This window comes from Agelaius phoeniceus, chromosome 2, assembly GCF_051311805.1.
Source record: "Agelaius phoeniceus isolate bAgePho1 chromosome 2, bAgePho1.hap1, whole genome shotgun sequence".
Taxonomy (NCBI): Eukaryota; Metazoa; Chordata; class Aves; order Passeriformes; family Icteridae; genus Agelaius; species Agelaius phoeniceus.
Window position 1 is genome coordinate 41,925,353 of NC_135266.1, and position 288,358 is coordinate 42,213,710.

At 39.9% G+C, this 288,358-nt stretch overlaps 1 protein-coding gene across 3 annotated transcripts; it reads left to right on the plus strand.

The window, feature by feature from the left end:
* Positions 1-19,423: 19,423 nt before the first annotated feature.
* ABCC4 (ATP binding cassette subfamily C member 4 (PEL blood group)) lies at positions 19,424-162,263 on the plus strand. 3 transcript variants are annotated; one of them, XM_054653071.2, is made up of 31 exons: positions 19,424-19,619; positions 32,668-32,778; positions 34,959-35,079; positions 35,728-35,952; positions 40,538-40,627; positions 40,963-41,126; positions 45,174-45,299; positions 48,077-48,326; positions 50,492-50,596; positions 54,784-54,873; positions 55,225-55,416; positions 56,923-57,017; positions 57,124-57,210; positions 63,413-63,509; positions 64,651-64,869; positions 66,809-66,949; positions 68,312-68,349; positions 68,660-68,757; positions 71,757-71,903; positions 96,883-96,962; positions 114,815-114,965; positions 115,613-115,732; positions 118,757-118,867; positions 120,340-120,440; positions 122,588-122,779; positions 126,899-127,054; positions 130,971-131,060; positions 131,538-131,710; positions 137,959-138,064; positions 152,939-153,073; positions 157,866-162,263. In XM_054653071.2, the coding sequence occupies exons 1-31, from the start codon at positions 19,534-19,536 to the stop codon at positions 157,971-157,973; spliced, it is 4,005 nt and encodes a 1,334-aa protein (XP_054509046.1). In that variant the 5' UTR covers positions 19,424-19,533; the 3' UTR covers positions 157,974-162,263. The 3 variants fall into 3 exon arrangements, with proteins under 3 accessions (XP_054509046.1, XP_077029672.1, XP_054509061.1); XM_077173557.1 differs by lacking the exon at positions 157,866-162,263 and adding an exon at positions 146,816-146,930 and having other exon boundaries at positions 152,939-153,032; XM_054653086.2 differs by lacking the exons at positions 137,959-138,064; positions 157,866-162,263 and having other exon boundaries at positions 152,939-153,069.
* The last annotated feature ends 126,095 nt before the right edge of the window (positions 162,264-288,358 follow it).

Below are 288,358 nucleotides of genomic sequence, written 5' to 3' on the forward strand. Positions count from 1 at the left end.
TGATATACTGGTAGTTATAGAGGCTGAATTTTGGCAGGAATGAACATTGTACTCCCATGTGAAGCTGGCTTCTCAAGCAGAGTGCAAGTGAGGAGGTTGTGCTTTCTCCCATTTGTCCTTGGCCATGAGCTGAAGGAATTGTCCTTTTCCTCTCCCTCTCCCCAGGTCTTTCCTGCTGAAACACAAGCTGATGGCAGGACAAGAAAGGGAAGGGAGGGAAGGAGAGGGGAAGATAGGGGAAAGGATTACTGCAATCAGTCATGGTTACTGGATAGCATCGATCCATTTCTCAATATGGATGTGCTCAGTGGGACAAAGTTTAGGGCTGAAACCCATGCTAAACACATAGTAGGAATAACAGCTTCTCATGTTCCTAAAGCATATTACCTGCATTTGCTGTTCCTGGACATCCTGAAAGAAACCTTGATCCTCACCCTGGGTGACTGAGCTGACCAGTGCTACAGTTGTGAGTGTGATGGAGCAGCATCATGGGGAAGAGTTTTGTAAGCATTCATATTGTCTGAGTCAATATCACCTCCTTGTCTGAACCATCTTTGATTCATCCTGCATGCATAAATCGTCTTTTGTCTCTGTTTAATACTGAGTTCCTTATTCACAGCCAAGTGGTAATTCAATCTAGAAGCTTTTTCATTTTTCAGGAAGTACTATTAAACAGTGTCTAAAAGCAATTATATACAGATGTAAGGCAAAATAAGACTGTTGACATGACTTCAGTGAGCACAGAAAAAAAAATACGTTTTTCATTTGGGCTGCCAACTACAATCTTTCTGAAAGCTCTGTATCTCTTCAGCCCTGCCAAACTTGCTGGCTATCACTTACTTTTTGGAATTTGGAAGGGACTGAGGGGCCCTCTGCACCAGGTATTTTACAGCTTTCTGAATGATGTTGTATCAAAGCCTCTACCATGTTACACATATATTGCAGATGTTCCAGTGTTTAACCCTGTGGTTTTCAACAGATTTGCACTGGGCTCAGAAAGTAGGGGAATTTGTTTAGGCAACCAGGTATTAGTAAAATCTCTTGTTTCCTATAAGTAGCATGTACAGTTAAGTAGTGGTGAATAACATAACCTTTGAAAAAAAAAATTTGAATTACCATTCTGGTATTCTTTCTTGTTCCAGTCTGAAAGAATCCATCAAGCTGATTCTTACAAGAAAATACATTTCTTGACAGGTATATACCCAGTGTCTGACTCCTGGCTGATGATTTATAATCTCCTTAAATCAGTGGTTTATTTGGGATTTGACGGAAGCAAGGGTGTTATGTTTACTGAGAAGGGAAATCACGAGAGGAGAATAACTACTGAAATTCCACCTCCTCACTTGTGGAAACTTACAGAATCTCATTCAGAGAAGAGAGAAAAAAACCACATCTTGAAGTGCCAAATTCTTTGTCTACCCACCACTCACAGCTGCACATACTTCACAAATCTCCACCCCAAAGCTCAGCTCCAAGAGCAAAGCCTCATTTGGCCAGAGCTGCACTGAGGTATGTGGAACTGCCCCTGGTGTTAACACGTTACACAAAGCTGATGTTACTCACCTGCTTTATTTCCCTTTCATATTTTCTACCCACTTCAGGTGATTGAATACTATCACTGCTTCCCAAACACAGGAAAACTGAAAGTCATGCTTAAAAATATATATCTTTTATCTCTTTTAGATGAAAGCATGGAATTTGCATCTTTGCCATTGAGTAGTTCTCTGTGATGAAATTAAGGTAAGGATGTGACTAGACATACAAGCAATGAAACAGGAAGTAAGGGGAAATATTTATTTAAGGGGATATATACTGCTCTAGAAAAAGAAAATATGAAAGTAGTTCCTATCACTAATATGATAACCATATCATTACTGTGATTCATGTACCATTAATGTGATTATCATATCACTAATATGATAAGATTGTAAGAAATGAGGAAGGAAAACGTGCCTAGACAAGAAATCATCTAGGTCTAAGTGCCTCAAAAGATGACCTGCTTGGGTAACATGGGTAAAGACCGCCTAACTTGATTTTGCAGAGGAACAGAAATTGGCAATTGTATTTAAAAGAGAAATAGTTCTGGTAATTTGGAATCACTGCGATGGAATCCAAAAAGGACATGATTATTTGGCAACAAATTCCTTTGTGGTTCCTGACTGGTGTTGAAGAGCCTCCTTTCTTCCCTGTCTCTCTTCTTTGTTGATCATGTTGTGCCAGCTTTTCCTGTTTCTTGATCACTCCTTTACTACATGTCCATTCTGTAATATAAAACCTTGGCAGACATACATGGCTGTAATTGCAAAATGTTAGCTACCTGAGCTGCTTTACTTCTCCTTTTGCTTGTAAACTTTCCAGATATATATTGAAAACTTCTTCTGTTTCCTTAGTTGCAATAGAGCATATAATTGCTGACTGTGAGAGATGACAGGTTCTTCTCCAAACAGTAATTTAAGCATCAGGAACTAATGTAATTTTAAACTTGGTTTTGAAATGTGTGCTTTGTGGTATTCTTGTTCTGGAGTAAAACTTCAAAATAAGTGGTCACATGATTATTCAATTTAATAGAGAGGGACAAATTCAGGTAGTTTTGAAACTAAGCTCCCTGATTTTGAAAGAAGTGGTTATAAATTCATAGCACTTATCCATAACTGCATAAAATTCAAGAACTTGAATGCAGAAGAAGTCTGTAACCTGCAGATATACAACATGGAAGAAACAGCTGCAAACCTACCACATGAATAGGAAAAGGTAAGTGACACAGACTATTTTAGCCTGCTAAACTACTTCTCTGTAGTTCAGAACACAGTGGGACAACATTAGGAATGCCTGAATTCAAAATTACTCAAAGGTCACTTCAAAGTAAATGACAAAAGGCATTGAGATGTACAAAGAGAGGACAGAGAAAGAAAGTGTGGATCAACTTGTATGGAAAGAAGGAGGTACATGCAAAATGCTAGGCTGGTATGAACCTACAATGAAGGGTTGGATGCAATAAAGGACATGGGTTGTGCAAGAGCCAGCACCCAGTCAGGAATGCCCCTGCAGTTGTTTGTTATGCATTGACTGAGGAGATACAGGCACTCCAACTGGGATTTGTAAGCACTGGAAGAGTTAAGGCATCTCTGAGACTTGAAAGAGAGTACCAAAAGGTGGTCTCAAATGCTGTTTTTTTCCTGGGTTTAAGCACTCTGTTAAGGGCTAGAGGAAGTGCCCCAGTGAGACTTGGGTCCGTTCTGTGCTTTGTACATACATCACATATTGGGATGCAGATGACAGACTTGTGACTTACTTAGTAAAGATGTGGAGGAGGAATACATGGAAAAAGGCAACAATCAGTTCAAAAAAATTATATGTTAACTAAAACAGTTGACAAAGAAGAAGAAGACACATTCCTCAATTTATGTAAATCCAAACCTCCAGCTGCTAGGCAAATCCTGCAGACTATGTGATCAGTGGATTTTGGAGCAAGTGGAATGATGAAACAACTCAGCCTCTGCCTTAGACAGCCACAGAGCTGCTAATGCAGAATTCATGATTTCCAGAAAGACATCAGACCTGACCCCAGGGCCCAGTAAGTAAAGGACACAGATGGACTTAACATCATTTCATCTTTCAGTTCTTGTGTATTTTATGCTATCTACTGTAACAGGATAAAAAAGCTGAAATCATTTTGGTGTCAGGAAACATATAAATACAGGCTAATAGAGAGATTCTGTCCTTGTATTTTCTTTATCCCTCAAAATCAGTAAAGCAGATAAGCTTCCATCTGGTTTCTTTTCCCCTCATTATTGATATCAGCACTTGCTAGGACACTCCTTCTGCAGTTTGCAAAGTCTTTTGATATTAAAGCAAAGATGACACAACATCTTTATAATTTCCACATGAGTGAGGAAATTAATAGCTCCTGCTATACACTTCAGAAGCAATCTGTGCAGGGTACATTTTCTGGATGCAGATTTGGGCTCTTTCTCTTCTGGCAATGCTTCAGTTCCTCTGTAACCTTCAGCTTCCAAAAGGTGCCTGCAGTGTGACCACGACGCTTGAACTACTTCTTTCTACCAAGGTCTTGAGGGACTCATTGTCACTGGGCCAGTTTTACAAATTAAAAATTCCTGCATTTCTAATGACTGGTTCATCTGCAAAATCTTTTAATCTAATTTACAAATGTTCAAAGTAACAGAAGTCCCATTCTTTGAGGCAAAAATAGGAACAGCAGGTCTACCAGCCATCTGTTTCCTGAATAGTTTGAATGGGAGCAGAGCATTTACCTTCCTGAGTCTTAAATCTTTTCACTACCAGGATTCAGATGGAGAAAACCCAACACCTTTTCTAACACATCTGACTTGTCATGTATTTATAAATTCAGGCTTGGGGTTCAAGAACAGGACATCTACTTAAAAATCTGTATCTCCTGCTTTCCATGCAGCTTCAAATCGATGGACTACTTTAAACTGATGGGCAGTAGTGCCACTTCCTATTGAAAATACAAACAAAATGTCTTTAAAAAGCCCAATTCTTCTTTAAAACTCTGTAATGATGATTTTGTTGAAAAATCTCTAATGGACTCAATTCAGATATGCCACAGATTGAGCCCATGGAGGATAACATAATAGTTCTTAAGATGTTTGTTGCATCTCACAAAATGTCTTGCTGTCACTCATGAGGATACACACTAAGATGCTAATCCTAAAATCCAAACTGATTTTTTTGGCAATTGTTTTTGCTGTGATATCAAGTGGTTTGGCTTAATGTGCAAGTATCATCACTCATCAGTCATTGTTCATGTTTGCAAAGCCCACAGACTTAGTCATGCAGACATTTATATTATGTCACCTAAATTAATGTAGGGCCTAAGCACCTACATATCCCTGCCAGTCTCAAATGCATTTTGTGCTATTATAGCACTTCTGGCAATGCCTTTAAGCCCAAGGTTCCATAGAAACAAATACAACAGGACGAATTAACCTTATTATAAACATATTAACGTCACAAGCGTTAATAGACAAAATAAAACACAAAATTACAGAGCTCACGAAGCAGAGCTGAGCAATGACCTCATGCTGCTCACCAGCCTGTTGATATGTGTTAGCTGCTGCTGCTAGGCTGATGTCACTTCTAATACAACAACTAAAACCACATTCCTGGGTATGTGTTTGCTTAGACATTGTCCCTCTTCCCCTGTTTCTTATACAGCAGCAGGAGGCTCAGCATAGGCAGCACAGTAAGCATCAGAACTGTCTAAGGTTGTTACACAGGAACACATGAGAGAGAAAAGCCAAAATTACCCATCTTTCATGGGTCTTTCTTCCCACCCACCCCATCACCCAGCCTGCAGCTCAGAGGTCTCAAAGCTTGGCTCTGCACTCATCTGCTCCAAAAACTGCAGTGATAACAGGCTTCAGAGGGACAAGATGGCATAAGATGACACATTTACTAGCTATCTGAAACTCCTATGTAGTTTCTGGCTGGACTGGATACATGAGAAGGAAACACCATTCAGTGTATTCTCTCTCACCAAGTGTAGGGGAATAGAATATAGGTAAATAAAGGTAGTATATCCCCTAAAGAGTTGCAGCTGAGCCAATTATTAAAGATTAGGAGCAGGCCTGATGTTAACAGCCTGCAGCTATAGCCAATCAGAAGAATGTTATAAAAGAGTGGGTTGGCTGGTTGAGGGGGTCTGGAGTCAGTTGGCTGCTGTAAGGACAAGGAAGAGTTGGTGCCTATGAGAAACACCAAGGAGGTATGAAACTCTAGCAGTATAGAACCTTTGCAATGTACTGATTATAGAACTTCTGCACTATAATGACAACAACTAAGAGAGCCTCAAATTGTGTCCCTGTCATTGCTTAGTTTGCTAGTACAGAAGTGGTGTTGTCCAATTACAGACATCCCCAGGAGAACAGCATTAGCAAACAAAGCTTTCTGTGTTGGCTGGATATCCTGCTTCTCCTCTGCAGAGATGCAGCCACCTCCACAGTCCTGCCTGCTTGCTCTGGAGGAGGGAAAAATACTTTCCAGGACACTTAGAAATGCATGCAGCTCGCCAGAGCTGGCGATGTGGAATGGACCAAAAACAAACTTTGCTCTCCCATGTCTGAGGAAAAAAAAAGTCTTCATGGGTTTCCCCTGGAAGAATACCAGAGGATGGTTTTGGCAGGGGGCTATGCCTGCAAACAGATTGTGAGCTCCTTCTGCAATGAGGGTGAAAAACAGAAACAGGTCTTGAGGTGCTACAGGGAGCCTAGAGAGCTTGTTCTGTCCTTAGGGCTTTCTTATCAGATAGTTGTGTATTCTTCTAACCACATTAACTGGCTGAGCTGCTTGGACTGAATGGCTAAAAGGCAAAATACACATTTATTTTGGGAGTTTTCTGAGAAAGGTATGCCCAGGAAAGTTTCATCTGATGTTGTGAGGCTTTTCAGACCCGTGGCAGTCAAGGCCAACCATCCTATCCCAAATTTGAGTTTTCCATGGTGGTCTGAGAGCAGCAGTCCCCATGTTAAGCTACTTAGGGAAGACTACAGGGAGCACAGGACTGACATTCTTTGGTTGCTGGTTGCAAGGGTCTGAATTTGCCTAAGGTCTTTGTGAGAAAAATGAATATTATTTGTCCTGGGGTATGAGAAATGGTAATTGGTTTTTGTTGGATAGCAAACATTTTGTTTCAGATTGGTTGTACTGCCCAAAGAATTCCCTTCTCCTGACTTCACTCTGTCAGCCAAAGAGATGCGCCCTATATTGTCCTACAGCTTTTCTGAATCTGGAGCAACCAAAAAGAGGAGGGCATCCAGGCATTCTGACAAAAGCCAGAGACTGAGGGAAGCACATGGCTTGCTGTGAGATAAGGTGGGGTGGAAGAAAGGTCCTATCCCATGGCATGTTTGCATGGATGTGGTGGTACCCATTAAAATTGGGCAGTTGGTAATAAAGTTCTGCATAAAAAGAGGTAATCAAAAGGGCAGGAATAAGTTGTTTCTTATTTCTTTGAAATTTTCAAAAAAATACATTCACATTGAAATATTTTAGGGCTTTTGTGGCATTTTTTTTTTTTGTTTCTTCCTGTGATATTTCATATGTCAGATCTATTTCTGGGCAGGAGAAGAGACCAACTGCATGGAACAGTTCTGTGTGTCTGTTTAAGAAAGTGTCTGTGTAAGAATATGACCAGTGCATGCTTTTGATTGCATTCTCTGGCTAACATAGAAATGCATCTGTGTAATCAGAAAAATCTGCTTATAATAAAAATGAAAAGGTTAATTATTCTAGTGCCTGTGCAGATGTTATTGATAATGCCTTTTATGTGAAAGAACATGAACAAAGCAGACCTCTGACCTTCAAAGAGACAAAAGAAAGGAAAAAGCCTAATGCTGTGCCAAATTTTAAAAAGAGAAGTGCTTCAGGGAAAGAAAAATAAGTTTGAGAGTCCAGAGTAAAAAAAGCAAATATTAAAAACTATGAAAGCAGTCTTGTCATTACCATATTCATTAGAAGAAAAATCTATTCTGAGTATCCTTTGCAAAATATCAAATCTTCAAACCCCAGCAAAAAACAGGGCACATAAATTACATCAGGAGGGTTGGCTTACATTATACATTGCTTCAGTTAAGCCCTCAGATACTTGCATCCTCAGCCTATAGACACAAGGACTCTAGAAGATAATGCTCTTTATAGGATCAGATGAGTGAAAACATTTAAACCAGGTTGTGGCAAAACCCAGTAATAAATACCCTAGGTTTGAAAAGTCATTATCCTGTTTGCCATTTTACCTTCTGATTCCTCCATGGTTGTTCTGGTGCTGCTTGGGCAGCAACTTGCAGAAGGTTTTGTGTGAGGTGTGAAGAAGGAAGGAAAGAAGGAAAAGAGAAAGAAAAATTCCTCAGATTGTAGTTTTCTTGACATATGAGGCAAAATGGTCAGTAGTTTTTTATTAAAAAAGGAGTTCTGGCAAGAGAATTCATTCTAGTTCACAGAATTCTGTAAAAATAAAAAAGTCCAAATTGAGAATAACAGCAAAAGACAGGAAAAATTATTAAATTTTTCTGTAAAAAAGTTTTGATTCTTCAATTTGAAATCACTTGTTCAGTCTAGAATTTCTTTTAGGATTAAAAATGTAAATTGTTCAGATTTACAGGATTAATAAAAAGTTTTCTTCAACCTGAAATTACCTTTTCTATGAAATTACCACCAAAGAATAATAAAAAAGTATCATTCACATAGCTTCATCCATCCATCCAACTGCCAAAAGAGCATCCTTTTTTCCGCTTCTCTTACTGCTTTGACTCTCTATCATCTGATATTTATTATTATTTAATTGTGCTGCCATTCATCCAAGCCAGGGCTGGACTGTGCTAGTTGCTGCATGATTAGGTAGCAAAACGTTTAAATTAAGAGTTTCACTAAAGAAAGCTTTTTAGATTAGAAACATAAATAAAAAGGTTTTAATCGAATACTTATCCAGTGCAGTCAACCAGAAATAAATGGTTGCCATGGCAGCCAGAATTTCCCTGTGTAAATGTTAGGAGCTGTGATAATTCACTGGTCAAACAACAAAGTTAGGAACCCCTGCTTTTTCCTTGGCTGTATAAATGTATCATTGGCCAGCCTCTCTCTCTGACTTCTTTATTTGATCAGCTGCCAGCAAATTTAGGGGTGAGTTTTTTATGTTGCTAAAGTCTGCTATGGAATATAAACTTTTTGTCCCTCTGTATCGATCCCTTGTTGTCATTAATACAAATTATATCCACCCAAAATGTATTTTTCAAATTATGCTTTTAGCATCATGTCCCATTAGGGAACTAAGGATGTGCTTAGCCTAAACATTTTGCTTTCTGGCTGTCATTAGGTCTCAGCTAGAAGCAAAACTTTAAGCTTCTCTACTGGTTACTATAAGGAAACAGAGACCAAAATGCAGATTTGTCTCACCTTGGCATTTGTGGCATTAGACTGTTTTATATCACCACTGCATTACTGTGTGATTTTTTTTTTCCCTTGTGGCAAAGACAATGAGAATTACAGTTCCATGTTTCTTTTGTAAGGTTGCCACACCTTTAGAGAGAAGTATGTTTATCTCAAGTGGTGCCTAATTCACATAGAATGTCACCTATTTCACACAGAAGGGACAATATCACTTTATATCTCTGGACTCCCAGCAGCTTATATATTTCTGAATAATTGAGGGTTGCGGGGATGTATCTCATATCTGGACTTACCTGAGGGGTTGTACAATGAATGGGAACAGACTTTGGAGCCCACTTGGGGCTCAGTAGGATGCTAGATGCATTTTGATTTCCAAAAGTCCTATTTACTTGTTTGGATGCTGTCAATCTAATTTATGTGCAGATATGTCCAAGGAAATAGCCAGGTTTACTGAGTCACTCCTGCTGAACAGAAACTCTGCAGGAGGAAGTGCAGAGCACTTACCCAGTTCACCTACAAATGTTCCAAAGCAGAATCTGCTAATGCTATGGTTGTCTTACACTGGGTGGGCCTTCTTCCTTCAAATAATGACCTTCCTATAAGGAAATATAATTCTTACAAAATTACTTAAGGAAAATATTTTTAAAATTTGGCAGGCTAAATGACTCATTCAAAAGGGTCATTATTTAAAGCACAGAACAAAAGCTGGCAAAACTACTCTTATTGTTTTTCTGTGATAATGTAACTCCTGGGTATCCAGGTCCTGAAGCAGAAGCTCTACACCAGTGCTGGACAATTAAAGAATGAAAGTAATTGTCAATCCCCAAAGAAAAGCAGTGGTTTATCCAATCCTCTTGAAACTCTGTATCATAAAGATTACCAGGGAGGAAAATGAGGAAAATTACAGAGTTCACTGAGGTTTTTTTTACTCTCCATTTTCCTCTGTTGAGAAATGCAGGCAGGAAAAGCCATAGCACAGGTGACATTGTTAGCAACATGGCAGGATTGTGGAAAACTGATTCTTGTTGGTGAAAGGATAATCATGGTGCTGCCTGCACTTAGGAAGTGAAAAGCTTTTGAACATCCAGAGAGAGAGGGATGATACTTTTGTGCAACCCTTGGGTGGCTGGTCATCTCCTTTGAAGATGATCTGGAGAAGAAAGGATCACACACAGTGGCACCAACTTTCTCTGGCAGGAGGGATGATGGTGTAATTTTGGTGCTGTGAAGTGTATTTTAAAGGGTAAGAAATGCATTTATTTACAGAAACAGAATTACAGCTATGATTTCTGATACACCCTAAAGCCATTCTGTGCATAGAGATATCACTTCATATACACACAATTATTCCACCTATTCCTGCCTGCCCCTGGTCACAACTGAGGAGATTTGTAAAGAAGTTTTCTCTCACTTTGTTCTGTTGTCAGGTGTGATGAATACATTTGACTTGTTGGACAAAGCAGCCATTCCACATTTAACCATCTGCTGGTCATCTTAGTACCTGGCACAATCATCCTCCCTTCCTGTCCCCCTTTCATGGTTAACCTCACCTCTCTCTTTTACTGTTATGCTCAGTTTTCCATCCTTCTACTTCATTTTCCTTCCTTCTTGCTTTGGCCCCATTTTGGATACACCTTCTCCCCAAGCCTTGGATAATACCTCCCTCCATTCTTCTTAATCTCTGTGGTTCATGAAGCAGCCCTTACTGCCACAGTACTTGTTCTTACATTGACTTTTCTAACTTCATGGCTGTTTCTCCTCCTTGTGCTATTGTTTGGAACCACCCTCTTCTGAAAACATCTGCAGCCTTTTTATGACTCTCTGACATAAAGTTTGAAAGGCCATCAGAGTGAATTTGCAGGCCAGAGATTTGATCAGGAAGCAGGTAAATGCTAACAAAGAAAAATATTAAAATGTAACAAATGCAAATATGGCCACAGGATTTCCAGGAATGCTTTGCAGTTTCAAAGCAAGAGGAAGAAGTGGGTATGTATGGGTTTACATCTGTCCAGTTCAAGTCATGGCATGGAAGTGCTCCTGAATTTTTCACCAATGCTCAAAGTCTTTTGTATTTTGTGCAAATATAAGTAGCCCTTTCTCTTATCTCCCACAGAACAGGCCACTGTGTCTTAGTTTGGTGGTATGTATCTGAAGCCATGATATTCTTCTTTCCTTTTTACACTTACACAGTGTAAAAAGCTTTAGGTTCAAAAAACAGCTGATCATCAGCATGTAATGTCAGCAGTCTTCTTTGAATACCTTTCCTGTTTCTTCTTGTTACCCCACTAGCCATTTCTATTTTCCCTATATCTTCTTCTACATCCCCATACCAATCTTCTACATGCCATAGTTTCTTATTTGTGCTAATTGTGCTATTTAATTCTCCTTAAATTATGGTGCAAATCAGGTCCCTACACATAAGTGCCCACTTACATTTTAGACATGGTAGCCACATGCAGCCACAAGTTACCACTCCAGAAGATTTCAGCCTTCCTTTAATGGTCCTTACCTGCCAATCCCATGGTGATGTCTCTGATGCCTTATAGATGACTGTAGTCGCAGATATATTTATCTTACACAAAACTAAGTTAATATCATTTCTCTATAGCAAATAGTTTCTATTGATTATCTGCTAAGATAAGATTCAAACCAGTTACTTTCTATTAAATTGAACATTTGATGCAGTAGAAAAAGTATCAGAACAGGTTGTACTAAAGTTAGACTTGACTCGTGTACCAGCTGTTCAGTTGGCCCTAACAATTTCATCTCTTGCACTTCATGCACTTAGAGACCGATATTTTTGTAGGATGATTTGGATGAGGTTGCTGCAGGCCTTCAGCAGCATCTCCCTGTGCTATTAGTGAAAACACTGACTTAGGTATTTACAATATTGCTGTCCTGAGCTACATAGCCCTCTCTTCTCCATTAGCAGCTAAGAGCTCATTTCACTGTTCTACTCTCACCAGGTAACAGACATTAATCTTCCTGCTTCTATTCATTACACTTTCAAGACTTGTTTTTGAACCACATTTATAATATTGATAATACAGTTTCTGAAAACCAAAGTCTTTATTTACATTCTCTATGACATTATATGTTACAGCAAATCTTGCCCTTTATTTGCCTCCTTCCTATCCTGATCTCTCGGTTTTCTAGCTTAATACTAAAGTACACAGCCAGGGATAATCCCCAAGCAACCGTGAATTACAGTAACAAAAAAATTAAATTCAAGTAGTTCCAGGGCAAAGGTGAGCCAGCAAACAAAAACCAACCTACTGCAATTATTGTGCAGACTGTGACTGGGGAAATGAAGACTTCCATCCCTGACTTTTAAAAATGAGATTGCTTCTGCAAGCAGCACGGAGTTGGACTCAGTTATCTTGTGGGTTCCTTCCAACTTGAGATAATCTATGATTCTATGATTTTGTAATCTCTGTCATGATGTTTGCTCAGCATAGGCACCCTGGTGTGAGACTAGGGAGTGGACTGGCTGACCTTATGACTTCTGCACTTTCTGTGAATGCCAGTGTCTGTGGACTCACTTGACTGGGCAAGATCACCAGGGTGTTACATGACGTCCAGAAAATGGAGGGAAAAACTCCTTTTTAAAACCTCATCTCAACCTGGAGGTGAATGGTTCATTTCAGTTCATGTAGGTCTGATTCCAGCAATACTATGCTCTTGCTATATGGATGAGGATCTTATGCCTAAGAGTTTTGTCTTGAATTATTATGGCAAAATTTGGGACACAGAACACTTGTAAAACATAGAATTCAAATGGCTTTGATAAGAAAGCTCTATTTTCAAAAGTAACTATGAAGACATGTAACAAACTACCAGGAAATAACATTCATGGACTTGAGTGAGTAATATCTGTGCTTTTTTCAATGCTTTTCTTGATTACAGCATCCTTTTGCATTTTCCACATTTACTTATATAAATGCATTTTCCATTACATGTTCTTTTTCATTTGTTGTTAACCTGAATGGGCAAGAGAGAGAGGAGAGATGTCAGAAGTGGAAGCATGGGTGTTCTCCTTTATCTTAAGAAGGAAAAGGCAAATGGTGAGCACTCACAAATTTATAAGCCACAGAGCAAATCAGTCAGCAGCTCCACCATTACAGCCCGGATATTTCTGTTTTTTCTTGAAGCAACTCTACTTACATGCTAAAATCAGAAAAAAGACATTGTACAGATGGTCAAACAAAACAAAAGTGTCTTTACAGAAGAATTCTTTTCCCTCCTAGCAATGGCATGAGTAAGCAACAAGCTCCAGAGACATGTAGGTCACTTTTCAGAATGAAAAATCACTGTCAAGATCATCTGGTTCCTGATTATATTTCACTTGTCACTGCCAGACTGAAGTTTAATGAAATTATTTTTGGCGATAGCAAGGGGACAGAAAACACAGAAAAACATCATAAATTACAAAATAGATATTTTTTCTTTCTGTAACACAGAGTCACAGAAAACCTTACTTAAACTGAGTGGCAATTTTCCCTATTGGGGGTTTCCAACTATGATGGGATTTTGGACATGATTAAAGTAACTTCTCTTGTTATAAGGCAAGACTTCTGACCTCACAATAGAAACTGCAGTATGTTGTCAGTAGAGATCCTCAGTCTGTACACTTTCTTCAAATACAAATGAATCTAAAAGATATGATAACTGCTTTTTCACCTTTTCTGAGATGCCTTGGGAGTATTTGCTGCCACCAATGGACTAAGCGAAAGCCTGATGTCATCCAGTGTCCTGGATGAAGATGGAAAAAAGCTAGAATACTGCTAAGTGAATAATATTTAGAGATCATAAAATCATGTAAGTTTCAATAGGAAATGGAACACACTGCACACTTGATTTCTAACTTTAATAGGAACCTCACAAGACAAAGTGAAATGCAAGTCTGTATGTGTGTACACCATTAGTTTTGGAAAGAGAAAGCATAGAAAGTGACTGGACATTCTAACAAGATCCTAAGGACAGGAAAGTTTAAAAAAATTTTAAAAGGAAAACAACTCTAATTATAATTCCAAAAATTTGCAGCTTTTTCCTTATTTTTCTGCTGAGAAAGGAGAGGATAGTTTACTTGATTTTCAATACTTTCCTGGAAAGCTAGTGACACATGGAAAGAGAAAAAGGCAATTTTGTTCTAAAAGAAAAAATCTAAGGCCAGCAGAGACATCTTCAATGTATGTCAGGTCACATCTGACCTGATGTGTGATGTGACACACATCAGGGTGTGATGAGAGTAACATCCCACCCTGATGCCCTGGTGTGTGAGGTGCTTACCAGCAAATATAGACTATCAAATCAGAACACAAATTGTGTAAAATGACTGCAAATATAGTTATACTCAGCTCTGACCAATACAGTCTGTCAACACTGTTATCACTTCCTTAGCTCTTGGCTGTTTCACCAGGGTCTAGCACATGTAGGTCCAAGGCCTGACTTTTTGGCTGAGTCACTCAGAGTTCCACTTTTCCTGGGGCACCCACAGTTTGAGAAGTAACAAAAGTTGCTCTGATGCTTCTGGGCACAGTTGTCAGCAGAACACCAATTACCTGCCAATGCAGAACTCCCAAAAGGCAACTTTTTTGTCCACATATCCTTGGCCTCCTCAATCCTATCCACACACCACTGGGCGTGGCCCTTATTCCTTAATTATTTCTTGGCAGCCTGACACTTCTCTGGGGTATTTCAAGCACAGGTGGGCTACATACCAGAAATGCATTTTGTGAGTCAGAGTTTTACAAGATTTCTAATATAATAATTGGTGCTAAAATCTTCCTTTATCTGGTAAGTTTAAGCTGAAACACTATGAAGTGTTTTCTCTGAAGAAAAAGCTTAGGGGAGACCTTATAGCTCTCTATAACTAGCTGACAGTGAGGTGGTGGTTAGTCTCTCCTCCCAAGTGATAGGACAAGAGGAAATGACCCCATGTTGCGCCAGGAGAGGTTTATTTTGGATATTAAGAAAAATTTCTTTACTGAAAGAGCTGTCAAACGCTGGAACGGGCTGCCCAGGGGAGTGGTTGAGCCATCATGCCTGGAGGTATTTAAAAGACACGTAGACGTGGCACTTGGGGACATGGTTTGGTGATGGCCTTGGCAGCCTTAGGTAATAGCTGGATTCAGTGATCTTAATTGTCTTTGCCAACCTAAATGATTCAATGCTTCTGTGACTCAAATGCTTGTAAATACTGACTCACAGGCACCAAGTCTATGTTTTCCTGCGTGCAGAGTCTTACAACACCTTAATCACTGTTGCATCTAGGTATCTTCTAGCAACAGGTTAAATGTCATGTTTATTCTTGCTCTTGATCTGTTTCGGTTTGTGCGGCTTCAAGCTAATATGCTCACAGCTGTGTTTATGTTAGAGAAAAAAGGTTGGTGAAATGTATATTGCTGTTAGGGGTGAAGGCAGTGAAGTCTTCCTTAGTGCTCCCATTCCATGACTATTTGTTTCTCAGCCTCAGACAAACCAAGGTTGAAAATTGTCTCCCACAGAGGGAAAGTTACTCTTACAGAGGGACATTCTACTTCCTCTGTTGTGGGAAGATGTTTACCTTGGTTGCTGTGGCATTTATTTAGATCTCTGAGAAGAAGCAACAGTGCACTTGGAGGCAAGAACTGAGATCTTGCATTCAACAACAGTTTATGGAAGACATAGAAGAGAATAAAAACCAGATGTGTTTACAGTATTCCATGTTACCTCAGGGATGTGCATTCTGTATACTGCACTTCATTGTATTTCCTATGGGCTGAAGGCTTCACATCCAAGTGCAAAGAGTGTCTATAGTCCTGAGGGAACAGGCAGGTCATCAGCATGTAATGTCAGCAGTCAGCTTTAGGTTCCTTTTCCATAACAGGCATCAGTGCCTACATTTCACCTCAAGATCCATGTTTTATTTGCCATCTGGATATCAGTGGAAACTGCCCAGTAATCTTCTAAGGGTTTTGAGAGAAGTGGATGTCTATGAACTCCCTAATGACAAGTGCCCTAAAAATGTAGATGGAGATTCTTACTAGTCTGACTGTATTCAAAGTGAAAAGACAGTAAAGAAGGCATAAGGCCAAATGCTTACTTGGTGACTACTGCCTTTCTTGTGCACTGAATAAATAGTGAATCTCATCTGTTTGCACATTTGTGACATCCCCTGTGACCTGAATTTATTTCCCCAGAACAATGTATATGCATAACAAGTTTAACTAAGTTGTCACTGCCTTAATTTGGCTATTTCCCTATTTGAATAGTTGGCTTTGCTGGATCATTATCCATATGACTATGATAATTTAAATTTACTAAGTCACACATTGATTAGTTTGTTACATATCTTGTTCTCTCCAGGTGAAAATAGTGTTGCCATAGCAAAATGTTCAATGCATAAATTGGTAGTTGCTTTTTCTGACTCCTAAAATAGAAAGAGGATCATTAAATTCATTACTGTGCTCTTTTCCCTTCCCTTTCCTCTCCATAGGCAGTCTCAGGTTTTTGTGAGCACTTCTTTGCCCAATTGTTTCACACTTTTTTATTACTGCATTAGCTTCTAATTGCACACTCAGCAGATAGAATAACAGGTTAATCTGGCTTTCAGGATTTATTTTCTTAAATGTTATTTTCCCTTTCCATTTTAGTTTTTTCTTCTCCAAAACTCTTTTGAAAGTGTTTTATTTTGGATTTAGGAGCAAACACTAATATATATTTCAAAATTAAATGGTGTCAGCATTCATCAGTTATAAAGATGGCAACTGAAAAATTTATTTCTTGAGTATTGCTTTTTGTCCTTTTCCCATCATCACAGTAATACTAAAAAAGTTATTTTAATATTTTGCTTTAATACTTTTACCTGCATTCTGAAAATTAATTACTTGTTCATGAATAATCTACTACTTCTTTCCCCAAACTAAGAAACATTTGGGTAATCTTTCATTGCACAACTAGTTCACAAAGCTGAAGTCAGCCTTTAGATTTCTATTTTCCTTTCTCCCTCTCCCTGACCCAATCTTTATTGACATTTTGGGGCTTGCACTATGCTTTCATACCTTTTAATTCACTCATGAGTATCTAGTTAGACAAATTTGTCTCACAGAAATCTAAACCTGTCAAATTTTGCTGATGGGCAGAGCTTTTCTTCACAAATTTTGGGAGGTTCTTCAAATTTATTATCCAGATTCTGGAATATATAGGGACTATTTTGTTAAAGTTTGCCCTTTCAAACCACTGCATCATTTCCACAAGTTTTTTCCCTTTGTTTTTATTTGGGAGGATTTAGAGAAAGCTGTTGACAGGTTTACTACTTACTGTTCATGAAATTCTGTGGCACACCATCTATGCATGAGCAGCACAGGCTGTTTCCAGCCCCATCAGTGCCCATTGACAGCAAGCTCAAGCTGGATTTGTCTGACATATGGTTATGACATTCCTTCAAGCATGGACTGATGCTATTTATTCAATAATGTAGTGTAGCCCCAACCCTCTTTTATCTCAACAACATGTCAACTCTGATGTGTATAAATGAAGCCAGATGCCATCCCTGTCAATAGTTTCACTGTCCATACGTTTAAGCAGGAAGAGATAGGGTTGGTTGCTCCTGTGGACATGAAAGGAATACACAGAACATAAGAATGGTGTTTGTTTTGTGGCTGGCTCAGAGTGGGAAAGAGTCTAGGAGATCGGGGTTGTGATTAGTTGCTCAAAATCGAGTTGGAAGTCAGTAACTAGTGGTGTACATCAGGTGTTAACATTAGGTCCAAAACTATCTGACACCTTCATAAATGATCTGTAGGAAACAGAGGACTGCCTCAGCAAGTTTACTGATGATCACACAATCACAGATCCATTAAGCTGGAAAAGACCTCCGAGATAATTGAGTCCAACCTATGGCCTAACACTACTTTGTCAACTAGGAGTGGCATCAAGTGCCACATCCAGTCTTTCCTTAAAGACCACCAGGGATGGTGACACATAACTGGGAGGTGTGGCTGATCAGTGACTGATAACACTCCACAGACTTGTGCTGCCATCCAGAGGGACCTCAACAGGCTGGAGGAATGGGCTGACAGGAACCTTGTGAAGTTTGAAAAACGGAAGAGCAAAGTCCTGCACCCAGGGAGAAACAATCCCAGGCATCAGTACGGGCTGGGGGCCACCCCAGCATGGGGTCCTGGCGGACACCAAGTTGAACATAAGCCAGCAATGTGTCCTTGTGGCAAAGAAGACTAATGATATGCTAGGATGCATTAGAATGAGTATTTACCAGGAGGTCGAGGGAGGTGATCTTTCCTCTCAACTCAGAAGTGAGGCCACCCCTGGAGTCCTGCATTCAGTTCTGGGCTCCCCAGTCCAAGAAGGATATGGACATACTGGAGAGACTGCAGTGAAAGGTCACAAGGGTGATGAAAGGACTCTAGTTACCATTCCTGTGAGGAAAGGGTGAGAGAGCTGTTCAGGCTGAGAGGGACTGCTCAGCCTGAAGAAGACTAGGCTCAGAGGGCTCTCATTAGTGTGATGAAAAGAGGACAGAGCCAGGTTCTGCTCTGTAGTGCCCTGTGACAGGACCAGAAGCAATGGGCACAAGCTGAAACACAGCAAGCTCCACAGGAACACCAGGAAACACTTCTTCATTGTGGGGGTGACTGAGCACTAGCATAGGTTGCCCAGAGAGGCTGTGGAGTCTCCATCCTTGGAGATACTCAGAAGCTGCCTGGCACGGCACTTAAGCAGCAGGGGTTGGACCAGCTGACCTCCAAACATCTCTTGCAACCTCAGCCATCCTGGATTTTAGAGACTGCAGAGAAATAACAGCATGGCAGGGAATCATTCTGCCATAGAGATTAACAGTTCTTTGGTTACTTCAGGTACATGTCCTGTATTTTCTGCTTTCCTTGCAGTTTTTGCTACTCCTTTTCATCAGGGTCCCTTTGGCAGACCACGGGTGACATGACTGGAGGGGAATTTGGTGATCACTTGCTGAACCTTTGAGAACTGCCAATTTCAGTGTTGCACCACGTCCTGAAGTTAATTAGCTCTTTATTATGTATCGCCAGCCTCTCCTAAACATTGTTCTTTTGGTTTGGTTTCTGATTTCTAATAGAAGAATATGCAACATCTGGGAAGAAGCGCTGACAGCATTTCTGACGGCGTTTGGTCCCGCTAAGCCTGACTTGGCCCTCACTCGTTCCTAACTCGCGGCGGATTTTTCTGTCCAAAAAAGCCGGGTGGGCACCTCGCTTGGCGCTGCGTGCACCGAGGAGATGCTTTCCATCAGCATGGGGCACACACAGGCGCGAAACCGGGCCGAGCGGAGCAGAGCCCCCCGGCGGAGGCTCGGTCCGCATTGAGCCAGCCCCAGCGGAGCGGCTCCCGGCGCTGCCCGGCACCTCTCGGGCTCCGCGGGGAAGCCGGGCCGGCAGGAGGCGTCTTGCGGCGGCCGGCAGAAGGAGGAGGAGGAGGAGGAGGAGGAGGAGGAAGAGGAGGAGGAGGAGGGCCGAGGCGGGGGTGCCGGCTCTCCCGGAAACAGCGCCGGCCGGCGGCGGAGCGGCGGTGCCTGCCAGCCGCGGGAGTCGCTCGTGGTCCTGCGCCCTCGCCGCACGCCGGGCGGGTCGGGGCGGCATGGCGGGCGGCATGGAGCCGGTGCCCCGCGAGGAGAAGCCTAACCCGCTGCAGGATGCCAACCTCTGCTCCCGGCTCTTTTTCTGGTGAGCTCCCGGGCGGGGACAGGGGGAAGGGCAGCGCCGGAGGCGCGGCGCCGGGCTGCCCGCCGGCGAGGAAGGCGCCGGACATAGCGCCGCTGGCTTCACCTCGCCCGGCCGCTCAGCAGTGCCGAGCCCCGGCTAAAGGTGCCCGGCTCGCACTCGAGCGCGGCTCCCGGAGCGTCCGGGCGCGCCGGCGGCGGGCGGGAGGCAGCGAGCGGCGAAGGGAAGCGGCGGCCGGCGCTGCCCCGCTGCGCCGTCGGCTGCCGGCAGTGACTGTGCAGGCGCGACCTGCCGCCCGCCCCCGCGGGCCCGGCTGTCAGCGCCGCCGGCCGGGGCAGCCCCGGCTCGCAGGTGGGCTGAGGTCTCCCGAGGTGAACCCGGCGGCCGCGATAATCTCCGGCTGCGGTCTGGGCACGGCGCAGCCGGGGGCCTGCCCGTCTCGGGCGCGGCAGCGCTGAGCCGGGCGGGCGGCGCCGAGCGCGGCCCCGTCGCCCCCCCGAGCACGTGTTGGGTTCCCTCGGTAGCTGCGGGGAGGACGGGAGCGTGTTCTGCTTCCTGGCCGGGTAGCCCTGCTGGCGGTGCAGGGCTGCTCCCAGGCTTTGTTGTGCTTCCCCGTTTGAATAACGGGTCGCGGGCAGGGATTGCTCATCCCGGCGAGGCGTGCTGGGCTCGGGCGTGAGGCTGTGCCCTGCAGCAGTGAGGTGCTTTCTGACCCGCGTGGCTGCCTAAGGGATGGCTGGGCAGCATCCTGGCTGCTCTCACCGCACATCTCCTGCCGCCGCTCCGCAGGGGCTTGGGGGCTCACGGAGCGAAGGCTGCCCGTGCTGCCACAAACTTTACGGCTACCAGTCCAGAGTAGAGCTTGGTCTCTTACTGGTGAGGATCTCGGCTTGGGTATATAGCTGTACTCAAAGAGGTGAGGAATTGCAGCTCAACATTTTAGTTGCTTTGAACTGTAGTAGGAAAACACGTGCAAAGTAAAACGAGAGAGCACCACGCTTGTTCGTCCTAGCAGATCCCATTTGGAAGAGCACTTCCAGAGAAAGCTCTTATCCTGCTTCACCTGCTGCAGCCTGAACCAGGGTGCACATGTTGTGTGGTGGAGGAGGAGGAAGGAAGGGAGGGCATGGCAGGTGAAGCTCTTATTTTGGAAGCCTCTGAAAGACAAATTAAAAAAACTCTTTGATTCTATAAGCAGCTCTGAGCAGGTGCAGAAGTCCCCTTTGGAAGGTAGGGGGATTTTAAAAACCCTGACAAATTTTAACGAAACACGTTTTTCAGTCAAGGATATGTCCTCAGAGGAACTATGTGCAAAAAGAAAGAAAATAAATAAGTAATATTACAAAGGCAGCTTGTATGCTTGTGCAGAACTCCCTGTGTTCAGCATTTTGACTTTTACTTTAATGCCAGGGATGACTATGTTGGAAACAGTTTTTTTGTGAAATCAGGCAGAATGGGATGAACCTAAGTTGGCCATGTAGCATTCCAGGACTGCTTTTGGTCTGTTCCCTTTCGCTTGCTGGAATCTTGTGGTGTTACTGGTAGTTCTGCCAAAACCAACCCAGCTAGATGTGAAAAAGAAGCATGCAGTGCTCATAGCCAGCTTTCTGACTGCTTGTACCATTCTTTTTTTAGGCCTTCCATATCACTCTGTGCATATTGTAGAGAAGTGTTCAACAGCAACAGTGAAGTACCTTAAATTTCCCTAGTTTTAGGCAAGCACTTGAAAGACTCCTTTTACCCCAGAGGTGTTTTTAGGTTCTTACTTTGCAAAGGGAAAAATAGGTGGAAGGCTGTGCTTGGGGGATGACAGGTCTGCTCAGAGTCCAGAGATTGACTGGGACTTGAGACTTGCATAGTCAGATGCTGGTATACAGGCATAGGGCTTCTGCCTTGGAAAAGGGTTTAGTGGAGCATGTAAAGGTTTAGAATTTGCCCAATGTGCTGTTTCTCAGGCTTTTACAGCAGTGTAATTCACAGCAGTGAAAATAGCCTTCTAAAGTCTCTTCTCTGACCTGTGGTGCATGTGATCACAACTAACATCGGTATATTAGTCAACAAGCATTAGTGTTTTCTAGGTGTAAATTTCAGCTGAAATGATACCTTCACTGTTCTCCACTCTTCAGCCTGCAGAAGACAAGTGAGTAAAATTGAATAAGCAGGGGCTGTCAGTTTTCTGCAAGTTAATAGAGTTTTGCATAAAATCCAGGAACTGTTAAAACACCCTCTCATTTAGCTATAGAACTAACTTTAAGGGCACCTATAAGAATTCCTCTCCCTTTCTATGAGTGTAGCATCTTCCAGCTGTGTGAGTACTGCTTCATTTTAGCTGATGTCTCACACAGGACATAGTGAGATGTTTTCATCTGGAGAATTTGCCTGAGGAGGGCCATCCTGTGAGTAGTAGCTGCAACCACCCTGTGGTTGTGTGCCTGCTCTGCTCTCCACATTCCAGGTATTGGCTGCTTTTTGTCAATGAGGGTAAAAATACAGCATTGCAAGGAGCTGGGCAAAGGTCCTTCTTATTTTTTTTTTTGTTTGTATTTTTCTCCAAAAGTGCAGTTTTGCTATTGTGAGGAACCACCCTCCCATTTGTTGCCAGTGGTACAAAATAAAAGCTTACATTATTGCCTGGTGCAAACAGGATCAAACTCATGGGAGAAAAAAAGGCATGTTTTCATTGAGTTATAAATCTCAGGTAATGAGTGTGTAGGCTGCAGAGACATTCTTCTTCCATTGTTTGAAGCTTGTCTTCTTGATTTTGGGTTGTGACTTAAGCAAGTATGAGCTTGATGAACATTAAACACTCCAGCAGTACATTCATGGGAAAGAGGAGCATCTGGAGTCTGTGCTAATATTGTTACTTTTCTAATGCGTCCCTTGTGTAATGTTACAAGAATGAGAACTATTCATGACAGAAGTGTGAAGATCAGGGCAGTTGCAAAATATTCTTGTTTTCTGTGTCTTTCACTGAATTAGCTATATTAACAGAGGTTTATCAAAGCCCACATTGGCCTTCTGGATGTCTCAGGTATTATTGTAACTTCTGACTTTCAAGAGTCAGAATTTCCATGCCTACCAAACTTTTTAAAGCCCTGAATGGTATTTAATTTATAGTTTGGAGTGCTTGTATTTCTGATTTACTTCATCCATGTTGTTAGGTTGTTGGTTTTTTTATTGCTGGCTCAGTTTGCTGGTGAGAATGAGGACTCTGAAGGATGGATAGGAGGGTTTGCTTTCTTTTTAAGGTTTGCCCAAGGAAGAGAGAATTCAGCCATGGTTCTCATGTTTAAACAACTATTCTGTTGTAGAAAGCTTATGAATTAAAAAAGCCTTATAGGCCCCCATGCAGCTGAGAATAGCACTTTTTGAATCTTTTTTCCTGATGTGGGTGGTGGGGATTATTAAATTAAAAACTTAAGAGAGTAAGAATATTTCTCCTTTCTGGCTATTAACCCATCTTTGATCTTGCATGTTCATGAAGTAGGAAGTATATCTTTATTTGCTCAGAGCACTTGTTCCCTTGAGTTACTAAATATGTTTTTTCTGTATAGCAGAATTTTTATGCATTGTGCTGTTTGGACATCAAATCCACTGTAGTGGGAAGTTGCCAAACATAGGGTATGATTAAATTTTTGAAGGACTCGATAACTTTTATGCTGTCAACAAGATGAGAAGGAGGGCAAGCTGGAACACCCTGGAAAGAGTATCCAGCCTTTTTTGTGCAGAGAAGTAAAAGAGGTTACAGTTCTTCTAGATTTCATACAAGTATTTAACTTCATTTTAATAATAACAGTAATTACTTATCTGTCACAGACTCACCATGACTGTGAGAAGTCTTTGGGTGTTTCGGAGCAGTGAGCACTGTCATTATCCTCAGGCTAGATGCCTTTTCACATCATGACTTGACATGTGGCAATTGCCATTACAATAACAGCATTAAAATGTAATCTAAAAACTTACAGCAAGGCATCTACAGAGTTGTTACTCCAAGGAATAAGTCAGTGATTGGTTTATCATTACCTGTTAGTGTCTGGCAGCACTGTTTTTACTTACTACATGTGTACTTCGGGGAGAATGACAAAACCACTAAGTCTTCTTCATGGATCTGATGTGAAGTGCAGTGGGAGAGAAGAGTAAAAAACAATCTTAATTTTTGGGTTTAAGTGTGAATTGAATGGGGTAAGACATGCAAGTCCCAGGATTTTGAGTGAGGACTGTGCAGTATGTAGTTGCTTGCCTGACCAAATGTACTCATGTCAGAGATTTCTCTTGTAGAAGTGTAAATAGCTACACACCTTATTTAACTTCCTCCTCCTCTCTCACCCTGTGGTTTAGAATTGAAAAAGCCACTGACTGATTTCACTAGATTTCTCAGGCAGTCTAAGTATTGCCTGCTTATCTGTCTTGAAGTGTTTCTTGCCTTGCATTGAAAGAAGTTATGGAAAGAATTCATCATTGTTCTTGGATATTTCAGCTGGACTCCAGCAGTGGCACCAATAAAATTGGTTTGTGTTCTTTACTGTGTCAGTGAACAGATTTGACTGTGAGGATTTTACATTTACTTAACATGAAAATGTCAGGCTTTGTGACATGCCTGGGATTGCCTGATATTTAGTGAATTCCCATGGTCAGTGCCTGAAATTGTGTGGTAATGGCACTTTATAAAGACCTCTGAGGTAGCTAGGTTCATTTATTCACATGCTGGTGCAGGACAATTGTGGTACTGTAAGAAACTCTGAAGAAATATGTAAGCATTTTCAGTATAGATAAACAGAAAACACATTTTCTGTACCCTGATGGAAATCACACTTGCTTCTCTTTTTCTCCTGGATGAAGAAAGACTGAGGATCATACATACAATTTTTTGAAAGATAATGTCATTTGTTCGTTTATCAGTTATTTAATGTCCTGCTGTCAAATTTGAATCATTTGTTCTCCTGAACTACTGCATTAATTTTTAAGTTTTGTGTGTTTATTTGGGAGATGTCTGTATTATGCAAAAGAAAATACTTGAAAATTATTGTTTATGAGCTAGTAAAGTTAAAATATGTGGATAAAGAGTGCTAAATAGATTATATGGATTACAACAAGTGTGCATAAACTGTTGAAGTGTTAGCATTTGCTATCTACTGTAAATATCTGTGCTTAGATAAGCAATTAGATGAACTGTTAAGAGTGTAATGAAACATGGACTATTTGCCTTTGGAATGCTTATGCTGTATCATTTATGAGAGAAAATGTCTTCTAATTCCTGCAAAACTTCAAAATTAAGATTATGTCAGGGTGCTGTTTTTGTCTTCTTTTGCAAAAATAATTTCCCTATCCTGCTTCTAGAAAACTAGGCCATATATAGAGTGGAGGAGGGAGATAACCCAATTAGATTTTGGGAGTGGAAGGTTTTCCACTCCCCAAAAAAAGACCAGTCATCTGTTTTATGTTGTTTTGTATCCCTGGCACTGTACCACTTGTAATAACAGTGGGAACTCACAGGGCATTTTAATTCTCCCTATTTCCATTGCTTGTCAGAAAGGATGTTAATACAGAAATTCTCACCATTAGGTCCTTCTTTAATGAGTAACTACTGAAGTTTATTTTTATAAGTCACAATCTTCAGACCTTTACATCAGTTTTTTGGTACTTTGGTATTTTTCTCGGCCTGTGGTTGCTGGGTTTGGAATTGATATTTTAATGATAGTCTTTGAAATGCCCCAGCTACAGGTGATGCCACTCCTCTCTTCCCTGCTTCTAGGCCTGCAGAAAATGTTAGTTTGCAGTTTTGCTCCCCCCTTCTTCTTGCCATGTCTGTGCTTCTTCTTGCTGTCTGAAACACTGGGAAGTGTGCTAGATTAATAAGGTAATTCCATACCTGGCTGATAACCAGTATGAAAACAGCCTGCAATAAATGTAGTCAAATACCAGTTGTGTTACTGTCAGCATCAGAAAGTGGGTGTTCAGCAGCTTAGCTGCTCACACTGTGCTGTGGAGAAAGCAGCAGCTTGGAAGATGAGATGGAGCTGGGTATCAAAGGTTAATACAGTTGGTATTGAAACTGGAAGCCTGAAGGGCGTTTTTGCGTTAATATGGCTTTGAAGTAATTTCATTGTATTCCTATTTTTTCCTTCTGTAAGCAATGAGAAAAGCTGCTCTTTAATCCACATTAAGCTGGGGAGGGAAGTTGCAAGCAAAACACAGTTGAAAAGCATCTGAAGAAATACCAGACTTACTCTGTTTACTTTATTACTTGTGGACGACTGCCTTCGTAAGGGGAGGTGGGAGAAGGCAGCTTACTAATGAGAATGGATGAACATGTGAAATGGGGAGGTTAAAAAAAAATAAAAATCACATGGTGACTACAAACTGTTGCTAGGGTACCTATGAATTCTTTCAGAATAACTCTGGAGACTCTCAGTGTGTGTGTGTCCTTTCTGTACATCCCGAAAGCCAGCAGAGATCCTCTGGACTGAGAGCAAGCACATAGCAGTGCTGAATTGCACTGCTGGTGTCAGATCACAAAGGTGGGTAATGAACAGTACCATGAGGCAGGGAGACTCCTGGGCTGAGCCAGGGACAATAAGCAATGTGCATTATTATCCAAATGGCCTGTGAGGAAACCCCATTTGTTTTATCAGAAAAGCCATCTCCCAAGTAGGTGATTAAAGAGAAAAAAATGTGTTACTTTGCAGCTTAGTGTTGAAGTAGTGCTTCCAAGCTGCTCAAGGGAGACAAAATCCCAGTGTTATGGAAGAATTTGAGTAAACAAAGACTCTCCTGTGCAACTGTTGAAAAATAACTGGACATTGAGTGTAAACAGGTGATGCTTATAATGCAATGCACAAATAAGCTTAAGAGGAATGGGGAAAATGCAGTTTGTAAACCACCTCTTTAAGGAATTAGTTGATGAGAGCATACCAGATGTGGATTTGATGGGGTGCTGTAAAATTATCCAGAAATTAAACTTCTGCTTATTATTACAAATAAAGAAAGTATTTTCCTAATCAGGCAAGCAGTATGTGTAGTCTGATTTTTCTGACTTGTCCTGTGATAAAGCAGGAGCTCTTATGAAACTGGTGAGAAAGAAATTTTGCACTTGTGCAGAGGAAGGTACTGTAATATGCAAGTGACTGACTGTGGGGTGATTGTTGTGGGGCTGGTCAAGGCAATAGAGACTTGTGGGTGCACCCAGGACCCTTACAGACACATCTTAGGACATTTTTTATTTGTCTCAGCTTTGTAATGTAATTGCAAATACTTCTTAGCTGATGTTTTTTCACAGACTGTATCAGTTAATTAAGAACTTGCAATGTGTGTTTGGGTTTCTAGAAAGCTCTGCAAGCCTACTCTGCAGTGTGAGAATGGTACTTTTTTGAGTATTTGCAATCAAAAAACATGATACAAACCCAGAGGTACAGTGGGTCCCATCCCTGTGTTAATGAACCATTTGAGCTAGACACTGCTATTAGTTTCATATACCTATCTGTAATGTATTTCTTCCTTGGCTGATAGGAAATGTTTTTGGGATGACAGGAAATCCAATGTACAAGCTGTCTTGTTTAGAAAATTTTATTTCATGTATGAAGGAGAATAGCATGACTAGCCTTAATAATGCTGCCTTTTGGATAGCAGGGCCTGTTTCTCTTTCATGCTGTCTTTGAAGAAGGGGATGATTTCTCTTAGGAGGGTAAGCAAACACTGTCTTAGCTTTTTCTGCAGTCTTAGAGACTTTCCAATATCTTGGTGGAGTTGCTCTCATAACAATTGGTAAAAACTGGACTTTACCCGAGCAACCAAGTAAATTGTGGCTGGTTGACTGTGTTGTAATCTTAAAGGGTGTGTAATGTCAGGGCCCAGGAGTAGGGAAAATGCAGGAAGTGAATGTTTATATTGTGGTCTTTGTGTATCTGCTGGTTCAGAAATGAATCACTTTCTTTTTTTATCAGTGCCCAAGATACTGCTGCAGAGGTGAAAAGCCTTTTGGGGTCAGAACAGTGATTTACTGTTTCGCAGCTGGCTGTCTCCGGGTTTGCACCAGGTTATAGAGTGATTTTTTAATTTATTTTTCTAATCTTTATTCCAAGTGACATCAGTATTCTGGCAATACCAGGGACTCATTCTGGGCATGTTTCCAGACTGATGTCTTTGATCAGCTAATCGTTTTGATAGAACAGAGGCATTCCCAGCAGAACACAAGGTACTCAGGATTCTTACAGATTCTCACATTTTTATGCATAGGTCATGCTAGGAAGAATTTGGGCTAAGCTCTTTGAAAAGCATCATGTGAACCCTGTGTTCTGAAAGAGTGACTAAAATGAAGCAATGTGTAGGAAAAAAAATTTTCAAAATTCCTAGCAAACAGGAAGGTACCTGGGAAAAGTAAAGACAGTTACTAAGGAGTCCTGTTTTTATTTAAGTTGAACAGCTTCTTCAGAAAGAAATACAGAAAGGCAGTGTGAGTCTTACCTCCCCAGCATGTTGTTCCTCTTCTTCTTCCAATAAAATAGATTGGTATTGAGCCCATCATTGGGCTGGGGGGCGGGGGTTGCATGACTGTCTATATATTTACTCAATTTCTTTAATTTAGGTTATATTTTAGCTTTTTTATTAAAGAATAATGTAATTTGCACTGGTTCTGTTTTCATAACAAATGCTGATTTTTTTTTTTTTGTAAGCTGGTTTTAATGCTCTTTGAAGAGATCTGTGTTAGCTGATCTCTGTTCTGACAAAAGACATACCAGTCTAATGAGTAGTCTTCCTTTATGGCTACGTTGGGGTTTCAGGGACGTTCTTTATGTAGGCCTTTGCTTTATTTGTCAGCCTCTTCTAGCAGCCCTCTGACAGCACTCTAATTTAACTGAGCCTTCAGGAAAGAGAAGGGCTTGGTTGGTTTTTGTGGGTTATGAATGTGTGACTTGAGTAACAGAGGGCTGTGTGAAACAGGTTGGTCTCAGTTCTGCTGTGAGTGCAGAGAATTCCACAGGGCATAATCTGCATGTGGCATTCAGGTGGAAACTTTTACTCTAATGACTAAATAGGAGCATGTGCTAAGCCTTTTGTCTGGAAGTAAACCTTCCAGCATGAAGTTCAGCATGCATCAGTGAAATGGTGATGCTCAAACTTGTTTGCTGTACTTAGAGTTTGCAGAAGACCTCATTCTTGGGATAAAAGCCCTTCAAGGACTAACCATCATTTGAAAAGAAAAATGTTAAACCTTCTTCTAAAGGTCTTTAACTATATTCTGTTAATATAGCATACTGTTGAAAGCTTTTTTACTCCTGAGATCTTCATAACAGTAGCTCTTGAAGATGGATGTTTTGGGGGACACTAGTCAGAAAGGTCAACAATGGGTGGTTTTAAATTTTGTTTTAGTTTTTTGTACAATTTTTTTCTCAAACCTTACAGAAATGTGGGCTTGTGCTGAGTCTTTGCCATGTGTCCATTATAATAAATGAGTCACAAAATTGATTACTGCAGTTTTCTGTTTACTCTGGATTGGTTTTCCTTGCATTCTTTCATGTTAACATATGTTGCAGTGCAATATATTACTCTTTTCAGTGTTATGGTTTTAACTGATGGAAAAAAAGGAGAAGCCCTGAAGTTAGTTGCACTAGGTCTCACTGGAGCTAATAGCCTTGAGACTTCTGGCAGTTTTTACCTTGCACTGTCATCTCTCTGCTCCTTAAATCTTTTTCAAATTCACTCACACTGTAGGTACAGTGTGGAGATGGGGGGGACAAGGGATTTACTGCAAGCTGTAAGAACTCCTCAGTGGAGATGGGCATATCATCAGTAAGTTGTTTTGGGTGTTTAAGGACGAAGGATAAACTGGATGGCTCTTACAGTCCTGTACACTTGACAGTGTTGTCTTTCAGTGGGTTACTTTGCAGTGGACTGCACATCTGTGGTCAGCACATGCTGCTCTTGGCTGTAGTGTGGAATCAAATGCTATCAGGATTGAGCAATTGCCCTCAGCAGAAGGCATTATTCTTCCTGTTGCCTGCCTGTGGTTTTTTGAACAGCGTAAGTAGAGGATTGGTGTTCTACTGAGTAAAATTAAATCATTGGTTTTATTTTCTAACACTGTATTTTAAGTCTGTTTCTAAAGTGTCTTTTGGTTTCCTCTGAGTACCCTGCTGCATGCAGAATGTACTATATTCAGCACTGTTGAGGCCACAGCTGGGGCCCTGAATCCAGTTCTGGGGTCCTCAGTACAAGAGAGACATGGACACACTGGAAAGAGCACAGCAAAGGGTCACAGCAATGATTAAGGGTTTGGAACATCTGTTCTGGGAGGAGAGGCTGAGGGAGCTGGAACTGTTCATCCTGGAGGGGAGAAGATCAGGGGGGTATCATCAGTGTAGATAAATACTTGAGGGGAGGGTAGAAGGTGGGCAGAGCCAGGCTCTTCTCAGTGGTGTCCAGGAGTGGGATCAGAGACAGTGAGGCCACAAACTGAGTAACAGAGGTTCCCTCTGAACATCAGGAAACACTTCTTTGCTGTGAGGGTGATTGAACACTGTCATAGGCTGCCTGGAGAGGTTATGAAGTCTTCCTGGAGATCTTCAAAAGCTGTCGGGACGTTGTCCTGGACAACCAGCTCTAGGTGGCCCTGCTTGAGCAGAAGGGTTTGGACCAGCTGACCTCCAGATGTCCCTTCTGACACAACCCCAGCCTTTCTGTGATTCTGTAATAAATATCCTATTTATGTTCTGTGTTAAATGTCAGAACCAGTTTTCTTTTCACCACCTTGGCAGCAGTAGCCAGTGAAATCTCACAACCATTTCCGTAGGTGGGAGAGGGATTTAGCCTTTGTATTTTCCTGAAGGCCTGCCTCATCCTGATTCTCATGCTAGGAGGAAGATAACTTTAGCCTCTGTCTGAAAGGAGACCTGAGACTTGTTTATGGATGCATCTTAGGCTAATACTGATGTTTCAAGAGAAGGAACACTGGGTATTGACCTCAGGAGTCAGCTGAAGTCTGGAGATCTTTCCCTGCTTGTCCTGAAGCAAACAGAGGCTACCTCATCCAGCAGGCAGAAATTATTTGAATGGCTTTGAGGTTGTTTGCCTCATACCTGCTTTTCACCTGCGGTCTGCAAGAACTGAGGCCAAAGAAGACATGTTTCAATGGAGCAGATTCCTTGTGTCAAACCAGGCAGAAGTTCTGCCCCTGGTTGGAGCAGTTGGTATTTGAGACCTTTTGTCAGGACCTTTTGTGGGGAAGTTGTGGTAGTGATTTGGTCCCTGATGCTATTTAACCATAAGGTCCCAGCAACAGACTTGTCTGACAAGTCCTTTCTCTTTCTAATTGTACCTGTAACATACATTTAGGAGTTAACAGCTCACATAAACAAATCTTCAGTACTCGCTCCAAGAGTTTAAAAAGGGCTGTTAGGCATCAAAGGTGCTACTCTAAGGATAGAGACTTAATTTTTAGATTGAGTCACGAAAACACTGTGCTAACTTGCTAAGTAGTGAAGGAACAGCACTATATAATCCCATTTGTTACTTGCAGTTGTGCCATGGAGCCTGGGAAAAAGGTTTTTACAACAGTGCTATCTTTGAAGAAACTCTCTGAGCCTCCTGTCTAGGGTTCTGCCTGCTATCCACCCTCTCTAAAACTAGCCAACAACCTTCTTGTAAGCCAGTGTATACAAAGTTTAATTAGAACATGCCTGAGCAAGAAATGTAGAGCAAGTTGATGAGTATTCATAACCACTGTTGTGGTTGTGAATAAATAAATACCCTCACTGTAAACCACCCCAGTTTTGAAATCTCACTTGTAGGTCTTCCAGAAAATAACACGCTTCACCTAGCACACCACACGTTCTTTTAAGAACACTGTTGGTGAAGTTGGGGAGTAAATAAGTATCAGAAACTAAGCAGACATTAAGAACTTTCACAGGCAGTTGAGATCAGACAGCTTGCCTTGAGTGCAAGAGTATTTTTTCCAAAACAGATCCCTGACTTCTTGATTTTGATGGTGTTAACCAGTTGAAAAAGTACTTGTAGGAAAGGCCTTAGAGCCAAAATCCATGTCTCCTGGAAACAAAATATCGCCAATTCAGCAGAGACAAACTAAATGGAAAACTGCAAGTTCCCTAACTCCATTGTTCCTGCTAAGCCATGCCTGTTTTGCACGTGTCACTCCCTTTTTCTCCATCTCATGGACAACTTGGTCACTTTTGTGCTTTATGCCACAGAACCCTCACTCTGTGGGGCACAACTGAAACTGTTTGTAGTTCCCTGATGTGTTTCAGGCTGAAGGATCCATAAAAAGGTGCATAAAAATCTACTCTTGCTGTTCCCTGACAGTTGACCTATTTGATCTAACAAAATACAGTGTTTTTCAACAAGTCTACAGTACTGCTATTATAATTTATCTTCAAAGTGTTCTCGTAAAATACTGAGCTTTTAAGAATCTTTCCACTAAGGAAAATGAGCTGTTAGGCATTATTTTCCTGTTTTGAACCTACACACTGTGTCAATGTGCTTCTGTTTATATTTCCAAACATGAGTAAGGTACAGTAATAATCCATTGTTTTCCCATTTTTAGGTTTCAGTGATTGTCTTTAAATTACTGACCTTTAATACTTGTCAAGCTGTCATTTGAACAGAAGCTACTTTTCTCGTCAAGTAAATGTTAGAAAAAATGTTTTTTAGTGTGCACGACAATTTTATTTACAGTTTTTAATATTTTAATAGTTGGGTTAAGTTCTGTTTTTTCCCTTCATATTTAAAGGAATGCTGTTTTTCCTCGAGTGTAAGGAAACACTGTGAGAAAACAAGTCCCTTAGAGCCAAGAAGGGTTGTTATGCTGGTTGTCTGGATGCCTGGGAGTAAGGTGTTATGGGCATAAAGAGATTTAGGAAGTGGGAAGTGCTTTCCCATTTGCAAGATAGGGCTTGACTTAATTCTTAGATAAAAGTGCAGTCACATGTGTGGCTGTTGAATGATTCAGGAGGGGAAAAGAAGGGGATAAAAGAATTATTATGCAAAGAAATTACTCTTTTTGGTCTGCTGGTCAGTTTACTAATAACTTGTATTTAACTAGGTGGTTGAATCCCTTATTTATTATCGGCCATAAACGGAGGCTTGAAGAAGATGACATGTATAAAGTGATGCCAGAAGATTCCTCAGAGAAGCTTGGAGAGGAGTTGCAGTGGTAAGGAGAAAAATTGTAGAATACTTTGGGTTGGAAGGCACAATTGTTCTCTTTTATTATATTAATGCTGGAGGAGGTAAAAATTTTATTTCTATTCTAAAATTAAAAGGTGTTATTGTAAAGTTTAACAAGGTTAAAAATGCTGACAAATTTAGAGCAACAAGAACTAAGAAAACTTGTTTATCATAGAGGCTTTTTAGGTTTTTTCAAGTTATACATAATGGAACTGCATTAGAATAATTCCATTATGTCATTTATAGTTAATTTGACACTTTGCAGAATGCTTGCAAAAGACAACTTTTCATCAACTGTAATTGTAGTAATCCTTAATAAATGTGTGAGTCTTCTGGCCTGTGGTAAAACAGCTGTGGAAACTTCAAATTGCTCTGTATAAAAGTGGAGAAAAAAGTTGTCTATTTTATTTCTTCTTGTTTCTTTGTTTGTTTGTTTAGAGTGCACACTGAATTAAGTGACCCTTTAAATATCTGTGTATATATAAATATATGTATGTTGAAAATCTGCCACTCACTGGTAGAGTGGGCAAGATGCCTTGGACAGCTAAACATGTATCTAGGAAGTGGTTTTTTTTTTGCCTTTAAATACTTTTTCATGGGCTTTGTACTGGTGTGTAGTGCTACGGACTCAGGGGATCTATATTTTAGTAGAAAAATATCTTCAGATAATTACTATTTATATAAATTGTCATGAACCTTCCAACAGAGAGGATTTTTGTCTTGAAATAATCTTCTGCTAAATATAGTTAGAGGAGAAGATGCCTCCTAGTGAAAGGTGGCTTCTGTATTAAGAAAGTGTGGCCTTGCTGTTTCTTGCTGTTACACTGAAGGCAGAGCAGATGGACTTTCCTGATAATTTGGTTGGGATGAGAGACTCCTCAGGAAGCAAAAAGAATCTAGAAACTAAAGGTTATGACCAGGTCTGACATCATCCTGCTCTGGATAAGTTAACTGAGGAAAGAGGGTTGGTGATAAGCTCATAGGAGTTGCTGCTTTTAATGTCTTTGTAGCTGGAGAGCTTTGTCAAATTCCATGGTTGTGTCTTCAAGCAGTTCAGGGAATTGGCTGTTGGGAGGATGGATTTTTTCCAATGATTTTTTATAGTAAAAGAACGTGCTTGCATGAGTCAGGAAATGGTAGAAGAAAAAAAAAGAGTGGTTTTTAATTCTTCAGTGTACTTGACCAAGAAGTAGGGAATATAATTCATGAATAGCTGCCTACGGAAGTCGTCTTTTCTCTTGAGCCAAGAAACCCCACAGAACCTACATAGTTTCTGTTTTCAAAGCATGTAGACAATAACTCTGTAATTCTTGTAACAAAAAAAGAGGGTAAAAATAAAAAAAAAAAGTGTTCTTATCTGTATGCTTTGAACTTTTGTGCTTTGTTGCAAAATAATTGCCTTTCATGCCTTAGACTCATTTCACCCCTCAAACTATCAAGGTCAGAGGTTTGGCAGAAAACACTTAGCCTTCAGAGGAAAGGGGGAGGTTTCTCTGTGACAGCAGTGTGTTTTAAGAAGTCTGCTTAAGTTGTGATACTTTCTTGTTAAAATCGTGCTTGTAATTGCTGTCTTTGGTTTTTATGTGAACAGATTGTGTCCTGTTTGTGGGCAGACACGTGGTGAAGGAAAGGTCTTTGCCACTCTGCTGATGAATCCTCTCCTTCAGAGAGATGTGTGAAGTGCTGGCTGACAAAATCCTCAGCAAAGCATGTGGTAGAAAAAAGACAGGGCCAGACATGAGAAAGGGTTGGACATCACAACCCCTCTGGGCAAGCACAGGGCATATGGATAGATAAAGACACTGTGCTGCCTCAGTTTAGTCCATGGTCAGGACATCATAGGATAGGAGGCTTTTAATTAAGGTGAGTGGTGACTGTCTGAACTGAGAGAAGAGATACAGGAAGGGTTCCTCATCAGCAAATATGATGATATGGTGATAATAGTCAACAGTGGTGAATTGTTTGTGATTAACCAAGAGCAAATAGGCCTATAATATTAAGTAGCGTTTATGTGACTGAGAAGACATTATTAATTCCTTTTGTTTGATTTGATTTTATTAAGGTGGTCAGGGCTATCTGGCCGTTAGTCTGAAAGTGTTTTATTCTAGGTAATTGCCTTGTGATTTTACTTCTGTCCCCCAACATCTTTTGCACTTTGTTTGTCAGGTACTGGGATAAAGAGGTCCAAAAAGCAAAAAAGAGAGGAAAAACACCACATTTAACAAAAGCCATTATTCTGTGTTACTGGAAATCCTATTTAGTTTTTGGAATTTTCACAATGATTGAGGTAAGTGGTGTAAAATGTCACAGGACCTCCTTCTTGGCTAACAGCAATGTGAAACTTGTCCACTTAGAGTGCATGACATGTACTGGTGATTTCATCCTGGACTGCTCAGAGAACCTGGTAATGTTCTCAGAAAGGTAAAACTGAGCTATAGCCCTGCAGAGACTAAAAAACTGAGTCATGACTGCAGGATTATGGAAGTGGAACAGAGAGCTCATTTCAGTGCATTATTTTTGAGACATTGCAAACCTCTGACTTGCTTTGTAAGGCTTATCTGTGTTTTATGTATCTGAGTGGGGTGCCTAATAGAAAGAGGATTTTTTGCTCTTTGTAAGTGGCTCTAAAGGACATATGGCATTTGAAAAAATGGAAGTGTAATACATACTCATGCAATTTTTATAACATCAAAGCAGGTTTTTTGGTAATTGAGAGAGTTCTCCTTGAAGTTCCTGCTAAATTTTAATGTGGAACATGTTTCTTTTGGATTGTGTGTTGATAAAAATTGGCTTGACATTTTAGAGCACAATAAAGACAAAATAATAAGGGATATAGCTTGCAGCAGTACTTGGCTCTTGTTTGCCTGTGTACAGACTTGGTTAGCACAGGGTGATAAGAAATGACTAATACTTTTCCCCCTTCTTTCTTTTTCAGGAAACCCTCAAAATAATTCAACCAATTTTTTTGGGGAAAATCATTAATTATTTTGAAAACTATGATGCCTCAGATGAGGTAGCTTTGAATTTTGCATATTGCTACGCAGGTGCTCTGTCTGTGTGCACGCTTATTCTGGCTATCATGCACCACTTATACTTCTACCATGTGCAGAGGGCTGGCATGAAGCTGAGGGTGGCCATGTGTCACATGATTTATCGGAAGGTAAGCAAACCTGTTCACAGCTGTATTTTGTATTTGACTGCTGTTCTCTCAGGGGAGTTTAAAAATGCAGTATGGAGGGGCTTGACAGCTGGCCTGCAAGCAAAGCTGAGTTAGTAGAAGAAATAACAATTGATGATTTTTGAGTGTATCCATAGCAAAGAAGAAGACGAGGCCGTCAGCGTTGAAACAGATTAGAAAAGATACATGAAAATTTTTGTAAGCTAGACTATGTGCATAAGTAGATGTGTATATGTACCTTATTAAATTTCTGTAAACTTTTTGCCAGTTATATTAACATTAATTGCTTTGCACCAATGAATATGATAAGTTATTGTGATGTAGTTAATGACTTAAGATCATGCTTTGTTAAGAGTATATAAGCTAGAAAACATGCAAAATAAAAACTTTTTTCTTCTTAGACCCTAATCACATGTGTATGTGTCACGTCCAACCTAACAGTGACAATACAGTTATTTGTTATGCCCATGATTGCAATTCCATTGAAGTTACTCATTAATAGAGACCTAATGCATGTGGAATGTGCCAGGCCTTAGATGTGTGCATGTGGCTTTGCTTTCTCTTTGGTACTGAGGTGTCTGAATGACAGCTTCAGGCCTGCTTAGTGAAGGTGGTGAGTTAAATAGCCCTTAAAGTCTTGGAAGAGCTTCTTTTTTTTGCCTCCTGCTGCTGTTGGAGAGGGACAGAGCTCCCAGGGAATGCTGGCAGCTACTCAGCCTTGCAGCTTTACCCCAGGGGAGGACATGGTGCTTGGATGTCACCATCTGCTGCAGCACTCTCAGTCTCCTGGGAATTGCTTTGCTGTCTAGATTTCCCCCCACCCCTGTTGTAGTTAATGGTGGGATTTATTAATATTTTATCCCATCAGTGATGTAGAACTAGTAGGTTGTCTTCTTTGCAGATCAGAGGCTGATCCCTTCCCTTGGGGCATCCATCAGGTTCCCTTGGGGAGTGGCAGTAGTTCTGTGGAACTGCTCCTTCCCCCTCCAGGCAGGCAGGGATGCTTGGCATCTTCACCTTTATCCCTCCTGTTTAAGGGGGAAGAGAGAGAGGAGCAGGCAGAGAAACACAGTTCAGAATCAAGTGGAATTCTAAAGGCAGGGAGTTAGTTTTTTATTACCATTTACCGGTTTTATTTGGAGTACTGCAGCCCTCCACTGAAACTGGTGAAATGTGAGAAGGGATGTGTGTTCAGGGAGCTGTGGTTTCTTTGCTGTCTCTGTGTCCTGATCAAGAAATAGCTGTCCTGAGCTACAGATGGAGTTGAGGCTGCTCTCAGAAGGAAAGTGGAGCAAGAAAAGTTGAGTTTTACTTACAGGAAGGAGCTGAGCAACATCCAGGACAAGATGCTTTTCCCAGTTGAAAATGTCTGCTTCACTCTTCTGAAGCTGTTGGCAATACCCAAACTGTGAGCCTGTCTGCTTCCAAGCAAGAAATCTCTGCTGAGAATGCTGGAAGGGAAAATGCCCCATCTTTCTATTTTCAGTGCTGCTGGAATAGTGACCTACAATTTCAGACCTCAGCAAAGAAGTTTAATTGAAGAATCAGGATTGCACAGTTGCTTTGGAATGTAAAAAAATCCACATTATTTTAACCATCAAATGTAGGTGCCATCAACTTAACACGAGCATTTATACTACTGGTGTAGGTCATGTGAAGTTTTTGGACAAAGCAGTAAAATGAGGAGAGTAAAAATGTCCCCATTTTAAGTGGTGATTACTTTTCATACACAAATTTGTTCTCTTCCTCTTTTGATACCTTGAAAAGGATCCTCTGGGAATTTGGCTCTAACATGGCACAATACTTTCTTGTACATAAACATCTCTCTAAGGTATTAATTTACCACACTGATTATCGAAACGGAATTAATGGAAAATGGATATAGTGATGGTGTTTGTTGCTGAGTTGATACTGGCTTAGAAGCTTGGAAAAGAACTATTTCTAATATGCACCCTTATTTCTAGAGATGGGATTAAATGGAAAATTAATCAGCCCTCATTTTTACTTCTGAGGATGAGGGTTGAGGTAACAGCAGAACATTGAAAAACCTTTCTAATAATTTGTCTTCATTATGTTCTGCTTATAAATAGTTCATATTTTCTCTTTAACCTCATATAGGCTTTTGAAAGAAACTTGGCTGTTTATTTACCAGCACTTTAGCAGAGTTTGTTAATTGCTGTAGAAAATAAAATCTTTGATTTGTAAGGATAAATAGATTGGATGCAAGAGCATTCTTAATAGAGAACTTCAAATGTTCAAAATTCTTAAGTTTTAGACCCTTTTTCATTTCCTGGAAAGCTCAGATCTAATTTGCAAAATCCCTGTATTCAAACACTTTAGAAGTGTTGTTACCAGTAAGAAGTATTAGTGATGCACATGGAAAACTCCTAACAAAAATGAAAGTGAAATCTGGCACATGATGACTCAGAGTCTTACGTTTTGAAATCAAAGGCTACTTTTGGGAAACTGGTTTTTGTTGGCTTTATTTTTTAAGACTTAGCTTTTAGAAGTTCTTTGAGGTCAATGTACTGACTTTAGCTGGGATGGAATTAGTTTTTCTCAGCTCATATGGGGCTATGTATCAGATGTAGTAAAAAAGAGGAAGAGACTTTTTGGTAAAAAATTGGTTATGGAAGTAAAACTGCTGCTTTGCAGTCAAGACAGATCCATTCAGCCAGGAAAATGCAAGACTTTTTTCACTTTAAAAAAAAAGAAAAAAAATCAAAACCAAGAGAGAATGAAGGAAATGCTAAAACTGCATTGCCACTGATTATGGGAATGGCTGCCTCTTCCCTGAGAAGACAAATCAGTCACAGATGAGCAGCCTCCTTTTGGCTCAGATGCTAGTGTGGTTCCTCCTGAGACTGTCTCGGTCAAAATGAGCTGGACTCACAGAATCATATTAAAATTGGTTTTGCTGCTCGGGTAGGAAGAAGTCAGGAAGGTGCTTGTGTGGGAGGTCCAAGACAGACCCAGGCCATGGGCCACTAGCAGGACCCTAGCGTGGTCTTCTGATGGTTCAGGTGAACATCAAACAGCAAATATGTTGTACAAGAGGTGCTGTGAACACATCCTGATGGGAAACTTCCCCAAACATGCATCATGTGAACTCCTGTTACTATGATCTGTGGATTTCTAACATCTTTTCTCAGAGCTTACCAACATTAATGTGTGGTGTGGAGCAAACATGATAGCAGCGGGCAGCTACCTGGGGGATTTCAGGTGAATGAGAGACAGGTGGCTTAAGACAGGGAATGAAGCAATAATTTTCTCAAATAACTAAATCTGGTCTTTCATATACCCAGTATCCTAGATTTATTTTTTGGAATGTCAGAGGAATTTCACAGTGGAGTTTTAAAGGCTTCTGCCTTTAAGTGTTTCTGCTGGTTTCAATGAAGTTAGGGTTGGGATTTTCTCTGTGATTAACAATGTCTTTCTAACACAAACGTGAGGTGCAATAAATGTAAGGAGCCTTGTTTGAAATTATGCTTTGAATAGTACTTTGATGGCTGATGTTCTTCTACTTGTTTCAAAATACTGGAACAGTATTTTTGAAACAATCAGCGCTTTTCAGGTTTGATTATTGGTCAAAAAGCAACCCTAATAATGTTTGGAGAGGGAGGAGGAGATGTGAGCTGCTTAAAAATGTGAAGTGTTTTTGAGGAGTGAACTATTTCTGTACGGAAAAATATGTAACATGCTTTTTTTTTAACATGTATATTTTTTAACATGTATATACATGTAACATGTATATTTTTTTAAACTTGTGCTGCAAACTTGTGTTTTCTCTTTAGCCAGGTGTAGGAGGAAGCAGGGTATGTTATTGGTATTTTAGAGCAATTTCAGTTTGGACCTTTACAGTAAGGTTCAGACTGCATATTTCCAGATGGGATTTTTTGGAAGGGAGGTGGTATTTTATAAACACATTTTATTTTCTATTGACTAACTTTTTTACTAATGTGTAAAAATGCTTGATATTTACTCTTGTTGTTTTTTCATAGCATGTGCTAAACTTCATTTTACATAATTCAGGAAAGTTATGATTTTTCTATAGTTTGTAAAGGGACACACTGATTTGCAAAGATAGTCTGAAATTCATAACTTGAGGGGTTTTTGCCTTCTGTCTGATAACATGTTCAAAACAGAATTGTTTCAATTGGCCAAACACTGTTCTGACTTTAATCTGGCCTTCAGGTGGAGTTTTCTGTTCCTGTTTTGTACAGACGCTCATAGTGAGGGGGAGAACAATGCACATGGAAAGTTACAGCTCTTTTGCTTAGTGCCTTGCTGTTTTGATATTTTCCTATTTTTAATCCCTTCAGACATGAAGATAGGGCATTTTTATTCTCACAGTCCTTCCATTGACTTTTTTTTTAATATACTTTTTTCTTTGGGACTTTATTTAGGATATTTAGTCTAATTTTCATTTTCTTTAAGGCTCCAATGCTCTCAGGCAAAAGATATGTGCCTTCAGCTTTAACTATGGTACTGTATTCATGTATCTTGTGTGTATAGGTGTACTGTGCTCTACAAGCTGTGATAATTTGAACTGTTCTGACTTTTTTAGGCACTTCGTCTCAGTAATGTAGCTATGGCAAAAACTACCACTGGTCAGATAGTAAACCTGCTGTCAAACGATGTCAACAAATTTGATCAAGTAAGGAGTGTTTTACAGATCTTTCCAAGGGGGCTGAAGAAATTGTGGGGTTGGAGTCCATAAAGTTTTGTTTAAAACTGGTGATTAAATGTTTCTAATGAACATTTCTTCTAGATGTTTCTTAAACATAGAATGTTTTGTATTGGAAGGGACCTTAAAGATTGTCTTGTTCCAGCTCCCTGCCGTGGGTAGAGGCACCTTCCAACAAGCAGGTTGCTCATAGCCCCATCCATCCTGGCCTTTCCACAGGCAGAAGTACTTCCTAAATGTTACTAGGGGTTTAATTTGTTAGCTAAGATCAAAAGTTAATTTTTGATTCTTAACTATTTGTTTAGGTAACAATTTTCTTGCACTTCTTGTGGGCTGGACCACTTCAAGCTATAGCAGTAACAGTACTTCTCTGGATGGAAATAGGCCCATCATGTCTTGCAGGAATGGCAGTTCTGATTATTCTTCTTCCTGTGCAGACCTGCATTGGGAGGCTTTTCTCTTCCCTCAGGTAAGGCTGCATGTTTTTGGTTGTAGCTGTTTTCTGTGCTGGGTTTTAAAATGTGTATATTGGGTGGAGGCAGAGTATCAGCATATGTCTGGTGATATTTTTTGCAGTGTCTCTTATCTTTGCCCATGTTTTTTAGAGCTGCTAATGTGAGATATCTGAATTCCAGATTATGGACTTGAAGTGGTCTGTCATCCAACCATGTTGAAAATATCTGCTATTTATTATCCAGTGCATGAAATGAGTCTGGCTATTTCTGTAGCTACCTCGCTGTAGATCATGGCACAGAATTGTGGAACCTGAGCTTTGCCTTCCTGCAGGAATTCTTGGGGAGTGGTTACTCCACAGGGGATGTAGTCAGCCCTTCTCTGTGTGACTTACTGGGGTGACACAGGTGTTGCAGCAGAAGGCTCTGCAAGTTTCTTGTTCAAAGGTCTTGCTCTCTCTCCTCCATGACTAAGATGCAGAGAGAAAAAACGAGGAAGGAACTGAGAGAGAAGGGAAGAAAAATTTATCATGGTGGTTTTGATGCCAGCTATGAGGTTTCCAGCTGCAAGGTTCTAGGCTGTGGAGATAAGAGTTTGGAGTAATTTTCCACTGTCAGACAAATTTAATTTGTTTTTCTGTAACTTTATCCTAAAAACCCCAGCAAGATTTGCCTCTATTGGGATTGTTGAGGCAAGTTCTTGCATCTAGGTTTTCTGTTTCTTGTGTAATTAGTCACGCTTGACTTACATTATGACTTTATAAAAGGCTTTTACACTTAATTGGAAATATTTTTGTGTTCCTTTACTCTGTATACATATGCTTAGGAGTGCCAGGCATCTTTCTTTGCATCTTTTTGTTGAATAGGTTCCTTTTAGCTCTTTGGGTAAGTAAAATTTCTGTGAGTGAGTTACTGGTTGTTTTTTTTTTCAAGTTGTATTTCAAGACAAATTTTCTAGGTATACTGAGCCTGGCATTGCCATTGCATGGCCAGGTGTGAAGAGAGAGATGAGAATTAAAAATGAAAACAACTTGTAGACCTCTTCATTTGCAACCAGTGTGGTAGTCTTCAGTCATTACATTCATGTGCTGTTTCTCAAATAATGCTCAAGGGCTATTTCTCAAATAATGATCCATTCAGAGTTCTCTGTCAAATTCTAAGAGCTTTTCTTTTTATGATAAAGCCTGGTTGTAGAACACTCACTATATGTTCTTAGGTGTGTATTTTCACTGCATGTGCAATATGCATGCAGAAGTATCAAGCTGCTTCATTGCTGTTTTTCATTAGTTCTAAGTTTTTGAGGTTTGAGTCAATAATTAAAATACCTAGTGCTTTATCTGTGGTGGCAGGCTTTAGTATCCCCGTTTTACAGATGGGAAACTGAGGCATAAAGAGATTAATGGACTTTTCCAGGATCAGACAAGAGGGTGACAAAAATCTCTTTCTTGAAGGTATGTATTTAAAAAAATAATCAGTGGCAATGTAACAGTGTTTGGGTTTTTTTACCCATTCAGTTACAGCCACTTGTTTGGATGCAGTGCAAAGGAAAGAATTTTTTAACCAGAAAAGCTTCTGCTCCTCTCCATGTGCACAGATCTTCCTCTCTGTGAACAGAAATGTGCAATGAACAGAAGGAGTTAATGGTAAAACTGAATAGATTTTAGCTCTGAGTGAGCTGATGAGTGTGTTCACCTGGCATTTGCTGGGAATCTGCATGGATTTAAGGAAGGCAGCCTATGAAGAAGTAATTTAAGGATTAAAGCTTTTGCTAAAATCCAAGCATGCTCGGTGTGGCAGTTAATTTGTGCTATTATTCAGCGTTGTTCTGTGACTCAGTCGTGTCAACACACATGAACACCAGTTCATGGTGCAGCCTCTGGCCTCAGTGCTCTGGGAGTTGGCAGATATGGATTTGGTATCCACTGCACTCTGCAGGATTGCTTTTACTTGCACAAGTACGAGAAGTTGGTGCAAAATACACATGACCCAATATATTATTTGAGAAACAGTTGAGTTATTGGACTGAAGACCATTTTATATGTATTTTATTCACAAGAGCTGGATGCTTTCATTGCTTAGTCATGCAACTGTAGTATTTTTATTTAAAGTCCTTTTTCTTGAAGATAAAAACTGTGTCTAACTGCTGTGTCAGACATAATTAAAACCCACCAAATATGCCTTGTGAAAGCAAAAAGGAATTTTGTAGCTACATTAATTTAGAATGGTTTTTAGTATCATAGAGGGGTCTTTTCAGACAAAAATTTTCAGGTCCTTTCTTACTGCACTTTCTTATTGACATGCTATGTGAGCTGATCTGTTTGTACTCTGAACTTAATATTTTTGAAACCAGGGACATGTCTTTCTCTGCAGTAATTTACCATCAATGCAGTGGTTGTCTGTATATTTGAAGCCATTATACAACATCACTGAGCCTGTGGCTTCTGGTATGTATGTACAAAATATACTTATTGCAAAGTAGGGGAGTGTAACTTGAAAAATTTTTTTAAAGGACCACTCCCCCAGCCTCCTGAGCATTTTAAAGCAATTTGAAACAGGATGGTTACTATGATGACATTTCAGCAGGAAAACTGAAAAAATGGTTTATGAGAACTACAGCCTTTTTTGAGTCTCACCATTATAAAAAAAGAAACCTCTGTTAACTTTATTATTTAATCTATCGTCTTCAACTTTCTATTATGTGGAGACAAAGCCTGGAAGTTAAGTTCATGATTGTAGGTGAGAGTTGTTTGCTGCTGCAGAGCCACGAGCAACAGATGCTTTTCCAGTGGTGGTGGGTGTATGGGGAAGAAATGATGAGCTATTACATGATTGAAGCAATTGTTTTTCTGTTACTGTTTCTTTTTGAAAAAGGGGAAGGATGAAGTAGCAAAGATAATCTCATTCCATGTTGATGTGGTTGGTTTAGTCTAAGTTATTTTCCTCAGTGTTATTAAGAATCCATGATTACACTAGGGCTAAGTTTCTAAATGCCTTTTGTAAGTTCCCTTGTATAAATATTTTTTAATACCCTGCTTCAGCCATCCTAACATTTTTGGAACGCTGGTGCTGAGAAGTTTTTTGAAATGACGAGTAGGTGCTTGAAATTCTTTGAAGTTGCGTTCTTTAATTATGGTGATTTCTTCCAGTGTATCCCAGAGATCTTTCAGGGGACAGGTTAAGCTGAGAAAGCCTGCTAAAAAGGCATACCTTCTAAAAAGATTTGAATTTTTATTAGTGATCTCTGAATCTTAACTTTCATTGTTATATGGAAAAATAAGTAATTTAGCAGGTAAAGGTATGTTTTATCAAAATAAGGTCTACCATAGCTCTCCATGTGCAAAGTGTTTGTCTACATCAATGAATTCAGAATTGTAATGGGATCTATTAGCATGATTTATGCATTTATTATGTGGCTTCTAACTTTCAATGGTTTTTTCCTAATTAAAACTGTGACTTTATTATTTAATTATATATATTTTTCATTTTTTCCATCAGTGCAAACATAGTGTGGAACTAAAATAGATATATTTAAATTAGTGTTAATTACAATTAATGATTAAATAATTTTTTTAAAGAAACCATATCTAGATTATCTAATGAATTATGGCTCATGTGCTAAGTAGTCTCTGCTTCAACTCCAGTTAATCCTAAAAAGTCACAAATGAGGCCAATTTCTTTACCAACATCAGGAGAACTTTATAGCAAGTCTGGTTGTTTTGGTATTTTGAAATCTTTTTAAAGTAATTTTCTGATTTTTGTTTAGTTCTAAATGCAATAAACAACAGATATGTTGTTTAAGGAGTACTGCATGTTTGCACAAACTGACACATAGTCCTGAACATTGAATCAGCTCTCAGTTCCCTGAGAAGCAAGAATACAAACATACCAAGTGTGTCTGCTGTGTGTCAGCTTTAAGATGCTGGTCTTCAGGAAAACCCTTTAATGCAATTACAGTTTTGTGAATCGTCTTTACAAATAAAAGCAAAGACTTCATACATATGTTATGTGTTCATAAATAGTCTTCTTTAGGGAATCTAAGGATTTTTCCTTTGTCCTATTTTCAGAAGCAAGACAGCTGCCTTAACAGATGTCAGGATTAGGACCATGAATGAAGTGATAAGCGGTATGAAGATAATAAAGATGTACGCTTGGGAAAAATCATTTGCGGAACTTGTGAATGGTTTAAGAAGGTAATCCTGGAAAGATACAGCTTGATGTATGATCAGTGTCATTTTCCATTTTTTACATGTGAATAAGTGTTTTATTTTGTGCTTTAAAATGCAGTTTGCATGCAGTTTTTGAGCTTTTTTTTTAATTTTTATATAGCAACAGTGGAGGAATGAAGATACATTTTAAGGGAATAAAAAATTTAAAAATCCTCAAAACTTCAATACTTCAGGCTTTTTTATGCTTCTTTTAACACTCGTGTTAAAAATGAGCAACTAATAAGCTGTAGCAGTTGTAATGCAGTAATTTTACCCTCCTTTTATGCACTTTATTACCACCTGGGAAAGGTAGAAGGGAGAAAGACAGCGGGTCAGAAATTCCGTGGTTACTCAACTAGCAAGGCCAGCTGAGTTTGGTATCCTGAGACAGTTCATTTCAGAGGTTCTTTGACATCAGATTAAAACATACTAATACATTTGATTTTCAGTCAGTATTTGCCCTTTTTCTTGACACTGTAACAGCATTCAGTACTAAAGGTTAACTGTAGGAGTTTGGGTGCATATTTCTGATTTTCATGTCATGTACCCCTCCAGCATATGAGTAGAAGGTTGGTATTCTGCTGCAGATTATCTGACTTTTTTAGTTTTAAATGTTTAATTTTGGAAGTCCTTTTCTTGAAAGGAATTTTTTTGCTTTACATCCATGTGCAGGCTTGCAAACTTGCAAATGTTCCCTGAGATGTTCCTTCCCATGCACATAATTGCTTTCCTCTGTTGGATTATAGGATCCTGTGCTGATTGAATGTTCATGACTGATGGGAAGCTTTAGTGTCTTGCATGGAGCCAGAAAGAATATTTCTTTATTGAAAGCTTCCTCAGTGGGTTATATTCACATCACTAAATTTTAGATTTCCAAATTCAACACCTCATTAGGATTAGAGGCTTCCTTTTTAATGTTGGAAAGAAATGAGATCTTTTAGAACACACCTTGAGCCTTCTTTCCTTTCTTGAGCTGTGTTGTGGAAAACTGTAATTAAAACTCTTAAATTTAGCCAGATGCTTTATTGTCCAGTATTTCCACATTGGCCTTTAACAGTGGCTGAGATGTCATCTGAACTGCTCCATTGCTCTTTTTTCCTTGTGTCTGTCTGTATTAGTTTCCTGTTATGCAAGTTTGTGCTTCAAGACAGTGTAATATATTATATGCAGCCTGCAGCTAGGTTGCAATTTATCTGGTATTTATGGAGAGTAGCACAAAAAACTTGCCGATTATCCACAGATAATGAGAGGATTATTAAGGATTATTAAAGGGTGGGAAAAGAGTTTCATCCAGGGTTGTAGAAGTAATTGAATTAGACCCAATTCAAATAGTTTACATACAAATGTTCCTTCTCTGTACTCTGGAGGAGATTAGAGATGGTGAACCCTTAAGCTGAAAAAAGAAGTCTTTGAAACTCTTTAAAAGTCTGTCAGTTCAGCCAATTTGGCAAATATAGTGGGAAAGTTGCTTAACTAGTTTTCCAGTAGTGCATCCTGCATCTTTTTCTTCTTTAAGTGGTGACTTAATTTACTTCAAATTGTATAATCACAACTTGAGCTTCTAATCTTAATGTATAGTTCCAAGTGGAAGGTGATCAAAATTATTAAGATTTTCCCTAAGAATTGCCAGAATATGTGGAAAGAGAAATTAGGAATTGTTTTGGAATTTTATATTTGATAGTATTAAGTAGACAAAAAGTAGAATATATGGAGAAGGAGTAAGTTGTTTTGGCTGTCTTAATAAAGAAAAATGATTATATTAATAAGGAGGCAAGCCCGATAGCATCCACATTGTAGTAGATGATAGTGCAGTAACATTTTGAGGATTGAACTTGTTGAGTCATTTAGAAGTGGAAACTGCAATTAAATGAAATGGAAATTGAGAACAAATGCATCAGCACCTTTTGAGTTGCTGGAGGGAGACTTTTGTCTCTGTGCAGTACTTCAGTAACTATTTAGCTTGGGCAATGACTGGCAGAACAGTCACTGGCCTCACAGTTCAGTGTTTTCTTAATTTATGAACCAGAATTCCTTGAGCAAAAGAAGCCAGGAGCAGAGTCCAAATTGGGAAGGATTTAGACTGAGATGAAAGGAAATACTCTAAATCCTGTGATACAGCTTGAGGAGCAGCAGCTGAATAATGGCAGATACTTGGGCCATGGGCAAACTCTTGATCTTCTGGAAGTTGCCCTGGTTTTTTCGACTGCAGAGTATGTGTTGGTCTTGTCATGAGTTTTGTGACTGAACTCCAGTGGATTTTGATATTGGAAGGATAAGGAGTTTGTGGGTTCTTGTGGGTGTTTGTGGTTGCTTTATACAGTTTTTTTCTCCTCTTTGCTATTGCATCCAGCCCAAAGATATTTGAAGCAGATTCGAATCTGAATTTAAATACTAGTTTGAATAGAGAAGAAAAAAAATAGTACGTTAGTTTTCTGACTCTGAAAAATAATTTTTTCTATAGCTATTAAGATATTAAATAAAATGAATTTCTCCTTTGAATTTCCAAGCCTCTTAAATTCTGGTTGATTTTTTGTTTGTTTTTTTTTTTTGTGGGTTTTTTAGGTTTGTTTATTTGGTTTTGGTTTTGTTTTGTTATTTACCATATAACATGTTTTCTTCACCGTTTGCATATGAGTTGGGGTGGTGCAAGCGCAGGAGAAAGGATGTGAAAATACAATCCTGTTGGGGGGTTTCCCTCCTGTTGTTGAGAGTAGCAGTAATGGGAGAGATTGATGTGATTTGTTTATGTTCTGCATTTTTAGGAAGGAGATTGCCATGGTTATGAAAAGCTCTTACCTTCGAGGACTGAACTTAGCCTCGTTCTTTGTGGCAAGCAAAATTACAGTGTTCATGACTTTCTTGGCATATGTACTGCTTGGGAATGTCATCTCTGCAAGCAGGGTGTTTGTGGCAGTGTCCCTGTATGGAGCAGTGAGACTCACAGTGACCCTGTTCTTCCCTTCGGCCGTGGAGAGAGTGTCCGAGTCGGTGATCAGCATCCGGCGGATCAAGGTAGCGTTACTGACTGGGAGGGGGTCTGCATTCCTTCTCTTACTCTACCTTTGTTCCTTCTCTTACTCTGCCTTTGTCTCTTACTCTACGTTTGTCACTGACAAATGCAGCCTTATTATGGTTTTGCAGTTTGGGATCTGTAATGAAATAACCTGTTTTGGAAAAGGAATGTGTCTCTGCCTAGGAAGGATGTTGAGATGCTTGAGCGCGTCCAGAGGAGGGCAACTAGGTTGGTGAGGGGTTTGGAGCACAAGTCCTATGAGGAATGGCTGAGGGAGCTGGGTGTGTTTAGCCTGGAGAAAAGGAGACTCAGAGGTGACCTTATCACTCTCTGCAACTTCCTGAAAGGTGGCTGTAGTCAGGTGGGGTTGGTCTCTTTCTCCAGGCAGGAACTGACAGAACCAGAGGACACAGTCTCAAGTTGCATCAAGGGAAATATAGGTTGGATATTAGGAAACAGTTTTTTACAGAACGGGTGAGGAAGTTCTGGAATGGTCTGCCTGGGAAGGTGGTGGAGTCACCATCCCTGGATGTGTTTAAGAAAAGACTGGATGTGGCTCTCAGTGCCATGGTTTAGTTGAGGTGTTAGGGCATGGGTTGGACTCAATGATCTTGAAGGTCTCTTCCAGCCTTGTCATTCTGTGAATTCTGCGAATTTTGTATGCAGGTACAAAAAACATGATACGCACTGTAGAGTCGGCTGAGAGGTAGGAGAAAAGTATTCATGGCAAAGAGGTGTTGTAGACATTTCTGAAGTGAGAGGAACATGTGTACAGGTATGCAGGCATGCTGGGATTGGGGTTTGAAGAACAAAGCAGGCTGGTGGGAGCTATAGGATTCATATTTCACGCTGCAGTACCCTGTGATCTGTGGAGGATAGGTGTGAACCCTAGCTTCTCTCTTGTGGCTGCTTTCAGTGCTGGAGTGAAGACTCAAATGAAGTAAGGATGAGCATTGGTAGTGCTGATGCTGGTCTGACAGAGCCAGCATCATGTTCTGATGCTCTTTGGTGTTAACAGGAGTGTGTTTTACACCTTGGACCACTGTTAAAATGCTTGGCTTCTCACTGCACTCCATAACAATGCCCACCAGCTGGAGTCTGAGCAGTACCTCTGTGCCTGGAAAAGCCTAGCAGTAATCTCCCTGCCCTCCCATGGCTCCTGACATCCTCCTCCTGCTCCCTCTTAGTTACTGCTTTCTGTAAGTCTTCAGCAGCTACCTCACATCTGCAAACTCTTAGCTGAGCACTTGTTAACTAGTCTTGGCTTCTATGATCAAGACATTCCTTCTCTTCCCAAAAGATTGTGTGCTGCTGCCTATTTAAGGTCCTTAGACTCCATGAGTCAAAGGATAAAAGAAATTTTTTTTTAGGTTTTGTCATAAAACTGTGGCAGCTGTTAACCTTAAAAGTTTTCTGTGGAAATAGCCCCTTTCCTTTCTAAATGTGTTTGGGCTATTGAAAATCCAGCATCAGGAAAGGTGTGGCAGAAGTGTGGCTATGGTACAAAGTGTGTGCTTATGCAAATTGAAGGAAGAGTTTGCTGACTGGGATGTAATGTAGAACAGAAGTGCAGTAGGGAAAGTGAAGTGAGCCAGCTTTGCAGATGTAAGCAAGTTTCTCTTTTTGTTCATGTCCTGGACTTTAAAATGAGGAAGTGTTCAGAGAGTGTTCTGTCTTCTATTGGCCACTTGAAGAATGCTTAATAGAGACAATGGACAGCTGCTTACTGCATCCTTGTTATTCTTCAATGAAATAACAGAAGCCTTTGCCAGCAGTGGAATGAGAATGTGTTGCAGGGAGGGTTTGACCTCTTCTGCATGGAAAGAGGGAGGTAAACAATTAAAAAGTTGTTAGTAATTCAGGGAAAAGACAGGACAGGTTCTTTAGATCCATTTCTTTCTGGAATTCTTTATTGAGCAGGTGGTTGTTAGAGTCCTCTCCTATGAAGTCTGCACATCTGGAGGTTTTTAGGGAGGGAGAGCTAGCTAGTTAAACGTACACTGTTGAAGTTGTGCATTGCCTTGGAAATGCAATTCTTTGATCAGTTTGTGGTTGTTTTTTCCAACCCATAAATAATGTTGTGTATGCTGCCTTCAAAAAATGTGTTCCTTTCCCATTCTTAGTCTCACTTTAGGCAATATCCTCTGCTTTTCTTTTATTGCAGAACTTTCTGATGCTTGATGAGGTCTCACACTTCCAGCCACAGCTGCATGGCAGTAATGAAAATATCATTCTTCATGTTCAAGATTTGACTTGCTTTTGGGATAAGGTAAATTTACTTGCATATTCAATATATTGGTGCTGTCAGCATTTGAAGTCCAAAATGCAGTGTGGGTATGTATAGTGTGCTGATAGTTTGTATTCCATTCTTTGTGTTTGAGAATCCTTTCAGTATGTTGAGCTAACTCCGGAATAGTAAGGAAGACTATCAAGTGCATCTTAAAAGCAGCTATTTCTCAATACTATACTAAATAAAAAGCTTTGTGTTTCTCAGGGAAAATATCTCTTTTTTATTAAGGAGCACTGTATTGTGGCTGAGGTACTTAAATTGTAATTAAGGACAGATAGCACAGCAAGGTTGGCCTTATTGTGTGGGGTTTTTTTCTGTAACTGAATGCTTGATCAGTCCATTAGTCTAGAACCAGTACAATATTATACTTGTCACAACAGGTTTGAAAGCTTTAGAGACGAGTCAGCACATATTTATTGCTCTGTAGTTTGAGACTGTTCAACTGCACATTTTTTCTACCTAAAATGCACCAAACTCACCAAAATGGCTAGAAAAAGGGACAATAAACATGTGATAAATTTATTATATTTTTCTTTTATGAAATAAAGGCAAGGGTTGACTGTTTCTGTTTTAAAAGTCTAATTGCTATGGTAAGCAGCAATTTGTGAGGAACTGTTGGTGCTATTGCAGCCTGGCAGTATCCTCACACAGGAGAGACTTCAGTCTCCATTAGAAGTGCTGGAAGCTCTAAAAATTATAAATGGATCAGGATACTGGCATTACTTTTGCATATAAATGTAATACAAATAAGACATTACATATTTCACTTTCTAAGTCCTGTTCCACTACCTGTGCTGTGTCCCAAGGAAAATCAGGTGTGAAAACATATGAGGTGAGGATCTATGTACTTGTAGCTACATAGCTGCAAAAGAAGATTACAGTTTTATTCTGCTTTACTTTCTCAGACTTCTCTGTGGCATCAATATTTCTGAGGCATTGATCAAGCTTTTAAAAATTAATAGATATGAAAGAGTTGATTGTGAATACATTCTAATGCAAAATGCAGTGTATTGCTTAATCTTTGTTTTCTTCTCAAACTGACTTTGGTACCACCATTAAGAATTTACAGGAAATGGTTGCATAAAGTGCCCATAAACCACTGTTTTTTTCTCATTAGTTGTTTATATTGCATAAAGCAGGGTAGCATGACTGGAATTACTGATTTCCTTTCAGTTAAAACCAAAACCCGAACCAAGCCATCCACAAAACTGTTAATGTAACTTCCATTTTGATATTTAATTGCAGCGTGCTTGGGAGAAGAGCATTTCCCTCAGAACTGTTAAGATTTGCTTTGAAAGTTTCTACTATATACTGTTAAAATGATGCAAAATAATTGTATAGACTTGCTCACTGAAAAAAAGTGCTAAGTTCTGATAGAGACAAGTTATGAAAAGAATAATATAAATATGTATCCTTTGTCAAGCAGTAGGTTTAGCTTGCTACCCTTACTAAGTTTCTCAAGACACTTTGGATGTCTGTACAGACACTCTACAGCAGGATAATTTTTTTTTTATTTTTTAGCGATTGTGTGCCAAAAGCGATGCTAAAAACACCAACCAAGAAGCAACCCATGAATCCAAAATCACTTGATGTGAAAAAGGAATTATTAGCTACACTTTTAGGAAAACAGCCTAACATGGTGTATTACAGTTTCTCAAAAGATAAACAAAACAAATTAATTCCTGGTCACACTCTTGTTTTACTTAGGCAAGTATTATCTGAGTACCACAGGCTAGTCTGATACCAGCATGGAACTAGTGATTCTTCAGTACAGCTTTTTACTGATGTTCCTTGAATTTACAGAACAGTGTGTCAGCTCAACTGAGCAACTTCAGATTTAAAACTTCAGCATTTGAGCAGAGGCCACATTTATCCCTTGTAATTTTAGTCCTTACATGAGAAGCCTAAGTAGTATAGTGCTTTCATGCAATATATGATCTCTGTGTCCCTTTGGTGGGCAGAACTATTTCATTTTCTTGTGTGTAGGATGTATAAGGTCTGCCCAAGCTCACCTAAGGAGTTGCTCCTCTGAAGGGATCATTCTTGTGTCCTCTTGTCCTTGCATTCTCTGTCTGTTCCCTCCCTTGTGCTGGTTGTTAATGCTGCTTTGTATGACCTTGTGGTGAAGCAGCTTGCAGGGATAAAGCAATAGAAAATGAATCACTTTTAATGAGATCAGTTTTCTGATAGCTGAGTCCCATAAACAACACATGCAAGGTTAGGCAGAAGGAGGAAAGTTAGAGACACAGCAAGCTGACAGGGCACAGGGGGGAGCTGGGACATTTCTGATAATGAGCTGCCAGGTGTACTTAGCTGCAATATTAGTCTGTGCTCTAATTTAAGTGCCTCAGTTTAGTGCCTAAAAATAGGTGTGGTGAATTCAGGACAAATTGTCTTTAATTATAAGGAATGCTATTTTGGAAAAATACCATGTTTCTTAGTTGTGTGTGGCTGTGCTGTTTGCTTGAATTACTACTTTTGTGTAGGCTGTATGATAAATTCCAACTGCTTTAATGTATAGTACAGCAGTAATAGTTTAAAAACTTTAAAAAAATCTTTCTGTAATGTTTTTTGGCCCTTATGTTATATTTTCTTAAGTTTTTGATGTGGGTGGAAATGTCTTTGCACTTCTGTGAGTACAGAAGAGCAACCTCAAGAGGTCTGAAGTAGGGCCTGTGTATCTGAAAACTTATTTTTTCTATACAGACATTGATTTAGGAAGAGATATATTCTCTTACTACAAACACTGTGTTAAAAAAAGAAAATCTTTGGCAGTCTTAAATTTGTAGGGTTCTCCTGACCTTAGCATTTAGGTGAGCACCTGAGCTGTGTACTCTGAGTAGAGGAATCAACTTCGAGGTCAGGTGCTGCTGGTTGGGCGGGTGGTGGGGTTGTGCAGAGAAAAGGAAAAAAAATCCCGTTGGTGCCACCTTGTGGAAGTACATAATGGCAGCAAAAGTGGTTCAGCAGAGCTGCACAAGGAGCCCCAGTTCAGCCTCTGGCAGGATCTCCTGCAAGCCCTGCCGTGCGTCCCAGAGCTCTGGCAGCGATTTCTCCTGGCACGAGTAAGCACGTGTGTGTTATCCCAGCCATCACAGAGGTGGATGGATGCTGGTTTTCTGTTTCTTCCCAAACAATTGGAAATGAATTGCAGGCTTCCTCCTTTGCAGTCCCTGAATGTTTTTGTCTTGTGTCATCTTTTGTGTGGAGTTCTGGTGGTGGCCTTTTCAGCCTCTTGAACTTCAAAAGGTGGCTGGAGATTTTAAGGTATTCTTAACCTTGCTCTTCTGTTTTTGGAGCTTAAGGCTGAGTTTTTGTTTAGTCCTTTAATCAAAGTACTTTTGGGAGTTTTTTTTTAATGCGTATATTTTACTGTTTGTATTTTAGTGTCAGTCATGCTTAGTGTGGGTAAAGATGCAAGTGCAGGCAGATTGTGTTACAAAGGTGTTTTGCTTTAATGAGAGGGAGCTGCACCAGGTCCTTAGAAATTGCTGTTTAGCATAGCTGTTAAAGACCTGAGCATCCTTTCTTTCCACAAGTAGGCATTTTTGGAACCTTGAAAGGAGAGGTGCAGCATATGTTGGGACATAAGCTCTTCCATAACGTAAAGGATAGGCATACCAAAAAGGAATATTAAACAGACACTCCTAGGGTAGTACAAATGAATATCCAGTATACAAGATGGAGTCATGTAAAATCAAATGGCATTTTTATGGTTTTACTTTGGGTAGAGCCTTGACTAGGTCAAACACAGCCCTGGCTTTCCTGAGGCTCTGAGGGCCTCAGCTCTCCATTTGTCTGTGTGCTCAGAGTGGCTGAGTGTATTGTGCTGGGAATGCTGGTGTGGTGGCCAGCACAGAGCTTGTGTTCCTGAGGCTGCCACCCAGATATGTGGGCTCTGAGGAAGCCCTGCTTCTGCTGCCTTTGGCCTCCTTATTCCTTGAATGCTGTTTTAGCTGTGTTGCATGTTCGTGGTGAAGGATGAGGGTCTTTCAGAGGTGTTTGTGAATTACTGAAGAGCCAAAAATCATATGCCTGGAAATATGGTGGGCGTATGGACTGGTAGTTTATAGTGATGTATGCACATTGTTTTCTGTTTCTAAATACTCATTTTCATGGTTTATATTTCATTGCTGAGAAATCCTGACTTTTTCTCAAATCTCCAGACTTTAGAAACCCCAACACTTCAACAGATTTCGTTTACTGTCAGACGAGGGGAGTTACTGGCTGTGATTGGTCCTGTAGGAGCTGGAAAAGTAAGTCTTAATATTTACATCATTCTATGAGGCTTTTGAGTCTATTAAATGTGAAAACTAGAAGTCTGAAAATATACAGTTCCTTTATGTGTATAATCACACATTCTGCATCAGGGTACTGTCATTCAAGATAGGCCCATGTCCTTTTGGGTGGGGAGCTTAGCAGTATTTTGTGTGTTGCTTCATGACTGCATGAAAAGGGTACTAGTGCTTTTCTACTCTTAGCAGTAGTAGTAGAGAGATAGTAGTACTACTACTATCATGGTAGTAAACACTTCCCAGTCTCTGTGATGTCTTTAGTGCAACCAAACTTTTTAATTTTTACTTTTATTTTTTTAAAATCTTTTCCAGTCTTCTCTCTTAAGTGCCATACTTGGTGAGCTGCCTAAAGACAAGGGTTCGATAAATGTTACTGGAAGAATTGCCTATGTTTCACAGCAGCCTTGGGTGTTTTCTGGTACTGTTAGAAGTAATATACTGTTTGACAAGGAATATGAGAAAGAAAAATACGAAAATGTTTTAAAAGTCTGTGCTCTTAAAAAGGTAAGGCTTTCTCTTGGTGTATTTTCTTTCCATTGTTATTTTTACTTTAGTGTTCTTTCAGAGCTGTGGTACAGGCTGCAATGTGCAATATATAGTATTGTTGTAAGTAGCATGTGAAATAACTCCTGTCGCTCATCAGAAATGTGCAATTATTTTTCTTATCCTTGTGTAAGGCATCCTCTTCTAATTCCCAAAGCTTACACTAGGGGGAAGTATAGCATGTGTGAAGCGCTGACAAACTTGGGAAAAGCTGTTCCCTATTATTTTGTTTCATAATTACATTTTAGCCATTTTTAACATGTGTTATGGTAGGGGTATGTGCAAATGCAGTAAGAGGCAGAAAACAAATGATCAAGCTAGCACTCTTTGTGACTTTGGTTTCATAAATATCCTGTATGCTTTCCTTTGAAATAAATGTTGTGTTTGCTGTATATTATGCATTGCAAACAGCTATCAAAAGAACCTTAGGGCTATGTACTGGAGAACTTGGTGAACCCAAGTAGTTTTAGGAAAAAATATATTTGAAAGGTTTGTGTGCAAAGGAGTTTGTGACATGAGATACAGAAGAGGATTAAGCCAGAGTTGTCAAGAAACAGACATTTTGCTTGGCAGCTAAAAAGGTTTTGTGCAGCATGTTATGATATTTCTGTCAGCAGCGACACAGGTGAAAAGCAGATGGTTACTGTAGTGAATGTTTTTTGCAAGATTTTTACACTTGGCAGATAGAGTTTTAGTGTCTCCTGCTGATAGTCATGCTGTTGTCTAAACTTAAGGCTTTAATGACTTTAAAAGACAGCAAACAGCATTTAAAAAATCCCCACTTCATATTGATGGTAGATTTGCTTCCATAGTTTTCTTGCAAATTTATGTGTCTTATAAAAGCTGTGAATAAGCTTTCAGAATATGTTTTGTAGCTTAATGTAAAACTTCTGTATTTCTTGGATAGGAAATATGATAATATGGAACACTATGTAATTTTGTTGTTTTATCCACAGTCCTCAAGTCCCAAATTAACCAAGTCTGTGTGGTAGTTATTTTTCCTGAATACATTATAGTAAGAATAAAAACAATGTGGTTTTTATGGATATTAGCAAGATAATTTACCGATAATAGCTCGTGCAGTTTTTATTTTTTGTGACAGTACATTTTATTCAAATAAAAACTAATAAATTTACTGTTAGACTTTTTAGTATTTTATTTGATTTTCTGAATCACTAATAAATATTCCTTGCAAGACTAAGGATAGTAGTGCACTTTCCTCTGGCACAGCTGTAGAAAAAATGAACTTTAGGATCTCATCTATTTTTTCTGCTTTCTCAATTACCTTTTGCTGAAAGTACAGAGTCATAAAGCAACTGCAGATATTACATTTAGTATGAAACCTTATATTTTAATGTGTTACATTAATACTTTCCAAATAAGAAATGCTACATTGAAACAGCTTTGTCGGTGTTTGAAGTTAAAATGATTTAAAAAATATTTTTATCTGTTCTTTCACATTTGCAGGACTTGGAATTATTGGCGAATGGTGACCTAACAGTAATAGGAGATCGTGGAGCTACTCTGAGTGGGGGACAGAAGGCCCGTGTAAATCTGGCCAGGCTAGTGGTTTTTGCTGTTTCTAAAGTTTATAAATTGTCAGATTCCAGTGATTAAAGTAAACCAATGTAAGACTTTGTTATACTGACATTTCTTTAAACCTTTCAGAGCCGTGTATCAGGATGCGGACATCTATCTTTTGGATGACCCACTGAGTGCAGTAGATGCTGAAGTTGGAAGACATTTGTTTGAAAAGTAGGTTACTGCTTTATTTTAATATAAAATGCAAATATTTTATTGTAATCCCTTATCAAAAAATTTGGGAAGGTGTTTCTGAGGAGATGGATTTCTTCACAAAACTTTGTACATTCGCTTTCTGATTCGTTTTTCCCCTACTTTATGTAATTGGAAGATAGAGGGTTTTTTTCTTCCCCTCTATGTTTTGTTGACTTTGTTCTTTATTTTTAAAAGCCCTGTAAAAGTCTGTTTTGGAGATATTATAAATAGAAATATTCTTAAGGGAATATCTGCCATTTTCTTAAGGAAAATACTGAGTTTCATACATGAGTATTGGGGTTTATGAATAATCGGGTTTATGAATATTAGTACTGAGTGAAGAATAAAATGGGGTGGGATTTTAAATCTCTTTTTAGTTTGCTACAACTTTACTTGCTAGTAATAAGCACTTAATTCAACTGGCTAAAGGAGAGGACAGAACTGTCTTAAACTGTTGAATAATTTTTAATTTTGATTCTTGAAATTCCTCTTGGGTAGGTGAAACAGGGCATGTGGCCTGCAGAGTAGACAGCAGAGAGCAGAAATAGAGGGAAAGAGAATGTATAAATTTACTATGTGAGAGAGGGATACTGGACCTTTCCCCACTTCCAATGAAACAGGAGAGTGTTCATTAAAAGTCAGGTTTCCTTTTCAGTGAGTTTCTTCTTCTCCATCCTTCTGAAACTGGCTAATCTAAGACACATAGGTGAGTATCAGAATAATTTGGTTAGTCCCAGCCAGTGTTTTGTCCTTACTTCTTCACAGCTTGCAGCTCTCTATGTTAAAAGGCATAATCTAGAGTTTACTAGAAGGAGAAGCTTCTGTTGGTGAAATTCAGTGGTCTTTGGTTCAGGCCTTCAACAAATGTGTTTTGTTTAGCATACTTGCATCCTTTGAATTCCATGCTCCAAATACATGAATTAATTTGGTTTTACTATTGTTCTCTCCTGTCCTCCCCTAGATAATCATAAAAACTTGCAGAAATCTTGCAGAAATGGTCATAGAAATTGCACTGAGTAGCAGTGGCATGAATGTTCCTTTTTTCCCCATACAGGGAAGCTTTTAGTATCTAAATTTGAAAGTTGTACATCCTGTTGATGTTTGCAGTTTCAAATCTGGACCCTCTGAACCCCCTTTAACATGTTGCTTTATTTTACTGATGTTTTCAAAAGGCTATTGTTTGTTTCTGTCTGCTGGTATGGAGTAAGAGTTGTATGATGCATGGGCTTTACGTTCATTTTTCAGCTGCCACGACTGATAGATGGAGTTCATCACCTCTGTAGTTCACGTGCACTATCAAATTCCTGTAATGCCTGTTGAAGCTTTCTAGGCTTCAGCTGCTGCTTTTCTGTTTCTGCAAAAGATCTCTCTGCAACTCCAGCATCTGACTGTATCAGTGCCTGAGTTCTGAAAGTGCACTCACCTAAGCTGTTAACCTGTCTCTCCCTGAAGTCTTAAGGTGTGTTCATGAAGAGGGAGATGAGAAAGTACCCTGGTGCCTTGTGAAGGAGGGCAGGCTGCCTCTTCAGCTTGCTCTACTTTCCATGTGAGCTGTGACACTGGCAGTATCTACATTCTACTGCAAACCTGCAAGTGTGGATTTTTGCATGTGCAAAACCATAAAGGAGATAGAAGCCATTGCACTGTGTTTTGCTGATAAGCGTGTGAAGATGAGGAGGAATAAGGAGGTTATCTCAGAGAATTTGAAACTCAGACAAGTAGCTGGGGTTGTTTCTGTACTTTCATTTTTTCTCCACAACTCCAGATCAGATTGAGCAAAACAGAAAGAAGTAGAATGAAAGCATTTTTTAGAAAATGGACTGGGTGGAGTAGTACTGGGAAGGAAAACCAAGCAATGCCTCCCTACACAAGACTTTAGGGGGGGTTTTTTACAAACAGAAGTTGTCTTCTGAGACCTTCATGGAATCTGTAAAGGTACTGGGGGTAGTGGGGAGAGCATTATGTTCAATAAGTTGCTTTGAGAAACAAGGCAAGGCATGTACTTTAGTGCTTCCTGAATAGTGCTAGAAATGTGGAGAAGACAGAGAGCACTTGGGCAAGAATGATTTCTTAGAACATGGTGCTGAGGAATGTCCAAAACACCACTTCATGCAGGCTGCTCCCCCAGGAGTCCAAACCACGAGGCTTAAAACAATGGATGAGATGGAAGAAACAGAGGATTTTTTAATGAGAATCTGAAGTGGATATTGTTCAGTTCACTCACTCTTTTTTTTTCTTGCAATTTTATGTTAAAAGTTTATTTTTTTTACAAGTGTCTAGTCTATGTGTTTACAAAGATAGGTATGTTCCTAGTAATTCCCCAAAGCTATGGCATGTGGGTGGCTGGTTCATTACATTTGCTGCTTTTCTGTATTCTATTCAGCTACTGCAGTAAGTAGTTTAAAATATATAAATAGTTTTCAAATGAGAAAGAATGCAAGTAGCACAGCTCCTGTGGGAAAAGAGACCATGATATTATTAATAAAGAACTTTGGCTCTTAAGAATTTCTTCGTGATTCAGACAAGTCATTCTGTGGATGATGGAGTAGATAAAGGCAGTTTTTCAATTAATTCCTCTTTCCTGATCAGATTCCTTGGAAGGTATAAACTGAAGATTTCCTATTTTTGTGTTATTTGTTGCCTTTTTTCCTGTGGGTTCTTGATAGTTAATAGTAGGCATGCTTCAGCCTTTTTCCAGTGGGGGGTTGCCAGTATAGTTACATGTTTTTTTACATATTTGTATTTGGATATGAAAAGATGCCTTTGTTTTATATGTATTTAAATAAAAATAGCTTTTAATTCACTTTTAAGAAATCCAATATTTTGAGAAAACTCAAGTTTCAAGGTGAGGGACAGCCATCACAGATCTAGTAGCACATTTCTTTGTATGGTGAAGTTTGGAGCAGATGGGGATTTCTAAGAAAATCATTCAATTGCACTTGGATCTCAAGGAATTCCTACTCTCCCTTTTTATCTATATATTGCTATAGATTATATGATTTCAGATCACTTTTAGATAAAATTGTGTCCCACCTGCAGTATTGACTCAAAAGTCATGTTTTTAAGAGTGAGATTTATATTTTATCAGTCTATTGGGGCATTCCTTTCTCTAGGTGTTGTTACTTCCTGTGTATCTTTTTCAGTGACAGGAGCTGTGTACAAGTCTCAGTTGATTATCAACTTGATTTTTTTCTTTCTTCTCTGTGCTTGTGAGAGTAGACAGAGTTGCAGGACAGTTTAGAAATCTTTTAAAATAAGGCCTAAAAGACCTAAAGTTGTCATGGTTCTTGGGAGTGGTATGCACATCATTCCTAGTATCCGACAGAGTTCACATAGATAAAGTTCTCAAACACCAGGATCTCTGGCTCAGAAAGTTCCTAATATATGGACTCTGGAGTCTGGAAATGGATGCCAGAGGAAGCATCTCCCTATGTACTTTGTCCAGCCATCCAGTGCTACCTGGTGCCTGGAACAGGTCAATAGGTTTTGTGGACCAGTTGTATTTATGTGTGACTGGGACTTGTCATGAGATGGAGATAAATGATTATCAAGGTAGGCATAGAAGCACAAGCAGCAGAGTAGAAAAAGAGACAGCAGAGTAGAATGTGTAGGGTGTGGGGGTTTTTTGTCTCTGGCAAGCATAGTACTTTTTTTTTTTTTTAATTTTGTAAATTTTGAAATGTGCAGAACTAACTGGGGGGTTGTTCTCCCTAAACTGCTTAAATTTAAATGGAAGGGAGAGGAAAACAAATATAGGAAGTAAATTAATGTAACAAAGGGTTTATGCCTGTGAGCACTTATGCATGTGCTTTAATTTCATTTCGGTGGTTACTTTCATTGAAATGAATATAAGTATTAACTAGAGTAAAGTTAAAATTGCATGTAAACTTCCTAAAAGGAGAGGGAGAAAGAATGGTAAGTAAGAAAGTAGAATCATTAAAGAAGAGACATTTTGCAGAGGTGAAAGAAAGCTGGTTCTTGGAGATAAAAACTTAAAAAAGATTGAAGAAAAACTTGTCTCAAAGAAAAGCAGAACTGATAGGGAAGGAAGAACAAATGAGGATTTGTATGCACGAAGTGCAAAGACTCTGCCTGTGCATAGGGGAGCACTGTGTTGTTGTAGGCCCCTTTCTCAGTGTCTCCTGCTTCATGCTCTGCACTATCAAAGCTCAAACTAATTATTTTTTAATTCCATAGCAGTTTGCTGTCAAAGTGCAGTGGGTTTTTCAAATGGATTATAGCATCCTGTTACTGAAGTTTGTTTACTTAAAATACTCTTTGCTTATTTTTGTTCAATCGGAAGGGTGTAGTGTCTAGAGAGGTCTGTCCTGATTCTGGTATTCCTGATGATGTATGAAGGTCATTGATGGTACATTTTTAGGTGATGGAAAACCAGGCAACGCTAAAGGCAGTTCTGGAAACAGATATTTGTGAAGTTTTGGCTGTGGGATGTGAATTAGTAGGTGCATGCAGCAGGGTGAAGTGCCAGGTGTTGAGTCCATGAAGGTACAACGAGCAGGGAGCAGTAGGGTGGAAAGGAGGTGCAGAGTGTTGTAGATGGCAACCCAAACCCAGTATGACTCAGCAATGTCATGCTCTTGTTAAGGAAACGGTGCCTTGGGACTTATGACTAGTACTATATGTGGCATTACAAGTAAAATAATACTCCTGTTATGTTTTGTACATGTAAGGTCTCAGCTGAAATAATGTTTCAATTTTGTGCCCTTCAAAAAATGTATAGACCAGCTTCATACTCCAGTGTAGGTAGCCAGGACCATTCAGGTCCAGAGCAGGGAGGCAAAATAGAAAGCTATCTGTAACTTAAAAGAAAAGTCTATTTGGGAGACTTCTTTATTACTTTTATTTGTTTATTCTTTCATGTCTGGAGGAGAAGGACTTCAAGTATGAAGGGACCTTGTACACTAGAATGAACTGGTCTAGGGGCCCTTGGGGATGTAATGGATTGAAATTGCACCAAAGGACTTGAACTTCAGAGAAAAAATTTTAATGGCAAGGGTAGCTTGTCCCTGGAATACATTTTCAAGGGTGTTGAAATTTCTATTTAGCTTAAACATGGAGAAGAACCCATTTAACTTCTGCCAGGAACATTTTTACGTTTAAATTGATTCATAGTTGGGGAAGAAGATGCAACTTTCACAGTCCCTTCATCTCGCTTTTTCTTGTACTCAAGAGAGGCTGGAGAACCTTTGTGTGTTCTCTGTCTGGATCTGGTGTGTCTGTGTGCACAGGTGTGTGTGTGCTTGTGCATGCAATAAATGTGGCAGTGGTGACTGGAGTTGGTGCAGCAGTTAGTCCTGTTGTCATGCATGAAATGTGCTCACAGTCTATGTGCCTCTGAAGAGTAGTGGACAGTCCCAGGGAAGGTGAACTGTCTGGGTTTTAAAAGACAGGTAAAAAGGTTGTGGCAGTGCTGGGCTGGCTCCAGCAGGTGTCTGAACTCTTGGCCCAGTTATGTCCCCTGCTGAGAAGCTTTCCTTGGGTTCTCTGTATCATCAGTGAGAAAGGGACACACTGTCAGATTGTGATTCACTTAGAATTGGGCTTTTCACCTGGTTGTTGTTCTTCAATTATATAGAGCAGTACTTCTATAAGTAGATGGATGATGAAACTAAACCTTAGTGAACCAGTTGGAAAAATAAACAATTATGGACTATTTTGGAATGTTTGGGGGTTTTTTTCTTAAATCAGTAATACTGTTTAATTCTCCAGAAGTCACTGTGGCTCAAGTGTTACAGCTGGTCTGAAAGCTTCTCTCAAAGAAGTTACTTTTACTGGCTGTATTTCTCCATAATTTTCCACAGTATCTTGCCTTTCTTTCTCTTTCCTTTAGAATAATTTTTAAAAAATACTCTCTTTGCAATTCAGCTTATGAAATGTACATTTGTTGCAAGAATGTTTAAGACAAATTTAATGAAATGTCTTATTGCCTCCGCTTTTTTTGCAGATCAGAAATAATTATATATCTTTTCCCTTCCTTGAAAACTTAAGAAATTAAATAAGGAACATGTTTTGTTAAGGTTTTATATAGTTTTCGTAAATCTAGTAAGCATGATCATCTTCTTATTCTAAAAACTCAGAAATTGAATAGAAGAGGTTTTCCAGAAATAAATAAAGTCTTTTAGGACATTTAATTTTAATTACTCTTTCCATCTCTTTGCAGATGTATTTGTCAGGCCTTGCGTCAGAAGATTTCTGTTTTGGTCACTCACCAGTTGCAATATCTCCGTGCTGCAAATCAGATTCTAATTTTAAAGGATGTAAGTGATTTTAATGTCTATACTTATACTTTTTAACTATCCTTTTTAATCTAAGAAAGGAAAAAAAAAAAGTTAGGTTTTAATTTTTAGTTTGTAAGTATATTTTCTGTCTACTTACAACTACATATGGTTTTCAAGTTTTACAATTATTAATAAGTTGATTTTTCTTGGAATACCTTCCCTGAAAAATCTGTTGCTGAATTTTGTCATGCATGTAAATAATCTTGCATTAGTAATACTTATTTCTTCAAACACTTTGTCTGGTTTTGAAATAAAAGTTTTAGCCTTCCCTTGCTTCAAATTTAATATACTCTGAGACTGTGTTAATGTTTTGCTTTTGTTCTTGTTCCTTACACTTCAGCGTGAATTAAGAACTGTGTTAATTTTGCAACAAATCAATTTTTAAATTAAGGCTGAGAAATAGTCTCAGATGCCTTTGAGAATGAGTATGCCTTCAGTACAGCTGGTTCCTTCCCATCTTCATTGTACCAGATACTGTGGCAGAGGGGCAATGCAAGGACTGCAGCTGGGGCTTTTTTCCCTGTTTTTTTTTAAGGCTGGGTAGTGAAATATTTGAAATTACCTCTGATGCATCACAATGGTGCAAAAAAAGGGCGCTGTCCCTCTTTTTTCTTTCCATTCAGATTGCTTGAAAAATTTCAGTAGCTCTTGAGAAATGAGTTTGTGGTAAGAGCTGAAAGAAATGTGGACATGGTCAGTGTTCCTCCTTGTAAGGTTCTGTGAGGATCAGAAAATGGAGATGGTGTTTACCCCTGGGATGGAACAATATAAAAAGACTGATGGTTGTGTGTGTGTGGTTTAATAGGTTGTCCTGAAGCTGCATGGCTTGGCATGTCCCACAGCTTCTCCAGGGAAGTGATTCTCCCCTGGCTGTAACTGGGGTTGTTCTCATCCTGTTTGTTTGTTGGCCCTGTTAGCTGCTACAAGGTGACTGGTCAGAGCTTAAAGAGCTTGTTTCTGCTTCTCTAAGTGAGGAACTCCTAGAGGCTTCAGCTCAGTTACTGCAGTGGGATGTGTGCCCAGCAACTGCAGAACCCCAGAGGTAGCAAGGACTGGTAAGAAAAATTGTCCTTTATGGAAAGTATATAATGAAGGTACTAAAACTTTGTATTGATTGTAGGGTAAAATGGTGGGGAAAGGTACCTATGCAGAGTTCCTGAAATCTGGCATCGACTTTGCTTCCCTTTTGAAAAAAGATGAGGAGGTGGTAGAACAGCTGTCAGTTCCAGGAACCCCCAACCTGAAGTCTGCCCGGAACCGAACCTTCTCGGAGTCCTCTGTCTTGTCCCAGGATTCATCCGTCCACTCACAGAAAGATGGAGCTGTGGAACAACCACCTGTGAGTGCTCAAAGGAGAGAGGTGTCTTGATTCTTGTCTGGCTGGTTTTTAACTTAAATTTTGATATGGGCTTACCCTGCAGCATTGGGATTTCAGGGATTACTGAATTGCATTACCGGGTGAGAGCTCGCCTCTGGAGAACCTCCCTGGCTGTGTTTGGCTGGCAGCTCACAGCTCAGCGTGATGCTGTTCAAACCCAGCAGAGTCAGCCTGTGCAGTTCAGCATCAGCTCTGCTGAGTGCTGGGAGCATTCCTTGTGTGAATCCAGAGGCACCACACTGTGCTTCTTTCAGCTTGTCCTCTGACAGCAGTGCTTCAAAGGTCCAGTCCCACTGTATTGGGTGTGTTTGTGCAGTGTTGAACTGAAATGAACACTTTCCCTGAATTCCTGAGCTCTGGGAAGTGCAGGTAGAAGCTGTGGCTTTATGCAAAGTCTGTGTTTGCATAGCTGGCATCAACATGCCCATAAACATACCCACATGATCTTGAGCTGGCCCTGCGGGGGTGATCCTGGGACACTGCTGCCTTGCTCTCTCCAGCCCTTTGGGTGGTGAAAACAGAAGGCTTTGTAGGGTGCCAGTGTGACTTCCAGGTGCCTCCTTATCTCTTGGCCTGCCCAATGCAAAAGCAACGCTGACGTTTCTGTACCAGAGGTTGCCTTCTGCTGGTGTGTTTGCATTCCCATCAATCGGTGCAGACTCCCTGTAACCCTGCTAGGCTTGTGCCAGCACTGCATCCATGGAACAAGCATTCCCTGTATGTCCCTGATGATTGTCAGGTCTATATTATCTCTATTTCTTCTCTATGATGAAAGGCAGTGAGATTTAAAAAAAAAAAAAAAAAAAAAAACCAAAACAAAAAAACCAAAACAACTATGGACTTTTTAATGCATTTTGAGGAATGGTTTTATGCTCCAAAGCAATGAACTTACATTAGTAATGCCCCAGTGGCAATTCCAGTCTTAAATTCTCTTAAATTTATGGAGGTGTACCAAACTTCTTAGCAGCATCAATACTGTTGAATGGGGATAGGGAGAAGTGGGAAGGTGTGGTGGCTGGAGAAACAAAAAGCGAAGATAGGCTTCTCACCTTTTATGGATGAGTAGGTTGGATTTCTCTTTTCATGACTGTCAGGTCTCATGATTCCACTCCTCTTGTACAGCCATGTCTTGTGGCAACAAAATCAACTGTTACATGTCCACTGAACTGACACTAGTTTTTATATTGCATATACTGTAAAAATTAAAAAAAAAAATCCTGATTTTATTAATTTGGATAGTTCTTTTACCTTCTTTATGCCTGTATCATTTTTCCTTCTCTGTTTTTTAGTGTCCCCCATCCATTGTTTGCTTACTATGACTTCCCATTTGTCATTTTACTTATTTTCCCTATTAACAGATGCTTTGCTCGTATTTACAAGGAGATGATTAGAATTTTATTGATAAGTTGTAAGTCTTGGGTATAGATTGGTTGATTATGGTACATACTTGTAGAAGAGTATTTAATTTAAATGCTTTTCTGGGAAGTAAAGGTTGCCCACATTTGCATTCTGAAAACAGAATCTTCCCTGAGTAAAGGCCTTAATTTCTGGAGCTGTTATGAGTGAATGTAGTATATGAGAAAAGGAGAACCCAGATAGTGGTCAGAGTAAATATTTCTGGTGCTATATATACATATATATATATATATATATAGTGTTATATTTGGTGAGCCAATGCCAAATAAAATCCTTCAAGTGTTGCTTTGCAGAGTAGATTTTCATTATTGGTGCACTGAGACTAATTTTTTTTGTCATAGCTATGTAGTGCAATATTTAACATTTTTATATGCATAATCACTTTATCTCCTTGTTTAATTGTTTGCTAATTTTGAACCAAGTGGCTTAGTCTGAATCTGTAACTACAAGGTTGATGGGGTTTATTCTGTGGACTTTCTTTCAGGGTGAAAATGCACTGGCTGCAGTGCCAGAGGAGAGTCGACATGAGGGAAAAATAAACTTTAAAGTTTACAGGAAATACTTCTCTGCAGGAGCAAACTACTTTGTGATTTTTATACTCTTATTATTTAATATTTTGGCACAGGTAAGTTGTTGGAAGCCACAAATAGTATTGACTGTAGTTTGTGTTTGTGAGATCTTTTTCCCCTCTATTTTTATTTTTTTTAAATACGCTGTGTACTTGGTGCTGTAATGTTTAGTCTAAAATGTTTGGGTGTTCTTTAATAATTTTGTAGTGTACTCAAGTGTCAGCATGGAATTTTTGGTAGAGCATTGAGAGGTCTTGCAGTGATCCTTATTCCAACAATTTTAATACCTCACTAAGATAATTATTTTGGTGACGACATAGCGTGAAAATTATAAGCCAGTGTACTTTGTTTAGAAAGAGAAGAAAATCATAAGGTGTATAAAAGTGGTGTTAAAAGACAGTCAGAGTGTTTCCAGTTGAGGAGGGTAAAGAGATGTACTGGGTGTGGGAGGACAGAGCCTGACAGAAGTGTTCAAAAAGCAGCTCACCTGTTGGTAAGTGCAGATTATGTGAAAAGTTTAGGTGGAGGGTCACTGTTTAGCAGAATGAGAAAGTAAGGAAGAGCATAGGCAAATATTTTGTGTGATGCAGACTGTAGCAGGTATGTAAATGAGTTTTTAAACAAAGTTATTTACAAACTTAGTGAAAGCAATGGTGAGCTGAGGAAGCTGAGTGAGGATACCTTTCGTGAACCTTTTTTTCTGTTTCTTGCTGAGAAGGCTCAAATTCATTTCATGGAAATGATTTTTCTTGGCTGTTAGAAAATAGTCTGTATATTTTAACATCTTACTTCTTGCTTGTCCTCGAATTGAGTCTGTTGGAAAGATAGCTAAGCAAGATCAGATCTCTGTAGTAGACTGCCCACAACTTCAAATTCACATGAACAGAAGTGTATTTTGAGATAATAACCCTGTTACATGTTTGTGGTCACCTTTTGTCACAGAAGGAAGGTGGCAGAAGGAGTTTTTCCCTCCCTCTCCTCTCTCATCCTCCTTCAACCCTGTTTCTGGTAATTATCTCCTGTAAACACAAATTTCTGGACTGGTAACATCAGAAAGTTTGTTAATCAAAAAGCATTTTGGAATATCTCTTGTAGCAAATTTAGGAACTGAGAAAATGAGTTCTTTAAAGTTCAATTAACATACATTAGGAAGAGCTACTATATTTTGTTTGCTACTAAAGTGTATTGCTTTCCTTTAGCTTGCTAACATGTAAGGTAATTTAAGGTAACTTCTTTCTTTGTAGAGCACCTTCTAATGTGCTTGGCAAATTGCTGCTGGTCTTGAAAGACTGGATGGCATACTTTTCTGAATATGTGATGTTTTCCCAGAGAGCTTGAAAGAATAGCAAGGAAATTTAATTTTCTAATTTTTTTTTAATTTTGTGAGATGATTCTTCTATTTGCTTCTTTTGCTCAAGGTGGCCTATGTGCTCCAGGACTGGTGGCTTTCTTACTGGTAAGTTGGTGATAAAAAGTGGCTGGTTGTTTCTGCCTTTTCAGTCAAGTGCTGTTTGTTTAGTTGAAGATGAATGGAACCTGCTCTAGAATAGTTCAGATCTTCCTCTGACTTCCACTTCTTTTTTGGGGGAAAAAAATTTAAACTTTATGCTAAGTGTAGACTGTAATTGCATCTATTCATGTTGTGATGCATGACAGCATCAATACATGAGAACTTTTGAACTAAAGAATTCAACTAAAGAACTGAATCTAGAAACAGCTAAATGCACTTATTTGATGATGGTTATCTTCTGTGTGCATTTCCACAGGGCAAATCATCAAGAAAAGTTGAATCTCACAACAAATGGAAATAATGGAACAAATGTGCCTGATCTAGACCTTAACTTTTATTTGGGAATTTATGCAGGTAATTGCACATGCATGCATGTGTGTATGTTTGTGTCTAAGAACTATTTATTATCTGATAATAAATTCAGAAATTCATTCAAGAAATGATTCTTGAGAGGTGCAAAGCAATGTGTGGGGAAATGTGATTTCTAGCAGTAACTGAGCAATGTCTTAACAGATTAAAAGCCTGAGTCTTGTTTTCTGATTAAATAGATTGCAATAAATAAAATAAATCTGACAGAAGAAATAGGTTGAATGCAGAGTCTTTAATTGCTTTTGCTGGATTTTGTAAAATAAATCAAGAATTGAGTATCTGAAAAGTCAGTCACATTAAGGTTGGGGTTATTGTCTATATATTAGTAAGTAATTGAGCTAAATCTTCAGTCATTATATGGATGGCAAGAGGGATTAGAAATGGATCTTTGTTCTGTGCTGTTCTAAAACTTGGCATGGCTACATTTCTTCTGAAGTGCCACAGAAAAAGAACAAGCTTTTAAAAGGCATCCTAGATGGGTATGCAAAGCAGGTTGTTAAAAAACATTTCAATATATTTCAATAGGTAGCATTATGCTTCTGAATATTCAGAAAAGGGCGTTGATCCTTGCATTCAGGCATCCAAACATCTTGAAAAACTGCTCTGGGATGTAGTAAAAATTGCCACAGAAGAATCATGTGCATGCTCTCAGATTCTCCTATTTAACACTCTTAGTGATGCACGATTTTGTATGGCATGGTAATTTCTTCATGGAGATGTAAATGGTTGGTGTGAGAAAACAGGTGGAATGCCAGAGGAATATGCATTGAATGTATTCAGAAACATCTCCATGGGTGAGAGAATAGGTGCAGGATTTTTTGTTTAGTTTGTTTTCTGGAATCCACGTGATCTGAGTGGCTGACAGAAAACATTGTGTTTGGCCTGGAATGCAACAATTTAGGAGCCAGATGAACTTGGCTCTTATTTTCTCTGTGTAATGTCTTATTTCCTGAACCGTTCCAGTGGACTGCACAGTGTGATTAAATGTGGCAAATTTCACTTTCTCTAACCAGGTAGCCTAAACCACATTAGTGAGAATTTTATCCTTAAAGGAATATTTTGCTCTAGATAGCAGAACAACAAAAGCTACCTTTATATTGAAACTTTTTGGTGACTTAGTGAGATATTTGCAATTGTTGAACAGACAGCATTGACTTGTCTACACAAAATTGTAAGTGGAATTGACAAAGTTATAAAAAGGTAGTACATTTTACAGGAAATACTTAATAATCCAACTTACCTTTTTCTATAATCTCTTAAACAGTATAAAACAATTTAACGTTTTTATTTCTGATTATCAATGTTTGAAAAAACAAAATTGCCCACTGTAGTAGTTCCTTCTTAGTCCTTGTTGCTTCTGTGAAACAAAGATTTTGAAGAGTAAAATTGCTGCTAATAGGGAACACTGCTGGCCAGAACTGGGGTGCCAATTCCACACCTCTTCTATAAGGCAAACATGCAAAGAGCCCTTGTCTCTCTCATACTGAGGTTCTCAGCTCATGAACAGGGAAAGCAGAGACAGACCAAGTGAAGGACTTGGAAGCATGTTTTGTTTCCCTTCTCCCCAGCCATTAGGTCTGTTCCAGTCTGTTCTGGGAGGGTTGTACCAACAGCTTCCAGCTGCTTCCAGGCCTGAGTAGAGTTGTACAGAAATGTGGGGTTTCCAGGATTGGTCCATCTCCTTGTGTTGCTCCCAGAGACAGCTGTTAGGAATGGGCTGTGCCACAGCCTCCTGCTTCATGCCTCTCCTGCTCCCTTTTTGCATGACCCAGCTTTCCTGTTTGGGTATGTGCAGTTATTCTTGGAAAAATTGTCTTCTCCTGCCTGGCCTGGAATACAGCAGCTGGGACAAGGCAAAAAAAACCTCTCATCCCAGCCACCATCTTTTTTCTTAAAAACAGCACCTTGCAGAATGTGAGCAATAAACTGCAAGAAGACAAATGAAATAGTGATGATACCTTTATTTACTCCCTGGGAGGATACAGAAGGAAGCATATGGGATAGCTTAACCATGTCACATAATTTAAAACCTCCCTCTTTCCCACTGTTACTATAGCTGTTCCTGAATTGTGTATGATTTTAACCTGCCCTGAGAATAGGCAAGGTTTTCTGCTGATACTTGGGGTCTAACTGCAGCATGCCTTCAAGACCTGAGGTGGCTATGCTGTTTTCTGAAGCAGAACACGTGGAGCCTGAAAGCTCTGCTAAATGTAAGGTTTAGACCTTCACTGTTCACTTTTATTGACAGGGAATTTGAGCAGCCACATTGGAGATTATGCACAACAAACAGAGCAACAGCAATCTCGTTATTTATTTCAGTTTTTTGCCCTGTAGCACCCTTGTCTTGTAAGCAGAGATGTGCCCAGAAGAGAAACAAAGAGTCTGCACACCAGTTCCCTAGAAGGACTGTTTCTTCTCATGGCATAAGGAATGCATCTTACATAGTGTGAAAGACACATAATTTATGTGATTTGTGTGTTTTACAAGGGGAAGAATGGCATGAGTGGTTTGGGCTGATTGGGAGTAACTCAAGGTTGTGTCTAAATAGCCATGTATATATTACTTGTTTAATACCTGCTGGCAAGTGTTGAATCTTCACAGTGACCTGTGCAAGCCACAATTATACATGGCACTGCAAAATGAATTTTTTAGTAACGCTGTTATGCAGAAAGTTTCAATATGCATTTATCTCATGGGTTAACAGACATTTCCTACATTTCTATGAAGTACCAGTTCTTTCAAACAGAAGAAGAGAAGTGGATTAAATTGATTCTGTGATAATAACTGAAGCTAGTGACAAATGTATCTGTGTTCTGCACTCAGTCTGAGTCCCCCTAGGCTTAAGTTTGGATTCTTGCTATATTATGCAGCAGTCCAGAGAATTTGGTTTTAGTGCAATTTTATTTTTAACTTTTTTTTTCTTCTGAAAGATTCATATCTTTTTGCCGGCTCTGTTCATGTTTTTTTATTTTTTTTAATTTCAGGTTTAACAGTGGCTACAATACTATTTGGCATAATAAGAAGTCTTCTGGTGTTTCGAGTTCTTGTCAATTCTGGTCAGAATTTGCATAACAAAATGTTTCAATCCATTTTGAAAGCCCCTGTCTTGTTTTTTGACAGAAATCCTATAGGTAAGTTTATTATTAAAAAAAAAAAAAAAACCCTCAATATTTAATGTATCTCCTTGATTGCACAAATTGTACCATTTCTGGACAATTACAATTCGATGGTATTTTTGCACTTCGGTTGTGTTCTTTTGCTTCTTTTACTTAGACTTTCTAAATCTAAATTTTTACTTAGACACTTCAAATTTTACAGTGTAGTCCTTTTAATTTCAAACTCAGACTGCTTATTGTTGATTCATCTTACTGTCTTTAAATGCAGCTTACAGAACAATGAATTAGCTGTAGCTTTGTTGTTGTATGTGGACCTGTATTTGCACTGCTGTTCTGATGCAGTTTCACAAGTCTTCCATATGCTGAATGTGTGTGAATGCATTTTGTAAAACTGTGATCCAGATCCTTATGTTCTTCAAAAGAAAGGAGAGAGAAGTGGAGAAGAGTGAAGAGAGTGGGAAGGTGGGTGGTACTGATTGACCAGCCAAAGGTTTGTCTTTTACATGAGAACCAGAAACCTGATGGTCTTCACTCCCTTGGAAAAAAATTGACTCGTTCTCATAGCACCAGAAGGCATTTAATTGTAAGGATATATAGGGATGGCTTTATTGTTTCAGAGAAAACAATAATATTTTCAGGAAATTGATACTTATGTGGAGAAAAGGTTCATGCCCGTGATGTGATGAATGAAATGTATACAATTTAATCTTAAAGAGCACCCCTGTAACTGCAGAAAGGTAGGGCTGTGTTACATGGCCTGCTTGTACTGTGAGTGTTACATGGCCTGCTTGTACTGTGGAAATGTAAGTTCAAGGCCACTTGAACTTACACTTTCCTTCCATAGAAGGGAAGCTCAGGAAATGGGAGCTAGTGAGAGCACATGCATGAGAAGAAATCCTAGTGCTGATGTGTCAGGTTTTCCTCTTCTCTCTTGTGTATGTGTGCGCAGCAAACGCAGTAACTTCGTTTTTGAGCAAATACAGAGTGATCTTGTAAGAATGCCCATAAATCTGGTTCATAATAACAAACCAAGAACTAGAGAGAAAACATCAGCAACAATGTAGAGTAACACCAGTTTGCTTTGTAACACTGTGAATCTCTAATTAGCAGTGCATTGTAAAACTGACATTCTTTAAATCTGCCTGTCGCTGGTATTCACACACTGTTGTGACTTAGATGTGTGTTTCTGTTAATCAACAGATATTTTATAATAGAGGATTAACTTCAAGATGCATATATTTCTTTCCCTTCATCTTTCTTTTGGCCAGGATGGCATGCAAAAGTACTGCTGTTCTGATCTCTGCATTATTTGAAAAAGGAAAAAAGAGAAGAAAAAAGATGACACATGAAACAATGTTCTCCTTCAGAATTGCAGCATTTAGCAGTTCTGAAATCTGTTTTTAATATCTGTATTTCATTGTCTGATTTACATGGGTTTTTTACTGTTTATTTTCCTTTTAGAACTTCACATGCTATTTCTTGCATTGAGGTGGGATGATTTTTTTCCCTTATCTTTTTTTTAATATGCCTATGAAAGACATACTGAAAGAAATTGAAGTTTTTAAATGTGCTTTTTTCTAGCCTGTGATTGTAATAGCTAAACCAAACTATTAGTTATTATATCCCATATTAGCAAAGCTGATATTGCAATATCAGATCTGTCATTTAAGCATCCTGCATGTTCTCAGTGTTAGTATGAGGTCTCTAAGGCCTCACCAGAAGCTGTTGCTGAACTGAATTTTGCTGTTTTATTTATCAAAAAAGAATCAGTAATTAAAAAATGCCACGGCTAGTATTTTTAACACACGCCGATCTGTGTTCCAGAGTTGAGTAGGTAACTTCAATAAACAGACATCCCAAGCTCTTGGTAGTTCTTACTGGGGAAGCAGAGTAGCGAGGAGCATCAGGGAGCCGACATTAGGAAATGGAAATGCGTGGTGAATCATGACATGTCTGTCAGCTCCCAACAGTGTAGATCCAATCAGTCCTGGTGAATAAATGAGATGACTTATTTCTAAAAAAATTGTGCTTTGTGAATCAGTTTAGGCATAAGCCCAAGATCTCTCTTTACAGAGTGTATTAGGAATATATGGGGAGGGGCAGGTTGTAAAGGGAATAGTAACTAGCATTTTATCCAGATGATAGAAGAATGTCAATGTATTTTTGGAACCTGGATTACATAGCAGAGAGAGAAAAGGAATAAAAGGACCCCTCTCTTGTCTCCCTTCCTAGCCAAAAATGTTTGTATGTACACAGATTTCACCTTTAAATTCAGCATAGGTCTAAAAAGAATTAAATTTTACTGTATATTTTACACTGGAAGAACCTTATTAATAAATGACTGTCTCTCTCTTTCCTTCTTAAGTGTTTAGCCTAACCCTACTGAGCTGATAATCCTAAGTGACCAAAGTACATTGTCTTACCCAGCATGCAGAAAAAATTGCTATTTATTTATGACTGAAATTCTAATTTATCAGCAGGTATCTCTACAGCATCACTTACACAGCTGTTGTGAAAGCTTGATGGGTAGTTGAACCGTTAGTATTTTGGGTTTTATTACACCTGACTTCTCTGCATTTGTTCATAGAAGTTATTTTTTTGTGTGTAGAATTTGGCTCTCTGGAAACTTCCTTTGCTCTTTTACCCATATCCCAGTAAGGGAATGACATGAATGTCAAAGTATCTGTAAAGTAGGAAGATGTGGACATTTTCTATTTCGTAGTGAATGCTTTATATATTGCTCTTCACATGTCAGTTGCAGGAATAAAAAGGGGTTGATTCCTGTGCCTGTCTAGCACAAGAGGGCAGCATGATCTGTTTTATCCCAGTTGAGCATTACAGAGGCTTCTTAGAAGGATAACAGAATTCATCTGTTGTGTTTTTAGAGATGATATTTGAGGAGTAAATTTTCAACCTCTCCGCTGAGCAATAGTACTGTGGTTCCATTCAGTTGTCTTAATTGTCTGCAAGAATAGTATTTTCTCCTGATCTTTTACACAATAAGCTTTTCAGCTTCATGTAGTGCTGAGTTCAGGAACTTTTTTCCTTTTGGAAATAGTGGCCAAAAAGTCAGATAACCCTCTAGAGTCAGAAGACTCCCACCAGCGAGACCTTCTTCAGCCATTATTCCTTTTAATTTCTTTTCCAAGATGTTTGTAACACTTCAAAACAGATTTGTTATAAAGCTATGTGAAAGGGACCTGGACTTCAGCAGCAAAGACTTGATTTGGGACTTGGCTCTTTTGAAATGAATTTCTTATTGAATAGTTCAGATGATCCTACTTTTGGCAAGTTTCAGGATTTCAGGATTTGATTCAAGATTATTTGCTTAGCTTGTAAATGAATTGTTCTTTTCTGGGATTTAGGGACAGAGATTAGAGAAGTGATGCTGATGTGTAACTGCATAATTTTCAGTTATGGTGGTTCTAGTGTAAATTCTGTGTAATTTTGAATTTCATTGAATTTAGGAAGCTGAAACCTGCTTCTGCTTTGCTGATGGGTGCTGTAAGAAGGAATGGATGATATGCATTAATTTGTTCAGATAAAACAAAAATCTCTTCCCCTTCTAGAGAATCTGCCTGAAATTTAAATTGAACCAGAATCACTACATAAGTAATTTTTCTTTTTCTTTCAGCAGCTTTTTCTTTTTTTTCCCCAAATTGTGTCTCCTCAAACTGTTGGTTCTGACAGTTATAGGAGGAAAAGAAATATTTTGGCAGACCTTGCAGCATTTCTGGTCTTCTTAGAAACAGGAAGCACTGAATTGTAATGATGTTTGTCCTTGACCTGTTAAATTAACAGATTTTTTTTTTCCCCCCACAAATGCATTGTGGAAGCATTGAATAAACTTTGATCCCTTTGGCTACTTACTTAGACTTTGAGATTTGACCAGGTTATAGAGAGAAATACTCTTTTTTTGGTTTTGGCAGCCAGAAATGGCACGCTGAACTGATAGCTAATAGCAGCACATGAAAGCAAACTCCAAATATAAAAAGATTAAAATGTGAAAGAAAGCTGTTGTTATAATGAAGTTTGTTTTTCTTTAAGGCATAAGGATTTTAATTATAGTGTTCATAAGTCAGCTGCTGAAATGCTTATAATTTGAAGAGAAAGTTTCTTTATAGGATTAAAAGCATGTTCATCAGTGCACAAACGACTATCTGCATTTTATCTGACAGAAGTGTCAAATGGGCAATGTTGTTACAGTGTTTCAACCATATAATATTTGCAACGAATATGGTATTTCAGCAGTCTGAAAATTACAATGCTGATAATGAGGTTGTTAAATTATACTTTATCAGATGGATAGTGAAACTGCTCTAGTTAGTGTACATTAATGTATGCTTGTTCACACAAGTGATTCTGCTGAACAAGTAGCATGTTTAAACAAGAAATACTGGTCTTAAACTGTGTGATTTACAGTAGGTGGTGTTTTGGCATATCATGCAGTTAACAAGGCAAAGCTTCATGTTAAGATACTTCGTTTGTAGTCTCATTCGTCAGTGATATAAATATTCAGTAGCAATGCCAGGAAATGTATTGTATTCCTATTTGACTCAATGACTCAATTGCTTTCTTTATTTCTTTTTTTTTTGGAAACAAGATCTGTCCTATCTTTCTGATGCAGTTTTCAGATATATCCTTGTGGTCAAGATGAATTCTGCAGGGTTGTGAAAAACTGTACCAGCTCTTTTGACAGCTTTCATGTTCTCTTAAGCTAATACAAAAAATGCATTGTCCTTAAAGCAGCAGAGGCTTTGTTTTTGACTCTCTGTGCCAAGCTCTAAAGGGCATTCACATGTGCACAGGTTTGTTAGTTTATGTTGAAAAAGAAGTCCCTATAGAACGGCCTTTTGTTGTAAAATAAAAACACAGATTCTCTCTTCCGTGTTGGTAATCACTTGCATTTGTTGTTATTAAGATGGCAACACAATGGGTTCCATCAATCATCAAGATCCTTAACAACCACACAACGTTGTAAATATTATGTTTGGGTGTTTGAGTGGAACAGCTCGTCACTGAAGTAGGTGTGGTAATTAAAACCTGTTAGGTTGCTACATGTGTTAAAGAAAAAACCCTTTAATGTTTTTTTCATATAACAATGGCGATATGTACTTTAAATCTTATCAGGGCGTGATTATTACATGATATTTTATGGGAGTTGCTCATTTACTGTTAATATTATCATGGCTTTGTTAAGAGTTTAAATAGTCTTATGCTTCCATGTGTTTTATCACCATTATGATTCTGTCAAGAGCTGTACGAAGGTGATTGCTATAGGAGTAGTCTTTAAAGTCAGTAAATGGCACTCTGGAGTTATGTTTACATTTATTATCTATTAGCGTAACTCGATTCAACTCTATCCTGTTCTTTTCTGCAATAATAATTGAATGAAACTTGGCCATAAAGCGATGAGACAAGCCCATTACATTTTCAGTTCACCGAGTCAGAGCTCACCCCATTTATGCCTACTATGGGAGATAAAACTAAAAGCTTTATGGAAAAGCTGTTTGTAGGAGGGGATGAGCCATTATTTGACAGGGAAATAGCATGAAGCTTGCGCTGACAGCCACTTCCAAGTGCAGCCTCTTGCTTCCCTGGCACAAGATTCCGCGTCCCTTCGTAGGGATTTTCGATCTTCTTCATATTAAGATCGCCTGGTGGGGAAAACAGCCTGCTGTGAAACTCATTTCTGACCATATGCTGACCTGCCCAGATACTGCAAAGTCTAGTGTTTTCATTTACTGAAGCAGCTACAGAGAGAGCTGCTCTCGCCCCACCTCAGCCGAGCAAAAAGGAGGCATGGAATGTCGAGCAAGACAGGGAAGCCTAATTAAAAATACTGGCTTTAGAAGACTGCACAGAAGCTGTTCAGAGACATCCCTTTCCTGCAAGTGTAGCTGGAAAATAAAAATGAAATTTTGTTTTAGTCTTGCATAGCTGGCATGCTGTTTTGGGGAGATTTGTGGCAATGGAAAACTAAACGTTGGTTGGAGACACTTGAAAACAGAGGGAGAGACTGCTGTAATATTGATGGAAAACTGCAAGGGGCTTAAAAAGAGGGCCCAACTGAGGTGATGCAGCTACAAATAAGCTTTTAGAGATAATCCAAAATGGAGAATTTTTTTGTTCTTTTTTGTTTCTTTGTTTGGATAATACTATTTTAAATATGTAACCCTTTTTTGCTATTTTTAATCTGTTTATAAATTGTGGAATGCTGCTAGGACTACTGTGGATAATGGGAACTGGAGGTGCCACATGGATAGAATGTCCTCTCCTGCTGTTCATGGATGCCTATTTTAGATGGGAAATGAACATCTCTGAGAAATGAGGAAAAACTTACCAAAACTCACTTCATTCAACCTTGGAACAAGGCATAAGCATTTCCAAAAATAAATTACTTTGGAGAAGAGCTGGGCAGGGATGATGAATAGCCAGGTAGTGGTCTCACTTCTATAGGGAATATGGGAGAGGCAGTCCAGCTCTTCTCCCCCTCTGGTTCAGTGTGAGCTTTGAACGTGTGGATCCCCGACCCTGGGTGACAGCCGTGCACATCGGGCTCTTGGCTGTGCCATGGCCTTCCACTGCTGTCCCTTATGGACACACAGACACAGTTAGACCACTGTGCTGTTTGCAGAAAAACTAGCTTGCTTTGATGGGGTGTTTTGGGTTTTTTTGCTTAATCCGAGTAGCTGGAAATTAAAATGAAATAAACATTATCACAGTGCAAACTCATTTCATTAGCACTGTTCTGCTTTATGCTGCACAGAATTCTTTCTCCCAGACGGTCCTAGGTAATCTGCACTGCAGCATCTGGGTGAATTAATTAGTTGAGGTTTCTTTCTTTTTTCTTTTCTTTTTTTCAGATTGCCAGCATCTTGCAGATTATGCAACAAGTGAAGATTAGTTTGTGCCTGTGGTGATCTTGTAGAGTGTTTGGAAACAAAAGGCACTTCTCGATCCAAAATTAAAATTTTAGTGTAGAAAAGAATGGCTGTTGTATGTGAATCTGCCTGTTTTGGCAATCCAGACTAAAGCCTGAAGAATAGAAATAACAGCAGAAGCAGAGGTATTGAATCAAACTTGACTTCAGTGTATTGTTTGGTTTAAAAAATACAAACTTAAAGTTATTTACAAATAGTACAATACAGTACAAATAGTACAGTTTACAAATAGTACAATAATTGCTTGACAGGTCTTCCACCCTGTCTTCCCCAGATAATTTTTTTTTCCTTCATCAAAACCATTAGAGACTTTGTCTGGGGCTTTTTGTTATGTATTCAGGTGAACATATATGCAGAACCTCCTTCAGGTTTTGATTTTTGATGTCATTTTATGGAAGATAATGTTACATTTGGAGAGGGCAACATTATTCCAAGCTATATATGTTGATAGCTACCAGCCTTAAGAGAGCTTTTCAAAGTGTTCTAAAATAGCATCAAGCATATGAAGAATGTTTGTTTGTTTTATTAGGTAGTGGACAATAGTCCTGTAATTAGAGTGCTAGTATGTAATGGACATTAATTACTGCTTGTGGCTATACCAACCTTGAGGCAGGTAGCTTGAAACTGGAAACTGCACGTTCATTTTTGTTTGGGGTTTGTTTTAATGTTCATTTAAATTTGAGCTCTTGTTGAACATTTTCCTAGGTGATTGTTATTTGCATGCTTAGTTGCCATAGCTTTTGATTCTGGCTTGAGCAGAATATTTAGTTGTGGTGGTCCCAAAGGGAGGTTGTAGAGGGAAGAGGTTTCTGAAAAGTCTGGATAGGCCGGGGCTGCCTTAGCTATGACTCACCTAATGCTGGGTAGGAAGTTGTATTCACAGAGCCAGCAGGCAAAGCAAGGTGCTGCATGGCAGAAAGGTGGCAGAGTCTTCATTCTCAGCTGTTTGATTCAGAGTAGAGTGCCTTTTGTACTCAGGAGGTGGTTTTGGTCTTACATTTGTCTTTGCGCTGTTGTAAAAGACTTAAAAATGGCTTCTGACCTGTTTGTCTTCTAGTTGTAGGATCCCCTCATCCTTCCTCATTTACCAGTTAAAAAAGAGCATAAAGGTCACTAATATTTCTCAAATTTGAGCTTTTATCTTGTGCTGCTTGTGCAACATTTATGACATTTGAAAATTCAGAGGAAATTTAGAGTTCAGCTTTTCATAAGGTCATGGTTTCTCTGTCCACTGGCATGGTTCTGGTCAGTTTTCATCCACTGTGTACTGAATTCACCCTCTGTTTTGTCCAGGAATGCTACTTTTCCTGCTCTCTTTCAAGCATAAGTCTTCACTAGCTTGATTTAATATTGAGTCAGAGAGTGCAGAATAATCTGAAGGTGTTTGGAAATCTGAGAAGGTGAAGATTTGGAACTTGGACATCCTTACTAGCAATTACAAGGAATAATAGATGGAAGAGAGATGATCTAACTCTTCCTCAGTTCTTTTTATCAGATGTGATGAGATTTCTGTGTGTGTGTGGTAAACCTCTTTTTTCTCAATGAAGTTGCTGTCTGTTTAATATGTAAATGATGCAATGCAGAATATTGCTAATTCGTGTGTAGGCAGGAAAAAACACTCTGCTTTGTGGTAAACTTCCCTTCAGTGGGAATACATGCTTCTTTGTCCCTGTGTGTATTCATTTCTCAGAATAATTTCATGTTCATGAGTTTGAATGTTCACAACCCAAAATAAAGAGTTTAGTTTATATTTTAGGCAAAATTCCTACATCTGTTCTTAAGATATCATAATTAACTTCTCATACAGGAATGCTGTCCCTGCCCCATCCTTTCTAGGACATGCCAGGAGGACAGTAAGTAATTGGATGCCAGGGGCATTTGCTCATTGTGGGGTTTTTCCCCACTCTCTCCTTTTCAATGTGAATATTTAAAGCTGTAAAGTTTACATTATTTTGTTTCTCTCTTCTTCTAGAGCACTTATTTTATTTTTTTTTTTTGGAATCTGTAATGCTTATTATTAGAGAAGAGATGTGTCTGTCTTAACTTAGAGAGTTAAGTCCCTGTGCTTAAGGATGGGTATCTAGGATTTGGAAAGTGCCACTTAGAAATTTACCCTATTTTTAACATTTTTTTAAAAGAGCATATGTTTATGTAAAGGCCCATATGCTTTCCTTGACTTTGGTACAATACTTCTTTCCTTTCTCCCATCATTCCTTAATTCCCAGATCCTAGAAGAACAGTTCACCTCTCTCCTCTCTGAACAACCAGCTAAAAGTAAACAATTACTGTTAGCTTTCCAGAATATTTCTGGTATTCCCTGACTAAAAAATGTTGAAATGGTTTAAGGAAGAGTTGGTAGTTCTTACCTTCAGTCAGCTAATACTCCCTTACCATTGGAGAAAAAAAACCAAGTTTGATGGTCCTTTGAGACAAAAGATACCTGCAGAAACCTCTGCGAATTTAAAGCCTCAGATCTGTGAAATACAGATGGTTTTAGCTTTAGAAGGGTCATCTTTTTTTCTATTAAACTAACAATATAGAGAGAATTTTTTTTCATCAGTATTTTTGACAGAAAACTAGTTATTCTAGACTTATTCTAATATTAAGAAATCTTATCTAAGGAGTGCTTTCAAAATAAAGCCAAATTTGAGAGAAAAAAGTGCCTTGAGGTTTTTATAAAGCTGACAAGTTCTAATATTCCAAATACACAGTGACAATGATCTTCTTTTATAATTAAGCTACAAGTATGATTTAATATTGAATTCAAAGCCATTCACTGAATGCTGCTTATATTTAAACCCCCAAAAATCCCCAAGAGAAAAAATGGAAAAAACAATCCCAATATATTTTTTTTAAATTCAGATAAGAAAAAATAAACTCTGCTGCACCTCAGTTTAATAACCAGTGTTGCTCAGCTACTACCGAAGGCTTAAGGACAGTGTTTAGAAGTGATTGTTCAAAAATAAGTGTTTCTCTAAGATTATGAGGGCTTATACAGATGATTTTGTTCACCTGCTGAGTGTTCAAGAGTGGAAATGTCCAATCTGACGCTTTCCAGAAGTGTTTGTTTGCTTGAAAAAATAGAAACATTCCTGTGGAAAAATAGGATTTAATTAATTTTTGTCCCTTCTTAGCCATGTACTAAAGCGATATTATTATGTACTTTTAATAGAGATACAAATGTTTAGTGAAATGCAAAATCCCAGGTTTCTGAAATGATATGAGGTGGTTTTAGCTTAAAATGTAGTGCTGTGAGCACTGCTTAATTTGTTAATACCTTCCTGCTCTTCCTCTGTTGTTGTTGTGCTTCTTATGAGATGCAGGATGTTAAAATGCTTGTTGAGTACTTGTTAATCATTTTTAGAAGGGCATAGAAGTGTTTTGAATAGAAATTTTACTTATTGTTCAATTAAATGGGCAGAAGGAGAACAAGTTAGTAAAACTGAAAGACAGTATATTTATATTAGATATTATGAAAGAATTCTTTGCTGTGAGAGTAGTGAGGCACTGGCGCAGGTTGTCCATACAAACCTGTCCATGCCTTATCCTTGGAAGTGTTCAAGCCACATTGGATGGGGCTCTGAGCAGCCTGGTCTTGTGGAAGGTGTCACTGCCCACTGAAGGGGGGTTTGAAATAGGTGGTCTTTAACTTCCAACTCAGGCCCCATTCTGTGTTTCTTTGATTTTTATGGGTCTTGGAAAAACAGAAGGTTACATTCATTCTTTGACTCCCTGAGAAGGAGGTGCAAAAATACTCTTCCAGCTAGTGACCTGCAGCACTTTGGGTTGTACCTGAATTACTACAAAGTAAAGGTGATGGATAAAAACTTTCAGCATGGAAGAAGAGGGCTTTAAAGACCTTTCATACCTCTCAGATTTGGTGCAAAGCAGAGATTTATACTTTAACTTTCATCTCATCTTTAAAGGGGCTGTGGTTCTTCGTAGTGGAACTTGAGCAGCAGGATGGATGGAGAATACTGTTGGTGTAAGAGGAAGTGTGACAGGTGTAACATTTGCTCCTTAGACCAGTTTTTCCTCTTGCTGTATGCCTTTCTGCTGTGATACCAAAGCAATTCAGAGAGGAACCAGAGCAACAAAGGCAGTTACTTTAATTAGTGAATTTTATCCTCAAAGGCTTTTCGATCTAATTTGGGCTTCTGATTTTCTGTTGATTCTTCCAAATGCTTCAGACTTAGTCAGACAAAAGCCTTTTTCTTCACAATTGTCAAATTTCATTGAATCTCGACTCTTGGTGATAGAGCTTAATTGTCAGCAAAATAAGTCTTGGTTTCTCTAAATTGTTTGATCCTCAATTGGTTTAGAAGTGACAATATACTTTCATTTACAGGGTTTAGATACTGTTTTCATGTGGCATGTGGAGCAAAGTTGGACCAACGAAAAACATTATTTCAGTTGTTTTCTGTCAGGGAGGCTTAGACAAAGAGCTTAGTCTCAGATCCTTTAAAGTTCAAGCATCTGCCACTAGGGGCAAAAATTATTTTCCTGTAGGCATTCATCTTTTATTGTAGATTTACTGTGCTGCTCCACTTGGTTGATAATCTAATTTAAACCTCAGAGATGATTCATACCTCCTCAAGGGGGATTCACAGCTAGTTTAAATTGTGTGATGTCAAAACTTTTCAGTTCTTCTAGCATCTCTTTTTTCAGCATAATGGTCCTTTGGGTGCTTGAATGCACTGAGGAGTAAAGAATGTAACCCATGCAAATGGTAACACTTGAGAGATACTGTTTCACAACATACCTTGGATTATTTTTCAAATTTATTTGTATTTCTAGTTGAGGTAACTTGTGATGTCTTGACTTAATTTAGGTCCTAATCATGCCAAGTGGTCTATTGTGGACAAACTTCTGAGGGTGTGGGTGTGGTGCCTGTTGAAGAAAGGAACTTTCTGGAAGGTAGAATAGATCATGTGCTGTGCTAAAGACTTTTGTTTCATAAGCCCAGCATTTTAGCATTTTGTATACCTGTGACAGTTTTCCAGAAAAACACCAGATTATAAAAGGTTACAAAACCTTGATGTCAAGAGGCATTTTCAATTTCCATTGTCAGAAAACCAGAAGAAACAAAGAAACAAACCCCCAGTTGTCCAGAAGGTCCTATGAGGTTTTAGATTCATCCAAAGACTTAAACTTGTTCGTGACCCCTTCCTGAGGGCATGACCACTGTATAGTTGACCCTAAAAAGTTCAGGAATTGAATGTTCATATTAGTTTCATATTGTATTCATATGTGAACTGTTATTTGAGGAGTTCTTCTCTAGAGTCAGGCAAGGACAAAACAGACATTCAGAAAATTAAGAGGTGTTGTATATACCGTTCAGCTGTGATGAAAGGTTTATTGAATGCTTTTCATATGCATTCTAAAGTTAAGCTACATTTTGAAAACTATCAGAGCCAACATTAGTTCTCCAAATATTCTAATTAAATAAACTACCATGCTAAGTTGTTACTAATAATACTCTGTAATTTTAATACAGGTGGTTGGTTTATTAACACAATTTGGCTTTTGTGGTTTTTTTGCTTGGAGGTATAGTTTTGTTTCCTATGTTTTAATGATGCATCCACAAATTGATCCCGAATCAAGTTCTGTGCTCATGCTGTTTTGCAAAGAAGGAAACAAAAACACAAGATATTTTTCTGTCATTTGCTTTCATTATTATATGTGTATTTTTCCATTTTATTCATGCCTTATCTGAAATTTGATGTCTTTTTCAATGCAGAATAATGGCAAAGCTGTTGTTTTGAAAGAACCTTTCCCAAACTGTCTGGGGTCAGATTATGATCGGTTATTATTTGCAAAAATTTTAATGCATATTACAAAATAGAACTTGTGCTTCAGGTCCATGAGAGGATTTAATAGTGATTTATGTATTATGTACCTATACTTGAGTGATAGGTATTTTTGTCATAGTCTTTACGTGGCTCCTCTAGTTGTCCTGTTTGTTAAAATCCTGGAACTTGTTTCATCCTAATGTGTCTAATGTATTTTCAGCAGAAAAGCTGCTGGTTTAAAAGAATGACAAAAACCAATCTGTGGTGAAAATGGATGTCAGGAAAACAAAATCAATGTGTAAGTAAGAGAACTGTTAAAATCCAATGACAGACATATTTTGAAGAAAGAAAGAAAACTCTTACTGATAATTCCTTTACCTGAAATCTTAATTGGCCTTGTGAAGTCTTAAGACCCTGTGTGAATGAAATTAAGCAAACTAATCAGAGTATACTCTAAAGACTAATGAGACTCAGCCATCTGTTTCCCCTGCAGTTCTATAGTTAGCAGAGTGAAGTATGCTCCTTTAAGAGCAGTGTAAAGCAAGAACTGAAATCCTCTGAATTGTTTTCTAAAGACATCTCTTTCAATAGATATAAGTCTTCCCTTGTCTGTCAGAGTATAAGCTTGTGAATAGTCTGTGTGTGTGCAGTGCCTATGGTTGTGCAGTATGTCCTGGATGCACTTTGCCATCTCCCTTCAGGTGACACTGGCTTTTTGACTTCCACAGTTCTAGTTTGGGAACTACTTCAGAACCTGAGTTCTCCCTTGCTATATTTCCCCTCTTTTTCAGTGTAAAACACCCTTTCTGTTGGCTTTATGGCTTATGGGTTATTCCTGTATCTGACTGTTTTTGTCACTCTGCATTTCCAAAACATCAGTTCAGGCACTTTTCTGGTTTTAAGTGTTGCAATCACCTTGTGTTCACCTTTTGTTCTCAGTTGCTGTGTCCCCAACTCTTCCACACTTTCTAGCCTGTGTCTTGCTGTGTTGGGCTTTGTGCCTTGGTTGTGTGTGGGGGTGACATTTGTACCTAGAGCTTGTGCCATGCCATGGTGAAGGAGAATGGAAGAACCAATGCTGAAGGAAGAGAGACAGGAGGAAATAGGGAGTGGGTATGCAGTGTATGAAGCTGAGGGTGAAGCAGAGGACACATGCAAACAGGGCAAAAATTCAAGTCAGTGTGTAGACAAAACTCTCTCAATATCCAAACACCCCAGGTTTGGTGAGGTCTGTGACTGGGACTGCCAGCTTATCTCTTGACAATTCTGTCTTGCAGCTGCTCCCCAGGGCCAGATGGAGGGAGATCTTTTCTTAATCTTACAGCCCCAATATACTGTGAAAGAGTCTAACAGGAATTGTTAAGAGGAGTATGACTTGGTTTGCACATTTAGCCTTCCCCCATGCAAGGCTTTTACTATTTCTGCACCTGGTGAATGGAGCTGTTGGCACATTCCAGTGTTTTTAATTCCCTCCCTCATAATTCTGCTTGTTTCTCTTTCATGCTTACATCTTTGTAACTTCCTGCTCACTGTGCACTAAAGTTCATCTACAAGCTGGCACATTTTCATCTTAAAATCATCTCTTAAGATGCACCAGTGGCGTTGTAACCACAGTACACTGACAGCAGTTAAACATATGGGTGGGGAAAACTCATTAATTCCATGACCCCTTTGTGTTCCTGTACTTTAAAACACAATCTTGTCCTGCAACTTTCTGTTCCAGCTTACTGCTGCATCTTCCCCTAGCTCCTTATTCCTTCTGCAGTCAATTTTGCTGGTTTCTCTTAACTGGCACAAAAAACTCTTCAGGGCAGGACACGCTGCTGGCTACGTACTGGTCCAGCCTGCATCCCAGTGAGGCTCTGCCTCCTGCCTCAGGTCCATTAATCCTCTTCTGGCTGTTTCTGACATGCAGACAACAAATGGCAAAGATCTCAGGAGTCCCTTGTTGTGAGCAGCACTCCTCTGTTTTAGCCTGTTTATTTACTTAGGAATTTGTACTGCTGGACAGCTGTAAATCAGAGCTTCACAGTGTCTCTGATCTTAACAAAACCAAAAGGGTTTGTAAATTGTATTCACTTCTGCTTGAATGATGGTTCAGTCAAGTAATTTTTTTCCTCCTCAATGTGTATGAATTTTTTTCTGTGTTCATAGAGCAGTGAAAAAATGTTGCTGTTAACATAGTTATCATTCTGAGTTTCTTAGAGTTAAGAATTTTTAAGTTTCTTATTTAAAAGCCATGAAAAAGAGGAAATTGTAGGATTTTTTCTTTAGGCAACACATATGTAAGGTGTAATAAGTATGTAATATTTAAGGTATATTTATACATAAACATTAAAGGTTCTTTGGTTTTGATATATGCACAACTAATGTTTTAGTGTGGTCAGCAGCTATTTCCCATTTGTAGCTGCTTATTTCTAGTATATTTTTCTTTTTTGTCTCTGAGATGAAGCTTTCTAATAGTTGCCCAGTAGAGGAGTACAGTAGAGTCAAAGGCAGTGCAGTATAGCTTTTCAAAATGCTTATCATTTAACAATATAATTATTAAAATGTCTTTCTTTTAATGTAATGAATAAGATATACTGTAGAGCAGAGGTCATATTTGGTTTTTTTTCTCATTTTTTTCCTCACTCTCATCTGATTTCATTTAGGTTAATTATAGTTTGGTCTGTAAAGAAGTTTACTTTATAGTGATATTTTTTTCCCCAGAAGCCAATGGCCCAAGGAAATGCATTGTCAGACTATATGTATATTCTCTTGGACATCACTTCTGGAATAAACCTCTTGGGTTGTGACTGCCTTCAGTTTTTCTGAGACAAAAGATTTTTGTTTGTTTCTCAGGCAAGATTTACAAGTGGCATTTGGTGCCAGCCACAAAACAGAAGAGTAGGTGAAGTCTCAAATTGAAGCAAAATATTTATTTTCATGGGGCATGAGGGGGTGGGGTGTGTCCTCTTTAACACAGAGCAAATATTACAAGAGAATGCTTTGATTATTTGCACAGCAGACTAAGTGAGCTTTCTGACAGCTATACCAGAATATCTCTTGAGTTCTGTAGTAATGACCTTCCATGTGAGGCAGGAAAAAATCCACTGAAAATTATCTAGTGTCACCCATTGAGCATTCTGGATAGCCAAACCCATGTGTTTTTTTTAATTTTTTTTTTTTTTATTCCCAGTGGCTTTTTTTTTAATAGTAGGAATAGTTATAAAGGAAAATGTGTTTCAGGAATCATTACGTAGGTATATAATGAATGACCTTTAGAGAGAATCCCTCCAAACATTCACATATTCCAGAAGAAGAGAGAAAGAAAAATGAACTGAAGCTAAAAAAAATGAATGATCAAGCTGAAGGAACATGCCAAGCAAAAGAGAACAGTTTACAGTCAGATGGAGATATGAAATGCCTCTGCTGTTTGGCCTCTCCAGAGGCTTTATCCTCAGAATGGGTGGGCTAGGTAGAGGCCAGAAGTCTTGGCTGTCCCAAGACAGCCTCTGCAGAATTCAGTCCCTATAGACTACTAAACAGAAGAAACAGTCCTATGGAATTTCCTTTCGTGGTTCCAGAAAAAGGAAGAAGATGAATGGGGATCTGAATATATAAGATTGGTAAAAAATGGCATATTATTTGTTTTTGGAATGATAACCATATAGCAGTGATAACCATATAGCAGTTTCAACTAAAATTTCAGGAGCCAAATGCTTTATATCTAGTAATGTCTTATTTCTCCATTCTTATTTTAGACTGGATTGATGATTGAGCCCCTCTAGCTTTAACACCAATTAAAAAAAGAGAGGGGGAAGGGAAAAACATTGGAACACTGGAAATTAAGATTCTTATTATGCAAATTATCTTTAGGAGATAAAATGGGAAAAGCAACAAATATGAGCAGATTTGCAAGAGCTGTGTGAGATCCACCTCCATATTTTCTGAAATGCATTATTTAAAGCCTATTCTGAATCATGTCTTAATAGTATAAATAACATAGGAAAACTCCTTTTCATTGTTGGAAAAACCTTATCAGGAAGGTGACATATATTTCCATTTTTATTTTACTTCTTGCATTGATGTATGTATTATATATATAGCTCCAAAATATAAAAATAGCTCTAATAGCCCAAGGTCCTTTGGGTGTTTGAATGTACTGAGGAGGAAAGGAAAGAATGTAACCTCCTCTCATGTAAGTATTCCAGTAACAAAATACTCTTCAGATACTTCAGTCCATCCTGTTTGTAGTATTCTGTTTAAATTTTCTCAGTCCCTTTTCCAGCAAAACAGCACTGGGGACATATTTTCTGGCCAAATTGGATTTGTAGGCAGCACAAGTGCTCTTTTATAAGTGGGTGCATTTGTGCTTAAATATTTTAGCCAAGAATCAAATTCATAATTGTGCCAGTAGAAAGTCATTATAAGACTACATTTTGTAGGTAATGTTTTGTGTTTCTGTTACACAGATTGCTTTGCATCTGTGTAACAGAAACACAAAACATTACCTACAAAAGTGAGAAGTTGAAGTAGGTAACTTAATATATGAAAAAGAAGATGGAGAAAAATCAATGGAGAACTTACTCAGTAGTGTATAACTTGGCATCTTTTTAAAGGCCAATTAATAAGAAGTTGCAAATGGTTACTTTTTTTTGGATTGTTTGTTTGGTTGGTTTTTTTGTGGTTTGTTTTTTTGTTCAGTTGGACTGTGGCCCTTAAAAATGGGACTTAAAAGTCATGGTGCTTATGGTAAAGCATTCAGCAGAAATTAACTTCTGCTGTATTTTGGCAGTTCATTAGATTCGGTGGTGTCATTTTAGGTTGTGAGGTTTTTTGTTTCAGTATGTTTAAATGTAGAAATTTTTTCATTAAACTGAGGATAACTTAAAATAGCTTCAGTGGATGAGTTTAATATGAAACAGAGAGGATATCGAGAGCTTAACTTCTAGAATGGTTAGAACTTTGTTCTGGCAATCTTCATCACAGGATTACATATTAGAAGTTTGGTATTACTCCAGGGACTGGGGGGGTTGCAGGTGTCTGCTTCCATTGTCATTCTAATTATGAAGCAGAGATGTAGTTTTGTACTCAGATTCTAGCATAAGACTTTTATATATTGCCAGAAGTGTGTACTTTTAGATGATTTTGAATCTTCCTTTCACAATCAATTACAGAGTATGATTACAGGGATCAATAATTAGAAAATTGCTGATGAATATATTATCCCAGTTCTAGCACACTTTTTTAAACGGGATCACTTTGTTAGCAAGTATAATACAGCACCAAAGTTAAATTCTCTTTTATAAATGCTGTTACATCTGGAATTGTAACCAACTTAGTTAATGGGTAATGAGATACAATCAGAAAGGCATTTAGGATGCAGAAGGTATTTTGAGATTTGCCAAGAAAGCAATTTCAGAACGCAGGAAAGCTACACTTCCTCCACACAGTCAAGGTTTTTCCTTTGTGTGCTTCTGTTTTTAGTGGAGACTTTAGATGTAATTTCTGCATTGTATCTTATGTGAGGCGGCTTTGGCTGGTGATAACAGATATTAATACACATGCTCTTCTGAGTACACCCAGGAAAAAGGACAAATCAACTGCACCACATAAATTACCAAAGAGAGAAAAAAATTGCATAGAGCCTTGACCTATTTTGGTTTGCCACAGCAGGGTAATTCCAATCAATGGTATGTATGGACTAGGAAGCTCCAGAAACAACTCTACAGTTAGGATCAGTGTATTCATCCTAGGTAATGTAGATGTCTCCATCAGCAGTAAAAATAAAAATTCATTTCCAAAGAAGCCTGTTTTCCATTCTTATCTTTATCATAGTTATTCTTCTTCCTTTAAATCCTACACTTAAAAATAAGATCAAACACAGTGTTTGCGTTTTCTTCTCATTTCCTAACTGTTTTCTTGTTTGACAGCATTTGTGTAAAAAGTCCTTTTCAAGTAGTAAATTAATTTGGATAGAAGGCTTCCCACCTGAATTCATTACATGCTGGCAGTTTAGATAAATGGATATTATGGTCTCAGCATATTTCGGCCCAGCACCACTGTGCCTATTTGCAAATGTCTAAGAAAGTGATAATATTCCTATCAGTTTCAGACTGCTAAAGAAAAAAAAAATGGGGTAGAATTTCTTATTTATATTTATAGGATGCCTGTGGGGAAGACAGCAATGCTGTATATGGCAGTTTGTGTGGACATGTGGTGCTAAACATATATTAAAAAAAGATAACAGACCTTTTGACGTTTCTTTGTAGAAATATGGAAGAAAAGCCAGAGTAGATCAGTAATTGACAGTTATGCAGGAGATGCATTTCCAGATTTCTTTCTGAAGAAATATTTCACAAACTTACAATTCCTTTCAAAGTCGGTAATCCATCTTTAATTATTTTGTTGATTTCATAGTTGTATTTTACAAGGTTGATGTAATGTCTGCTTCCTGCCAACATTTGATACGGACAATCCACTTTGTCATTGCTTTGATGAAACGGCAGGCTGCTTGTAGTTGCAGTACTTTTTTTTTTCAGGGTGTGTGTGTGTTTGTGTGTGTGAACTGAGCATGGGTAAAGGCTTATCAGTTGCTGAATGCCACAGCTTAACAGCAAGATCTGTGGGGAGCTGCCAGTTTGTACCACAGACAGAATGGGAAGCGTGTTCAGTGCAGTTCAGTGGACGGGTGTGCACATGTACCCAGTTCTGTACAGCTGTTTCTTATATTTGTACTTTTTGAGTGTGCCTTTATTGCCACACATACACTTGAGAGCATTATTTTGCTACCAGGTGTCCATTTAAAAGGGCTTTGGTGTTCCAAGCTGTAATTGGGATTGCTGGAGTGCACGATTCCTTTCTTTGGGGTCAGGAAGCCCACACTGTGCCATGGCTGTTGCAGTGGTGGCACCCAGCCACCCTGGTGTCAGGGGTGTGGGGGACACAAGGGGCTTCTGCTCACTCAGCAAAGTCAGTGGCTGCACAGAATATGCGTTGGGATCGTCTGACATGGATCCATCCAAAGGTTATCTCCTTTGCAAGCATCTCCTTGGTGTGACATACCTTCAAGCAAGTGTGCAATCCTAGCTGGGGTTGTTTGGGTTTAGTTACACATAAATGAACTAAGTAGCTTCTTGAATCTATTCTTAGCACTACAGGTTGGCTTTAGACAGGTTCCTGTGAGTTTACAGCAAGGAGAGGAAGAGAGTATAACTTCTTCTCCATGGAAGCTGGGTAGTGAGGGTGTTCTGGCTTCAGAGTAGCTTAAGAGATTTTGAATATTTTTTCCCCCCTGGTGAATGGATAGGGATATTTAGGCCAATTGCAATGGAGGAGTTTAGGTTACTATGCAAAGCAGTACTTATTAATAACATTTACATATTGAAATAAAAAGTGTGATGCAATTAAAATTGCCTGCACTGAGGATTAGCCTGATCTCTGAGGGGAGAAACATTCCAAGACTGCGCACCCGTGCACACACACACACAAGTGGCAAAATCTTTCTGTGTGTAGAGGGCCCTTTTCTTAAACCCTTCTTCTTTTCCAAAGAGGCGAGTCAGTGAAGTAGAGAAGTAGTGACAAAGTATTTCTGCAATGTGTGATGAAGCAAGTGAGTATAAAGGTTTTGTAAACTCATTGCAAGGTATAGAAAATCAATGTGCCTACTCTATTGTATTACACAGAGGTATTTCAGTGAATGCCCTGGCCAACAAAGTACACTAGAAGTGCCAAATACATTTAGAAATAATGTACTCTTGCTCTTAGGGTCGTTGGAATTCAGGTTGCACAACATTGAATACTGTAGATGGCATTTGGCTATTCCAGTGGAGGATCCTAGTTTCTTGTTTAAAAAAAAAAATCCTTTTCTGGTGTTTACATCTTGAGTGTTGATTCAGTTTGGATTATATTTCTTTCATGATAAAGTATGTATAAACATTTTTAAAAGGTGTGGCACAGTCAAGTATTTTCATTATTTGTGTGATAGGTTTGAACATCTATTCCAAAGTATCAGTAGGCACCTGCAGAAGCAAAAGTGGGTTTGTAGCACCTGAACACATTCTGATTCGTGCAATTAAAGCAGTTTACAGAGCAAGGAAGAAAAGAATATCACATACTGAGGTTTGATGTCTTTTTCACAGAGTACAAAAGAGTTTTGATTCTTTCACTTCAAGTTTAGCCTAACTATTGTGTACGGGAGGAGGTTTAATGAATCATTGTTTAACTTTGATACTGCCAAGTATTTGACCATTAAATAGTCTGAAATGTGTACATAGCACTTTGGTGACAGACCCTTATTTAACAGTGATTAATTGGCATTGAATAGTTATTTAATTACTTCGGAAGAAATCTAACAACAGTGTGTGTTCTGATTAAGTTATTTGATGTAAAAACAAACATAAGACTGCTGAAGAGAGCACGTCCCGTTTTGCAGCTTGCTACTCACACTACACACTGCATGGAAGCCTGAGTGATTGAAGTAGCAGATACTATTCACCAGTTTGGATGCTGTTGTAACATTGGCATACTTAAGCCTTGATTTCTTAAAAGACTTTTTTTCTTTGTGGTTTGGTGAAATTTGACTTAGAAGTTTTAGATGTAGTATTTTCTTTTTGCTTTTGTAGCCCCTCACTGGGATAAGTAAAGGATGTAGGTATTAAAGGAGCTTAAATTTTTTTGTGAATTGGATATACTAGACTGATCTAAGAATTATTGTTTCTTGGCATGTATATCTCAGAGATGCTTACTTAAGGAGTTTGGGGTTTTTTGGAAATATGAACTATGGTGTCAAGTTTATGTTGATAGTCTGTAAGATTAGGAGAGAAGAATTCAGAGGTTTTGGAGAGAAAACATAATTTTCGGGGTGTGGGGGCAGGTAAGTTGTGCAGCTCCTGCCCTTCTTGAATAGCAGGTGCAACAGTTTCCATAGTCTGAAGAAGCATTCTCAAAAGTTAAGTTTGCACATTCTGGAAGAATCTGTAGTCAACTGTAAGCATTTTGAGTCCTGACTCCAAATAGGTACTTTAACTTTTAAATCTGGAATGTTTTCTCTAGCATGCTTAATTATGCATAAGCAAGTCACTGATTTACTGTGCTTCCAGTAAGTGGGAATAGTTGTTTCTTCATACCTTGTGAAATCGACCTCTTGTACTAGTAGACGTCCTTATAAATGAAGCAATTGCTTTGAATGCAATACTGTAATGGCTGTGGGGTATCTTGTGGATAATTCCAAAGCATAACACTTCTGCTTGAAGGTGCATTGCTGTCCCTGCCACATGGTGAAGGAACTTGCTTTAGTGAGTTACTGCACCTTCCTTCTGTGTAGGACATGCTGTATAAAATGCAAGTTCAGTTACATCCGTGTGAACAGGATCTGAAGTGCATCTCCAGACTTGTATTTTCTCTTCTTCTGTCTCTGAGGTAGTAGAATTGAAAAACAGCAGTGACAAAAATAAAGCTAAGGCTTGTGGGTTTGTCACTTGCCTTTAGCTGTAGAAAAGCATTAATGGTCACCAGATAAACAGTACAGGAGGGAGATACTGACCTCTTAGCAATAAGCAAAATATTTTCCTGGTCCTTAATGACTTCACGTGTCATTTTCCAGAATTTCTATGTGCAAACACTAAATAGACTAATTTTTCAGTAATTAGAGAATTCAAAAACAGTGAAGCTCTGCTGTCAGAGATTCACTTTATTGTTTATTTGGGAAGCAACTGATTCATGTTGCCGCTGTTTAATTGTTGTATTAGGTGGACTGTGAAAAGTTCCAGTTTTCAAGGTTTGTCTTTTTCATATACCATTTCTTTTGCTCATCAAATTTTAGTCAGTGTCATTTTACAGAATTGCTGTATTTACATTTTAAAGAGGATTAGGCAGATTAAAAGATGTTTTCATGTTTTATTGATAACATCAGATTAATTTCCACTTTCCTAGTGGCAGCTCACAGAACTGTCAAAACAGAGGCTGTAGAAACATTGTTATACTTAACAATTCCATAAGGCAGATGCAAAAAAATGCAGTTTTGGCAATTAGCAGCGTGATTACCTCTGGGAACTGGAGTGGTTGGTGGTAACATGGAAGAGCCAGTGAAAGCAGGGATTGCTGGGGACAGCCTGGCTGAGCTGAGTTTTCTGTCATGACCACGTTGCTCAGAGAACTTCACAGGAAGAGGAGGAGAGCCACAGTCACTCTAAATGTGCAGGCATTGCTCCATGGCTGGAGATGCCTGCAAGGGGCTGACCTTGCTGTGGCCGTGGAGAGGAGCCAGCCTGAGTGACCCTGCTGCCTCCTGGCAGTGACACCTGGGGTGGCCTTTGTGCAATGGCTTCTTATATAAGTCTGAAACCACTACAAGTAAAACTTACTTGGGGTTTAAAGGCAAAAAGGTGATTCTTAGGCTGAATTAAGGTGTGGTTTGCTTGCTATGGGAATAATCCTTTGCCCTTGTGTGCAGCTCCTCATTGGTGGGTCTCACAGCTTTTCATGGAGGGGCTTAGCACTGTCACCTCTCCTTGCTGTGCTCCTTGCTCTGTAAAATAAAGTGAAGTCACTCAGAAGACAAGTGACAAAGCTGTGAACAGATTTCTAATACCCTGAGCCCAATCTGTTATTCCACCTAGTTTTCCTTATCTGCCCTTCCTGGACATGCAGCTAAGGAAGCCTCTATCAACAGGAAGCATTTAACCTCTTCAAATGATTTTCTTTTTGCCAGTGAAGACTTGGTTCATTTGAAAATAACCTAGAATGTGATATTTAAGGATATTAAGAAGCCTTAGTGACAGCGTGCATGCAGCATGTGCTTGATCACTCTTCTGTGACCAGTCTCCATGAGAGAAAATCATGCAAAAAGAAAGTTGTTTTTTTTTTTTAGTTGCCTTGGATTTTCTTCTGATGTATCTACCCTGATACAAATAAAAGGGAACATCCCCACATGCTATTCCTAGTAGAAAAAGATGAAAGAGATTTTTCTGAGTCTTGTGCTGCTGTACACCCTTCCTCTCTGTGTGCAAAGCCTAAAAACAGGATGAATTCAGCTGTTGGCTGCCTGAAGTAACTGCCTTGGGTAGAGAAGTATTGCAGAACAAGCTCTTTGCCACCAGTGTCTCTCTTCAGAGTCATGTCCCAGACCTGAGGAGAGGATGTTTTCTGTATTGTTTGGTGTGGAACAGAAATTCCCTTAAAAAAGAAATTAATGAAAAAGAGCTGTGAGCAGAGAACTAGCATGATGGTTGCTACAGAAGTTCCTTCAGTATCTCTTATCTCTAAATTACGTTGCCAGGGCACTGTGTGGAAACTTTAAACTTGCTTTCAGTTTAATGAGCTCCTTTGAAAGGAGAAAAAAAAAGTCTTTTGTTGCCAGTGCAGTGAATATGTTTGTACCAGTTAAAAGTATAATTGAATCAAGATATATGCAGATAACAAAGCAATGTGAATGCATGTATGGGCATCACACACCTTAGAAATAGCCAGATTCCCACCCCTGGTTTCGTTTCTTTCCTGGTGAGTAGAGATACTGATTAATAGAGAAAGATACTAATCCACTTATGGGTGGCAGCTCTGTGACTTTAATTATGAAAGAAGTCTTGATATAACTGACTTTTTTCAGTCAAGTAGAACTTGGGAAAATAGAGAAATGTAAATGCTTCACTGACAGCAGATTAAAAATCGTTTTATTAGCTTTAATAAAGATCAGTATTGTCAAGGTTTTCAATAAGTATAAATGTAAGGCTGCATGAGTGCAAATCTATCTCAGATTTTATTTTAGAAACGCCTGCAATTTGAATCCATGTATAATGCTGAGGGGTGACAACAGAAATGCTAAAAAAGATCAGTTAGATCAGCTATGATCTATCTGAGACATGCATGCACTAGTGAGTTTCAGTCAAGGATAGAAGCAGATTCCAGCTGTTGCTTGATGAAACTTGCATTAAGTTGTCTGACCTGTAAACCTTTACCTGCCTGTGTTAAGCATATAAAGCATGTGTGTTTCACCTGTTAAATACTGTTGAAATATTATCTTCAAAGCCCATTTATTTTTTTTTTCTATCTGTTTAAGTGAAGATTTTATATTTGGGTAGAAGGCATTTGTAAAAAAATTCTTCAAAATATATTGCAGTGGTTTTAGGAGACTCCCTTCATGGGGGTTTCCAAAATTGTCTTTTTATTTTTGAAGTCCAGCTGTTTCCTTTTAATTGTTTTTGAAGTGGTAAAACATGGATCTTTTCAGGAATTATATTTACTTCCCTTTTGTTTTTCTTCTCAACCCTGTTTCTGTAGGAAGAATCTTAAATCGTTTCTCCAAAGATATTGGCCACTTGGATGACTTGCTTCCATTGACCTTCTTGGACTTTGTGCAGGTAATTCAGTTGCTGCTGTCAGAGACTTCTGCACTGCATTCTGCATTTAGATTCCTGTATGCTTTGCTGAAGATCAGCTATTTGTCACAGATGTAGCTGAGTCGAAGGAAAGTACTTGTTTGTGAAAGAAAGGTGCGGTTGAAATTTAACGTGTCAGTAAAAAGCTAACATGAGTAATAACTGCTAGGTAGGAGTGGCTATACACAGCTTGCTATTATGTCAAGATTTCAGCTCATAGCAGCTACATGCTTGGTAAATTGCTCCTGATTTGCCTCCAAGCAATCTGGCAAGCTTATTGCTGTTATAAGAAATATGTCCATAGTAAAGAAACAATCAGCTCACATGAAAAGATAGCACAGATTAACCTAATTACATGTCTACTTCCACAAAGAATCAAATGCTTACCACACCATTTCGGATTAAAATAGGTGTGGCTATTTACAAAGAAAAGATTAGTAGTAATAGGGTGAATATAATAGCCTTAATAGGAACAAGTGAAATAAGTTGCTGCAGAAAAGAAAGATGGACAAAGCACTGAGATTTTGATAATGATGAAATGATAAAGGATTATACATGACATCAAGGTAATTTTTTCTGTTGCAGTTGCTATTAATCTTTCTCGTAAAAAATTGCAGGAGGATAAATCTGAAAAAGAGCGATCGTACTGTATGAAAATAACATGAATCACAGAATACACAGAATTGTGGAGGCTAGATAAAAAAAGACTTAGTGGATTATCTGGATCCACTTAGTGGATCACACCTGTCATGCTGAGGTCAGGAATGTTTCTTAAGGTGCTATTGCTAGCTTTGCTTCGTCTCTTAAAGATAACTTATTCAGGATATAAACCCTGTTTTGACTTATTTAAAAATTAACCAAAGACATTTCAGGTTGAACAGTTTAATCATATTGTTCTTGTTGAACTCTTGAAAATAGAAAAAAAAAATTATTCCGAGGAGTAGAAACACCTACTAAGATAAAGTGTTTTTTGTAGTTTAGTGAAGTAGCTGAAATTGAGGTGTATGTTTTATTTTTCAGATTTTTACAGTGCCACTTTAAAGTGTTATTTTGGGGAAGAAAGGAACTGTGGTGTATTTTACCTATCAATTACAGTAATTGGGGTTTTTTTGTGAGTTAGGGAGTTGCTTGCAGTGAATATTAGGATTTTTAATTCATGGCCTCTTAATTTAATTTTAATTAATTTAAATTCTTCTTGAAAGTGCAATGTGTTTTTTTCTATAAAAACAATTTTTTGCTGTTTGTACAGATTCTAGGTCTTCTTCATTCTCATTAACTGTCTTATTAGACAGAATATCTTTATTTCAGCTGGCTTGAAACTATACGTATGTGTCTTTCTTTTTGACTGGAAGTTCAGTTTGTCCTGCAGTCCTCATCCTCTTCTCTTAGCGTACAGTTTGCATCCACAAAGTCAAACCCATCTGTCCTGCCCAGTGTGCTGCTTGTCCATTGGGCCAGAGGGGTTTATATGTGCATCAGTGTGTCCCCTTTACAGCAGACTGCACTGTGTGTGTGTTCACACTGTGTGCTGCTCATGGCCAGAGCATCCTCTGGGTCCTGTGATCCTGAGATAAAATGATTAACCATTTTCTTTAGTTGTGTGCATTTACAATAATAATGTGAGGGTTGTGTTGCAAGACAACATGGTGGTTTTATAGCAAGAAACTGAGTGGGTGTTTTGCGCGCCCTGGCATGTGGTTTAAAGGCATGTGGGGTTGTCTGAGGATGCGGAATTTGCTGGGAAAATGTTACAGAAGTCTGCAAAAGCAGAGGGAGCCACAATTGGTGTGATCTTGTCCATACTTCCTTTTGGGAGCAGACCCTGAAGCAAACTGTCTTGAGAATTGCAGTGTCTTACTTTTGACAGAACTAACTGATCTGCTTCAAAAGAAGGCTGAGAGAGTGTCTACGCTGTGTGCATGGCACATGGTACAGAGTGTACAGAGAGAAACATCTACCAGCACATTGGAAAACCTAGTCAGTGACCAGTGTATAGATCCTTCAGGCAGTGTGTGCTTTCCAAAACTGAACTGGTCTGGAATGAAAGAGCGAAGACTGCTTCTCTAGATGTGATTGTTTTCTTCTTTCAAGCTCCTACTGTAAACCACATTTGGTAAACATTTTCCTTCATCTTGATTAATTTATATGGGTTTTTTTTTTTTAATTGGCTATTGAATTATTTTTCAAATTCTGGAGTTTGTTTTTTTAAGTGAAAAGTTTCTGCTTTCCAAAAAACAAAGTAGATTTTACAAGTCCAGTAGAGTATTAAAAAGACAAAAAGACACTGTGGTTCAAAGCTTGCCTTCTCTATTTGGCATCAGAAAAGAAAATTTAGGATCTTAGTGTTGATTAATAATGCACTGCTATCCATAAGAAAAAACCACTTTCTTCTTGGCAGGTTTTCTAAAACTTACTCTTCTTGATCAGCAGGCTTCTTGCTTAGTGGTTGCTTTTGAAATTCAAGAGCAAATATGTATTTATTTCTGATGAAGCAGAGATTTTTACAAAAGATAAATGCTATCAATAATGATAGAGATCTTTTGTCACTTGTTTTGTTTGCAGGTGTCTTTTATAACACTTCTTATAATCCCTTCAGGAAGAAATATTTTCTCCTTTCTAAAAACAGTATTAGCTGGATATAAAAGCCCTGATCCCAGCCATTATTGTTGATTCTTTGAGAGACATTTCCCAACATTCATTGTTTAAATGGTTGTCAGGAGGAATCAAGTGAAACTTAATAAACAATGCAGTAACTGGTTCATCTTACTTTGTGTGTAGAAGCTTTTCTTGAGAGGATTTGCATTGAAGAAGTGGTCGTTTTTCAGAGTTATTGCTGGGATCATTGTGGAGCATTCCACCCTTTTACTGTATTGGCAAGTGAGTGTGTAATTTCAGCACAAATAAATACAATGTGATTGGACACTCAAAAGCTACAGCATGAGCCAGTTTAAATACCGATAAATAAACAATTAAATGCCACCTTCTAGTTTCAATATTTTTGTCATTACACAAAATACAGATGTTTAAGCAATGGTAAAAATTGATAATATTCTTTTTGGAGTAGGTAATAAGATTTATACACTACACTACAGCCATAATGAGCATTATTAGTCTAGACAGCTGAACTGGATGAAAATTAATTCTTTGAACAGAAAGAATTTAATTTTTTACATCTTCCATTGAGTTAAGTAGAATAAAGACTCTCTTCAAGACAGTGGATAGTCTCTGTACACTTTGTGGTTAATGCAAAGTTGAAAGGTATGTGGCAAGCACAAAAATGCATCATGAACCTTGTGTTTTCTTTTGAAAATCTGATTAGATTTTACAAAACCATGGCTTTGCAATATCTCCCAAAGTAGCTACTCACATTGCATTTAAAATTTTCTGCCATATTTTCAGCGTTTGGTTTGAAGTGCACCAAAGACACCTGTCTTGAGAGGTTGAAGGGAAGAGAAGCAGTCCTCACGGGAAGGCAATAATTTTTTTCTTCTTATGAATTTTAACAACATATGAGGCATCTCATGTTAGTGCAGCTGACTGTGTTTTGTGGAAATCACTGCTGTATCCACAAGCTTTATGAATTAAAAATAAGTCTCTTTTATGAGAACATGTTTACGGCTATGTTTGACTACATGGCTGGAACAGAACACTGTGGGTAGATGTGAATTAGAAAAATTGAGAAGAAACCAGAGGTTAAGTTAGATGTTTCAGCTAAAATATCTTTAATGGTACAGTCAGAGTCCAGGCTGAAGCTCATTTAAGTAAAAAAAAAAAATCTGCAGTCTAAGCCTGAATCTTACCCTCTGTAATGAATTCTGGATGACCATAAGGTTCTGTACCAATTCTCTTAAAAAAGTAAACTAGAAAGCAATGCTATGTTCAGTATGACACTTGTTATTTCTACTAAATATGGCATTAAATTTGTTCGTAAAATCAAGTAGTAATCAATGTTTGTAGGTTGACTAAGATAGTCAAAAAGCTGAATTAACTTGTTTGCTGAAGATGGTGGGGTTTTGGCTTTTTTTTGGTGAGCTTACATTTTTTTAATTATTGTTATCCTCTTTAGCCTCTGTCTGCATCTCGTTCTCTGAACGAGAGAATCTCTCGTTTCTTAACTGGAGTTACGTGGTTTTGGCAGCTCCTCTCCAGCTAAGTTATCTCATCAGGTAAAGGACAACTTGTGTGAAGGTCATTACAGTGCTGTAAAACTTTCTAAGAGGATTGAAACACCTACTTTATTTAGATATAAATGTTCTGCCTTAACCTCTGTGTGAGTGTGAGGTTCTGTGGATGTGGACTCCACTGGTAGGTGCGGGGTCTGTAGTGTAAAATCGTAGGCTCACAGGATGCTTTGGGTTGGAGAGGAGCTCAAAGACCATCCAGTTCCAAACCCCCTGCCAGGGACAGGGACACCTTTTACTAGACCAGACTGCTCAAAGCCTCATCCAACCTGACCTTGAACACTTCCAAGGATGGGGCATCCACAGCTTCTCTGGGCAACGTTTAGCTCAATGCAGCACTAATAAAACACAATGCACTAATTGGGGAAAAAGTCAGCCAAGAAATAGAATACAATTTTGAGGAGGTATTAGGAATTGAAATTACTGAGGGGGTATTAGGAGTTAAGAATCCAATATATTTAATAGTGGTTTATGCACATTAGCCCAGATATTCCTAAGTGGCCAATATTTTGGATGCTGTCGTTTTGAGACCTCATCAAAGGCTGAATCATATTCTGGCTCAAGATATATCTGCAGAGGCTTAATATCTTTAAACTCTGATCTCAGACTTTGCCAGATGAGTACCCAAACTGATAAACTACTGCTTGGAAATTATGTTTGTAAACTGATTGAGTACATAGGACAGTGAAATATATTTTGGACTTCCTGTTGGTTTTGTAAATTATTCTGGTAAATTTTAAAGGGATGATTTTCTCTGTAGTTTCTTGCCCTTGTAATTTTTCAGTGATCTTATTACTTGTTAACAGAGTTGATTTTCTGCTTTAGTTTCAAGTGAATTTGAGTAATTAATGTGATGGCCCCTTCATTTTGATTTCTTACCCTATGTTAGATTGAGGGGAGGGGTAAAAAAAATCATGATCTGTTTTGTTTCTGGAGAACACTGTGAACATGTGAACTATCTGCAGCTGCCCTTGAAAAAGGGCAGTGATTTATTGAGGAAAACTGAATTGCAAAACCTTTTTCCTCCCCAAAATCAACAGCTTGACTGAGTTTAAATAACTGACTTTTCATATCCTTTCATCACACACAAAGACCTAATCCTGAGACTACTTGAGCCACCAATGTAGGCTGTGGCTGAGACCACCACTGAATGTGCCATTCCCTTCTCACTACACACAAAACACATTGACTGCAGCTTTATGGAGTGAAAATAGTGAAGAAAAGGAAAATGTGAAGGAGATGTCCACAGTCATTTCTTAAAAAAAAAAAGAGAAAGGGGGGAAGAAAAAGCTGCTGCATCTGGATATTAGGAACAAAAAGTGCCTCAGACTGGAATAATAGCTTGGGTCACTTGCATTCGTATGTGCACAAGAGTGGAACTGCCGTTCCTTGTTTCAGTACCACTGACCCCTGCATTTTATTGTGTGAGGATGTCAGGGAAAGTGTGTAGAAGGAATTTGAGGATCTTTTAGTTTAACAATGACGTTGTTATTTTGTGCTTTCTGTGAGAGGTGGGATTCCTAAGGAGTTTGTTGCGTTGTTTTTTCCAGTTTAGCTGAGTTTAGTCTGTGTGCATGTGTGAGTTTTGAGAGGTATTTTTATTCATTAAAGAATAATTCTTTCTGTGTGTTTGCATGTGTGTATTCAAAATATGATCAGCAGTGTGTTGTCCCCTCAGTAGTGGGATCTGTGTTAAATGTCAGTATACTCTGTTGAGCCTGGTACATAGTGCAGACCTGTGAGTACCTTGGATACTTTTAGCTTCCCTTCTGCTGAATCATGGTGGTTTTGCTGTGCTGAGGTTTAGATGAAAAATAATTAAAGAAACACAAAACAGTTGCCTGGTAACACTTGACAACTGAAACCTTATGAGACTTTTTCTTGCTGTACCTTCCCAAGATGCATATTAAGGGCATCTCGCTATTGCACAATGAAAGACCTAAGAAAAAAGTAATAGGGGTAAATATTTTTTCATTGGTAACTTTTGAGCTCTAGTTTCACAAAAGGTTAAAATTATCATTGCAATAAAATCCTAATTTTTGCTGTGATCATGCAGTATTTGCATGTGCTTTCAGTTTTCGTCTTTTTTTTTTTAATTAACCTTACTGTCTCGTTAAAAACAAGAAAGAAAACAAATAAAAGGGATGGGAAGTAGTGGAGGAAGAGGAGACTTGGGTTGCATTTGTGTCTCCAAGACTAACACACAGAAGCTGTGAGTTTAGCACAGACACTTGTCTAAATAATGCAGTTTTTTATTGACCTTTTCTTCTCTGTCCTTGAATGTCTTGATTGTTAAATCTCAGTAGCCAATTAGTCTTGTTGATGGTGACCAGCAGTGGGAGATAATCTATGCCAAAGCTATTGCTGTTCTTTATTTTGTACCTGTCATCACATTCCTTTGAATGGAAGGGTGAGTATCTTGCATCCTACAGACTGAATATTTACTCAGATTGGTGGTGTGTGTACAGAATAAAATGTGTAAAGTCTGGAGTCCCTGCTAATGGGTGAATTCCTGTTTATATATGGACCTCAGTTTTCCAGGGAAAGCTATGGTCTGTTCTCACTATAGTGGCTATGTATCCCCAGCTTAAGCCTTTGCTTCATCCCCCCCTTTTTTTAAAAATTTTTTCTCCTATTTATGTTCATTTGTAGATTTTTTTAAGAATAGGTATGCATGCAATTTTCCACACATTAGTGTCAAGGCAGCAGAGATCACTACTGTAACAAAGCTAATTTGTGTAGGAACATAATGTAAATGCTTAAATATTTTATGGTGTTTATTTACTTGGTATTAATAAAATTTGAAGATGCAACACTTTATCTGGCAGGGGGAAAGAAGGTAAAATAATACTGAAAATGTGGTGGCATTGCCTTCTTGTCCTCTTGCTTCCTTTACTGCTTTTCTTGTTTTTCTTAACTCATTTCCTTTTAGTTTTTGCACTTCTGCATTTATGTGGTAAAAGTAGGTCAAAGTTTTGTACTGGTCTCCTTTCATTTTCTCATTTGTGGAATACAAGTGGTTTGAATATAGTGCTCTGAAAAATAAAGCTATTTTTCAATTAGTGGAATTCTGTCTTTTTCTAGAGCATTGTGAGGTTCAGTCTTTATCCTAATTTCTCTAACATTTGAGCAGACTGAGGTTTAATGTTACTTTTCTTGCAGTATTTTGATAGTTAGAACCTGTAAATACAAAACTACAGTCAGGTTTAAATAATTCCTTCTCCAAATGGGCTTCTGTGTTTTCTTTATCAGATTACTTTCTATATATTTTCAGATCATAGAAAGCAGGATAATTGTATGGCAGTCCAGTGATGTTCCTCCTGTTCTGTGTGGTTTGGAAATTTCCCCACTTTGGTTAAGGTGGAATTTGTAAAAGTTCCAGAAAGAGATTCTGTTCATTTGGGGCTGTTCATATCTGTTGGAAGGTATTTCCTCATTTGCTTTTCTTTTAATGAAAGAACACAAAGAAATATTCTCTAACTGTATTTATGTATGCAAGTGAACTTATTTTCTGTAATTTTCTCCTTTTCTTTTTCGTCTTTCTTTGTGTATATACTGCTGCTGTTTTTAGAGCTAGAGTGGGAATTTTTATTATTATTTTATAGGTATTTTATAGGTTATAGGTTTTTACAGGTTTGTTAGTATTTCCCTGACTTTGTAAGCACTATCATAACCTATCATATCTGTGTCTCAGACTGGTGATTAGTTTTAAGACTTCTGAAAATCATTAACATTTCTAACACTTTACAGTAGCCAGAAATATTTTAATTCTGCTGTCAGTCACAGAGTGTAACAATCCTGTTCCAAATGGTGATAAGTACAAATCTTCTAGATTGCCTTTAACTACTGATATACTATAGATAGGACAATGTCTGCTTACAAACAAATTAGGATTTCACTGTTCGGCAAAAGGATTGGAGATTTCACTTTTGATTCAAGAAGGAAGGAGAAACTTGGAGGTAATTTAAATTACTGAGCCATGTTGCTGACACTTGTGTGTGTATGTGTTAAATCATTATGTGTATTTATGCCCAAAACAAACATGTAGGACAAGGAATTATCTTTAGCAAAAATAAAGCCTTCATCTCTCAGAAATGTTCTGCCAGGGTGATGTGTGCATCTGCACAATATAAGAACTTTTTTCTTGCTGAAGCTGATACTGTGGCTACTTGGTGAACTCTGCAGCTGATTTGAAAATTCCAGATGAGTTTGTTTGTCAAAAGGTAGAGGAAAATGCAGTGTGGGCAGTTCTGTATGACAAAAGATGAGAGCTCAGGCAGTAACTGAATGTCATACATCTTTTTATTACATCTACATTAAAGGACATTTTTGTACTGTTTAAAATAAATTGATTCATTTGGATTGTACTCCTGAAATAGAAGTCTTTGTATTTAGGCTCTTTCAAGGGCTTAATAAGACCTATTCCTGCACAGTGGAAGAATAGGATGCTGAGCTATTTCATTTTCTTTCACAATCACATCCCTAAACAATTTTCTTAATGATTTTTAAAATAAGTCTAATGTTTAAATAAGCAGAGCTCTCTTACTATGAATGTCACTCGTATGCTGAAATAAAGGGCTTAGATCTGCTTATAAAACTGTTGGGTCTGGTAGCTTGTTCAGTTGTCCACCCTTCTGTCAAACTCAACATAACACTTTGAAAAACAATTTTTCAATTTTCCCACTAATAGTCTGGATTTTGGGATCAGATCAAACTTAGCTATCAGTTACTTTCGTAAGTGTGCCCTTGTTGATGGTTTGTGATAAATAAACCTTCTGAAAAACCTTCCTGATGGTTTGCTGCATATTTATAACACATAAAGGATGAGCACACACTTATGACAGTAAATGATGTTTATTCTCTGCTGAGGAATTTTCTCTTTACTCACTGGGTTCTGGACATGCACAGAGCAGCTGAACTGGCTGGTGGTGGTGGAGTGAGGCTGGCGCTGATTGGTTTAAATATGCTGAAAGCATCAGACCACTGTTCAACTTTTTGGAGATGAGTGATCACTAGATATCGTGTAGTACTGAAAAATTATGAGTCAGGAGTTTGTTTTGAACAGGCAAGTAGTAGTTTACAGCCCTATCCAAGTGGCAAAGTTAAGTGGAAAAATGTCAGTGACAGGTTAGAAAGCATTTTTTGCATATCTCCTGTGAAAAAGTGTGTGATCTGGAGGAAAAAGAAGGTAGTTTTATTTCTTAGGCTAGCTGATGCTGTAGTCCATAATATTTTTCATAGTTTTCATTTAACTGTGGCAGAGTGGCTGTTGTGGTGTTTATGGAAATATGAGTAGTTCTTCATTCCACCTAAAAATAAATACATAAATAGTGTATTTCTAAATAGCAAGAACAACAATAAAATGCTTAAAAGCTTGTAGTTGTTGTAAGGCAGAAGAGCTGTGTTACTGAGGAATTGGTACTCTCTTTAACAGAAGAGCCCACAGTTTGAATGTAGCACAAAGCTTTTAAAGTTGTTGAAAGACCCAGAATTAACTTCTGGTGGAAGTTAGACTTGCCTGAGCAGAAAAGGTCATACAGTTGAAAATGAGGTATTCTTGAGGGGGGTGCATAGCTGCTCTGGCATTATGGCCATGAGGGACAAGAGACCTGAGGCAGGAAACTACAAGGCTCAAAGATAAAGTTTGCAAAACTGTGACATGTGAGGTGGCAGTATCTGTGATAAGCAGAGTTTTGCTAAACATTTCAAAGAACTGCAAATAAAGAAAAAAAATGCATAACATGAGTGAAAAAGTGATAACATCATCATTAGCTCAGAGGAATTCCTCACAGGAAGAGTGGACAATATTTCAGCAAGTAAATTAATGGACTAGACCATAAGAACATATCAGTGGTCTTTCTAATACAGTGGTTTTTCTCCTGCAGCAGCAATAGGAGATGATGTTTGTGGAGGGCATGAGCTGCTTTTTGTTATCCTTTCCCTGTTTAGTACCCCAGCACTCACAGTTTTGTACTCATGGTGTCAAACAGCCTAACTTTTCCCACTCCTTCTACTGTGCATTGTTTGGATTATTTTGTATTGGCCTGTAAGATCTGCCTCCTGCATCCTAATCACCTGAAAGCAGTTGTTCTGTTTGGGTTTTTTTGTTTTCATTCTATGTGTATGTTTTCCATAATTTTCACTGAAATAACATCTGCTTTCAAAAGGGTTTTTTGAGTGGCATAAGACTAAGACAAACATCAGTGAATCAGCTGATTCACAAAATTTTCTATTTTGTCCTTTATTCACATGTTTAGCACTTTACCAGTCTGCTCGTAAAGTGCTAAACATGTGAATAAAGGACAAAATGGAAAATACACCACTTGTAGCAGTACTAAGGAGTAAAATACCCTTTGTTGAATCAGGTGTTTTGATTTCTAAGGCTCTGTACTCAGTGGGGCTGTCTTGGGCTTATATAGCTGGGGAAACATAATGGAAATTACTCCTAAGAGGTAGGAGGGGAGCAAAAATTGTCAAGCCATTCTTCATTTTCCTTTAAAAATGTGAGTTACTCAACAGCAAGGACTGACAGAGGGGATACAAAAATGCATTTTTCTGGGAATCGTAAAAGCAAGTGCAACAGCCAACAAAGTGACCACACTTGGCAATGGGGGTGGATATTGGAGGCACAAACCCTCTAAATTAATATGATTGAAAAGGGATGCTTTCTGCTACCTGAGGAATAACTCTGGGAATGTTGGGTGATGCCAGACATTTTTCTGTAGTGTTTCAGGCAGGTTCTGGCAAGAGCTGTTGAGAAAGCAAAGCATGTATGTGTGCATGTGCTACACACTGATTAATGCTGTTTCCTCAAGCTACCACGTAAAGTTGTGCTTGGCATCTGAGGTGTTTCACAGGAAGAAAAACTGTAGTTTTCTTGGTGTGAAGACCCCTGTAGTTTATGTGAATAGTTCTTATGTGTGCACTTTCTGTCCCTTGGGAAAAGAGCAATATAAGAATATAGCCAAGGCTTATTCACAGGAGAAGTGACAAACAGCACTGTTGAACAGCAAAAGTATATTAACTCTTTATATTATTCATATGGGAAAATCACAGTAAAGTTATAACTAACTCCTGTGACTTCAGGAAGACCTCTCACTTTTCTACAGATCCTCATTGCAAAGTTGTGGCTTGCTGCCCAAATCACTGAGAACACTTCTGTGCAGATGTGCTTAGGAGGCACAGGGAGCACTTCAGAAAATCGAAGATCCTGTTCAAGATTCTGCTGCTTATAGATACAGAAATATATTGTCCACAGCCATTTACAAGAATGGCTATTGGCACTGTCATTTTGTGTATGACAGTATTGGTTTCCCTGTATAGCAGGTATGAGCAGGAGCTGCATGCTTAAGTAGAGGCTGCAGCTTTGGCTCTGATAAAAGCCAAAGCTACAGCCATGGAAAATCTGTATTAGCTGGAAGTAACTTACTACCATGGCCTAAGATCCCTGGCAAAAGAACTTCTTACATGATAGAAGATAGTTTATTTCTAGAAAGAAGATAACCTCTATATGTTGTAGGAATATAGTGCAAGTTTATTTTTAGAAAGAAGATAACCTCTATATGTTGTAGGAATATAGTGCAGAGTTTTAAGGGATGAGTGTTTCAAGTGTCTGTCAGAATCACCAAGTCCAGAGCTTGGTTATGTGTCTGTTTCTAAAGCATGGTATCTGGAAGTCTCAGAAAACATATGGACTGTGATTTCTGAAAACTGCTGTGACAGTCAAGTTCTGCATGAGACAGTTAAGCCTCTTGGCCCAAGGTGCCCAGAGAACCTATTTCTTATTTCTTGTAGGGTAAGAGTTTACTGATGATAGGATACTGTTTGAACATGAGAGTAGTGGTGGTGGTGGTGCCAATGAATTAAAGAAAACCCCCTTTTTATTATAAGGTCACTAGTTAAAGAACAATTGCACACAGTTTGCTGTGACCTCAAACAAATATTAAGGCTTCTCAGTTAATGACAAAATGCATGCCAAGTCAAATGAATGAGCATGTTGGTGGCATAGAAAACATTTGCCCTGAGGAGCTCAGTATATGCTTGTTCACTTGGAAAAACAGCGATCCAGAAGGACTGTCTTGTAGAGACGAGAACAAATAGGAGGTGCTAGCATTAAGGATGTGATTGGAAATTTTAAATACGTTTCTGGCAGATGTATTCAGCCTATTTGCAGTGACATTGATTTAGTTCAGTAACCCCTTGTGGACTAATTGCAAATAGCAGGATTGAGAGAAGATGAGAACATCTTGCAGGACATAAGATGAACTTGCTCTTTTTGGAGCTTTTAGAGCTGGCAGTATTTAGTTCTTATGTTCTTCATTCAATTTATCTGAAATTATAATTTTCATTTCTTATCCAGCTGTGTCTTTTTTCCCCCTTTCAGTGCATTGGTTGTCATAGTCTTTAAATTCCTTATTTTCTTGAGGATGCACATTTTCCTAAAGCTGAATTAACACTGATTGAGTGCTGTCATTCCTGTCAAAGATTGCTGTCCTTGGTTGCTTTAGAAAAGGACATTGTCAGAGGTGCCACTTAAATACTGTATATCCCATGTGTTCTCCAGTACTCATAAATCTTCATTGCATTTTTGCTGAAGATGGATGTGTTCCTGACAGTTTGATGCAAGCAATAGTATAAACAACTATATATACTTATTTTTAACCTGTTCCAAAAGAAAACCCATAAATTTTATTTAAAAAGTAGTTTGAAGACAAGACTGCTCACCTCAACTCAGCTGCTTTAAGTGAGTAAAATGAAGTAGAATTGTTTAGGTGCTAGTTTTTCTTTGGATGTTTTCTGTGGCTTTTTGTAATAAAGGGGAAAAATGCAGAAAATCTACACTGTGGTTCAGGGTGGAGCTGGCTTGAGTAGAGTGTTTATCACTCTGATCTTCTCATTGCAATGTCATCTTCCCAGGGAAACTTGTCTTCTGGTGTCCCAGTGTAACCAGCCACCTGTGCAGTTTTTCTTTAACAGAGATGCAGGTCAGTCAGTCCAGACTGTCTGGTTTGAAAAAGTCTGTTTGAAGGAAAAAAAAAAGCATTCAAGGATTAAAAAAATGTCAGAACTGGATTAAGGATTGATTGTACATGCAGTTATTTGGCAGAGTCAACAAGGAAATAAGTTCTGTCAGGGGTAGGGGAGAAGGAGGAGGAAAGGTGATGCCAAGCAAGTATGAACAGAGTGGGGTTTTGTAGTTTCTTGACATGGCTTTACTTCAGACAGCACAGTCTGACTGAGAGTGCCTAAAGTTAATGCAGTGAAGGTTCAAACTGAAGTCGAGGACATGTGCCTTTGCTATTATTAAATTGGTATGGCTTTGTGGCAGTGTCGTGGGCTAATATAATCCTTGGGAGTGTATACTGGGGCCCAGGGAGTAGTATCTGAGAATTGGGGCTGAGTAGGTGTACTTGGCTTCTGCTTAAGTATTGGTAAAACCAATCCTGGATTGCTGCAGTTCTTGTATGGGATTTGACTGTAGATTCTGTCATCAAAATTTAGCCTTGATGGGCTTCAGATGTTTACTTTTTTGTAGTCAGAGGGCATCAAGTAAATACAATTAGTGGATTGTAGCAAAATACTAAACCATAGGGTCATTAGGTATGCACTTAAAGGTTAGAAGAAGTTACTACCATCCTTGGACATGTTTAAAAGATGCACAGACCATGCTTAAGGACATGGTGTAGTAGGGGACTTGGTAGTGCTGCATTAAGGATTGGACTCTTATGATCTCAGTGTCTTTTCCAGTCTAAACAATTTTACTATTCTAGTCATCACTTCTAAACTGTTAAGCTGGGACAGGAGTTTCACTATGTAAGCCACATCTGGACTCCACAAAGAGGTTTCCAAGTCTTGAATCCCATCCCCTGGGCTCCTCTCATTGATGGGAGATCCTACCAAGTCAACAACTGCACGTCCAGAATAGTGTGGGTTCCTATGGTAGTAGGTCCTATACCATGTTTTTCTGCTCTGTAGTTGTGGTACAGAAATACCTGCTACTCCTAGATCAAGACCTGTTGGAGATAGAAGCTCCAGAATACCACTCTCAGCACCTGTAAGAATAATGGAGAAGTAGGTCATCAGATGGTGAAGGGAAAGCATGTTTCACAAGTGAACGTGCTGATCAGAGCATTCATTTCCCCAGAGGGTTATAGTTGGGTATGCCTGCTGCAGTAAAAGAGGAGATTTTTAAGGGAAAAAAAAAGCCACAGTAAATGGAGTGACTGACCAAATCATGAGGGAAATCTCTCAGGACTCTTGTAAGCAAGAGGGTAACTCCCAACAGAAACAACATGTGCTTTTCTGTACTCTAGTGATAGACTGTGTGCTGGCTGCGTGTGGGAAATTCATCTTTCTCCAGGGAAATGGAAGCAAGTTTGAAGGTGGACATTGGTCACTATGTCTCCATTTGGAAGTGATGGTGTTTTCCTGAAACTATCCAGGTCTTTTTTTGTCTTGGTAGCCAGTGCGTCTGTTGCCTTTTGTGCAAAGTGGCCTTGTTTCAATTACTGTGCAGATAGCTGCAAAATGTAATTCATCAGCTCCTGTGTTTTTGTCTTGGTTGCTTTTCTTCTTTTTTTTCAGTTTAACTGTTACTTTCTACACAGTCATTACATTTTGGAAGGTAAAATTAAGAAATACATTAAAAGGTGCTGGGTTTGTAGACCATATTTCTTTTATGTAGGAAAATCTTGGACTTTTGATACAACTTTCCATTGTAAGCTGATTCTTCCATGAGAAGTCTAGGTACCCAGTCCTAAGCGCTTCTTGCTGTTTGTCTCCAGAGAGGAGAGACACCAGACACTTATGTTACCATTATTGTCACCCTGCTGATTATCTTGGGTCCTGCAGCCTGCACACAGTGAAGCTGGTAGAAGCTGGGGCGGTCTCCAGCTGCAAAGGTTGGTTGTCTCTTGTGAAATTCAGGAGCTAGAACCTTTGCCTTACCTCACGCAGTGACTACATGATTACAGTCTGCAAATGGTTGTGTCTGGCTTTCAGACTACTTCATTAAGAGTTAATTTATATGCAAGTTTGGTTTTCAAAAAAAAGAACACACATGACTGATCCACCCTATCATAAATTTTTATAATGATAAGGTGGTGCAGGCTCATCTAAAATTCCTTCCAAAGGCGGTGTCAGATTTTTACTTTAGTCATCCTAACCATCTTTTCCTTCCCTGTATTTCTGCCATAGCAAGGCTTTGTTTACACGAGCTGGATCTTAATAGTTCTACTCCCACTCCCACCCCCACTGGCACTTTGCAACATATTGTAGATTATCATCACTAAACTTCAGTTTGGCTTCTTTTTTTTTATTAAGAGGCATTTGTTTTCCTCAGAATCCTTTTCCTTGAAGCAGCTCTCCTCAACATTTGACTTCAGATTTGCGGCTGATGTTACAAACAGACTGTGTACTTCAGAAACAGCTTTTTTGTGACTGTCTAGGAAGGGATGGAGGGACAAGGCAGCAGATGTATCGAGCAGATTCAGGAGTGAGTTTGGAACAGGAAGGAAGGAATGGACTTCAGTCTCTGCTGATAAGGATAGAGGTGAGGAAACCTTTAGAAACTCACCAGCGTGTGGATGGCTGGCAGGCTTGGCAGAGATAATGAGCATTACTGAGAAAAACTGAGATCTAGAACAAGAGAAGATTTGTAGGAGGAATCTTTATGTCCATTCTCCTCACCCTAGGATAAAAAGGAAATATGTTTACAGGGCTCTAAAGAATGCCAGAGAAGTAGAAGGTAGAGAAGGCCTGATGGCAGTGCCGGTGAGGAGCCCAGGGTGCTTTGTTTTGCTTTGTGCTGACACAGCCATGTGCATAATTGATCCAGGTGAAACAACGTGCACTCTCATTGCCACCTTGCCTCCTCCTGATGAAATCTAGGTAAAATGTTTGTCATCTGCTGTGTGTATCTAGAAGGTCAAACAACATGATGCTATCAACACTTTAACCTACAGATGAGCAGTGTAGTGGTAATGCAACTTCCTCCAGAGCTCCTTTCCCATGCCTACCTTTTAGAATTTTCCTTAATAGGGTTATGAGGCCCTAAAATGTGCTTTCAGGATCTGTGAGATGGGGGGCTGTAACACTGATAAATCTTCTTTCTTGAGCTAAGACCTCTACGCCTAGAGCTCACTCATGCAGTTGTAATTTCTAAGGTGTGTGGGTTTGCTCTTTGGTCAGGTCAAATTAGGGTAAAGGCAGAGAAGCCTAAAGAAAAAAAAGCAAATTTAGGGGTAAAGGTTGTACTTATTTTTGGCCTCAGTGTGCTACCAGAAGTGCAGCAGGAAATGCAATGTGTCATAGACACTTCCACTGAAAGTGTTTGAAAACCCAGGTAGCTCTCTGGTAGCTGCCTTAGCTGATGTGTTGCTTATATGAGCACTGAGTTGGAAAAGTTGAAGGGATGGAAGCATGTTTGCTCCAAGACATGCATTTCTACTACCCACTAGTCACTAATGTATTTTTGGAATCTAAAAATCAGGCAGCCACAAAATTTAGCTCGAATCCATTCTGTGTTGTATGAGGTGATGAAGAAGGTGGCTGCTGTACAGATTTTTCTAAGTGAAAAATCTTTAGAAAATATTGTCACCGCTAAGGAATATGTTAATGAGGGTAATACAGGAATTTAATCTTGAGCTCAGATTTCAGTTGTCTGGTTTTGGACTGTATGGGTTTATTTTTGTATGGGTTGAGTTTTTCCCTCTTTTTAAGGAACAAATGGGCACATCCTAATTGTAGTATACCGCGACTCCTACCATACATTCATTCATGTACAGCTGGGTTCTGCAAGAATTTTGTGTGCAGATGATGGTTTTGACTGTGTATTAAAACTGAAAGTTTGATGGAAGATGTGAAGGGGTCTGAAGGAAATAGTAGATTTAATTCAGAAAGTTGGGCAAGGATCTTCTATCCTAAGCAACAGAGTTTTCCTCATTATATCTAGTTTTCTAAGAGTAAAGTCAGGTTTACCTCACCTGTTACATTACACTCTAGTAAACCTGGTGAAACAAACCTTTTATGACACTTGTTGCAGTGTGTAACATTTTCTTCTTATTTGTAGCATTTCACATTGCAATCCTATGGGAAGAGAAATCCCACTTTCTCCTGTCCTGGGTTTTCTTTCTAAATGGATCGATGTTGTGTTTAGGAAAACATTGCAAGCCTATGTTGAAAGTCTCTCTTCTGAGTGTCAAGTCTTTCAACTCAAGTTGAAAGCCAGTTTTTCACCAGTTTCTTCTTAGCAGGAGTGAAAAAACATGTCCTTGATTCACCAAATAACTAGGATCCATTAAAGATTAGTTGTCTGTTACATTGATCATTTATTATTTTATTACAGTCACAAAAGAGTCTGCCAAGAAAGACACTAATTTTCAGTCAACCAGCTTTGTAAAGAATTATTTTAAAGAACAAATAATGTGGAAGAAAACCATAAACTGGAAAAATAGTCAATTTAGATATTACTGTAAATTTTCCAAGTTGCTTAAAAATAGATGTTGCTCATATGTTATACAATGCATCCGCTCTTAAATGTGGTAGTTATGTTTAAATATTTAAGTGTTTCAATAGTGTTAAATAGTTTTATACTTGTTCTAAATTAAATTCTTCTGGCAAAGAGTTTTTTATTTTGTTTCTATTGTGCTCCAGACTCTCCTACAGATTTGTGGTGTGGTGGCTGTGGCTGTGGCAGTGATTCCTTGGATGCTCATCCCCTTAATTCCACTATTTATTCTTTTCATTTTTCTTCGACGATACTTCTTAGACACTTCAAGAGATATTAAACGTCTAGAATCCACAAGTATGTAGTTTGGTGGGACTTAATGTTAGTTTGAACCCTACTTATTATTATGTGAAATGCTAGTATTTTATAGACAGTCCATCAAAGAATTTTTTTCTCTTTTACTATGCAAACAACTTCCTTATTGCTTTGGTTCTCAACCAGTGAATTACATGCTTAACTCCTGTTTTGCATAATGATAAACCTAGGGTATGTCAGTTAACTATCTGTAAATAAAGCCAGTTAAGAATATGCTAAGCTGCTGGTCTTTGGGACCTTGCATGCCTATACTAATGATATTTCTGACCTTATCTGACTCCTGTGCCTGACTTTAGCTTGACTATGATATGGAATATTAAGCATTAAGAATAACAACCATGGGTGCCTAATGTCATTAATAAAGCCCAAAGAATTTCTACAGTGACAGCTATTGTTGAAAATGTAAGACATTTTTGTATAAATTAATCTGCCTGGCTGTTTGACTGATACTAATTGAGTAAGAGAACATTAGTTAAAGATATTGCATATTTATTCTAAAAAGATGCACTAGAGTAGTTTGTATGCTTAAATCTAAAGTGGAAGGATTAAAGATTAGTGTGGTACAAAAAGAATTAAATGTTGTCCTTCATCTATTGTTAAGTTAACTCAACACTCATTTCCCTTTGTAGCTCGAAGTCCAGTGTTCTCCCACTTGTCGTCATCCCTCCAGGGGCTTTGGACTATTCGGGCTTTGAAAGCTGAGGAAAGATTTCAAAAATTATTTGATGCACACCAAGACCTCCACTCAGGTTTGTGATGAATTGATGTGAAAAATCAAATACTTTGCACGGTGGGAGGGAAATATCTTATGCCCTCAGCGACATGTATGTAATGTGCATTAAAATCAGTAGGAGCTGTGCATTTGTCTCTTTAGGGTAAAATTCCTGTGTTAGAACAAAACCATTATCTGTCTAGATTTAGAAAGTTTACTTTGGGCTGTAATATAATTTAGAATACCCATGCATATGTTTTAACAATGTATAAGATAAACATTTGAAAGTATACCTGATAAGAATACTTAAAGAATAATTTTTAACATTTTCCTGGACTTCATCTTTAAGAAAAGGAACAGTAGGGGGAGGATGGAGAGAGATGTGGAGGAAACAAGCTATATTATGAAGCATTTGATACTAGGTAGTGTGCTTGGAATGGTATAAATAATCTTGGAAAAGTTTCATAAATCTAACTTATTTTTTACTTAGAGCAGCTTTCAGGGCTTAAATCTAAAATATGGAATTAACATAATTGGAAGGTGTGAAATATTGGTGTTCTGCAAGCATAAGTAATATAATTCGGGTTTGCACTGTGATTCTTTGACTTCTGTTATTTAAATGTTCTCTATTACAATGTTCTTCAAGATATAGCAGAATGCAAGTTTTCAGTTTTGTGTTTGTTAGGTAAGATTGTGACTTTCCTCCGTTGTAAGGCACACAAGTATATTTGATTGCTGTTTTGCAATTTATAGATTTACAAGGTTTCAGGCAAGACCAGCTGATCCTTTCTGAAGTACAGCTTATAACAGGTTGTAGCATCATACACAATGACCATGTTGAGCCCAGTGACTTGTGACTGGTGTAGTGCATCTTCCAGGGAGGAACCTCCAGCCTTGAATTTCCCATTTTTAATATTTTATAGTTGCTAGTTATCTGACCAAATCAGTGTTACAATACATGATAGTGAGGGAAGACAAAGTTGTGGTTTACTTTTATATTAAAAGACATCTTTAGGCAATAAAATAGGTACAGAAGTTTCACTATACAAAGAGGACCATGACATTTAAGTGAAATACTTTTCTGGATTTTGAGTTCAGATCCAGGGAACATAAAAACACTTCCATTTTTCAGTCAGTTTTGTGCATCTCCCGAACAAAACTGTCAATAATACCCCTCATGGGCAGATCATGAACCTGGTTTTGAGGTCAGGTTTCAGTGCTTGTAGTCATAGTCTTCTGTATACCTACACACTTCATATTGGTGTCTTTCCCCCCCAAGCCTTTGGGGTACAGTGCCTGCAAGGATGTTGCCATAAAAACAGGTTCCTCACCATGATACATAGTGGTAGGAGCACCAACTTGGGTGTAAGTTGTAACAAGAGATTTTTAACCTGAATTCAAGGAAAAGCTATTCCACTGTGAGCACAGTCAAGCAGAGGCAAGGATTGTCCAGAGGTGCAGGCTTCATCTGTATAGATTTCAAGGCTCAGACTGCACAGAGCACGGAGCAACATGGTCTGACCTCTGACCTGACTGTGCTTGAGCAGGAGGCTGAACTAGAGATTTCCTGAAGTTGTTTTCACATTGGATAGTTCCTCAATAGTAAATGTGAGCAAGCAGTAGTTGATGTAAGAGAATACCTTTCATAGCAGCTCACAGAGTTGGAGCCCTGGGTTTTTAAGTCTCCTAAAGAGTTTTAAATTCTTTCCTGCATTGCAGAAGGCTCTCCAACCAGTGATGGTTTTCGTTAGCACTTTTGGCTGGAGTAGTATCTTCCTCTCTATTTAGGCCTGAGCCTAGGACTCAGGACACTTGCTTTGAACCCCTTTGAGGGATGCCTATGAATAGAGTATTAAATAAATTTTAGATAAAAAACATCTAAAAGGCATGCTGACATTTGACCAAACCCAAGTTTCCTTCCTGCCAGTGCCCATCTCTATAAGCAAGCCCATGAGTCGTCAGACCACAATGAGTCTTTATTAGTTCCTGTGACTGTCAGATTCCTTTCTTTATGCACAGTGACCCCTGTTGCATAGAGAGGTTGCAAAATGACCCATCTCAAGCTGGCAGTGTGACACACCTCCCTGGACAATTAGGATCAGTGGAGCAAAAGCTCCATAATCTGGCTATTGATTATCAGTCTTAAAAACACACTTAGCTCCTCTCAATCTTGCAGAAGGGAGAATTATTTTAATTTGAATTTTTCCCAGCACTAGGCTAAGGAGCACTGAACAGTTGAAACTGCAGTGATCTTTAGCAGGGAGTAATGGCAAGCAAGGCAGAAGGGGTTGGAATGGTAACTTTCTGCTGTGACTTACAATTCCTCTGAGTGCAGCCTAAGCAATAAATAGTGCCACACTTTATTATGCCTACTTTGCTTCTGGTTTTGGCCTTGGATTCAAACACTTTGCCCTCTGTACTCCAGTGTCTTTTTGTGCTGTCTCTTGTACCTTGTACTGTAGCATATCTACCTGAGATGGAACTTAGCACCAAATTGTCAACACCTGAGTGAGTGCAAAGTGGCGATGTCCACCTGTGAGCTTTCCCAAATGTAAAAATGTGCATCTAATAATCTGAATACCTCTGTATAGCTGCACTGCCTGTATTGAGTAGCTCCTACAGGAGCTTAACCAGCTGCAGCTGCCTTCTAAGAACTTAGCTCTGACAGTTGTGTTGTGATATGTCCTAGCTAAAAGCCTGTAGACTCTAGTGCAGCTACAATAAATGCAGTTGTACTTCTGCTTTTTGTATAAGACTCTTGAGTCCATTGGAGTTGGGAAGAGGCTTCCATTTTGAATAAGTGAGCCATGCTTTGAGCCTTGACTGTTTTTCTTTCTCTTCCTATTGTGGTTGCTACTGGTGTGAAAACTAAATTAGACAATTTCAGGAAAACTGGTCAGTAGCCTGATCATCATCAGTCCATGCAGACACGCACTTGAAGATGGTAACGTTGGGGTTTTTTGACAATTTGTATTATTAACATGAATAAATTTAGTCATAATTATACAGCTTAGTTTTCTAATAATCCACTGGTTTTATGTCTTTGTAAAATACACTTTAGAGGCCTGGTTTCTCTTCTTGACAACCTCAAGGTGGTTTGCTGTGCGTCTGGATGCCATCTGTGCCATTTTTGTTATAGTGGTTGCTTTTGGTTCCCTGCTTCTCGCCAACAGTAAGTACAGATGGAAAAAGTTCACCCAGTAATTACCATGTACAGTAATGCCTAATTCTTTTTCATATGTTGCTGTTTCTAATTGTTTAAAGGCTGTAATTAAGTTAAATATTTCTTTCTAGATCATGATCTCTTCCTTAGTCTAGGGCATCTGCTTTCCTGCAAATCCTGGAGGCAGTTCAGACATCTTCCGGGCTGAGACATACATCTGTCATCATCCCCAAGTGTGCAAACAAACGTGCTCTTCTGTACTCTTCACTTTTGAGATTCTGGCTTTCAGAGCAATAACAAGAAATAAATCATCATCTTTTTCCCTACCTTTGTCTTTCTCTTTTGGGCCTACAGGGCTTTGCTTTTTATATTGAAACACCCACGGAGCTGCTTCTTAACAATGTTTTTCCTTTCTGCACGTGGCACAGTAGGTCAAAAGGCAAGCTAAAGTTCCTAGGGATACTCTTTTCGTATCTTGGATCAGTGGGATAGGCCAGTTCCAGAAAGAAAATTGCCTCATAATAATACATTTTATGTTCACTGTCACTCATGAACTGTCATTAGTGTATGCATCATCCAGGATGTAATTGGGTTAGATGTGCTAGAATGAGATAGTCATCTAAAACATGAAGGAAGAAGTAATTATCTTGGACATGAAAATTAGTGCTAATTTGCTGGTTTTGTTTCTTTTCTTTTTTCTTTGGATAAGTTTTATATGTGCACGTGTATTTTAAAATTTGAACACTCTGTGCTGCACAACTCCACAAATTTTGAACTCGGTTTGATGTTACTAGCATGCAAAAAGACAAGTCAAAACAATGGTCCTGAATCTTTCCTTGCCTCTGGATAAAGAGTAGTTCTCTTGAGGTCAATAGGACTATGTTAGGATAAAGTTCAAGTAAGTCAGAGGACAATCGTGCTTAATATTGGGGCACTGGCCGTAATATTAATATTATTTTGTGAGAGTAGACCCACTGAACACAGTAAATGCTTTTATAAACAGGGGAAGAAATATTCTGTCCTTTTACTTGATCTGATTGTTTATAAGAGTACAAAGTTGAGGTGAATTTCATAACTAATTTTGAAATAATTTTATGCAAACTTTTTGCTTAGGTTTAGGGCCTTACCTGATTTGCATAGAAAAAAAATGAAGAGTTAACTAATGCTCAGCCAGACAGGGATGACCCTAAAAATCTATGTAAGTTTGGTCTTGAGACTGAACCTCAGTTTTTAGATGAACACCAGGCCAAGGAGAATTTGGATTATCTTGTCAAAATATGTCCAAACTGTACCCCAAAAATGCAGCAAGCAGCTGTTCTGCCTGGAGCTACTCATTGCACAGATAGCAAGTAGTGCATAACCAAATAAAATTCTGGCTGTGATGCTTCCATCATGTAAGTAACCTCATGAAAGAGAACTTAACTGAGATTTTGTGTAATTACAATGTACCTATTTGAGCTTCATTTTCCTTTCTTCTGCAGCTCTGCATGCGGGGCAGGTTGGTTTGGCACTCTCCTATGCAATCACCCTCATGGGAACGTTCCAGTGGGGTGTTAGACAGAGTGCTGAAGTTGAAAACCTGGTAATGTTTATTTCTTCCTTTTCCCCTCTTGTTTCCTTCCATGCTTGTGACATGAAGCTTTAAGGATGAGATTCTTCTTAAATAACTTAGAGTATTAATACCTTGGCAAGCAATTGAGGCACCACTCTGCAGTCATAAAGAAAAATTACTTCTTTTAGGTTATGATTTGTCTGACTGGTTTTGAATGTTTGTTAAGATGAACTGTGTCTGGGGATTGTCCTGCGTTCATAGTAAGGGAGGTTTTACAATCTCCCTTTACAGCAGAAAGAGACTGTCTAGTTACAATGTAGACAATTGCATTGCAACTTGCTAAAGTTGCAATAAATTAATCCCTTTCTATAAGGAAGATTCTAAATTATGTTTTTATATTTGGTATTTATAATTTATTGTTATTTATTACTGCATTTTAAAATTTTATTTATATCCCTCATGGCATTTTTAGAGTCCTGTTATTCCATTGCAAAGGCTTATAACTTTTAAATTTATTCTAAGTTAACACAAATGTGAAAGTATTTGTTTATATTCAGCTGACAAGATTGTGTGTTTTCCAAAATATATCATATAATATGCCTTTGACCAATTCACAGTATTTAGTAGCATATTCTAATTTACCTGTCTACTTTCTTAAGATAATACGTAAGAAAAACAGATTGTAGAAAAAACATGCTAAACATAAACCTGGGATTTTTTTTTGTTGTGTTGACAGCTGAAGTTACTTGTAATTATAGTTTGCTGTACATAGTCTAGGAAATATGTGTAGTCCTTCCATAGAAGTTACAAAGCCATGCTTAATTATAGTATTATAATGATAATAGCAATAATGATAATAACAAAATTAGATTTTTTTTGCTACCACATTGCTTTTTCAGTGCATTTTTCACACACCAGTAAACGGGTGGTGACAGATTTTCTGAGAAATAGGAAGAAAGCGTTCAGTTTTTTTCATACCATTGGGGATGTTTTGGAAGTGTCTGTGGGAGTGACACATGTACTGAGTGGCTTTCTTGGAGGCTGTGACTCAGAAATACCTTGGAAGAGAAAGGCCATTCACTAACCTGGCTTTGGTGTGAAATGCTGATCATTTTATGGATCTGTGATTAGGATCAACTTCTTTGATAGGTGGACATCCACCAAAAATCCCTTGTTATTAAAGGGTGACTACACCTGCGGGAGGCAAGAACATTTCATCTCCATTCTGTTGCTAGCTGGTCAAGGGCAGTGAGTTTCACACTGTGTTCAGTGGTGGTGCACCCTTGTTTTCAGTCCTGTGTGCAGTTTTGGGCAGCACAATACAAAATGAAGCTGTTGGAGCGCGTCCAAAGGAGGGTCATGAGGATGGGGAAGGATCTGGTGGGAAAGCCCATATGAGGAGCGGCTGAGGTCACTTGGGCTGTTCAGCCTGGATAGGAGGAAACTGAAGGGAGACCTCATTGTGGTCTACAACTTCCTTGTGAGGGAAAGAAGAGGGGCAGGCACTGATCTCTTCTCTGTGGTGACCACTGACAGCCTGAGGAAATGGCCTGGAGCTGTGTCAGGGAAGGTTTAGGTTGGATACTGGAAAAAGATTCTTCACCCAGAGGGTGGTTGGGCACTGGAACAGGCTCCCCAGGGCAGTGGACATGACATCAAGTCTGCCAGAGTTCAAGAAGCATTTGGATAATGGTCTCAGGCTTATGGTGTGATTTTTTTTTTGGGTTGTCCTATGCAGGGCAAGGAGTCAAACTCATTCATGTGTCTGCCTGTAGTTCATTTGGCAGTTTCATTTCTAGCTTTATCTTTCTAACACACAATGGATTGGTGTCATCTTAGTCAAGACTGACAGACAACTCTCTTAGCTTAATTTTCTTACAACTTTTCAGTATTTAGGTTTGTAATTAATCCTACTGATGAGAAATGCTTATGAATGGCTTTATGTATCATGATAGATCTGGATCTGTAGTAGGACATGAGATGCATTCTCTCCACTTTTTTAGTTGCATAAAGAAAGCGTAGAATGGTGCCAAATACTCTTACTTGTGTTAAAAAAAAAAAAAACCAGAGTAATTTGCATTGACTCTCCATGGTAAAAATATTTATATGCAGGCAGTATTTGCAGGGTATGCCAGAGAATGAAGTTCATGTATCTATGTCTTCTTTCCTCCCCTTAGATGATATCAGTAGAAAGAGTGATGGAGTACACAGAACTTGAAAAAGAAGCTCCTTGGGAGACCAACAAACATCCACCACCTGAATGGCCTAACCAAGGAATGATAGCATTTGAGAATGTTAACTTCACTTACAGTCTAGATGGACCATTGGTTTTAAGACATTTGTCTGCTGTAATTAAACCAAAAGAAAAGGTATGTATGTGGCTGTCTTTGGATATTCACAGAAATTAAGCAAAGATGATGAGTTGACAAGAAGCTGCATGCTAGAATGCATTATAAAATACATGGATGTTAGGAAAATAGTAAGTGTTCTTTTAAAAAATAAGCTTTAGTTATATTTAATAGCAGAAGTAATAGCCTATTTATTTCATGTAAGTATAGCATAAATTTGTCTGGGAACATGATATTTTAGTCTGTCAAAACAAAGGATTAAACATACCTGATAATTCCCTTAAAAAGAATCTGAGATTCTTCAGAAAGTAGCAGACATGGAAAATACCAGCCAAGCCAAGAATGTTTGTTCAAATCCAAAGAAAATGGAGCTGCATTAGGAAATTGGGGATTCAACAGAGGGAACATAGTTGGAATTGAGTATGTCAACAGACAAGGTGAGCAAAACCAATAGAAAATAAGGAATGTACATGCCCTTGCACTGAGTCCAAAATGGAAGATAGAAGAAAGAAATACAAATCAGTTGCATAACTTCAGAATTTGGGATTTTATTTCAGTTCCTTTTGGCAACCAATGCAATTAACTGTTGTCATTAATTAGATTGGTAGCCAAAAGAAACACAGAAATAAACTCTTGCTCCTCTGCAAATTTGAGTCCTCCTCCCCAATTTTGACGCTATCCCTGTTGAAAGACTGCTGCAGGGAAGGTCTCCCCCACAGACAAAATTAAATTAGAGCCCTGAAGTGTTAATTTGTGCTTTGCTACATTTCAAATGCAGCTGTAGTTTTTTGATTAGGAGGTCTTCCCTAAGAGGATGGTTCAACTCTACAATCCTTGCTCGTGCCTCCTTTTTAACATGCTTTTCCATTCAATTCCAAACCGTTCATTTCCTCAAGTGGACCCTTTAATAACATGCATGTTACAAAAATTCAGCCAGACTTTGCTACATTGAGGTGATTTCCTGGAATTAGCTGTGAATGAGTAAAAAATGGTCTCTTGAGAAGAAGAGCCATGTGGGCTGTCTCCTTAGCTGTTACAAGTCTCTCCAATACAGACAAGAAATCCTATATTTCTCAGTGAGAGACAGGAATAAAATTAAAAACGGAAGCAAGAGATCCTAGCAGTGCATGACTCACACCTTGGTGGGGGCAGGAGACAGAGGATGACTGGGGGTATTTATTTTTGCTGAGCAGTTATGTTGTGGTTTTGTCATCCTGAATTTGCCCAGCTTGAAACCACTGCCAAGATCTTTGTGTTTGCTTTCTATGATGTTTTGCACAATACTGCAGTAGGCTGCCACTGTGTAAAATAAATCTCCCAAGCATCTCTCCTCCTCATATTGGTTTTAATTAGGGAGAAGCATCTTCTTCAGAACCAGGTTTCTAGATCTGTTGGGGATTCTGCCCATACTGCTGTCATTGAAAGCTCTTACGCCTGTTCAGGCCCCTGACTTTTATAGACTCTGGTGGCTGCAGTGCCACTGGCAACAGGAATGAGTTTAAGCTTCTGCTGTGCTTGTATTTTTTCTTGTAGCCACCCCAGGGCCCAGTTAGGGAAGCTGTGGGTATGGTAAGAATGAGGGAGGTGATTGCTAGCAAATCACTCACTCAAGGTCTCTTTTAATCTGTTTTGTCTCAGCATTCAGTATTTCCCTACAGTCAAAGCAGGCCAGGAAGGACCCTGTGTTTTAAACATCTTTGCTGAAGTAGTGTGGTCTGGCAGAAACAGACCAGGGAGACACAAACTGCTGTGCCAGTAGCTGGCAGGGATTAACCTCCTCTGCTACTATAGCTGCAGCAGGGGAAGATTAGCATGTGTAGTATTGGGTTTTACACACCATCTTTGTTTCAGGGAGCTCATGAATGCTTATTGGCTAACATATTGTTAAATGCACCTTTTCCTGACAGCTCCTGGGTCTGCAGGCTACATGAAAAAGTTAGGAAGGTGCACATGTAGATTTATGGCATGGCAGCTGTGCTCCCACGATGAAAGGGAGGCTGCCTGAGGGATAACAAAGACATGGGCAGTTTCAGTGGAGTGGCTGACATGCTGTAAATCTCACATTTTTTGTGCAGCTCTGCTGTGAAGTACAAGTGACACTTGAGTAATGATGAGCCCAGCGTAGCAGGTGTACTCCTGTGTGTGCACTGGGCTTGTATCAGGCAGCACAGTCCTGGCCCTGTGATTCCTGATAGGTGCCACTTCCATTTGCAGGCTGCTCCTGTATTTGCACTAGCTGTGAGTGTGGGCCTGTGAAGAATAAAATGTATTCAAAAAATGGATAATGTGTATACTGAGAGCTCTTTCAAATTCCTGTCAGTTTTCAGCAGCCTGTAGTCAATTGGACCAAAGATGCAAATAGATTCTTCTAAATGTTGAAGAGCATAGTCCTTTCATTTGATGCCAAACCAAAATTTTGACAATATGCAGAGCACAGCTGCATTTTTATTTTAAGTATCAATGTATTTTGTATGGCTTTTTCTTTATATCTTTGATATAATACTTTATATTGACATTTGCCAGGGGAACAATTGAACTTTCATTTTCACAACTCTGATTGTCTGTGTTCTCTATTCAGCACTTTCTTTCTGAGCTGTAGTTTATCTATTCAGAACTATTTTTCCATTGTTTCACTGATACAATTTAGAGTACTAAACATTTGATTATTTATTGTAACAGATTTGCTTAAATTAGTCTGTTTAATAAAAAGCATTGTAGAAATGTTAATTAATTTATATTACAGTAGTACAATAATGAATTGTTGGATTAAATTGTTAAATCAGAACATAGAAGGAGAAAATATCTTTTAGATTATGCAGCATAAGTTGCTTCTTGAAGTGTACTTTTTTAGTGTGTTGTGTATTTTTTATCAAATGTGGGCACTGCTGTTTTGTCTGAACTTAGTGTCTCTGACTGAAAGTTTTCCTTGCACTTTGGTGCAGTTTCCTGTGCTGAATTTCATTTCAGCAGGCATTGCTGCATACGTGTGAGTCTCAGGCAGTGGGTAATTGCCCTCTGGTGTCTGTATGTACACTCATGAAGGTTTTCATCTTTATTCCTCTTTTCTGCACCCCAATCACTTCACCAAGCCACATTATACATGTTTAATCCTCATAAATCCTTCCCCATCAAATCAGGATCTCCAGCCCATATTAATTTTGTGTTGCACTGCTCTGAACTTTTTCAGTGTGCTGATTTTTTAGTGGGGGGGAATGTAGGGATTAGAACAGAATGCAGGAAATAACAAATTCTGCCAGATCAGATTTGTGTAGAGGGTTACACCCATTATCTTCTCTGATACAGTTGATTACTGTACACTGTTTTTCTCTAAGAATCCTTTATCCGAGTACAACATTCAAAAAAAATTAAAATAGAAGAAATATTTCTCGATCTTAGCCCCTTGTCGTTAAAGTTATCAATCCTGTATTTTTCATTGTCTCTTTTCTTCTGAAAGCTGTATTTTTATTTTTTTTTCACACTGTGTATGTCTTCCAGTTTTTCTTTGGGAGCAAAAAGAACCCTGAATCTCTGTGATTTTATTATTTCCTGTTTCTTCTGTTTGAAAAGGAATTTCAGCTTGATGTCATGGCCTTGTAGTTTCAATGCTTGCTGAAGATGTCTGAAGTATGGATACAGTTTATACTCATGCTACTTTACAGTACTTCACCTTAACCATAACTAACCAAAATCAGTCTCAGTTATTTAAATTGGGAGTACATTGTTCCCAGAGTGCTTTATGGGAGTCCTTTTTGGGGTTGAGTAGTAGATGCATGCATGAAATGATTTGCCTAACATCACCCAGCAAACCAGGTTCAGTATAAAATTTAGCAGCCTTGAATCACATTACTGTATGCATTGAGCCACTTTAAATTGTTTACACAATAAGACACCACACTTTAGGGGGAAATCATTCACCTTTGAATATGATCCAAGAAATTGTCATGTATACAAATGTTACCTGAATCCAAACCGATTTAAGGGGAGAGGATTTTTCCTCTTGGAAGAATGTTAATTACAAAGAAGTTTTATTTGGTGCATGTTCTACTGCAAATCCTGTGATGCTGTAAAAATGTTGCTTGACATATTAATTTCTCCTGAAAAGCTCACAGTTTAATGGTACAGGCTTGGCTTGCTCCGTAGGTTGGAATAGTGGGAAGAACTGGAGCTGGGAAAAGCTCTCTGATAGCAGCCCTCTTTCGCTTGGCAGAACCTGAAGGAAGGATTTGGATTGATATGTACTTGACATCAGAGCTGGGACTCCATGACTTGCGGAAGAAAATTTCAATTATACCTCAAGTAAGAGAGTGACTTGGTTTGCCATGGATGTTTTGAATATAATACCATAGTGTTTAAAGTGCTTTGCTGGGATGTGTTCCCCCTGCACCTCTGAATGCTGTAGGTGCAGGAACTGTAGCTAGGCGTTATTCTTCCTTGAGTAAGGTCCTGATTATTTTAAGATAAACAGAATCAGTTTTGGGGATTGGCACATTTTTGTACCTTGTCTTTTCCTTTGGAATATCTGTGTGTTATCTGTATGATGTCCTCCCATAGTCTGTGGAAAAGCAGAGAAAATCTGGTAAGTGTATACCAATCCTCAGCAGTCCTCTGAAGTCACTTGATCCTTGGGCAGCAATTCCTGCCTGATGCTTCCTTAGTAAGGGACTTTGCAAGACCACTTTAACCTCTCCAGTCATCCCTGTACAAACTGACTGGTGTTAGATTTAGAAGGAGCAAATGTGCTACCTAGAAGTGAGCTATCAGCTTTTGCTTTATTTGGAGAAGGTTTGACAGGAGAAGACCAGAGGAACAGACTAAATAGTAGGTCATTATAACCCATAATAAATAAAACTTGATGAATTTTAGAAGCTGGATGCAAGAAAGGCCACAGTACAGGAAGAAAAACCCCAGTAGGGCAGTGTTGGAAATAGCCTCATCTCTCCTGCTGGGATAGAAGAAAGGCTGTTCAAAGAAATCCAGTAGGTCGCAGGTCTTCTCTCTTAAGACTCTTAATTTCATGAGACATTGTATCAGAGAAGGGTGATGTGTATATTGTATCCTTAAAACTTAGGAGACAAAGTCTGTGCATGTTACAGTTTCATGAGAACTCTTGTCTCTTCCCTGGGCATTTGCTCTCCAGTGAAGAGGGAGGAAGAGTGAAAAGCTCTTATGCTGCAAATGGGAAGTCATATTTTGGAAAGTAGTTCATCTGTGCTGTTCTGGCAGGTAGAGTGAAGAGTAGACTGTAAACCAGAGGAATTTTTTTGCCATGTTTTGCATTATTTCTCAGATCTCTCTATGTTATAACAGAATCTGTATTTACAATTATGTCTGAATGTGTGCTAGTCTATTGGCAGGGTGGCAGTCAGAGTGTATTAATTTCTTTAAGTTGAGAATCTAATACAAATGGTAATGAGGCTTTGTTTTTTCTCAAATAGTAGGAGTCAAAAAGAAACAGGTATGCTATTGAAAAAAAAAAAATTAAAAATAGGTACTTCCCCAGCAATTGGATCATTGCCTAATGCAAGATGTCTTTTTGTTTCTGCATGCTGCAGGCTTTGTTATTGCAGTACTCACTGGAACTAGTCATCTTTTTTATGTAAAGAGAAGTTTAGATGGATTTAAATTCCATTTTTTTGTTTGTGTGTAGCGTTCCTTTCTCGTGAAGACAGATGATCATCAGTTCATTCAAGGTCTACAGCTTTTTGAAAGCCTTGCCCATAGCTGTTGTGGGTGATTTTTTCATTTTGAGGAATTCAGCCCAGTTGGGCAAAATAGGATACTGAGACAGGAAAACTGCAGGTCAAATACGGTTTCTACATGTGAATGACACAGATGCTCAAAGTTCACCACATTCAATTATACATGTGAGGTTTTTTTCATACACAGGTCTATTCACATAGTTTTAAAACTGTTTTAATCCAGTGGAACTCTGTGATTTTTTTGTCAAATTTATATAAGGTTTGCATCATAGTCACAAAAGTTTTGAGTACCCAAAGGCTAGCAGGTAGGTTTTTTTTTGTGTGTGTGTGTGTGTAAGGGAAGGCTGTTTCTACTAACAATATGCAAAACTATCAAGTGCTGGTACAAAGAAGAAGAGGAAGGAATCAGGTTTCTGCTATGGTAAACTGTATGATAGGCATTGTCTGGCACTGTGCTAATGGTAGTGTCAATAACAGCAATGTAACATCAGGTAGTTATTTTGCAGCAAATATCTTCATAATTATGTGGGCAACTGAAAAACCAGAGAGAGAGATGCTTATTAGAATTGCAACATAAAACATGCTAAACAGAGCCATTCCTAGAGAGTGATGAGGCAAGACTGAAGTTTTCTTGTGTGTGAGTTTAAATACCTACCTGGAGAAATAAAAATGTGCTTAGGCTTCTAATTGCTTGCTTGGATGGAGCTGTGTAAAGGTTGTGTTTGTAAATCTTTTCTATGCAAATGTTGTCTGCCTCTCTGACTGCAAGCATTTTTACAACAATTATTTACAGGTTAGTCTTATTGCTTTTCTCTCATAAACCAGACTGTTTTAAATAATAATCTGTGTCAGAAATGGTAATTAAAAAATATCCTTATCTTCTGTTGCAGTGCATGTCTGTTGTTAGGACTTTTATAATAGTTGTGAACACTTTATAGGTTCAGCCTCCTCTTTGCCAACCTATAAAAATGGATTGAAAAGGAAAATAAATGTAACAATACCTTCAAAATATGCCAAATGGTGTACTAAAATGTGTGTTGTTAAACAAATTAGTTTCTAGGTGTTTTTAAAGAAAATTGTTTTTTGACTTGGAAATGTTTTGTGTTAAACCCTTTTGCTCATTCAGCAAGTTTTTAATGACATTGCTATTGCAGCAGATACTTTCAAATAATTGGCATGTTATATCAGGAAATGTATATCTTCTTTTATATTGCTTATGGTATGTTCTGTCTTTTTAAATTCTTTTATGGCACTCAGATGGTTTAGAAATTCAAAGACAATAAAAGGGTTAAGGTCTGAATTCTCTTCTGGTTTGCTGCAGCCCTTTGGAGCTGGGCATCACTAGGGTTAGATGGGGAGAAAGTCATGACAGGTTAATCTCAGAGTAAGCTGAAGTTACCCAGTGTAAGTAAGATTTTATTTCCCAGGGGAGGAAAAAAAAAAAAGGCATTTTGCCTAAAATTTCCCCAATTTAAGGAGAACTGACAACATGATGAATGGTGTCCATTTATGATTAGCACTGTTACAGCTTTTGACTTGTTTTTGTCTTTATGTGTGGTATTAAGATGAGTTTAGCCCTAAAGTCTTGTCAGTGCATGACTCTCAGGTCTGGCAACTCACATTACTGAGTACTGATCTTCTGCTTAAGGAGTTCTGAACCAAAAGTCCTCTTCCCAGTTCTTAAATACTACATGTTTCAGTGTGATTTGATTTGTGCCAGTTTGATGAATTACCTGTTATTGCTCTAACTTGGAACTGAAGGAGAACAAAACTTGCTTCGACCACATTCTTATCTCATTGGTACCTGAATGGTAGAAGGTACCAATTTGACTCCCTGGTGTGTTTTGAGTGAGAGCTTTGCCCAGCAGTGCTCCAGTTCTAAGTTTGCTTTGGTGCTCTGGCAGTACCATGTGTTTAGGTTTTAAATGGTGAAAGCTGTTCCTGCTTAGCACTGATGGTAAAATGGAAGGGCTTTTATCGCATGAAATGAAAAAAAACCAAACCCACAGCCAAACACAGAAGGAAAACCAGAAAGGTATTGTAAGCTCTTTGATTCCTCTCTGGTTTATGTACTTCAAAAACAGGTTTTCAAAACTGCCCAAAAGTAATTTAGGAGTGTGAGCTCATTGACAGTGCTAGTTGTTGGTTTTCATTAACAATACCATGAGGATAGGAACGATTTCATGGAAGTATATATATAGCTTGTGGCATCAGAACAGTGGCATGTAAATGCCCGTTTAAGTACCAACATAACTGTGTACAACAATTTGCAAACAGACCTGTCCTGTTTGGTAAATTATCTTCATACAGAGTAGTTGAACACTTGCCTCCCCCCCTGCCATCCCTCTTAAGCATGCAGTTGTAATGTACACCTTTGCATTTCAAAAATGATAGCTTGTTGTTAGATATTTCTGTGCTATTGTTGATATAGGTTAGCTGTGATTATCATTAAATTACCTATTGCAATATAAAACCTGTATTTATAGTGGAATGCTGATTTTACTGGGTTTCAGGAGCCTGTTTTGTTCACTGGAACTATGAGGAAAAACTTAGATCCTTTCAATGAATACACTGATGAAGAGCTGTGGAACGCCTTGGAAGAGGTGACTTACTAAATCTAATAATGTACATCTGGTATTTAAAATCCATGTAACAATAATATTGCAGTGCTTGTGTGTGTTAGGTTTTGGATGTTTTCATCAGGTTTGATAAAGGTATAGCTGTTGATAGAAAAAAGTACACTATCATATGTGCATTTGTGTATGTGTGTGTCTATGTGTGTGCAGGCGTGTATATTGTTATGTAAGTCTTTTATAAAAAAATTATCCTTTGGGATGATGCCTTGGTTATAGTTTGATTCATATCTTGGTTTTAATGAACATTAATAGATTCTTAACAACGTGCTTTAATGTTTTTAGAATTCTAATAACTGACACACACTGTTATCCAACTTGGCACTTACTCATTTTGTGTAAGAATATAAAAGGCAAACCTTGCATACTTATTGTTGTGTCATCAGACACACAATAGCTGATTTAAAAGAGAGTTACTCATCCTACAATATGTTGACATGTCAACAGGTGCAACTGAAGGAGGTTGTGGAAGACCTACCCAACAAAATGGAGACACAGCTGGCAGAATCTGGATCTAATTTTAGTGTTGGTCAGAGACAGCTGGTGTGTCTTGCCAGAGCAGTTCTAAAAAAAAATCGTATTCTTATCATTGATGAAGCAACAGCAAATGTGGACCCAAGGTAAAAACAAAATCCGCCATATAAAAATGAACTGGTTTCTCTTCTAATATGTTCATCTCTGCTGTAGAGATGAACTTAAATGCTTTATATTTCATGTACTTTGTATTGCTGTTTTATGTTTTTGATGATACCATCATTTTTGTCTATTCAAAACAGGATGATTGAGCTTTGGCTATGGAGCAGATGATATAAACTAAGCACTCAAAAGATCCCTAATTTCAGTGCATTCCATAGAGTAGGGAAATTAATATTCAAAGTTTATTTGTCCTGCAGCCATAGATTAGAAGACAAGAACGTTCTTGAAAATGCATCTCTGTAACATCAGAATAGCGAGGAAACAAGTTGAGTTCTGTTGACTTCTGGAAGAAAAGTTTGTTGGAAATAAATAAATACAAAAGATTTCATTCATCTCACTCCCAAAACCCCCTAAAACTAGAAAGGTGAAAAATGGCTGTAAGCAAAACCGGATACTTCTGGTTGTGAATTGCTGTCCTTTCAGATGGCTCAGATGCTGGTGTTGTAAGTTAGAGGTAAAGTAGGGGCAGACAGTAAGCTGTCCTAAACACCACAGGAATTGCAGAACAGATTTGGAAATGCTGAAGTCTACAGGATGGACTCACTAGTTCATTATTCTGTCTTGTATAACTCAGGCCAGCAGAATTTCCTGAATTCATTTCTGTTTGAACTAGAGTGTACTTCTGGAAGAACATCCAACCTCAATAGCAAAAAAAAAAAAATCAATGACAACCCCTGTTAAATTGTTCCAATAGCTAAGTACCCCCACTGTTAATTTTTGAAACATTTGAAGCGCTGGTGGAAATACTTGGGAAACAATACTGCAAACGTACTGCATCAATTAGTCTGAGCTGAATATATAGTTCCAACAAACTATGGCTTGAGGGAGAACTCAAAGTCCAAAGAGGACAATAACACAGCAAGTCCCTCAAACAGATGCATTAAGGATTTTGTATGTCATCTGGGCGTGACTCATTTTTCTAACATCTTCTCAGGGGAGAAGTGGTGCCCTACTGGTGTAGCTTTACAGTTCAGCTGACTGTATTTCTAAAACCTGTAGAGAAGTGCAGTCCCTTTCCAGGGGTTCTCTTTTTTTCTTTTCTTTTCTTTTTTCTTTTTTTTTTTTTTTTACTCTTAGTTTATTTTTGGCTGAGCTTTGATAGATTAACTGTGATTAATCATAGGTGTGGAAATTTAATACCATCTTACTCATCCTCCCTATTTTGGCATCTCACATGTGTGTTCTCAACTTGCACTATCCATTTAATTGATCTTGATTAATGTGTACTGCAATATATATTATAATAAGGTAAATGTTTGTTTGTATCAACTCTAGGCATAACAATACAAATAATAACTTGAAACTTCTTCTTTGAATTCAGTTTGCATTACAGTCATTATTACCTTTTCCTTAATGTGTTGGTATAACTAGAGCCAAGTATTTTTTAGCTCTGCAATCTGATAGGATGATCATCAGGAAATGCTGATGTGGGTTGCTTAACTGAGCAGTTAGGGAGGCATTTTTGGTGTGTAAGGAAAACCTCCTCCTCTTCTGATGCACAACCCCCATACCTGGCACCCTTGTCTCTCACCTGGTGGCAAGCACACATCATATCGAGCACCTGAGATGGAAGACCATGGCGAGCTGCCTCCACCTCTGGAGATGCTTCTCTTTTTTTTGTTTGTTTTTCTGGCTCTTGATCTCTCTCCCTCGGCAGCCTCAAATGCTGCTGCCACCATGTCCCTTCTGCAGTTCACCCTGGAAGCAGGTGTGAGAAGGCAGGAGTTAGCGGTGGCAGGAAGAGAAGGAAGGGTGAGGTGACGTGAGGCAGAGGTGGCACTGTGGCCCACTGTGTGGTGGGCACTGTACCTTCCCCAGGGGACTGAGCCCTAGGGGCTCCCCACCACATTTCAGCTCATCTAGGCCATTCTTGTCTGCTACTGGGAGTGAAGGGAAGGAATTTGAAGTTCATCTTCTCCCTCCTCATATGTTCTGGCTTGCATATGTACCCACATTTTCTCCCTTGCTCCTCAGAGATGCCACCTGCTCTGCATGTGGCAGAGGTGTGAGTGCTTTTTGGGGGGAAGGAGGAGCTTGCCATAAAGAAGGTTGCCCTAAGTCAGACTACCTGCATGATTTATGTGATGACTGATAGACATTTAATTTGATTTTATCTTCTTGGTCCATTCTTACCCTCAAGAATAGAGTCTGGTTTTAAAGAAGTTGAAGTGTTCTGGAAAACTGTGTGAAATCTGGAGCAGAAGAGGTGAAAATCTTCATGTAGTTGCTTTGGTGATGCACAGAAACAAAACCATTAGTAACTGAGACTTTTTAAAAATACTGAATTTGTTTTAATTGCATTAATTCATATTTTTGCTTATAGAGAACAAAACTTTTGGCGAGCAACCCACTGACATCTTTTTACATTGGTTGTTCGTTGAGTGTAGTAAAACCAGCTATTGCACATAGTTCAGTTCATTAGCCATCTTAAATTTGTCAGGTTTAACCTTTTATTACATCTAACTGCTAACTGTAACTCTTTTGGAGAAATTTTCTAAGCCTCTAAGGAGTTGTGTAGCATGAGATACGCTTTCAGGACAATCCCAGGAGAACATTAGAGAGAAGATAATGACTTACCCAGTTTTCCTTCCAGAAGCTTGGTTGCTTCACATTCAGATCATATTTATTCTTCCTCTTCAGATAGTTTTCTTTTTACACAGTCAACTAATTCAGGTTACACCAGATCTTGGGTTGCTGGGAGACTTGGTGTTAGATCCTCAGCCTGTGGTGCCTGTGGGACAGCTATACCACCATTTTGTGCTTTCTTATTGTATTGTTCCTTGCAGTAGGGAGTATTGTGGTTCCCATTTTTATATAATCAGATTAGGATTGGGTTTTTGTCATCCAGTAGCCCTGCTTTTGGTATTCAGGTTGCATCTTTGGTTTTTAATGTGCCTGAAAGATGATGGGGTTTGATCTACTGAGGTGGGTGATGAAATCACGTGGCACTTGCCAAGACACTTGCTCAGTGTGGGTAGACATCACTAAGAGTCCATTTATGCCCTGAAAAAGGGACAGAAATTATGCTTCCTTTGGTACTTTTCTAGCTCTAAGTGGTATGTGATCCAGTCTCTACACTCTGTCAGCACATAATTCTGCATACAGATGCTTTTCTTGGTCTTTTTATATTTTCTTGCTTTCCCTAGCTTCTTCCTGAGATTCTCCTGGGGATTACTGATAGTGCTTCTGCCTGCTGTCCCAAAAACTATGCTCCCAGATCTGCCATGAACCTTGGAGAGGATCTAGCCAAGTGTCAGTCAGCAGACATGTTTGCATAAGATCTTGTACTGTGATATTTGAAGATGGAGCTATTAAGTCTGTTCCTGATTACTCTGAAGTCTCATTTTAGAACATTTGTCACACCCACAATATGGACAGCAGTTTCTTGTTCGTGATAAGCTTATGTTCAAGAAATACCTGTTTAAGATAATAGTTTGATAGTATCTCTCTAAGAATGAGTGGCTTTTTTCTTGTAAATGTAGGAAGAGGTAGTGCTATAAAGAGGACATGTAATAAAAGAAGATAATATAAATTAATGCAGAGGACAGGGGTATTCAAGGCTGAGACATTCTTGGAAAACAGTAGGAATAACTTGCGTTGCAAATAATTTTAAGCCCTTTATAAAGTTGTTCCCAAAGTTCCTGAGCCAGCTACGATTCTCATGCTCTGTAGTAGCTTTGCAGAAAACTTCACCTTGAGCTTGACAATAAAGAAAGAAAAAGGCTTTCTTTACACAATTCTAGGGAGTATTAAATATTTTCTGTTTTGCTATTTCAACCATTGCAGAGAACACATCCTGCTGTCTCTATAAGACTCTTCCATAGTGAGTGTTGTGAGTGTTTTCATGGATGTCCCTGCTTCTTTTTTTTCCTTTTGGAGCTAAGAGTAGTCAGGTTATTGAGGCATTGGTGAGAAGAGAGCAAACAAGTATACATTCATTAACACTGGGGTGAAAGGACTGGTATAGCTGTGATGTGGAACATGATGAACAACTTCCTCTTCTTAAGGAGATAACACAGAACTAAAGAGCGTGCCCCTCTCCTGACTTCTACTCCTGTCTCTTCCCCTGATTGCTTACTGGCCTTTGCTCAAAAAGAGTTGAGGAACACCTGCTTCCCACTTTGTTTTTGAGCTTCTTTTAGGAAGTAGGAGCAGAAGGACCAAGCCTCTCAGACTGTGGTCCAGAACTCAGTTATCTTAAGCTCATGAGAGAGCTTAAATGTTTCTGTCACCAGATGAAGGTAGCAGTTAGATTGCATGGAATTCTCACTTAACTGTTCATGTCTTCCTTCTCTCTGATGATTCTTCCTGTCATCAGCAAGGATCTGTCTTCTCCTTTGTCATGCTGATTGCTTCAGCTTAGCTTGTAGCAGATGCTATATTCGTCCTTCAGAGCATGAACTCATACTTTCTACTGTGGAAACATAATAGTTACCTCATTCCTTTAAGTCATCCTGTTCTTCCAAAGTTGTCTGTCCACTTCTTATTGCTGGTGCCTCCTGGCATGATGGCCTCAGAACAATTCTCTTTGCATACTTCATAAAGTGATACCAGATACTCATCATGTGCAAACAGATTCAGTGTGGAGTACTACTTTTGTCTAAAAAAATACTACTTAATCAGAGGAAGACATGTTTTATGTATTTTTATGTATTTTATTTTATTTTCCCATTACTTCTAAAAATTTGAAGAATTAGGACTTTGCAAGCAACTGTTTGCAGCCAACATGTCTGCCTAAATATTCTAGTTTATTCAGATATCTCCTTTGTCTTTTTTTAACCTAATCTGCACATTTTATTATTCTCCAGTCATCATATATGCAGAATAACAAATTCATGTTTGAATAGAAATCCTGGAAATGAGGCCCCTGCCTTCAAGTGCCTGACTTCTTGGCTGGAGCTTCCTTGGTTCAACTAGCACCAGTATATTTTGAATTCTTTACGTCTTTCTTCTATCTTGGATGAGAATTTTGGTTTCTGTTCCTTTTTCTCCATTGTCTTTTGGGGTTTTATGTAAAGCTGGTGGGCAATATGTGAGCATTCACAAGGCCTGGCTGGTGGGACCCAAGGCTACCTGTGCAGTGCAGGCTGTCAGGTGCCTCTAGAGGGCATTCATCACTGGGTGGTGCCTAATCCAGGTCCTTGGATTCACCTTCCAGCCATGCCTCTTCCCTTTCAATGACTTAAGAGGTGACTGTAGAGATCTCCACGTATAAGCCTGACTGGTGTCCTCTAAGTTAGGTGGTGTCAGTGCTTCTCTTGTACAGTTAGTTACTTCAATAAGCTCCAGTTCCATGAGTATTGCCCATCTTTTGCCTTACTGCTCATTTACACAGCTAATAGACACATTCTAGTGTCTAACTACCTATCAGTGTAATTTTATTTCCTTTTCACAGTTCTCACCTTTATTTGTGACAGTTTTCACTTCAGCCCTGTACTTCAGTGTCGGTGCTCTAGCTTACTTTTCATTCTTTACAAATCTTATATTTCTTCTGCTGTCCTTATCTTAGGTGGTGGTGAATTCATACCGTAGGCTCACCCTTTACTTGAAATCTTCTATCTCTTTCTTTGGGTTGTGTGTTCCACTTAATGCTTTTGATTTACAGGGTATGCCAAGTTTTGGGTTTTTTCAGTATTCAAGTTCTTGAGCTATTCCAGTTCTATTTTAGTTTACCAACCATCTCCTCTAATTAATCTTTTGCATTTGAAATCAAGAACCTTAGTTCTATGCTGCCTCGTGTTTGTTCTTCAGATGATTTGCAATAAGGGATATGTACTTTGACCAACTTTTCTTCACTGCTTGCATGAACTAAATCTTGAAAGAGAGCAACAATAGTTTTTGGTGTAGAAATCAGTAGAACTATCTGAATCTACAGAGTTTTCCCTTTTCTCTAATCGAAGTCTGAGAAATCAGTCTCCTGAAATGAAGCCTTTTGCTCTACTTACAACAAGAAACCCTTTTCTCATGAGGTATGAAAGGGTAAATTTTGGAGTATGTTTCATGATACGCCTCCAAGTCATCTGGTACAACAAGAGGAAGAAGCTCTGTAATAACTTTAGAAGCATATTTCCTTCTATCCAGTCATGTTTGATGAAGTCATAAAACCTGCCTGCCATTTGGTTATCCATGCAAACATCTTATTTTTGTCTGCATTGCTCTTGCTGTGTTTCAGAACAGATGAGTTCATTCAAAAGACGATCCGTGAGACCTTTGCTCACTGCACAGTGCTGACCATTGCACACCGCTTGAACACCATTATTGACAGTGATAGGATTATGGTAAGACAGTTAACTGCTTCACTGTTGTTTTTTTTTATTTCCTGAAAAGTAATGTTATTGACCCTTCTTCATTTTGATCCAAAAGTGGGTAGGAGTGTAAGTCATATGTTAGGCTTATCTGAGTGAACCTTATTATCCTAGCTACTGTAACTCACAGCTCATGAAACTGTAGATGTAATGACCTGGAAAGAATTCTTGCTTTCTCTGGCCTTGTGCTTCCCATCCCACAAGGCACAAACCCACTGCAGGTGAGGTGCAGCAGGAGACCTGAGCAAATTAGCTCAGCCAGTACTGGGAGCGTGTGAAGTCACACCTGTGGGGTTCTGGACTGTCAGCTGGGCTCAGCCAGGTGTATTAATGCAGTCTCAGTGGGCCCAGGGAGGCAGGGACAATAGCTGGTGTGGGCTGTGTGAGGAGGAGCTGGTGGAGGTTCTGGGGCAGGAGACATGGAGGTAAGGAGACAACAGCTGCCCTGGGGCAAAGGTAGTGATGGACTAGACTGGTGAGGTAATGAACATGGTCAGCTTTCCAAAGCAAGGTTCAAACAGAGAAGATGGAGCACTACCAACACATCGACCTCTGCCATCTTTGCTCCCAACAGAGGAATTGTTACACTGTATCTGCCAGCTCGTCTGCTCCACGGTGCATTGTACACGGATAGAAATTAGGAAATACTTGCTGATTATTTTCATAAAGGCAGTGGTGTTCCCTGTGCTCTCAGAAAATCCACCTGGTTTGTGTCCTTGACATAATATGCAGCCTGCAGTTTTACAATTTCCTGCAATAAGAACATGAGCCCTTTGCAAGCATCTTCTTCACAGCTGGTTAATGAAATAACTGGCATAGAGGGCAAACTCTGTTCATAGGTGGAACTCAAATTTAACTGGACTTCAAGCAGAAATTAACTGTCACCTCTTGGTGGTAACCTTAAAAAATACCTCTCAACTTCTGTCTTATGAAAGGGAAGCATAATTGTTTCCTTCTTTTTTTTCTTTTAACTGAATGCTCAAAACATTAAAAAATCTTTGAGTTAGTGGTTGCTTGAACTACACAAAATTAAGCAATTCCATCTGCTAAGGTGAGTGGTGTTCTGAGGAATAGAATAGATTGTGAGCTCAGTGATTATAGTTTACTTACAAAGAGAGAAACCAGCAGAACTGCCATAAGTAGTCATGTAATTGCAAGCATTTAACATATAATAAATAAATATTTTCTTCCCTACTGAATACCTCCCCACAAGTCTAATGGATATGTTGGTGTTTTCTACAACTGAAATGAACAAAAGATTTGTGAGGAAACAACTATGACGTAATTAATAGCTCTGTGTGTTTGTTAGCTGTCCAAAGGGATTTCTGTGGGTTTTGGTTCATTAACTACCATTAACATGTTAGGCACAGAATGCTCTCTCCACAAAGATGTTTTTCTAGCTTACCTTTAATGTCATGAAGTTGCAGTGAAAATGCAATGTTTAATTCACTTTTTATGCCAAAAATTGTTGGAGCAAAGCATAAAAATTACCCTTTCCCCCAAACTACTCAGGATAATTGCCAACTACATAGTTACTCTATTGCATTTTAAGTGTCCATACATTATTCTTACCCTTATGTTGTTTCAGTTTAGTCACTATTAAGATTTCTAGTTTCCTAATTTTCTAATAATCTTTAATGCTTTTGGCCTCGTTAGATTATTAAGAAAGAGATTTGCAAGATGCGTCTTCGAATCGGCAGTCCGTAGTAACTTCTAATTATTTTTTGTCTTTTTGCATTGTTCCATTTTGATCTTACAGATTTCTGTAAAGTGGGGGAGGGAGGAGGGTGAGAAGCCTGATAACAAAAAGAAGAAACTGACATGTAGCTTTGTAACAATCCTGTTTTCTTGACATCCCCACTCAGTTACTGATTCTGTTTAGTGGCAAATCAGAATCATCATCTCAGAATGATCAGAGTTACGTCAGCTGTGCTTCTCTTACACTTAATTACTTGGTTTACTTGGGCATGTAACTCCTAGTAGGAGCAAAGCAGAATTTTGGAAGAAAAACATGTTAAAAATGCCAAGAATAAGAATATTCCTCTAGAAGACTAACTATTCATTAATAAGGGCTATTAATAAAGTCAGCATTCATGGAAAATTAATTATTTACTTCAATAACAAAAAAATTGAGAAGACTTAGCTGAAGAAAGCTTTTAGTGTGTTCTGTAATTTACTTAGTCAATGGTATGTTTTAGTCATTCACAAATTTAACTTGATGCAGATTCTTTTTCAAGAGGCAGAAATGCACAAAGAAAGTACCTGGTATTATTAAAAATCCTGGTTTTGTTTCTCTTTTAATTGAAACCTCTCGATGCAATAATGCCTTATTTATAAGCCATCCCAATCTCTGTTGTTTGCTATTGTGATAAGTTTTTTAGAAAGTGAAGGAAGAAGAACAAAGATAGAACCTGGCAGTCAAAATATTAACATTTGTCTTTTGACAAATAATGAGTAATTTATTTTTCAAACAAATTTTGGGCATACTTTTTCGGCTCTCTTAAATCAATCACTAATGTTCAAGCCCACTCCTGAACAAGTGGACATCACCTAGGGCTTTCCTCCCTTCCCATTGAGTCAGGTTGAAAGGAACCTCCTGCTCTAAGCAGGGTCAGCACTAATTTCACATCAGGTTGCTCAGGAATTTTTCCATTTGAGTCTTGAAAACTTTGAGAAATGGAGATTCCACAGTCTCTGGGCTACCTCCTCCAGTGCTTAATTATCTTCATTGTTAAATCTTTTTTCTCCTTATATTCCAGTGAGAGTCTTTCTTCCTTTTATGGCAATTATTTCTTGTTTTCCCACTGTGTATCTCACTAAAGAGCCTTCTGTCTCCTCAGTAACTTCTTTGTAGGTATGGGAAGGTTGCTGTTAGGTCCCCTGGAGCCATCAGTTCTCCAGGGTGAACACACCCTGCTCCATCAGCCTGTCCTCATGGGTGTTCCAGTTCACTGACCACCCTGGTAACCCTGTTTCAAGCTTGCTCAAATTTACCTTGCTTTTTCTTGTACCGGGGGGTCAAAACTGGTCATCATGTCTTGAGTGTGTTGGCTGCAGCCTCCAGCTTGGCATTGTCTATAAGTTTTTTATTTAATTCCATTTGATTACTGGTTAAAGCAGAACTTTCCAAAAAGAAACTGTTCGCCTTTAGGGTTAATCCAGACATTAAAAAAAAAATTAGAACAGAAAATAATTGTGAGAAAGTCATGAGAAAATGTCAAGTTGGATGAGTATGGAAATAGGAACTGAACGTGAACTGTTGCATGTCTGCTCACACCCGTCGTAATAACCGGTTCTATTTTAGAAGAGAAGAAAAGCCTACTCAGGGAGGGAGAAAAGGAAGAACAGAATATATTTTATACAACTGTAGACAAATCTGGCCTCAGGAGTTGTTTTAATTCTCGTTTGTTCCATTCCCAAAACCATACCTCTGCTTTCATAATCCAGGTCACGCCTTAAGAGTATTTCCATTATATCTGTCTTGGTGATAAACACATTTTATCAGAACTTCAAACGCTTGAGATCATTGAGGGAAGAGCTGTATTGTGTAACGTGATACTCTCTAACCCAATCGCCTCAATGAGTAATACTACATTGCACTTGCATAGGACCTTTCATCTGGAAATTGTAACGCTCTTTATAAACATTAATTAATTAAACTTCAAACACCTGGGTGAGATAGGGAAGTATCCATACAATCTTTGGAACCAAAGTTGGAAAGACTTGTTAAGTCAGCCCATCAAATAATACTACCATAAAATTATAATCCAGCGGTTTTCAAGCTCCTTTTTTTTCTTCCCTCTGTGCTGCTCCAGCACCTAATAGGGCACTTTCTCATTCCTTTTCCTTCATTACTTTGAGAAGCCAAGTTGTAACTCTTCCCATCAGATGCTAGAAGTACCCATTTTAGCTCTCTGGCACAGGTAGGCACTGTGCTGCCTGGCAGAAGGGGAGGGTAGGATGAAAGCTGCAGTTACCCCTTCTGTAATGGCTAATGCTGGCAGAAGCTCAGCTCAGGCTTGCTTCATTGGTCCCTCATTCCCTGTAGCTTCCCCACCACCTCAACAGCTGATTCCCTGTCCTGTCCTCACCATAGAGGGCAAAGGCCTTTTATGTAAACTACATCTGAAGCTTGTGGCAGCCAGTGGGCACCACTCCCAATACTTCCAGGGGGATCTTATAAAATCCCTGTCACCCATTCCTCCCCCTCCTCTTTGCTTCCTTCTCCAGGTTGAGAAATGCTTTTTAGAAACTGTTTTTACAGAGGGGAGAACAGAAGCATACAGAAATTGAGGCTCACCCAGGGATGTAGTGGTTCAGTAGCAAATAAAGTATATGCATCTGGCAAGAACCTGATGGAGTTGTTTGCTGTATATACTATGCTGTGGCCTCTCCAGAGGAAAGCCACAGAGTCAAAACTTGTGCATTTTTCAATGACAAGGATGTTTCTCCAGAGAGTTTTCATATCAGTGCAGTACTTCTTTGAAATGGAAACTCTTTATGCAAGCAGAACTTGATCTAGTAATTAAAAACTGTCATTCAAATAGGAAGTTTTTGATGAGAGAATCATGGGAAGAGATTTGATTTATTTATGGGAAAACCTGTTGTGGTTACATTCTGAAATGACTAATATGCAGGGTAACAATACAATGCACTTCACAGCCAGACCTGAGTTGGTTTTTTTGGTCAATAGAAAATGACTTCCCACGTCTTTCCGGTACTCCTCCCTCATTCGGTTATTCTCATTTTTCTGATGTCGTGTTTGTCATGGTGGAACATCTGGGCCTCATAAATCAGGAACTGTGTTTCCTGTGCTATAGATGTCTAACTTCAGCAGAGCAATCGGTCCACCAAGAGTAAGTATAAACATCTTGGAATCAAAGAGAGAGAGGGAGATCCGGGCAGTGTGGTGTGTGGTGAAAAGGCCGTCACCTACAGCTATATAGAAAATGCTGAGCAGCAGACAGGGTCTGAGCCCTTGTCTCTCTCTCTCTGGAGTTCTGATGCCTGACCCAGTAGTGCAAATTAATATCCTTCATCCATCCAAGTGTGTCGGGTCCGGCTGTCTGTCTCTGCTTCGACACGGGTAGAGTGGTTTTTGGGTGGCACGCGATGCAAAGGACGAGTCTGGACTCTTCAGCTTTTGGTCTTCAGGTTGTTTATTATTTCTTATCTACAAAATTTTTCTGTCTGCCTAACAGAGGTCTGATTTGCAAGCAGTCACAGGCACTCTCTGACCACCCACGGGGCGGTCATGTCTTTTTATACTAAAATCTACGTATACAATATTTACTTTTATTTCTTAATGCTTTTCGCCCATGTTAGCAAGTGCACTTTCACTATAAACTAATCTCTAAGTGCCAACATCATCACAGGAGATGGAGGACAAGAAGAAGAAAGAAGAAGGACAAAACACGCCCTGATTTCTCCATCTTGTCTCCATAACCCCCCTGTACAAAAAACTTTAAAGTCTATATCTCACCCTCTAAATGTGTCTCTTTTACACTTTTTACTCTAAAGTGATTCTCTTGTCTTCAGACTCTTGTTACTTCTGTGGATGGATCAAAATCAAGCTACCAAACACTCTTGGCAACATTCTAGGATTTTCGAGACCCCCAAGGGTTCTCCTGGCATCTCTGGACATCGGGAACGATGTGCTGAGATCCCACACAAGTGGAGATGAGTTAGTGGTGATAGACATCTAAGTGAATATGGTGGTGATGGTCATACCGCCCTTCCTTACCATGGGGATGACAGCATTCTTCCAGAAAGTGCAGAAATCTGTGCTCTGTCTAAAGAGGTCTGGATGCAATGCTCTTCATTCCCAAAAAACATTGTGTCCTCTGTGTACCCAGGGCAGCCAGGTTAAGCCCTTCCTTTGCTCTTCCTTGCACTTCCATTGCCAGAAGATCAAGAGTCATCAGAGGATAGCAAAAGGGAGTCTGAATCTGCGGCCCAGTGAGAGGCAGAGCTCTTGTAGGAGTGGGGAAGCCCCATCTGTCCTGCTGATACCTTCATGTGAGCTTTCACTGCAGTGGCCCAGCTTCAGATGGAGATGTGGAGAACACAGGAAAGTAGTGGTGGTACACTTAAATTAGTAATACTGAGTTAGTCAGAAAAGCTATGTTCTTCTTTAGGTGGCTTTCTTTTCCACTTATTTAAATATCACTGCTGGAAAATGAATGTGTTTTACAGGAAATCTCAACATTCTGTTTAGGGGGTATTATGTTAAGTCACTAGACACAGAACATGCAATCATGCAATCCTGGCTGTAGAGCAGTTCTTTTTGAAAGCTGTGTCCCACCATTGGTGTTCACTCTCTGGTCTTCAGTGTGTTTGTGTCAGAGTGTTTCCTTGCTGGAGAGCTGCCCCACTGTCAGACACTGGCCCTCAAGTGCTTGGGATGTCTAAGAAAGGTCAATTGATGAGACCATAAATATTCCTGGAGCCTGGGATGATAGAATGTGAAAACTTATGAAAGTAAGAATTTTATGACTTCCTTCAAAATTCCAAAGCAGGACAACTGGATGGGTATAAAATGGGTGGTTTTTTTCATTCTGTAACAGAAAGGTGGAAGCGGATTTGACCTTCTATGAGCCCAGTATCTGGAGTGTAGTGAAATATTATTGGATATTATGCTTGTGCTATTGAAGTCTGTTCAGTTAAAGAATGTAAAAGAAGCTTAATGGATTATAGTAGCTAGAATGGATGCCAGATTTTTGCAGCTAAGCATCTAATTCTTCATAAAAACCTTAAAGTACCTTGTAGGTCTGAATCTAGTAATCTGCAGTAAAATTGCTACATTCATACTGGTGCACCTGCTGTCATTGTTCAGAAGGAACAAACACTAATAAAGCTCCTTTTTTGACTCAGCCTGTCTTGAAAATATGGACTAAGGAATTTTAGAACTAAATTCATTCTTGTTTTTATTCAACCTAAGAAAGATTCCCACTGAGTTCTGGGACCAAAGTCTCTTGAGTAAGGAAATGTGAAGACAAGAATATGAAGGGCACTCATAGAAGGGGACCTGCATGGAGAGCAGACGGCCTGGAAACCATTAGGTTTCTCTTTTCTTTTGTTAACTCAAGACTTCCAGAGTTTCTGTAAGAGCTATGAATTTAGCAAATGATTTTTCAGAAATGGTCAGTTTTGATTCTGAACAAAGGCAGTTTCCAGTGCTCCCAGGTCTTCTGAAACTGGGTTGATGTTTACCAAACCAGAAGAGAAAACAAAATTCTTCCATTTTCTTTCTTGGAATTTATTGAATTCCACAAATATGAGCAGTGAAGATGTTGCTTTCAAAGCTGAGTAATATATGCATTTTTACCCTTAAAAGAAGATTCTATATTGTTGTTTAGGCCAGGTTTTGCATGAGATACTGAGCTATGTCCCATGGTCCTGTATCAGAGCGAGTCTTGTCAGCTGAAATTGAGTGTCTGTGACAGTTGTGAATGTCATACCTGGCCTATCTGCCTCTAAAATCAAGTCAAAATCCCAAAGAGCTTGATAATACACTAGAATTCTTGATTCTCTTTGCCAGTTTTAAGCCACACTTCTCTAAAACATCAGCATCTTTAGTTCTTAAAAGCTGCTCCCATTTCAAGAGGGCTGCCCAACAAGATTCTTCTTTTGCCTAAAAAAACCAAGTAATTATTGAGGCAGTACTTCACATTCAAACAAAGAATTTGAATTTGAATTTCTGCAGGAATTGAAGCCAATGTTTGATGAACTTTGATCTCTCATTCTGTCAGGCTTTTGTGTGTGAATGTGTTTCCATCAGTGTAAGAACAGGATGGTCATATCATGTTTCTTTAAAGACAATGGTATGGAATCTAGACTGTATAGAAATACTAACACATCTTTAGAGAATGTTTTTTGCTTGCTCAGAAATACTGTATTACTGTTTAAAAGCAAATTAGCACAGGTCATGCTGGTGGCTGGTGCCCTGAGCAGAGAGTTTCTGATAAGGTGAAACTGTGCATGGCAGCTGAGCCACAAGTTCATTGTCATCAGAAACTGATAAAACCAGGAGACATGCTCAGTCATCTGCAACAATATTCCTTAACCTCTTCAAAAGTATAATATCCTTGTAGCTTATCTACCTTTCTAAGACCCTCAAAAGCCTTATTGAAGAGTGGGATTTTTTAAACTGAAGTATCTCTCATATCACTTCAGGGCCACATTTGAGCCATTCTGCAATCCCAGTTGAGAAATGTGGCTTCGCAGTGGTGGAAGCAGTCATTACTGGTTGACCAAGAGGGAGGTTTGTCAGGACATAGGTGGTTTTGTCAGCTTCTGGTAAGCAGTGGCACGAGGCCCCTTCATAGCCTCTGAAGCAAGTGTTGGACTGACACTGGTATATCAGATGTTTGCAGGTGAGGAAACTCTGCCATACAAGAGACTGACTGCCATACACATCTGCAGTGTGTGCTTGACAGAGTTCTTCAGTGAGACACAGAAGGAGTTCATATCGAGGGATCATCACTAGAATAATTCTCATTACTACATATGTCATTGGTATTTTTCCCCCACAACATTCCATCCAGCTTGCAGTGGCATGCCATTAGTTGGAGGAAAAGAAGGTAGATTTTTTAAATCTCTACAAAGAGCCTAAAGAGGACCTGTGTGAACCAATTTACCAGGCAGTGCTGCATGCTCAACTTACCCTAAGTTGCAGCCAAAGAATAATTTCAGTTTAGAGAAACCCACTTTTTCTGTTTACAGAACAAGATGTCTAAAGTTGCCTTTTCTGTGAAGCAAGGACTGGGGGGGTACATGTCAAATCCTAATGACCAGTGGCAATTCTGGCATTGTTACAGCAAAGTTAAACTCTGCTGAGGTGAGTTATTTGGAAAATCTGAAAATAATAATTCAGATTATAAGAAGGTGAATTTCCAGGTCTACTCTGCTCTGTTAATGTACATGATGCATGAAAAGTACATTATTTGACACCAAATTTGTGTGGAGTTACTGGTAGAATAATCTGTATAGGAGCCCTGAAGGAGCATGGGGAATGCTTTGAATAAACCTGAAGGCTTAAGAAAAATCAAAACAAAAAACCCAACAAAAATAACCAACCAAACCTCCACCACCAAAAAAAAAAAGAGGAAACTTTCAAAAGAAAATAAAAGAAAAAAACCCTTTTAAATGGTTTCTGAGTTATATTTGCAGCCTTCTGAATGTGCTTCGATGTTCACAAACATGTTTAGATAGGTTGATATTTATAAATGATTCCTCAGAGAAGTATGTGCATGTTTCTGCTCTGTTTTGACAAACCATGATGAGACAGAAGAGACAGAACATGCTTGCATCTGAACTTAATGCCAACTGGAGTACAGGCTGTTGACTCTTTCCCACAAAGCTATGTATTGTCTTGGGTGAATATATTTCTTATAATATGATGTAACCAGAAGCATCTCCTGAATATTCTCCTCTTCCCAGGACTTTATTGAAGATCATCTTGATGTATGCTCTCTGAGGAAAACATTGTTCCAAGTTGTACTCCTAGCAGAGTTTTGAACTTTAATAATGATTTTTTTTGTTTGGTGATGTCTTCTCCAAGTCTAAATTAAATCAGATGTATTCCCAAGGAGATAATTTCCTTGAATTATTTTCCTTTTGAATAGGAAATAAAAACATTTATGATCAACTCTTAAATGTCCCATTTCCCCTCTAGCTTAATGGTGAATATGAACGTGAATAAGAATACTAGTCATTCCTCAATAATAATTGAAATAAATTCTCATGCCCCCCTCCTCTGTTGCTGAACACTTCCAACCTTGGATTGTTTTTTTCCTCAGAATGTTTTATAACTATTGTTCTCTTGGTTTGTCTGCTTTTGTTGCTGAAAGTTAGAAAACACAGGATTTAGAACTTGTTTTTTTGTGTCTATGGATAGCTGTAAGTACATGGTGGTTGTTACAGCATTTTAGAAGACCCTTGTTCTTTCACTCTCTGTGGCCAATGACACTTCTTTTACATATATTAATCTGCAAAGAAGATTGTAAAATTCACTTACAAAATGAGTGTTGGCTTCTGCAAGGTCGTGTACAACAGAACAATATGGATTATTTGAGGAATCATCAAGGAGAAGAGGTGTTCTCCTGGCTCTGCTGCCTAGGTGTCTGCTGGAAACTCAACTATCTTGACGTAGTATCCTCATTGTTTATTGTTTTGTTTTTCTCTTTTCATGATGAAATGGATTTCCTGACTCATTTTTCACCATTTTATGTTTTACTTTTTTGTCTTCCTTCCCCTGCTTTTTTGTCCTGGTTAATACATTAAATTACAAAGCTGTGGGATGGAAATACTGCAAAGCTTAGGGGTTTAAGGAGGGACCTAGGCAAAGTGGGGATAGATCCCCTGGTAGGTTACAGCTGAGGCAAAATGTAGTGCTCAAATCTTACCCAAATTTAGTTCACCAACATTTTTGTGGCATAGGCAAATACTCCTGTGCTAGTTAGAGTTAACATAAACACATTTAAATGGCTCATCATCTTCTCATGTTTGATATTGCAGGTCAAGTTCAAACACTTTTCTGTTTCTCTGTCCTTCCCTGTCATATTTAATCATCCCCTTTCTGTGTTATTCTGTGCCCCAAAATTCAAACAAAGTGCTGTTCAAAACTATGTTGTCTTCCACCAATATAGTTCTTAATGTTCTGCAAAGATCACAACTCAGATGAGCAGTCACTGCCCCAGACTATTTAACCAGGATGAAACAGGAGTGAAATAGAATTAGATGGCATGTGAGGATTTTACTTAAGAGTAATACATCATTTGAGCCCTGTTTGAACTTAAAATGTCTCTGTATTGCTGCTTGAGTAATGCTGATTTGGATAGCTGTAAGTGAAGATGTTTTCACCGTTCTCAGGGAGGTGAGCAAATTCCATTGAACAGCAATTTTTGTTGCATGTTTTCTTTTGTATGATTGCCAGCAGCCAATTTTGTAAATTTTGTACTGTTGGAATTACTCTTTCATATGAGAAAATCCTGTTGAAGCCATAAAGGTGGTACTACAAAGGCAAGAACAGTGCAGGAAAGGTAAAAGAAGCTGCCGTGCAAAAGGGTGGAGAATCTGGCCCTGGTTTACATGTACCCACTTTGGGTTTATATAACTCTTTTGTGTTTGTTTTTATTTCAGTCTGGGCTGTCTAAGTATTTCACAGGCAGTTAGCTCCCACTGAATGATCAAGTCTTTATTTCGTGTATTTTACAAAGATTCATGGTGAGGAGCTGAAAAGTTGAGTGATTTGCACAAAACCCCTCTCTCAATATCTGCGCTGCAGTCTGTGATGAAATTCAAGTCTGATTCAGAGTCAAGTGCTCCTGTGTGTGTCCTCCACAATCTCCCAGCGATCTGATTTCGCCAGCTACAAGCTTCTCTGGCTCTCCTGTATCGAGTTCCACTGGTACAACTGCCTTGGGACGCATCTGGGTTCGATTCTCTTGTATTGTGCAGTGATAAGCATTGCAAGTTGATCAGAAAATATGTGGCTGGTAAACACCAGATTCCACCTTTCCTGAATGATTAGCTGGCTTTTTGAAGTACTAATGATTTTAATTTGGCTTGGAGTCAGTGAGTAAGAGTATGCAAAGCCTTAGCCAAAGTACCTATTTATTTATGTAAATCTTATCAGCACACATTTCTTCAAAGAAGAGTACCTATCTCTTTGTCTAAGTGCTTTTTAATAAATATATAAATATATATATGTATAACTACCAAGTAAACCAGCTTAAATTTTCTCCATTGTCTCATGGATGACAGCACTTAGTAGAAAGTGGTTTTCCGTGGTGAATGGGGTTTATAGTGTTCCTGACTTGTAGGAATGATATTGTCTGTTCGGTTTCATTCTTCATTTTTCATTTCAGGGTTTTTTTAAAAAGTACCACAGCTTATTTTTCTATGGCTGTTCTGTCTATCTTTATAACGCAAAGTTTGGGTTTCATTCCCAAAGAAAGGCTATGAGTTGGTTAATGATTTGTTTAAAATGTGAATGGAGTTTCTCTGGACAGAAATTGCTCACTCTATCTGTTCATCTTCTGGACTTGACTGTTTAAAACTTGGCAAGGAAGAATAATTTTTTTCCTTTCCCCCGGTTTTCTGGAGGGGAAGGATTGTCTATGCTTGTGGTTGTTTCAGGTATTTGCAAAATGAATATTAAAATTGCAATACTGCAGTAATATTAGTTTTAAAACCCTCTACTTGTCTATTGCAGTTCTTTACTAGTAAGAGACACATTTAATGAAGATGATTTTTGTTTCCTTTCTTAAGAAGTGATTGCATATTCTAGTGCTGTGCTGAGAAAAGCTTTACTTAAAGGCGACAGAGATACTCTATGCTGTGGCACCCTAATTTAAATGTTGAATTGGATATGATAATTTATTGCATTTTTAAGGAAGCTGTCCTTAACTGTGACATAGAGTGGCTTAAAAATGGTTGTGATAAAAATTATATTTATAATTAATCATTAAATGTTCAGGGTAAATTGGATAGGATTAAGTACACTGAAAAGTCAGCATGTGTGCAATTATAGTAGGTGAAATACTCCATGTATTAAATGACTGTATGTTGTGCTGTGCAATATTACTAGTATTTAAGATTTTTCTATGAGCACTTTCTTCAGCTGCAATTCCAAACCATACTGGAAATAACTTGCAGAGGAAATTCATAATATAGGCTGAGTTCTCTAAGTTAAGAGCTTTTGAAAATAGCAAATATATTCTTGTAGGTTTCTGTGCATACAGTTTATAAAATTAGATGTAATTATGCAGCTGTTTGTTGTCTGAGTTATTTTCCATTCAAATGCCATGCACTTAATTGAACCGGAAGGGAAGGGAAGGAGTGGGTCCCTTTTCCTTGGTGCTGGGTCTCTGGTGTCAAACAAGTTGACCGTGATCTTGGCACTGCAGGATTTGCACACTAGTGCAGGCAAAGGAGTCAGCTCAGCTGTGCCCCTTCCCTGTGGGCTTTGTCATTTACTGGGGTCCAGGCTGCTTGGAGATCTGCCAGGCCGTTGGCCATGAAGATGTTTGCTTCTCTGGAGCTGCACAGGCAAAGGACACGTTTGAAAGTTTCCTCAAAGGACTCTGAATTTATCTGCTGGCTTGTTGGAGGTTCTTCTTTCAAACAGAACTTTGCACGCTATTTTTGTTACTTTGGAAGTTGTCCTCACAATACCTTTTATTAATTTCTTTTCTGAAATCAACAGCTCCATTTCTTTAGATCTTTCTTTTTTTTCTCACAAGAATGTACACGACAATTATGGCTTGAGTTATGAGTCCTTGAAGTCCTTTTGTTGTGGCAATATCTTTGTCAATAGCACGCCTGTGCATTCAGTTTTTTTATTTATATAAGAGCAAAAATATTTTCTGAATTGTTTTCTCACATGAATTCTTTCCCTTTTTTTTAAAACTCCATTACTCCTACTCATGGCGTAAAGTACTGAACTTGCAGACTAAAACCCAAATCTCTTTCTTGAGTCAATACCATTAATTTATAAGCCAGTTAAGTATTTGAGTGCATTGCATTTGTCAATATTGGCTTTTCCCTGCTATTGTGTTTCTCATTCTCTTAGGTTAGTTAGGTATATCTGAACCCCTGGTCTATTCTTATCTGCACATTTTTGTGTCATTTGCAGGTTTGTCACTTCTCTGACACCTCCTTTTTCTGATGATTAACATAAGTAGCTACCACCTATGCCAGAACAATATGCTTCCCACCAGTTCCTACCTGTTCAGCTTTCTACAAAGAAAGCTGCACTGTTTAATTCAAATATCTTGTTTTCTGTCCAGGTTTTTGAAAAGCTTTGTTCTTTGTAGCATGGTTATTTAGTTACACCAGGTATCTTTCTGGAAATCCACATAAACCATTTTTCCTCTAGTTTTCTTCTGGAGCATTAAAAATTTTATCAGATTTGTGATTGCTAAAACTGTGGAGAACGAATTCTACCTGTGCTCTGTGTGTCTTCTTTCGTTTTAATGACTGTTTCAATTAATTTGGTGTCTTACATCAAAATATATATGCTAGTTTAAAATTTCCTTCAATTAATCCTGTAAAGGCTTTTTAAAATGTAAGTTCAATGTTTGCTGCCATGCAGTCCTTAAATGAAGTCACTAGTCTGAGAACAGTTTCATAGAGGTTCAATCAGCATATTCTTAATATTTTCCTATATTTTTGACTGTGTATATTCTCTGTGGATTATTGACTTCATGCTTATTTAATTTCTCTGTTGTTCTTTCTTTCTTCCTTCCTCTCTTTTTGGGTACATGTATCCATGGTGGCATCTGATCTTTTCTTTACGTGGAAAGAATAGGGTCAGGTTTAAATATCTTTCTAATCCATAGTTGGCAAAAACTGATGCAAGAAATTGTTTATCTTTTCAGCAACACCCTAATTTTCTTTAATTACACCTTCACCTCTAATTCAAAAGACCTACTTATTCTCCCTTTACCGTCTTGGTGGTTATTGTGTGGTTTTTACCCACAGCTGTTTACTTCAGAGCCCATTTTGGACCTCTTTGTTTCCTTCTTACACAATGAATCTTATAATCTGCTTTGTTGGCTGCACAAACATTGTATTTCCATATTCTGCATAACTTCATGTTGGATTCGTATAGGTGGAATGGCTGTAGGGCACTCTAAAATTGTACAACAAGTCTGTAAACTGAGAAAGTGCTATACTGGTTTGAAGAGGACAGAATTCATTTTCAGGGTACAAAATTCATCTTAGCACTAAAAATGCATACATTTCCCCCTTGCCTGTAGTTGCCTACATTTGGTTTCTAGTCTCTAACATTTAGTTTCTAATTTTTTTATGTTAATACATTGGTTTCTGCTGATTTAACAGGTTTTAGATGCGGGAAGACTGAAAGAATACGGTGAGCCTTACATTTTGCTGCAAGAACAAGACAGCTTGTTTTACAAAATGGTGCAACAAGTGGGCAAGACTGAAGCGGCTGCTCTGATTGAAACAGCAAAACGGGTAATTTTAGAAGAAGAGATAATTAAGTTTGTCTCTGCCGTTTGTTTATCTCAAGTTAGCATATTCAGTGTTGCAGTAAGCCTTGCACTAAAGGATCTGTCAGTTTTGCAAGGCAAAGCCATAATTTTCAGTGGGATATACACAGACTTCCAAATGATACATGTATTTATATACCCCAAGTTGAAAGACTGGATTTCTTGCATCCTTTTGTGTGTACACAAAACAGTAAGTGTAAATAATATAGGACATACTCACTTGTGCTGGGCATTGATCTTAACTCACTGTGAAAAGCACATTAGGGCTGCAGAATCAAACATTTATATGTTATGTCTCTATTTTTTAAAGGGTCCATCAGATTTTAGTTGGGGCTCAGTGCCTGTGACCATGCTGTGGTCCCTGAGGGTTTGATCACATTCCTTCTGTTGTGCCTTCCCTTACTTCGTACCCTGGCTCTCTGTTCTGCACCAAAAATGAGCAGGGCTCAGCTAAGAAACAGCTGTTGAATGTTTTGTCACCTCCTTGTTCCCTGCAAGGCTTTGTGCCTGATTGTGAACTGTTCAAATCCTACTCAGAGTACAGAATTATTAATGTAATTGTGAGCATTCCTGTGGCAATCAGTGTTTTAAGAGACATCAATGGATTCGTTTTCACAATATGCCTGTGAGGTGAGCCTATATCATCTCCAATTCTCAGATGGAAAGCTGAAGCAGAGATAAGAAGATAAAAGAATGACCTGTGATTGAGGATCTCTTTGACTAGCTTTGGCTTGCTTTCTTTTTTCTTCATAATTAATCACACAGGACGTCCAGGGTAAGACTTAATTCCCTCAGTGCCAACAAAGTTTCAGCATTGCTCCAGCTGAGACTGGCAGTGCTCAGTTTGGCAGCAGCTTGCTTGGAACCCATGTAACTGTGATTTCAGCATGTGAGTAAGGCACTGGTAACCTAAGAGAGCCTTTTACAGGAGAGAGGCAAAGCTCTTTAGCCTTTATGCTTTCCTTTCCTCAAGTTGCTGGATGTGTGGAGCAGAGCTAGAGGAACACAAAGTCTAAACTGTTACCTGGGGAAACAAAAGACCAGTAGACAGGGAACAACACACAGACAGGAAACAAAATGGCAGGCGTTTGACTATTTTCCAGTAAAAAAATAGATGCATTTCCAGCAAGTTTAAAAAAAAAAAAAGAAAAGTAGTGCAGTCATGGAGGCTGTGTGCTCACGTCTGGATGCTCTTTTACTGGACTTTTTGAAGATCAGGGAAGAGATTTCTGTGTCTGTTCATATTCTCAGATTTTATTTTTTAAAGGGTTTTTCAAGTAAAGCACTGTAGCTAGGAGCATACACCATAAATTCTTGTGTGGTACAAATTGCAAAACTGAGGAAAGAGTTTTGTCTTGAACTAAGCTGTGTCACAAGTTCTGCTGTCCTCTTCCATTGCTGCAGTGTAGCTTCATTTATTTTCTTATTAGAAAGGAATGGGTTAGCCATGTTTTCTGTGGTATGAGCATGACAATCTGGAGGTTATATAAATGATATTTAAAAGGGTAGCTTCAAATTCATGTGACCATTGTTTGTCTGTAAAGTGAAGGCCAGCTTTCTAAGGCTTATTCCTTGGAAAGACAAGAGGTGAGGCTGTCCAGCTGTCATCTGTAGAAATTTAGGTATGTCATGCTGTCATTCCTTCCTTCCCTGGAGCCCTCCCCAATTGCACAATTGCATTCAAAGATGATTCAAAATATATAAAAATAATTGCCTGATGTTACTTGCCCATATAGTCATCTGCAGTTACCACATCAATGTTATGTGATTTTGTACAGGAAGGGAAGAGATCCAGGAACCAGTCTCTGCTGAAATGTGGTTTGATGAAAAAGTTTGCTAACTCCCAGGCTAGAAGGCAGATACAAGCTTTAGCATCTGCCAAGAATGCAAAGCATGGTGCTTATCCACACTCGGACCAAAAATATGGGAATCAAGAGACTGTATCTCCAGTCAGCAGCTACCCAGAAGCAGAGTTACAGCTCCTTCTGTTTGAAGGACTTGGACAATTCAGGGGTTTTGTTATTGCTGTCCCTTGTGCTTCATGCATACTTGCAGAGAAGTCGCTTAGTCAGAAGAGCTGATTCCAATGGCTTTTCTTTTTACACTACTGAGTCTGCTGCATGTATTGCTGTTGGTTTCCCACATTCCTACTGTGGTTACTAAGAACATTTTTTTTTTGTTTTTATGAAGAACAGCTTTCTTTCTGTTTTTGGAAAACAGCATGCTGCACAAAAAAAGAAATGGTAATATGACATACATACATACTTTTCAAAAAGCATTGCAGTGGGTTGCTAAGGAAAATGGTTTGGAATGTGGCTATGCTTTGGCAATGATTATTTGATTTATTGGATTTTGGACCTGAATCTTGATTCATTTCAGTTTGGACCTGTACAATACAAACTTGTACCAAGATGATCTTTCAGTAACCTGAAACTTCAAATGCATTTTCTGGAAAAGTACTGCTTTTGCATATATCCTTTAAGTGCAAATTAAGAGGTAGTACACATCTTAAATTGGGAAGACTAACTTGGACATATTTAAGAAACATAATTTAAAAAAAAAATTCTCATGGGCCTCTTAATGAAGCATTGCAAGACTGAGCTATTGCTGGAATCTTAGCTCAGGTTTCCAGATTGATCCAGTTGCTATTGTATGGCTCACTTGGTATCCCCATTTTTTGTGCAAATGTCAAAGAGAACAACACAGGCACAACCCAAATTGGATACTGCTGAGTGTGCATTAAACAGCCTATGAGCCTGATGGCAACTGAGTTATGCTTGACATCATGAGATTGTTTTTATCTTTCCTCAGTTTACAAGAAGCTGCTAGGAGAAAATCCTGTGGGAAAGAGAAATAATCGTCAAGCAGTGAAAAAAGGAAAAAAATAAAAGTGCTCAATTATTCAGATAAACAGAAGTTGGTGTGTTCTCCCTGCTCTTGGCAGTGTTGAGAGAGGCTTTTCTGCAAGCTTTGGTGGCATCAGGATAGGGATGGGTTTCTGTCAGTCAGGTTTCAGTACTTTGAGGGAAAAATAAGAGTTGTTTTATTTTACTTTAAAGCTATGACAGATGTGTAAATATTAAAATACTAGGTGTTATCTCACCTCAGTGATTACTTTTAAAAAGGTTGTAGCTCTGTTGGCACTGGAAGAAACTTGTATAAAGACTTGGGCATTTAATATCTTGAGGGATTGGGCTCAGGGGAAGAATTGCAATGAGACAGTTGAAAGGCAGCTGCCATTTCATTACATTTCTAGTAATGTGCCAAGGTTTTCTGTTAGCTTTCCATTAAAAAAAAATCACATTCAAAAGCTGCATTAAAAGTATGCCAAAGTTTTGTGTTTTAAAGCAGGAACGGGGTGAGAATACCGAGGCTGCCGTCTGCAGCCTGTGTGCAGTCAGCAGCCTCATTAACTTCCCTCTGTTGCATCCGATTGTGACTGGTTACTGAGGAATGTCTCTTAACAGGACTCCCAATTCTTCTGTTGATTCAAATCAGACTTTAATATTCTTTGAAACTTGTAAAAATGCATATACCCTGCATTAGTAAGTGCACAAAAGATGACAGGGACATTTTTGTAGAATGACTATTTCTTTTTTATCCCATGTGTCTTATACGTATATTCATTTATGTGAAAAGGATGTTATTATCAAACAAACTGAACTTTGTTGACAAGACTCTTAAATATAAACTGCAGAAATGTTTCATAAGCTGTACTCAAAGCAGTCTGACTATGAGACCTAACTCGTGACACGTGTCAGCTTCAGAAAGATAGTGTATTTTCTGTTTTTAAAGACTCAAACAAAACTTTTCACATTCTTCTTTGAAAAAAAAAATTGCATTTGAAGTCCTTTTTCACCCAACACATTTTTAGATAAGAGCACACAAGTCTTGACATTATTTCATTTTGTTATGCGCATCTGTCAAGGAACAGAGATATGATACAGCTGCTAAAAACTGATGATTGTGGAACAGTGAAACTTGACAGCATTTCATTTCCTTTATGTTCTGATTATACATTTATCAGGAAACCTGTATCTCTTCTAGTTGAGCTAGAAATTGGTAGAATTCAGGAACTCAAAGGCTTGGCAAAGAACTGTCCTATTATTTGGTATCATCTTACGTTTTAGAGAAGTTGCTTGGTTGAGTCATTGTTAAAGCTTTTGCTTCTTCTTTCATTATTGTGGTTCACTATCCAGAGATCACATTTCTATAGGCCCTATAACTGCTCTGCAGCACAAATTAAAGGCTGGGATATTTCATACATATACTTCAAAGTTTGAATGGTTGTCAATCACAGTTTGTAAAATATAGGGATTACAACCTGATTTTAACATCCAAATCCATTGTGTTCATTTTATGTGTGAAAATGAGAAACCCTTGTGCAGACGCAAGATTTCACAGCTCCTTTGTCATCCTGTTTTTAATTTATCTCCATGTTTTGAACTAGTGAAATGATTTTACTTATCAGTTTAATGTAAAGTGATAAAACATATCTATTCATCTGAATTAACAAAATTTGAGGGATCGACAGGTTGTGTGAGATTTCTCGCACATTTTGTTTCAGTGCAAGTTCATATAGTAATTTTACTAATTTTTCAGTGACATACATTAACTGAATGCCACTAACCTGAAGTTCCTGTTGTGATTCCTTAAGGATATCTATTTATCTCTACTATATTTATCTCCAGAAATATTGTTTGAAGCTAAATGGACTTTGGTACGTAATTACTCATGGAATCTAATATTTTTCCTAGGTATACTTCAGTAAGAATTACCCAGAAGTTGTTCAGAATGGTCAGCTTGCCACAGACTCCTCCTTGGATCCTTCCTCAGGATTATGCATAACTGAAACTGCACTGTGATTCCTCATTGCCTTAACTGTTCTCTGCAGAATGTAAACCTGAGATCATCTAAACTTGGCGTCAACGGGAGAGGAAAGGGAGGGGGGCAATTCTTTGCACTGGACATCCTTCCTATTTAATACTGAGAAGAAAATTTATATTGTCCCTGTTTCTTTCATTTCAGTGCAATATGTTTTTCTTTCCAGCTAATTATGTTTGTATTGCTAAGGAAATTAGGCAGATTCAGTTTTTATTTGAAAGTTATGTGGTAGAGATCTCTTTTATTTAAACAGGTGCAGGACACCTAACAGGTCTAGTGTGCATATTTGGAGCTTAGTAAAATAATTGGAACGTGTCCTTCTTTTTTCCTTTAGAAATATTTTGAGAGCAAGCAAAACCAAATTCTTTTCAGTGTCTCTTTAGCATGACAGCTCTGTCTGAACAGCAGATTTGGTAGTGTGCAACTCACTTGTCTAGAGGAACTGTCTTTCTACCTGTGACAAGTACCTATGCAGGCTGGTAGGAAAAAAACTTGAAGAAGCCAAAAACACTTTTTCATTTTGATAGAAGAGTACTATATACTTTTTTTAATAAACAGTTCAAATAATGCTGTTCAAGATGAATGTAAATATTAGTTTTATTTTGCTAAAATCCAAATGCTGAAAAATCAGTCTCAATCTTCTCTACTTCAGAAGAAAATTGCCACATTTGCACTGAAGAAATATTTAAATAATTTAACATACATTCCTCTTTTTACCCAGGTTATCAAAGAAAAAAAGGTATTAAAATAACTTGAGGAACTGTTTGAATGACATGTCATTATACCTAAATACTGTGGAGTACAAAGTTATCTTCAACACAACACATTGAAATGTATACATTATTTGCATTTATTGTGCCTTAATATTTGTGCCTTCAAGCCAAAGCTGTAACTGCAGGGTACACAACAAATTCATTAGATATATGTTAAAATATGTAACTTTAGTTTTGCATCAGGGGTTCTGTTGAACTTCAGCTGTATGAAGTTACCATCCTGCCAGAATAAGTAGGAAAATACAACCTGTAGTTTCAAATGGCAGTTGCTGATAGAGAGGAATGCAGTGAGAGAGGGGTTCAATATTAATAAGTTATGTCCTGATTCGGCAAAACACTTAAACACAAAGGCACTATTCCCATGCTTGAAAAATAAACCAAGCAAGTGCTGTGCTGCTTTAGGTCTTTTCAAATCTGAAAAAATTTGAGCTATTCTTTGAGGTCCAGTAGAAAGTACATCTATTCATCTTGCTGTTTAAAGGCCACAGGAGAGACTAAAAGGCAACAGATTTCTTCAGGAAATGGAAAATACTGTGCTTTTTTAAAAATACTGAAGATGCTTGCTATTACCTTTGTAATGCCGAACAAGTGTTAGTTACCCAGTGTTCATCCAGTGATCCAAAAGTAAGGCAAACACCAGTGTTTCTCATTTCAAGCAGTTCTACTAGAATGCAATTTAGTCAGATACAAAGTTACTTCTTACTGAGGAGCAAATTGAGGCCAAAGCCTGTGCCTCAGCACAGCCACTCATCTTGGACATCTTCCTGCTCGGAGCCAGCCCGACGGTGAGAGGCAGAGTCCCTGTTCCCCTGTTACAGCATCCTTCCTGCACTGGGGCTTGCTGTCCTGCTGTGAGATCCCATGAGACAGGGGATTGATTGTGTCTGCAGTGCCACCAGCCAGCTTTCTGAGGGACAGGGGCTTTTGGAGCTTGTGGAGCAACCATCAGGTATCTGTGTGTGCTGGTAACATCCTCTCAACATGCTTAAAAATCATTAGGGGGGAGTCACAAAATGAGATGCTTTTGCCCCTAGCCTTTTTTGTCAAGTCCTAACACTTCTCCTGCAGTGTGTAGCACCTTACACTGGAACAAGTTCCACTGAGATCCATGGAACTGAACTTCACACAGTGATGTGCAGCAGGAGGCTTGTGCTACCAGCCACCAAGCCACGTGGCACAAATGTGCTCAAGTGTGCAGTGCTTATGGCAGATCCTTCTGAGAACACACCAGCCACATCCACTTTCTGTATGGCTTGGCCCTTCTCTGAGCTGCTGCAGTCCACTTACACAGTGTCCTAGCACACAGTTATCATCCTGTGTGTTCTCTGGCTGTTTTCTTTTTCATTAAAGTTGTCTGAAATAAGGATAGGGCTGTTCTGCAGCTGATTGAGAGTAGTGGTTGCATTGCACAGGTATGTGAAGTTGTAAAGTTTAAATGTGTAAAGTCATGTTAGATAATTCTAGGGGATTGTGTAGTGTAAAGAAAGTTCAACCTCATGGCCTTGTCCATAACTGCCTTTTTGACAAGGATCCGTGGATCCATGTCCAAGCTCTGCTCAAGCTTTGCCATGGAAAACCTCATTTGAGTGGTGCAAAACACAGCTATGGTGAGCTGATCAGGAAGGTAGTGCACTTCATCGAGTTGGGAGTTTGAACTCCTTTGTTTATCTTCTTTTTTGAGAAGTGTGAATATATTCAGAGTCTGTGTTTTACAATATGGAATTCTTATTATTGTTAAACACTTAGTTCTTATAGAAGAAGAAATGTGATGTATAATAGAGTCTTTTAAATACTATAAGAGAATAGTAAGTTCTCCTGGCCATACATACCTTATTTTATATTTTTTTGTCAGACCCAAGGAGATCTGCACACGTAAACCAAGGGTATAATTACAGTTTTAGTTCATTTCAGCTCTGAAATGAATCTATGGTAAGTTATATTTCAGAGCAGAACTCCAAAACGCTGGCTGCTGCAGACTCACTCGTATGAGACCCTGACTGATGTGGCTATCAGTCTATAAGCTAGAATTAATTTGATCCTGTAGCTTTTTGAATGTGCACAAAAATGTTAGGTATCTCTGAAAATGCTGATTCTGCTTCTCTACGTGTTTTGGCAGGACACTACTTGCTGTAGGTATCAAATATCAATATAAGACAAAACAAATTTCTTCCAAAATCACACTTGAAACCCATAAATTGCTGAGTAGAAAAACTGATAGCAAGTCATTCATGTCTGTCATTGGCATTATTTCATCTTTTTGGTTTAAAGCCACAGAAATATTTTATTCAGGAAACTGGTTTTGCTGGTATTGTTGATAGCTGTTTTGTTCAGATGTTGATTAGGACCGACTGACCCATTTCATTTTAATTGTGTAAAAAAGGTGCAGTGGACCTGAATGGCAGAACTCAAATCAGGGAAAGAAAAAGGCCTTCATGTGGTGAAAGTCTTGGTCTGTTAAATGAATACATTATCTTTCCAACAAGGTGTTTTATGTTTCCTTACAAAGAAAAATTTAAATAGTTTTAAGCTTCCATTTTGAAAAATGTTGTGCTTTATTTGAAAATAGCAAAGCAGGTTACTCTAAGTTGCATACCTTACTGGGGATCTTGGAAAAAGAACTCAGTCTCCTGAGTTATTCAAGCCTTTAAAATATTTCTTCGCCATGAGGTGCCTTAAAGTATTCCAGAGTCTTATTTCTAATAAATATAATTTTATACAGTTATTCTGAAAATCATCAGTTACAAAACTCTTGTTTCTTAGGTGTAAAAATCTAGGAACAGCCTCCATTTCTGATCCAGAGAATTGTTTTTCATACATTTGTTTTGGTGTGTCTTTGCTCCACCCCTTCTCCAAAGACCACTGTGAGCCGACAGAGCATGTTGGCATTTCCAAAGCCACAATAGATATAGATATATTGCCAGGATAGACTATTTCATGTTTTACTTATTTGCTTGTTTTAAGGACAAAAATTCTGTTCAGTAAACTGCACCATGTGCCAGATGGGCGTAATCTTCTGTGATACCATTTGTACTGCCCTTTGGAAGAGGGAGAACTTTCTGGCCAGCCTCAATAATGCTGTTTGCTTCAGTAATGTTGATGGGTTTTTTTTAGCCTTCCCAATACACATGTGAAATAAGATTGCGAAAAAAATCATCAGAAATGCTGCTCTTTTTTTGTTGTTTAGCTGACCCTTTGAAATATCTCAAAATATTCAAAATTTGCCTCTTTTTTTTTTTTTTTTTGGAGGGGGGAAGAAAGAATTGAAATCTTCCTTGTAATGGTGATGAGCATGACAGTTTTGCAGAAGATGTGGCTTTCTGTGTATGTTTTACACTGTGTAACAGCACGCTGCTTTTTCATCATTTTAACTCTGGTTTTGTTTTGGTTTGGTTCTTGCATTTGTTGTAAAAATTTGATTTTGGCAATACTATGGAATGGTTTCTTTTGTGGACGTTCACGTGACAACTGCTGTCATACAATAAAAGGCATTTCTCAGAAGCCTGTCTTTAGTCTGTTGTCATTGCAAATATGTGGCTGAAGGCAGAAGTTATGGGCTGAGCTAAGTCAGGACATGTCTGACATCTCAAAACACCTCTCGGTGCCATCAGAAGCCCCAAGAGCTGAAAATGCACTTGGAGCTACAAAACACAGTAATACATGCCAGCTTGGTTTTACCAGTTTTCTCCAGTCTGAGATCTCTCAGATCACATTACCAAGATTTTAGCTTTAATTGCTGAAAAGTATTGCAAATAGATTTTAAAAAACTGTGATGGAAGAACCACTGAGGTTGCACCAGTGCAGACTGGGTATGGTCTCTGCCCAAAGCAGCTGGCAAGCTCAGTGGGCTGGACAGTGGAAATGTGGAAGGTCAGTGGGCAGAAGTGAGGTGAGTTAACAGCATTACCTCTCAGTCCTGTGCTTCTGTCTGATGAGCTTGTTGCTTAATTTAGCAAGGCACTCGGAAATTGCTTTTTCTGAAAACCATGCAAAACTCTTCCCTATGTCTTCCAACTGTCTCAAGTACTTCACTGCTATTTTGATGCAGGATTTTTAGTACTGGATGAATAGTGCATTTGTCAATAGTCCCTCAGTGCAGCAAGTTGCAGGACCTGGTACAATATGAATTGTCATCTCTCCTCTTCTACCATGGAATATGCATTAAGAATTTCTTATATTTGTACCAAAAGTCTACCTCACAACCACCATGCAGCTTAGTTGCCTCTAAATGAATTTGGCTTGGGTTGTCACAGCACAAGTCACCTGTGGGATGTGCAATGTCCATCTGGAGCTATATCCTCCCAGAGCAAGCACTTGCCAAATGTGCGTGCTGCTGTGTTAATACAGAAGTTCTCTTTTAGAAGTGGAAGAGGGAGATTTGTTGCCTTGCCTGAAAGAGAGCTGCTGATAAGTAACAAAGCCAAAGATGATTTTTAGGAATCTGCTCACAAACAAGCATGAATTTCATAAACTCCATGTTTAAAGCTGGTTCATAAATTTGGAGCAATATTAATGTAGAGAGAATCAGGGCCATACTCTGATGTATGAAATCGGGTTTCCACTGTCTGCACCTTGGCACCACCGAACTCCCAAACTGGCCTGGAATCAATAGCTTCATCTGTTTTGAGATAAAAAATTCCCTATGGATCTTAGCCATGGATCCAGCACATGCTGGAAAGTACAATAACCTTGAGGAGAAACTGGAGGTAGTCCCACTGCCATTCAGGATCCAGGGCACATCTGGCTTTTAAGTTGCTGGGCTCAAATGGATGCTGGGATCATACTTGCTTTCTTCAAACACATGAGTTAAAAGCTGCACCAGAGCTCTTGTCCCTCTTCTGCATGGGATACCTTGGTTTTTTAGAACATACTTTTGGGTGCTATAGGTTTTCCTTAGGCTGAGTTGCTTGGATCTTCCCATCTAGTGCATAACCAAAACTTAATATTGAGGATCTTTTTGATGGGAATGTTCACCATGAGTGAATGACATGAGGCATTTTTTACACCAGGACAAAGAAGAAGCCTAGATTCAAGTCCAAGTTCCAGGGAGTAATTATGCATTTTATTTGATTGTAGAAACAACAGGAGGAGCTGGGGCTTCTACTCCATTCTGTCAGCATAGCTGGGATGTTGTTGGGCAGCATTTGCTCATGTTCACTCCTGCTCTCTGGCCCCAGCGGGGCAGTGGTGGTCCAGGCTGCAGCTGCCACCACACAGGTCTGACAGCTCTGCCCTTTGCAGTCAGGGCTCCAGCTGCTGGGCAGCTCTGCCCAAGGCAAACTCGCCTCTCCTGCCTCCCCAAGGACGCTGCTGCCCTGAGCGCCATCGCTACCATGTGGAGCTCTGCTCCAAGATGGGATTGCTCTCTGTGCCCAGCTGTTCCTGCTGCAGCTGCTGCTCCTCCAATATACGGGCAGAGAAGTCTCCCTATAGACCAAGCTGTTCTTAGAAGCAATAAAGCTCCTAACAGAAGGGCTCTGGAATACTAGCTGAAATTTCTGCATCCACTATACCCAGAGAAACAGCTCCCAGTTTATGCAGTGTAAATCACTGTGCTGCATCCAAGGGAATGTGTATCTTCTGCTCACAGTAACATCTGAATGTGGTGCCTGAAGTATGGCTGATGGACTGTGGTCGTGCTGGTCAGGCACATGAGACTTGCAAAGAGCTATGGTGCTTTTTTTTCCCCCCTCTCTTTCTGCCTTTCTTTTTTTCAGTTCTGGATATGCTATGAGGAATTAAAGTGAGGTGAAACAGTGAAAAATAGCTCCCTTAGTTTAATTCCAGTAAGCTTTGTATCTCACAGTTCAAGCACAGATAGCAAATAAAGGAAGGAATTATTTATTCTGTGTATTCTGAAGAAAGTCAATCTTGCTAGTGTTCATGCCAGCTGACCTTCTTTATGGAGCTCTCTGTTTTCTTGGAAAGGACCATAATTATCTTATGGCATTAAATTGAGTTGGGTGGCAAGTGCAGCCTCATATTTATTAGTCAAAGTTTCACTGTCAACAAGAGCTTGTTCTTAAATATTACAGGCCTGGATTTTCTTTTCAATGTAAGCGCCAAGCATGAATAGGACAAGTGAGCACTGTTGAACTGTCTCTTGAAAACATTGCCAGGATAGCAAAAGAGAGGATTTCTCCCCCTCCCAGCCCAGCTGAGAGGATTTTTCCTCATTCTGTACCAGCAGGAAGGCAGCATTGTACCAAGAATATGGACCGCTCTGTGTTTTGGTTGATTTAACATGTATGCACTTTTGCAGAGTAGTGATTTCCTTGAGTGGAGTTATGCAAGTAATTCACCGTGAGTCATTCATGCAGTGAATTAAGTGCCTCTTCCCACAACCAGGTTGTCTTCTGACAATCTTTTTTTTTTTTTTTTTTCTGGAATTACTCAACAAATCCTTTTGCAATTACTTTTAAGCATTCTGTGTAGATCACGCGTTTATGTATGTGGTTAATGTTTGTTGATTTTTTCGAGTCATATTCATAATACATCAGAGAAAATACGGAGTGTTTTCTCTGTATCGGTATAAATGTCTCTACCTGCAAATAAAAATTTCGTTTTCATCTGGTTTCAGGAGAGCATGTGCCTGTTCATTTCTGTGTATATTCCTCTCAAAAAAACTAGATTTACTTGAATGTTGTGTCACATTATGCATACACATCAACACAGAAGGGAAGGGAATCTGCATTTTTCAAATAGTTTTATGGAAAAGTCTCTGCTGCTTTTTCTAGCAGCAAGTGATAGAGACCATCACAGGCTTGGGGGAACAGGAAGATGCCTCTGCACATGCCAAAAATATTGTAGAGAACAGCAAGATGCATGCAGTCTGCTGGCATGGAGCAGGGCTAGAAGGAGTCTCCCTGCACAGGTTTTACCTGCTTAGGTTCTTTGTGCGTTTCTGTGCATGTGAGAAGTTGCAACAGACTCTATGTAGAACCAGTTCAAGTTGCTGAAAGCAGAAAGTGAAAGGCCAAGTGCTGCTGCTAAGCAAGAGCAGGTGCTTACCCTGTGCCAGGGATGGCCAAAGCCTGTTCCCCGCAGGTGTCCCTACAAGTGCACTGGCTGACTGTGCCTCTGCCCCATGGGAGTAATTTGGCATGTTTTGGAGGAGAAGGAGCCCTCCAGAAAGGAGAAATTTTTAGGAAGAGCTTCCTAAAAATGAAGGAAGCAACAGTGAGGTTTCCCTCAAAAGTCTCCATCTCGCAAGGAAAAAACTCTTCTTTTCTGATTTCCAGGACATGTCCTGGACCCTGCAAGGCTGATGGATGCTCTGCAAGGAAGGTGTAACAGCCCCCAGTGCTTAGGAGGCCCTCTTAATGGGCTGGTTAAGTGGCTAATGGGGATGCCTTTGCTGCAGCCAAATGGATTACTTAATAGAGACATGTAGATCTTTGGGAGGTGACTGGGCTGCCAAAAGGAACGGGCAACAAACCAGTTGGAGCTGCTGATGCTGTTGTCACAGATTTACCAGAAAATCTGCTTTTCCTTCCAGCTGCTTTTTTTTTTTTTTTGGTAAGTGATTATCAGTTCAACCTTTCCCTGGAACTGATGCTGAGGCAAACTTCTATCAGATATTGCTAACTGTAATGTGCCTTTTCATGACTTCTTGGCTCATGATGGCTGCCAAGCTCACAGGATATTTTGGCCTTGTTACTGAAACTGTGGCTACTGTTGTTCATAGCTCTTCAGGACTTCCATTTGTCCATCCTGAGTGAAGTGTGAGAAAGACTGATCCCGGCTGTTAAACTGTTTGTGTAATTTATTTTTTCTTTTCTTTTTTTTTCCCTAATTTTTAACTGGGAAAGTTGATCTTAGACTGGAAGAAGTATCAGCAATGCTAGAGTTTTAACATGAAATCATCGTATCTGAGTGATTCAAGATGAGTGTGTCCCTCTTCTCTCATCCATTGCCTTGAAGTTGAGTAAAGTGCTTGATTTCCCACTTTGATTTCTCTGGATGACTCTTAATCCCAAATTTTAGTGAGGAGCTGATTTATTGTCTAGCATCAGGGAGGGGACATTAATTCCATCTGCCACCCAGTGTGCCTGCTTGGAAAGAAAGAAACCTCCTCTGCTGTAGGTAAGATCAAAACCAAAGGGTATAAACAGGGTTGAAATCCATGTGTTCAGGCAGCTTGTCTGGAAAACATGAATCTGCTGCTACTTAACCCTGTAGCTGCCTGGAAACCCTTGAAACACCTGACTCTTTACCTTGAAGCTCCCCGAGGTGCCCACAACCACCCTCCTTGGGGTCTCCAGAGTGGCCAAAACTTGCACCTTGGAGAAAAAACAAGGCGTGGAGAAAACAAGGATTTTACTTGTACAGGGGCTCAGTGGGCCCTGGTAGCTGTGCCTGGCACATCCTCATGGAGCGCCGTGGCAACTCCAGCTCCAAACAACTGCTCCAAAAGATGTGGGAGAACCCTTGGAGCAAGTGGGAGAGGGGCAAAGGAGGCCCCTGCCTGCTGCCTCCCAGGGAAGTGTGCTCAGGGGCAAGGATGCAGTGCCCCCTTGCTAAAAGCCTTTCCTAGAGTCACGATGCCAAGGAGAGAAGAGGAATTTGGATGCCAGAACCTGCAGTCAGCGTGTAAACCTCCCAGGAAGGGAGCTGCCAGGGCAGTGAGGAGGCAGCCCGGGGCTCCCCACTCCCCGGTGACAGCCTCGGAGTGAGCTGTCGGCATTAGGCACAGCTCCCTCCTTGCTCTCCCTCCCGAGTCAGAAATGCCTGGCTGCAGAGTGTGGCAGTTTCAAAGCAGGGGTGGAGGAGGCTCCTCCGCCCAAGGTAGCCTCCAGCCTGGTTGTTGGGGCACTCTCATGGGATGTGGGACATGTGGGTTTGGGCCCCTCGGGCTGGGGCGGGAGAGGAACCCGGGCCTCCCACTTCCTCAGCATATACTTTGAATACCAAGGCATTATATAATAAAAGCTATCACCACCTTTTCTTCTTCCTGCTTTGTTTTTAAAAGACTGATCTGTGTGGAGTCTTTTGAAATAAAGGGCGTAGGTACCAATCTCCAGGAGAAGATTCCAGACAATGGATCCCAGGCAGACAGGGTTGCCTCACTCCAGCCTCAAGGGGCTTTTAGTGCAAGAGAGAATTGCAGATACACCCTTGTCCTCCACTTTTCCTGTTGCTTCAATGTCAGCAGCTGCATGCTCCCTTCAAGAAGATCCCACTGTATCCTGCCAGCTCTGTTGTGTTCAAGCCTTGAAGTACCCAAATTCCGCCATCAAGCACACAGGAATTCTGAGTGTGGCTCATGAAATGCTGGAGGCCAGGTCATCTAAAAGTCAGTGCCCAAACCTCTCCTGAATTTAACCTTAAATCCTCTACTTAAATTAGCTTGTCCAATCCAGATGAAATGATTTGCCTCTTTGAAAAAATACTGGAGATAGAGGCCAGATCAAGAAGGACATCTTTATATAATTGCATAAACAGGTAAAAGTATTTTGCTGCTTTGAAAATGTTAGAGGACTTTAGACAAGAAATAAATGCCCACAAGTAGTCTTAATCATTGCACTCTGTGAATACTCGTTTGAAATAGTCTTGGCAATCAATTCTGATGTAGTTCTTTGGCTGGAAAAGCCCAGACAGTCCCAGATGTCTCTTTGATCCAGGATCACACAAAGATTCAAGTTTCCATTGCTCTGATGAAGCAAGATGTCCCTTGCCCTGACTGAGGGGGAAGAAGTCCTTGTGTCCCAAAATATAAATGTGTTGCACATGGTGCCTATTAATCAATGGAGTCAAGTCTGGAGCAACATCAGCTCTTATAACTTGCACTCAGTTGGCATGATTATACATATCCATGCATCTCTTCATATATCCATATATCTTTCCATGATATTTGAAAAATTATGGTAGCTGGGTGAAGTCCCTGGGGACTGGAAGTAGGAAAATACTGCACTCATTTTTTAAAGGGGTGGAAAGGAATAGCCTGGGAAGTACCAACCTCTCAGCCTCTGTGCCTGGGAAAGCCATGTAGCAGATCCTTCTAGCTGTGCTGAGGCACATGGAGGGCAGGGAGATGATTTGAGACAGCAACCCCCAGAATAAATACAGTCTGGAAGACAAAGAGATAGAGAGCAGCCCTGCCAAGATGGACTTGGGGGTGCAGGTGGATGAGAGGCTGGACATGTCCAGGCAATGTGTGCTCACAGCCATGAAGGCCAACCATATCCTGGGCTGTATCCAAAGAATCATGGACAGCAGGGTGAGGAAGGAGATTCTCTCCTTCTATTCCTCTTTGGTGAGACCCCACCCAGAATACTGCATCCAACTCTGGGGACTCCAATATAAGAAGGTCATGGACCCACTGAAATCAGTCCAGAGGAAGGCCACAAAGATGATCAGTGGTCTGGAGCACTTCTTCTATGAAGAAGTTGAGGTTATTCCACTTGGAGAAGAGAAGGCCCCAGGGAGAACTTGCTGTGATTTTTGGTACTTCAGTGAGGTTTATATGAAAGACAGGGACAAATATTTTGGTAAGGTATGTTGCAATGGGATAAGATGTAATGGTTTTAAACTGAAACAGGGTAGATTTATACTAGACAGAGGGGAGAAATTTTTTACAATGAGAGTGGTGAAACACTGGAACAGGTTTCCCAGAGAGGGCAGTGGTTTCCAACTTGGAAACATTCAAGGCCAGGTTGGATGGGGCTCTGAGTCACCTGAACTGGTTGAAGACACCTCTACTTCTTGCAGGGATGTTGAACTAGATGGGCTTTAATGGTCACTTACAATTCAAATTGTTCTATGATTGTGTGTAACCTGGTTTTGAAACATTCCATCAATGGAACTCTTGTTATTTGCCCTCTTTTTCTTGGCAGAAATCTCACTTCAGAGAGACAAAGGCCAGTTTATCAGTGGGCCTTTGTGAAAGATGAAAATCTTTGGTTGTTTGTGGTAGGTATTACAAATTAAAGGAGATCAGCAACCAAAATGAAGAAAGGATGTCGCTAGCCTTGCCACACTTTTATCAAGAGAATTCCTGAAAGGATGGCAAGGGCTCTCTGCAGACCCTTCATTCAGATCTTCATTATCATAAATTGTCAGTGGAGCAAGCATTGCAAGGGACACCAGCTCTGGCAGAGGGGATTGAGGCTTTGTCCCCTCTTTGAGACAGTCAAGAAAGCTGAAAGGCATGAAATAGAAACCTTCCCCAGGATGTCCTGAAAGTCTAAGTGTACATTTGAGGAAGTCCAACCACAGGAGAAATGGTTGGTTACCCTGGGCCTGGACTGACTGGCCAGATATGATGCTTCATGGACCCTCAGGTAGTTTTTGCCAGGTGCTGTGATGAGATGCTGCTCTGATACCATCAGGAGATGCTCATGGCAGAGAAATAAAAGACAGAAGGTACTATAGAGGATCATTTCAATACCTGACACTCTTACACTTGGCTAATTGTATTTGTTCATTAAGATAAGGATCAGCATTCAGCTTCTTCTACATTTAGGTCAGCCTTCCAGTACATTTGCACTTGCAAGAGAGAGCTGCTTTAATGAGGGATAATGAAACTTGCTACACATTGCATCATAACTTCTGTGTTAATATCATTTACACATGATAAAATGCAAATAGTATTGACCGTCAATACACAATCATGCTTAATCCTCTAAGCCCACACACACACACACACACACACATGCATGTGCTAAAGCTAATATCCCTAACAGTAAACAAAATATGCATCTGTGCCTCTCTCTGTCCTCCTGAGAACTTCTGTTTTTCCTAAACTACAAGGTGCATCAGCTCTACCCACACAGCCAAACAAACAGACTGCCGCTGGCTCCTGTAAGTACCCTTACTCCTTGTTTGCACTTCACAAAACTGTGACCATGCAGGGAAACCTCACTGCAAACAACCCTGCCTTAAACAGACCCACACTCTGCATTACAGGCATTCAAAGGGCATTTCTAATGCACAGGTCTAGTTGACTCTCCCAATCCATTGTGGGTGTCCAAGGCCTGCTTGTCCTTCTTCTGTAGCCACCCTGAATTCTGAAACAGCTAAATAATAGGTGGTAGAGATGCTCAAACTCTTTTTCATCTGGGATTTGTGCTGGTAGAAGGGTACCAGCATACTCTTTTACATCTGGGTTTTGTAGTTAGAAGGTAGCACAAAGGGCAAGGTATTAAGCTGAAGTGGGATCAGTTAGTGACTACCCATCTTCAGTGAATAAATGTTCCCTGAAGGTTAAATGGGTCCACATGAACTTCAAGAAATGCAGATTAAGCACAGAGTGAAAGGTAAATGTATTTAATTATAATTCTGTTGTGGGAAGTTCAGCTTCTTTTTCTTTGGAAATTTCTCATCCACCTTATGAAACACAGCATTGCAGCAACTGCTTGCTGTTTCTGTTTCTATTTCTCAGTGCTATTGGCATAGTGCTGCCTTGGTTTTAATGATGCAGAAAAATGCAACAGACAGCAGTTGTCTGGGGAAACCATACATTTGTGCAGGACATGATCCTTGGGGAGGCATCCCGCTGGTAAGGAAACTCTGAGGAGCAGCTGAACAAGCTCAGTGCCTTTGAAAGGCACTCTGCTCCTTTGATTGCACAGGCTCTTAATTCAAGAGGGCTGCTTCATGAAACTAGTAAAATTTAGCTTCACTATGCCTACTGGCCAAGTCTCACCATGAACAAAGACTGAGTAAATGAGGTTTGCTTTCCAGAGAAGGGAAGTGTCCCAACTTTTGTCACCAGCTGAGTCTGATGTTCACAGAGCTGGTCGGAGCGCTTCAGTGTTGAATACAGATATGCCCTTTAGACACTTCTTGGCCCCTTCAAAGCTCTGCACTATATTTTTGTGCCTACCTGAAATCGCATTGTACCCCTCAGCTGCCATAAAGTTAAAACTTTTTTTTTTATTTAATACCAATGAAGCAGAAATCATTCCGTATTTACTATGCTTTCAGTGCCTGAGCAGCTGGAAAGACAAATGTGTGCCAGAAGTGTGTGTTAGAAAACACAGCCTGTACATCCAAGCTACAAAAAAGTGCAGGTGCAGGGGCAGCATCTCCTCCAAGCAGAGCAGGCAGCCCATGGACCATGTCAGAGGACCTCGAGGCACAAGCTCCTCAGAGCAGCTGAATGCAGACTCCTCTCGACCGGACATGCGCTCAGTTTGAGGATTATGTGTGTTAGATCCTGGCTTTGATTCCTCCACTTACGCAAAGCCTTGGCTCTATCAGTTCCAGCATAGTCAAACTTGGGTGAATCAGCCTCCCTCAAACCATGCAGCCTGATTCACACGCTAGGAATCCAGCCTCTCCTTGCTGCAGAACAATCAGTGGAAGCTCCATCAGTGGAGCTGCATTTAGTATCAGCTCTGTGAGCATTTCTGTACGCAAACTTCAGGGGTTTTTTGAGCCCTGGCTGTTGTACGTGTTCCCGCTGACTGGATTTGTAGAAGTAGGGCTGTGTGCATGGAGGGTGAGCTCTGTGCTCCTAAGGAAAACAAGTGGAGGTCCTGTCTATAACCTGTAAGTTAGAGGGTGTGAGCTCTGTGCTGCAACCAGCCACACTTTTTGGTGTGTGTTCCCCAGCATTGCTTTAGCCCATGAGGCCTAACATCCTCCTAGGTACTGCAGGGTGTAGCACACATCAGACTGACCTTCATGGAGTACATGCATGAGGCCAAGTGTTTTGAATGGGAAAGTGAGCTTACTCATGCATCTGCAAGTTGTGTGTGACATAAAAAGGATTTGCCATCTGGGTACTAGAGACTTCTTTCACTGCTGGCAGTGTGCATGCAAACATACATCAGACTGTGAGGTATGGACATGTGAGACATATGTGCATGTATATACACAGATAAATACACATATTTATATACATGTACACACGTGCACTGCACTTTTATGCAATAACCAAGTTTAATGGAATAACTACCTGTACTGCAGACTAAGAATCATGTCCTCATGTTCTGTTTCTTTTTTTTTTGGAGAAGGTCAAACTATGCTAATTTTAACAGGTCTCCCTTTCTGAGCATCAGTGGGCTTCAATACCCCCAGCACAACACTGTGGTGAGCTGTTTTTTGTCCCTGAAGGGTGATGGAACTGGGTTAAATAATCATAGTGCTACAACCCCTCTGCATTTTCTGCCCCAAGTGATGTTGCTGAAGTCCAGCTCCAGCTTCCCTCCCATCATTGTACCATTATGTCTGAGGTGCCTGATTTTGTTACCTGCCTTTTGTGTGATTCTCTGGAATCCTCTATAGCCAAGACTCACTTACAGGCAAAGAATGCTAACATACTATTTGCCAAAATTCTCATGGATGAGAAAATTAACATCCCCCACCTTCCTTTTTGTTGTTGCCATGGTCACAGGAAAGGAATTAAAGCATCAAAGCTTTCCATTTCCCGATGATGGATTAAGGAAATTATTAATTTGTCTTATAGAAAGGCAGGTTGTGTCTCTGCAATTAATGTTAGAAGGCTCTTCATGAGGGGAATTTCAGCCTCCTGGGCGGAGAAAGCTAAACCGTCTGCTTATTCACTGGCTTAGATAGATGGGACGACTATGGGGGTCTGTGCCATAATTCCTGCCTTTATTAGTCACTCCAGATAGTATTGGGCTGTCTAGGCAGTGGTTTCCTTGGGGCACAGTATTAAAAATTCAAGCCCACCTACAAATTAAGTCCTCTCCTTTATCCATTTTTTTATGCTCCATCCATGATCTCAGGTTTTTTTCCATTGCAGGGTGAGGAAGAGAAAACCCAGGGAAAAAAACCTACTTGCATGTAATTGTCTTTGATATGCTCCTACTCATCTCTTGCCCTGCTTTCCTGGCTCCCTGGCGCCTAGCATCGACCTACTGGTGAGGCAGCTGTTTATATGGGAACACTTCACAAAGATTAGCTTCACAGTGGGATGTGTTCTCCCAGGGAGCTGCAGGCTTGGCCATGGCCACCATAATTGACCCAGCATGGGGCAGAAAGGCGCAGTCCTGTAAAGACTTTCTGATGGATCTGGGCCTCTTTTACCAGCTACACCTTGCAATGTTTCTTGGTGACCTGTTCCAGCTGGAGCTGCCTAGGCTTGCAGGAAAAAATGGGGAGGAAAATATCTTATCCTGTCTGCTTCTGGTGCCAAAAATTCTTTCTTTTGCTTCACCTTTTCTTCTCCATTTCCATTTTTTATTCTAAACAATTGCAGAAAGTACAGTTTTTAATTGTGGCATTTGTCTTCAAAATTAGGAGACAAAAAATGCCAACACCAAAACATGGTGATTTTGATCTTGATACTGATGAAAATTCTCTTGGATCCACAGAGAGTCACATTGTCCCAGGCTTGTTTTCAGCAGCTCCTCTGTGCTTAAAGGTGCTGCTTTGGCCTCCCACTGCCAGCAGCAGTGCTGTCTGATGACAGAACACAGCACGCCACGCAGACTCTTTTAAATTCATCCCTTCGTATTTCTTGGTGCATTCAGGTAATTTGGCCTCTTTATTTACTTGATCCCTTTTTCCTCCTCCTGAAAGAGAGTGTCTTAGTGCTTTCCATTGAGAGCCATGGAGGTAAATGGTTGGAAGATAATACCTGGTGAGCAGGCGCCGCCGGGGCAGAGGTGGCTGAGCAACTTGTGACACAGAGCGGTGCCGCATGCGAACCTCGTGGCTTGTCCCTTTGATATGGTGCTGTGCTTTGCCTACCTTGCTGTGGGAAAGGAGGGAACTTGTTTGTCACTTTTTCCTGTGCTGACGGGGCACAAAGAAGGAAAGGATCTTTCCTCTGAGTGCTAAGCTCCTATTTCCCTTTGATCTGCTTTATGGGAGTACCTTTGCTCCATGAATGAGAAAAATGCCCGGACTACTTCGTGGAAAAGCTGAATGCAATTTGGAAACTCAACAGGAGTTTGCATACCTGCCATATTCCTATGAATAATACAGTGCTGCTCTCCCAGAGACCACACTCAGCTCAGATATCTTTCTTGAAGACACTGCAGCAGTCAGGAAGACTCCTTCAGCTGATTGAAAGATATGAAACCCTTGTTCCTGGGTCAGACGGGTCTGTAATTAAGAGCTTTAAAACCAATGTTGTAACACCATGAGGGACATTTCTTTGGTGTTAAATGTGTCAAATGACCTACTGCTCTCAGATGCTGAGCTATAACCCTTAAGGTCTCAGTTGCTGGGCACAAAATCCATATTTACATCTCCATTTGTGCAATAGTCATGGGGCTGGTGATATTGGTGTCACAATAACACTTCGACATGCAAATAGATGGATTTGCAAATACAACATAAACCTGCAATGTCTAAAAAAGTAAAATGTTTTGCCAGGTGTACCCTGGATGTATTTATATATTAGTTAAGCTCACTTTGAACTGTTCCACAGTATACCAACACCATTTATTTTTCCTCTGATCAACAATGGATATACAATATGCAGGGTTTAAAGTAGGTGCCAAATGAGTTTACCTTCTCCACAGGTAGCCTTTGAGGACTCAGAAATACAGATGCCATCTTCTTTGCTATGCCTTTTCTCTCCAGCTGAGCTGAGTAATTGAGCTGGTAGCCCAGGTGGCACCTCAACACCTCCACAGTCCTTGATACTGAGCTTCCTTTGGCCAGCCTGCAGCAAGTACGCATTGTGCTCTCCTGTTGATCCTTATTTTCTCTGTATTCAATACCAGCAGGCCATAATGTCACCATAATCTCTCCTTATGCTGATGTGAGTGTCCAAATGCCAGTGGCCACATGCAGATATATCTTGGTGTTCAGCATCAGGGGTGTGGGGAGAGGAAGATTTATCTACCTAAAGAGAGGGAAGAAAGAGATGCAGACATCATGCAAAAACCCTTTACTCACACCACAGTTTACATTCTGTTGTGAGAAGGAATTAAACTTTCATGTAACTCCCTTTAAACTGAAACATCCACTGTCTAATTCAGAAAGAAATAATTTATAAATCTCACCTGTCTTCCTTTTTCCATCCTTCTAGACTCTACAGAGACCCACCACAAGTCCAGAGGGGAATTTTGCAAATGTCTTCTGCTCTATGGTAGTCCTGCTACTGGCAGCACAAGCTTTTTAGGGAATATGGAGAATGCTATGCGCCAGATAAACTTTTCTTTCTCTCTCTTACTTTCTCTCCTGAACTCCAATGTGAAGATTTCCAGGTCATGCCATGACAGCCTGCTCCACAAGATAAGTGAAGCTGAGAATAGACACTTCAGTCATGGAGTGACTCCAGCTGTCTTTGACTCCTCAGCTGACGTTGATAGAGGCACACAAACATGCAAGTATGCCTGTACAGACCTGGTAATCCATTTCCAGAGGGATATACATCATCTTTTGTAAACATGTGGGAACCAGAAGGAGAGTTGTGTTGCTAAACTTAGGCTGTGGAAAACTCAGTAAGACATGAGTTTCTTCCTCAAATGCTATGAAATTAAGTACTCAGGATAGAAATCATGACAAGACAGCCTTATTTCCAGGTAGCCAAAGGAGAAGAAGTGCATGCTCTTTGCTTTGGAGCTTGAGGACCAGATCACTTGGAAAGATGAGGAGGAAGGAAGGAAGGAAGGAAGGAAGGAAGGAAGGAAGGAAGGAAGGAAGGAAGGAAGGAAGGAAGGAAGGAAGGAAGGAAGGAAGGAAGGAAGGAAGGAAGGAAGGAAGGAAGGAAGGAAGGAAGGAAGGAAGGAAGGAAGGAAGGAAGGAATGTTTAGATGCATGAATTTTCAATATAAATACTATAAATTGGTTGGTTAGATCAAAAGAAAGATGGATTACATGGCAAAAACCAGCTGATATATTGAGAGAGGATGATTTCTTTATTTTGTAGACACAACAGCTAGGATATATATTTTTTTAAAGCCCACAAAAAATACCAAAAAAAGTGTTGCAGCCTGATTAAATGGGTTAAATATATTAGAAGGGGAAAAATATGCAATTTCCTGCTCAATTTGCTACCAAGAAGCTGACTGGAAAAATAGTGGCAAAAGCTATAAAACTGCAGAAAACTTCCTGTGGCACATGGGATGTCACTACTGAGGCACACTGGACTTTCAGCAACAGGAGGGTGAAACTGGTTCCTCTCCTGCACCATGGCAACATGCAGGACATTATCAGAAAGCTGCTGTTTTTGTGATGGCTTGAGCAGGACAGGATAGAGGCATAGGTCATATTTCATCAAGCCCCTGATGCTGCTGTTCCTGTGAAAAGGCAATGGGGGTGGTGGGAGGGTTTTTTTCCCCATGCTAAGGCAGAAGATCTGTGCATAAGATAATTGTGGCACCAAGAGGTGCACAAAAGAGTTGTAAGCAGGCACCAACTGAGGGGAGGTCCCCCTTGTCCACCTGCACATAGATTTAAAGGCCAGAAGGTGTAGTAGGAAAGAATACCTTCAGAGAGGTTGCTGCTTAGGGGAGGGTAAAGAAAAGTCACTCCTGAAGGATGGGAGACTAAATAAAAATATTCATGCTGTGGACACAGATAGTACTGCAGACTGTAAGACTGGGATAGCCAGTTTAGAAATATTCATCTTGCGCAAGATGGATAGAAATATAATCTGGTTAACACCCTGGGTAGTGGGGAGAGACTGAAGATGAAGCTGCGTGTAGGATCATAACACAGTGGCTGTCATCCTGCTTTGGCACTATTAAAAAATCCTTCCACGGCATTGCACTAATGCAGACACTGGTGTTGCCAAAGATTTAAAACTACAAACAGATTGGAAAAGCTAGGACAGGGGCTGGGAATCTGTATAGCACCAAGAGGAAGATATCAAGCACTGCAAGGGCAGAAAAAGCCAGTGAAATTTAACTAGATTGAAGCAGGAGGAGCACTTCCCTGCCTCTGCCCAGCACCTGAGTGTGTGGCCCAGTTCAGGTCAGGTGCATTCCTATACTAGGACTCTTCTTGAAGGAGCTTTTCCACCCCAGGTGCCTTTGGTGGGGAGAGAGCCAGGCACCTCCAGTTAGGCAGGTTGACTAGGGATTCAGCTATGTAAAATATTCAAGGAGAGGATCTCTGGATCCAGAGGAATGTGAGTCACCCTTTCATATTTGGCACTCTAGGTCCCACCACAAGAGCGTGCTTCAGCACATAGCAGAGAGACTTTCATGTGTCGGGATGTGGCAGGGTGTTGCAAAAGACTGTCATGGATATTATCTCAATAGCAATTTCTGGCCACACCAAAGTGGTTGGTTTTTTAAAAATGGCTGTGATAATAGTTTACCAGGTTACTAATTAGCCTATTAATTTTGAAATGGTTCAGAACAAGGTTGAAAAATGATGATTCATATGTATTGTTTATCAAGAATGATTTCAGAGAGGACAAGTACTTATTACAAGTATATCACATTATGAAATGAATAGGAGTAGAAAAAATAAAAAGCCCTCAGAAACTAATAAAACCCTGAAGAACACCATTCATCTACCAGGATAAGACAAAACAGATCCCACTATATGCTCAGAAAATGAATACAAATAATATGAAAATAAACTACAGACATAGCATTCACTAAGTGTTGTAAGAAGAAATAATCTCATGCCTCTCATCTTCTGCTCTTACCATTCTGCTCTTATGTTTCTTTCGTCTCCCAGTGCAATAGTACGCAAAATTGCCTTTAAAAAAGGCAACCCTGATTTTTTAGCCTCTAATCCTAGTCCCGTGTTCAGATGTAATGTCATTTCTCCGTCAGATTTCTCAGTCAATTGAATCCCTCCCCAGAGATTGTTCATTGACAAACTCCAGGAATTAGGGCGATGGGAAGACTTCCACTTTGGTCCCAGTAAAGTGTAGGAGTATTGCTGCTGGAAAGCTGAACTTGAGGTTCTTTCCACAGCCCTGATTTTATGACAGAATCACAGGGTCAGGTTGGAAAGGACCAGAGTGGGATCATCTGGTCCAACCTCCCTGCTTAAGCAGGGTATTCTTAGAACCCACTGCATAGGATTGCATCAAGGAAAGGCCCTTCCTACTGCCCCTGTTGCTGGAAAATGCCCGCTTTGCTTGCCATGTGGAGCAACAAGGGTGGACGCCCTCCCCGGCTGGAGAACCTGACTCCCAGCCCAGGTTTCCCTGCCTGGTAAGTACACTCTAATTTACATTCCTCCTGAGTTAGTAAGCTCGAGCCTAGCCTTGAATCCTTCTTGAAAATCCTGGACTGATTCATTTTCCCCCTGAAGAAGCTCCTCATAAACTCTGGCTCACCCCACACACATACATTTCATTTTAATTAAAAAATACCTTGCTGGCATGACAAGCTATACAAGTTTCACTAAAATATTAAATAATAAAAAAACCCCCTCTGAACCCTCAGGTCTCTGTCACAGAGAGATACAATACATCAAACATCTGTCCAGAACAGAACTGAGGATAGTCATAGCATTTTGGAAGTTTAACTTCTTTCCATTTATCATTGTGACATGTTTCGGATTTGGAGGTAAGTTCCTTTGCAGCATGATCATAGGTCACTTTTTCTTTTCCCCCATAGCTGTATGAAAGTTTTCCTCAATTTTTCTTTTAATGGAAAGTCTTTTACTACTTTAAAATATTATTTTTTTAAAAAAGAAAAACTCCTCCTCACATTTCCACCTGTTTTGGGCACAGAAATAGGATGCTTTTCTCCATTTCAATTCCTCTCCTATCACATTAGTTGTGCAGTGATTTCTTTTTAGTTCTGCACTGTGCTTTGCCTCTTCCAATTTCAACTCCTCGTTTACAGTCATTGATTCTTCATATACTGAGGATCTCCTCCAGGCTGGCACATTTCAGCCTGTGAAGCTATCCATTAGTCTCAAAGCACTATTTAAAACTCTTCAGCAACTCCATCTTTGGGGCTTTAATATATCTGTGACAGTGACCTGTACATAGTTTTGTGGTAGGGTTAGGTCTGGGGGTGGAGACATGCTCCTGCTCCACTTTCTCTGAAGTCCCAGGCTCCCTGTCCCAGTGCTGGGGGAGGAAATATAATCCACAGGAAGTTGTGTTATGCACTGAGAGCTGTGTAAGCAAGTCCATGGCAATAGAAAGCAATGAGGTGGAGTGGAGGTACCACCTCTGGTATGTGGGCAGGCACATCCAGCTGCTGGGGTTCTCAGCCAGCAGCTATTTGGGTGCTGGGAGAGAGCAACTGAGAGCAGGCAGCCAGGGAAAGGCACACTGTAATGTAAACCAGCACAGGGAGACTGCTGAGTGAGTGCTACCGAGGGTGTTGAGATTGGACAATTGGCCTGTTGTATAAACCCTCTCTGAAGAGGTTACTGGGGCATCTTGGCATTGTGCTATGTGAGCACTTCAGCTGCAGCCCACAGTCTGAGAGTTCAGACAGCCAGCAGAGCCATAAGGGAGCTGGGTGAATTCCTAGGCAGCTATTTCTGCTGCCTAGAGAGTACTTAATTGCAAGGTGCTGGGTGCACCTGGGACTGGAGCATCTTCCTATTTTCTTGGGTCAGGTGAGTTACTGTGCAGAGAAGCTGCCCAGTTATGTGAGACCAGGGAGGTGCTGGACAACTGCTAAAGGGAGTATATGCAGCCATTGGTTTTGTCAGGTGTTGGAGTGCTGCTTTTGCTATGTGTGGATCCTCAGTTGTGATGGTTTTTCTCTGCTGGGCCAGGGCTCAGCTTGGCTGCACTGTGTTGCAGCTGCTGGTGTGCAGGATATCCAGGGCTGAAACCAGGAGCAGCACAGTGAAATCAGTGCAAAGCTGTGTCCCAGTGGCTCAGCTGCCCCTCTCAGCCCAGCCTTGCTGACAGAGCTATGCCACTCTGAGCTCCACTACTACTTTACGTTCTGCTTACATAAAGATCTTCCCACTGTACCTCAATTCAAAGCCTAGGCACTCCTAGAAGTGTCCCCAGGGAATTTATCTTTGTACTAGGGTGCATGTTGATATAATTTCTTATCATCCAAACTAATGTTTTCATCTGTTTTTGAATGTCTCTTTCAGTGACAGTCCTCTGGAGTGCATTTCTTGGCCATATAAATTCCTTTCCTGTTCATCCATGCACTTAATTTCAAGAGCAAGCCACCTTCATGGCAGAGGTGTTCCACCTGAGAGCCATTTTGCTGAGGTTTCTAAAAGTGGGGTCTTGCAGATTTAATATTTATTGTTATTTGTAGGGCATTTAATACTTTTTATTGCCTTTATAGTAATAAACATATTTGAGGCTTCCAGTAGCTCAAGAAAACAATGTCCAGCTAGACAGCCTTAACAGACTGCATAAAAAAGGAGGAGGAAAAGCAGCAAAGAAATGTCATAAAACTGACCTTCCTAACATATTTTTGCAGTGGAAAAATGCACAGAAAGAGCAACAACAGGTAGTCTTGCCCACTGTCTGAAGTCCTAAACAGCACTGTGAATGGTGAAGTAGGCAAGAAATTGCATTGTGGAGAATTGCAGTGTTTATTGCTAAGGGAAATTTGCCATTGTTGAGTTAGAAAAATGGTATGGGCTGTATGTGACTGGCAGTAGGGCCATGACCTTCTTGGTTTCTCCCTTCTGCACCAAGACCTCAGTTCAGCCTCCCATGTTCCCTCAGTGCCCTTCAATGACCTTGACCATAAAGTGCTCATCTGGAGATTTTTGGGTGCCTAGAGAGGAGGTGAGAGGGCAGGTTCTGGCAAAGCTGATGCTTTAGAGCAGAGCAGGCAGGTGCCAAGCAGCCATCCAGAGACATGAATCCATGTGGATGTGTTTGGCCCATGCCTCTGTAGAGATCCTCTATACCAGCCTGCCTTGCTGGAGTGTTGCTATTTGAGAAGCAGCCCTGAGTCCTCCTCACAGGCTTCTGCAAGGACAGGACATGGACATAATGTGAAATAAATTTTTGGAAAGTTTCTTCATGCAACTAGTCTCCTTGTGTTGGAACCTATCCTGGGTTTTATTCCAGCTGTGTCACAATTCTCAATAGCCATATAAACACTGGTCCATTTTAAAACCCTCTTTTTCTAACCTCAATAGTATCTGTGGCTTAAGGTGCCACACTTTAATTACATGTTGTGTAATAAAGCATTTCCTTAGCAGCTCCTTAATTTATACAGCAGAAAATATCTACTAGGCAGCATTTCATCTACCTTGCCTGTGTTTGCTGTTATTAATTTACTCTCAAAACTGGCATCCCAATTTTCCTGTCAAGCATTTCTCTCCCTGTGGAGTGCTCTCCCTTATCCATTTTGAAGTCAGAGAACATTTCTCAGCACAACATCCCTTTCAGTGGGTGCTTTACCTCATAGTTTCAACATTATTTCCTAAATAGTTTTGAGACAAGTTAACCTTGTGTTGCTTCAGATGTTCGTGGGCTCCTGGTGTTCCTGCTCCCTTGTCCCTCTCAGGTCTGCCATGGACCTTCCTCTCCCCATCCCTCGGGGGTATTCTATACCCAATACTCTGCAGAAGTCTTGCATTTTTGTCTTCTGAGGCTGCTCCAATTACTTAAAAAATGACAATTCTCTTTGACACCCATAGTCTTACCCATTTTTTGAGAAACTGACAGGAAAATCAGAGATTTCTCTGGGAAAGGGATGAAGAAAGCACACCCTTCTCAAAGATTTGAAGGGGTTTATTGAGCAGTGGTTTCATCTCACTTTCCAAGCACTGGAGTTTATGTAATGATGGAGAGTTTCAAAACTTCTATTTCATTTCATTATTAGAAAAAAAACTTTTCAAAGACAGTGGTAAACACATGCTTGTCACTTTTTTCCTAGGGAAGGTGCAAGGAATTTGCCCCATTTCCCACCCTGCACTCCTGTTCAGAGACAGAAAACTTTACACTATGATCAATGAAGTGGTAAGCAATGAGAGGTACTGATAAATTTTTTAGGCTCAGAAGAGTTTCTGTGCTGCACTCATGGTAACATTCTCCTCCACACTGCATGGGCTTGGCTGACAACATGGCACACCCAGGAATTCAGCCACCTATAGAAACCCTTGCAAAAAATTACAGTCTGATGATGATTTCTTCTGTGATATGATTTTCATTCTTTTGCCTTCAAATTTCTGTAAGTGTTTCCAAATAAATCAATTTTACAGAGAGTTAAGATAGCCATAAAAATGTGCTAAGTGTGCAGATATTGAAGCCGTGAGGTTCTGATCCAGATGAAATTTTTAAAAGTGAAATTTTGCTCAACTTTCAGTGCAGAATATTTTTTCCTGGTTTTTCTTCATAATGAGAAGTTTGAGTCTGTGATTCTCTGTGTGTCTGTATGTGTGTTTGTGTGTGTGTGCACATGCATCTGTGATCTCTGCTATTTCAAAAACTATAATAATGAGAAACTGTAACCTTTTTATAGACCAAAGTTCACACAGGGTTTTTTTCTTTATCTCCCTCTATCAATTTTATTTATATGTATGATTTTAATAGCTTCACTCCTAGCTGTAAATAAATGGATACATAAACAAGCAAATGCTGGGGTTTAGCATAGTGGGAGGCGTGGACTGAAACTGGATTTGTGTGGCTGAGGATCTATGTACTGAGCTGAACATAATTGCCTCTAGTTCCTGTGCACAACATCTAATTTGTGGATTTAAAAGTCCATAAGTGCTCATTGCCATGATGGATCATAACAGCTTTTGAGGCAGTTTTTCAGCACCAACATGGCAAAAGATATTAATTTAAAATTACTCTGCATACATGCATTTTTCTGCATCTGTGACAGACCATCAGTACTGACCACTGTAATGAAAGGGGTCCATTATGGACTCTCCTGTGTTCCCAGAGGAGAAATCATGAAGGACAAATAAAGAGAACTGTGTGCACACACAAACAAATTTTCCTATTGTGCTGATAGGCTTGAGCTGAAATAAGACAGGAATAAGGTAACCTGGTACCTCTTTCAGGCTAAGAGGTTAAAGTGTGGGAGCTTTAACCCAAACTGGTGCTGTATGCCATCACCAACCCTGTTTAAGCTGTGGGAGGCAGGGATGCAGAGGGGTTTTGTGAGCCTGCCCTTATTCACCACATCTGTGCCTAGGTACTGCAGATAGTAGAAACTTCCATCAGGGGTCTCTGGCTAGCAGATGATCTTTACACATCACACCAGAGATACATGGAAATTCAGAGAAGTCTGAGGAAGGGGTTGAAGCTTCCTCACTCTGTTTCTATAAAGGGAAAACCTGCCAGAAGGGGACAGAGGCCTTTGGCCACAGTGTGAATGTGCCAGGACAGCGAGCCCTTGCATGGGACATCCCAACTACCCCATAGTGCTGAGCTCCCGGGAGTTATCCTTCACCTGTGTGCAGAGTGTAAAAGAACCACTAAAAAACAAAAACACCCCATCACACTCTGGTGTCTGGGGCTACACTTTTAGCCAAGCTGCTGAAAGTCATGGCTGCTGGATGCTGTGAAAATTACAGGGAGACACATGTGAAGGGTGGCAGGTAGTGCCCTTCCCTGTGACTGTTTTCATGGCAAGTGTGTGTGTAGGATTGAGAGGGTTGACTGCATGTGTGTTGGTGGGTGAGGGGGCTGGAGACCAAAAAAGCACATGCAAAACTGCAGGCTGCTGCTGCTGGTAAAAGCTCCCAGTTTAAAAGGGGCTTTGCCCAGAGGATCTCAGCTGCCTCTTGACTAGAGAAGCTTCAGTGAGTCAGATGAGGAACAGATACACCTGAAAAGCACAAATCTAATACCTTGGGTTTGGGGTTGTTTTTCAGATAATGAAATGTGGAGGTGGGAGAGGTGAGAATAGGGGTCCTGAGGAAGCACAGAATCCAAGTGACAAAACACCAAGCCCTGCTTCAAGAAGGATCTGTCCTCTGCTGTGGACAAGGACAAAGAATCATGAAGAGATATGGTAGCTTGAGGGGACAGTTTAGCAACATTCTTCTTTCTGCCAGAGATCAGGTCCTCTCCTCAGCTGGCAAAAGCTGCAGAGAGCCCCCTCCTTGTCTGCATGGGGATCATTTCTGTATAACGTGAAATGAGGGGGAGGGAGAACATCATTTTCCCTTCACAGCAATTATTTCAGCTTTCAATAAATACCCAGGGTATGTGTACAAAATATGTTCAATGTATGGAGCAGCTGCTTAATGTATAGTCAGAAGTTACTGTGACACCTGTGAGAGAAAATAGACACATACAGCTTATTTGTAGTAAATGTTGCACAGTTCAATGTGTGTCTCTCATGGATACATACAGTATATTATCTGTACATTTACCATGTGCATGCATGCTTACCTACTTGCATATTTATATCTTTCTGTAGAAAGAAGACCAATTTTTAAAATTCTGCAACATGGGTAAATTATACAGTAAGTGCAGGTTAGATGACTGTTTTCATAATTTTATCATTTTGGGGATTAAATTAGAAAAATGGAAATTGCCTAGAGCCTGAAGAACCTGAGTCTCATATTCAGAAGTAATTTAAGAAGAAAGTCTCCATCACATAAATGAACTTTGCACTGGCTTTTCTGAACTGAACTTGACTTTATATATGTATAAGTATGTAAGTATTGCAAAATGCTTATACATGTTCTCCATATGTCTAAATGTAATGATTTGAATTTTTGAGACACACAGATAAAAGCTCTAATGGAACCTCAGTCACACTATTAGAAAAATTTTTTAAAAAGACACTCTTGGCAACCGTAGTACCAAACTGCTCAGAATTCTGCTTAAATCTTAAGTGTCACGTACCTAAGATTTTGTGGCAGTGTTTGTGATGGAACAAAAAGGCTCTTTGAGGCCTGTGTGCTGTCAGGCAGACCTGCAGTGTGCATAGGTTTTCAGTATGGCTGTGTTTCCATTAAATACTTTCTGTGTGGTATCATTTTTTTCAATCCTGCTTTGGGTCATAAGACATGGGGTAATGCATCCTTTCCCAAACAAGTGCCAGCAAAACCTTTATACTCTGCCCCAACATGGACTATTCTGTAAATGCTACCTTTTATTAAAGAAATATTTTGGAACAATTGCAGAGGGTTTTTAATAACATTATTGGCACTCCAGTCTTCTGCCTCTAAAGCCAGATGACTCGGGGCTCTGTAAACACAGGCAACACTTTCTTCATGCCTGTAGCCTTAATGATTTCAACTCTGTACAGTACCTGTAGCAAAACCAAGAGTGCACCTCAACCACATGAATAGGGGTTTTTTCCCCCTTTAAAACTTTTCACCATACATCATTGTTGTCATAATTTTATGTTATAGGAAAGCTCAGGAATTTCCAGGATGATGAGCAAGCATCCCACAGGAAAGGAAAAATTCTCCCCTCACTTGGCAGAAACCTCTGCAGTCTCAGTTTACCTCACAGGAAATCTTCAAGCTGGTCCCAAGCAAGCCCTACATTGAGCCTTGGCTATTGTGGTCCTACAGAAGTCAGTAGGACTAACACAAGGATGGGCAAGTTTCACTGAAGTTTCAGTAGCTTTCTGTATAGGATTCCCAACCTAATGCCTGCTGCAGTCAGGTGATGGATGTTGGCTGGTGGCAGGAGACATGGTGATGGTGCTGATAGTGGTTGCCTCTTAGGCTAGCTGAGGCTCTGAAGTACTGCAGCCCCATAACCACCTGCAGAATTAGGGAATTTGTGGGAAAGGATAGAATTTTTACCCAGAGGTTTGAATTAAAAAAGAAAAATAAATAAACGGGAGCTGGTTTCAGCTGTTTTGTGCTTGGAAATAAGGACAGCAAAGCCAACAGAAGGGTATGAGAGGGGACAGAAAATGCAGGTGGCTATGTCTGGGAGGCATGAAAAGGTAATTTAATCACCTTTGTGATTTATCACATACCAATCCCCTGCCCGTGTTGTGATGAGTGTGTGCGAAGGCGGAGGGTGCTGGGGCCTGTGGATACACGCGAACCCCTGAGCACAGCGGGGCCGCCAACAGGGTACCTGCTGTGCTACCCTGAGTGCCACCACTGCCACCGCCGCCACCACCCTCTCCTTGGGGCAGCCAGATGTTCTGGGAGGTTTTACACCAGCCCAGTGGCAGGAGCAGTGCATTTTCCTACGTGCGTGGCAGCCGGCTTTGCTCTCCTGAGCAGAGCAGCACAGCGGGCACTGGCTTTTCCCTTGTGGGGAATAAGCCACCCCCAGAACCTACCTTGCTGCATCCAGCTCCCTCTGTGCAGCACTGAGCAGGAAGAGCCTGTCTTCCCCTTACTCAACGTGCTGCTGCTGCTGCTGTAGAGAAAAGAGACGTTGCCAATCCCTCTGACCTGGCAGGGTTCCTTTGGCATCTCTGCAGCTCCATCTGAAAGCAGTGGGGCTGTGTGGATTTGGGGGCATCTGTGGGGGGATGGCAGGGCAAACCGGCACCTTCTGGCTGGTGACATGCAAAAAGCCCTTAGTCCCCACATGTTTTAGCCCAATCTAGTTTGCAGAACAAGAGTCAAGAGCAGGACTGAAAGTGGGGGCTGCCTTCAAGCTTGTTGTTATGGCTGTCCACACAGCTGTCTTAGTGGGAAATGCATTTTGGAGTGTGCTGCTTTGCCCCTCCCCTGGCTGCACTGTGAGGGAAACAGCATTCTGCATCCCACATCCCATACCCCACTCCCCATATCCTGCAACTCACATCCCTCATCCTGTGTCCTATCATCTCACACCTGCACCCAGCATCCCTCATCCCATGTGGGACCTGGGGGAGAGAGGACTGGGACCACTGCCTGTTAGCACTGGGTGCACTCTCTTGGTGCCAGGAAAATTAGAGGGGTCCCAAGGTGCTTTAATATCAGGCTGCTCTGCACAATCAGCAAAGTCACAACAAAAGGCATGGCCACCAGTGTCAAGGGAAGGACTCTGTGGTGGCACTGCCTGCAGCTGAGCTCCCAGTTTTCTGCCAGCTCTGGGGAAAAGCCCTGACTGGGTGGAGGAGGCAGCATCCATGAAGTGCATCCTGCCTGGCCCAGCAAGCCCAGGACTGGGATGTGCCTTCTTCACGGGCCAGGCTGTAAACAAGCACCTGAGTGTGTGTCTGGCCTGAGTCAGCCCCTGGCTTCCCTCACTGCCGCCAAGGCTGCAGGAAATTTGGGCAGCAAAGTCCCTCCCATGACTGCCAGTCTCTTTGTTGGGAGCTGGGAAGAAAACCCGTCAAAGTTGAGGAGGAGGAAAGGTGTGCCGAAAACTGAATTGCAAAGCAGAAAGGCAATTTCGACTTAGCCAAAGAGTCTTGAATTTCTTAGTCAGGAAAATAAAAAGCAGAGTGTGAATCTGCAGCTTAAGAGCCTTCCTAAAAGTGTCAATAATTTCCATATACAAAGAATTTATTTTAGCCTTGGATTTCAATGTAAAGTGATTCAACTACGGAAAGTAGGACCACTTTATTGCTGTTCACAAATTCACATGCATTTATTCTGCTGAAAATTTGATATAGGGCATTTTTTGTATTCCCATTTATCGCTTGCCAAGAAATAATTAAGAATAGGAGCTAGAAGATTAATTTTAAATAAAAAATCTTCTCAAATGAAAATGTCAGGTCATAAAAATTCCTTTTAAATCATAACAGCATATAAATCTTTGAAATTAACCATGTAATTACAATGTCTATCAACTTTTACCTTGAGCTTTGAGCCTCTCTTTTTAATCTCCCATTCTTTTTTAATGAATAGCTATTTTGAAATTAAAAAGTACTGTTCATTACACATGCCCCACTATAATAGGGTTTTTATCATATTTGCTCTATTTAAAAATACTTGCTACTTTGTAATTATTCACACGCCGATCCCTTCCTATATTGAGTAGAAAATAAAAAATGAAATAGAAGTCAAAGGTGCTTTAGAGCTGAATGATTTACACAATTCATTAAGGACGGTGATTTTTCAGTTAGCATCAGATTAAATGGTTACTTACTCTCAAATAGCCCTTGGGGAGTTGAATTGCTGGGTAGCAAACAGATTAAAGTTTGCATTGAAAGAAAAATTGAATTCAGAGGTAATCAATAGCATAATAGGGGCAGTGAGTGGTGCCTGCTGCCTGAAATGAAATTACCATATTTTTAATCTTAATTTTCCACTCTGTTTATCTGACAGTGTGGATGTGCAATCCAAACAGATAATGAGAGAGTGGGATATTGACACTGCTGTCCTCTGGAGTGCTTGTTTTCAGTGATTAAATGCTGTGATCTGTGATTACTTTGTGCAAGGATGTCAGAGCTGCTGGCCAGGACTATGGGAGGGACACTAGCTCAGCAGCTGTAGCTCTCTGGTCTCTCAGGTCCTAATGTCTGAAATTCATTTTCTGCTGGCTTTATGGGGAGGGGGGAAATTGCCTCTTTATGTATATACTTCTGCTGCACAAATTACAATAATTAATCCCATTACTATTGTTGTCCTGATTCAGAAACATTTAATTAGATCAATATGCAGTGCACCCTCTCTGTAAGCACTATATTAAGGAGCCGCCAAACTTGTGAGGGACAGTAAGACATGAGTAACACATACAAAGCATGACTAGCAAAGTTTGGAGGTAAAGTGAATTATCTTTGTAGCAGAAGAAGATGGATAATGGAAAGCATGATTGTACCGGAGATCCAGCAAAGCCAGTTGGTGCAGATATATGGAAATCTGAAATGTAAATAATGCCCATTGTAAGTATAACATCCGCAGTCTTTTAAAATGCAAATGTAATGATAGAGATGTTTTTGTAAAAAACATAGAAGGACTTGGGAACAAAACATGATATAAAAATTGTAATACATTAACATAGCTAACACAACTGGAATGCAAAAAAAATATAATGATGCAACCCCTTTTTGACAAACAACCTCGAAGATTTCTCAATTCTATGAGTATGAAATCTCAAAATATTCCTGGTGTTTGTTGCTTAACCCAAAGCTATTTGCATTTTGATTAGAACCAATGAGATAGTACGTTCAGTATCAGGGCCTGATCCTGCCTGATAATGGGATTACTGGCATGTAGCAAGGTTGTTTGTGTTCCTCAGTCTTTCAGGGATCAGGCCCTGGAAACAGAATTTAGGAAGCCTTGAAATGTGTGTGTACGTGTGATGGATGGGTGGGTTACTTGAACCAGAGTATGTCAGGCCTTGGCAGTGTATTTATCGGCGACAGCTATCATGTTCTCTGGAGAATTAGGATCTGTCTAGGATACAAGTTCCACATTTGATTACAGTCTGAATTGAACTTCTCGCTTTTCTTACATCACCACTGGGAGACACCTTGTGTATCTTCCCAAACCTTTGTATCAAAGATTACTTTGGTCTAAGGCTATTATTTCGACCAGTCATTAGAAATTTAGCCATTTTCAGGTATTTTTAGGTATTTTGGGTATTTTATTTGCATTCTTTTTTAGGGTTTGTTTCCTTGGATGGGTGGGTGGGTGGGTTTTTTATCTTTTACTACAATGCAACACAGAAGGCAAGATTTTGTTTTCACAAGTGCTAGATTCTCACAGCTACTGTCGCAGTGCTTACCATCTGCAATATTTCTCTCCTCCTGAGAAGGAGGTGAAGTATGAAGAGCTGAAGGACTCCTGAGTGCAGCTCTGAGCCATAAGAGCAGCCCTCACTGTCTGTGAGTGTCTGGGTCTTCAAGGAGGTCACATTTCTTGAGCTCTGCTTTGACAGAGGGTAAGGAGGATACACCTCACAGCAGGTACTTCAGGACTGCCCAAAAGTCAGATCCATCCTTCCTTGTGTGTATGGATGTTAGCATGCATGTGCTAGACTGATTTCCATGGATGAAATCGGTAGTCCACGAGCATCCTTTAACTTTGTCCCTCTATAGTAATTTCTACAGGCTGGAGCAGGGACATGGTGCATGAGCTAAAATAGAGGTGCTGCCTGCTCAGGTGTTCTTCACCAGACAGGGCTGTCTTTGCCCTCTCCCTCACAACTAATTCAAAGAGATGTCATAACATGCTGAGTCATTCCTAATTTTACCTTCCCCTCTCTTTGAACACAGTTTGGATGCTCAGGTGGAAACAATGCAAAATAGCTTCTTTAACTAGAGAAACCAAACCTTGGGAATGCTGTAACATCAAATTCCTGAAGGCTCAGAGAAATCCATGCTTTACTCGTAGGGAGCAAAATGAGTAAAACAGCTGCTACTCCAAGAATTAATATAGAAAGTGGAAATTGCCACAAAACTACCACTCCACTCTCAAAAACTGAAACCTGGTGAAGTCATGAAATTTCCTCCATTGCCTTCCTTAAAGAAGTACTTTACTCTATGGGAAACTTGTTTCTTCTCTGGATAAAACCAATAGTAAAAAGGACTTCAAAGAGAAATTTAAAAGGAAGATAAGTCAGAAAAATACTTTGGCACAAGTGTGTGTCCCCCGCATGGGTGCTGAATTACACTCTCTGCAATGTCCAAAGGTGCAGATCTGAAATATTTCCATGTAGTTTATGTATACGATAAGAATTTTGAGGTTGATACAAAGAAATATAATGTAGTAAAAAGCATGTTAACTGAGATATCTGCAGGTATTTGTTAGTCCCTGTTAATATTTTTTTCTCAGTAAATAATACCTGGTCATGTATCTTGCATGGTGCTATTCCTTCTCCTTTACCTAATGTTCACGAGGATGAAGGTTCTGATGCAGCACTGTTGAAATCTGTGGAAGTTTTATCACTGACTTCTGTGAAAGTGAGACCAGGATTAAAATGCACATGAAGGTTTTCCCAGTCTTCATTCCCTTTTGAGACTGACCTAATGAGAATTTGGGACAGAACCATGAAACCGGTTGGTTTTTTAAGGGCACTCCTAGTTTTTGTTGTTTTGTGTTTGTTGGGGATTTTTTCTCCAATTTCAAATCTTGCTGTTGGCTCAAATGAATAATTATACCAGTATTTCTATCACAAATTGTCATGAATGCTAAATTTATAATGCCTTCTAAAAGGAATATTTAAATATATTACCTAGAAATTTGCTGCTTTTTGTTTTTGTTTGGTTTGGGTTGGGTTTTTTGTCTTTTGTTTCTTTTTTTCAAATAGCAGTAAAATTGGAATACACACTGCAGTGCTTGGAAAGTGAGCGTAAAAGAGGTGCGAGTGAGGCAGGAGCAACTCCAGTTAAATGTCTGCTCAAACACTCATGACAGTATTCACCCGCCTTTAGTAAGAAGACAGTATCCAAAATATTCACATAATTACAACACATATCTTCAGCATACATTCAAGATGACATTATTCTCATATTAATCTTTGAACAGTGCATTGAGGTGATACTTTGTCACTTCCATATGGCCAATGACGTGAGTTCCCCTCAGAATTGCCAATATCTCACTGAGTCACTTGCTTTACCATATTTCTTTGAAACTGTTTTCTCCTGAAATTACTATATCTGCTGTGTTTGTCACATCCATTAATATAAAATACAATGAATTTATATTAGCAATATTTTTAAAAATTGCTAAAAAATCCTGATGTGAGAAACTCCCTTGATTCATGGCATGGGGTTCAGATTTGCTCTTCTTCTTCCACAAACTACTTTAGATAAAGGTGACAGAAAGATAAGTGTTTTCCACAGTTATTCAGAGTTTACAAACCTGCTGAAGATGAGGGGCTTGCTTGAGCATAGTGAAGGAAGAAACTGTCTAGAAGAGGTGGATGCAATAGTGTTTCTGTGGTTTTCCATATATTAACACCCAGTTACCATTTATGGAAAATTATAAACTCAGATGTGAGAAAGACTCAGTCTTCCAGCTTTCTTTCAAACAGGGACATCCATAGTCATTACTGCTCTTTGCTCTGTGTTATCTGTGTGTACATCAAACTCCTTATCAGCACTTTAAAATGCTGTCTCTGGGACTCAGTGATATTCCTAATAAACACCCATTGAAATGGAAAGTGGCTAAAAAACTGTTTGAACTTCTTTCCTGTTGTCTGACTATAGAGGTATAGTCCCAGCAAACGCTGGGGTTTATAAGAGCACAAAAGCTTTCTTCTGCCCATGTACCTGCAGTCACCACTCTAAGTATATTGAGCTTCAGAGCACACAAAAGAGAGGCAGAAAATCCAAACCAATCTCTTCCCTTTCACTCCCTAAATCCTGACATGCTCCATCACCTCCTCAAAATAGTGAGCTGCCCTTCCCCAAAATGGAGAAAAGAAACAAAATCAAATGCAAAACAATGAAGGAGGGATAATCTGATCTTTAAATAAGGAGACATGTTGCTTGGGGCTTAAGCAGGGTAAAGTTTCACAATGATGTCACCTTCTTCTGAGAACGTGACCCCCGTGAGAGGTGAAGGGTGAAATATAAATACCGCTAATCCATTGTGTTTGTATATCTCTTAAATATGTGCCAAGTTTGGCATGGCTGACTCCACCAACTGTCTGGCAAACTAGGAAGTCTTCACTACAGGCTTTGAATGAGCAGTATTCATGGAAATCAAACTGCTGCTCTTTTTTTTTTCTGACTGAAGTACACCTCATTGATGTATTTTCTTTAAAAATAGACCTATTTTTCTGTCTCGTTTCTGACAAAACTGTCTGATTTTTTCAGACAAAAGCAGAGGAGCCATTGCTTTTCATGCAGACAGCAATATCCTCCACATACAATGGTTTCCACAATCTAAGTTAGTCAAGTGTGTGAGGTTCACTGTTTGCTTATTTATTTGTTTGTTTGTTTGTTTGTTTTTAAAAATCTGCTCCAATCCAAACATGAATGTATTCAGGGAAGTCACATTGTCTGTGTGAGAGAGGCTGTTGGAGTGGGTGACTGACAACGTGTCTCTCCTTGCCTGGTTGTCTATGTGTTGGCAAAGGTGGAAAGGAGCTACAATAGCAGAGATTTCTATTTTTATGAGATGTTCATGAAATATATTGAGAACAGAAAAGTTTAAGATTTTTAAAGATGTCAGTGATTAACATTTTTTTGTTGTTGGAACACCCTGGGAGAAATCTCTGTATCAGTGTAGTGGGAGGAGAAAAGGAAACCAATTGAGAGACCACTCTCCAAGTTCTTTTTTAGGCCTTGTGATACCTGTCTACTTTTAAGACCAGCAACATAGGAAGCAAAAATAGAGATGTCATTTTAATAATATTTTTATTTGAAAGCACAAATGTTCATAGGCATAACAGCCGGTAAGAGGCTGCTGCCCCATCTCAGAGAACAGGAGCACAATCTGTGCCCTACCACTTGGACCAGGGAATTTGTTTAATCAAACATTCGTCTGAAGAGAAATTCCCTGTGAGGGACACAGAGAGAAGGAAGGTGAGGAAAAAAGGAAAAATACTTATTTTCAAGAGCAAGGCAACTTTTGGCACAAATATTGTATCCCAGGAGGCACAGCTTTTTCAAGTCCTTCCTGCAAAATGCTTTTCCATGAACTTGAGAAAGCCTTTTTTACCCTGCTCCCATCTATCCAGATCTACAGGAATTTTTGTTTCTCTTTGACTCACTCTCTCCTTTTTAGTGCACAGAAAATGTTTGCTTTCACTGGTAAGGGCTTTCACAATCTGTTGTTGTCCAACCTTTCATCTTAAGTAGCTCCCTACTGGTTTTGACTGGGCAAAATATTTGTCTTTTCCATGCTAAATTTGTACACAGGTACTCCCAGATTTTTTTGCAGTGCCTCAAAATGTTGTGTGTGACGATCTCAAGATTATCAAACAACACTGATTCCTTTTATATCTCCAAGTTCTGCCTTTTCCTTGGAGCAAAGACATTGCTAGTTTCTGTGCTAGTCTGCACAGTAGTGGTCATAACAAAGTTTTAACCCAAGGCTGAGGCACTTGGTTGGTCCCATAGCACCAATTCAGTAATACCTAGAGCGTGAAAGGATGAATATTTGCACATCACTTTGATCCTGTTGCCATGTTCATGCTTGTACCAGTCTTCACTGCTGAGACTCTGAAGGGCAGGAACGTTTACAGTCCCTGTGTGCAGGGAGATGGATGAAATCACCTAGTGACTCTACTCAGGTGAGTCTACAGTCATTTCAGGTGTCTTAGAAGGTCAAAGACATCCAGGTGGGCCAGGGGGTATGACACAGGATCTACAGGACCTAGCCACAAGGACCTGGCCACAGGACCTACAGGAGAGGCCAGGGAGGCCAGGTAAGACACCCCAGAGCAGGTAACATGACCCTGTGCATCTCTCAGCTCGTGAACCCCACCGGGGTGATTGTCCATGAGCTGTGCTAGGCAGTCGTGTGAGCCTGGAGGTTGTCTGTGCTTGGGTAGCCCTCCACAGGCAAGAAAAGCTTCCAGCAAACAACCAAAGTACTCGAGGAACATTAAAGTTCCAGCCTAACTTTTATTTAGCTGTTAATTAAGCCAGTGGCTGTGTCTAGACTGGAGGACCTGGGCGTGCTGCCAGGCTCCCGTGCACGGCGTGTGTGTACCCACCCTGCTGCATCCTGGCCCATGTGATGCCCGTGTTTGCTGCCCACAGTGCCCAGCCCCACCAGGAGCCCCAGCCCAAGCTCAGCACCACTGAATTTGGGCGTCTGTGACCATCTCTGTGAGCCTCACAACACACAGCCAAACGTTAGTGAGGATATGGCCTCTGTCAGCGAAATAGAAGATAACTTTTTTTTCCAAATAAAGTCCCCTCAAATGCTAGGTTGAAAATGTTGAAAAACAGTCCTCTAGACATGCTAATGAAACGCTAATAAAATAATGCAGCCAAGTCCCACGAGCTTTGAGAAATTAAGCAGGCAGCTGAATTCAGCCTATGGTAGAATGAAGTGATATTTAGTGATTTGGACAGACACCAGTTATCTGAATTTTTCCTTATTAGCAGAATGAAATGCCACAAGTTGTTACCCTGTATGATGAACCAAAGATATGGATCAAGCAATCAAATGCATGGGCTTCTCATTAGGCAGAGCAAAGAGGTTGCTTCACTACTTAAATGTCAACAGTGTTCATTTGTTCACTCAAGCTGCAGATCTAACTTGGTACAAAAATCATGTTTTCAGCCTTGTTTTGGATCAATATATATTTAAGGATATCTCCTGTGGTGGTATCAACATCTGAAGTACACTCTAGATAACTTCATGGCATAGTTCACTGTACATGGACTAATACAGGAAAACTGTGAAGAAGAGAAAGGAAACCTTGTCTGGGAAGCAACAGGAAATACAAGAGCTGATAGCAGGATTTGATGGCAGTTTAAGGACAAGGACGGAGCAAGTGGCAAAAAGCAAGAAACTTGTGCTGCTTGAGTAAATCAGCTCATGTCACAGCATTTTCCAGGCTGGTGTATGGGTCCCAGTTTAGAAGGGATGACAAAAACAGTGCATGTTCATAAGGCCAGAGTCACTTTTCTCTCTGAAACTTACGTGCCAGGTAGAGGCAGCATTTACCCAGACACTGATGAGAAACAGGAAAAATCTGTTTAAAAGATTTATCTGATCACAAAACCTACATCTAAATGAACATTTCTCTAAAAGGTGTGCATCTTTCCTCCTTGACTGAGAAGAGATTTCAGAGCAGTGGTCTCATGTGCAGCCATCTACAGGTCAGGAACGAGAAAGCTGGTGCAGATATTTGCTGCCAAGCAGAAGGAAACTGCCCATAATCTTTTCCCTCTTGTCCTCACATTCAGGTCTATGCACTGTGCAAAAGCCATGTACTACACTGAACTCTCTGCTTCCTGAGGACACCCAAACAGGAGCACTGCACCCGACACTGCAGCAGGTCCAGACCCTGTGTTTGTTTTGAGGAGCAGAGCTTGCCTTGTGCAGGGAAAACCACTGAGACAGAAGAGACAAAGGATGTCCAGTCATTCTTTTGTGGTCAGTGGTGTGATAACATCAGCCTGGGGCTTTGCAGGGCAGCCTCCAGAGAAGACCAAATCAGCCACACCATCTCAGGACATGTCAAGCACAACCCATCTGCCTCTGGTTTTGGGTAGGCAAGAAAGTGTCTAAGAATCACCACCCAATTTCCAGAACTGGGGAGTAGCTCTACCTCAGACCTATTTTAGAGATGAAAGGAGAAAGCAAATTCCCTTGTTGTTCATACAGCTGTTCTACCTAAACCTTATATATACCTAAAGAGTGTATAATACAGTATATACTTGTAAGACAGACTTTTTATATCCTGGAGTAAAACCTTGCTATCAATCTAGGAAAAACAATCTGGAATTCAGACACCTGCCATAATATTGTTTTCATTTGATATTGTATTTCATTTGAGCTTGACTTTAAAAAAACATATGTGCCTGGGTGTGTTAGAAAAACCATAGATTTAAGTGTGGAAAGTGGAGTCAGCAGTCATGAAAACTTTTACCATGTGACAAATATATAATCTCCCTGTAACACCAGACCATAATATATAATATATAGCTGGGAACTGAGCAGAAAGGAGAAAATCAGTCATTTACAAGTAGTCCCTTGTGTCTTACCTTTATTGCAGAAGGGCTTTGCATATAGTCTGTCTTGCCAGCTTTTAGTGTGCCACTCTGCAAATGAAAGGGAGGAAGATTGCCAGGCAATGAACTTGCTGGACACAGGTTATAATTTCTGTCTCTGTTTATGGTGAGTCCTGTGAAAACAAAAATTATTCACCCAGTGTGAGGCACATAACCTACTGTGTGTGTAGGTTAGCAGTGATACAGAGCCCTGATGATGGCAAATGAGGAGTTAGAACAACTAACCTGGATGGCTGCAGGTCTTACAGGTACCACTCACATATGGATCAATATGTAACAGCAATTCACATGCATTTACTGAACCAGGATCTGTAACATTTTACTGACTATGGCTGCACAGATGTAAGGGATAATTCTTCCAGGTGTTAGCAGTGGTAGTAAATATTTGTATTTATACTATGGTGATGTCCAAAAGAACCAGTAGGGCACCATTATGCATAGAACTATATAAGAAAGAGAGATATAATCCCTTCCCTGTGGAGTTAGCCATCTAGGGGGCACAAATAAGAGGTAGAAGAATGGGAATAAAATGTAGATGAAAATGAGTATAGCAATGAATTGGGGCAGCTTTGTGAGTTGTATGACTTTTTCTGTGATTTTTCTAAGGAAGAGAAAAAGATGCACAATGGTTGCTAGCAAGTCACTGGGACATTCTAGGGGTCTGGAATTCATTTCTGTTTTAGAAAAGTGGGTTAATGAAAATTTTTGAATTTTTGGGGGGGTTTTGTTTGTTTGGTTGTGTGCTTGTTTTTTGGGTTTTTGTTTGTTTGTTTAAATAGAGGAAGAGGAAAAAGAGAAATCATAGCAGTTTCTGTTTCTTTGGATGTGTAAACTCTAGACTAGGATTTTATCAATTTTAATATGCTAAGAAATGAGCTGTAATTTGCAAGTCATGTACATATACATTCAAAAAGAGATCCAGTTGCTGACCACTGTCACATCTGGTTTTAGTGTCGGTCTCACAGGAACAGCACAGCAGCAGCATCCACCCCCTCCTCATGGGGCTGTGTGGAAAGGGAACATCCCACAAGTGGACACACACACCTGATGAGCAATTGCTGTTCCCTTTAAGAAAAATAAATCAAAGAATCAAGGCTAAGTTGTGCCTTTGCCCTTTCCAAATGCAGATGAAGGGAGGGAGGAGGAGGAGGGTCACACTGGGGAGGCTGAAGGGCTGATTGACATTGCTCCTGGACTGCCACCTCTGTGCCAGGGGAGCTGCCCCACTTCCAGACCTGTCCTTGGGACCAGCTCTGGTGGCAAGTGACCCCTAGTAGGAAAGAAGAGCATTCAGATTTGATATTTAGCTTCTGAGCTTCTCTCCCTGAATTGTTGATTGTTTACCAGCCGAAGTGAAGTTCTTAGGGTGGATATTAGCAAAGAAGGAACTAATTAGGCAACTTCTGTAATCCTGTCAACACTGTTCTGGCTTGCTTGTGCAGGCTGAGGCATTTTCACATTTTATTCTTCTTTATTCTAAGCATTTCCCAGGTAACAAGGAAGGTAAAGAAAATTATCACCTTTTAAAACTGCCTCCTTGCAACTTACCTTGACAGAGAGATGAAACTGCTTTTTCTCATGTTTTCCTGGCACAATCCTTTCCCTCTTTTATCCTTCATTTCAGGGTGACCTGTAATCCTGGAACTGATCTAAAGAGGCCATGTTTTGCCTGTATCTGAGTCTTTTAAAATGTTTTCTTCATCACTCTTCAGAAAAAAAAGTTGTCCTAGGACACTGGGAGCAAAGCAGGGCTTCAAGCAACACAGTAACAGTTTCATTGTTTAACTTAAATAATGAAGGCTTTGGGGTTCTGGTTTTTATTTTTAAATGTTGGAAGTGAAATATGGTAGGGATGTTTGAGTTATGAACAATGTCACTTATTCTTTTACTGCTTCAGAGTCAATATTATAGCAGTGTTCTGGGCTACAGTGCTCTTAGCTGTGGGCAATATTGGTTAGATAGATTTGAGGCATAAATAGGTAGAAAAAAGGGATGGCAAAGAACACAAATGCTGAATAGTGTGCTACTTTCTGGAAAACTTGTTTCTTGTTTATTGTAGTTTGTCCTTTTTCAACATGACAGGAGTAAGAGTTGATTAAAGAAACAAAGAACATGCACAAGCATAATATAAAGTTGGCAACTTAGATTTGCATAACTTAAATTCTTAGTTTAAGAGACATAAATAAGGAAAGAAATTCCCTCCAGGAATTCAAACAAAACTTCTTTGGATTTTGTATTTTCCACATTATAAACAAAATCCTCAATGCCCAAAAGCAGAAGAAACTTAAAAGGCTATAGCTGCAGGAAAGGGAAGGAGGAGATTTAACTTTCTGAGACAAATTAGAAATTCATTCTAAGATCAGAAGGACAGACATTTTTATCTGCTCTGACCCTAAATGGCTTTGTCTGATTGTTTGTTTCATTTGTGATGGTGCAGAGAGCTGCTCTCTTGGAGGAGGCTGTTTAGCAGCTACCAGTGGCTCTTCCTAAATTACTGACAAGGACAATCAGGTTAGAAATGGATCCCCTCATCAATGCGTCTGTGGATGTTCTTTTTGTTTCTCTGCTTATGGCATGAATCCCATCTCTCTCTCCTGCAAGACTTTCATCACATATGGGTTTAGTACTATATTTTTAAAGTTCCTTTTTTTTTCCTCTCAAAGTTTCTTGTTTCGTCTGTGAACACAAACAATAACACCTCACAAGGTATTACACTAAATCAAAGAGCTTTCTGTTTTCTAGCTCAGAAATAAAATACTACAGGTGTGTCTGCAAGTGTCAAGTGAAAAAAAAATAAAAAACAAAACACAACAAGACAACATGGAAATAGTAAAAACAGTAGCAGCATTAGAAGGGTTTGATTATTCACATGATAATGGGCAGCTTTAATGTGAACTTTTTACGTAGTCGAGCCAGTGAGATCAATTTAATCCGGGTGGGTTATTCTTCTCCTCATGTAAAAGACCATTGATTCCTTCTATTGGCTCAGTGAGGGAGCTCTTCAGCACAGTGGCACACTGAGGAAGCTGGTTGAAAGCCACTGAAATCAGCAGGAGCTTTTTAATTGACTCTGAATCAGGTCCCAACACTGCACATAACTGCTGTCCTTTCACAAAACTTTGTTTCTTGAATACAATTGGATTACCTAAATAAAACTTGGGTTTTGCTGTTAAATATTCGGTGTGAATCAATTCTTTATGGAGAAAATATTTTGCCTGCGATACATTTGCTGTGTGTTTAAAGTCTGAAAGTGTTGCCAGTGATAATTGCTTCATCATCTTTTGTTCAGGTGACTAATTATAATAAAATATATTTTATGCATAAAGCAGTATGAGACTCGTTTTTATACATTTCATTTAATTACTTTTTACTGTGACAAATCACATTGTTAGAAATGTACTAACAGATGGGGTGGATTTTAAAGTCAGTATAAATTATGACTCCTTAATTTTTGCAAGTGTTGAAGAATTTAATTGTCTCCATTCAGATTTTTGGCTTAACTCCTGTGGTTTGACTTGTTAGGATTCCAGACATGCAACACAAGGAGCAGAGAATTTCTGGACTGTGCAGTGTCTTTTGGGGGGGAAAAAAAAGAAAAAAAGTGTTTTAAGAAGGAAAGGAAGTTAGGACAAAAGGAAGGTCTGAACAGAAGAGCTCAAAATGGCCTGTCCCAGAGTGAGGGTTAGGAAGGGCTCTCTTTGAATAGCCCTGCTTGTTAGGGGCACTAGAAGCAGTGCACTCTTGTGTTGTGCACATACCAGCTGCAATGAAATAAAGGCTCTGAGTGTGACCCCAGCCCAGGGTGGGGGAAATTCTTACCCAAGTATAAAATCTGAGCATTGGTAGCTGCAGCTAGCAGTAAAATATGATTAGTAGTGAAACACTGTTTCAGAAAGCCTTTTCCCTTCCTTTCCCTTATTTTGTGATGCAGAAATTCTTTCAGCTTCAGGAATTTTAAATTCAGATGTTCCTGTTAAGACTTCTCTGGTATTAGCTGCCTTCTCCCCTGTCCTTCAGTCTGCTCCACAGTTGTGAAGCGTACTCCTGACACCTCACCCTCCCTCCCTTCCTCATACAGAGCAGATTTTCCTCTGGCAAGCCTGGGCAGGTGGGCCACCATGAGCAAAGCCGTATTTCTCACCCACTGCTCCAAACCTGCCACTGCTGTTGTTAAACCCTCCCACACTCCTCCTTTGATATATCACTCACCTGCAGCTCTTTGTGGTGCTCCCCGTGGTCTTCAGCCTCAACTGCCTGAGTAGTTCACTTCATCAGGCAAGAACCAGGAGTTGTTGAGAAAGGTCTCCCTGATCAGATGATGATTATAAATTGTGCCAGTGGGAGGCAAACAAACATCTAGGTTTCCCAGAGGACCAAATTGAGCATGACAGACCCAACTGCCTCCATATGTCACATCAGCCCCTCAAGTGATGATCTGCAACATTCTCTTCCCTGCTAGATCTGTGCTTGGCACATTCATTCCCTTTTTGGATCTAAAAGTCCCTTGTAGTGCTTTCCAAAACTTGCTCAGGCTCTCACCTGAAGAAAGGCTTGTGCTCATATTCTCCAGTGGGTGGAGAACTTAGACCTGTGCCCAAAATGATTTAGAGATACTATTTACACTGGCACTGGCTGTTTTCAGTGCCACTAATGTCTGTCCATGAGGCCTCATTCATACATGGAGTACACAATCCAGGTGTGTGGAATAAATTCCACTAAGTGTGCCATTCTAATTCTGAAGATAAAAACCACATTAAATTAATGAGGAATGTCATCAAGTCGTAGAAGGTGATTAAGCTCAGAGATCTGTGGCTATAAGGCTGTGGTGTTGACTAGCAGGGCGTTGTTTTTCCATGCCTGCCAGTTTTGAACTGGCATTGCAGAATTTGGAAACACTGGATTTAGAGTTTGGTTTTGAAAGTTCAGCTGACTCAGAGATTAGGAAGCACTAATACAGCATCTGTACCCATTATCTCATGATTTAAATGTTCTCTGTTTTACACTAGCTAATGATTTAAGTGCCATTAGATATCTTTGTATGACATCCAATATGAAATAATCAACTAGCTTAGCATAACATTGGTCCCATCAATCAAACTCCCTGTTCCTCCCACAGCATTGTTAATGAAATGTTGGTAAGAAAACCAACAGACTCGACTATGGTATTAGAATTAAGGGGTGAAAGGTGACATTTCATTACTCAATTTTTATTTTTTTTTCGTCTTGGAGTCCAATTTCGTTTCAACAGAGAGTCCAGAAGGGACATTTGCTCAGAAAATATTTTATAATTCCTAAGATATCTGTTCTAACTACTATTTGTGTTTAAGCTAATTATATAATAGAAAAACATTAAATGGAGGGGAAAAGTCATCACATCCTTTAAAACATTCCTGATGCTGGAGCTTGACATGGTTTCTTTGAGAGGGAGTCCTGGCAGGTCTTGGTATCTTTGTGGTCTTCATGGTGAGACGGCTGTCAGCTCAGAAGTGGTAGTTTCAGTGGAGACAAATGAGAATGTTGTTCCTTGTGTGCTTGCCTGAGTGATTTGTAGGTGAGGGTGAAAATGTGCGGATATAAAGATAGAACATTGTCATGTGCAGGACCACAGAGCTGCTGTCAGGCCTTTCAGGGGACTCCTCATTAAAATGTAACACACCAGTGAATTAAAAACAAACCCAGCATCATTGCACACTCTCATAGTAGAGGGCCGAACAAGGAGGAAGTGAGAGGCATGGCAGGGACCTGGACCATTTTGTCACCTTTTTCTCCGTCAGCTGAAGCCTCCAGATGGACACAGAGATCTTCTGCCATGAGAATGGAACAGGCAATAAGGAGAGGCCCCTGGAGGGAGAAAGAAGGAGGACCTGGGGCAGAGGAAGGCCCAGAGAACATCTAGTCTAGAAGGGGCCAGTGATTGTAGTGTGGAGTTATGTTCTGTGAAGTTAATAATAAAGATGAATCCCAGGAAAGTTGGAAAGCAGGCCTGTCTGCATCTCTTCTTCTGTTCAAAGCAGAGCAGGGACTCCAACTGCTTGGAGAGTCGCCTTTCTTTGAAGCAATTTTGAGGTGAAAATCTCAGGCCTTTGTGCAAAGCATTAAAGCTTTTCTAATTCCCCTTTAATTTGGGAGTATTCAGAAAGCTCTCAGCAATTCTGCAGGTAACTTCAAGGCTCTTTCCTTAACAAGCTTTTTTTTTTTTTACTAAGACACCAGGTTTGAATTATTGTAATGTACATGGAAGAGAGATATTAATTAATTCTAAGGAAAAGATGATTTTTAGCCTATTCTTTTAATTATCATCTAAAGTACATAAACTCTCATCTGGGGCTGGTTTCTTTTAGGGCTGTTTCAGATCATCATGAAGTCTTTTTCAATTGGGCACAAACTCCATTGAGTGAAAAAAGTCAATGTCTCTGCTCTACTGCCTTGTCCCAGTACTGTACTAGGGCACAGCCAGCTGTAATGGAAAGGCTTGAGATTGCTGGTTTTCTCCTCTTTGAAGATTTATATGGTATTAAATCAGAAAGAAATGTGTCCTTCTGCTTGTGAAAAGAAGGACACTTCAATAGGTTCAGACTTTTTGGTTTTTTCTGTGGAGGAGTAAAAATGTGACACTGAATTCTGAAAAGTGTTTAATTAACAGCTTGGTTTTGCCAGACTTTTCTAGTGAAGAACTAACTTAGCTTATGGACTATAACTCCAAAAAAGAACTATTGATATGTTAATTGTATATGATTATGAATGGTTATTTATGGCATTGGATCCCTCTGCTGAACCAATTATGCTCTATTTGTGAGATTTGCATTATACTGCATCCATGGCATTTAATTAAACTTCTATTTCTCTTCTTTCTTTCTTTCTTTTTGTTTTACTTTTCCAGCCTTACATATATGATAAACTACAAGAAGTCACTCAGTGGTTAAAGCTAAATCAGCTATTTATTCGATCCCCCCTCATTCACATCCTACTCTGTTTGTTTGGCCCAGAAAATCTTAGCTATGCTCCCTAAACATTAACTACCCAACTCACCAGCTCAAGTTCAATGAATTTTTATAATTGTATTTTATGTACTTCTAGAACTAGATACAGCAGTCACTCAAACTCTATTGTTGAAAGCCATCTTCTCTATTTTAATGTATATTTAAATATATTTATATAAACATAAAGGAGATGTTTAAAAACAGTGTAATGGCACAGCATGCTATAATCTGAGTTTCTTTTGGTCTCCCTCTGCCAGTTAATAAACAGCATGTAAAGTCAACTGCATAACCAATGCTCTAATTCAGAACATATCAAAAGGTTTGCGTGGGTGAGGTAAATTGAGCTGATAGTGAGTCAGGAGCTGGCTGGATCCCTCATTTGTTCATTCAGAGCATTTTTTATGTAGAACTAATTTTCAAGTAGTTGAATTTCTGAAAAGAAAATGAAATCCTTAAGGGGGCAATTTAACTGGAATCCTCTGAAACACAGTTCAACATGGATTGCCTTTTCACAGCTGTTTTGTGTGGAAAAGGATCTTAGGTTTTCAGTCCCTCCACACCTGCTTACTGCTTCTTATCTGGAAGTGTTTTACAGCACACCTAGTGAATGAGCTTTTAGGATTCAGTGGAGAAAGGGGTTAAATCATTGTATGGGATATACTTTGTTACTGGAAACTTGCCTTGCCTCCTACTCATAGCATCAGTGCCAAAAAATTTTGTTTTGGGGCTTTCAGTGGCTGAAGTGTCCAAAAGTGAGAGTAAAGAGAACTGTATCCATCCTCCTGGCAGCCCCTTGTGTGTACTGCTTGCTGTATTACTGGAGCAGGGTGCAGAGAAATCGGGAATTCAGGAGCTGATCTTCCAGTGCACATAAATTCACAGACATGCACATATCTATCTGGTTCCACTGTCCCTGCCCAGGCAGTGGCAAACAGCACAGAGCCTGTTCTTTGGTTTCAGAGCATAATAATATCTTCTTCCTGGCCACAATGCTATTCATCACAGCCTTTTGCCAAATAACAGGCCTAAGTGGCCTGGAGGTCTTTCTGTGGACACTGCTCCAGATTCAGTCTCCCGAAGAATATTTTGAAACATACCAGTCCTAAAATATTTTCAGTCTTACTCAGAAAAACTCTCACTAACTAAATTCTACTCTTGGATCTTTGTTCTCTAAGAACCTGAGTCCCTTCTGTCTCGGTTGAAGTCTCGACAGAATGGAGTTTTAGCATCTTGCTTGCATCTTAAGTGCATAATTTAAAAGGTTGGCTACACAAAGCAGTAACAATTGGCAGCTTTCTTCTGTGTATGATCATAGGGATGGGAGAACATAGTTGGAATAATTGTATCAGAAGGGAACCTTTTTAATTATGTTCCTTCCACCCTAACACATAAGCAAATAAAGTAGGACCACTGCAAAAGCATTTATTTAGCCTGATTGTAGGGGCAAGTACAGAAGTGTTTATCATCTTGATATTACCAAGGCAGCCATTGCTACACTATAGCTTGAAATAGCTGAAGAAAAAAATGTGGCTCTTATTTCAATTGGGGCAATTTGCAAATATCCAAATCTTCTATTGTCTGGAGGGTTTATTTTGCGACACAGAACCTATAGTTACTGCACCCCAAAAGTTCTTTTTTATGATTAGCTGAAGCACAGACAAATCATGAAAAGACAATTGTACACTTTCTTGTGTGGCTTTATGGGCTTTAAGTGCCTACAAAAAAGGATTCCTTATGCTTTAATTTCTCTTTATTTTTTTGACTGTAAAGACCCATGGGGTAAATGCCAGTCCCACAATCCTGCAGTTATATGGTTACTGTCAGCCTGCTCAAATGATGCTTCCTGTTCATTAGGCATCCTTTCATCTGACAACAATGTACTGGCTTTGCTGCAATTCTTAGTCAACGCCCATCTCTTCAATAGCCTGTGAATAGTATTAAATAGTGTTTATGCTAGCTATTGTTGCCTTTTGTGTGGTTTGTCTAATTCACAGAGAAAAGTCTGCTTTTGTGGTCTAAGGCTGGCTACGTCATGGCACGCCATGTGCCTTCTGATGGGATCCATTCCTGCTGAGTGATAACATTACAGGTCTCAACTCCTTTGCAATACAATCCAGCATTCTTAACACAGTCAATACACTCACAGGCAATCTAGTTTACTCTTTACATTAAGAGGTTTAGGGAGACAAAGCTCATCTAAATACCTGCTCGTGAAACAAGTAAGATGAATTCAACCGATTTGAGAATTACTTCCCAGCTCCCACACAACTACACAATGAGCACCATAAATCAAAAATTAACAAAAAAATAAAAAAGAAGCTGAGCAGGCAATGCCCAAATATCCCAGGTAGACTCATTCTGCACACAAACACGGCACATTTAGCATATAGGGTGGCATTAGTACTCCTAGTTAAGATGAGGCTTAATACTAGAGTCAAAGCGGCCGCTTTTCTTTGCTTAGACTACTCACAAAAGAGAATGGATATTGTAGGGATCATTACATTATCCTGTAGCTCAGGAGCCTTTGCAGGGCAGGTATGTTGCTGTGCCTTGAAAGGGCTTTTGATGTAAGCAGATCATTAGAGGCTCAGTGTGTAACTGATCCTCGGCTGTCTCTGGCTTTTGCCGTATATGGGTTATTCTTATCTAACCATATGCTCCCTGTTCTAGGTATCTAAAATCTTATTGTTCCCCTTCCGTCTCTCCCTCCCTCAGTCCCTCCCTCCAACCTTGTCGCTGTACAGCTGAAGTTGGTTTCCAGCTTTGCCTTGGGAAGCGTACAAGTACAAACACAAATGCAGCTGGAAAGTGAGGCTTACACTCCTAAATAGTGCCATTTCTTTGTCCCAGGAGTTGTTATCCTCCGTGCGTCACGCTTTGAACAAGATCAAGAGTGGCTTCTAAAAAATATGGCAATGAAAAGAATGCACACAAATAGTAATTATTGCTCTGTAGCTGCTCAAGCTATAATACCCTCTGTGGCCAGGAGCAAGCAGGGAGGCAGGGGACTGGGTGGGGCTGGGAGTAGGTGGAGGCTGAGCTTTGTTCTCTGAGCATCACAGGAGAGCAGCCAGATTGCCCTTCTGATCAGCATAACCATACCCACACTTCTCCTGGTGTTGTGGGCCACATCCACAATGGCACACAGGACTGTGAAGCTCCTGGCAAACAAGGGGCACTGGGGTGAATACCCACAAACAGCCTGAAGGTAGACTTCTCCACCTGAAGTGGCCACTCTTTTGAGTCAATTGGAAGAGACTACTTACTTCATCCTGGTGTTGAACTCTGATGTTGTTCTGTTGAAGTACACAGCCTTTTGTGCTACTGCTAATGAGCACAGAAATGGCCGCTGTAGACACCTAAAGTCTGGAAATATAAGTCCTACCCAAATGTACTTCAGTCCAGGCTCTGCTGTCTTTAGACTAAAAGCTGTTTTATCCAGATAGATAGTATAGAAAAGGCATGATGCCCTTATTAATTATCTTTTTTCATTTTTAAGCTTCTGAGTGCCTCCAAGCTACACAGAAGACAGTCGTTCTTTCCATCTTAGAGTGAAAAAATGAATACAAAAATCTATCATAACAACATGAAAGCATTTCCTGAATGACAACCCTGAATGCTGAATGAGTGTGTTCACCTGAAATGAGTCAGTACAAGTGCAAAGTCTGTTGCCAAAGAACAGGGAGTAACCAGACAGTCTAGAGCAGTTGCTTGATAAGAGCTTTTCCCTGTATTCAGATCACCTTCCTATGGAAACAAGTTGTGCAAATGCTCACCCAGAGTCAGTAAATGAGAGAGAGCCCATGTCCTCCAGAAATGCATTACCTTATTCTGCTCCTGAAAATGAATGATGTGGGCTTTGACTAACACTTTCAGCAGCAGGCATTGGGAATGAACTAGGGTTGTCAGGAAAGATCATTGATTTTACAGGACTCATCCAAATTATAGGATACAGTTTGGAGAAAGAGCACGCCCTTTTCAAAAGATAATTTTTCAATGTACTGCCCATGTTTGTGCTTTGTGCAAGCAATAATGGTTTAATAAATGTTTTATATGATTGGGGTTTAGCTGTACCTGGGAAGTTGGCAATTCTGACTAGATTTTACAGATACCAACTTTTTTTTTACCATTAATACTTTTTTTCTGTTTATGTTCCCAGATTGATTTCCAATAGTTAAAATTTAAACAATAAAGGCAACTTCAGTTTTCAAATCTGCAAATAGGACAGACAATGTATGCAACCTCCTCATTGATTGACTCTTCTGTTTTTATAGATTCACCCTCTTGAAAGAGTCATTAAACACCAGAGAAAATGATTTGTTGCCATTGATTACATGACATACTGCTCTGACATACACAGTTTTTATATCTAAGTTATTAATTATGTTGTTAATGTAATTTGCAGACCACAAGATAAATCATTCAGCTTCTGACTGGATATTACTGGATATATTGCATATATAAATACATCTCTGGGTGTGAAGGTAACTGTTACCAAGAGTAATAGATTAGAAGGCTTCTAGTTTGCCTTATAAATCATAATGAGCTAAGGAAAACTTCCTCTGCCCATTTATTTTATTTACTTGGAAATGCTGAGTTTCTCAACATCTCTGCCATTTATGTGCTACAGTGATGCACATTATCACTTCATTTCAATACAGAGCAAACATTTCCAATTGTGTTCATGCTCTATCCTCATTTTCTCAAGAATTTCACAGTTTAAGATTAATAAGCTACAGGACATAAAAAGTCAAGCTTAATTTGTGTCCTCCCAAGGGCTTCACTAAACAATTTTTTTCCCTCTTCTGGTGTTAGATACCTTGTGCTAGCTTCATTCTCTTTAACTTTCTTTTCCTAGCAACAATTGCTAAGGAAATGATTATGACAGCCAGTGTCACAAAAGCCTGCCATGGTAGTCTGAAGCCACTAGTGACAGACTCATGTGTTTCAAAGTGGAAGTCTCTGCATTTGTACCAACAAATTACTTTTAAAAGTTCCTCCTGTTTCGTACTTCATTTCAACAGGTCTGGGTCTTTCCATAATTTCAGAAGGGTTTAGCAGCAGCTATTCAGCAGTTACCCTGGGAGCACACTGCAGATTATGCATGCTTGCCTGACATTTGACAGATGCCCTTAAAAGGCTCAGTTTCCTTTTCATAGAGGCCAGGGGGTTGAGGAGGGTGGAGGGCTAGAAACATTTTTGAAGTGAGTGACATATGTTTAAATGTCAAGGTGGTCTTACTGAATCGCTAAGCACAACCCTTGTACACTGAAGCACTGGGAAATGTCCTTTTTAGCTGGAGCTAAAAATTCACATTTTTTAATATTCCTGATCCCAGAGATGACATAGTCCTTTATTTGGAGAGGAAGCTGAATGCTGAAGACTAAATTTTGTTACCAGCATATGCTAAGACTCCTCTGAAAGTTTCACCACATGAGAAGAGTGAATAAAACGTGTTTTGTAAGAGGCATTGCTGAAAGTGTGAAACTCAAGGAGGTAAATTATCTTTCCTCCCTACTCAACTCTGTCTCTGCAGAGGTTGACATTGAATGTTGGCACAGTAATGATAAACAAAGCCACAGCTGCAGCTGGAAAAAGGCCTGAGTATAGGGGGAATTACTAATCTTTAACAGGTTTCTTGGCTTCAGAAACGTTCAGCATCTCAATACAAAGGTCTTCAACATCATGGTTGATATTTTTAAGAGTCTCAGTGCCACAGTCATTCCCAGATTGAAACAGCAAGTTGGTCTCAAAGAAGGGAGGTGGTCCTGAGTTTGGATCTGGGTGGACATCCTGGAGAAGTCCTGTCCACAGAAGGAGCCACAAACCCCCTCACTTCTTCCCTTTCCTTTGGCTCAGGGCCCACCAAAATGCAAGCTGTAGGCTCAAACTATGTGCAAGTCTAAGTTCAATTGTGTCTTCAAATCCCCCATGCAGATGACTGGTGAGCCCCAGTCTGGAGCATACTCGTACATGTTTCAGCAGGTGAAATGCAGAGACACTAAAGGTTACATTTGAAAATGCGTGCCTTAAATATAGCAATTATTGGGTATAGAGATCCCTTTTAAAACCAACAGAAGTTATTTCTGCTGTCAATGAGGATGCAGGTTTAAACCTCTCCAGCAGACATTATATCTGTTTTTCATGAATTAATTATTTTGAGTCTTGTATAGAAATTTCATGCTCCTATCAACTAGCAATACTAGCTGGAGTTAGGAATGGTGCAATGGTGCAACTAGCAATACTAGCTGGAGTTAGCTCTGGTTCAAGGTTCAGTGCCCAACAGTTCTTATCAATCTTAGACTTGACTTGTCCTGAGAAGATATTGCCAATTATGTCACGGTAGCTGAGGTAGATAGATATCTGCTTGGGAGGAAAATAATGGCCAGCATCATTTTGACTTCCCATCTAAATTGAATTTGAACTCAACTCTCTAGAGAAGCACAACCACTGCATTAAACAAGTGACGGAATTAATGCTCTCATCGATCCTGCTCATCATTACAGATGTGTGTGCTCCCATCCCATCCAGCCTCTCCATCTTAGGGAGCCAAACTGTGGCCCTGACTGGGCAGAATGTGCTGGCTTTTCCAGCTGTGCAAAATGGTACCTGCTGCTGGTCTCACAGTTCCTCTGGGTTCACACTGGTGTGAATAAGTGGAAGTAGAGGTTGGGTGATGGCTGAGATGCAGAGGTGATTTCCCCTTGTTTGCTTCAGTGGCCCCTTTTAAATGCAAGCAGAAAGTGGAAAATGAAAACAACTGAGTCAGTTAACACTGATGAGTAAGTTTAAAATTTAAGTTTATGTTATAAAATATAACATATCAGCAAATTTGTGGTTTTTATTCATTTTTATGACACAAAATTTCTCAGAAGAGTGTCTATAATATGGAAACTGTTCCTGTCTATCAAATGATGACTGAATGTTTAACAGGGCCCACAGCTGCAGCATAGTAAAAGCTACAGTCAAGTATTCACTGGTTGCATCTAGACTTTCCCATTGGACATTTTGGAATAAAGGCCTTTAATTGCTTTATGTTGCATCTACTCACAAAAGAATTGTTATGGGTTTATATCTTGACAGTTTTGTTAAAGGCCATTTGGAGACAGAAGATTAAATACACAGCACTTCAGGGATATCACATTTTTATTCTTGATGCTTTGAAATTTCTGAAATTTCAGAAGGTTTTTTAAAAGGTCTTTATGGTCTGACCAATAACATATATAGATATGTAAAAGATTTAACTGCTAAAGTATTTTTTTCTCTTTTGTTTAATTCCCCTTATCCAGAATAGCAGATAAATTTTAAGGGGATTAATCAAAGTGGAGATTGAATAAAATGTATGAAAAGAAATTTTCATAAAAATAAAAGGAACCTTTTAGCTTTATCAGTTTATTCACACAAATTGACATAGTAACCAATAAGGAGGGCAGGAGGTAGATGAGCAGAAAGGAAAGAACAGCAACCTTGGAGTAATGACAAAAGGTGCTGGAAGGGTCCCAGATTGTCAGCATAATGCAGGAAGGGAGTGGGGAACAGCATGCTGATACCCTTTCCTGTGTGCAGCTTGTGTGAGGGCACTGATGGATGTGAGGAATGAGGCTAAGATGCAGTACTGACAAGCTCTAAAGAGGGGAGCTGGATCACCTAATAAACCCAGGAGTGTGTGGAAGGCAGACTGTCATGGAACCACAGAGTGGCCTGTGTTGGAAGGATCCTTTAAAGGTTACCTAGTGCAACCTCCCTGCCGTGGGGAGGGACAACTTCCACAAGACCAGGTTGCTCAAAGTCCCATTCAGCCCTCTGATAATCTTCTTGTCCCTACTCTGGACTCACTCCAACAGATCTACGTCCTTTTTATAGTGAGAAATTTCTCTGTATTCCTCACAGGTTACCAGTCCTTGCTTCCATCCTCTGTAGGCTTTTTTTTGTGTTTGAGCTTGTCCAGGAGCTCCTTTTTTATCCTTGCAGGTCTTCTGCCATTTTTGCCCAACTTCCTTTTTGTTGGAATGCATTGCTCTTGAGCTTAGAGGAGGCGATCCTTGAATATTAACCACATTTCTTGGGCTGCTCTTCCCTCCAGGGCTTTATCTCATGATTCTCTATGCACAGCCATGAAAAGGACAAAGTCTGTTCCCCTTAAAGTCCAGGGTAGTGAGCTTGCCGTGTGATTTCCTCCCTGCCCTAAGCAGTGACCACTTCATGGTCACTATAGCCCAGGCTTTCCTTCAGCTGCCGTCCCCACCAGTCTCATCTTGTCAGTGAGAACAAAGTCCAGCATAGCATGCCTCCTCATTGACTCCTCTGTCACTTGGAGAAGGAAATTAACCTTGATGCATTCCAGTAACCTCCAGGATTGCTTATGTCCTGCTGTGCTGTCCCTCCAACAGATGCCAGGGTGGTTGAAGTCCCCCATGAGCACCAGAGATTGTGAACGCAATGTCATTCCCATGTCTCTGTAGAGGGCCTCCTTGACACTTCCTGCAGCAGACCACTCACTACAATGTCACCTCTCCCGGCCTCCCTTTAATCCTGACCCATAAACTCTGGCTTGGCTCCTCACCCATCCCCAGCTGGAGCTCCATGCACTCCAGCTGGTCACTGATATAGAGGGCAGCACCACCTCCTCAGCTCCCCTGCCTGTCCCTCCTACAGAGCCTGCATCCATCCATTCCAATACTCCAGTCCTCGTAGCCTTCCCACCACGTCTCTGTGATGCCAGTAAGGTCCTAGCCCTGCAGGTACGTGCACATCTCTAACTCCTCTTGTTTTTTCCCTGTGCTATGTACAAAGATACATTCAAGATGGGTCCTGATATAGCTGATTTACTGGTTGGGGTAGCTGGAATTTTTTTGTGCTGCTCTCCAGGTGCTCTCCCGCTGACCTGCAATCACTCTCTGGACTCTGGGCACCTACTGCTGGCCCTGTCATCAAACTGGTAGGAGTGGGATGGATTGGGTTCCCCACCCCCAGCAACATTATTTTTCCCTCTTCATAAACTTGGTAACCTGATGACTGAAGAAGTTCCTGTCCCTCTCTGACATATGGACTCCATGAACACCCAGCAGAATGTTTAAGTCCAACATCATTTAGCACTAGTATTGTTTAAGTCCTTAAAACTAGTTAATTTGTTTATTCCTATTCTTTTTCCTTATTAGATAATTTCAGTCTTCATTCTGAGGTTGCAAAACTTACTTTGAACATTCAGAGGAAATCTATTCATATGCTATTTTCTAATAGACCCTAATTATAAGAAATTAAACGATCCTCCAAATCTCATATAGACTCCTCTTTCCTCAAAATGCACTTCTCACTAAGGAAGTGGCATGGCAAACATAGTGTTGTCTGTTAATAAAATGCACATAGATAAAAGACATAAAATTAACATATCACAAGATTATAAAATCACAAATTCTGTTCAGTCTCTGTTCCACTTGCCTTCCTGTCAGTTATTAATTTGACCTCTGCAAATACTCTTTGCAGTACGTCACATGGTTATAAATCAGCAAAGCCTTCAAAATTGCAATCAAATCTCCCAAATACTAGAATAGCCTTATAGTGCAAAGTCAAATTCAGCTGCTGGTTATGCAATTAAAAGTCTATTAGTCTCCACAGGCTGAGAGTAGAGCTTTGCAGAAGATTGCATGGCAAACACAGAGTGCAGCTGGAGCAGGATGCAGTTTACACAATCCAGAGGTTACCCAGCTCTAGAGATACCTTCTATCTTCTTGCCACTTGTTGCCACATTTTCTTTCATTCTTGATTTATAACTTCAGTCTTGTTTATGGCACCATTTGTAAATTTTGGGCAAGTCAAACAAAGGGATAGGTGATATATTCCTTGGCACGGGAAATCTGTTGGAGAGAGTCAAAAGGAGGATCACAGAGGTGATTAGAGGGCTGAACCACCTCTGCTATGAAGGCAGGCTGAGAGACATGGGGTTGTTCAGCCTGGAGAAGACAAGGTTCCAGGGAGATCTTACAGCAGCCTTCCAGCACCTGAAGAGGACCTGTAGGAAAGATGGGGATAAAATTTCTAGCTGTGTCTGTTGTGATAGGACAAGGGATAATGGTTTTAAACTAGGAGAGAGTAGATTTAGATTAGATAGAAGATTTTTACAGTAAGGGTGGTGAAACACTGAAACAGATTATCCAAAGAGATAGCAGATGCAACATCCCTGGCAGCATTCAAGGTCAGGTTGAATGGGGCTCTGAGCAACCTGCTCATTCCCAGGGGACTGGACTAGATGACTTTTAAAAGTCCCTTTCATCCCATACGTGTCTAGATTTTTAAGATCTGCATAGCTTACTGTTTATAGACTGTCCTCCCCACAAAAGAGACCATTAGAATTTTATCTGGAAAGTAAGTGGCAGAAGTAAGTCTGCTCTTTATCACCCATATATGAAGAAAGAGTGAAAAACTCCATCTACTATCTAGACCACGGAGGAGCCCTGGAAATACAATCTCTGGGTGTTTTTTGTGACTCTGTGAGTGTCACAGAGTCCAGCAGACACCAGGCAGAAGTGATGTTCATTTGCCATGCCTGTGCTGAAAAGGAGTGATAGGGGGCAGTTGGGTCTTGGATGTGCAGTTTCAATTCCTTGCAATCTGATATCCACTAGTCCATGAACACCACCAACAATTTCCCACAGTTTAACCATTTGCTGCTTCTCAAGGTAACCAGCAGAAATGACCTGGGACATGCCCTCAGCCTGCAGCAGGGACAAGAGGGATGCTCCTGGGGAAACCTATACAAAAGGAAACTGCTTAACAAGCAGATTGTTAAACCCAGTGAGTAAATCCCATTCCAGCACCAGCCCTTGGACAGCCCTTTCTGGCAAAAGAAAAGTCTCTGCCAAGTCCTCAGGATCCACACAAAAGGCAGCTTCACTTCTCACCTTGCCAATCAGTCTTGGTGTCCTCTTCTTACACTTCTGCTAAATCCAAAAACAGGGGGTACAAAGCTGTAGATAGGCACCTGCAGGTGCTGATATGCCTCTCCCAATCTGCCTGGAGGCTCTCTGCCTGGATGCTGTTACCAGCATCCCTCTTTGCCAGCACATTTTTCCATTCATCTTCCTTTAAAAAGTGTTGCAGAGCAGTTAACAGCTTCAAGAGGAGCTGTTGTCATTACTAATGTTTAGGGATTAGAAAATGTTAGTTCCGTGCAAATTATACTTAATTAGTGTTGTAAGATAATAATTATTTTTCATTAATAGAGTCCTAAATCTTTGAAAGCCTTAAATACTGTATATCTTATTATGCCACACAGTACAAAACCAGTGAAACCCTTTCATTAATTCATTAATGATTAGTTGGAAAAGCAATATGACAGATTATTTAACATGTTACCAAGTACTGTTAGTATACTCACATACACAGCTTAATTTAGAACTTTAATATTAGAGTTGTAGTTCTTCAACCATGGAAATTGAGTGGAAAATGACTATGAAGATAAATTTTCATGTGATTTTTTTCAGCCACACTTTCTACTGTGTACTCCTTTTTTTTTACAATCCACACAACAAGAAAAAAAATTAAATATGTCTTTAACATGGAGGACTTCTTTATTTTTAAAAGCTAGGTATCATTCAGATAATGGATGTCCAGTTATGCAAAATGTCCAAATCAGCAGTGCCGTACTTTTGAAAAAAAGTGAATTCTCTCTCAACTTAGCTGAGAGACCAAGCAGAAGTGCTTAAGCAACTAAATCAGACCATTAGTCGCTTCTACACTTCTACACTTTCCCAAGGCAAAAACTCCAGAAAAATGAGGTTCAGTTTCACCAAAGTAACTTAGCAAACATCATCTCTTTAGAGAGGGAAAGGGAGAATGAGAGGAAGCATGAGTCTTGTTCTCTTCACACTTTTGTCTCAAGAAGAGACAAGGAAGAACACCTGGAAGCTGTCTGGGATGGGCAGGCAGACAGTACCTTAAAAGCAGCACCTTTATCACCCTGTGAGTATTCCCTGCAGATCTGCACCTCACACACAGACCCTTGTTTGGACAGGAGAGCTGTGCCCACCATGCTGTGTGTGGGTGCTCCCAAAGCCAGGCTCTGACTCTGTTGCCCCCTGTGCATGATCAGATTATTCGGGCCACTGGGTGTACTTTAACTGGAGTTATCACTACACGTAAAAAGTAGATGACTGAAGAAAAAGTCACACATATTTCTGCCTGAATGCACTCTTGCAGCAAAGCAGGCCAAGATAACATACACAGGCACTGCTGCTCTATTTTTGTGAACTGCACATAAAATATGGAGAAAATGTCTTTAAATGATGGCTTTGGAAATGTCTGTTGGCAAAGGAGATGTTTTGTAGGACATTCTACAGTAACTTCTTGCCTGGTGGATAGGACTCTTGCTCTAGTTTTAAAATGGAAGGAGAAATTCACAGATCAACTCCTCTGCTTAAATAGATGCTAGAGGAATAAACACAGAAAAGTATCTGTCAGACACCAGGTATTTCCTTCATTTCTTATCGCTTCAATGTTTTGGGTGGTCTTTGGGGGTTGCAGACCTCTGCTCAGGTGTACCTACACTAAATGGAGAGCTCAAGCTTTCCATAAAATCCTTGTCAGAACAAAGGCTTTCTCTTTCATGAGGATCCTTTCACATCCTTTTGAAATGTGCTTTGATCACACTTCAATATCAAGTCAGGGGGCTAGTATTATACGTGTGTCAAATTAAAAAAAAAAAATCAACCAATCAACCAAAAAGCCCTCAACAACTTTAAAAAAATATTACCGCAATTTAACTATTTATTCTTATCTTTTCTAATGTTCTATTCTAAAAATTTTAATACAGAGATTCACAGAAAAAATTAAATGAGGGCTTGGTGGTGTAAAAAAGAAGTTTCAACCCTTTTGCATGGAAAACTCTGTCAAAGTTGTGTGTCTGCAAAAAATTTGCAAATTCCTCAAGTCTGCTGTCCATACAAAGGTCTGCCATCAGAAATGTTTTGTATTCATGAATTTACTCAGAACAAGCAGTTTCACATGCTCTAATGAGCTGTATGTGAAGACAGTAGACATGCACTTAAGCAACAAACAATGTTTTTCTCCACCCCATACTCAGCAGAATGCAAAATAAATTCCATTATTTACTTCATTTGCGTCTTTTGAGGACAGTAATACATTGTAAACATTATTAGTGCTTTACATTGACATCTGTCTGTGGAAGGACTCAGAAGTTAGTCTTACCACAGGGTGTAAATTATCACTGACCCTCTGGAAAGAAAGTCCCAGACTGTGGCTGGGAAGACCAGGAGTGGGGATGTCCCTGCAGGCCAGCCAGCCTTTGAGAATCTTTTTTCCATGCTCATTGTAAATCCTGAAGATGTACAGAAAACTTTAGTTTCTGTAATGCTTTCTAAACCACAGGAATATATTTAACACATTAATAAAAGGGAAAAAAAAGCCAAATAAACCCTAGGAACAATCCAGCTCCTGTCATCTCTCTTGATTTTTCACTTAGTAGACTTCTTTATGGATTAAAAAACTTTTTTTTCTCCTTCTTCTTGTAAAGAGTGTTCATTGAAGCTTGGCCAATAGATGGTATCACCCTTTCCAAAGTCTATGCTATGGGAGGCCTATGGAAGCATATCTGCTCAAGGCATTCATGCAAATTATTACTTACTGCCCTATATGCTCATAAATTAATAGCTTCTCTGTGGATGAAAAACAGAAATTAGACAACCATTAAGGTTGAACAATGTATAAAGAATATTAAATATTAATATATGAAATGAAAAAATATTGCAAGAGATATGAATAGATATGCCAGAAGCATAACAAGCCAAACCTAGGAATGTAAATAATAAAAACATGTTTTCAGCTAGATATTCTGGATGGTTTAGTATTCAAATTAAAGTTTGTTTTCTCATTCAATAAAAACAAAACAAAAAGTATTTACCGTTGTTGCCTTATTTGCATGAGAGTTCATTTTCCTCCTGTGAACAGAAGCAGATCTTTAAGCGGAGGCGAATCAGGATGGAAAGGCCACTTTCCCATCGGTGCGTTTTTCCAGGAGTGTTTCAGTGAGGTGTGGATGGCAGCTCTGCAAGTTCAGGAACAAGAATACCCCTCACAATTTAAAGTGTTATTTGAATGAATAATTGCAAAGCTAGCTTGTGCATTTTAATGACTTGTGTCGGCAGCAATGATAAAATTGAAATGGAAATTGGATGAAGTGTTTACTTAATAGTAGGATAAGGCTGCCTGTTGCTGAAGCATTGTGGCTGACTGCATGTGTCACTTGTCTCTGGCAATGATGCTTTTCCTTGGAGCCCTGTCAGAGCTACAGGACCTATCATTTCACACAGCTCATCAACTGTGAAAAAAATCATGTTAAAAATACCTGACTTTTCTGTGAATCCAAGTTCATCTTTAAAATATATTAAACCCTGGCCAGCTTCAGCTCATTTCTGCTAATTCTGAATTAAATGCTACTCTTCCCTGTCCCTGGGAGAATTATTACAAAAGCACTCTGTATGGATTTTGACCATAACCATGGATTGCTTCAGCCAGACCTTGATTCAGGCTCCTGTGAGGCCCGTAGGAGTGACAAGTGCACCCATTTTCAACACACATCTGGTGAAACATCAGATGGAGAATGTCCTTGCTCCCATACTCAATTTTATACAATTTCATTTAGCCATATGTTCATTTCCCAGAGCTTGGCCTGGACTGTCTCACAGGGTGCTTTCCAAAAATGCTAGATCTACTCCTGGCTAAAACCTTGTGTGAATCCTATCAAGATTAAACAGCCTCATTTTTAAATTGAGTGCATAGAGCTGCACGGGCTTTGCTTTAGTTAGGGTACTAAATCTGGGCTGTTCCCAGGCTGGAGGCTGTTTTGTGGGATTCCTAGGAATGAGCAAACAGTAAGAAGGAATCTGGTATATTTGTAGTAGGCAGAAAATGTTTTTCAGGATAGTCCTGAAACAGTCTAATGAACATAGATATCTAAAGATTTCAGATCCAGATGCTTGGTTTAATCAACACGCACACGTGCACACACGCAGAGCACATGCTGGCTCAGAAAACTGATTAATTACTAAAGCTTTTGATTAATACAGATCATGGAAAAACCCCAACATTTGTTTTAGGAAGGAATGCCTTTCTTTCTGCCTGTAGTTTGAAAAGAATGTGACTCCTGACTGCTTCTCAATTCTTATTGGAAAAATGTTTCAAAACAACAAAACAACTGCTGTGCTTTTATAAAACACAATCACCACACAAGGCCAAGTACCAATCCTTCTAAAGGCAAGTGATGGTAAAACCTAGCCTTCAAAGTACTTGGGGCTGTGTCCAACACCGAGAAAATCCAAAATAACATTGCACAACTGTACTATCAGGCAGAGGGTCAATCAGGTTCAGCTCCAAAGGAGGTGGCATCTGTTACCTACCTCATGTTTTAGTAAATAGTCTGTTTTTTATGTGACAAGTGCAAACAGAGATACAAATTAATGGGAAAAGAAAAGCCCCAATTGTCCATTTGTGTCACATTGCAAACTGCTGGGTGAAAAACAGCCCAGCATCATTTAATCATCCTGTTTTCCCTCTCCTTTTTCACTCATTACATTCATTACTGGTCACAAAAGACTGCTCACAAAACAGCTAGTGATTTTAATTTAATGCATCCTTTCTAAAACCTGCAGGGAAATTAAAGGAGGGAGCAACCTGGGGAGGGCTGGGGAGCAGAAGGGGAAAATGGCACATCTGAAGCTTTAAATGCTAATAGTCAAACATTTCCCAAATAGATCTGAGCTGACCCTAAACACATTGGGAGGGCTTAACTCATTAGTTTGCAAATTGAGTCAAATTGACACAAGGAGTTTCCTTGCAGTGCCTTTAAATCTCTGATGGAGGCTGGTGAGTGACCTCTCAATCTGACAGGCCAACAGTTGCCAAACCATCTCAATATCACAAAATCCAATAAAACAAGCTACCCAGGCAGATCACCAAAGGCTGGTGCAAGTTTTTTTTCCTCTACATTATGTAAAAAGCTGTTGTTGCCACCTCCAGCTAAATATAGGGGCATCATTGCTTTACAAAGGAATAACTAAATAAAAGAGCAGTAATCAACCAATCTAATCAGTACAGGGTGTAATATTAGGGAAGCATGACAATATTTGGTTGGAGCTGTAGAGAGCCTGTGGAGAGCCAGCTCACCTGGGGGGCATTGCTCCAGAAAATGGCACCCTTCCAAATTGTTCCACACTAGCTAGAGTGGGGGCTTTGAATGTAGCTTTGGTCTTTCAAGTCCTGTCTCCTCATCCACTGAAATCAATAGAAAAGCTCCGATTGACACCAGAAAGGCAAGAAGAGGGAAATATGCACTGTGAGAGAGGCAGGAAGGAGCTGTGCTGGCATGGGCATGACCTGTGACAAGGCACAGGTCACCACAGGTCCCTGCAGGAATGGGATTTATGTCCCCACACATTGGGGTGTCTGCCCACAAGCTAGGTGCTCACACTGGCAGAGGTGCTTGCCCTGAGGTTCCCCAATCCCTTTGACCAGATCTCCAGCAGCTGTTCCACAGGAGCCTCAGCACTCAGCTCACCCCTTGCTCCTGCATGCTCATTTGCCTGAACCCTGACATCCTGGCTGGTAACACCACTCTTCTGCTTTCCTGCCCCTACTGCGCACTGTTTGCCTCCTCTTGTAGAAGATGCTGCCATCTCTAGCCACCCACTTCTGACTAGAAACAATTCAGGAAAAAAGCCCTGCTCCTGTGCATGCTCCAAAAGACTTAAATGGCTCCATTATTTAACACTGGGGAAAGCTCTTTGAGGCTGATTTTGACAGCAGTTTGACAAAGATGCATCACAACAAAAGTAGATTTCTACTTAATTTTCAGAAATAATATCACAGTGATCTGGGGAAAAATTATTGCAGAGTCTGAAAGAGCTGTTTAAATATGAGTTTAGTAAGGTTAATATACCTAAAGCACACAGAGCAAAAGTCCTCCAACACACTACTGTATAGTGTACATCTTCCTTGGATGCAGTCCAAAGTCCATTGGCCTTGACTTCCAAGGCACTTGACATGGAAGTTGTTCTCAGTGCTTATTTTTATCTTTTTCATATTGATTCTGGTATTTTAATCAAGGCTCTCCAAAATATCTCATGTGTAGACTCACACTTTCTACCCCCTTCTGCCAGAAACACGTGTGCTGTGATGCCCCCAGTGAAGTAACTCACACGTTACCAGTTGAATGCACACTTGTAAAGATGATCCTTGGGAGACCAGTTAAGCCACATGGTTATTTTGACAGATCATGTCCTAAAGTACAGCCTTTTCAACACAAATGGCAAGTATATGTCCTTCAGAAATATTCCTGTGTCCTTGTGCTCGGGATATGGATATGGGAACTAATTACTGCTGTGTTTAATTGCTCCTCTCCCCACAATGAATTCTCTCTCTCCAGACTGCCTGTTACCCTTTATTTACTTACTGAGGAGGAAACTCTCCCTCACGTATCCCATGATCAGAACTGGTGCAATGGCTGTTACTGCAGGGCAGCTGAGTTACACCAAGTGATGTGTTGCGTACATCACACCTTCTCCTCCCCCAGCAACTTGTTTGTATGACCATCCCATAAACCTATAAAATTAATTTTGCACTGAAATAAAGGTAGTGAGCTAAGGTGATACAACACTTCAGCACTTCCATGCCTAACTGCCTGTGCTGTGCTGAGACCACAGTTCAGAGACTTAGGAGTCCAAAATCTCAGCTCAGTGTCACCACAGCATCCAACAGCAACTACCAGGGCTTGGCCTTTTCATAGCTCAGTATTGCTTTGTGGGAGGCTGCAAATCATTCCTTCTGTGTTGTAGCATGAACTGTGTCCCCTTTAGCTTGACTGTTTACCCAAAAGAATTCGTTTGCAATGCAAACTGGTCTTGTTATCCTGGGTGGAGTTCCTGTTTCTTCCTAAAAATTGATTTTTATAAATAATTGGCTGCAATTTACCTCTTTATTTGAAGAGGGAGAGGAGGGAAAGCCACAGTAAATGAGATTTTGGACACTTGAGTCTGATCTCCCTCATTGCTTATTTGTTCTCTTTTGCCTTTTACTAATGAGTGTTATACTTCCCTTTATTCTCATTTTATTTCTGTTTTGTTGAAGAACTTCTTTTGGTTGTCTCTTATGTCCCTTGCTAATTGAAATACACTTTATATCTTAGCTTTTTTTATTTTATCTCTGTCATATAACCCACTGTTTGGTGGGAGAATTTTAACAAGGGGGTTTCCAAGAGACTTTACAGCTTCTCCTGCCAATGCAGCAAACCATTGTGTTGTAAACATATCCAGGGCTGCCTGACGATTGTGGGTTATTGTGCTCCTCATACTAATTACCCTCTACAGGGAGATAGTGTGCAGAAACATTGTGAAAACCTTGTCTTCTCTTCCTCCAGCTTTTTGTTCCATTCTTACATCCTTGGCATCCAGCTTTTCGCCACTCCTCAGCGTCTCAGGCGCTTCATGTTCCTTTTTCTCTGCCTCCTCTTTTGCAACAAATGAAGTGTCTGTTTTTTTAAACTCCCTTCCCCGCTGAAACACCTGAGCACCTCTGTTGCTTTTTCTACTACTGCAATGCCCATCTTGTAAAACAGCACCTGGTATAAACACACCACTTCGGGTGTGGTCTTACACTTTTCCATCTGCTGCCAGGAAAGAACTTTATTTCCAAGTTCAAAACTGCTCAGTTCTTGTCTTGGATCATGCTCAACAGTGCAACGATTCCACTGAGGTCCTTGTCCTGGCCATACAAGAAAAAACATCTTGTCTGTGCAAACATGCTCGGTCACCATTTACAATGAGGTACCCTTTGCAGACAGTTATTTCTGTTTCCCCTTACAAACTCAAGGCATGCTAGGATGAGAACTATTCACCCAGCCTTCCTGCAGTAAGATCTGTCAGAGTTTGTCTAATGTCATAAAATATAATAATAACTGTTAACCTGTGAGTGCCTGAACTAGGAGAGCTGACTTACCTGCTTGGCTGAGAGAAGCTCTCTTGGCATTTGAAAATCCATTTCTTCCCATGGATAAAATGAAACCTGTGAAAAGATTTGTTTGTAGAAACTTGACAAATCAAGAGCCCAGCCTTGAATTCTCTTTTAGAGATCATCCCACCACTAATTTGACAAAAGAATAGCCCACACCAAGGGCACAGAATGAAACCCCATCTAGTTTTTAATGACTTCCTCAGTCTCCAGGGGAATCCTCCTGTCCCCAGGTACAGCAACATGTCCAGGTCTTGCCCTTGTGCCAACCCAGGTGAGATCTGGCCATTTCTCCCCATTTACCCTCCTTTCCTTGTCTCTGGCTCCAGGGAAGGGCCTCTGTGACACCCACTGCAGCAAAGAGCCAACACAGCTGGGGTGAGTCAGTGCCTGGAGCCTTTATTTAAAGGAGAAGGAGCACAAATGCCATTTTTGGCTAACTAGCCTGGCTTGTGAGGTCTGGGAACATGTGGGCTTCTTTTCTGCCTCACTGAACAGCAGTCATGTTCATCAAGTGTTTGAATGATGGCAGTCTGAGGTAAAATACCCTGATGAATGGTGACAGGGATACCTGGTTTTTAATTGTTTTAACATGTAGGAGAGTAGAAATTGTGAGTATAACATGCAGGAAAATCTTCTGCATTTCATTATTTGTGGCATGTATTTAAAAATTAATAAAACTTTCAGAAAAATCTGTACACATTTAACATCTGTTATCTCTTTTCTAATCCTTTAAATCCCTTCATTTACTCCAAAGTTGCTTAAACTGTTATCAACCTCTTTTGAGGGCTCTACATCTTAATCACAACTGTATGACAAATATTTGATGATACAGTACGCACTTGGCAGATACTTAGGACTCAAATGATAATACCAAAATAGAGGTTTCATATGATTACAGAGACTAAGGGATTAGAAACCAGATTTAAATGGGTCCAAGGGGCAAATTCAAAGACTTCAATCATCTTTTTAAAAACAAGATGCCATGGTACGTAAAAAAATTCTAAAATGAATTTGCCAATGATCTCTCCTCCAGAAATATTCTATCACTTCATCAAACTTATTTATTTAAACTGCCTTTGAAGCTCTTTTATTTCAAGCGGAAAAAGACCCCGAGTTCAACTGCATACATTACACAAGGGGAAAAATAACACTTATGTAAAACCTCGGTGGGAAATTTCCCTTCTTCTCTTCTGTGAAGAGCAGGCATTTCCCCAGAGCTGCTTTCAAGTTTTGTGGGAAATCAAGCCTCCAGGTAAATCCTTCTGAGTGGGAGTGAAGAACTGAGAAATGGCACACAGTGACAAGCTGGAGTTTATTCTCCATGTCCGTGCAGTGAGCTGGAGGCAGATCTGATGGAGCATCCACGCGATGACCGGGTCTGGGTGGCCGCTCACCCCGGTGGAGGTGGATTGCTCAGCACAGCTGCCCACACAGAGATGAGTGGTGCTGTCCAAAGTGTCCAGCAGGTCCCCACAGGGCTGGCAGCTACATGGCACTTCAGGGACACTTGTGCCCTGGCATAGCCCTGGCTGGCAGCTGGGGCAGTTTGGAGTTACAGATGTGACCTCCCCGCCACCCCAGGCTGGGGCACTGTGCTGGTGTCACCACAGCACTGTCATTTCCAGAGCTGCTATCCTGCACCTGGCTTGAGCACACCTGCATCATGCTGTGAGAAACAACTGCTCACTTTGAAAATTTAAAAAGGTTTATTAAACCTTGACAAAAATACAACAAAAGGACTAGATAAAGAAAAATTCACAGCGCTGGGAACTACTTTCATATTACGTGGATATTACGTGGTTGGTTTATCTGCAAGATGGATGCTCAGTCTTTTGTACCCCTGGGGGTTGCACCAGCCAGCCCTGGCCCCTCCCAAAGTCTGTCAGTCAGCTCTTCTTTGCCATTTTTCAATGGAGACTGCTTTCTTGTAACTGGATTGGAGGTGAGATGTTGCCATGCCTCACCCCTAAGCACCAAGCTTTTCCGTTCCCAACTGCGCCATGCAAGGGGCACATGTGCAGCCTTCTTTGTACCTGTCCTAGACAGCCCAGGCTGTCTGATGGTCACAATACAGGGGTGGAAAAGGGAACTATGGGGAGAACAGAGGGCATCTAAACTACAATAACATAACTATACATCACTAAAGCTTTTCTTAATATTCACACAATGGTTATCCCTTAATTGCGAGAGCAAATAATCTCATTATCCATCTATAGCAATGCAGAAGGATGCACTAAGGACTCACTGAGTAGGGGAATCACTGTTCCAAGCTAACATATGTCCTTCTCATCACCCTTTCTTCCAGAATGAGATAAGTTTGGGTCTAAATTCATAGGGTGCCCATTTTCTTGAAGAACTGCCCGGCACATTTAGGATCAGAATCTGCAAAACTTTTAAGCTTTCAGTCATTATTTTTTTTAATCCCAAGTTAACTTTTTGCTAGTTTCATGCCAGGAGCTGGCTTATTAGAGGTTTGCATGAGTATTGGTACAGGAAGAAAAGAGAGTAAAGAAATGTGCAGCCCAGAGTGGGGGCAGAGAACGGCCTAAGTCACCCTGCAGGAGCACTCTCTGAGGCTGAGAGGTGCAAAACATCCTCCAGAAAATCTTGAGCATTATCAGTACTCAACACTAAAGACATGAATTTTTCTTCTTACTGTCAATTTTATTTTACAACACTGATCCTCTAACCAAAAAAAAGTGAGCTGTGATGCAAGTTCCATTCTTCCTTCCCTACAAAGAATCCAAATAGGGAAAAAGTGACTAGACAACCTGCTGGGACATAGGGGCAGAGAGCACCATTGCTTTATTCCTTTGGGAAGAGAACTGGTGACTGAACAGGAGCAAAACCCACGTCCTCAGGATGCAATGGGAGACAGGAGGAGTAGTGCTGGAGGTCCTAAGCATGCAGCTGATGTGCTGGGCCTCAGCACTGGGGCCTGCTCTTCCTCCTTTTGCTGCATGTCTCACTGTGCTACCATTAGCTACAAAACTGTATTAGTGAGCAATGCTCAAGGATTCCAGGCACACCACAAATCCTGAAGAAGGTGCAGAAGCATCCAAGGAGAGGGATTTGCATGCCAGGTGATTTCTGCTTGGACTGGCACTAGAGGAGTGTATGGCTCGTGCCCTTGACCCAGCTCTTCCTACTGTGCCTTATTCCACATGAAAACCTAGTAATGTAATCCTCACTTAAAGACATTTTCATACTGGGTTGCTGCCACTCACTAAGACTATTAGTGGGTTTTTTCTATCCTTTTCTGTTTTATTTCCCTGTATGAATTCTTGAAATGGAGAGTCATCACATATATCAAGAACACAAGAAATACTGTTGCTTGCAGATGAAGTAGCACTTAGTACAACAGTGATCTGAAAGGCTATATATTACATTTTACCAGCATTGAAATTTCTATCTTACAAAAGGGAGAAAACAGTCATCCCTGGGCAGGTGCTCTGAATGGAAAAGTCATTTTATGGATTCAAGTGGCTCTTTTGGTGATGCTTTGACCAGTGCTTAGAATACTATAATAAAAGAAAAGTCTTATGAGCAAAAAACAGGCCTTGGCTTTACTTTCTGCTAACACATTTTCCAACATCTCCAAACAAACTCAGCTCAGGTGTCTTAGGCTACTGTAAACTTCACAGGCAAAGTATAAGAAGCAAGATGAATTCAAAAGAGTTTGTGTTGTCAGCTACAAGAGTAAAAAAATGTTATCAGCTGCTTAAGCACTGCTGACTAATGTATATTCAAAAGCAAATCAACACAGTCGCACCCACTCTTCAAGCATCAAGGAAACCAGATGAGACCAGTGTCTCAGAGATATGGTGTCAAAGGATTTGGTGTGTGGTTTGTTGTTTTTTTTTTTAGACAGTAGATGGAAGGGGAGAATTGCATTAAAATGTAATGTTTGTCAATGGCAGTGATAAAAAAAGAAAACTTCCCTGGCCGTTGCTGGCTGCCGCATGCAGCAAATCTGAATACATTGGTAATGTGAGGGACTGATTAGTCCTGTAAGGCTGCCTACAGGTTAGCAGGCCTCATTTCAAATCTCTGACAGCAATATGTGTCGTTTCATGCTTCATCCTCATTCCCCATGTTCAACACAAACCGGGGTCACTCTATATATGGAAATCACTGTCTTCAGGGCAAAAAAATTAAAAAAGGTGAGATTGCCGCTTTAACCTCACTGGCCTCAGAAAATATGTTTTAGTCTGATACATTATACTAGTAGGAATTATTTATCAAGAAGATACAAGCTCGATATTTCAGAAATAATGAGATGTTCTGGTTTTGCAGCTGAAATTTTATGGTCCAGAGAGCATCAGCTATGAATTCAGAGAATGAAGTAAACTTGCAATGAATGATACACAGCATGCAGCTGAAGTAAAATGGCTGTGCAAAGGGTAATATGAAAGTTATAACACAGTGCAAAGCTCACTATGTCTTAAGTGCCTTTGTTGCCAAACAGACAGACGTTTCAAAGACAGTGCAGGCACAAGATGCTTGCAGTATTTATGGAGGGAAGTTCTGCTTGGAAAAGGAATTGCCCAATGAGAAAGTTTAGTTGCCAACCCTCAATACCCACAGCTTAGAAGACCTACTGAAATATTCAGGCCAAGATAATCTGAGAGCAGAAATGCAATGTTCAAGTAGTCAGTGTGGAAACATTACGTAGGCTGCAGCAAGGGCTAGAGGTTTTCTCCCAGTAAGGGGTGGATTTCATTCATGCCTTGTTTTGCTAGAACAAAAGCAGTGTCTAAATCCATGAGTGTTTTTTTACACCACTGTTCCTAGCAAATGTTTTTTTAATAAGATGATAAGGGAGCAATGTATGAGCTCAATATACTCTCTGATTTTGTTTAGTTTGCTCTCTTGTCTGGTCAAACAAGCTGAGTGAAGAACTTGCATTTCCTCTAATATCAGTCTTGGGTTAGGGTTCAGCAGAAGTATTTAAATGTCATACACAGAATCAGTTACCAAATGTACAGTGATGTCCAAAATAATTAATTTTTTTGACATGGCATGTGGGAGTTATAAATTCTATAATGTGAACAGAAGCACAGCCATAAGGAGTGATAGTCGGCCCTTGTGGCTGCTAACATCCCTACAACACAGACTAACATGCAAGTGCTTAGTAATTACCAGAGGAAGCAGGGCTCAGACCAGGGACTCAGCCCACAGCAGTGCCACAGAGTCTTATCCTTTCACCACCCAGCCTTCTACATCTGTTCCCTTTCTGCTGGCACAGGCTGGGTGGCAGTTTATGGTCTCTTTTCTAGTCTTTTGCCATTGTTTTGCCATCTGTAAAATTAAAAAACCAGAAAACAGCCAGACAATTTAATAGGCTGGGACCTACAACTGTTCAAGTTGTTTTTTACCTGACAGTGATGTTTTTTACCTTACAGCTGATCTAAAAAATGAGAAGAAGTATCAAGCTAAAACTAAGATTTTTGCAATCTGCATCCAGTGATCTTTAGAAACGAACACAGTGAGTGACTCCTCTCTTTCTTTTCCAATTTCAGTTTGTTCAAGATCATTTCCAGGCAGCTCTTGGGTGCAGGAAAACACTATTCCTTCCTCTGGCGTTGGTAGAACAAATCAGTCTCTGAGCACCTGAGACCATCTCAGCCCCTAGCAGGTTCACACTGCTGAGTCCATGTGGCACACGCTGGTAAATCCCAGGAGCAGCACTACCTGTGCAGCACATCTCCCTCCCAACAGCAGGGCTGGCCTCATGGAACTCAGGGTAAGGCTCACCACAGCTGTCTGTGGAGAGGATGGTGAGGAGAGACTGGTGATGGAGAGGATGGTGAGGAGAGGATGGTGACGAAGAGGATGGTAAGGAGAGGAAGGTGATGGAGAGGATGGTGAACATCGATGCTGCTCAAAACATAGATTTCATCTAGATGGCTATCATCAGCCACAAAAAGAAAAATGTAGTAAGAGGGACCTAACTAAGAAAGAAACAATAACACAAATACTTACATTGTTTGTGCTGAAAAACGTGCAATTTTACTGGTCTAACCTCCCAGGAAGTCTCTTTGGCTGACACAGGACAGGCCCATGGTACAGCACTGAAGAGGAGCTGGCGCTCAGGTGTGTAGCAGCAGTGGAGTCACTTTGGGCACCATGAAGTATCCCAGCTGACCTCCAGCTGTGTCTCCTGAAATGCATGGGTCTCTAGGCCTGTGCAATCTCCTCCAGCCCATTCAGAAGTGTGGGATATCCAGTGTATTTCACAGACACTCATTCCTTCATTGAAGAAAATGCGTGTACTATTTCAAACCCTCTTATATTTTCAGGTCTGTTTATTCAACATAAATACTCGGGAGTTCTTCAAGCTGTGCAAAGACTGCACACAGCAGAATGAGGCCCCTGTAAATGAGATGTGGCATTTTAAACCACAAGTTACAGTTTGCATCCTGCACAGGTCTGTGCTTGTGCTACAGCTGCTCTATCTAGATTGCTCCCACATGTATTCCCAGCCTCTGACATCCACTTCTGTACTCCTGTCTTTGGACATACTCAACATCTACAGCACCTCCAGGCCACATTCCTCTTCACAGAACTCCAGAAATCAGAGCAGCCAGGTCTGGATGCTCAGGGGCAGTTTTATAAGAGAGTTTAGGCTGCTTAGGCTGATACCTTTCAAAAAAGGAGCCACTGTTTAAGTTTACCTGCATTTTATGTGTCACCAGAGGAACACAGGTCCTTGGAGATGTTCTGAGAGATCTTCACATCAGCATAGACCTCAGACTGAGAGCTAATAATGAGAAAAAGCAGAGCTTAGTCTAATGTAAATTTATTGTTAAGTATGATTCAAAGCTGCTTGGTGTGACTTTATGCAGGGTAAAATAAACCAAGAAGGCACCTCCACTTTGTTTCTACTGTCAGTACACTCATAGCAAGCATCAGTGTAAATCCTGGGTGAATGTTGAAACTCCAAGTCTATAAGGTGGGTTCAGAACATACTTTTGAATTGTGATTAAGAAGAACCTGCATCCCTTCTTGCTCACTGGCTATGATGAACTCCATTTTATCCTGTACAAATGATTGGGTTGGATAGCAGGCCAGTGTCATCCAATATGATAAGCCACTGTAGACCTCTGAATCATGATAATGCACAGAATCATCCACAAACTGCCCTAGCTCTGCAAAGAAGTTTTGTTACTGCCCTGGCTTTCACAGCAGTGACTCAAAGATTCTTCAATGATTCTGTGTTGAATTGTTCTTCTCAATAAAGGATCTCATGTCTCAGATCTGGGAAACTTAGACCTGAAAGATCTTAGAGACTTGAAAAGTAGCCTTGCACACTGATAATAAAGCATCTATTGTTTTGGACTTACTGCATTTCTTATTTCTAAATGTGCATCCTCAGTGCAGAGTTGGAATCACTTCCTGAGTATGATCATGTAAATTGGGCACTCAGTCTTTGCATCACTTATGATTGTATATCCAGCTGAGATGCTGGAAGTACAAGGAAGGACTGAGATTAGACATTTGAAATGGATGTATCTCTTTCAGAACCACCTGGCCTCATTTTAGGCCATCCAACAGTTCACCCAATTCAGTATTCCAAGCGTGGTGGCATTTTAACATAACCAAAGGGTAGGAGGAGACACTTCTAGAGAGGAGGTTCAACCTGTTCAGCATTCTGGCCTGGCTGTCTCCATCTGGGGGGTGGCCTTAGGTGATGTGAGTGTGTATCCCCTGCTCTCTGCACAGCCTGACAGTGACTGACACTCTGTCACTGACCACAGCATGGCCTGTGGGCTCTATCTTAGTCCTCAGCTTGGTGTTCAAATACATCCAGCCCTGAGCAGTGCCAGGGTGATGCCACTGGCAAGTATAAGCAGAGAAAACACATGGCTCTAAAAAGAAATTTCTTTGTATTACCATCATATGCTTGTCCAGCTGCAGTCAGTGGCAGTGTTCTCATTGCTGGTAAGTACTTTGGGATTTGGCCCTAATCATTGACACAAATAGGCACAAAGTTGATCTTGACACTGAAAGGAGAAGGAGAAGAAAGGATAACTATGTACAAAGTCATGGCAAGAGAAAGGCAAACAGAGGAAAAGTTCATCTGAAGGTGACTGAATGCTATTTTAGGGCTGTTCGTTGTTCTTTGGATCAAACTTGTGTTTAGTTAATGACTCATTTTCCTTTTCCTTTACATTTTCTTCTTGACTCTGAATTCTGTGCAGCATCTCTGTACAGAAAAAATGCATTTGTAGAATGCTGATTTTCTGCAATTAGTTTCTGATTTTTCAGATTTGTCCTTCACTCCAAGGCTTTTGAGCCTCCATCAAGCAGCATTTTTGAGAGACTATGGGAAAAAAAATCCTTACAAAACAAAAACAGTATTTTCAGAATTCCACTCTACTGCTTTCAGACTATTTCCATCAACCCTCTTATTCATTTTGATTTATTTCCATCCATAAGCAGACTAACGCTTTTCTATGCTTTTATTGTTCTTCAAGAATAGGCCTTCTATTGGAGAAAAATAATGTCTCTACGACCACCACTTTGCTCAATGCAGATCTTCATTAATCTGCAGCCACAGTACAGGCTTTTAGCAGCAAGCACTTTTGATGGGAATTGAATTTGATACTGCATTATGGTTGTAGGGCTTCTCACAATAGACTGTGTTCTTTTCTGTGTCTGTGCACAATCAGAGAGACCCAATTAAATAATTTGGTGTAATAATGGAGAACAAAAGAGTATGAGGGCTTAAAGTGAGGGCTTCAGCATTTGTATTCTCCCTTTTCTGTATCATGTTAATTAATTTGCCTGAAAACCAAAAGAAAGAACATAATGTGAAAAGCATAGCTCATCTACAACATGGAGGCACTTTAAATGCAGATACCAGACCAAATCAACATGTAACAAAGGAACATTCATTACATTTCCATAAGAAAAAAAAAGTTGCCAGCTAATGTTGAGTGGTCCTAGTCATGGCCACTGGAGCTAAGGGTAGCTATTTGGGGGGGGTGGAAAGCCCTCCAAATGTTAAGGGCAGGATAATACCTTGTGCCCCTGTGATAACACCTACAAATAAATATGCAGTTTTGAAACCTAATTGGTGGGTGGAAAAGAACTGGATGCAACAGACATCTCAGTCTTTCTGGCCTTTAACTTCTTTTTTTTTTTTAAGCTTCTGGGCTCGATTCTATTCTCTTCTATTCTTCCCACAACAGCTCTAAGCAGACACTTCCAGAGCAGTGAAGCCCCAGGCCTCTGTCTGGTTTAGAAACTTCAACAGTATTTCAGTGGGCACTAGGGCAGCCTCTGCTCCACCGTTATTCCCGTCTGCAACTGAGTTCATCCAGCAGAAAAGATCCATTTACTCCCTGCTGGAATAAATTGTGTGAATGTGCAGCTCTTATTGGCTCCTTGGAGCCCGGCAGTGGAGGTCAGCGAGCTGAGCTGATTTGCAGATCTGATGACAGGATCTGCCCTGCACACTGCAGTGCCATCCCTGCACAGTCCCCCTCGGAGGGCAGGCCACCAAGAGCTGCAAAACTGGCAGCCACACATCTCTCCTGTAATAAAGCCTTTAAGCTATTAATTGTTTGAAGCCCTAAAAAATGCAAACCCAAGGATTACTCTATTGTCTCTTGCTCATTAGCAAGTGGAAAAAGAATATCTGCAGAGCTGTGATCCAATTGCATTCATTACTGCTACCTGTTAAATAGTACTTTAGGGATATTAGTGGCAATAATTTACATAAAGGTTATGAATCTTATTTCACAGTATATTAATAAAAATCATCTCATCTGGGTAAAAAATATGATCACAAATTGAGATTTTAATCCAGTTTGGAAACTTACACGATTATGTCTCTGTAAAATAGAAAGAAATATGAATAGAAATATGTCTTAGCTAGTTACAACTAATATCTTTCTATCAGGAAATGTTGTTTAGTTTTGGGTTTGAGCTGTACAGAAGCTTCATAACTGCAGCTGTCAGACTACCTGCATATCACTCATCCTATTAAAAGTACTGAGAATGATCACCTCATCACCTCTCATCAAGGTGTATTACATACCTTTGCTGCTACGATATTGTACTCCCCAGCAAAGGTGTCTTTTTATATCAACATTCCTCTGAATATTACTTGTGTTGACAAGTTACTAGGTTGAAACCTGGGTGGGAGGATCTGGAGGTATCACAAATGGCTAAGATATTTGTGGCTTTTAATCATTGCAATTATCTGTGCATTTCCAAACAACTTTTTTTTTTTTTAAAGATGCTAGGGGTCTTATCTTCGTCCCTTCTCCTTAAACTCACTAAATATATCACAACAGCAGTTTGCTGACCACCATAGATTCACATGATCAACTTTTCTGGGAAACAGCACCACCAGCAATCCTGGCTCAACTACAGCATGGGAGGCTGCAGCCCTGCTTATCAGCCTGTTTGCTATATGTGTGAGCTATCATGACAAGTGTTGTTCATTATGGTAGGTCTTCAGTCCATAATTAAAATATATGAGGCTTACAGTTGTTATGTCTCTACTTCCAGCATGGGACATGAAAACAGATTGTCCTCCTTGAATCTTAGCAAGTTACATTCTGATCCAGCATTTAAAAAAAAAAAAAAAAAAAAAAAAAAAAAAAGAAAGAAAAAAGGAAGGCATTTCTTCATATTCTCAGTTAATTCAGTCTAAAAGTGTCACACTTATTCAGCAGCAGTTAAAATAGTCTGTGATGAGAGCATGGCAATTTCCAGCTAAACTAGAGGATAATTAGAAATGCCCCGTAGCAGGCAAGTCAGTGCTTCAATTTATTTGCTGTTTATTACCAAGTCCCTGCCCCTTGGGTGTAATGACTGTAAAGCAGCACCTGCAGCTTCCCAGTGTTTGATTTAGTGCTGTAAATGGTGCTCAGAGAGTAGATTAAGCTGGAATGTGATCAAACCTTATTTGCAATCCGATTATACAAACTGCTCCTTGCACTGACCAGATTGAAGTAATTTCCCTATAGAAACGTTACACTCACTTTGGTGTAAAAATGATTAACATGTGCTGACTGTAGGTCAGCCTTTCACTTTCAGTGTAATTCTTTATCAGGCAGGATGCCCATCTTTTTCTTGTGTTTGCCACATTTGTGTACCATGCGGTATTTAACCAATGGATATAATCAACCTCCTTTTTTTCAGGTCTTCTTGATGAATGATTGTAATAAATAAGCACTCCAGCATAAGCAGATTAAACCATTTTCCCCCTGTTTGATTGTTCAGCAGTATTGACATGCTTAATGATCTAACAGAGAACAGCTACAGAACGAAGGAATTTCCATATTTTACTGAAAACGGCTATTGAGGTATTTATAAACAGCCAGTACACACGTGGTGCTCTAACTTCAGTGATGGGCAGGATCGCTGGGCACCCACATCAATCCAAAAACTAACCTACATTTCTTTCAAAAAAGTGCCTAAATACTCACTGCCACTACTAATCCTTTCACTCTTAAATAATCAGCAACATAAGGCTTCTTGGTTCTCAGTAGCCTTTCTCTGGTTTGTTTTTTTTTTTTACCGTATCAGGAATGCTGGATGTGAAAACTGTTTCTCAGACAATTAGCCTCTGGTAATGAAATGCAACCAAATATATTCTGCACATTGAAAGCAAACACTTGGCTCTCCGTATATTTCTGTGACAATCAAAGAAATATTTTAGCCTGAAATGCATTATCAAGCCTGACTCAAATACCAGCAATAACATGTTTTGTTGTATAACATTTTAAAGCTGATTTTCTACAGACATTTTAGTTGTAACCCTTTAGAGACCACCGTCCTGAAGGTTTCACTGAACACTGTGCTCACACACAGTCTCTTGAGCTGTGCACTGGGAAAATATGGCTCTTGTCCCAGTCAACCTCCTTCAGAAGGGGATTCCTGAAAGTGGTTTGCAATGTGTATTGGGTGCAGCCATGCAAGCACCATCCAGAAATCCCCAAATACGTCATGCAATCTTTTGCTGTCAAATAGATATGCTTGCCTAGTGACAGCCAGCAATTTGCTCCCACTCGGCTCCCGTGCCGGGGCTGCACTGAGGCAGCACTGCATTTGTCCCAGCACAGCTCAGAAGGGCTGCACACATTTGTCTGACACAAATATCTTCTGGCTCCTTTTTATGATACCTGAAAGGTTAGAATTAAGTAATGCCAAAAATACCCGTTTAAGTTCAGTGTTTTTAAGCTTCCTGTACAACAAGTGTTGAGGAAATTAACATCTGCAAGACAGCGGGCTGAGTTATGAGTTTATTTATATGCCTTTGATTTTACTACCTGATTGGAAATAGAGAAAATTTGGTCTTGATGGATGTCATCGTCAAAGTGAATTTTACACCAATCCCCCTGGAAAAAAAAGTCAGATCCTTCCCATCACAGAGGGAATAGATCAGCCCATTACCTTACAAAAGGAGGTTTTTTCTTGCCTTCTTTTCTGAAGATCACCTATAGCAGAATACAAGAGCTGAGTGTCATAAGAAAAACTGGCCACAACACAGCAACTTGTAACACAGGTTTGCTTTGGTTTTACAGCAGCAATGCACTTTCTTTTGGACAGTGCCACAGACATAAAATGATGGGAGTGAGGTGTGGGTGTTTTGGGAAGACCGTGCCAACTACTTGATTCATAAAAATAGCTTCTCATGGTAAAGCAGAGAATTCCTCATGGTAGAGCCGAGGAGAAGCATTTTGTTGGCTCCATCACAAAATTACATTGCTTAGTGTTTCACAAATTAAGCTCCTTTCCTCCTGGCTCTGTGCAATGTCAAAAAGAAATAAGGACTCGTTTCTCTTGCAGTCTTAGAGGAACAAAACCAGAGACCCAATGACATCCTGATTCCTTGAGTCTTACTCAATGAATGGGCAGGGAATGAAAAGCTTATCCATATGGAAAGCAGGGCTGAGGTGACAGGGCTCTTATGTGGAGCAGCACAATAGGTCCAGTATCAGAGGAAGCAGAGGATGGCTTGGCGTGTAAGTGACTGTAGCAACAATGTAGAGCTGTGTAACATACACCTTCTTGTAGCTCATATAGATTCAAAACATGAATTTCAAGGGACTTCTGCAGAAGTCATTCATAGGTTGAATGACTTCCTAAGCATGGGAGATACATTTTCTGCTTTTGCTCTTTCTTTATTGTAATTCTTACTCTGAACTTTTATTTCAGTCCATAAAACAATATCGCTCTTTTCTTTTTCTTGCTGTGATGCACACACTGTTTTGAGTCAATGTCAAAGGGAACTTTGAACTGGATTCAAAAATGATCATGCTGGAAGCTGGTTGATGTCAATAAGTATTTGTGTGTCTGTCTGGGGATGGGAGGCAAGAGCACAAGCACCTGGACCTGGCAGCCTTTGTTCATGGAAAATGGGACAACTGCTTTAGTGAGAATAGGTCTGAAAAAAATTTCAGAAATTGTCCCTGATTCTGGCAAAATAATTTCTTTAAGTGAGAAAAGAGGGAGGCAGGCTAACTTTGGGAATGCTAGTTTTCCTTAAATTTGACATGGAAAAGGTCTTGTGCTCGAGTAGCAAGGAGGTCCAGAGTGCCACGTTACATTTTCCCATTGTGTTTTTTTGGTGTTGTACCAACTGTCTTCCAAAATCCCACTCTTGCACTCTGCATTTTCTGCGTGTTTTGTCTTTATTTATTTGGGCCTGCAAGAGACTTTGTGATACTTAAAACAATCCCCAGGGCCTGGTTACTGCTGAGGAAAGGTTTCTCTGTAATTTGTGCCTACACTTCTGAGAGGGCTCAGGAAAGGCTCTGGAGGTTATGTCAGGGGAGGGAACTGCTTTTCCCAGGGAACTGCCTCTTCCATTACCCTCTCACTTACTTCAGCAGCCAGCAAGGGTAGAAAGGGAGGAGAGTGCAACAGCCCCTGCAATGATTTCACATAAGACCATGATCTGTTGTTTCTTCAGGAGCAAGTGGAATACAGCAAGCTGTATGTTTAAAAGGATGGTTGTTTGTATACCAGCTATTGTTAATGACTCTGGTGGTTATCTCTTCATTGCCTCTGTTTTTTTCAAGCTAATAGGAGGTTTTCCTGTGTTTACAGAGGAGCATACTGTGAACAATGAGGTATTTAAATACTTCAGATAAATGAAGACAAGTGTCCAGGTGAGGGGTTTTGTGTGTGGCTGGAAGCTGAAGAGATCTAGCATTGCCCTGGTGATATGCTAGCCTTCTATCTTCCAAAAATTGGTCCTTTGTGGAGCTATTCACATCAGGCACCTTGAAGTTAGTTTTGGCAGATCAAATCAAATTTGACTTTAAGAAATTAATAGTTTGTATTTGTTAGGTTACCATGAGCAACACTAAGCTTTACTGGCCCTGATGGGATCCCCAAGCCCCTGTTCTCTGGGGTGGCATGGGGTCCCTGCAGCACCCCTGCACCTTGTCCCCACTTTGTGGGGCAGTTCTGCCCCTCCTGTGCCCTGGCAGTGTGTTCAAGCATCCATGGGTGAATGAGTGGGTGACTCAGGGGACCTCCACACCATGGGCACTCTCAGTGGGCACTCTGTAACACCAACACCTAACACAGCACTTTTCCTGGCAGCAACTTCCACCACAGGAGGATTCCACATCTTCTGTTAGATTTTGGTGTCTGTACCTTCTGCTTGTGGATGGTTAGGAAGTCAAGGTAAGGACAAAATAGTATTGGCTCACATATGCATGCTTCCCTACAAAAACTGCTTTTCCAGACTGGCTGTGCTTTCCCAAGGTAGTCCTCATTCATTCCCAAACTTGCTGTACACTTTGGCATGTACAACATACAGAACAGTTCTCGTGATGTGAAAGCGGGAGATGGGCACTGCCAATTTAATTTTTGATTCTTGTTCAAGCCAAGATTTGAATGTGATGGCCAGAGATTTCAAACTATTATTAAATTTAACATCGCTTCTAGTGGAAATATGCTCTGTGTCTTACATGCATTAAGGTCAATGTTATTTGACTGAGAAGGTCACTGGCTATTTTAACTCTTTTACTTCCCTCTCATAGCCAACATTTTGGATAATAATGGCTACAAATAGCCATGGGTGATGAGTAGTCACCTGATCCCATGACAAAAATTAAAGCCCTTTAGTCCATCATGATGGCAATGTCACAGCTGCTGAGAACTCAGATGCTGCAATCCCTCCCTGCCACTCCACTCATATAAACAAGCAGTTTGGTATCAGCCCACTTCATTACTGCAGGCCAGCTTGAGTCCAAGGGCTGGCTGAGAGATGGTTATCAGTTGCTAATAAAGTACTTGGAGTTGCAGCTATAGATTACTTGCAGAGGGATCTGCAGAGGTTATGTCTCCCTGCAAAATCCAACAGGAGCATCGAGAGAATGAAAAGCTGCCTTATAATTCACTGCTAACACAGAGAACCTGGCCCTCTGCATCTGATCATAGCTTTATGTACTAAAACCTCTCCCACCCTCCTTTGGAAAAGGAGGGAATGCAGCAGTGGTTCTGGGAAGTTGCTTGGTTTTGCTTTCCTTTAAATCCAGGACTGAGCTTTCCAGCACTGTGAACCCTGGGACCTAGAGAAAGAGGAAACACGTGCCCTGGGGAGCAGATAGACCTTCAAGGAAGGCTGACATTCTTCTTCCTCACCTTTCTCCCTTCTTCCTAGGGCAGATCCAGACTGCTACATGCAGCCAGCAATGCAAAATGCAGAAAATATTAATCTTGAAGGAAATAAATTATTGAAGAGATGACATCAGCTCAACACCATCAGGAGCTAATTGTTGGCCTCATTAGACAACATCATTAATACTCAGAGATGAATGGGATATCCTGCAAAACAAAATGGGCATCCTGGCTCAGAATTCTAATGAAGAATGCAATTCAAAATGCAATGGAGGGAGCTGGAGGGATTGCTCACAGGAATTTCTGCTGACAGCTTGGAGATTCCCACTTGGAAGAAAGTGCAAAGTAGAAAGACTTGGGTATGTCTGTTGGTCAGAGTTTCTGTCTGATTTGCCAGTTGTGAAGCAGCCAAGAAATATGCATGGTATTTTTAAAATCACAAACAAACAAACAAAACAAAAAAAAACCCCAGCACCAAGAAAAAAAGCTCAAAATCAGCCAAGGTACTGCAAATAAATACAGGGAAATACTATTGCCAGGCCAGTTAAAGAGTAAGGAAAGAAGTGCCAAGTTGGAACAAATAAGCCTATGAGGCTGCAGCTGCTGCCATCACTGCCATGCAGGCAGTGGGACTGTGATCACCTGGACAGAGGTCAGAGGGTCTAGGGGGAAGGGGGCACCACATTCTGTAATGAGTATAAGGGAGGGTTTCTCAGATGGCCAGGATAATGTAGATCCTCTTTGAAAAGAAGACATTACAAGTGCTTGTGATGCTTGGCTCAGCAAAACAAAGCTGAGGTGGCATGCAGAAGGGCATGAGAATGTGCAGGGCAGGAGAAGAGCAACCTGAAGGACAATAATTAATATTGATAAGCTTATCCTTGATATCTTTCAGCTGAAAGTCAAAGTATTTTGAGTTATGAAGTTTTGTAATAGCAATCAGATGTGGGGGAAATGATTCCCTTCTTAAGAAGGAGCAGAATAGTTTTGTGATATGTGAAGCGATGTTTATGGAAGAGGAAATTCCTGTGCCCCTCATTTCCAAGGTATCCCCATACTGTGTATCCTTTGCACTCAGAGCTGGGAGTTTGGCAGCCCCTTTCTTTCCGTCCTTGCCATGTGTGAGCCCAAAGACACTCCCCTGAGGAGCCTTGCCCAAGCAGGGCAACAGTGGGTGCCTGGCAGGAGACAGATGAGGATCAGTATCCTCCAGCTAGAGGCAATGTCTGGAAAAGAGAATGTGGCTTCTTAGCCTGGCTGGTTTTCTTCATGTGCTGTTCAGCAAGGTGGTTTCTGGGCAGTAATTTCCATGTGGAGGTTTACATGTGTGATAATGTGGATTTCCCTGCTGCAGGTTCAAGAGCAGCAACAAACAGCAGTTATGCTTCAGAGTGCTGGAAGAAGCCCTTGTGTCTGAGGCAGACACAAACTGCAGCCTTATGGATGCTTCCACTACCTCACTCTTCTCCTGCACTGCCAGACTCCTGTCCAGCATGTGTGGCACATAACTGGGGAAGCATAGACTGGGAACTACCTGTTCTCCCAATGCTTCCAAGTGGTAGTCAGCAATCTGGAGGCATTTCCCTGCATGACACAGTGTTAACGAGCTCAGAGTGAAAGGTTGCACTGTCATAAATAATAAAAATGAGAAAAGGTGAAGCAGAAGATTCATTTGTAGTAGCTACAATGCTAAATTATTACTTGCCCAGCCCATTTGAGGTTTTAAGTGCTAGATAAATCATTTTACTCTGACACTTAAAAAAAATGCATCTTCTAGCCTCATCCAGGCAAGTTTATAGAGATTAAAACAATCCCAGTTTGGGTGAGGTTACAGTTTAAGAAACTGCTGTTAAAACCAGCTAATTATTATGAATATAACCAGCAAATTTCTCAGTAGCATTTATGCATGTTGTTTGATCTCTAACCTATTGCCCTCAGAGATTGTTGTCACTGCAAATCCATAAAGACTCCATCCCAAGTCCAGTTTTAAATGGCTCTTAATGTGCTCTCAATATGGTTTCAATAACCATCATCATATCTTTTCCCCATGAGAACACTGAAATGGCTTCAAGGTGGAAAAGACATGGAAAAGACATGGTGGAAAAGACATACCCACTCCAAGAAAGGCATGACCTCTGAGAGCCAAGGTGGCTTTCAACAAGTGCCAGTAGAAGACTATCTTGCATCAGATTTCAGAATGTGAACTCTTCACCAAAAATCATTAGAGCTGTCCATGCTATTACTCTACTTTCTCAAATTAAGCCTGCCTCCAATCAGAGCTCTCATTCCTAATGGCCACCTCAGTCTTGTGTGTGGCAAGTAGCTCATCTCGTCCATCAACATCCAGGATGCAGCACAAGGACAGTTAACCTTTCCAGTATGGCATAATACTTGTGGCTGTTTCATAAGGATGGATTTTCAGGACACACTTGACAGAGGAGAGGGATAGAAAGGCACTACAAACACTAACTGAAAAGAGAGACATTGATGTGTGTGGGAGAAAACAATAAAGGGACTAGCAAGGCTGCTACTGCTGGGGTGAAGGGCATGAAGAGGAACATGGTAGGGGATAAAAAGCCTAAGATTCAGTAAGGTCAGTGTGAAAATTTTCCACTTGGTTTTGTTAGAAGCAGAGGTCAAACAAAAAGATTTGGTGAAAGGCATGAAATTATCTGTCCAAGGAAAGGAACGGAACCTCTTTTTAATGGCAGCAGAGCTCAGATAGAACTGATATAATGTAGGTGTCACAGAACAATGCAGGCATTATGAGGGATTTAAAAACTGTATGCATACCTTGGCTACTGCAAACAATCCTAAGTGCATTATTAAAATAAAAAACAATCAAAAAAGGAGACAGTGCAGGTATAGCAGGAGAGAGAGAGGGAAAATTAAGAATGTCTCCATGGCTCTGTGTCTGAATAAAGAAACAGAAGGGGGCATTTTCAATAAAAATGGAGCAAGTGGTGTAGTAGGGAAAAAGATTATAAGTGGGTCACGTTAGCTGGGAACTGCTGTGCAGTGCAGGGTTAGTGTTTCAGTGTGGTGGGGAAGCACAATGGATTGAAAAGAGGCAAGGTTCTTGTGTGCTCAGTGGTGTCTGAATCCATGGAAGTGGAAGGCATTGCTCAGCATGATGTCTCTGGCATGCAACAAGGGGTCTTGTAGATACCATTGACCATATACAATGTGGGTACCATTGACCATACCAAGTAGTGGTGGATTCAGCTGCATAAAATTAGGTAACCAGAGTAGCCTCCATCCAGCTCCTCTTCCAGTACCTATCAATTCTCATCAGATCTGCCAGCATCATGAAGATATCTTAGACACCTTAGGACAGGTTCAAAGGACAGTAAACATTTATGCATCTGCAGCGACATCTCAGTCATTGTCTCCTTAACCTCAGCTGAGACCTGAAACACTCATATTAGGCATCAACACTGTAGACTTTTAAATTTGAATGCCCATGAATCTGGAGTTGATTTTCACTTTACAGAGTAGTAATTAATTGACATGAAGGGTTTGAGCAGAGCTACCCTCCACATGTAGAATTGTAAAGATGATTGCTTTCAAATCTTCTTTAAAAATGTGAAATTGGATGAAAAAGGATAAGTGTGTTCAATTTTTTTATTTATTTTTTTAGAAAAACAGAGACCAGTTTGGAATTGGATTGATGTTTGGCCAACCTGTTCCCTTTCATCTCTAACTCATAATATTATTATCTGAAACCAGCTATAATGTATGCCTTTTCAAATCCTGATTTATGAATTTCACGGTTTGAAGCAAGTATGACAACTCTGGCATGTACACATAAATAAGATACTGTAGGATTTGCAGTTTGTGGGGCTATTTGAGGATTGTTGATATCAGTGCAATTCCTATTTGATAGGTGTCTAGAGCATAAATGTTAAGTGGCAGCTTGATTGTTTTATCTCTCCTGGTGAGCTGGTTCAGGTGAGCCTTCACTGCCAATAATGAATACAGCTGACTAAATCTAGATAGGGACATGTCTTCCACACTCTGTGCCCTTACAAGTGACAGAAAAAGGGGGCACCTAAAGTACCCTCCACTGATCAAATACAGTGTCTAGCTCTTTGCAATGCCATGGCTTCCTGCAGAACACTGCTTAGTCAGAAGTCTGCTTAGTCAGATCCCTGGGCTCTGACAAACCATGTATCATTTATGAGCATTTCTTTGTTTCTCCTCTAAAGTCCTTATCTTCTTATAAGAAAGAGTGAAAAAAAGGCAAGAAGGAAATAAATCAAGGAAACCGGGAACAAGGAAGATGACAGAAAAACCCCAGGAATACAGGACCAGCAGGGACCTATCATTCAGTTCAGTCATCTGTTATTGCAAGCACACTGGCCACAGGATGTATTTAGAAAGCTCACCGAGCTCTCTCTCTCTAGTGCTCTTAGCATTTTGTTCTTTCTTTTCCAAATAAAAGGTTGATCCAAACCTTCTGCCTTCTGACAGCAGAGAACCCCCTTTCCCAGGCAAAGTTTACCCATGGCCAGTTCGCATCTATTGGTTCTTTTCCCAACATACTCCTTAGATGAACAACTCCAGTCTGTAAATATATCAGGGGAGTAAACATCAGTAGTGATCAGATGTGATTACATCTGATTTTAAGCAGCCAATGAAGCCAGTAGCTTCTAGATCCTTATGTGAGAACAGACTCACTTTTCCTACTAATGATTCTCTGAATGTATGGGATTGAATTTTCATGGTTGCTACACCTAAAACTGTACATTCAAAATGAGGTGTCACTGGAGTCTTGTACAATGGTACAGACACATTTTTCCTCACTTCTAGAAATACCTTGGCTAATTCCACACTGCTAGCAGGCAAGTTGGTTTTGGAGTCTGGAGATAAATATCTAGAAAACCTGAAGCTAAAATCATCTGCAAGTCTTGTACAGTTCTCCAACAAAATGCGTCCTGTACAATCTCTTTTTTTTTTTTTTTTCCTGTTTTGACTGTCTTCCTCCAGGATGTGCCTCCATTATCAGGTCACATGAAACATCCATAATTTAGCTGAAGGAAGTTTGCATTCAATACAGTGAAGAGCCAACGTATGAAGGCAAGGGAGACACGTTATGGAACATGTCACACCTGCTGTATCATCAGCAAATATTTCTGAAACTGAAGAGTCATCTGCTTTACACCATGTGAAAGTCAGGATAACTTACAAGCTGGTGTCTTATTAAAGATCTCTATATGTTTTTGACAAATATTCTGGCCTGACTTACTCCACACTTGACTCCTCTTATTTTAAAAATGGAGGCAGGGTTTCATTTAAGTAGAAATTAGAATAGTGTCTCTTTTCTTAAGTGCAGTCCTGTCATTTCACACCTCCTCAGTGAGTGACCCTTAAAACTCTAATGAAAATCCTGAGTATATATAGAGAGACACAAGCCATTAATTTGAGGAACATTCAAAGTAAAGTTATAGAAATTCATTATACAAAGAGACAAGTCATGTCTTTTCCTTTCTCAGTAGCAATCTCATTAACTAAAAGGGAAAGACAGGCCATCTAAAAATACAGATAACTGAGAAAAACAGAGGGTACTGCAACTACCTTTTCTAATAAAACACATCTTACAGACATTGGTATTTCAAAATTAAAGACCAGCTAAAATATGCTAGATTGGGTTTTTTTTCCCTTTATCAACAGACATACATTTCCTCACTTACAAATATATGAATTGGCAATACGACAAACCAAAAAATGTTGTCAGTCATAGACCAGGAGGAGAGAGTAACTTTTATAATCTGTTGTTCGCAAAAGGAGAATGCTTCTGGGACATGTACATTAGCTAGCCTTTATAAATGTTCACCACTCTTCTCAGATGGGGAGCTGTTAATTTTCATGGGTTAAGACAAGTTTTGCCTCCCTGGATTTGGCTATATGCTATGATGACAAGTACTGGGCTTCTCAGTGTGTATTTTTTAATGCTTACTGTGTATATGTCTTCTGGTAAATTTGCACAAGAGTACAAAAAATAGATTCTACATGACAGAAATTGTCAAACTGCAATACATGAACATAAAGATACATTCTTCCAGGAGTATGCATTTCATGTTCCTAATTGTCAAAATGTTTGCCCTGTGAGACTTTGCTAGTAAATATCTTAGCCTGTCCATATACTGTATGAGATTCCAGCTCCTTTGTTGTTTGTCTCCACAGTTCACTGCTTGAAAAGTAGAACAGGTTATGCTTCCTATAGGTTTCATTTATAATAATGGTTTAAGATAGAGGAAAGTAGAAAAGGGATAGAGGAATTCAGCTAGATGATGGATGAATATGGAGCACTTTGACTTCCATTAAATGAATAGCCACCATTCAGGGACAGATTTCATGGTACAATTAGCTACATTAAGGTTAGATGACATCTCACCAGTTTTTTTTTGTTAGTTTTACAAACCCTTGACTGTGGCATCCTAAAGTAGTCTTTTTCCTATTCCTATTCCTATTCCTATTGCTATTCCTCCCTTTTCAAATATTTAAAACACCATCTCCCAGCATGTTAACAGGCAAACCAAAACTGTCACACTGGACCTGCTCCAAGCTTCACCCTGTCCAGCAGAAGGTCTCTAACAGCAGGCATTCAAAACCCCAAAGATGCGTCAAAAAGTTCCCAGTGGGCAAATACAGAATAAAGCTTTTTGCATTGTCTTGTTGCCTCCTTCAATAGTTAGAGATTGGCTTGAGACCCAAAGCATGACATTTAAGTCAATTAAGTATTAAACAAAAAGTGGAAGTGCAAGCTCTGAATATTATTTTTGTTTCTTGGAGAACACCCAGTACACAGACACATGGAATGAGCTGATCCCAGGGCCACTCATACAAGCAAAAATCTTTCCATTTGCTGTCCATGGGCTCAGGACCAGGTTTGACAATAATGTTTTGGACATATAGAGCAGACCCAGGCCACTGCACAAGCAAGGGGGATTTCATGCCAGCAATGCTCTGCTTCTGTGTGTGTTTTTGAAACGCCTCTGAGGTGTGCTGTAAATGTTAATTAGTGCAGCTGACCAATGATTTAAGGAACCATAAGTGATGGAAAAGGGAAATTTATTAGTAGGTACATATTCAGATCCCTCTTCTCCGTTGGATTTATAATCAGAAGTGCCTGCACAGCTACTAGTCAATGTGTTTTCTTTCCTCTGTGTTTATTTAGGATATGTTTACAGTAGCCACTCGTAGTTCATGAGCTTTTTTCTTTGCAAACTTTAATTTAATAACTCCTAATATCTTCAGTCGCTTTCACACACAGCGCGCTTACTGAACTAATGCCTTATATTTCCTTCTGAATAGAAACCACTCCTGCCCAGACCTTGTGCAGCAAGGGATTTGAGTGCAGTAGACAATTTCAAAGACTGCTCTTTCTATTTAACAATCAGTGCATTAGGCTAAAATATTCACACAGATGCACTAGCAATTGAAAGGGTGTACGGTGTAGTGACAAGGTCCTTCTGTTACCTGGACTGTAGAATGATGAATGAGCATTAGTGGAATATTCTTTTGGCCTTTAGGTTTACCTTGATCTTCTCACAGAATGCAAATTGACACTATACCCACATTTCTATAGTATTTATTACTGTGGTCATGATGTGAGGGCTTTTTTCAATATGAATAGTGTAAAAGGGGAAACATATTACTGCAAAGAGGCATTATTGTGCTGGGAATGTATAAACAGCTGAGAAGAATAGAGCGACATGCTCATAATGGAAACTGAAAGCTCTTCATTTTGTCCTGATTGTCTACCCTTCCTTTTTAAACAACCTCCCTTTTTCCTAGCTATCAATACAAAGTTCTTTTTGGTAAAATGAAGTGCATTCATGCTGCCTGAAAGAAGCTTTTAAAGTTGATCTGTGCCCACACAAAAGGGAGGCAGTGTTTGAGCACATCAAGTTGAGGAAGCAAACTTGGTCAATGTTCATTATTCATGGCTTGACACTCTGAGCCTCCATATCATTTTGTAAAGGATCAGATAAACTTTCCTGGTGATAAACAACTGAAATAATTTTTCTTAGCTGTCAAGTCCTTTTCTCCCATTTCCAGCCTGTTCTCACACTCTTCCCAGCTCGTAAAAGCAACTGAGCACAGCTCTTTGGACTGATAAATGGGCTCCTTTCAATTGGTGGCAGGCTTCAGGAAAAAGAGATAATCCTGGATAATGTGGACACAGTTTTCATTTCATGTCACCCAATTAAACTGCAATTATCCGGAGTGCAACAGCAGAAAAACTGGAAAGAATGGTTGGAGAATGAGGAGCCCTGGCTCCCTGGGACTCTTTATACTACACACATTAGCCTAGATTTGTTCTATTCTGATAATAAAGTGCCAGTCTAAGCACTTAGCAGCACACAGTGAGAGACAGACCAGCTGCAACCTGTGGCTCAGAATGAAATACTATTGCAAGTGCTCTGGGAAACATCACTTCGATCCAGAGTAACTTTCTGGGATATTATTTGCATCAGGAATCCAAAGCCCTGTGCTGTGGTTAATTACAACCAGAGCAATATGGTCAGGAGGTGCTCTAAACAATGCAACCAGGTTCAGATTACAGGTAAAACAAGGACAAAAAAAAGCCTTTTCTTAGCATGACTCACAGTAGCACTGCAAGCCAAAATAAAGCAGATATCAACCATTTTATTATGAAGGCAAACTGCATTAATGTCTCTTATCTCTTCAGCATTTTGGCTGAGATCTCGGGCAGGATGAATTTAATATGTTAATATGTCTTATTAAGTTACCACTCTTGCAGTAAAATAAACTGGATAATCTAACAGATCTATTTTATCTCTAATTACAATGATCCTGGTAAACTGCAATTAAATAAACAGATGGAGTTTTTAGGCTTGTGGCCTGGTGTATGTGAACATTTTAATAATTGAAATACATGTATTTGTTATTATTGTGTTATTTCTTTTGCCCAGCCATGTGAGTGCATGGTGTCTGTCCCATAGGCATGGGGTATAGGTACAAGGATACAAGATCATGTATCTCCTGCAACTTTGCTCCTGGAAGTCTGTACTCTTCCACCTCAAATTTTTTATTCATTTACTCCTACACAAAGCACCAGGTGGGGCTACCCCAGGCTCTGAGGCAAGCCAAGCACTTCAGCCAACATTCTCCTTCCTGAGAGGAAAGATGGGCTTTAAGGTGTTACACTACAAGATATTGTGAACATGCAGACAGTTGTTTTTGCCTGGGCTCTCTTTGCATGCTGGGGAGCAGCAACAAAACAGAGAAGCACCATTTTCAGTGGCCACACCTGAGGCTGTGTGCAAGCTCCATGCCAGGTGGTGTGGGTGCATCTGCCCCATATAATTGTGCAAAGGGAACAACAAGGGCCAGAAGCTTCTAGGTCAGACTCAGAGCTCTCCACCATGACTGTGGGAGGCTCTTAGGTATCACTTCCTCATCAGGCACCAGAATTCATGTGTTTTGTTTAAGTCAACATCAAGTGATAAACTATTTTTGCAATACATTTTGTTAGCAAGCCCTGTAACAGAAAAACGCGTGACACTTTTGCAGGAAAGACAAAGCAAATCTGAAACTGTGCAGTGATGAAGGACAACCAATTCCCAAAGGAAGCACATCTATTTCATAAGCAGTTCAGTTTTGGACTGGAAATACTCTGGTTTACATGAATTTTTCAGTTTGGCCCTATATCCAGATTTTTATCCAACGGAAAAATGCACTTCCCCATCCCACCTGGGAAAATCCCAGGTGCAGAAAGATTTGGATTCTTCAGAGATGTTAATAAAATTGGGATTTCCCTGTTTCCAAAATAATACCATTCCTCCCACGCTCTTTATTCCATCTCTTCACATTCCTACCTGAAGCAGGTTCTGGGCTGCTTTGAAGATTGCTTTTCTGTTTAAGGCTTTAAAGCTACCTTGTTCCTCATGGAGCATATTAAAATAGCAAAAATCTGCACCTTCATGTGAGAAGGAGCAGTACAGTGGAAATAGGGGCTGTGGCAGAGGTTGGGTCACTTTTAACTCTTTTGTGGTCTCAAGGAGCCTTTAAGCAACCATCCTACAAAGAAGGGCAGTCAAAATCCCTCAGTGGGGGTTGGTTTACTGGCAGCAACAAAGATAGCATGATTTTAAGGAACAAATGCATTTTATTTTTGGACGCTCCATCTCAGGGACAAGGTCAGATGGCCAGTGATTTGCTTCTATTTGAAGCTGACAACTTTCTTCAAAGCCAATCCCAGCATTCCAAAGATGACCAGGACTGAAGAAGTGAGGGGAACCTATAGAAGGTGCAAAGGCTGATGTGCCTGTGTGGGTAGAGAAAGGTGATTGTATTTGATTTAAGGAACAAAGTTTGGGCAACAAAGCAAAATAAATCAATCTCTGATGGTTCTAGGAAGAAAAAGGTCAAATTGTTGAGCAATGTTAATCACTTGTCATGCTGAGATCTGTCCTGGTGAGCATGTCAAGACATTGATCTTATTAAGTGGCATTTATGTAAGTAAAACCAGAAATCAGGTCTTGTATAACACAGTATAGTACATTAGTCTTTTAGCAGGGTACACAGAGTGCAGAGAATGAATTAACATTGTGTGTTAACAGCATATAGTGCAATGTAATGGAGAATGATGGTGCATGGACTCATTACACCCCTCCTGCCAGGCAGTGTGCACGTACTCAGTCCCTTCAAGCAGATCTGCAGTCCAAATAGGCAAGAGAGACAAACTCAGGCAAAACATCTTGACTTGCTGGGCACAGAACCTGGGCTTTCCAGCACTTAGCTTAGTTACCTCCCAAGAACTAGACAGTGATGGGTAGGAGATCTGCATATCAGTCACATAACTGTTTTATCACCTATTTTCTTATCTTGGAAATAGAACAAGAATGTAGGATTATCCAAGCCAGATGCTGACTTCATTTACAGCTAGGGAGCAAGGGGAGTCACACCTTCATAAATGTTTCTATTTCCTCATTTCTTTCTCCAAAGGGAAAAGCTATCACGTACTAATCTTCAGGAGAGGTTACTAGATGCTGGTTTTAACCCCTTTTAAAATATATGTATATTATATAAATGCATTTATTTTAAAATATATATATATGATACCTTATGTGATTTTTCATTCCTGTGTGGAAAAGACAGTTGTGCATTATAACGGACTAGATTTTAAAGGATTGTAATCTCCATGTGATCCTTCTCTCCATTTCTATCTATTTGCAACTTGTTAGGAAGAAACAGAAACTCTGGGATGGCTGCAATTTACCTCCTGTGCCCTGTAAGTTGTTCTGGAAGGAGAAATACTAATTTCTCAGGATGCAGCTTTACCAAAATATCAACGTGTATTTTTCATAAGAGCTTCGTTAGCTGATGGCATTTTGCTTGATTACCAGCAGTCTTTGTTCCCCTCAGAAAGGAGCAGGAGCAGTGTCAGATAATTTCACCCCCTGCTTTCTCTTTGGTTGCACAGTGGCCAGAAACAGGAATTAGAGACCCCCCAAACCAAGCGGAGGCCAGGGCTCTGAATGGAGCAGCTCTGTCTGAGTCTCATGCTAATGAGATCAGGAAGGGAGGAAATGTTGAACTCCAACCCCGGGCTGCCAAGCAGCTTGCCCAGCCTCGGCAGTGGGCAGAGCCAGCTGGGAGCAGGGAGGGTCCTGAAGTACCCAGGGGATCAGGATGCTACTCAGCTGGCAGGAAAGGGAGCAAGAGTTTCGCTTATCTTAATGGCTCCTTTTGTTCAGGAATCACAGTAGCGGCCCTTATTTGCAAACTTGGATAAGTATAATGCACTCTGAGCTCTTGCACAGGTGCTGGGCACTAGGGATTTTTCTCCCTGCCTGCACAATGCCTGCTTTTTTTTCCAGGGCTGCAGGAAGGAACTGGAAAGACTCAGCCAGACAAAAGTGTTGGCTGCACATTTGGCCAAAGTGTTGACTGTCTTTTGTTGCTGTGTACATGGTGCCATCCATGAGCCCAGCGATGATGACCTAGAAGGTGATCTGACAATGAGTGTTTCTTTTGGAGAATGTGTCAACTATTGTAGAAGTTTGCACATTCTAATGAGACTGACTGGTTCCAACAGATAATTGCCTGGCAGTCTGTCTTGATAGCTGTGTAGATAAGCAGCATATTTGGTTCCCTTCCCTCAAAAACATAACAAAGGAGGCAAAAATAGGACTTGGAATGTCTGTGGGGATTAAATAAAACAAGAGCGAATCATAGTAAGATAGAGAACTTTAGTAAAGCAACACACTCTTGTGAGCCATTTTTATGAGAAGTTACACCCAGTGAGGAGCTGTCTTACTGAACTTACATGGCTTTATACCACCTCAAAGCAACTTTGCTGACTTGCTTTCTTTGAGAATCTGGTGTTCAACTGTTTCCTTCTTCAGTAAAGGTTGCCTGCCAAATATGATGTTTTCCTTCTCTTTTCTTTCTTCCTTTTTTTTTTTTTCCCTTCAGTTGTGGTTTACAGCTTGCCCAAATCCACAAGAGGAGGTGATTGATGTTGCCATATGTTGGCTACTGGATGTAATACTGTCCAGTTCATGGACAACATCCTTTTCTTCTTAAATATCTGCTGTCCCCCAAGGTCACTGGGTGCTGAGGGACTGCAAAGCTCAGTAAATTGAATATCTGAGAATGGGAGAGAGACTTATAGTATTCACCTCTTCAAAATGGCAAGGACATTTGAATTGTGGATTAACAGTTGAGGAACCTCAGAACATGTGGCTTTGTAATATGCTGGTGCTTCTACACAGGCTTTTTCTTTTTATCCTGTTAACCTCTACTGCAACTTAGGAGATGGAGCAGTCCACCACACGTCATTTAGGATGAAGTTAGTTAGCCCATCATAGGGATACTTGAAACTAAGTCTAACCTCACACACCAATGTAGTCCCTCCTGTTAAGATTACTAGAAAGCTAACAAGAGTTAGCTTTCTAGTAATGCTTGGAGAAAATAAGATATTAAGCAAAATAAGATAATAAGCAAAATAAAGATGCTTGGAGCAAAATAAGTCCTTACTATTACTAAGCAGGTCTTTTTCCAGTAAGGAAGGAAGAAGGATACAAAATATCCTTAATTTTCTTGCTGTCTGCTTTGTTATGATTAGTAACCTTCTTCTGGTAGATGTTTTTTCCTTTGTGCATTGTGCATAACGCCATTGTCATAACCATTCTCAAACATTACTGTGGTAAATTCAGATACCCTCCATCAGTACTGAGCAACTTTTGTGCCACAAACTTACAAATAAATGTATTTGCCAGTGTGATCAATGATGGATTATGCATATTTAGTTTAATTATTTTAAATTATGGTATTACAATATGCTTGCGATATAGATTATGGAAAGACACGTTTTTTTCCTTTCTGGAAACACTAATGGAAGACTTCATTTACATTAAATTTTGTTCTATCAGATTTTGCTCCTTGAAAAATTGTCCACAAGCAAACCATTTTATTATTAGAGAAACCAGAAAGGCTAATACATTTCTTCATTCTTAATGTTAATGTGGGAGGTAACATAGTGATACATCACTTTTCCAAAACAAGTTACAATATTGCATTACAAGAAAAGTAACCAAAAAAAACCCACCTCTTCCTAAAAGTAAAGTATTTGAGAAGAGTGGGAGATTAAAGATAGGAATTTTAACACAAATGACCCATGGTGGCTTTAGTCTGTAGTTGATAAGTTTTAACTCTTTCAGGATCTAGAGGACCACATACAATTTTCTTTCCTGCTTAAAGATTTGAGAAAACATCTTTCACAAAGATATGTCGATACTTCAATTTATGAAATACTCAGTAGGTTTCTCGCTGTCTTCCATGGATTCCTTCTTCAAAATAATTTAAATAAATATATGACAACTGGGGCAAGACGTGGACCCTGACAGTCTTCATTTGAGTGGGGAGACTCTCTGGGTGTTGTCTAGTAACCACAGTTCCTCAGCTGGAAAAACATTTAAGCAGTCGTCAAGTGTGTGAGTAAGGAGGACTCTATGACTGATGAATTAGTGGGGATCTGGGAATCAAAAAATCAATAACTTTTACAGAGTTAATGAGGATCTTGTTGCAGTGCTGGAATGTAGGAGACTGCCTACCACTGGATTTTATGTTCATCTGACCTGGCAAGCCCAGAGAGCACAGTGGTGCATTGTCCTGCCTTTAGCACCGAACTGAATGGAGGTCCAGCAGAGCTACCTGACAGCTGCCTGTGCGGGGCCCTGGCGCCGCAGGCAGCAGCAGCCGCGGGATGCTCGGCACATCGCTGTGGTATGTATGGGAATGAATGGCAACCAGAGTTCTTGCTGCTGTTTTTATTTTGCCTACTTGGCAGAGGTCTCACTATTCTTTAGCTTTTGAATTAGGATGATGTAAGAGGCCCAGGCGCTATGCTAAACACTCCACTACAAGGTTTATCAGAAAAGGCTGCCTGTCTTGAGAGTTTTACCCAGAATTACAGAGAAATAGCAACAAATTTTGTGGGGAGTCAACAAATTCATGGGCTGAAGGAGTGAGTTTGTTCCTCATCCTCTGTGGTTGTGGATGACTACTATTCTGTAGGCTGACCACGCTGTATCTGTGGCAAGGCACCCACGAAGGCCATCTGATGCTTCTCAGCAGCCATGCACAACTCTCCTCTCTGAGCTGCTCATCCCAGGAGTCTCTAGCACACGTTGTTAAATCCATATGCTTTAGCTGTCAGGCAGATGCATCACCCCCATATGACCCTGGCTTTTTGTAAAGCAGGAGGAGGAAACTTGTTTGGGTGAGTGTACCGAAAACAGGGGAGCTCAAGTGCTGGTTGTTATTAACATACCACACTGAAAACGTGCACTACCTCAGCCCTGAGCCCTCCAAGACACCAGGTCTGTCACGGTGGTTGATAGCTCCCATTCTCTGGGGTCATTCCCTGGGTCTCATGCTGACTTCCTGCATGACTTCAGTTGCTGAGTATCTGCATCATTTCCAAAAACAGTCTTGAGGGGCTTTGAAAATGTAAAACTGGGTAACTCACGCAGGGCCAAATTCAAAGGTCAGCGAGTCTTCCCACCACCACTGGTGGCTGAGACAGGAGCAGTCCCTCCCCTGGTTCTGAAGTCTTGCTTCCTACTCCCAAAGCTGGCTCTAATTAGCTTGTGCCACATGACCTAGCCTCGAGCTGAATCCTGTTTGAGCCCAGCCTTGTCCAGGCACTGTTTAATTTTGTTTGTTGCAGGGTTGCAGTAGTCTCATGTGGGAGTGCTGACTCTCAGCCCTGTGCCCCATTGTTTGCAGCCGGTGTGCAGGGCTGTGTGCTGCAGATGGAGCTCCTCAGGAGATTAATGATGCGCTGAACAATGCCTTGTAGTTGATACCCTCTTGAACTCTGACACCTGACACTGGACACCTTCAGTAGGAGTCAAGGGCTCAGCAAGTAAGCAAATTGCAGCTAGATAGTGATTTCCCTCAAAGTATCTTCTGTGAATAATAACACTTCATTGGTGTATTTGTCACAGGTAGCTTTGCTTTTACTGGTTCTCACATAAATGCTGGAGAGGAGGTTGTCTTTGTGGTTATACATAGAAAAAGCATTTTGAATTCTGCCAGCTGGTGCCTCTGGCCCATCTCTCAGAGGTGGGAGAAGCAGGTAATTTGGGGATTTATATAACCGTTTTTTGAGACTTCAGACCAGAATACAGACAAAAGCATCATTTTCTCTTTTAACCTCCCTGGGTGTCAACTGCCCTGCCTGGGGATATGCCTTGAAGTAGTTACCAGTGCCCCAAGACAGAGATGCTCAAGACATCAGCCCTGCTCAAGTGGCATCGTGTGCTCCCAATTCTCTCCCCCCGCCCTGCTGGCCCTCCCCGTCCATCAGCCCGCTGCTGCCCTTTGGTGACACGAACCCCAGGGCCGGGGAGGGCTGGCTATTGTTAGCTCTGTTCCCTACAGTAGATTGGCAGCCAGGAGTGCCGGGGAATGACAGGTCCCATAATGCACCCTCATCGCCAAGATGGAGAGCGTCACCTCTGTAACATTCCCAGCTTTCATTAGCCTGAATGCAATTGTGCTAGGTTTAATTTTTGGAGTGTTTGCAGTTTTTCCAGCAAATAGCTGTTTGAACACAGTGTCCCCATTATATCACCACAGTCAAAGAGAGGAAAGATAAAGGCATTGTGCAAAGTTTCTGTGGCTTTGCAGACAAGGATTTATGTACTGGAGAACTCTCATCTGGCAGTCAATTTGCCTTTGTCTTTCAAAGTAGTGGAAGTATCAAGGGAGTATGCCCGAGAGTTTTATTTGCTATTTACCAGATTACTGAAGTATCGGGCATCTTTAGAACTGTTGTAAAAACAAATGCTTTCAAAATGATTTTGCAAACTTCTGCTGAGGCTGAGGGGAGAGGCAGTGAAACCCTTGAAATGCTGTCCTTTGGATTGCTAGAGGGGTGTATGATTGAGGAAGGAACTTGAGACAGTACAGTTTCATGGGTTTAAAATGTGATCTGTCTGTGATACATAGAAAGAAGGGAAAAAATGAATCCACCACTATCTACTTTAGAGGGTAAACATGAAAACAGTTTTCTCTGGAAAATGACAGTTCCTGGTTAGTGAATAGATGGGAAAAAATCAACATTTTATAAACAGGCAAGGATGAGATTCACTTATATCTTACTCAGAGGCTATAGTCAGTTTGCTGCTCAGCTTACAACAAGCAAGAAATATTGCAGTTAATGGGATCGGTCCTGGCTAACATTTCCCCCCTACACCTTTCCCTACTATTTGTTTCTGACTGACATAGCTAAAATTGTAGTGAAGGCAGAGCCTGTAAGACCAGGCTTTATTGTCTGAAAGCAGAACTGAATGGTATTCATCTAACACTCCTTAAAGTGGGTGAGAGCTGAAGGGAAAGCTGCTTACAAAAATTTGTAATTTAGCATTAAAATCAAATACTGTACTGGAGAGCCTGCACTATAAATACCTTAGCCACTCCAGACAATCCTGGGATTTATGGAACAGTTAGCATTACTAACATGATAATTAACTGAAATAATACATAAACCAAAGAGATTCCCATGATGTTGCAAGAAGAAACCAGATCAGAACCCATTGAGGAAGAAAGGCCTTTATACCAGAATAAAATATGACCCACTGATTTAGGATTATCAATAGAGACCAGTAAATACCCAGGAATGTCTAATTAGCTTGAAAGACTACCACTGCCTGAAGCCAACATCTGCAAAGTTCCAAAAAAAATACCTACCTGAATGTCTGGCATCCATAAAGTTCTTGTAATTTCTGATTCCAGGTAAAATATTATGTGAAAGGCCATTCCTGTATCTAGCCCTGATAAATCCAAGAGCTGTGAAGTATCTCCTTAAATAATCCTTATCTCATATGGGAGATGTGAGGCTAACCTGCTGGGTTTTTGTTATCTCCTTTGAAGGGAAGTTTCCAAGCTTATTCCTTCACAGGTGTAGGTGGTGTCTGTTTCTGTTTCTGAGGAGCTGGTTCCAGGCCAGATTGCTGAACTTGCCTTAGGCCCTAATCCACAGTGCAGAATATGACCCCTTTTAAGACACAATTTCAAGGAATTTCCTTTGGCCAAGTGGGCCCTCCCTAATGTAACATGAACTTTTCTCTGCTCAGTGCCAGGAAGGAGCAGCCCAATGTCCTGCTGTAGAAAAGAGCAATGGTCCTGCTGGAAAAATCACCTTTTTGATACACCACAGGCTGCATTTCAGCCTGATATGAAGCAATATCATGAAGATATGCCAAAGGCCAGTGTAGGGTCAGTGCTGCCATTATGTCAGCCTTCCACACTGTGCTGACATTTTCTTCTCTTTGTCTGAGAGATTGTCTTTCTTGGGAAAGAGATGGGCAGGAGAGCATCAGCTCCAGCATTTCCCTGTGTAGCTGGTGGAGCTCTGCTCTGGTACATAGAGTGATTTGAACTGGATCAGTGCAGCAGTCCCTGAACTAGCCACAGGCAAAGCATGAGCAGAAGAGGACCCATGAGGAGCCCTCATAAGGGCCAAGGGCCAAGGAAAGAAACCAAGCCTTTTGTTTATGGTGCTGGTCTGAGGCTCAGAAAATGCAGGAGATCTGCCTGGGTGACAGATCTTCATTGCTGATTTAGCCTCACCATTACTCTGTCTGTACATCTTTCTGTGCCCTCTGCTCGTGTTGCTCCTGTTTTCTCTTTCTAGGATATGTGTGCCATAGGGGCACTGATTACATCTCTCTCCATGGTTGTACCAAGCTTGGTGTTGGGGTAAATCACTCTGGATTTGCTGTTACTCCCAGTAACAGCAAATAATAAAGACAACTGTGGTAGGTTATTTGGCATGTGATTTTGAGGAGAAAGTCATGTACTAGATATTCTAAAAATAATTCATTTCCTTTTTTATGAACTGCAATATCAGAACTCTATTCTTCCAGAGCACACCCTCAGTTCTTAGGCATATACTCTCAGGACATCCTGGTAAATATTGCAATAACTTTTCACTGCCATAAAAGGAGATGTGATTTTGTCCCTTTTTTATGTATTTTGGACCAAAAAATGTAACTACTCATCATCAGGGCTGAGCTGCCTCTGTGGCATAAGATAATTTAATGCTATAGAATTCTCCTCCTGGGCATTGATTGTCCAAGTTTCTGCCTGGAAAATGTGGTGCTTTGGCAAAATTTAAATGCAGATTTTTATCACGGACATGTTTACAAAGACCTAGTTCTGTATATGATGCTACATCTGTATTTCTCATTCCAAAATTTCATAATAGAAATTTTTAATTAATTTGCTTCAAATAACTGGGTTGAAAACTGCTTGAGTTTGGCTACAATACAAAGAAGGTTGTTTCAGCATTCTTATATGTCTATATATATTTACTTCTATATATGTACATACACACACACATAATACATACACACATGCTACATGAATATGTAAAAAAGCACTTTCTGCCATGGGTTCAGATGCAAGGAGTATTACACAGATGGAGACACTGATTTATCCTTTCTGGAGCAACTTTAAGGCAGTCTGGATTTCCTCTCCTCTGCTATTCAGAAACAAGCCAAAAAAGAAGTTCAAGAAGATCTATATTAAACTTCAGCTGTTGATCTGTCTCTTCTCTGGACTTGACCCAGGTTGAACATATCTTACACAATTCAATTATTCTAAGACCTTACAGCCTGGTGTATGCAAATTAATGCCCCCTATATAAGGCCCAGAAGGGAAGAGAATACAAGGTTTATACTTAAGTTTCAGGAGATATATATAGATATAGATATATAGAGATGATATAGATAGATTAGATAAATAGATATAGATATAGATATAGATAAAGATATAGATAGATATATATAAGTGCTTTGCTGAATAAGTCTTTGCCCAAGAACATGCTTATTTCTGATTCAAGGCCCTGATCCCATCTATTCAGTGGAACCTTTAGATGAAAGCAATAGAAACACCAGAGGCATTCATCACTGGCCCTTTCTCCCAAAGACCTCAAAAAAGCCATGATTTTCTAGGTAAGAACAAGATTTATTCCACCAGAATAAAAAGCAAAGCTTATAAGAGGCTGTGTGACACGTGCCCATGGCACTAAGCACACAGCAGTGTCACTGCCCTGGGTGCTGCTCCCTGGTCTTGGGCCCTCATAAGATCAAACCTCACACACGTGGAGCTGGCTAAGTGTGGAACCAGCATGCTTGTGAATTGGTCTCAGTCCAGTATGAGTACAGTTGTGAATCATCATCATTTCTACAGTCTTTTCTCCAAAGCCTTCTTTGGATTTGGTTTGGACTTTTTGTTTGTTGGGGGTTTTGTTTGGTTGCTGTTTTCTGTTTGGTTTTTTGGGGTTTTTTTGGGGGGGGGTTTGGTTTGTTTTTTTTTTTTTTTTTTTGCAGGGTGAGGGAAAGGAGAAGGATGTTGGCATTTGTTATTTGTTTTATATCTCAACTCCATCTCTTTAGGACATACTTACATCGTCCTCTTAACTATTTGGGGTACTGTAGCACAAGTCTTGGCTGTGTACCAGAACATACCAGAACAGAGAATATGGTGCTGCTGCAGCACAAACAGCTACCAGCACTGTGCCATGATTTATCCATTACTTAATCTTGGAATCTTTTCAAGACCTTTTAGGTTGGAAAAAAACCTTTAAGGTCATTGAGTCCAACCATTGACCCAGCATTCCAAGTCAACCACTAGTCCACCACGTCCCTAAGTGCCACACCTACACATTTTTAAATACCTCTGGGACTGGTGAATCCACGTTAGTGACTCCCCCAGTTGGCACCAAGAAAATAATTGACCTCCAAGGCCCAACCTGTGAGGCTTTGGTGGGTCTTTAGGGCGCTGATGGGGTCAGAAGTACAGCTGGAAGTAGAGTTCTTCTAGGGTTAATTTTGCAAGGGTTAGGCCATAAAAATAGAAGCCCCAGCTGCAAAGCATGTCTGAGGGAGTCAGAAAGTGATGATCCCTTTCTCTCTCCTCCACAGATCTGGAGACTGAGCATAAACCAGTTTCTCTGTTTCCACACAGCACTTTTTTGATCCCACATAACCAAACCCATGCTTGGCAAGGAGGGAATGAATCAGACATCTTTCCATCTGGAAAATCACCATCATGTATGGGAGGAGGTAAGGGAAGTATCAATTTTCTCATCACCGTCAGTGAGCCCTGATAAATGCGTAGTTTGACAGCCTGAATAACAAACTTCTCATGGTCTTTTGTAGTAGTCAGCAAGCAGAAAAGTACAAATGTCCTACTGCTGAAAACCTGAGGAGCTTTGCCTTGGGAGGGTGAACATACTACCTCTTGGGCTTGCCTTCCTCAAAAAGAAAAATATGTGGTGCTAGTCATGGGAGCAGCCAGATCTGGAAGGCCATGTGCTGGTTTTGGCTTGCTGAAGAAAGCCAGCATCTGGTTCAGCTCTGTTTCAAAGTTAAAATTTCTTAAATGGAGCCAAATATTTAAATAATATTAATAATTTTATTTCCTGAATATTAACTATGGTATATGGTGAAATGACTTCTGTACCTGCAATAAAGGGCTTTTAGGGCTTGTGAGCTGCTCAGTCTCTCTCTCATTTACACAGTCATGCAAGCCAGCTATTCACTGCATGGCACATGGTTTTAGCTACACAGTCACTGCTTAATTAAAAGTACTGCTTTTAAGAGAGCAATAGGTTTTGGTTTCCATTTTTTTTAGTTACTGCCATAGTAACCTTCATACTAAAATACTGAGTGCTAAGAAGTACTAAAAATTTATGAAATGCATGCAAACTCAATAAAATATTAGTTAAAAATTTATGACATGGTATGTCATTTTGTTTCAGGATGCACACAAGCACTGTTCAGAGGTATTTGGGGGCTGGGAGAAAATAACTCTAACATACTTTGTGGAGCCAATACTCAATGCCAATTTCCACTAATTAGCTGGCATTCTCTTTTTTTTCAAGTGGGTGGGAGCTTTGTGAAACCTTTTCAGGCTTCTCTCATGTTGGTGAACACCCTACGTTTGAAGCTACCTGAATTTCTCCAAAGGGTGTGGTACATGTGTAGTATTTGGAAGGTGAATAGAAGACCCAGTGGTATCCTCATGTTTATCTCACAAGAGGGCATCTCAGGCAATCATCTCCTCCCAAACCTCTCCAAGGTCTCCTTTCCCTTGGCAGTGCCAGAGCAGTGTGGTTAGCCTAAGTGATCCTGGTATTGAGAGCTGCTCTCAAAGCACTTTACCCCAGAACAAGGAAATTTTGTGATTTTTCCATCTGCATATCAGGAACTGAGATGCAGGCAGGTCAGCTTTTTAAAAAAATATGGAATTATTAAATAAAAATTCACTGGTTAGGTTGATTGCCTTCAGGCCTCTCCAAATTGTCGGCGGTAACAGTGTGATGGCAGGTCTTTCACTTCCCAAAGATCATCCTAGGCACAGGGCTGGTGATGGCAGGAACAGGAGGCAGATGAGGAAAGTTCCCACCAGGCTTGCTTCCAGAGAAGATTGTCCTGAAGTCCCCAGCTTCAGAAACAGCATTCCACAGCAGAAGCCTGTGGGGAGGCAAAGGTCCCTTTCTGGCTGGGAAGAAATGGCCTCCCAGAGCAGCAGCAGCTTTTCCTTACCCTCCTTCCCAAAATTTGCCACTGACTAGTTCTGGCAGCACTCTCCTCAATTTTCTGGCTTCTCTGACTCCTGTTCATAGGTTCCTTGTTCTCCCTATGTATTACACGGTCAACTCCCAACTACCTGTGGGTGGTTTGTCCAGGTGGCTGATAAACCATGGATGTTGGGATGCAGAGCCAGCCCAGATCTAGCCAAGCTTATAAACTCTTACACAGTGTTGCTCAGCTGCTGCCTGGGGCAGCTGTGATCCAGGGCAGGAGCAGTCAGCTCTGTGTCACTATAGGACAGGAAACAACGCAAGCGCACACCGCTGCTCTCAAGGTGAAGAAAGAAAGGGAAGTTTATTATCTGACTTTAACATTTATGGTTTTCCAAAAGTGACAGTGGATTGGAGGGTGAAAGTGCTACCTCTTCAATCACACTGGACAAACTAACAGTCCATCAAATTTCTCTTCCTCTATAAAAGAATGCAAAACAATGTGAAAGTGTGTGAGAAAGTTCGTTACAAGAATGTAAACATCAGAAGGCTTAGAAAAATCTTAAAAATTCAGAGCGACACCTCTGCACCAGGATGGGACCAGCCTAAGGCACCTGGATATGCAGGGAGCCAGATGGGCTCACCCTGCTTTGCCTTTCCTGCCTGGTGGACAAAGAGGATGCAGCTAGAGGGATACACAGACCCTCCTGCATGGATTCAGGGTCATGGACCTGAGCTTCTGTGAGGCTGACTGGCCCAAGAGAATTCCTGAGGATTTACTGAGTGGGTGCTGGGACCCCAGTGCTTTCTGCTGTGCCTGTGCTGATTTTGTTCCTCATGCTTCACTTCAGCACCTATATTTGCAGTTCCTGCATGACTTGACCAAGGCTGCAGTGTCTCAGCCCAAATTCAGACCATCTGCCCCACAGCCCATGTAAAGTGAGACTAACACACTGTGGGGCTCCCCACAGTGGGCATTGGCATGGGATTCAACTGGAAGTTTGTTGTTACTGCTGCTGTATAGTAAATATTATATGAAAAGTTTAGGGAAAAATATTTTTAAACTGTCATTCTCTGTTCTCCCATTTCCTTTTCTTTCTTTTTTTTTTTTTCCTCTTTGAAGGACAGGAAATGTGCATTGATCCTAGAGCAAAACACCAATTTGAAATATCAGAGTCAGACATGCAGGCCAGAGCAGATGCTGACTACTCACAGAGCAATTGCATCTGGATATATTTAATATTATGTCCTCACATTTTTACGCTCCGTTTTTACGCTTGTCAGCAGATTACTTATTTCCCAAATGTGGTATCTCTGGATTGGACCTGACAGTGGTGGCATGGTGCAGGAAATCTACTTTGGGAGCATGGGATGCTCAAGCCATGTGACCCACAAGTCAGCCTCATGGGGTGATATAAGGGAAAAAATGTGCACAAAATACAGGCATTTCAAACCACATAGCCAGGAAAAGCACAGGTCTGTTTTTATCAATGAGTGTCTGGGCTGCCTTCTGCCTGGATGGCTTGGAAATTTTCTATTTCACCCCAGTGCCCAAAGGTGACCTCAGTGTTTTCAAGAAGAACAGAACAAATAGCTGATAGGAAAGGAGTTAAAGTAGCCTTACTGAACAAATAAATTGGCAAGTGTATCTAATAATTGCATGGGTTCAGCATTTTTCTGCGATAAATGAGTAAACTTTAAATGTATCTCTGAGATGTGCTATCACAGGCATTGCCATGGGCAAGTTTTATCCAATGATGAAACAGCAAGGCCTTGTGAGATAAAGATGATAGAAGGGGTACTATCAGGTGGCAGCTGGGTAATTACAACTCTCTATTTGGGCTCTGTAGTGATGCTGCATGTGATAAGTGGAGAATAATGAAGGAAAAGGAGTAGTGATAATACAGGAGCTAAATGGTAGAAAATAGCCTATCATAGCCCAGAGCCCTCTGAGTGCCTATGGGGACTTTGAACTATCTTCTTCAGTTTTCAACCACAGAAAAAATACTCTCTCTTTCTTCTTCCTTTGCTAAATTTATGTCTGGTGGGACAAAAGGGAAAACTGAAAGGAAATCAAGGGTATGTGAAGAGAATATGACCTTTGCAAATAACACTGAAGGTCACTGTGTAATTATTCCAAAATAAAAGTATCCTGTAATCTTGTCTGTAACCACAAAAGATGTAAGACCATTTTTTAATGTGATTCCAAACAGTTTTGTTGGGGATCATGGTTTATGAAAGGTCAGCTAAAGTATTTCTAATTATATCTTGTCTAGCTCTTTGCTCAGAAGAACACAAATGCCATTTGTTGTGATAGAGTCAAACTCTGATTAAAGAGAAAAACTGTCAAAAGACAAACTCATCACATGAAACCAAAAAACACTATTTCCTGAGTGAAGATTGGCTTTTGTACCTTAAAAAAACATTCAAAACAACAAGCCCACAGGAGAATAAAATACCCTGGAGCTGGTCACTGAGACTTTTACCCCAGTTTGTTCCTTTTTATTTTTTCCCTACAGAGAGTAATTCCTACTATAGTTCCTGGTGAGCTTGGCACAATTTGCCAGTTATCTGAGCAATTCTTGGTAATTTTTTTTTTATTTATCCCCCGAGTAAGACAATAGTTACCTGGCACTTCTTTCACTTGGGAGTCTGATAGCTAAATGTCACTTACACTGGATGTGATACAGTGTGGGTGCATTCATAGGTGAGGGAACTTCATGTAAAATATCTGCTGCCTAAAGATAAGACAGAAATTGCTTTGCCCTTTTTTAGAAGTTTAGCTAGATAGGTAGAGTAAAAAGTGTATTGTGCATCATTCATGTACGTTCATGTCTTTTTTCTTCCTAGGACACTGACCCTGCATTACCACAGACCAAATGGAACAACACAGAAGATGATATTTCATCAACACATTAGCAGGATGCAGAGTGAGTCTCTTAGGAGCAGAAAGATTTAAAATGAGACTTTTTTTGGTATAGCAAACTGTGATGTTTAAACATTAGTGAGGCCAGTAACAGAAAAAAGGGAAATTTTAAGCAGGGCCTGGATCTGGGAGACTTGCAGCTTGTTGGTAAAACTGAGAAAATCATACTCAGTTTAGGGAGGGAAAATGAACAGAGCTCCTGGTTCTCATCCTGACAGAACCTGACTGGAGCATGACAAAAGCACTTAAGCATTACAGAAATAAATGGCATGTAATAAAATGCTTACAGTTGAATAGAATGGCTGTTTATAGGCTGAAATGCCACAATTGAATAAACAAGGAAATTCACATAGATGTAAGAAAAGGCTTTCTAAAGTATATACCTTATTACATTATTTTTGTTATATTATTAAATCATAATGTCTGTATCAAATTTTTAACATTTCAAATTATTACTATGTTTAATGGGACACTAAAATAAGTCTCAGCAAGTCCAACTCTTCCTCTGAATTAAGATAAAGATCTTGGTTAAAAAAATAGAAAAATAGAGCACAAATCAGGAGTTCATGGTGTGAAGAATTATTAGGCCATCTCAGCTAGGAAGTGTAGTTTCTCATTATTGACTGACTCCTACTCTCCTGGAGTAATAGGGTTTTGTAATGACAAAACCCATTGACCTATGAGGCCTTATTTATGTGCAGGCCACTTAGTGCTTTGGCCATGAATGTGAAATATAGCTGTGACCATATGACTCCACTTGGGGAGTGGTACCCAAATGCTGAGGTTCCCTAGGACAGGATTCAACCCTCCTACCTTTACACACCCAAAAGTTCATCATCTAAGTTTGAGTTACCCTCCCTGCTTCTTTTTCCAGTCAATGGGGAGAAACTGGCACCTTTGGAAAGAAAATTATATGTCCTGTGTCAGACATCCAACTTAAGGAAGGATCAATTGCCCTCAGGAAATACCTATTACTCCTGATGGAATACAGAGGGAGCCTAGGGTGACTGGCTTAGGCATTTAACTTCTAGATAACTGAAGACAGGTAAAATGAATTTCATCCTGCCTTTAAAGGAGATTTGTGTCCAGTGAGATCAAGACAGGTCTCTATATTTGGACATTTCTTTCATTTTAAATCATGCTAAATGCTTTCCAAACTCTGAGGGTGAATAACCTTATTGTCGTTCATCTCTGTCAGCCTGGCTTGGGTTTAACTCATCTTTGGCTACACAAAGCTTACACAGGGGTTTTCAGGTGCCCATGATGACTCAGGCACTCCTCTGCTCCTTCTCCCAAACCCCATCCTCCACTGATCATGTGTGTGGTCACACAGTGAAGCAGGCCAGCACATTGACCTTGCTGAAAACTGAGTAGGGAAAAAAAGAATTGTTGCCTGTTCTGGCTTAAATGACCATACAAACAACAGTGTTTGAAAAATGGAAGAAATACCAGAAGAGCAGCATTAGGGCTAGAGAATGCTTCCAGCAGCCTCCATTATATGCCTTTCCTTTCTGTCATCTATTTTTCTTGAGTCAACACTAAAATCCTTATCAAGGCTTCACCATCTTGCCTGGATCCCTGTTGTTTTCAACTCATCACCCACAATGCTCATCCTGTCCTGTCCATCCAGCAAACCCAATCCTTAGGGTGGTCTTCCTCACCCTATTCCCTCTTTAGACAATATACTCACTTTGGGGGAAGCAGACATTGCTTCAGAAGATCCAAGAAGTCATTCTCCAGAAGTGCACATCCAGTGCTCCCACTGCTCAAAGGCACACAGCCCTGGGCTTGTGCTGCAGCTACTCCAGGTTCAGCTTCTCTGAAATGCACAGGGTGTGGATGTGAGGTCCTTAGCACCACCTATTTCACCCTGTCAGTCTGCTTCTACTGCTCCAAAGTACCAATGGAGATGTATCCTATATATTATCCAATGTGATAAAACTAATTTCTCTCTGTTTCATATTTACCCTCCTCCCAAGACCTTAAAATAAAGTCAGAAGCCAACTGCCTCCTTTGCAAACTGAAATCAGGAGCAGCCTTTGAGGCAGATGACCAAGACCACTAACAAGTTTGAGCTTGGTGGTCCTCATATGATCCCTGTCAAAAATCAGGATTTTTCCCCTGGCTGTTTGTAGTCTTAGACTGTACTCCTGGGGGTTGATTTCTTGCACCTAAGTCCATAAAATGTCCATCCATAATACATTACTTTTATGCCTGCATATAAAAGTTTACAGACATGAAATCCTACACATATACACTTGTTCTCTACTGATTCCTGACTTCTTCTTTTCTTACCAGTCTCCTTTTACCTCCTGAAATTGCAATGCCTATATCAGGGACATGAAGTCAGAAATTTTCATAATTTTTACGTGTATTCATACAGGCAGGGAATAATCTGTTCTTCATATCCCTGGTAGATAGGGTAAGAATTGATGAGCTTAAATTTCTGCAAAGGGGATTTAGGATAGTCGTTAGGAAAAACTTGGAATAGATTGCCTTGGGAGGATGAAGGATCTCTATCACTGATGTTTTTTTTGAGAACAGGTTAGACAAATGTCTGTCAGGAATGCCATTGGTATAGTTTATGTTGCCTGGAGCTGGTGGAGGAAGTAGATCACCTCTCAAAGCCACTTCCAGCCTCTATTGCCTGTGATCTGCCAAGGTATTCTGAATGTTTTATTTATCTGTATCACTGCACCTCAGTATTCCAAATACAGTGCTTATCCAGGAGAGAGATTTGAAAGTTCCTAGTCCTCTAAGACTACAGATCACTCAGAAGTGTTGTGTCTTGTTATCCATTGATGCTTGACACTAGTGCAGGCACTGGTAGGGACTACTGTCTTTGGCATCGTCCATCACATTCTGTCTTATTCCCAATTCTCCTAATGAAGTGCCATCTGCCTTTGTAAATCTGGCATGTTGTTGAACCTGGATTTCAAATGTTAGTCAAGGTGAAATACCTGTTCATAACACTTTTAAGATCAACTAGGTTATTTATACCACCAAGTTTTGAAACCTTCCATTCGGTCAATGAAATATTTTTTCAGCCTGTGGATCTCTAAAACTAGCAGACTTGAAATATAACAGCACATTTTCCTTTTAAATACTTACATGTACTGAGTGACACAGCACTTTTACATGCAAGAAAATCACACTAACATTGAGCTCCAGACAGAATAATACTCATTAGAAAAACAAAAGCCTGAAACACTATACAAACCAAAATGTGTTTTGTGCCACGATACACTGATCTCCTTTGATCTATGTGTTGATGCAACAGGGAGCTTCCTGCTTATTGCTCCCTCCTTCCTACTTCCTTCCTGGTTACTACTCCCTGACTGACTGCTTGTTCTTACCTTCAGGAACACATGAGTTCATGCCCATGAACTCGAGAGCAGTCTGGTTTGGGAGAGCACAAAAGTTGCCCAAAGCTGCCTGTTGAGAATGCAGCCCTGTGCTGGAGCTACATGGCACTGAAGAGCTTCTGTCCCACACAGCACTAATGGAGCAGCTAGAAGCCACCATCCTCCTTTTGTGTCCAGATCTGAAGTCAAGGGTTTCTCCTGAGCCAAAACTTCTGGTTGTGCTATGCTGTGTGATAGGGTAGGACTCGAGGAGGAGAGCTGCACTCCACATCTCTGAGATATCTGCTATCTTTTCTGAAAGCTGATATACCCTCCAACTTTGCTGAAGCTATTTTAGTTAAGCTATAACAACTCAATTGGCTAAATCCTTACTAGTGATATGTAGTTAGAGATCACCCAGAGCTGATACTGGGACTGTGGATCTTGTCCTTAAGAAACTTTAAGATCTTCTTTATTTTCTCAGAAATGTCAATGGAAAACATGATAATAGCAAAGGATGGGCAGGGACATATTTGTCAGCAGTGGCATCAATTCAAATGTGCATCAAAATACAGAGGCCTGACAGAGATGAATGACGAAGAAAACAGAATTCCCATAAAAACTTACATTCTTGCTGCACAACAGGCAATTATTTTGCTTAATCAAATTTTCAACTGAGTTGCCTACAGTGTCAGAAACCCACAAAGTCATTTAATAGACAGCAGTTTGAATGGGTTGGAGAGGAAATATTTAAGCTGAACTATTGCTGATGAGATTTCTCAAGCTCAAAAAATTCTCACATAAAGGACATTATGGGAAGGAAAAGAGTTGGCTTTAGAAGGACCAAATTTGCAAGGGTTTTTTTTCTAGATTTGAAATATTGAGCTTAAATCACATGGTATGGGTTGTTTTTGCCATGAATACATTGAACACATTTGTAAATACACTGAGCTTCAGTAATAGCTGTGTACAAATGGATTTCCATTATAATATTATGGTGCAAATCAAAGGAATCATTCAGTTCTAATTTTCTCAGAAGTGTTGCTCTGTGTTGGACAGAATGGAAAGCAGGTGTCCATGATATTATAATGTAAAGGGTACATTAGTTATACATATTTTGGAAGGGTAGATGTGAAAGCAAAAGAACCACCTCCCAAATACCTACTTCCAAACTCCTGTTCTGCAGAAAATTGTCCCTGAAAAATCATTCAGAGAGCAATTCAGGTTTCTAAACACAAAGCCATGTTTGTTGCCCTGGGTGCACTGTCCAGCCTCCAGCTCTGCCCCAGCAGACTGTGGACCTCCTGTAGGTCCTGCCTACAATCTGCCAGCCCCATGCAGAGGTTTTGGATACCTTCAGATGTTTACAATGGCAGTAGATGCTTCTTATATTTAGGCTTGTGAATTGCATCCTTGATTCTTATATGCTCCAGTTTCCTGTCTACAAAAGGATAAAATAAACTTTTCTTCTTCCCAGCTTCAGCCTGCGCCATGTTTGCGGAGCTGTCACAAGTACCAATAATTCTGAGAATGCCAAAGGCGTTTCCACTCAAAAACCTCATGGATCAGGTTTAAGTCAATGCAGAAAGCTTTTAATGAGATCTTTACAGGCAGCAACCTTCTGCCTGTCTGCTTTCTGTGGATGGCTCATTCCTTCCCCTGAAGCAACTTTGATAGGTTGATCATGGGCCACAAGGTCTGGCCCTGCACCCTGGAAATATGTGGTGACATCTCATCTAGAGTAGCTGCAAACCTTCCTTTTGGAGGGCTTTTCCCTATTCCATGTATGCACAGGATGGCCTCATCTAGAGCCTATCATTCTCTAACAGGACTAAATTCTATTGCTTTCATTAATTGCACATTGAAGGTATTTTTGTAGAATAGCACAATTTGCCAGTATAAAGCTGTTCTTTAGCTGACATCCAAACAAAAATTCCACTAAGAATCTATTTTCTTGCTCTGTAAAGAATTTCAATAAGGTATCTGTCATTTTAAAAAGTCAATCTTCTTATTTAAAGGTATTAAGCAGTCCTTCATTCTAGTGGCTGCTTTTCAGATGCTTCAGGCTTTCTGATCATCAGAATATCACCCACTGTCCTTTGGAGCTGGGATTTGTGACAGCCCATGGTAAATGGCCTGGAACAGGAAAACATTCCACAGATAATTTAACTGAATTAAATTATTTCAGAAAGAGGACACTGCACTTCAGTGATACATTTATTGATTTGATAGAAAGTATTAATTTTCTGGTTGTATTATTTTATCATGTTAGCTGTCTATTGAATTTTACTTTTCCTTTCCCAGGGAATTTGTTCTCAAAACAAAGGTATTCGGTACCCAGTTTGAAAGGATTTTATTGAATCTCTGATTGTGTTTTCCCCTCCAGCAGAGTTGCATTTAATCCTTTTGATTTAAATATTTCCCTATGTAGGAGTTGACAGCTAGGAAGGACTATAACATCAGGATACCTTTCACACCACCCATTTTTAAACATTTCTCCTGAGAAATTAGTTCAACCACTGTAGAACCCTGTGAAGAAAATTCATATGCCTCCAGACTTGATTCCTTGCCATTATGAGTATTTATCATTTCTTGTGCTTGCTGGGATCAGGGAGGCCAAAAGCAAATGTAACTATGAAGAAATTGAGGAGCTGCTCTCAAGCCCCATACTGGCCTGATCAGTATTCTCAGATTAGTGGCCATCCATCCACGGGACCTCAGCAAGAGTTTCAAACCCTCTGCCTCACACTCCTTAGTAAAATAACAAGGAGCTTTCCAGGTTGCTTGGATTCTTTATTACTTTGACTTTGGAGAGGTCTCCAAGCCCAAAGTATGAAAAATCTGAGGTACTGCAGAAAAAGGCATCAGTCACTCGTCTCCTTACAGCAGGCACTGAGTCTTGGGCCTTATCTGAAGTTACTCAAGTCAATAATATGACTCAGATATACCTATATGTGTTTCAATCACATGTCTAATTACAAAGTAGATAATCTCTGTTAGTATTCTCTGGGGAAAAGTTCATTTCCCTGCCAAGCAGCTTGTAGATTAACTTTCCAGCTCTGTCATGAACTTCTCCTGAGGAATACCTCTGCTACTCTATGACCTGAAAATGTTTCATGTTCACAACATCATTGTCAAGTGACCCTCCCCAGTCTGCAGTGAATGTGTTGCAGTGGGGACATATGGTAGTTTTATTAATATGTGGCACATTTCTCTATCTCTCTACATACATCTTCTCCATTTCCCACCACTGTGGTCCTGGTACATGTGCTGTGTGTACAGAGTAGCCCAGGTTGCATCTTTTCCTTCTGCAGGTGTAGTCATAACAAGTGATCTGTAAATAGGCTCCAGCTGGGGTCAGCAGGGGTGAGACACTCTCCAGGACTTTCTCACATGCAGGTCTGGATGGAAAAAGAAGTCTTGAACCATGTGCTTGGTCAACTTGGATGCAGCTTGAGTATTCATCTTGCTCTTTACTGAAGTCAGATATGCCCACAGTTCTGCAATACATTACCTGGTCTTTTAAATATGTATGTAGATGTTCCCTAGAAAAACCTCCTTAGTCATAAATCTTCGGCCATCAAAACCTAACTAGGAATTACTATACAAGAAGTCTCCAGATATATAAATGTATTTATTTATATAAATAGTAAGAGTTTTTAAAAGATCATTTGTGTCATCACTGCTTTCAGATGAGCTGTGCAGAGTGCAAGATGAGACAGATAAGATAAGCAGCTGAAATACTAAATGAATATATAGACATGAGTTTGCATGGATGAACAGAAGCAAAATCTCCTTCAGCAGTGGGTTTTGTGAGCAAATAGTCCTGAATGAGGAGTTTGTTCAAAATCAGAACCTCTGCATATTTCAGTGTCCTTCCCATTTTATTCAACAGAATCAAGAACTTCCTTAAAGGGACGAGGTGTGTTCTGCTGATTGGTTAAAAATCGATGAGGTGCTACAACACACATGGTATTTACAGAAATTATGACATTTACAGCATAGAGTGTATCGAGAATTTGAAGAGGGTTTGTGCAGCCATTTGGGAGGATGCATGGGAAGAATCTGCACAGATATGACCTGGTATAGGAGATAGGAATTTGGAGATGATGGAGAACCCTCTAATCAAAACCAACACACTCAGTAATCCTAAGAATTATACTCTCTCAGATACACATCCACACATCCACATTTATATTCTACTGCCAAACCGTACTATTAGATCATAAAATTTGATCTGCAGTATGTTAGACCTATTACTTCATCACCCAATTAAATCTGTACACAGCCCAATAGCTTCTGTTTGATGAAAGGATAATTTGTGTTTGACTAATGCATAACTTCTAGAGAATATCTAGTCTTGATCTCACAATAGCAGGAGACAGGAGATCTATTGCATGGTAGTTACTTACTGCTTAAAAAAAGGTACCACTTACTGCTAAAAAAAAGGTATCTTAACTTCTGTCCTGGATTGACTTAGTTTCCAATTCCAACCACAATTTCATTCTCTACTAAATTCAAGATCACTTCAGTGCTCATGTTTTCTCTCAAGAAAGGGATTTATATACTCTAATCAAATCCCTTCTCAATTTTCTTTCTGATAAGATTTTTAAGAAAAAAAAAAGAGGGTTTCCAATTCTTAAATCACTTACTGCATTTTTCAGCATTTCTCAATGGTTTTTGAAAAAATACCAAAACTGATCCCCTATTCTAGCTCTTGTCTTGGCAGAACAGCACCTGCAAGTGCTGCCACCCTTCTACTCCCATTCATTACTTGAATGTTTGTACAGCCAGGTTGTGTCCCTGATGGCATAGCATTGTTTTGGAGAGAGGCAGTTGAGTTCCTAGTCTGCAAAGACCACACTTTGTAGTATACTATCAGCTGGGGTTTTTATTGTTTGGCAAAGCAAAAGCAACAGCTCCTTCTCCTGAGTTCTTTGCTTTCTTGTTCTGAGCATTCTGCTCCTGCAGTCTTCAGCAGCCTACATGGTCATGGGAACTTCTTAGAGCCACACAGTCCTGCACTGCCACTCAACACAGCTGTTTGCATTTTCCTCATTAATGCCATTTCCAGGTACCACAGAGCTCTCCTGTACCTGAGAGAACTCCCCACTTCCCAGGCTTGGTTGTTTCCCCTGAGGGCACCCTGACTCTATGTCATGTGAGCCTGCACTCACACCAACACCCTGCTACTGCCATCCCTCTGGTTCCTACACCAAGGGCACAGCTGTCCTGGCTGGAACACTCCTGCATGCAGCTAAGCTGAGTCTGTGCCAGACCATGATCCCAAAGAGTCAGCTGTGCACCTCAGAAGGCAAAGATAGCTGTTGTCTGTCCAGGTTGTCCCACACATGTATGTTAGAAAGCAGTAACTTTCAATATGAGATGTCCACTACATAATAAGCCTTTTTCAAGAAAGCAAAAAAACCAATACCCAGGCTTGGAAGTGACAGTGAGGAGAGAGAGGATGCAAGAGTAAAATGGAAGAGTGAATATGGTGCTGAATTATCTGAGGCTTACAAGTCGGCAAAAAGAAAACGCCTGAAGTAGAAATTGGCAGCTGAAATCTGTACTGGGGTAACAACCTATTGACAAGCCAGAGAGAAGAATTACATGAGGAACAGAGGTCACTGTCAGCCAAGGGGAGACATGAGAGATGCTAAAGGGAATAATTATATTTGTTCTGAGGAGGGGGAACATAGACAATCGAACACACGAAGACTGCCAGCAGTAGAGGCTGGGAACAGAGACAGCAGTCTGGCTGTACAGACTGTTCCCACTGTTCTCAGCTTACAGCAGTGAATCCTTAGGGAGAAGTTGTTTATACCTCCCACAATTCAGAAAATTCTACATCTACCTCTGATCCCACCTATTGTTTAGATAGTAAATTTGCTCTAATATCAGGCCTAAGATGCACAAAAGAAAAAGTAGCAGCCATCTCTAGGCATTTTTCATTGGGAAGTTATTTTAACTTGTGGCTGATGCCAGTCAGAGCTGTACTCACCCCTCATATATTTCTAAACTAAGTGTTAAGGAGAACTTGGGGCAAATAGGAGAGGTTCACCAAGGAAATGACAACTTGACAACTGAGTTTCTTTTTCTCAACTGATCACTGGGGCTCCTTAGAAGAATGGGTACTGTATTGCTTACATAGCTTTTAGCCAGAGAAGCAGGTCAATATTTTACTCTTGCATGCTCAGTGTGGGCAAGCAATTAAGATACAGCATTGAAAGATGGTGAAAGCCAAAAATCACTGTCAAAGACAACAGGTCCCTGTGATAAAAGAACCTCATTCAACAAAATGATAACATTTATAAGTTCACAAAACCTTGCAATACTGGTTGAATGCCAGGAATCAGATGTTAAACAGATTAGAGAATGGACTGGCTCATCAGCTGCAAGTTGAATGAATGCAGAAAGTTTCATTTTGGATCAATGATCTCCAAAGCAGGCTAAAGCCTGCTGGAGAGGGAGCATCTATACCCCAGCTTCTGCTCTTTGTGCCAGGAGGGCACCACAAGCTACTGACACACAGCTCCAGGAGAGGTAAAGCAGGTTCCCTGGCTGCTTGAGGAACAGAACTTTTTGCTCTTTTGTTTTCTGAAAACCCACAGTGTCCCCAAACTACCAGATGATTATCAAAAGTTTAAGATGCATGCAATGTGTCTCCTTGGAGTAGTTCACAATATTAGCTTTAGGTTTCAGAGTGTTGAGTGTTAAATTACTCATCACAAACAAAAGTTCTGCTGCAGGATAGGTGTTGATAATAATGCCTGATAGCTGTGCATAATGTTTCATTTGGCAGAAGATAGTCTGACTACTACAGGAAGCAATTGGCCAGAGGATCTTGTTGAGGCACAAATAGTCAAAATGCAAAAATTTTACATGAGTGAAAAATTTGCACAATGTGGAAATGTGAAGCTCTGAATATCAATTCCCTACCAAAATAAAAGAGCTTTTCCCTTAGTGGTGGATTTATCTCCTATGCAATGCAAAGAGAAAAATGAGGGACTGAGTGGAGACGCTGAAGACAGGCTCTGACAGAGATGAATATTTTCAAAAGCCTTAAGGAGCTTTTGCCCTGTGGTCATCAGAAGGCAAATGGAAATTTATGTGGGTGAACAACTTCTCATTAAGGTAAAATGTGAAATAAACTGCATACAGGACAGAGTGGGAGAGAGAGAAATCAGAACACTCAAGGAAGTATACCAAATCCTAAAATTAAAAAAAAAAAGACATTCTCAGTCTGATCATGAAGGCACCAACACAACATGGTTAGAGGGACAAGGGACCAAGGCAACAAATATTTCATGGAAGGTATTTTCCAGAAGACACAGAAGTTTCCATCAGGGGCCAAGGTGAGAAAAACCCTTCTCCTACCTTTGTTCAGTTCCTGCTCAGTTTCCATTGCCTTAAAGCCCAGACCAAAAGAAGACCTGGATATTCTTTTCTCTTTGATAATCAATGGATATAGAAGAAAATATAAGAGACACTTTGCAATGGAGGCAGCCAAGAGAATTAAACAAATATGCATAACATGGCTGTTTCCTACTGTCAACAAAGAGAGAAACTCTGTGAGAGATGGCTGATGCCAAACATTTTTCAACACTTGATATGTCAGCAAGGTTCTGGCAGGTGTCCTTAGGAAAACAGAGCACTCGTCTGAGCATGTTCAATATCCCCTTGGGAAATGCTGTTTTCTCTGCAGTTTTCAAGACTGTGTGAAGCACATGGTGCATTTTTACTAGAAAATAAAACCTTATTCAAAATAGGTAAACCCCTGAGATTTACCCATTGAAGGTTCTCATGGTAAAAAAAAGAAAAAGGGAGAATACAGCTTTGGTACTCTGAGAAGCTTTGGGGAAAACCAGCTTTTCTGCACTAAACTTCAGCAAAACGTCACTGTGGAAGGAAAATTACCTACTGCAGCTGGTCAAACTGTGGCACAGGCTGCCACATTGCCTTTGGCAGAAGAGAGAGGGACACAGGGACTGGGCTCCAAAGGGAAGAGTCCTTCACAGGACTGTTGGTGTTGGGTGTGGATGCATGACTGGCACCCCAGGAGCAGGAGCGTGCAAAGATGGGCAAATGGCATAGAATCCAAAGAGAAACTGAACAGGTTAAATGAATCCATGTTCTGGAGTAAAGAATTCTGAGGGTGAGCTTAAATTAAGTGGTGTCCAGATGTTTTAGGAAGGTCTGGACACAAATCTCCTACACCATCATAGCCAAGATTGGGCTTTATGCATCCCACTTGCTAACAGGTGTTGATTTGCTCAAGAAGAGTAGGAGGAGAATTAGACTTAGAGTGTGGGTGTTAATGACTTTCCTGTTTTTATATATGGGAGGTCAAGGTTAGCCTAAATTACCATAAACTGCTTTTTGCCACTGCTGAAAAGGAACTGTCAATTTTCCCATTTCCATGCATTAGAGAAGGGATTATTTTTCCGGGTACAAGTGTATCATTTGCAAATTAAATATGAATGAGGAGATATTTAATTGTTCAGCCATAATCTTTGTCATCTGACAAAAAGGTGGGAAAGGGTAGCCTGTGTCACATCCACTGCTTGAAAACTTAAACATTTACAGAGGATACTGCTGAAAGTTTTTGGTTTAATTGGAAATTATTTAATTAATGTTAGTTAATTAATTACATTACTTAAGACCAGACACGGCCCTTATTATCAATTTCAGAATGATCTCTAAGAACTGTCAAAACTTATTGATCACGAACACAAGTAATTTTCAGAGAAATTCAGGTTTAGACATGCAACTGCTAGCACCACCTGTCTCAAACATGACAAACACCTAGCAACAGCACATCTCATTAAAGAATTAAAATCATGCTCTGATCATACTCTGATCGTCATTTTGAACTGTTAGGCAACAGGACAGCTCCAATAAAAGATATCGCTGTCTTCTGGAAACACCTTAAATCATTAGAAAACTAAAATAAGCATGAACATGTTTAAATAGCAACGTTAGAATACACATCTGATTGCTCATATAGAAGGGGGAAAATGAAACAACACAGTCAAGTTCATGGTCCTGGGACTCTTTATTAGAATGACAGTGGAATTATTTATGCCCAAGCACAATATGTTGAGCCCTAAGGTCAAATCAGGTACCTCAGTGTTGGCAGAATGCAGAGACATTCTGGGATGGTGAATTGCCCATTTTCCTCAGACATGTCTAAAACTGAAAACAGTTGCCCCATTTTGAGATTTCTGATGCCAAAACATAAAATGTTTGGGACAGATGACCTTTCCAGTGTTCTGTACCACAGGGAATACTCCACACAAGAATGTCAAAAGACTCACATTGTGAGCTATTTAATAGATTTCTCATAAGTATTTTGGATTCTGATGTTTATTGCTAATTTTTGATGGCCATATGCTTAACTGTGAAAAGAAGATGGGCAAACTTTATCTCCAGGAAAGTAGAGTAGCAGCTGGTTGAAGCTGGGTGTTATGTTCTTCAGTGCTTCACATTGTGTAATGTTGACCAAGCTAAACTCAGACATGGAGTGGAGCAGGTCTCTGCCTGGTTCTTTGGCTCAGCCATTGCTCAGAAAAAGCATATACTTCTCCAACAGCAAACTTAAGATTATTGTTTCTCTCTCTTTAACATTGTCTGGATCATCTGTCCCAGGTAGGTTCTTTATCCCTTTGAAGAACTTGCTGCAGAGCACACAAATGGTTTTTCAGCAGACACAGCACCTTCTTTTCTCTGTTACATTTGTTTTATATAGAGATTGCTCTTTCAAATCTTACTGTTGCAGTTATCTCAACAAAAAACTTCTCCTGGACTTCTTAGGTATCTTCTTTTTGTTTTCTTTATGCTTACTTCCATTTATATGGAACATATTCTGGTTATATTCTCTCTCCTCTCATTCTATTTTAGATTACTTTTGAATGTTCAGGTACTGCTAATTACCAAAGCTAGAGCTTTGGTACAGTTACATCTCTGTCTGCTTTATTGTGGTAGTAGTGGGTAAAATTACTTAAAAACAGTCTTGAAAAATTTTAAGGGCTCTTTTTGTCTCTAGAATAACACCAGTTTGGACTTCACCATTGCCTTTCTTCTCCTTTTGCATCTTGGCTAAGATTAATTTCTTCAAAATCTCTCATTCAGTGACAGTCAACCTGCATCTTAACTGAAGCTCCAAAAGTTAGTCCAAATCTAGTCTGCACATCATGTCCTTGAGGGTAATTAACAATGATGCTGCTGCCAGCTGCTGCCCTGGACATTATGTTCTGATATTGAAAGCTCTAAAACAGCTCTGGGTACAATGGATGTGCAGTCCAGCTCTCCTGTATTGCAGGCAAATATTCCAACCCCTGGTCTGCCTGGCAAAGGAAAAGGGACACTGCACATCCTCTCATAAGAATTAGTCCAGCACTGCATAAATACATAGCACCCACATATTTTCTGATTGAAAACAGAGAATGAAGTCTGAAACACAATGGTAGAATTATGAAATTAAATATTGAAGAAATTAAGTCTTTTTTCTAAAGCAATACTTGCATAGCATATCAGAAACATTTTATTTCACCCTGAATTGAAACAATAACAAATTCTCAGATGTCAGCACTTCTTACAAAAATGATATTCCATATCTCAGCTGGTCTTGTCTAACAGGATTTTCTCATTAACCTCCCTAAAAGATAGCATTAATACCTCCATGAAGACTTTTATTTTTCTCTCTTCATTACATTTCTTTAACATGTTGGTGTACGCGTATTGACTGAATAATTACCATTATTATGCTGAATATAATGAAACAACCAATGATGTCTTATTGGAGGATCTGATTCACCCTCTATTCCTTTTGTTTTATATTAAAGCATCATTACAAAGTTACAAAGTCATCTGGTCCACCTAGGCCTGCTCAAAGCATGAGATACTGAGTTGCTCAGGGCATTGCCCAGTGCTTTTGAGTATCACTAAATCACCCAGGCCTGTAGGATGTGAAAACTTGTAAAGGGTTTGGAATAAGGACCTGCATCTCCTGTTTATAGCACCAGTACCTGCATAGTGCTGTGAATCATTTTGAGGTGTAAAGTACATGAGTAGCCTTTCTGTAAGACAAAAGTGCTTGCTTTACCTACTTGCACATGGTTGACTTACAAAAACAAACTACATCGATGTACAACAGGTGGAAACATACAAAAATGTACAGTGACTGGGCTGGGTAATGGACAGAGAGAAGAGAAAGGAAACCTGAAACAACTGTGCTCACCAAATCAATATGGGATTTCTCCTTTTTTTTTTATTCCCTAACTTTGAATTTCATAGGACATCCACATTTTTCTGGACCTGCCTTTTAGACAGCAAGAATTTAAGGCTCATATGTAGCTTTCTGCATCCTGCAGGGTCGACAAATAAAAGCTAAATAATAATGAATGTAATTGAAGGATTAGTATCAATATCTCAACAGACACTGCAGTTAGCATCACACCATTTGCATGTTAAAAGTTTTTGCATAAAGTAAAATTAAAATAACAAAGTAATATTCTCTATTACTATATCTTCCTCCCATTTCCAGATGTGTTCTCTAATAAAATCCTAAACATGGTGCAAGCATGCACTAGTCTGTCATGCTACTGTTATGTTGCCAAACAGGTAGCATGAATTTCCCTCAACAAGCTATAAAAAGTGCAGAAGTCAATGAAGCAGGATTTATGGTTAGAGAAAGAGATTACAGAATGAGACTTAAGCACATGCTTAACTGCTTTGCTGAGCTAAGGCATATATGGGGACACTGATAACTTCAACACTTGCAAAATCCTTCATGATAGCCAACCACCATTAACCCTAAAATGGTTATATCAAATATCATGCCAGAAGCTTATTAACAGAGCTTTTATTTTTAATGGAAGTTGAACTGCTTTGCTACTGTATCCTGTTTCTGGGTTTTTGTCATGTTGTTGCATAGATAATTTAGACTGATAAAAATTTTTGTCATGACAACTCAGTTCTGCAAGATAGTATTGTACTTTTATTCTTAAGGAATAGATCCTAAACTCCAAGTAGTGTAGAAAATATACATAAAAGGGTTGAAATTGTTGTCTTTTTGAGGACAATGGATGAAATATTAAAAGGAATATGTTTAATTAGTAATTCTTCTCTGTGACTGGTACATGTCATTATTTTAGAACAGAATATAGATGCAGTGTAGAAGCAGTTTTTCTACAAAGGCTGGTTACAGTTATAATAATAATGCAAGTTCAGTGGGGAAGTGGTATAATTATATGCATGGCTTTGCAGCTCTAGGTTACTGATTCTTATCCAGGTCAGAAAACTAATAGCAGGAATTAATTTTCAGGAATCACAACTGATTTTAGCACTGTTCGAGACTCTTAAATAATAAAAATGGTGACAGTGTAGTGTTTATTCAATACTTTACCATTGTGAATTATTGTATATGCTATAGAATAAATATGCTTCAGAATAAATCAATTCTTTCAAAATTTTATCTGAGACAACATGTGATCAGAAAAGTCTCTCACTCTTTAGCATGATTATTTTAAATATATATATCTGCCCAGACAGTCTCTTGCATCAAGATTCTCACATGCACAAACTCTGATCCTCCCTAATCCTTGAGCTATTCCTCAAGATGGTCTAGTCCTTGTGGAGCTGCCTATGGATCTGCAAGGTATCAGATCCCAGCAGTGGCTGGCAATTGGACTCCAGTCTGCTGTGTCTGCAATCATTTTCCTTCCCAGAGCTCACAGATTTAGGCTAGAAGTTTTCACTTCTCCAGCTGGGGACTTCCAGCTACCTGTTGTGGGAAACAGATTCATTGACCTTGCATGTAATGAAGATCTAGTCATAAAATACTGCCTTAAAAAAAAAAAAAAAGAAATTATGTCACAAACAGAGAACTGCTATTGATTTACTGGTGCAGATTATGTTGTCTGGATATTTAACTACTCTATCACAGCTACTGGCATCCCTTGCTTGAGACATGTGAGACACATGGCTTCCCCTGGGTATCTTCTCCATTTATTTCAAATTTTGTGTGGATTCTGGCAGGTACTGTGCATAAAATCTACACTATATAAATACACACTTCTTTTCTGAAAGAGCACAATCTTGATCAAAGCACCATTTTGTCTTTCTACCTTTCTATCTGGTCAGCCTCTTTTCCAATGTGAAGGACAAAGAAGAGCAAGAAGATGTATGAGAGAATCACAGTGCAACTGAGGTGGGAAGACACATTTGGGGACTGTCTAATCCAACTCTCCTGATTAGACAGGGTCACTTACAGCAGGTTGTTCAGGACACTATTTAGATGGGGCTCTCCAAAATAGGAGAGCAAATCTCTCTGGGAAACCTGTTCCAGTATCTGACCACCTTCAATGTAAAAAAGTTATATTCTTATGTTGAAATTCCATTTCCTGTGTTTTAGAATGTGCTCATTGACCCTTGTCCTCTCACTTGGCACCTCTGAGATGAGCTTGGCTCCACCCACCTTGCACCCTCCCTTCAGGTATTTACGTACATTCATAGGATTTCCCCTAAGCCTTTCTTCTCCAGGCTGGACAGTCCCAGCTCTCTCAACCTTTGCTCATAGGATGGATGCTCCATCACATTCTTAATCAGGCTCTTAATCATCCTTGTGGCCCTTTGCTGGACTCTCTTCAGTTCATCAATGCCTCTCTTGCACTGAGGAGCCCAGAACTGGACCCAGGACTGCAGATGTGTCTCACCTATGCTGAGTATAGAAAGGATCGCTTCCTTCAAGCTGGTGGTGATGAATTCCTGCTGGGATAATGCTCAAGATGCTAGTAGTCTTCTTTGTCTCATTGCTGGCTGATAATCCCCTTAGTGACCACCAGGACTCAATGAGGAGTCCCAGGCATCCTGTCAGCCTCAGACCCAGACAGATGAGTCCTCCTTCAGCAGCTCAGTTTGTGTTAAGATCCCCAATAAATCAAGGTGGTGCTGGGGATCGTGCCCTGGGGTACCACTACTGCCAGGCATCATTTCTGGTCCTGTTTCCTGCATCCTTCTGCACAAGGGGGTGCCCAAAGTGCAGTGCCTGTTGCCTGCTTCTGTCAGCTGCCCTGTCAAGTAGGGGGAACAAAGGATTCTTTAAGAAAGTAAACCTGTCTGGAGATTTCCATAGGACCCATGTGGATTGCACTGCAGGAACAAAACTCATGCCACAGGATTTAAAGCAAAGTAGCTGCACTAAGACAGACTACAATATTTATGAATTTACAGTTGAGTTGAAGTAAGTTCATCAAAGCAAGAAAAAAAAATAAAAGAAGAAACAGGGTGAAAGGAAATTACAGGAAGAAGGTCAAGAAACAGCAATTTGCAGATTTGCAGGTGAGGTTTGGAAGGGGTTAATTACTATGCTTCAAAGCAAGGCAGTTGCAATCCCAGTTTTGGTAGGGAACAAAGCTCCTGTACAAATAAACAAGTGCTGACATTAGTGAATGGAGAGAGTGATTGTAAAAAGAAAAGAAAAAACAAACCAAAAACAAAATACAAAACCAAAACCAAAGCAAACAAACCCTGAAACAAATTCCCAACAGCATCATTCTCACTAGGAATGGGGCAAGAATTATTCTTTCTCTTTCAAGGCACTTCTGTACAACATCTGGACAAGCAATCACATATACCCCTAATGATAATCCAAAAACTGGCACAAAAGCAGCAAGAAAAGAGGAGTCGTAAATGGCAGACCTGAAAGATGCTTTTAGCATCCAACAGAGTAGTTTTTCCCACAAACCACTTGCCAACATCCTGACACATAAACACCTCTATATTTATACAGTATGTGATTTATATCTTGCCAATTGCAATATACGTCTCTTCAGGGATGGCTCCTATCCATACTGGCACCAGCAAAGAGCTCACAATATTTCTGCTTTTCAGAGATTAAAAAGAAAATAACTATGTGGTGTGTCAAAGGCAGGTAACAGAAGCTGGAAATATATCAACAGAAGCCTTTTAGCACTAAAATACTAACAAGGTACCTGATATGCAGATTGTTCTGAAATTCATAGCTTTTGAAGATAAAGCATGCAATTAGAAGGTTTTTCTTCTCTTTATGTGATGATTTATAACAGTACTATCTCTAAGAAGACATTGTGCAAATGCCTTTCCTTCTTAAAGGATTTTACAGCTTAAACACTGTGCAAATAATATAGAATAGACACCTGTGAACACACCTGTCTCCTCCACCAGGTGAATGAACCAAGTGCAGAATGGCACATTCTGTGTGACAAGGCAGAGGCAGTTTGTGCCCACCTTTATGTCATTGCAGTGGCTTGAGGACAGATTCTCAGACAGTTGTTATAAAAGGAAATTTTATCACCAGAAATGGTGAAGGTTTTTCTTGCTTTTGTTGGAAAATGCCAGCTCACGAAAATTGAACCTATTTTAAGGAAGCGTCTTTGAGAATGTCCTGACTTGGGGCAGGTGTTTGAAAGTGCTGGAAGAAATAATTTTAATTGATTAAATTAAATCTCACCATCTCTTTGACTGGTAATCCAAAAGAAAACACATGTAGAAATTCAAGTTGCTCAGTAACACATCCTGTGTTTGTCTCCAATGCTATTTAGAGTGACGTGCCCCACATTATTTATGTGCAGTCCTTCCTTCTGAAGCTGGGCCACTCTCCAGCAGGAATACAAGTGTCATGGTCGTGGGTGGGAATACTAGCAAGTAGACTAACAGTTCTTGCTCTGAGTGCTCTGGATATGTATTCTGCTTTCTAAAGATACTCTCTACAGATATGGTTCATTCTGATAGTTTGCAAAAACTGTGGGCTAGTTTCACACTTTCCCTCTCCTGTGTAGAAAACAACCAGCACCAAGAACATGACAAGACTCATGCAAAGAAACCCCAAACACAGTATCCCCCAGTGCCTTTGTGGTTTTGAGCCTTAGTGAGGGATGGATTTTTGCCTGTTTATTAATACAAAACCAGATGAATACCCTTCATCATCACAGTTTATAGTAAGGAAACTAGGCAGAGAGATCTAAGCATGTTTGTTGCTGAAGAGAGGACAGTTTTAGGGCAAAGATTGCATTTCAGGAAAGCTTAGGGCTTGATGGACACTTTGGTGTTCAGCAACGGTGCCAGCAGTTAGCCCAGACTTCTCTTTGTGGTTTCCTTCTACCAAGGGGACACTGAAAGCAATGTCAACTTCAGCTTGACCTGGCGTGATGAATATCCACCAGTTAAACTTTATATTAAGACATCAGTCTTAAAACTGTCAGAGGTGAGAAGCTGATGTGTTTCCTTCAGCCATCCCTGTTCCACATGTGCTAACTCCTAGAGAAGGAAAAGCATAAGGTTAGAAGGGATGTTACTGGTTTAAATGACTCAACAAGAAATCTATTGCCAATGCACTCATCTGTCAAACCCCATTTCTTTATCTCTACATGACCAAGGACTATATTACCTTTTCCAGGACTGCTGAGACAAAAAAAAAAAACAAAAAAAACCAAAAAACCAAGAAAACAAACAAAAAGCAAAACTAATATCAGCACTTACAAAATGTAATGATGTGAATCAAAGCAAAGGAATGCCCTTTCAAAACTGTTTCCTGAAGTTTGAAAAGTAAAAAAAAAAAAAGACCCAGATATCCTGAACAGAGAAAAATAAATCAGGTACCAAAAAATTTTCTCAATCACAGAAGAAATTTTCACTCAAGTAAAACTTTTTGAGCTAGCCCTGATCTGCACTATGTTTCTGGCACAGGTAGATATAACGAAGAATCTCAACCTCCCACTTTTATGGGCCACTAGGAGAAAAAGGGACTTAGCCAAACATTTTGGCACTATTACTTATCCTTACTTAATATAATTACATCATTACTTAATATAACTTATAAAGTCCATTTTCCAAGACCTCTCTAAAGATTTTCTGTTTAACATACATAACGAAGATCTGTATTATTTCTGTAATGCTACCAGATCAATTTAACCTGCTGATTGTCATCAAGAGAAAATGTACTCCGCAGCCAACACGTGAATGTCAAAATTAGCAGAAAGGTTTTTCCCCTCACATATTAGAAAATGCTTTCTTGACAATTAACAAAAAAATGTGATTTGAACCAAATATTTTCTGCACCTGTGTTCAGTAATATTTGTATTTGATGGATTTTAATTTGAATAGGAAAAAAAGATGCTTATATGTTTCTTGTAAAATATATTCATGGATACAAAGTTCTTGTAATAAAAACTAGAAATATGTTCTGTACCCTTGTCCAATAATATTGTAGCCAGAACCTGAAGACACAAAGAGGTCAAATGTAAAAATAACTGTGGATGAGAAAAACAAAAATCATATGCATTATAAAAACTATTAATAAATATATTACAGCTGATTATGCACATACCAAAAACTTACACTCCCAATTTCAGACATCTATGTTAAAGTAAACATTGTATCTAGTAGCCTTTTCACATAGCATTTGCATTCCATATATACATTTACATATGTAAATACAGTCTGATTGCTTGTAAGTTGTGTGTCACAATTTTGTTTAATGTTGTCCTCTAACATAAATCCCCTTGATATATTTGTAACAGAAGGAAGAAACAATCCCATTGTACATACACACATATCTAAATATATATATAATGCATGTTCTATTTCTATTCTTCTTTCCTGCTGAACTTGTTTTGATGCTCATCTGGCAGTGCTGACCTGCACTGTTCACATCGACAAAGAAACTGCAGATGCTGGAAACAGACAGCAAGATTATTCTAGACTTCAGCTCTACAAATATTTGGGTTCAGGACTGTAGAATCATGAACACAGCACAAAAGTAATAAAAATTGAGCACTTTATCAAAGGCCAAAAGCAATTTCCCAGAACTAAAGTACCAACTCTGCCAGCTCTGCAGGGATAGAGACAAAAATGGGAGAAAATTAGTATTTCCAGTGGCTTTTTCTGGATGAAGTGGGTTGGTATAATGCTCCTGGAGTTAGTTATTTTCAGGACTGTGTCTCGGAGCACTACACACATGTGAGTCCCATGCCATTCTGTGTACAGTGTGGGTGCCAAATTTAGATCTTTCCTAAGCTGCAGAACAAGAACATCTTCTTCCTATTTCTACATTTCTGGCCTGATTGGAATAGAAGGCTTTCACATTTGAGTAGTGCTGTATTCACACCCCAACCTGTAATCAAAAGTCTGAACGTTGTAAAAAAAAAGCACAGAACAAAAATCCTCCACAGCTGCCAAATTCATAAACACAAGAGCTGTTCCAACGAAGTAATTTTTTAAACATTTCATAAAAATGAAATTAAGGAAATGTTGTTTGTTGCCCCTGGAGTAAGATTTCACGGCGCGTTATTACATTGTGAAGTAGTTACCACTTTGTTACTGATCCGGCCTGGTGAAACAGCACTCCAGCCCTGATTCCCTGGGCTTAGGTAACCGAGCAGGGAGTGGAAACCTGCGAGTCCTCTATTCAGCTTGGTAAACACGGTCTTGTCTGTCACTTCTCATTGTTCCTCTTCAAAGTACAGTTGCCACCTTATCTGGCAACAGCTTTCTTGAAGAGTGCTGCTCATGTGAAATAATCTTTCACCACCGAGGCCAGCATTTCCTTAACACAAGAAGAAACATTTATCTTGCTGTTAATGGTTAATTAATTTTGAAAATGTATATTACAACACAATAAAAAGAAAAAAGAAAGAAAAGCCAGGCCGGACAATGGAGCAAAATGTCTCTTCCTCAAATTGACTCCTATTTAGTTCTTCCAATGTCATCCAAAACACAGATAACTTTTCTTTCATGAATTGTTCTCCTGAATGATTTATACATGTTGTGTTATCTGAAGCCCTTTCCAGATCCCCTGTGGTTTCAGCCAGCCATCAGCTGCATAATTGTTAATTTTAACACTATAAAAGGTTCTGATGCCGAGGAGATAAAGCGTCGGAGGAAGAATTAATTGAAATGTATCTTCCAATCACACTGGTTCCCTACTTCCAGTTCCACAAAAATTATACATTGGATTTGAGGTTAAAATAAATTTACATTTGTGCTACCCATAAAGCTTTTGGACTAGTAGAAAATAGATAAGTTAATTGTTTCTAAAACCCATAAAGGGTTTATCCTGAGAATAATTCAGGGCAGTCTCCTGTTCATAGCCCACAGCACCGTGAGCAGCCGGATAGGGGATTCTTCCCAAGCTACTGCAGACATAATTGGTCAGGAGACATGTGACAGAAGTCTTTTACAACAGCAGGTGATAGACTGACAGAAAAGAGCTCAAGCTCCACCAATATTTAATCTGGATATTAAACACTCTATGCTTCCCAGAGCCACTAATACTTTTTTTTCTCCAATGTTCACTCTGCCTGTACGCTTCAAGTGAAATATTATAAAGTAAAGCTACCAGGTTTTGATTCTTTCATTTACATTTTTATCATAAATATATAGAAAATGTGCAAAATTAGTTTAAAAGGCTATTCGGAGGAATATAGTTGGGGCACACAAAATCAGAGATCACAGAATTCATATTTAATTTGCAGTTAGATGACTGCAAAAGGCTATCCCCATTTAACTGAGGCCCCTGAAATGGGCTATATCTCTGCTGATCCTTTGTTTAAACATTAGCACTATTATCAAATGTCTTTTGGCAGACTCTTTAGAAATGCACTGAGATGTAGATTTTCTGGGTGCAGAGGAGAAAGCAGCAACAAGGTCAGATGTTTTGCTTCTTCATCCTCTGTTCAGCTACATCAGAGCACCAGCTTCCCACCTGTAAAAACTCCAGTTCAGGTCAGACCTGGCACAGGGAAAAAAAAACTGAGGAGTTTCATCTCAGAATTCAGCAAATATTTGTCCACAAAATAAAAAACAGCATTTCAGCCGTAAGGAGGTACAGTGTAAAAACAGAAAAAATCTGAGATGAAGGGGGACTTGGAGAAGCTGAGAGGGAAAGCTTGTACAGCACCTGCCCACACTGTACTTGGATTTAGTCCATTTCTTGAGTCCTACTTTCACAAATACCAAATTCAACAAATACAGTGTAAGAAAATACCCATATTAGAATCTGCTTTATGCTAAGATGTATTATCACTTGGAGAACATTTTATTGCTGAGTAAAATACTCAGCATTTTCCCTATTAGGTCTCTCACAGGAAATAACAGCATGTTAGTTATTTCAAGTCACAGAGCAAATGCAAGGATTATACATCTTATATTTTAGGACACAAAGACACAGTGCTTCAAAGCAAACAAAGATGCCAACTGAGCTGAGAACATATTTAAATATTACACAGAATGTTGTGTTAAGAATGTAAGAGTGTCATCAAAAGCTCTCCTCAGCTAAGTTCAAATATGGCAAACGGGGCCAGAAATGGGCAAACTTTCGTCATTATGAATCATGGAAAGTAATTCCCATTTCTCAACAATCCAAGTCTCTAATTGCATTTTCTGTATAAGCTGAAAGTAGGTAGGTAGAATTGTAGGCAGAATCATAATGCAGCAACAAAGCAGCAATGATTTTCTAAGCTTGGGATACTGGGTATTTAATTTTGCTTTTAAATCCATACTGTGGTGGGCACTTATGCACACAATAGAAAAGGAGACATGTCCCAATCAGTTTATAAGATAGTATGAAGAAAATGTGTAATAGAGCAACCAGATAGATATAAATAGAATAATACAAAGAAATCTAATCTACTGCAAAGCTATAATTCAATCCTTCTGCAACACAAGTGCAAAGCTAAACAGGCTTATGAATAGCACAAAAATACATATAGACAAAATTGTATAGCCAGTGTCATCAAATAAAAACCTTGAATTATTGCTTATCGCTGCTATTTCACTTTAATAAAGGGAAAAAATCTAATGACTATGTCAAGAAATAAGCATTAATAAATTATAATTTTGTATTGAGCACATATGAGGAATGATAAGATTTACATGCTCCCTTTTTACTTTCCCTTTCTCCTCCCTTCTTATTCCTTCTATTTTTTTCCTCCATATGTTTATGTGTTCATGTTAGAGGCAGGGAAAAATGAATATTGAACATAGGAGGCAAATTCCAGTCTTGCTTTTATCTTGTGCAATTCTCCTGATTTCAGTAGGGATTTGTCTCATATCTTTTAACCTGAACACATAATTTAAGTTCAGGGTCTTGTGATATTTTTTTTTCCTTTAGAAAGAGGAATTTCATAGGGAATCAGATTTTTCTGATAAATCCTATTTATTTACAAAGTCTTTATGAAGTATCAGTTCCCTGAGATGAGGAAGATGCAAGTATTCAGCTCCAAGACCTTCCTTTCTTCTTTTTTTTAATGGCCACAGTCTTATTATTTTGTATAGGCCCTACTAATTTTTCTGTATTTATTCTTGTAGGGCGTTTCTTTCCCTATTCCAAACACACAGAGACATGCATACCCATCCTGTTCCATTAAA

Excerpts from the sequence above, each read along its gene's own strand:
- ABCC4 (XM_054653071.2), top strand. The coding sequence starts at position 19,534 with ATGGCGGGCGGCATGGAGCCGGTGCCCCGCGAGGAGAAGCCTAACCCG. Across the intron at positions 54,874-55,224 it reads GTCCTGTAGGAGCTGGAAAA|TCTTCTCTCTTAAGTGCCAT; the intron begins GTAAGTCTTAAT and ends AATCTTTTCCAG. Across the intron at positions 131,711-137,958 it reads ACAGCAAATGTGGACCCAAG|AACAGATGAGTTCATTCAAA; the intron begins GTAAAAACAAAA and ends GCTGTGTTTCAG.